This window comes from Neopsephotus bourkii, unplaced genomic scaffold (genome assembly GCF_033783945.1).
Source record: "Neopsephotus bourkii isolate Nb327-2 ecotype Australia unplaced genomic scaffold, CSIRO-AGI_Nbou_v1 NB_1572, whole genome shotgun sequence".
NCBI lineage: Eukaryota > Metazoa > Chordata > Aves > Psittaciformes > Psittacidae > Neopsephotus > Neopsephotus bourkii.
The window spans coordinates 1,697,097-1,953,495 of NW_026902048.1; the positions used below are offsets into that span (position 1 = coordinate 1,697,097).

At 49.7% G+C, this 256,399-nt stretch overlaps 4 protein-coding genes and 1 long non-coding RNA gene across 7 annotated transcripts; 4 read left to right on the plus strand and 1 right to left on the minus strand.

The window, feature by feature from the left end:
• Window positions 1–12,157: 12,157 nt before the first annotated feature.
• On the plus strand, window positions 12,158–96,481 carry IGDCC4 (immunoglobulin superfamily DCC subclass member 4). 2 transcript variants are annotated; one of them, XM_061371178.1, is made up of 20 exons: window positions 12,158–12,424; window positions 41,140–41,469; window positions 48,670–48,811; window positions 54,384–54,517; window positions 69,152–69,286; window positions 71,722–71,877; window positions 72,392–72,802; window positions 73,503–73,667; window positions 74,740–74,877; window positions 76,302–76,475; window positions 77,060–77,293; window positions 81,373–81,480; window positions 81,812–81,995; window positions 82,662–82,789; window positions 83,636–83,806; window positions 84,211–84,348; window positions 84,819–84,924; window positions 85,450–85,684; window positions 92,957–93,121; window positions 94,705–96,481. In XM_061371178.1, the coding sequence occupies exons 1-20, from the start codon at window positions 12,319–12,321 to the stop codon at window positions 95,230–95,232; spliced, it is 3,888 nt and encodes a 1,295-aa protein (XP_061227162.1). In that variant the 5' UTR covers window positions 12,158–12,318; the 3' UTR covers window positions 95,233–96,481. The 2 variants fall into 2 exon arrangements, with proteins under 2 accessions (XP_061227162.1, XP_061227164.1); XM_061371180.1 differs by having other exon boundaries at window positions 12,160–12,424; window positions 76,305–76,475.
• On the plus strand, window positions 13,125–14,041 carry LOC133221881 (uncharacterized). Its single transcript, XR_009728084.1, has 3 exons — window positions 13,125–13,292; window positions 13,422–13,498; window positions 13,609–14,041. It is a non-coding gene; the product is annotated as an uncharacterized LOC133221881 (long non-coding RNA).
• A 7,506-nt stretch (window positions 96,482–103,987) lies between the features above and the next one.
• On the plus strand, window positions 103,988–201,067 carry IGDCC3 (immunoglobulin superfamily DCC subclass member 3). Its single transcript, XM_061371181.1, has 14 exons — window positions 103,988–104,202; window positions 114,594–114,899; window positions 161,322–161,466; window positions 163,946–164,076; window positions 169,405–169,542; window positions 175,708–175,866; window positions 182,717–182,882; window positions 192,318–192,565; window positions 192,914–193,078; window positions 197,861–198,049; window positions 198,625–198,729; window positions 199,697–199,835; window positions 200,262–200,469; window positions 200,576–201,067. The coding sequence occupies exons 1-14, from the start codon at window positions 104,136–104,138 to the stop codon at window positions 200,714–200,716; spliced, it is 2,307 nt and encodes a 768-aa protein (XP_061227165.1). The 5' UTR covers window positions 103,988–104,135; the 3' UTR covers window positions 200,717–201,067.
• Window positions 201,068–232,733: 31,666 nt separating this feature from the next.
• PARP16 (poly(ADP-ribose) polymerase family member 16) lies at window positions 232,734–238,235 on the plus strand. The gene is made up of 6 exons (XM_061371182.1): window positions 232,734–232,965; window positions 233,559–233,696; window positions 234,409–234,615; window positions 235,650–235,821; window positions 236,652–236,793; window positions 237,539–238,235. Exons 1-6 carry the CDS (start codon window positions 232,768–232,770, stop codon window positions 237,681–237,683), a joined length of 1,002 nt encoding a protein of 333 aa, XP_061227166.1. The 5' UTR covers window positions 232,734–232,767; the 3' UTR covers window positions 237,684–238,235.
• Window positions 238,236–243,633: 5,398 nt separating this feature from the next.
• LOC133221929 (gonadotropin-releasing hormone II receptor-like) lies at window positions 243,634–248,288 on the minus strand. 2 transcript variants are annotated; one of them, XM_061371184.1, is made up of 4 exons: window positions 246,915–248,288; window positions 245,206–245,715; window positions 244,577–244,757; window positions 243,634–244,299 (listed from the first exon to the last, which is right to left on the minus strand). In XM_061371184.1, exons 2-4 carry the CDS (start codon window positions 245,710–245,712, stop codon window positions 243,890–243,892), a joined length of 1,098 nt encoding a protein of 365 aa, XP_061227168.1. In that variant the 5' UTR covers window positions 245,713–245,715; window positions 246,915–248,288; the 3' UTR covers window positions 243,634–243,889. The 2 variants fall into 2 exon arrangements, with proteins under 2 accessions (XP_061227168.1, XP_061227167.1); XM_061371183.1 differs by having other exon boundaries at window positions 244,577–244,778.
• Between the last annotated feature and the right edge of the window lie 8,111 nt (window positions 248,289–256,399).

A 256,399-nucleotide genomic window follows, 5' to 3' on the forward strand; every position in this document is an offset into this window, starting at 1 on the left:
TCTTTTTTCCCTTCTTAATGCCCATCTTGAGGACAGACACACGTGCAAAAGCAAGAGGATGTGGAGTATTTCTTCTGAAAATGATACTGCCTGAAAGCTTCCAGAGAGATCAGCTAAACTTGTCTTCCTTATGGACAGCATCATAAGCAAGCAAAATGAAAGATTTTCAGAGGGAAAAGCAGACAGAGGAATCATAGAATCATAGAGGAAGGTTGCCCTGGGTTTACTGGGGCTTTGCTAAGAAGAGGTTGAGCAGGAGTGGCTTCACCCATCACCCAGCAGTTTCTCCCTCTCTTCTTGCCTTCTCTTATAGATCCACTATGTTTCCACAGCCAAATCTGCTTCTCCTACTGCATTTCTTCTGCAGCTGCTTTGGTGTCTCCAGCCTGCAGGAGCCAGCATTGCCTCCATGCCTGTCCCAGCTCAGTTCTATCCTCCCTGCATGGGGGAGCAGGATGGGAACACGTTCCTGGAGGGATGCGAGCTGCTGCCCAGAGAGCCTCATGTCCTGCTCCCTGGCTCTCAAACACTGCTTCATTTTCCTGTGCCCTTCTGCAACCATAAAATGTAGACATTTAATGATTTCTCAGAACTATCAGGAGCTTTGCAGCCTTTCAGCCAGACTGAGAGCCCCAGTGCTGCTTGCATTTACTCTCTGGTGTGAATTAGTATCTGGGGGTAGGAGGCAGCAGAGAAAAAAGCTTTGATTTGGATTTGAGTTTTAGCTGGTGATTACAATTCTTTATATGCTCTAAACAAGTTTATCTCTCCCTAGGTGGATGTGTGCTGCCAGCAGTGCTATAATATCCACTGAGGGCTGCCCAGAGGTACAGGAATAAACTCATACATTATTAGCTAATACAGGGAAGTGATTCGATATGGGTCTCAGAAGCTGGAGTAGATAAATAGGATGATAAATGTTGGCATTAGCAGACGTGACTGACTCCTCTGTCTCTGTGATTTGGTAGTGCCCAGTAATTAAATAGTTGGAGCCTAATGTATTTTAAACTAGAGCTGCAGCCTGTAAATCACGGAGATTATGCTCTCCCCCGCTGTGCGCACTCGGGGTCGGGAGGAATTTCCACTCCTGCGCCGCAGCTGTCCGCGGGATCCGGATGGGGATTGCATCAGTCAGGACTGGGAAAGACAGCCCCGGCCCTGCTGCTGGGCCTGGGATACAAGCCCATTCCCAGAGCCTTTCTGTCCCAGCAGGGCATTGTCTCCAGCCCCGTGTCCTTTCCATCGTGGGTTGTCTCATCTGTTCCGGCTGGAGCAGCTTCATGCTCACACGCAGTGCAAGCACACCTGAGATCACTGCAGACCCTAAAAACCAGGATGCAAAACATCTGGGGGGGGGGATTTGCTTCTGAACCCTGTGCTGTGTCACTGTGTGAGCATCAGCCCCTTGGGCTGGTTTTGCTTTCAGACATGATTTTCATGATGAGTCTTTTCAATGATCCCAATTCCATCATTTGATTTCCACTGAGGTTTGGTTTTCTTTGCAGCCAGGTTATGGCCTGGCACTGAATTAAAATGTTTTGTCTTTTGTGTTATATAGGTTGTCCAAGAAGGAACCCCAGCTCTCAGCTTGAGGCTGCTCTCAAGTACGAGTTCCTTTTTATCTTTATAAAAGCCTTGTCTTCATTTCTCATCCTGTCAGTGGCCAGACCCGATTCTCCTGCAGGAGCTTGGTCCCATTACACAGCATTTCTCCATTAACATTTAGCAAAGGACACGTTGAAACATTTCCGTGCTGTTCACCCATTTTACACCTTTTAATACAATTCCTGCATTAGCTCAGGCTTTCATTGGAAAATTTCTCTGGCCACACGTTCAGCAGACACCATTTTCCAGGAGCCCTGCTCTAATGACCCTGCCCACGTGCAGAACCGCTGCCTGGACCCACAGCTGGGGTAAAACCATCCCCGCTCTTCCTGGATATAATTATTTTTAATACAGTCTATTTTGTGCCTCAAATTCTCTCCCAGCTGAAGCATTTTAAATAAAACAAGTAATTCTGGGGTATTACCGCACATTACGGTCCCTGAGGGCTGCTGCTGCTCTGCCTTCATCAGCCATGAGAAACTTTCCTCCAGCAGGAAGGGTACAGATGAGTTCTGCTGTTTTACCTACAAGAAATGTCTCTCCTCCTCTTTCTGTTAGTAGAAGCTGGTGCTCTTCAACCCACGCCCGACGCAACAGCTAATGCTGCTTGCAGCAAGGTTAGCAGCAGGTTAATGACTGGGGAGCAGGAATTACTGGAGAGGAGTTTGTGTTTAGGTGTAATCCTCCCCACCAGGCTTCGCAGGGAGTTTGCTCCTCTGGAAATCATCCCGTGGCTTGGTTTTTCCATACACTGTTGCTGTTTTGCCTTCCAGCTTATTTTTAGCCTGCCTGTTCCAGGTACTGCTGTGATACATGACCCACACCAAACAGAGGGGCTGCACCCTGTGAATTGGCTGCCCTTGTCTAGCGGGAAGTTGAAGGACACGGGGACCTTCAGACTCATCCAGCTCCATAGAGTTAAGATCAACCCTCTTTTCAGAGTCCCATGGGAAGTCCCTCCTTTCCATGCTGTCACATCTCTCTGTGCCCCATCCTTCAAACAGAGGCTCCTCTTTATGCTTCACTTGTGAGTGGGATGCTCTGCAGGTTGCCCACGGACCAAAGGGATAAAGTTTTACGAGCTGTTGGTGATGGTTTGGATGAAGGAAGATGTGAGTTCTTCCTCTGGAGAGACACTGTTGGACCAGAGAGGCTGTTCTGGTATGAACAGGGAGCCCCTAAACAAAGATGTTGGTAAGTGCTGGTAGGGAGCTGGCAGAGCTGTTGAGCTGTAGTTGCACAGAGAAAACTGCGGGGAAGTTTTCCTGTGATGGGAAGAACCTTTGGAATGATCCAGCTAACACTGGGTGGAATGGAATAAAGTACCCTCAGACCCTGATGTGCATCAGCAAAAGTGGTGGTGGGGTTTGCAGAGCCTTTCTGTGTAGGCAGAGATAGCAAATGTGGCCGTGTCTGCTAAGCTCCTTTGTTCTGGCACCTCTTAAAGTAGCAAAGATGGGTCATTTCTCCAAGCATGTTACAAATGTTGAGTTAATTCATTGGCTTGTGTGTGTGGAGTGGCAGACAGGAAAGCAAAGGGGTTCAGGTTTGCCTCCAGCCATCTTTTATGGTCCAATCAGCCAATTTTCTGTGTAACTATAATAAATCACGGCGACGGACACACAGGATGGCATTGTTTTTATGTAATTATACCATAAATGGCCCCATTTTCTCTCCCAGAAAAGCCTTCCCAGTTCCTTCCCTTTGCTGGAGAAGGCTGTTATCCTGAACACAATGAGACAAATGCATTTGAAGAACATATTTTGTAAGCACAAGCTGAAGAGATGGAGCCTGCTCCTTTTTCCATCGCGCGTCTCTCACGTGGCTCTTTGCTCCAAGGGGGGATTTGCAAAGCGAAGGGAAACAATCTTAGAGCTCAGGAAATCGAGCGTGAACTCCGGCACTGAAGCAGAAGCCTCTCGTTTTCCCTTCCCATCCCGTGGCTCACCACTGTTGCAGCCTGCTTAACAGTGAGCACACAGACCAGGGCAGGTTCTGCCTGCGAGAAGCCAGATAAACTATTCTCCTGTGGGCACCTGCAGTTATAAAACCCACACAATTTGTGTACAGCAAGGCTTTGGGGGCCTCTTGCCTTGGCTACTGTTTTGATAACTGAGCTTGTGTTGTTTCTCCCTCCCTCTGCCCTGTAGATGATATGTTTCCTTCCCACTGGTGTTACAAAAGTAAAAGACCCTTTCCCAACAAGGATGTAAAACTCCCCATCAAATTCCCCATGTCACTGGAGACCTCAAGCTAATAAGTCGATCTTATGTCTGTATAATAAACTAATTTATTAGGTTTTTATTTTAAGAGTTGGTGGTATTAATTAGGTTGATACGGCCCATAAATCACTTGATTTGGCTGAGCCCTCAGATACTTGTAATTTAAATTAATAGAAGTGCAGCTTAATTAATCTGATTAAATCCTGGGATAAGCAATGTGCTGTTTGCAGCATCCAGGAGCACGCCGGATGGAAAAGGAGTGTTTTAAGGTAACGCAGCTCCTCCACTGGAGGGTCAGACTGGCTCAGCTGGTGAACCGAGGTACAGAAGTGGAGCTGCAGAAGATGCAGCCCAGAATCCGGAGCAAGGTGAGAAGCTAGACCTGTGAAGTCAGGCATCTCCTGAGACCTTGGCAAAGCTCATCACAGCTTCAGGGCCAGGCAAGGAACTGAACTTCCCAGACTCACAGCAACCGCTCTGCTTTTGGGGCATCCTGACCTTCTTTCATCCTTTGGCACCAATAAATGGATTCCAGAAGGTGAGTTTAAGCCATTCATGAGCACAAGCTACAGCTTGATCTCCTTTGTGGCCACTCTCTTGGTTCTTCTCTCCCTTCAGTGCTGTTGAGAGCAGATATCATTTCTTTCCAGGTGTGAATAATCAGTTAATCAGTTCTTCTTTGCCCAGGGTCCCTGTCAGACAACCACGAGCAGATCAGGGTAAGTGAACAGAGTGGGCTGATGTGGAGGTAAGTTGATGTGCCTCATCCAAGATATACCTGCTCTACAATTCCCATCAAGAGTATGTCTTCTCTGGTGTAGTTTCTGGGTGGTGGTAGTGGGGACATTATTGTGGCTTGCCTGTACGTAGGACTGACTACACCCTCCCGTGGGATACACACTGCAGTATGTTCTCACAGGGATGTATCCATGTGCTTCCCAGCATTGGGGGTTACTAAACCTTTGCTGTACAGCCAACACTAGATACTCAACTGGTGTTTCCATTTAGCTTTTCCAGAATGCCGTGGGATGACGGCTCTCAAGATTAATGTTCCCTGTCTGTACAGCCCAGGCAGCTGCCCTGCAGCCTTCGCCCTGCTCTCCTGCTAATTTGCCTTAATCCCGAGTTTAAGTGAGCTTCCCTATGGATAAGAGTGGAATTCAGACCCTGTGGTCCTCCCTAGCCTTGGTTTCTCTGTTGCCCACAAGCGGTCCGTGTGGGATGGTGGCACAAGTCAGGTATTTACACCAGTTCCTCAGCAGCTGGATGAAAACCCCTTCCGAGGAGATCAGAACAGGTTTAGCAGCAAAGCACCAGCCCAGGGCTTGTGCAGCCACAGGTTGTTTCCGTGAGAGTACAGATGCCATAAAATATGTTTTCTTTAAAAGCAGGAGCTAATGCGATCATAGCAGTTGGATTAATCTAATATTCTCCTTCATCTTCAAAAGAGAATTGCTTAAATAGCCAGAGACACATTTTATGAGTCCTTCTCAAGGGCTATCAATCAAACTTCCCAAGAAAGGCACTGATGCCCCTTTTTGCTCACAAGAGGGAAATCAGATTCCCCAGGGCTTCGCTCTCAGCCTGCTGCAGCCTTGCAGTGTAATAGCTGCATTGTGAACGGTCTGGACATCGTTTTCTTCCACTGGTCCAGAGAAAAAACACACATGGAGGCAACCTGTAAGAAGAAAGGGCAAGCAGCCCAATTAGAGGCAGTGATCGCTCTGCTCTCTGCCCCCTCTCCCCCTGGATGAAGCAGATGTAAAACAATAGCTTTATTGGTGAAAACTTTAATTGAGGAGTTCAAAGGAAGCGGCCGAGGCTCTTTTGATCCCTTGCTGTGTTTGAATGCCCCGGTGCAGCGGTGCCTGCTGACCTCCAGTGTTAATCAGTGCTTATCTGAAATGGAATTAGCTCACGACTGGCAGAAAGCAGAGTGAAAATCAGCTGTAATCGTAGATCTGGGTGATTCTCAGTGAGAGGTAAAAGCAGGGCTTTGCCTGCTGGAGCTGACATGAAACTCACTCTGAGAACTTCACAGTTTTTGCTTTGTTTTCCTAATACTCTTCAGTCAGATGGTGCTATTTCTCTTACTAATACCCCGTGCTGCCTTCATCTTTGCTGAGTCTGCTGGTCCATGTTGCTCACTGGAACTTAAACCATAAACCAACACTGAACAATGATGCATTATTTATAGCAGACCGAATGCTGGGAGGTTGACAATAGTGCAAAGCTGCTCTTTCTTGTGCTCTGTAATCCATAAATAAATACATCATCTAGTTCAGTTTGCAGAACTGGCTGATGGATGGGAATAGCCTGTGTTATCCGAAGGCGCCGAGGTTGCTGTGAAAGCCAGCACCTGCTTTTGGGGTGAGCTGGCCATTTCTGAGAATTAGAACTCTTTATGTAGATGGTACTGAGAGAGAGTTGCCAAACCACCTTGTGGTGCTCATCTTTGGGGCTCTCTGGAAGGTGATGGGGTTCTCAGTGCTTGAATAGAAACGTGTAAAAGTGTGAGGTTCTCTTTATGAAAGGACAGAATAGCTAAAACTGTCTCAAGGAGCAGGTATGTGGTCATAGTTTCTGAGCAGAGAATAGCCAGAGATGTGGAAGTCAAACATCTGTCTGCCATGAACATCTGCAGGCCTTCACGTTGCACTGGAATGAAATCCCATCCTCAGATCAGATCCAGGTCCCAAAGTTTCCAAAGTGCAGGGATGATTTTATTCCAACCTTGCTTTTGGCTCCTAAGCCAGCTGAAAGGTGGCCCCTGCTGCTTGCCCACGCAGGGTGCTCATTGGCGTGGAGCAAGGCACTCTGAAAATACCCCAGTGGCGTTTACACAGTGTGCTTGGGCATCCCCTCCTCTATTTCCTGGGCTTAGCCACAAGAGGGTGGCATGATGATGTGCACCAGCAGCCTCCCGCTTCGGCTGCTTCCCGTCTCGCATGGCATTTTATAACCAGCTCTGTGGATCTAATAAAACTTGGGAACAGATCCTCATTTTTGGCACATGAACACATTTCCCACTACAAAGGAGCCTGACGGGTGTTTCTGAAGGCAGCCCCGACTGTGCAGGATTCCTTGATGTTACATGTGTTCTTTATGCCCAAAAGCAGCCTTAGTTAGTAGGCACCATAGCAGAGTATAAAATTTAGACTAAGCTTTTACTTGGTAACTGCTGTAGGGAGAAGTCCACAGATGTTGTTTATGAGCAAATATTATTTTTGATAGCCATGCCTGTTTACAAGACAGTGATGTTCTATGTGACTCCTCTATAACACATCGGGATGTTTCTCGTAGGTCTTGATTTCATTACAGCTGGTGCTGAACAAGCTGGTTAACAAATACACGCAGGCAAGACTCACATGGCGGTGAGGGAGGCTAACTGAAACGAAACAGATCCATATCACCTAAAATCTACCCAGCATGTAAGTCAGGCCATCACTAACCCAATGCGAGTGACTCGTCTTGAATAATGAATCAGTTGATGTGACTCTGCATAAAGCAGATTAGCATTTGATTTTGTAAAGCTTCACTTGGATGGCAAATCCCAGTAAGAGCAAGGAACAGGGCACAGGGGATATCCAGGTAGCAATAGAAATCAAAGAGAAAAAAACCCCACTCCAAGTTTTATGTACAAAGCTTTATAAATGGTGGGATTATTTTACCCTACATTAACATGGTATTTTTCCCTGTGCAGGCAGATGATGCTGATACTCAGAACACACCTGAGCCTCGCTGCTGTTTCCCAGCCTGGCACTCATCTTAATCAAAACTCCCATCCTGAATCCATGCAGGGTGCAATCTCAGGGTGAGTCTCTGCTCACTGGTGGCTGTAGGGCCCTTCTATGCAGAAATCCCTTTCGCTATGAACACATTTCAAACACAAGCTTCTGAATCTCATTACTTGCTGTCTTTTCCATTTGTTTTTCTTCTAACAACATACCTGCCAATATCTGCCCCTGAGCTCCGTTTTAAGTAGCGTTTTCCATAGTTAATGTCCCACTCTTGCTCCCTATCTATCTTTGGCAACTGCCGACTGCCTGCAGCAGGACCAGAGGAAGAGGGAAAGCCCTCCCTGGGTATAACAATAACACAACACCCATTCCTGGAAGAATGATGAGATGGGCCGTGTCATAAATATTTATAAGAGCAAGTGTAATGAAATGAATGGGTAGTATACTGAGGCTCCCTTAGGCTTTGGTCATCACATGTTTTTTAGCTCTTTTCTTTCTTCTCTGTGATACAGAATTGTCCTGGTGTCCCTGGGTTGTCGAGCAAATTGCTTATTGTGTTGCTCACTTACACAATGCATGTTATTATGTGCAACCAGCTGCTCCTGTTTGGCATTGCTCGCACATACAGAACAGGAGGCCACAGGCACTCTTCTCGCCTGGAAGTCAACGTTCCCTCTAGTGCTGAAGTTGCTGCCAGACCCGAAGAAGCCTGGCAGCAAAGCGAGTCCTGGTGGAAAAGGTCCCTCAGAGACTTCTTTCCTGGGAAGACCAAGGCTGCAGTTTTGCAAGGTTTGAGCCCATGCAGCTTTGTGCTGCCGTTGAAAGCTTCCTCGTGCCCCTGTCTGCATATTCCCACTGCTCTCCTTGTGCTGGCACTAACTCTAGGGTGATTGCACGGAGCGCTGGAGCTGATCTTCTTATTGTTGTTGCCAATTAAGTTTTCAGCACCATCCTTCCCTCTGTCCAGCTCCAGGCTCATTCAAGCACTAAGGCCAACACAAAGGAAAGAGCAGCCAACTCTTCTGGTTATTAGAGCAGCTTAAATGCATCCTAAAATGTCAAACTCGGTGAAGCAGACCTGTCTGGAGTCAGAGATGCTCAGAAACCGGAGCAAGGCTGTATTTGAGACTGGGAAGTTTAATCCTGCTTGGGAGAGAAAGAACCAAAGTGTGGTCCCAAGCATGTTTCAGGCACTGACCCCCTGCAAGATGGGGGCTGAGTAGCTGCAGGCAGCACTTCATACCTGCTGAACTGGAGGGCATTAACAAGTGCACCCACGAAAGCTTCCAGTGCTGTAACTTCAGAGCTGTAGGGTTTGGCAGTGTGGGGATTTGTGTCTGAGCTGTTCCTGATCAGTGATCTGGGGGGGGGGCACACTCAGTCTGCAGAGAAAGTGCCTATTCCAAATCAAATCTGTTCTCTTCAGCATGGAGTGGATTAAGCTAAGAGAGCATAAAGCAACCCTCACCTGGAATAAGAACAGCCTCATGGTTTTTAAAATAGCTATTCTGCTTTAAATTGCTGTGTCCCGTAACTTTGAATTCACTTCCATTTCTCTCATTTGCTTTAACTGCTCTGACCCTGGACCACAGCTTCTCGATGCTCTGAACCCCAGTCCACAGGAGGCAGCCAGACACCATTGTCAGTGATAGGATTCAGCCTGGAACTGGGACAATACTGCACTGCCTGTTTAATAAAAACACACAATGGGTTGTGAATCTTCTTGTTCCTCACTGCTTTCTCTCTGAAATGGCTTTTCCCTGTTCTTTGGCTTTCTTTTATTTCAGGGGGTCTTTTTCGGGAGCAAGCATTGTTCTTCACCTGCACTTGTTTAGTGCTTTGCACAACTGGATCCTGGTAGTTGGAATCCTACAGGTGGATGTGGACATAGGCTGCTCAGCATGGGTTTGGGTTCAGAGCACCGACAAATTCTGCTTCAGATAGCTCTGTAACACCTGCTGCTGTGCTTCAAGGCCTCTTGCATCTGCACCAACCTTTCAAAAGCATGGATCTCCCCTCGGCTGCATGGGAAAAGCTCCTGCTGAACTAGAAAAATCTATAGCTTTGCTGGATTTCCCTAATGAGCTCTTCATTGCTGGGTCTTACACAAACCCATGACGTGTACCATGTACTGTCCATATCCTGACTCACCACACCTTCTTTTTTGGAGCACAGAAGTGATGTCTCCCAAAGGGGGAACAAAGGCTCAACCACAACCACCTGCCACTTGCTGCTGCTGCTCTGTGCCATTCACACTTCCTCAGCTGAAAGTTATCAGAGATTTGCAGCTATTAAAAGGTAGAAAGAAACTCCTCACCGACAGGGATGGGAACATTGGAGAGGCTGCAGCGCATAAATGGGGCCTTTTGCTTGCTCTAAGTACTGGGGCAGAAATGCCATTATGTGGGGAAGGAATGTCCCTTCTGCTGGCATGTCTGCTGTCACTTTGTTCTTTACGGACTCACAGCCAGGGGGTTACCTGATCCTGCCCAGATCTAAGGGGCTCTTTCTCCAGGCCCTGTGTCCTCTGTAAGCACCACAAGAAGTCATTTCGCTGAAGCAGTGACACCAGGGTTGTCTCCCTGCAGCCACAGGCGGGCTCCTGGGGAGGCACACGTCAGCCAGCGTTGGATTAAGCTGTAAAGGAGCCTCCCTCTGGAAAAACTGGTTGTAAAGGCTCAGTTTGTCTGTGGGGATGAGGGTAAGAGGGGTGGATGGTGAGGACTTGGTGTTACTCTCGCGGAGCACATGTGTTGTTGGTGTGAAAGGAGCCGGTGCTCTGGGTCAAGTGCCTGGTGCTTTCACACATCAGGGGCTGTTTGCTAGGTTGTTCTTTTTCCTCTTTTGCCCAGGGATAGATGCTCAAGGAATGTATCTGCTGCAGGGCTGGTGTTGTCTAAATGCTGTTTTAATTCCTGTTTCTGCTGACATGCAGGAAATAGAGAGGTGCCACAGAGAAATCAAGTAACACTGTCATACCAGGCAAAGACAAGAACTGGATCTGCGTGTTTGGAAGCTGGTGCCTGCTTCTAATCCTGACCTGGTTAGGTATAACCCTGGCAGGGAGATGGGTTAGTGCCTTCACACAGACAGGTGTGTTGTATATTGCAGACCATTAGCAGTTTTCATTATTTATTATGCCAGACTTGCCTGACTTTTAGGTAAAGGTTTCCTTATTTAAAGGGAGGGAGAAAGGTCTGAGATTTGAGGAAACAAGGGCAGGGGGGTGTCTGAAACCAGCAGACCAGCACAATGAGGAGACGCTCCCCTACAGCACAGTTAAAGCAATTTGACAGCACTTTCAAAACCACCTCACACAGAAGGGAGCAGGTGGGGAAGGCCCAGAGACGAGAGGAGGCTTTGCAGAGGTTGTTAATCTTTAGCTCCACGCTGGAGCAGCGTAGAAGGGAGCATGGCTATTACTATCCCCTTTTCTTCCCCGCACATGTGCCCAGAGCAGGGGGCTGCTGGCTCCCAGGTCTGTAGTGATGGTGCCAAGTACTCAATCCCAGTGGCGTAGCTCAGACACATGGCAAACCTGCTTCCCACCACGCAGCCTTTCTGGTTTCATTTAAGTTTTTATAGCTCATTATACAAGCTAATAAATAGAGTTTGGATGAAAAAAGTTTCATTTTATTCATGTTCTGCATAGCTGGAGCCCTCTCTGCATTCCACACCGCTGGATAAAACATCCCCGTGTGCCCGGCAGCTTCTTCCCCACTCAGGGACCAAAGCAGACCCCCCCCTACCCGCTCCGGATACATCTGCCCTTCTGCTTGGTGCCAGCCACCACTGCCTAAAGGTCTTGGTGTCATTTGCCTTCAGGACTAACCCTACACCCGCAGCTTCACCGTGCCTGGGACCCAGCCAAGCTGCGAGGCAGCGGCCTCGGTCTCCATCTTTCAGCACCCCTCAGCTCCCTGCCTCATTCCCACTGCTTGGCTCGGAGGGCGGGCGGCTCCTGCTGCTCTCTGCACCGGTGCCATGCACGTCTGTATTTTATTGGCTTTAAGGACGGCTGAGAAGCACAGGCTGGACTTCACCACCTGGAAAGCCCCGTGAAGGATACACACCTGCAGGAGCTGTCGAAATGAGCCCCCCCGGGCCTGCACACTGACGGAGGTACGGTCGCTATGTGTGTCTGCCCCACAGACATGGGCCTGCCCCGGCTGACAGGGCCCCTGCGGGACGGCGGCCACCAGCCCTTGATGGCTGTGCCCATGCAAGCAGGACACCTCATGCCTTCGTGCCTGTCAGTGTCGGGCGGCTGAGGTCCCGCAGCGCTGACAGGACGGAGGTGTCCGCAGGGAGCACCGTGAGGGGGAAGCCCACGGCTGGTTTGTGGTAGCGCCGTGTCCTCTGCGCTCACCTGTGGCAAAAAAGAAAGAAACGCCACGAATCTAATGAGGAGGGGGAAAGGAATGAGTAAAAAGGCACATAAAATGTTTATAGCCCCCGTGCGCCGGCCTGCGGAGCCCCGCACCTGCCGCTGCAGCCCGTTCCCGCTTCTCCCCCCTCAGGAACCGCGGCCGCTCCCCCCAGCAGCAACCTGTTGGTGCGGGCGCTGTGGAGGAGGGCGGGAGCAGCCCCCTCTGCTCGGCGGCGAACCCGCTGACAAAGGCGGAGCAGCGGCAGGACAGGGCCGCCCCCCGCCCCCCGGCAGCGGGGCCCGGCGGCGCCGGCGGGCAGCGGGGCTGGGGCGCTCGCACAAGATGGCGGTGGGGCGGCGGGAGAGCGCGCTCCCCTCTTAGATGCGGCCGCGGCGGCCCCTGCTCCCGGCGCCCGGCGGGGCTTACATGGCGCTGGAGGACCTGCTTTGTCTCTGCTTCTCCGCCCTCGCTGTCCTGGCCGTGCAAGGTGGGTGACAAGGGGGTGTGTGTGTGTCTGTGCGTGCGTGCGGGTCGGTGCCCCCCAGCCCACGGGCGGCCGCGCCACCTGCCTTGGCGCTGCAGCCTCTCGGTCACGGGCAGCTCCCCGCGGGGATGCGCTCCCCAGCCGGGACGCTCTCCCCCCGCTGTTTCTCTACCCCTCAGTGGCCATTTCGCCCTCAGTTGCCGTTTTTCCCCCCTCTCACTGCGTCGTGGCCCCCATTCCGTGGCCATTTTTCATCACAGCCCCCACCCCAATCCCCTTCTGTCCCCCGGCTGCTTTTCATCTCCCTGAGCCGGGCAGCAGCCACGCTCATGGATTCAACCCATGCCTGGACGGTGCCTCCTTTTGGGGTCACCCTTCTGGGGTGACACAGGGCGTCCCCGCGCGGGGAGCCCCCCTCAGAGGGCCAGGCTGGGGAGGGGATGGGGATGGCCCCAGCAGCAGCGACCCCCGGGCTTCTCCCTCACCAGTGACAAGTTCCCTCTGCAGGGACTTGTCCGGCGCGGGGCTGGCCCGCAGCAGGCCCAGTGTCTGTGAGGGCCATGGTGGGTACCTTTGGCCTCCCCTCGGCCCGGACGTGCGGCGGGGCAGATGTCCCGCTGGTCAAGGAGGTGACCCAGGAGTAGCCACGCTCCTCGGGCCGGTGTTTTGCAATGGTTTCGCAAACGGCTCCGTGCATGGGTACACGTACACCGGTCACGCTCGCCGACTTTCTGCGCTTTGCCATCGAAGTTTGCATCAAGGGTCACCGGAGCTGCGAGCTTGGGGTGCGCTGGTTCATCCCCTCAGCGTGTGCAGACCCGCAGAGTCCCTGAGATGGGGTTGGGAAGGTGTAGGCTGGTGGAGCTGCAGTGTAAAATGGGAGCCCTGTGTGTGCCCTGGGGTTGCTCTCATTTAAAAGAGCCTCCTGAACAGGGGATTGCGGTGTTGAAGCCATCCTTGTGTCATTGTATGTTTTTACTCCTTTTTACAATGCATTCAGGTCCGGCACAACGTAATAACTGCACGTGGATGGCTGCAGGGGTGTTTTCTTTCTTGCTGGGTGAGCTCCTGTAAGGGGTAGGTTATCATTTGATAAAGGTGCAGGGTTAGGGTGGCTGTGTGTAGTAGAAGTGAATAACGGTCCATGTGAATGGCCCATTGTCATCCCCGCGTGTGGGTTTCTCTAGATGGATGTCAGTCCATGACCCCACCAGCAGACGAGCGGGTGAGCTGAGGCGGGAGGGAGCTGCGTTGTCTCTGCGTGTTTGAGCAACGAGCTAAGTGGATCTCGAGGCTTGTAATGGAGAACAATGATTTGAAAAGGAAAAGGGGGCTGGTGCAATGGATGTTGTTTTTCAAACCCGCTTCAACCAGAAAACTTCAAATGCTCTGTAGGAATCTGCAGTTGTGGTTTCTCTGCTTTGTTGGTTGTTTTTCTTTTTACAAGCCATTAGGCAACTAATAAAAATCTTCTGTTTGTTTTCTAACAATGGGCCACGTATTGTGTTGAGGGGTAGCGAGCGCAGCCGCCCAGCCTGTGGACGTGCCGCTTGGTACATGCGGATGTGCTTTCCAACAGGTGGGTTTGATTCCGAACAGAAAAACGTGGACTGGTTTCAGTCTGAGATTCATTTGGCAGAGGGCTGAAGTGGTTTGGGGAAAGTCTGCATTTGATCCCGAAGCCCGTGTGTTTTGATCCAAAGTTCAAGCCTCGCTGGGTATGAAATGCCTCGGAGAGAAGTAGACTGGAAAACCTTCCCCCCCCATGGACTTGATGGAAGCTGTGCCAGTTTACACTAACAGGGGATGCAGTCGGTGTTTTGAAAGCCTCCTGCCTCTCCTGCTTTGAGACTCTTTTCCCTGCAGTAGCAGGAAAGGGTTTAAGAAAAGAAAACAAAACACAAACCAACCCCTCGTCAGTTCATTGTGGGAAGGGGGCTGTGCCGGTTGCTTTCCTTGGGGCTCTCTACAGGGGATGTGCTGGTGGGAAGTGGGCTGTGCTTTTCCACCCGAGGATCAGCTGAAATCCATCTGTGTTTCTGTCATGTGGATTTGTGGCTGAGTCCTCTTGCTATAGATTTCCTTTTTCGACATCACCTAACTTTAGTTCTGATTCATTTTATCCTTCCTATCCCACTCGTTCTGGCAGCCTGCTGCGTGCTGTCATTGCCATTGTTCGGGGATCGCGCATCTCTGCTGCTGTGGCTGCAGGACGTCACCTCCATGCAGACCCACTTGCCCTGTTGGCTGTGGTGCTGCAGTGTCCCCCACCCGTGGGCTTGGTTGCAGGGAGGCAGGATGAGCAGTGCAGGGAAGGGCGTTCCTTGCAGTCCCCAGGAAATGGGGGGCACTGACAGTGCCAAGCGCTTGTGCGCGCCCCGTTAGTGAGGGTTTGCCTGTATCGCGTTTCCCGGGGCAGGTTTCTGCCGTGGGAACTTGCTGCTGCGGTGCTGTGGCTGTTGTGATAGCCACTCTCCAAGCCTTGACGGCAGAGGCTGCTCCAAAGTGGGGAATGTTTCTGCTGTGTTCCATGTTTCCCTTCTGGTGTGTGAGACTGAATGAGAAACCACTTGGGCTTGGTTCTGTTTGTGTTTTCCCTGGCTTTTTCCATCTCCTGTTTCCATTTTTTTTTGGTGCCCTCTCCTTTCACCACCTTGAAGTCCAAAGTGAAGCAGAACCTGCTGATTTTGTGCCGTCTCCCCCCTCTTCTTGCAGCGGGCTTTCTCCTGGCAGCTGTAGAAGTCTGCTGTGCTGCAGGGGCCCCACGTGGGGTGGGTGTATTGCTGATGGTACGCGAACCACTTCACAGCGGCACAAGTAATAATTTAGGAAGGAAATGTTTGGCAATCTGCCTTTCCCTGGGGGAGAAGGGAGACAACTCTCCCTGCGTGCATGCTTGCAGCCTGATCTGGAGCTGCAGGCAGCTTCTGCGGCACAGCATCGGGGGCACCAGAGCCACCACACCAGGCTGGGTGTTGCTGTGGCACAGGGGACATCTTGCTTGAGTGGCTGCCTTGATCCTGGGCCAGTTGTTTTATCTGCTCTGGTATCTTCATCTTTAGACAAAAGCAGAGATGCTACATGCTTGTCTCTGTTGAAGGTGTTGAGAGGACAAAATCCATCAGTAAGTATCCAGCACATGTATGATCTTCATCACTATAGTGTATCACTCTGTGAAGGCAGGTGCTGCATTGTTCTGTGCTGATTCCTGAATACCGTATTGCCAGGTAATTTGAACTCTGCCTTCCCCAGAGCTGCCTTCTCAAAAGCTAGCTGTTCTCCCAAGGGAGAATCCAGGTGCTCGTGAGCCAGGTTTGGGCATTTGCAACGTTAGAGATGCTGCTTCTCCAATTAACACGCTCCTTTCCTGTTTAAATGGCTGCCTGGCCATTAAGCCTAGTCATGGTTATATAATTAAGATGGGAATTAATATTTAATCTGATTGTAATTTGCTGCTGGAATCCATCCCAAACCATATCTCTGCGTGAGGTGAGTGGGTACCTGAGGGAAAACTGAGGCCAGTGTTACATGCAGGAGATTTTCTGCCTTGGGTGATGGCAGAAACCCTAACCTTTATAAACTTAGAGTGATCATAGTCATTTTGTTATCTGTAGGAAGCAAATGTTTGCTTTATAGTCAGCTGTAATACTAGAGAGGATATGGTAAATCCTTGTTATCAGTATTTGCCAAGTGCATGCTAGGCCAAAATCAACTCTGCTGCAATTTTGTTGCTTTCTGGAGAACTGAACCTGCTTGTCTATGGTAGTTTTAGCCTGGTTTTCTAAGGAAGAGACTTGCATAGTCATGCTGTCTGGTTGTCTGGCCATCTCCCTTTGCTTTCCCAACTAATTCTTGGTCCTGCTGGTCAGTCAGAGCTCGTGTGGACATGGAGAATCCAGAGGTTTTGAAAGTGAAGAATCAGGTTGAGGAGAGAGATCTCCGTCTGTGCCTCAGTTTCCCCATTTGTTCCAGCTGGGCAGAAGATGCTGTTTCATGCTGTTAACATAATGAAGGACGCTGTCACTCTTAAGTACCCTTTTGTATTTGTTGAAATCCCATGGGTAAGTGCTCTCCAAGTGACACTTATGCTTTTCTGACTTAACAGCCTTTTGGTGAAAACTGAATCTGTTGTCTTCACAAGCAGAACTGAGCTGTGTTTTCACGAGCCCTTCTAGAGATGCTAAACCGCAGATATGGGGGGGAATGACCAAAATGCTCCTTTTAGTTTGTGCGATTTTCATTGGTATGCTGAAACCATCCTTGAAACACCGTTGAATTTCCTAACCCTGAAGAGTAGCAGAGCCTTTTTAGGAGGGGAAGAGCTGCTCAGTGTCTGCTTCCAGGAAGGTAGATACCTGCTGGAGTTGTAGCTGCTGAGAAGAGAAATTCCCTGGGAGAACCCAAAGACTTGTCTTTACCCTTGTTTGAGTACATCTAATACTACTGTGTCTGCACGTGTCAAGACACTTTGCTCCTGAGCGTGTAGCTTGTGGTGCTTCTCCCTTGGATGTGTTTTTGTTCATGTCACTGATGCCCTTTGGTGTCCCTGAGTTGGATCCTCTCCTGCTCTTAATCCATGGGATCCTGCTGTTGTGATATGGGCCTGCTTTATCTGAGAAGCCCAGCAGATGCTGTGTGTTATCTCTGTGGGTAATAAACATACTTGTGGTTATGATAAGGAGTTCCTGTATTCCAGTGAAACTTTCACATCAGATGTTCTGAAATTACTTAAAAATCTGTATCTGCATTTGAAATGCAATTGCCTGTTACTGCCACATTAAATTCAGCTGAGCTATTGAATAACCTGCTTTATTCTGTGCTTTCATGGGGTTTAGCATTTTGATTTTTTTTTTTCAAGATCTCTTATATGGATTTCTTGAGGACAGGTCATGAATATTACAGCTGTGTCAATGAAATGTGGGCATCCCCAGAGGCTGCTGTCAGCCAGATCGGTGGGAGGATTAAAATCTGGTGTGTGAAGCTATTGCATTTGTGCTCCTTCCCTATTCTGACTGACTTCTCTCATTTCCTGCTTGAGTCTTTGAATCACATCCCCTTTGAAGCTGGGATGGCTCAGCACCTTGTTAAATGTAAGAGTTTGGTGCATTAAACAGTTAAAGTGGAGCTCTTGGGAAAGGTGCTGGGATGACAGAACTTGGAGCAGAGGGGGAGCAAACCTGGGATGCAGAAGCAATGCCAGGCTGGCAGTGGGTTGGGAGGATGTGCTAAGGAGCTGCTTTATGTTTCCCTGCCTGTGCTGGGAAATGTGCATCCTGGATAGTTTCTAAATTGACTGTCGATAGATGATCAAGTTAATTGGTGTGACCAAAAAGGTCATTACTTAATGGGATGGATTTCTTGTGCTGCGGTGTGTGAATCCACTGAGGGTTTTGGCAAAGCCTGGCTGCCCGTGCCCTCAGGGCTTTGTTAAATCTTCTTTTTTAAAAGCATCAGCAGTGCATACAGGTTCTCAAATGACCCGAAGTTTTGCATTTAATGCAAGGCTGTCCTCTCTGAGTCTCTTGGCTGGCTGGCTGGGTACGATTTGCAGAATGGGTGCATGTATTTTCCAGACAAAAGTGGAATTGTGGCTGATATTAAAAGAAAACTAGGCAAGTGTTCACTATTTTTTTTCCTGTTTTTTGTTGTTGTTATTGAAACTAAAGCTTTCATGTGCTTTTGGAAATCTTTGTGCCTTTTTTGTCTCTTATGTTTTGGAGATGGTCTAGTGAAAAACTCCAATGTGTTCTTTGTAGTACTGATGTGATGTAATGTTCTCTTACTTTGCTGCTTTAAAAGGGTAATACATATAGTCCTCTTAATCCTGTTGACCCTGAGGGACTGGCCCATTTCTGTGCCTTACCATTCCCACTTGCCTGTGTGACTCCTGGCAAAGCCTTGAGAGAGTTCATAAGGAGGAGACATAGAGCGTTTCATGACCAAAAGAAAGACAAGGCTTGGGGAGGGCAGAGAATTAGCAGATGTTCAGGCTGATGTTCCAGGGGGTTTTGCCTGTGGTGTTGTGATGGGACCTCTCACTGTGGAAGATAAGGCTTATGTCTGAGACACTGGGGCTAGTTTGAGGTTATCTTCAGCAGAGGGGTGAGAAGTGTGGCATGGGGTTGAGGGGCTTGACTCCATTATCTTCTGCGTGACAGGTATTTTCCCCCAGCCCAGAGGTTCAGGCAGCCCTGCTGTGAGAGACTTCAGGTTGTCACAGGCAGGCAATCATATGCTCTCCAGGTCTGTGTGTGCTTGCAGAGGTACTCTCTGTTGTGCATAGCAAGGCATCTTGGCAAGACACACATAGAGAAGGGGGAAAAGAAACCAGCATCTGATGCAGTACCAGCTCCTTTGCTGGGCTGGCAAAAAGTGTTTAGATCCTCCTTCCCAAGAATGATTCTGTAAACATAATACTGCCTATTAGCCATGTAAATTACTGTCATTGGTGGCAATTGTTGTAATGGAAAGATAAGTGTCTTGAAGCTCTGGTTTGATTTACCCCTCCTGCCCCCCCCCCCCCCCCCAGCTTGCTAACCAGCTGTTTATGTGAGTGCTGATTGCGGCTTTTGTCAGAGAAATGAAAATATTGATCAAAATTATTTAGCTCTGGTTTTCCTGGGTCACAGCAAAAGCAACTTTTCTTTCTTTCCCTTTGTACTCTTTGTACTGGAAACAAAGGGAACCTTTCCTCGAGGAGATGCGCCATCCATTTGTGAAGTCAAATGCCATCCGCTTGAAGAGGGTCCTTATGTGCAGACTTCGTATCTGGAGGCTTTCCTCAAGAGTCTGTCAGTTGAAAATCTGGCTAGCAGTGTTACCACAAGTGCTATTGTGGGGTTTTCTTTACGTGCAAAGTGAGGCGAAAAGGAAGTTTCTCCCAGCTGCTGGCAGAGAAAAGCTTCCCATTTACTTAACGTTTGTGGCTGCTGCCAGGATTTTCTGTTTAGAGGCAGAGGGAGTTAAGTGTGGGGTGAAAGGCTTCAGCAGCTCTTCAGCATCCGGGCACGAGGCTGAGCTGTCAAATGATTCTTGTCACTCTTTGTTTTTTATACCAGTCAAGGCACTTGGATAGTTCTGTAGGTTTAAGGGTAGCGGGGCTGCGCTGGAAGCTGAGGACATTCCTTGTTTCAGGTTTAACCTCGGGCTTCAACAACAAAAGCATCTAGAAGGGGGGAGACCAGGATGTGATGTTCCACAACACTTTCTGGAAGGGTGAAGACCATGGTGTGGATGTGGGGTTTTTTATGTAGATTTCATTAAAAATGTGACTTGGATTATCCTGCTGGCTATCCGAGAGATGTGGAGGGCTCTGCTGGAAAACGCAAGTGATTGTAGGCAGGTGACTAACAAATAATCCTTGGCTAATACGGGGTGGGCTCAATTAATGTTAATCCCTGCTCAGCAGTAGTGAAAGTTGGATAAAGAAGATTTTGCAGGGCTGGTACTGACCTGAACATCAGAATGATCACACACAGTTCTCTAAAATGAGGCTGGCTCTTTGGAAGAGGCATCATTCTCGTAATTTCCCTCTTATATTGGAGAAGAAGCTATTCAAAATGGCCCAAAATTGCCTGATTATGAAGATGAGGGTTTCTCTTCTGCTGATGTTATGTACTGAGGCACACAGGACCTCATTAAAAGAGGAGCAGCAGTAATTACTCTAGATTAATGGAAATAAATCTGGCTTCAGTAATAAATGAGGTTGTGTTCCTTGCTCCAGAGCAGCAACCAGCTCTAGTGCTCATCCAGCAGCATGATGCAGAGGCAAAACCTCTTCTCACCATGGAGAAAAATGGGTGATTTGGATGTTTTTGCTGAAATCTCAGTATAAGTCCAGGATGTTGTTTTTAAATGAGTTTGGTGAAATAAGCAGAAGCCCAGAGACAGCAGAGAGAAGCATCACATACAAGCCTGGACCCTGTTGATGCAGGAGGGCCCCAGAGTGGTGTCATGGTCCCCACAGGCATTCTGCTGCTCGGATACTGTAGCATTGGAAGTGTGTCCTTCACCATTTGGAAGCAGACCCAATCCTTTTACTGCTTTGTCCTCAAACTGTCAGGTTTCAGCTGGCTGCAGCTTTGGAAAAAGGAAGGATTTATGTGTTCTGAAGAGAAACTTGCACTGACAGTGGGTGAATGCACTGGAGATGTTGGAAAGTTAAGCAGCCAAGTAGGTGTGAGGGATTTTGGAACATCAGCTGTGAAATACATTTTCTTCCTGTTGTTGTGATACAAGTAAGATTAAATTTGGAAACGGAAGGGCAAATTCCCACCCATTCTGACCTTTAGTCATCTTCAGAAGGTGGTACTGCGCCTTGTTTTTCTCCACTTCCAAGTACCTCCCAGTAGCCATGGATATGGGTGTTATCTTGCTATTTTTCATAAGGTCCTGTAAGAGCCCACTTTGCACTTTCAATGACAGCTGAGTTTCCAGATCACAATCAGATACTGTCTTTTAAAACAGGAATAGGTGAGAAGTTATGCTGGGAATATGCAAAGTGAGATGGTCGGGTCCTTGGTCAGATCATTGCATTGTCTAGTTGTGGCGGTGCTTTGACATAGCAGTTCAGCATCTCCTGTTTTATTATGTTTGGAGCCTCCTGTCAGCAGTGAGCTATTAAAACATACTTTCCCATTAGTTCTCTTTGTTGCTGTTCTAAATTGTCCTCTCTTCCCCTGTGTGCTGGCTCATTATTTCTCATTAATTCATGGTTTGTGCAATTACCTGGGCAAGGCAGGATTGTTGGCAGGAGTTCGATGAGCCTGGCTTCTCTTCTCGCAGGTAGGTGGCTTTGTAACCATACAGCATGGCCGAGTTGGTTCTTGTCTTCTTGGAGTGGCACTTTACACCATGTCGTGAAGAGACACTCCAGACTCGCACCCCAGCCTATCAAGGAGGTGTGAGCAAACAAGGAAGGCTCTTTGCTTAACTTTAAAAGCCAGAAATGTGCAATAAATACCTCTAAATACATGTGAGGGGATTTTGTTTGTTGTGAAGGCCTTCGGCTCAGCCTGAAGAGTGAATCTGTCTTCGGATGTGTGTCAGAGCAGTGCCAGCCCTGCAAAAGGGTTCTTCGCCCTTTTTCTTTGAAGACAGCATTTCAGGTAAGAACTGAGATGGGATCTGCTCCTTTTTTACAAGGAGAAAGCCAGCACACAGCAAGATAAAAGGGCTGTCAATGATTAAAACATCACCGTTTTTCTGCCTGCAGCTTGTGTTTCACTGGCAAATATGTTGTGCCACTGGTTTCCCTGTATGAATGTGCCTCTTTTCTAAGGGTTGTATTTATACAGGGACTTCCCAGCTGCTAGGAGGGACTTCTTGGTGAAAACTGGACTAAGGCTGTTGGTGGAGAAGGGGCTTTACCTGCTCTTCCATGTTTATTTCCAGGTGAGGTGCAGAATCCCATTGCCAACAGCAGTGGCAGGGCTTTGAAGATTTCTGGCTTAATTATCCCATTTGTGCTGCGAGTAGCACTGAAATCTATGTGCTGTCAGGGAGACTCAGCTATTGTGAGGCTGTACAGGGCTGGAAGAGAAAGACCTCATGAAGGGGCTTGTGCAGAGGGTTTCCTCATCATTTCCAGGAGTCTGATAGAGACATATTTCTGTCTTTCTGCTGGATACAAGGAATGTTCTGCTTTGTGAGTGAAGCACGTCAATATATTAACTCTTACTATTCCCATCCTGAAGCTTTATGAAAGTGTTGTCACATCTCTTGTGTAGGCAGGGAACTTCTGAGGCAGATAAAATCCAAGTAACACTAAACTGCATGTAGCAAGAAGGCAAGGAAAACCACAGGAACATCTGATACCTTGATCATCAGTTGAAGGCAGAGGGATAAGAAAGATCTTTGATGATTAAGATCTTTGATCTTTAAGATGTTGACAACTTCAGAAGTGTTATAATGTACTCCTTTGTGGCATGGTTTCTTGGGTCTTTTTTGGGTCAGTATCTCCACGCTGCCCTTTCTTATGGGAACAGACAGGACCGTAGCCAAAAAGAGTTGAGGGTGGTACACTACAGGTCACTGAGGAGCCTGTAAGAGCTGTTTTCTCTGCCTGCCTATCTTAGCTGTTACAGTACGGGTTCAGAGTCATCTTCTAAGTTGATGCACTGGGTGGAAGGCAGTGGATAGGGTCCTGTGGCAAGGTGACCTGTCACTAAAGCTTAGCAAAATGCTGGTTCCCCTTTGCATGGCTTAAGGTATCTCCCAGTACTGCTTTGTAGGTGAAGCCAACTCCTTATAGTTGAAGCTTACTCCTAATAGCACTCCCTGTGGCTTGCATATCAGGAGCACTGACTTCTGAGTAAAATGAGTGCAAAGTCAAGTAGTCATTGCACATCTTGAGCAGTGCTTTCCCTCTCGGTGGTTCCAGATAGCAGCTGGGAGAAAGTTGGTTTGGAAAACAAAGCTGTTAGGAACCGTTTGTTTAGACACAGGCAGAATGAAAGCGGAAAACATAATCTGTCTGTTCCCCTCAGCCTCCCACCTTCTCTTTGTTTAAAATGTCCACATGCCATTGACTTTCAATAAACAAAAGATGTTTCTTATATGCTGGTGTTTACTAGTGGGGGAATGTGATTTATTAGAGAACAGAAATCCCTGCTCATGCCTATGTTTTCAAACTGGAGCAAGAGTTTATAATTTTATAGACCTTTTAAGAACAGATTTCCTAAAGCAAACAGTGAGGAGCTGTTAAATTATAGCCATGTAAAACAACAGTGTAACAGTGTGATTGCTTAGTACCATTGGCTTTATTATCCTGTAACAAATAGGAGTGCTTTGGGCTGGTGAGAGATAACATGCTTTTCCTGAGATAGCTCTGAGCTGTTTCAGAGAAGCCAATTTCAGTCTTCTTTTCCTTGTAATGAAGGAGATGAGGACTGTATGGGTGTTCTCCTACTCCAGTTTTCTTCCAGGATCATGCAGGGAGGAGAAGGTTCTGGAAGAGCAATGTAGAGTTTCTCTCTACAGTCTTGAGAGCCACAGAAGTCTGAGTTAGGCAGGGTCTGTGGTTCCCTGTTTGCTTGGGACCTGTCTGCCCTTTGGAGGGAATAGGAGGGTGCTGCGGTTCCCTCCAGAGCCATGAGTGGTGGGGGCTCTGTTGGTGCCTCTCATGAGCCCTGCAGGGCTCCCAGGCAAGCAGAGTGCAGCCCAGGGGCTTTGGAGCTGAGCTGCTGTGGGAATTCCTTAAATCCCTAGGCATGAGCAGAAGTGACTTTGGAGTGCCTGGCTCTGACATCTCTGGATCCCGTTGAGACCCACGTTGGTACCCCTCTGCCCTTTTCTTTCCACAGCTGTTCACATGGAGCTTAAGGAAGTTGAGGTGCCAGATGCCTGATCTTACCTCTATCTTCCATGTGTCTCTCAGCTCCAGGCCTTGGTGGCTCAGGGTTGTGCTGACCTGGCTGTGAAGGAAGCTCTGGACATAGTGACCATTTGAGGATCATCTGTGTTCCCTTGTGCAGCTCTGCCAGCCGCTACGTCCTCTCCTCGTCTGTGCCAGGCAGTTTGTCACTGCAGGGAGTGAGAGTCACAAGAGTATGGGTGGCCTCCGCTTCAGCTCCTGCTTCCTCTGCTCTTGCAGTTAGCATGTGTCTGAGGCTGCCTGCCTGGAGCCTGGGTGGGATCTCCAACAGATGCATTCATGGTCCTCTGGCCTTCCTCCAGCTCAAAGTCATTGTGGTGACCTCTCCTGAGACTGGTATTGAAAGGGACCCATCTCCTGTGTTTGTTGCTCCTGGTTCTCTACTTCATGGCTCATTTCTTCATGATATATCAGGCCCTACATGTGTGCACACTGGAAAACCTTGTACCAGCTTAGTTGGGCTCTTGAAAGAAAGCTGTGGCTTGTAATGAAACAGCTTTCCAGTGACATAGTTTCAGTGCCGCAGTATGTCTGTGCTGGCTTTCAGGTTGTTCCTGGGCTAAAAATATGGCCCATTAAGACTTCTAGAACAGGACGTAACCATATTTTAAAGATACTTTATTCCTTATGTGTTATTGTGAAGTGATTTCACTGGCACTGCATTGGGAGACCTACGTCGTAAGATCACTTCGTCTGAAGTGGAAGTTGAGGAAAGAATCAAGTGTGCATGTTGGTGATGGTGAGCATGTGGAGCTGCCTTGGAGGTGTCTGGTACTAACTGATGGAGGCTGCTGGACCAGCTATTTCTATTGCTGATCTTCCCTGCCCCCAGATGACAAGAGATTCTGAATTGCATGGAGAAGATTAGCATTAGGAGTTTTACCACCTACTTCATTTGAAACTGGATGCGCTCGAGATGTGTTGAACAAATGGACAGTAGCCTTTCTTCTCCCGGGGGACAGCTTTTACATGGATGGGAAGCTACAGATGGGGCCCAAGGCAGAAATGCAAATAGGCAGGGCTGTGATACGAAGCATTTGGCAGCATCGCAGGCTTAAAAGCTCCCTCCCCATGGCTGCTTGATCCTGCTTTCTCGGTTGTGCTGACACAGCTGGTTGTGGGCTGTACTGTGAACTGGGCGAGTGGAGCTTTGGCCTCCGAATGGTGGGATTAGGGCCCATGCTGCTGGCACTGTGAAGCTGGCCAAGCCCAGGCCATTCCCGTGCTGCTGGTAAGGAGCCCTCAGAGGTGTACTGCTGCACAATGACTGCTGTGATTACAGCTTTGCAGAAGAGCAGCAGTGAGCACAAGCAGCTAATGAGTTTTTATAACCCTCTTTTGTTTGCTTTTGAAGACAGGAGTCCTTCGCTGCCTGCCTGGCTCCCGTTCCCTGTTGTGACAGTTTCAGCACCAGTGTGTGAAGCTCATGTTACGTGGGGAGAGTTCAGACAGGTTTGGTTTCAGCACAGGTCTTGTCCCTGAGCTGTTCCAGCACTTTCCTAACATGAGGCAATTGGTGTCAGAACAGGTTTAAGCCCTGAGACTGAACAAAACAATTCTGAAGGGCAGATCTCCCTCAGTAATGAGTTCAGTGGTGGGTTGACTGTTTTTTATAGATGAAAAGGTCAGATCTCTTGCCTGGGTTATGTAGGAAGGTTTTGTTCTGGAGCAGCCTGCTCCTGATGAGCTCCCGTGTCTGCTGAGCTGCCAGGCAGTGGTCTAACCACTGTTTTTCCAACGTTTTCCATAGTTGAGTGTTGGAAAGCTCACTTTTTCCTACATTTTCCTCCTCAGTGAGTGCTGGAGAGTTTACTTTTTAGGTGAGTTCATTTAAAGCCTGGAAGTTTTGAGTTCAGCAACTTGGACTGGTAGAAACCACTTCTGGTTTTGAGCTGCCCAGAGTTCGGTTTTAATCACAAGTTTTAACAAATGAACCCTATTGAAAACATTCTCAGTGAAATACCCTCTTCTTGTTTTCCCTTCAGAAGCCATTTGCTGTCTTCAAGAAGCAATATTTTAATTGAAGGCATGATAAAAGCAGAGTGGCAGTGGTCGTGTAAAGCTTAATTTATTAAACAGCTTTGTTTGTAATGCAAAAAAAAATCTGTAAAGGGAAGGAAAAAAGAAGCTCTGTGCTTTAAAACTGTCAAAATAAAATCTACAACTTTGAAGTCTTAAAATACTTTGGGAAACGCTGAATGTTTTTGACTGGTTATAGGGAACAGCTGAACTGACTTAACTGGAACAAAATTAGAGAACAAAGAGGTTTTGTTTCCAGTGTGTATTCTTTGCCCTTTGACAGCGCTGTCTGGCTTGTACTCTTGAGATAGATACATGGAGCACGTCACTGTCAGGTTCCCCCCTTTGCTTGGACTTTCCACATAACCAGCTCACTGGAACAACAGTAATATGCTTATAAAAGAGTAGAAATCACAGGGAAATTCAGGGCAAGAGCAGAACTTGAACCTCCTGTAACTGTTGTGTTAGTTTTGAAGGCGTCTCAGTCTCATATTGATGGTTCCTTGTCCCCTGTGCCACATGTTCATGCTGGATTTGGGGATATCACAGGCTAGCAGGGTTTTTCCTGGCTGATTGTTGCATCCTACCCTCTTGGACCTTCTCAACATGGTCTCAAGATAAGAGACTTGCCTTCCACGGAAGAGGGTCTGAAAGTCTCCCAGTGAACACTTGCCATGTACACAGCAGCTTTCATAAGCAAAATGGTGAGGTGGTTTCTATGCACATGGGAATACCCTCGGTATGGTAGCTGGCACACCAGCTCTGGGAGGTGCTCATGTGCTCTGTTTTTCTGTAGCCATCAGTCAAGGCTATTTGCATGAAAACAGGCTCTCTGTAAAGTCTGTCTTCTGTTGGGGAAGGATAGACAGCAGGAGGAGGTGAGCAGCTGAAAAACCCAGCTCTTGTTTCCATGCAAATATCCCCGAAAGAACAAAAGAGGGTGAGAGGCATGCTCAGAGATGGGGTGTGCAAGGAGAAAGGCTCCGGAGTTGTTTTCCATGCAGCAGCATCAGGTCCATGTGAATGTGATTTTTACAGTGTTGTGAGCTGTGGGTCTCACGGGTGAGGCACAGATGCTGCTTTTGTTTTGAGCTTCTCTAGGGCTAAATCCTCTGCTCACTCTGTGGGAATTTTGCTGCTGACCTCACTACATTAGAATCAGGGCTTTTAGGGTCTGCTGCTGAAATGATGTGAGTTACCTCTTCTTCCCAAACCTCAGCTTGTATAGATTTATAGAATCCTAGAATGGTTTGGGTTGGAAGGGACCTTAAAGCTCATCCAGTTCCAACCCCTGCCACTAGAGCAGCTTGCTCCAAGCCCCATCCAGCACTGCCTGGGATGGGGCAGCCACAGCTTCTCTGGGCACCCTGTGCCAGCGCCTCAGCGTCCTCACAGGGAAGAGCTTCTTCCTAAGAGCTCATCTCATTCTCCAGTACTGCAAGATAACAGAAACTTTGCCTTCTCTGCCCCTGGCCCAGCTATACTCACTGTGAGTGGCTCTGAGGAGCCTGGGGCATATTGCACTGTCTTTAGTTCTGCCCTGTGATTTCTTTCCCAATGCATTGGAGAGTGCTTTTTTCTCTTTCCTTGGGACTTGAGGGGTAGTGGGAAGGTGGCAGAGCATGGGAAACCCTGTATTCTAGCTGTAAACAGTGGTGTGAACAGCAGCCCCGCTGGAATTGCCTTCTTGCTAAGCTTGAAGGTCTTTGAGAGGAGTTGGGACTGGAAATAGGGACAGCCCTGTGATGTACCTGAATTGATGTGTCAATAGCAGAGAGCTTTGGGGGACTGATGAGCATTTACTGCAGCAGACAGCTGGGGTGGTTTGAGGCTTGTCTCCTCAGAGCTGCCTGCCTCTGTTAGTAGAGGGTACCAGCTTGATAATACAGCTAGCAGGATCAGATGCATGTCTCCCTCTTCTATCACTGACCCGAGCAAGGCACAAACCTCTGGCCATCAGCATTCGTGTCCTTTTGACCTACAGGTATTGAGTTAGTTGCAAGCCAGTGTGCTGCCTGAGCAAATGCACACTGAATTTGGTAGCTTGCTTAGAAATAAGTATCAGCAAGATGTCAGAGAGGTGAGGTTCATTACTAGAGCTCATTAATTCTGTGGAATACCCTGTAGAGAATATGTTAATGTTCTTACTCTGTTGACATATATTAACATATATAATAGTTGTATAATTGTTACTAATAATTATGATAATAATAGGCTGCTCCTTATAGAGAGTAGTCAAAATGGATATTCAGAGGTCCCTGTAGGAACTTTCAATTCACAGTTGATGGACAGGAAGGTGCTGGTGCATGTACAATGTGATGAGAGGTGCCAGCTCTCTGCCTGCTTCTGCCTGGGTGTAGTGTGAGCCCGAAGGCCAGGTTTCACAGGAACAGTTGAATGTGTTTATCTGTGCTGGTTGGTTGGGTCAGGCAGTTTGGGTCAGCAAGTTCCTATGCTTTTAGCTGGAAATTACTGTGCTTTACCCTGGCATGTGCTGCCATTCAGCAGAGGCACTGTAATTCAATGTGTGCAGGTTGTAGTGAGGCAGAAGTAAAAGGAGATTGCTTAAGTTGCCTTCAGCCTAAAGCATCCGTTTAGCCCATTAACCAGTTAAGTCCATTTTACATTGCCTTGCAGAATGATCACTGTCAGTGACAGTCTCATCTAGGGGTGTCCTTTCTCGAAGCACTCAAATTCCAGGCTTTTCAGATCACTACCCTAGATGGGATAAAGCTCTTGGTATGCCTGTGTAGTTGCTACCCTACAAGGCCAAATCTTGCCATTCATATTAACAAAAAACCAGAGGGTGCCCTGATTTTTAGATCATTAAAAGAACTCTAAGACATGTGGAGCTTGAAAGGTTCTGGATTACAACGTGTTCTCCTGTTTTCTTGAATATAAAACCTGCTAACAAGCACATGGAGAGCCACTGTGATTACAAGACAAGGCTTGGCTCAGAGTACAGCTCTTCGTTTATTGGAGAATATAACCCTGTGGCATATCTGAAAGCCGGATACAGGGTGACAAACCAGCATGACTATTACAAAGCAGCAATAATCAGGATTGTCCAAAGATTAACTTTTCAAGCCAGCTTTTACCAACGCAAATTGTCAACCACTGCGTTGTGATAAAGGGTAGAAATAACTAAATATGACACGCTGACTCCTAAAGGGGAGTCATCTGAAGTGCTTTGTGTTGCAAGGTTTCATGAGAAGGGTTTTGAAATGCTTTCCTGCCTTACCTGAGGGAGAGGCCAGTTCTGCCAGCTGGCAGGGGCTCTAGGCAGAGCATCAGATGGAGATGTCTGGGGTGGAGTGTGTGTACTGGAACATCGCATCCGTCTCACAGCGGTCAAAGCAGGATTGTGCCCCAGTGCCTTTGTTAAATAAAAGGGCTTTGGGCAGTGCAGGTATAAAAGTCTCCAGCTTGGTTTTCAGTCTCTTTTTTTTCTGAGCAGCAGTTGCAAATCGCTACCTTCCCTAGCAGGGGATGGCTCTCTAAAGTGTATCTTGGGGTTGCTGATCTGTAGGATCAACGTAGATTGCATTCAGTGACCACCTCTTTCATTATGTTTATATTACACAATATAAAGGACATTTTTCTTCCCCCCCCTAGTGCAACCCCATTGCTCTGTTAGCTTGCATCTGGTGCCCAGGGTTACAGCTCCTGTTTTCTTACGAACTGCTCCTTCCACTGCTATCCTTACCTGTTTTCTTTGTGGTGTGTTGTGGGGTTGGTGTTTTTTAGTAGCCTGCATTCAAGTTGCCCACTCTTCACAGCGAACATCTTGGACTTGATTTCTCTTTTGTGTTTGTGAAGCACCCAGCACAGTTTTGCCTTGATCTTCCAGCAAGACCACCCCAAGCAAGATAATGCAACCTGCTAAAGCTTAGAGGTTCTGATTTCCCTGTTTTTGCCAAGACCCTGCTGGGCCAGGTCCAAAAGGTGAACTCAAACACCACCCAGCTTCTCTAGAATCCTGTTGCCAGCTTCCATCCTTGCATCCTCTCCCTTTAGTCTAATTAAAACCCGCTGTAACGAATGCTGTGAAGCCAGCTGCCATGCTTTGGCAGGTAGCAAAGGCAGGGCAGTGAAACCTCCAGCTAATCCATCCATGCTATGAAGTCATAAGAATCTTGTTAATTTTTAAAAAGCCCTTGATGCCCACTAATCCAAATCAATTTTCATTTCTTTCATAAAGTCGTGCTTCCATTTAGGCTTCAGCTAAGAATTACAGCTAATTTGTTCGATTTTATAACAGTATAATTGAAAAAGTGATTTTAATGTCCTGGCAACCATATTCCCTTTCTTTGGTTGTTAATGAAAGAATCCATTAAAGTTAAATGATTTGGGCACAGATTCAAGTTGAATCGCCTGAATATTCTAGGGGAGTGTTTCTGACCATCTGCTGCTCTGTCATTGGCGTTTGTGTTGTAAATGGGACCGAGAGAGGGACTTCACAGGTCTTGTTCGAGCCATTAAGCGTAAAATATCATTTTAATTTTCTGATCTGAGTGTAAATAGTGGAAATACTCAGGAGAGTTGGGACTGTTCTGCTCCGTCATATCCTGCGCTCGTAAATCTCACCGCTGAGCCGTTCTTCCGCATCCTTTCCGGGGGCTCTCATGGCTGTTTGTATTGATTACAGTACAGCAGTCAGCGCCGCGTTCTAAGTTCCTTTTCATGACAGGCAAGACAACTGGAAGCGGAGCCTGTGAAGGGGAAAGGACACGTGGTGGAGAAGTGTTTTTCCCGCTGCCTCGAGTCACACTCGTCGTTTCCGTCTGGTTGCAAATGGAGCAGTGCAGGGCTGGTGAGCGTGAGCAGAGACAACTAATAAATTAGAGCAGCTGTTGTCATCGCCTTCCTTCTTTGCATATCGCTGTGGTGGGTGATTTAGGGCTGTTGGGCCAAGCTGGCACTCGGAAGCACAGGCTTTGTAAACCCAAACAAGGGTAGAGTCAAAGAGCTCACATCCTCCTTTCGCTGTACCAGACTCTTCCTCTTTGCTGCCAAGCTTTCTTGCAGCTCTTGGTGATGCACAGCATGGCAGACCTGCTGGAAGTGAAATGGACAATGAAGCAGGCCATGAAATCCACTGGCTCTCATTGGGTTTGAGCCTTTGCTTGGAGGTGGATGAGGTGTGTTGGGTCCTACATCACAGCTGGAAACATGTCTGTTGTGTTAGGATGCTCAAGCTGCAATCCCCATGTTTTGACCTTATCACAGGGTTAATATTTACCCCTTTGGCCAGTGTGTGGCTGTCTTTGAGAATTAGAAAGTGTGGCCCAAGTTCCTCTTGGCTTTTTAAGGTGAGGTAAAGGTGGGATGTTCTCTGTGACTTTCCTCCAGAGCTTTACAGGGCATTTTGTGTATAAACGTTTGAGTTGCGAAGGCTAAAGAATTGTTTGGTAGAGAGGATGGGGTTTATTTGCTGGGAAGTTTGGGTGCTAGTTTCAGACTAGCAGTGGGACACTGGCTCATTCCTCCATGTATTGACTTTTCCCAAGGTTTGAAATTGGATGTGATGCTTATTTTTCTTTCCTCTGTAGGGTGGTGAGAGTGACATGAAATAAGTCCCTGTTGGAACTGAACACCTTTCAGTTTAATGTGTTTGTATCTTTGAACTATACAAAGCCACTAACCCAGGGGAAAAGAGCTACAAACCATGCTTAAGAGTTTCAACTGTAGCCCACAGGTGAAGGATCTTAATATATTTTATTTGGTAATATTAGTTTCTGGTTAAGTGACTGTTCTCAAGAGGCATGATACTGAAGCTTTCTCAGGCATGGAGAGATGAAAGTATATCCTAAAAATACACTAAACTTAAATAGTTCAAGTGCAAAAATAGGTGGTGTTGTAACAGGAGGTCTTGTTTCAAACTCCTCTGTGTTGTTTGCAGCTCGTGTTTATGTGATGCACGAACTAAAATCAAGAGCTTCTGCATCGAACAAAAGCAGAATGGCTGGGTTTCCTTTCCAACAGCAGTGAAAACTGCAGGAAATAGTTATGTGTTTAAATGTTGCCCATGAAATCATGCAAATCTAAGCAAGGCATTTTCGTGTGATGTGGTCCTTGAAAATGGCAACTATCAGGCTTATTCAGCCCAGACTGCTGCTCAGCAGCAAAATTACAGTCACCACAGCAAATGGGCCTTCTAGTGTTAACACCAGCAGATAACAAAAATAGCATTTAATAACTTTCATTAGAGTTAGTGTTTCTAGGGCTTTGGGGCTTTGCTCTTTCAAATAATTTACATGATTTGCAGGTACAAGCTGCTGTGCCAGACTGTCCATCTGATTCTCTCTCTGATCAGAGCATATTAATGCACTTGTTTGATGGTCTGTTACCAATAATTACCTTGGATTGCATTAGGAGCTTTTCCAACATTGCAGCTGGTCTGTATTTTTCACTAAGTGTATTTCAGGGCCCAATTACAGGACTCTGATGTGTTATTGTTCCAGTGTGCTTGTTCAAGCTTGTAATTTTAATATGCCTCTCCACTGTAGATTTATGAATGCGAACCTAAGGCTCTGACCTGAGCTCCCCGTGCATCCCACGCTGGCAGCAGCTTCTGCAGAGGTCGTTTCAAGCTGTTCCTTCTGGGCTGTTTGGGAAGGGAAAGATGACAGCTGGGAGATGGAGCCTTCCTCAGACATGTTCCTAGAGCAAAGCTTGAAGTTCAGTGTGCTTGGTGTGGAGCAGGGGGAGAGGGACAGAGGGAGGTCAGTCCTCCCTGGGATTGCATGTCAGAGATTGTGAAGAGGTTTTCAGTGATCTTAGTGCTTAAGTCACTTTGGCAGTTTAAATTGGCATCCTTAAATTCAAGAGGGGCTGATGCTGATCTTGCTGTACACAGGGATAGCTCTCAGTAGTGCAGGACTCCCTGGGGACAGGACCTGAAAAAGGCAGAGCTTAGAGCAAGCCCAAACCTAGACATGTTAAACTTCAGCTGCTGTTTCAGAAGCATTTCTGGGAGCAGAGAGGAGAAAATACAAAGGTTGAACCTTCGTGAAGAAGTCAAGCACTTTACCATTATGATTGCCATCGGCAATTCAACATGATGAATAAATTATTACTGCTATTGATTTTTTCATCTTTGTGGACCATTTGTTTGCAGGGAGATACATCAGAATAACACATGTCAATGAAACTGAGTTCAATTGTGAGAGCTGGTTTTGTGTTTATCTGCCAGGCATTATCTATAGATACAAATAAGGTATTTGGGCAAACCTGATGCTTCTACAGAAGCATTGGAGTATTTAGTCCTCTCTAGAAATTAGTTGATACTTTACTGAGCTGTTGAGACTGGCCTAGGCTATGGGATGGCCAAGCCTGTGCTCAGCAGCCAGCTCCAGGGCATTTCCACTGGACTGTGTGTGGATGGAGCTGAGCTTGCCCGGTCAGTGCTCATAGAATCCAGAATGGTTTGGGTTGGAAGGGGCCTTAAAGCTCATCCTGTTCCAACCCCCTGCCTCAGGCAGGGACACCTCCCACTAGACCAGGTTGCTCCAAGCTCTGTCCAGCCTGGTTGTACCCTACCCCTTGATGCAAGGACGCTGTGATGGTCTCTGAGTGCCATCTCTTGCTGCACAGTGCTGGTCTGGCACCCAGCTGCTCATGAAAGGCTGGGATCTGCTTAGTGACAGGGGATGATCTGAGAGTCCCTTGCTGCCAGCTGGGTAGATATTCCTGCAGCAGTGGGAGATGTTGCATTATTAAATAAGCCATCTAGCTTGCTTCTGTGCAGGATGAGAAGGCAGCATGCTTCCCACTGGTGGGTGCTGCTCCGTACTGGAACCACTGTGCTGTACATGGCTGTCAAAGTGCTAATAAAATGGTCTTTCCACCAGCCCTGGAGATAGTTTTAGGAGGCTTTTGTTCCAGAGAGGCTAAACAGAGGCTGAAGGTGTAACTTTCTTATTCTTAAGCTTGTTTGTGTTGCCAATACAAGGTGGAAAGTTCCAGTAACATCTGGTAACTGGGAGGGGAATATAGAGCTCTTGACCTCTCTGTCTCACAGGCCTTGTTAACAACTGAGTGGAAAAATGTTTTGTTTTACTTTGCCATGAGGAGGCTGAAGACCTGATGCACAAAGGGATTTAGGTGCCCAGCTCCTCTTTCAGCCTCCTGCTCTACAGAGATCATGGCAGTTGGGTGCTCCAGCCCCAGAGCTCCTCCAGTTCTGCTTTCAGTGCTGATGTTTCTGAGCACCCAGAGTGCAGGCTTCATCAGAGACCTGCATCCAGATTTCTTTCTGGGTCACCACTTGCCAAGTGCAGTCGCCCTAAAAACAGGCTGAGACCAAGCTATTGACTTTTAATTGTCAGTGCGTAAGGTTTCCAAGAAGAAAGAGGGCTTTGTGTTGCTTTAATGGGGACACACTGAAGTATAGTCACCCTTTGAATTAGACAATGAGAACATAAAGATTTTCTACAGCTCGAATAGCCTCTGAAGAGCATCAGCAGAAGGTTACATTGAGCAGAACAATGGCACAGGAGTTGGCTCGCTGAGAGGTAGGAAAACCCTTGGGAAGTAGTAAGTCCACTTTTCTTCTGTGCTGTTCCCTCCTGATTAAATGAGATTAATTGTGCCTGTTGAGCTCCACGAGTTCAGCATCCAAAATAAATACATAAATTCAGACAGGCGACAGGGCAGAGGCTCAACTGCCCTTTGAATTGCTGCCATCTCCTGTGGGATGTGGAGGGGAGAGAGGAGCCCTTTCCTCCTACTGCCTGATATCCCACAGAACACACACAGCGACCCGCTGCTCCGCTGAGCCGCTTTCCTTGCTCCTGGGAAGGTTTCCTTTGGCTGGAGCTCTGCAAGGTGCACAAGGCAGTTCCAGAGGGCCAGATGTGTGCGGAATAGGAAATGCACTGGCCAGGCTCCAGGCTGTGGGACCTGCAGCACAACAGCAGCTCCCCAGGAAAACCTCTGGCTGCCAAGAACTAGAAGTGATGTCAGCTCTGGAAGTGTGTCAGATTAGAAACCCTTGTACTTTGTTCTCTGTGAAGTATTAATCTCCCAAGGCCTGTGCTGTAATGGGTCCTGTCTGGCTCGGTGAAGCGTTATTTGGTTTGGACTGGAAGTGTTTGAGGGTTTTCATGTGAAGGCACTGGGAGCTGTCAGTGGTTTAGCTGCTTTGGGTTGGGTCCTGTCCTTGAGTTGATTGTGGGAACTCTCAGCTGTTCTAAAGATTGGCCACCCCTGCCTTGCAGTAAAGGTCTATACCTTGTAATTGCTGGGCTGGGTGTTTGTGGGAATGGGCTGGGGTTTGTAGGAATGTTTGTGCCTTGGGATATTGTATGTGCCTAAATCTCCTTGACTTCCCATAGCTGAATCAGTTTGTTGAAGAGAAGACGGAGCTTCTCCCCCAGATAACATTTCTGGCTGCCTTTGGGACAGCCTCTTTGGGTGGTAGCCTGCTTGGTGACAAGGTTGTGGCCATGGAGCTGCTGGGGTTCTTCTCACACCAGTGGAGAAGAGCCTGAGCTGTGCTGCGAGACTGGGATGGGTTAATCTGCTGAGTTTATAGCAGTGCTGGATTTGGAGCTGGGGCACACGCTGCCTGTCTGAACCAGCTGTATGTCCTCTTGTATGTCCTCATGGTGATGTGCTGTATGGGAGCTGGCAGTAAGTTTATTCACAACCTTACTTGGGGCTTATGCAGCTACGTGCTGTACAAAGCCAGAAGCACAGAAATGCATCCCTTTTGGCTTATGCCTGAGTGTTTTGATTTTGAAGTAATTACTAAAACACACCTCATCCTCCTCCAAACAAAGCCATTTGTCTCCTGTTGAACAGTAACATGTTATTTGCTCGTGCTGTGTAACAGAGCTCAAGGGCGTGTTTACTGCTGATAGCCAAAATGTCACCAGGACAAGCATCTCCCTTGTCTAGGTCTTCCCTCCTTGATTTAAGTGGTTAAATCCCACGGAAGGGCAATAACCCTATATACAAGGACACAAGTGAGGTTGTGTGCTATTCTCAGCCATGGTGTGCAAGCTCCCAACAGATCTATGGGCTTAAAGTATTGTGTATCTTGGATGTGAAAACACTGCTCTGAGGGTCTTGCCTCTGACCAAGTGATTGTGTTGTCAGCAATCAGTCAGATCTGTGTTGCATTGGTTATTTATAGTTTTGAAATGATAAACCCAACAGAGATGGTTCTTTTCCCCCTTTCCCACTTTTACTCAGTGGTAAGTTGGGCTTTTCCTGCCTCCGTTTGGTGTCAAGGGGAGGAGATGATCGAAGGTATTTTTGGCTGTGCATTGAGACGGGTGATTTGGGAAGGGAGATGTTGACTGGTTTAATGTGGATTCTCAGACGCCTGCTTGGATGTGGAATGAAGCCCGCTGCTGACAGGGGCTGTGCTCCCATGAGGGCACAAGACAGCTTGGTGCCTTGAGGATTTTACAGCTTTTGTTCATCTGAATCGCCCTGGGTTTTTATGCCACTCAACAAGAGACTGTTTACTTCACTGGGCCTGGCCACTGGAGGTGGATGGCTGGCTGATGGAAGTGAGGAAATAGATGGGAGGAGGAGAACATTTTTCTCCTGAGCTGTTTTTGTGTGTAATGTAGCCTAGGGATTAACAGCACAGGAGAGAGTAAAGAAACCCTGCAGAGCCTGGGTCAGGAAATACAATGTTCATGGAAACAAAATGCTTTTAACTTGCTGCATCAAAGACCCACCATTTCGGGGCATGATGTACATTGGAATACATCTGCATTCCCCTAGAACTCTGTGTGTGTGACTGCATGTGTGTGTGGTATAGAACTACATGTAAGTGTGTATTTGAACATTTCCATCTCAAAGCCAGTGATGTCCACCCTGGAATAGCTCAGTTACCCAGGACTGGATGGACATGGGCTGTGCAGTTCCTCTCTTCTCACAACTCGCCACTCTGCTTTTGTCCCCTTTTCACCCAGAGAAGTACCTTGAGATGTCCTCAGTTGTGTTGGGTTGTCTCTGGATGGGTGGTAGGCAGGCAGTGTGTGCTGTCATGTAAAAACCTCCTTTGAATGTGATGTTGCTCTCTGTAGGGCACCACTGTACAGTGTTCCTTGGCCTCAATTTAGCTACTCATGAGCTGAAAACTTATGGTTCTGCTGAGCTTTCATGACTGAAACTACATCTAGGAGGAGGCAAAGGCAAAAAGCCCTCTGGCTCCAAAGTACAGGTCTGGAGCTGAAACCTGCCTTGAACTGATACACGAAAAGGCAGTCTGGCTTCTGACTTGAAGCCTATCTTCGTGTTGTCATTGATGTCCATTGGAGTCCTGTATTTGCTGTCTGAGGCAGTGGCTGTCCTGGGTAGTCTTCACTGCATTCATCACAGCGTTACCTCCGGCAGGTAAGAGGGTGAAGGTGAGGAGGAGGCTGCCGAGTGTGTGCTGTGTGTTTAAACAGGGTTGTATCCGTTCCTGTCACTACGGTGAAGGATGGAGGTTGGAAGTAGTCAGCAGCTTCTGTAAGCATTTAACATTCCTGATTTCCTTTGTCTTTGATCTCACTTGGACTAATTTTACTCTCTTCTGATCCTTTCCCTTGAAGGGGCTTTTATCTCATTGTCAGGCTTGCTAATTTAGTGCAGTGTTTTGAACCAGACCTCCTCCTACGTTTCGAGAGCCTAGAAGGTATTTTTTCCTTAATCAGGAAGTGTTTCTACAGTTCTTTGAGCATCTTAGGACAGGAATTGTAGTGGGGCTCTTGGCAATGCCAAGTTCAGGTCCTCGGCCCTGCTGCTCCAACCTCTGTTTGTGCAAATGGCCCATCCACGAGAGCCTGCAGTATTCTGCGGCCGAAAGGGCAGGAAGGAGCTAGATGATTTGGGGCAGGTCAGGCAGCCTGATGTTGCTTGGGGGCTTCATCTGTCCAGCTGGAAGCCTTCCCAAGCTGTACTGAGTGATGGGTTGTCGCATACTTTTGACCTTGTCATGGGCTTCTGGCAGGTGCTCGGTTTGAGCCCTGAGGGTTGTGAATACATCTGGGTTTTATGTAGCTTCTTGGTCTAGAAACATTTCTGGTGTTCCTAGAATAAAGAGCAGTGGTTTGAGTATGGTCACGAGCTCTCACCACTGTGTGGAGCCTTCATTGCTTGGTGATGCAGTCGACTCTTTAAAGTGGAAACATACTGATACCCTGGAGGCTGGCTGCTTGTAAGTGGTTTCTGCCATGACTGGGTGGATTGTGTGGTTGGAACAGGTTCCCAGGACAGAGGAATTTGCTCTTTATAGTTGTTGTGCAATTGTGTTTATTGGTGTGAAAACATGAAAGAAGGCAATCTCCTCCTGTCAATAGCCAGGGAGATGGTATTGGCACGACTAGCTCAGCAAGTGCACCAAGTATTGATGATAGAAATGGACCATGCTGGTTGCTGGGGGATCCTTTGCTTCTGGTGTTAGTATGTTCCTTGCTGAGGGTGCTCTTTGGCCTGTGAGGTCCAAGCTTCAAATGCATTTCCCTCCAACAGTCATTTCTCCTCTCTTAGTATAGCAGAGACAGACCTGAACCAGGCTGGTTGGTTTGGTGTGGGTGAGTTCTGCAGTCCAGCACTGTGTTGTATAACCAACCCTTTTTCCTCTCACGTACCAACCAGAAGCTTGGATCCAGGTAGGTTTTGACTTTAGAGTGATATTTAGGGATACAGAAACATCATCACGTGTTTTAAAAACCCAAATACTTCTGCTGTGATGAGAAGTCTGGAGCTGCCTGTTCTTACCCTGCTGGAATTGGCTGAGTTGATTTTTAAGGGATTGAAGTTTGGGAGGCTGATAATTGCTTCTCAGCAACCTGTGCTGGCGTGGGAAGCTGCACTGCAGATCCCTGCTCTATTCCTGGCTGCCTGAGCCAGCCAGCTGGCCCCTCACGCTTCACCTTTTCAAGAGGAGGAGGAGTATTTTGAGCAAAATGGCATTTTAATTGCTGTCTGAAGAACATAGAAAATAGGACAGTTATATGGGCTGATTCCCCAAGCGAGGAACGGGAGTGGCTGCTGCAGAACAGGAGCATATGGAGAAGATGAAGCCATGGTGTGGTGGCAGAGGGCAACGTGGGATGCTCAGCGTGCAGAGCCAACAGATTCTACATAGCCGTGCCCGCCCAGGCTGCTGCCTTGTGGGAGGGTCAGCACTGAAACAGGGTAAGTGTAGGTGCAGGCAGATTGGTGCCCATAATGCTGGTGCTGCACAAGGACTGTCTGAGTTGTGTCACTGCTGAGAGGGATGTGTAAAGGAGTTTAGGTGAAAGATGCAAAGAGAAAGCTGGAGCCATTGGCTGTGGGGAGTGACCTGTGACCTGTGTGAATTCCTTGTCTCTTCAGTCTCTGCTTATGCTTCTAAAGACAACAGATTTAAGGAAAAGCAAAGGATTAAGACTTTAGCAGACAGAGTTTCAGCATCTGTTGAAGTAAGTTCTGCATCACGTGCCTTTGCCTCCACAGCCCTACCCTCTGGAGGTGGTGTTCACACACAGGCTGACTAAGCCCTGTGTGACGTGCTGCTGCCAGGAGCAGCTGCTATGGCTAGGTCCCTTCAGAGAAGTGTCTGGGTTGCTGCTCCTCTGTGGATGAGAGTTCTCACAACAGGCCTGTGGCTCCAGCCCTGAGTGAGCCTCCTGTCCTTACCCCAGGCTCAGTCTTTGAACCCTCTCCTGTGTTTGGCCATGTCACCTGCCACACATGCATTTGGTGCTGTTGCATTAGCATAGTGTGAAATGCAACTCTGCATCCTGCCAGGGGTTGGCTTTGGGGACTGGGATATCGTCCTCTGGATGACCTAGTGGAGATGACTTGGGCCAGGGTCTGTTCTGTCCCATAACACTGGCAATCAACAAGCAGCAGATGAGTAGGATTCTTGTATAGCCTCCTCATCACTGAAGGACATAGCTGGCCAACATTAAGTTCTAGGTGGTCATTCTGCAAGCCAGCAATGCCAGCAAACCTCGCAGGTTTCCATCCTTGGAATGAGCACAGAACCAGCCCACATGTGGACAGGGTTCAGTCCTTCAGGTTCGTCTTTCAGGGGCACCTGCAGTTTCCAGCACACGCCTTGGAAAGATTCCATCTCCCCGCATGTGTAATTTTGCGTGTCATTGCCCCTAATTGCATGCTTAACACACGCTCCTTCCCATGCAGCCCTTTTATCAGCAGTAGGTAGGAGCAGGTTTAATAGGGTGTTTGAATTCCTATAAAATTAATCTGTAGCTTTCTGCGATAGGAGACGGGCAGGGAGCCATGTGGTTCATATCCAGTGTTGATAAACTTGTTATAGAGGCAGGCAACATTTCTGATTGGAGCAATGACAAAATAATTTGGAGCAGAGCCATAAAAAGAGTGGATGGTGATGGTTTGAGCACAGCAGAGATTGAAATTGCTGGTGTGTGGAAGCAGCGCTGCCAGCTAACATTGACTTAGTGTCTCTGGAGAACTCTAACGGCAAATGCATTTTATTAATGGCAATATTCTGTTAGGAAACGCTGAGCATTGTTTCAGAGGTGGAGCTCCCCTCGAGTACGTGGCTTTGGAGATCAGCCAGACCAAGACCTGCTCAGCTCAGCTTGCTGCTGGCCACTGCTCTGGCCTCCCGCTGCAGCAGGCGGGTTGCTTAGGGGCATGTCTGCTTGCAGCTGGAATAGCCTTTTCTAGTGGGGAAATGCATCGTCCGTTCTCAGTCTGGATTCACTTATTTGGGATAAAACACTCAGAGACAGCAGGTCGTGGTTTTAGCCATTCTTTTGTTTTTCCTTTGAAATCAGTTTCCCAGTTCCTGAACGTTGGGAGATGCTGTCTTTCTGGATTCCCAGCTGGGATTGAGCTCTTGCTTCCCCTCAGGAGGAATTGTGATCATTGGTATTGGGGTAACAAGTGAGTTGCCTTGTGAGTGTTGATTGGCCTTGGAGGAGGTTCTGGTATGCAGACAGCTGAGCGGGAGCCCTCACTTGTCATAAGCAGCTGTGGCACATCGGGGCCTTTACTGCGTCTTCTGTGCTTGCTCGTGTGGTTGCCATCATTTCACCTTTTTCTAGTTGTTCTTCTCTGCTTCAGTCCAGCCTGGAAGAAGGAAGTGTGGACAGAAAGGGCAGCTGCTGGGCCCAGTGCGAGGTGGCAGAAATGGTGTGGTTTGTGCACACCTAGGGATGTATGATGGAGAATGAAATCCGCAAGTCACGGGAGGTGCTGGTCACCTAGCAGGGCTGAATTTCACCTGTTATCTCCATCCATACCCCTGGAGAACCATGCTTCCCTCACTGTAAAACTGTAAACTGGGATGTGATTAATCAAGGAAAGCAACCTGTACTGCAACACTGTCTTGTCTTTGCAGGGAGGCTGTTGGAAGGGGATTCTTTGGAGCTGAGCTGTAGTGCTGGTCCTGCAAAGGTGATACTGGAGCCGAACCAAGTCGTGGTTTTGGACTGTAACCTGGCCCCTGCAGAGCAGGTGATCAATATCACATGGAAGAAGAATGGGTTTCCATTAGTGGAGCAGGATCATCTGCACGTGCTTCCGAATGGATCACTCTTCATTTCATCCCAGGGTGCGGTGAAGGACAGTAAATACCCCGAGAAGACTGGTGTTGAGGGTAATTACTCCTGTGTGTCTCACAGCTCCCTCGGGGCTGTCACCAGTCAAACGGCTGCAGTCAGATTTTCAAGTAAGTGCTGGGGTTTTTTATTGGTTTTCTTTTTACCCCTCCTGGTATCTGTATAGACCATCTGCCTCCCACAGAGTCTGAGATAAAGTGAGCACCATCTGATGCTAAGGGGCTTGGTGATGGGGAGGTGTTTGGGAGAAAGCACCCGTTGCCTTTTCTCTTCATTCAGGTACCTCTGGATGGTGTGTGCAGGAATGCACCCACATTACTTGTGTGGGGACAGCTGGAAGGACTGGCTTTAGCCATGCACATCAGCTTAGCTGCCTGCAGGTCACCCTTGGTCTCTTCTGGGTTCCCTGGTGAGCAGTCAGCACAGCTTGGGGAGGAGTGTGGAGGGGTTTTGGGGAGTTTGATGCTGATCAAGGAGGCCTGAGACCAGGGCAGAGCCAAGCAGCCGTAGCTCCCCCTGTGGCAGGTGAATGCAGTAGGTGCTACTGGGTTTCCCAACAGGCAGAATGTACCCTGTATCAGCATGGTGCCAACCTCTGAACTCCCAAGGAAACTCCAGATGGTGAAGAGCAGGGTGGAGACTGGAGCAGTTGAGACTAGGAGAGACAGACAGCTGTCTACATGACAAAGAGTCTGTCAGGACTGTCTTGTGAGGTTAGTATCTCTTTATAATGGAAGAGATGAAAGAAAGGGCTATTCAGGCTCTTCTCATTTTGGTCTCTGAGAACAATATTTCAAGATCTGAACTGCGCAGCCTTCAAGGATAAAACTCCTTTGTACCCAGGAATGGCTCCTGGAGCTATTTTAAGTGTGAGAGTGCCAATACATGATTCTTTCACCTACCAAACAGGTGAGGCTAGTAAATCATGCAAATACAGTAACACTTCTATCTAGTAGAGTGACTTATGGAAATGTTGATGAGGTGCTTTTGTAGTTGCTCAGAGCTGTGGCAGGTGAAGATGCAGAGTGGATGCCCTAACACGCACTTTACACTGTGATGTGTTTAGCCTCTGGTACCCCAGGCAGGTCCATGTTTGGCTAAGTGTGTGTTTCAGTCTGTGAGCACTGTGCTGTGGAAACCAGCACTCCTGATGACAGATGAAGCTTTTGCCAGATTATGTTCAACATGCAGCACCCACAGAGTGCTGGTCACCCATCCCTCCTGTTCACTCCTTGCAGTGGTTTGTAGTGCCAGATAAATAGCTGGTTCCAGGGTTTCATTACTTGAAGGGACCCCTGAGGGCGGTGAAGATGGAGTCGGGGATCCTGAACACAGATATGTTTGGGGAGATGGGAGACCTGGAGTGGAAAAGATGTATGAACAAGAGGATTTATTTGGCTGCTCTGTCCACAGTCCCAGGCACCCTGAATTAGGATGTATTCCCTTTTAGGGGTGACTTGTGTTAGAGTTTGCACTGTATTCACCATTTCAGGTGAACTCTCTCCTCGTGCTTCTCATATGTCTCCTTTTATTACCATCAGCGCAGTTAAAGTGCTGCTTCTGTGGCACATGCATGCACCTCACACAACACACTCATTTCTGAATGGAGAGCAGCGAGGGAATTGATTAATGAAATGCATCTCACTTGGATTTGTTCTGTGGGCTGGGCTGGAGCCCTCGCTGCATTAGCATTCAGCTGCTGCAAATGAGGATTGGAAAGGCCTGGGTTTTTTTTTCCTCCTGCTGCTGAATACAGCATCCAAAGCTGTTTACTGGAGTCACTCTTTGTGCTGATTGCCCAGGGCGTTGCTGAACTGGGGGCAATGGAAGAAAACCTGTTCAGCAGGTGGGATATGTTATCCTTGTCATCAGCTCCTGCTTCTGACCTGCAGTGTTTCCTTCTCTGGGCTGGGGATCCCCTTTAGGGATGTGGGACATTCTGTGCAATGAGAAGTAGGAATGCTGGGTATTTGGACTGCCAAGTCACCTCCTGTGGCTTTTTGTACCTTCATTAATTCATGACTAACTTGCCCCATATAAGCGCAGTACTTGGTGTCACCAGGATGCTGTGGCAGGGCAGCTGAGGGCCCAGCCCACTCCCTTTGCAGTTGGTGCTAAAGCTGCTGCTGGATGATGTGGATGAGTCTGGCACTGCCTTTCTTAAGGAAAGGTGGTGGTGGGCATAAATTCCTCTCCTAATGCCATGCTGAGTCCCTGTCTTGTTTGCTGGTGCATGGGTGTGTGTGTGTCACATATTTCCTGCCTTTCTCAGCGCTGCTTCTGTGCTGTTAGTGTCACCTGCTGTGTTTCAGGTTTGTGGGGGTCTGCTTCTCCTCCCTGACAGCCCTGAGAGCAGCTCTAGCACCTCTTTATATGGGCTGCTGGCTCCCCAGTGGGGAGAGGGGATGCACCAGGCAGCAGTGAGCCCTGATGCTGGGAAAAGCTGTTTGGAGCAGGCAGGCTGGAGTGATGGGGGCTGCATGATGTGTGTGGGCTGTGGCATTGATGACTTCCATCCTTCCAGCGTGACCCAGGTCTTCAACTTTATGTTTTGTGGCTCTCATCCAGCATTCCCCAGCAACAGACGAAGATCCCTAGGTGAGGGGAGAAGCAGGTGCTGTGGTCCACCATCCATAGCTCATGCCAGTGGTGGCTGTGGCGAGCAAGGAGCAACCCTGTGCTGGTTCTTGGTGTGAGCTGTTAAGCGAGTGACTGCTGAGGCTGCTGCATGAGGTTTGGGGGTTTCTCCGAGCCCTGCATGCTCGTACGTGGAAATAGCAGGGGCGTTGTTTGCGTTGTGGAAGGTGTAGCTTTCTACCTGTTAATAACTACATTTGTGAGGGTTTGGTAAAGCTCTTAATTTAGCTTAAACATTTTGTGCGAGGGAGGTTCTAGAAAATTACAGTAATTGTGGCTGTCAGATGAAGACGTTTGCTGTGCCTGGAGGGAACGGGGCTGCCTTGCGTGGCTGCTGGCAACGAGAACAGGAGAGCCTTGGTGTGTTCTGCTCCTGCAGGGACGGGCCACAGCAGGAGTCAGTGCACTGGGCCCTCGTGAGCCACTCTCCACAAGGAGAGCATCTCTTCTCCAATGACCAGCAGTGTGTCTGGGGTCTGAGGACAGGCAGACTGGGTTTGTTTTATGGATTTCATGCTGTTTTGTGGATTAGGTGCATAGGTGAGTGAGGGCCAGTGATTGTAGGCAGAACCAGGCTGGGCAGGAGAACCTCTGGCAGATGAAGGATCTGGACCATCCACAGATGGGATGTTCAGATGCTGTTTTGAGGAGGTGGGGAGCTGGTATCTCTGAGGAGGCACGAGCAAGTGCTGTATGGATTAGCTGGGCAGCACGGTCCTGTGCTGCTGTACGGCCCCGCAGGCCCAGCACTGCTCTGGCTCTGCCTCCACTGCACTGTGTGGCTGTGGCAAATCGCTCCCATGACTTTCTGTGTGTGTTTCCCTTCAGCCCCATGACCTGTTCAGAGGTGAGATGTTTGGATGTGGATGGTTCCAGCAGTGTATGTCATCCCAGTGGGGGCTGGTGTTGCCCTCATCTCAGAAATAACCTACTAGTAATTACAAGAGGTACGAAGAGGATGAGCACGCAGAGTCTGGAGCAAAGCGCTGTGGGAGAGAGCAGCAAGCCCGTTTCAGAAGGCTGAATTCCTTGCATAGACTGCATTTTCTGCCTGGGGTGTAGTGTTGCTGCCTGGCAGCCTTTCCAAGCTCACGGCCTCCTGTACGGATCAGTGTGCTGGGAGAGGGGGAGGGTGATGTGTTCCACCACGCTGCAGCCACCCCTGGGCTCCCAACTAAAACCCTTGGCACACACGGCTAGGGTCCAGCTGGGTTTAACGTGTCAGTGGGCTGGGAGCTGCATGCTCCATTCCTGAAGGCACAGAGCCTGGAGCTTTGGCATGTTGCTGGAGGCAATTTGCTGTAATGCTCTTCACCTTCTCACCTGCAGTGAGTAATTTTTACTGAGTGGCCTATTAAGGTGTTCAGGATAATGAGTGCAACAGGGCTGGGAGGTGTTCTGTGACTTGGGATTGGCTTTGCAAGCTAAACCCTAGCTGAGAAGTTGAAAATCATGTTGAGTATGTATCTGTCTTCTTTGCTTCCCTTTTGCCTTCAAGCATCTTTTTCCCCTGCTTCCTTACATGAAAACCTCTTGCTTTGCAGCACTTCTGCACTCTTCCCCTCCATCAGAACACGTGTCTGGAGGGAGAACAGCCCCTCCTAAGGATCCCTGTGGCCCTGGGGTGAGCAGAGCGTTGGACCCTGGCTTATGCTCACTGTGACACACATGCATGTCTGTGTGGTGGATCAGAGTAGCAGGACCTGCTTTCCCATCCTCTCCTTCCACAACAGGCTTGCCTTGCTCTGGCTGATTCTCTTCCTTCCTCTGCTGTTTGCAGCTCAGCTCTGAGCCTAGGTTGGGTCACGCTGTAGGTGCTGAGAGAGGAGGAACACAGGGGATCACAGCATGCTGTGATCTCAGCCCCAGCCTGATGCAGAGGGTGCTTTTGGAGCACTGATGAGCCTGGCCAGCAAGTCTGTCTCTGGCTGACCTTGCCAATGCTGAAATCCAGGGTTCTTGTTCAGTTCTGCATCAAAGAAACCTTTACACCAGTCTTGCCACGTTCTGATGTTTCTTTCTGAGAACAAAATCTGGTGGCCTATGACAGGATTACAGCGTTGCTGGGTAAAGGAAGAGCAGCTGACATCATCTGCCTGGACTTGAGCAGGCTCCGAATCCCACCCCAGGTGTTATCACAAGGAGGCACTAACAGACAAACCACAGTTTGCTCTGCATTGCCAGGGTCGAGTCTTCAGCCCCCATTGAGCTCTCAGCCTTTGCTGGCTCTGCTGGGGGAGCCTGGCTATTCCTGACTGCTTCTGTTTGGAGTGACAGGGATGCTGAGCTCCCTCATCAGGGTCGCTGGTCATTCACGCTGCTTCACATCCTAATGACAGGTTTGTCATGGGGGCATTTCTTGGCTCTTTGCTTTTGAAGAGCCATTCCGGAGCCCAGCCAGCAGGCAGATGGGGCTGGATGGAGGTAAAGCCAGTGAGGCACTGTTCCCTTTTGTATGCCTTTGCACTTCATGCCCAAAGGTGCCCTCGGTCTCTCAGCATCCTGCACCTCCTACCAAACTGTATAGAATGGAGCATGGAGCTCTGAAGGAGAGAAAAGAGAGTTGGGAACTGCCCATTGGGATTTATGGAGCCCCTTTGCTGCTGTTGCTGATGGTGGGGTTGCTGCTTGTGCCCACCACGTGCGACTTTGGTTCTCAGCTCTCTGGAGACTGCTCTAAAGGTGCTGTAAACTTTGGGACTTTGTTGTATCAGCTTAGGTGATGCCGTTTAATAATGAACAGAAGAGAGACAAGTAACCTGACATGAAGCAGAGGAAACACATGATACAGATGGTGTCTTTTTAGATGGATTCTGCCTCCTGTCGTGACCTTTCTGGGTATGTGACCCTTCAGAGCCTGCCAGAGTATTCTCATTTACACTTGTAGGATGAAAAGAGAATAACAGGAAAGAGCATTAAGGATTTCTGCTGCCAGGGAAAGGTTGTTTTGATGGTGCTGTCCTGGACGTGTGCTGGCACTTGATGGATTCTCTTCTAAGCACTTGGATTCAGCAAGTTTTATTAACATGAGCTTGAAAGATCTTGTAATCTGTGGAAATGAGTCTGTGTTAGAGTGGTCTGCGACGTGTATTTGAAGGTACTGAAGCCGTTGCCTGAACTGGGGCCCTTCCATATTAATGTCTTTTCTGAATTCTTCCAGGAAAACATTTTTCATTGCCATTTGGATTGAATTGAATTGAAAAATGAGCCTTGATGGACAGCTGGTGGGAGAACTCGATCTGTGGCTGCTGCGGAGAGCAATGAGTTGTTTTAAACATGTGATAACCATTTGAATTAAAGAAAACCACTAATGCCAGGCGAGGTTACAATGGGTCATGAAAAAGCATTTAATTTTCAGAGCCGTGCATACTTGCTCAAGCTGACACTTCAATACAGTGTGTGTGTGTGCAGTGCAAAGAAAGCTTCACTTTCGGAGTCCTATAAAATCCAAAGCAGTGATGGATGTGCTTGGGAAGCAGTGGTGGGAGGACCAGAAGGTCACTCGGGGTCCTTATAAGCACAGTGCTGGGCTTGGCCCTGCAGTCAAGCCTGTTTGCTGGCTGGGATTGATGTTTATTGTGCCACGATCAGGATTTCTGGCTCTTGTCTCATGGCGTTGCTGGCTGAATTTGTGTGTCAGAGCACGTTTAACAGCAAAGGCTGTGTAACAGAGACTGTGGGAAGCAGAAGCCAGTTCTGGTGGAGAAGAATACAAGCCTTCTGCCCCCATCCAGGAGCCTGCATGCATATTCAAAGCTCCACTGTGACTGAGATGCCTTCAGGTTATGCTGTGATAGGACAGATGCTGCAGCCCCAGGAGGAGGACTCGGGCTCTGCTGGGGTTTGCGGTGTGCATGGAAGGGAGGAAGATGAGATGCTGTGTATGAAGGATGGGAAGAGTGTGGTCCAAGAGCAATCACAAACCTTAGTGCTTTGTCTCCAAAGCAAATTCAGCCTCTCTAGCATAGAAAGTGGCATTTAAGTGGGGGGAGCCTTGGCGAGGTGTGCCCAGCATGTATGAAATCCATCCTCCTCTTAGCAAGGTGTCTGTGCCTGCGTCCCCTTGGCTACATCTCATCTGCTTGAGCAGGATGAAGTTGGTTTTTGCAGGCAAAGCTGTTCACTGTGGAGAAGGAGGATCATAGCCTTTAATGCTCTCTTCCCCTAGTCCCCAGCACTGCCAGCCTGTGTGGAGTTGTTACTTATACAGAACAACTGCCCCCAGTATAAGTAACTTGACATCTGGCTTTGTTCTTCCTTTTGCCTTGTTTCAATTTCCTGTGGCTGCAGGAATGCTACAAGGCAAAAGGAAACTGATCTCTCAGGGTTGTGGCATTTCCCTTCTTCTTTTTCTCATTCTACATGTCCTTCCCTGATGGAGCAAGTGAACAGAAGAGGAAGCAATTTGGGAAGATAGCTGCTGAAACTGCCTTTTGTCTCACAGTTGCTCTAAAGGAGAAAATGAGGCAAGAAGCAAATTTGCACGTTGATACCTTTCAGTTACTGTTGTTAGGACTGCTGAGGGTCCGTAGGGCACAGGAAGGTGAGGAGTTCCATTTCAGGCTGTCTTCAGGAGAGGGAAGCCTTTCTCTTAACTCAGACTCCATCACAGGCTTACATTCCTCAGCAGAAACACCGAGTTATTAACTTCCTTTTCCTTCTTCTTTCCCCAGCATTATCACGCTTTTTCCAACAGCCGGAGTCACAGACAGTGGAAGAAAATGGCATGGCCCGGTTTGAGTGTCGCATCGAAGGACTGCCCCCCCCAGTCATCACCTGGGAGAAGGACCATGAAGCTGTTCCAGCAGAACCCAGGTGATTCCCTCAGTGCTTTCCTGGGTCAGCTTGAAAAAGGGCAAACCAAAACCTGACCAAGGTAGAACGGAGAGATGGTAGAATAGGTTTTGGCTTGATGATTCAGTGAGGAAAGAGGAGGTGTTCATGCACACAGATCCATAAAACACCTTGATAAAATTAACTGAACATCTAAGTCACCCCCAAAAGATATAAAGAAAAAGAAAGGAGGAAAAAAAGAGATAACCAAGCCCTTTTTTATTACTGATCTCTTGTGCTGGAGCCTTTGGCATGATGGAACAAATGCTGGAACTAGATGATCTCAAGGTCCTTTCCAACCCTAACTATTCTATGATTCTATGAAAAGATAGTTTCAAGGAAATGAAATTGGCTGATAAATGAAGTAATAGAGACTGGAGCCTCAGTTCTGCAGTGGCCTGGAAGGTCTGTATGCAAAGATGCATAGTTTCATCTCAGTTTGCATTTACTCCCCATGCAGAGTGTTGGAGGGAAACCAAGAGGCGTCTGCAGAAGGGCAGACAGCAGCATAAAAGTGAATAGAGAAGCTTGAAATGGTGCCAGTTCTTACAGCACAGAACCTGCACCCTGCAAAGGCCTGTGTGTGCGTGGAACAGGGCACAGCAGACCATGGCATGGGGTGCCTTTGGCTCGTCCCTTTGTGTGAAGTGAGGTAGAAGTCTTTGGGGGATTGGGGCCTGGTTTGAGGAATACTTCCCCAGCTGAATTGGGGGGAAACAGCACTGGGGCTACTGGGCACATCCAGCAGGGCTCCATGATGGGGTTTTTGATTCATTTTGGCTGTGGTAATAGAGACAGTGGTTTTCTTCACTCTTTTCCTGCACAGGTTTTTCTCAGGGCTAATGATTCTTTCAGAGCACTGTGTGTGCTCAGGAACCTGGGAAGTCTTTCCATTTGTTTTATTCCCATGTTTACAGATCATCTGGTGAAAGACCCTGAATTTTCTTCTTTGGGGAGAAAAGAGACCTGCAGCATGATACCTTTTCCTTAATCAAAGTCAGTTACAGGCATGAGATGATAAACCATTAGTGAGCTGTTAGCTGCTTTGTAGAAATCACTCCTGCAGGGGATCAGTGACTGCATTGTCCTTTAGTTCTTAAAAAACTCATTTTCTCATCTGCAGAAGGAGCTGATTCCCTCCCAGGGACATAAAGCCAAGAGGAAGGAAAGAGGAGTGAGGTCAAGTTTAGGAATAATTCTGCAGCCCTGCCTGTTTCTATAAGGTTATATCCTGGATCTGAAGTGGAGCATCTAAAGGTTTATAGGAGGCTGTTGCTTTGTAATGAGAAGGAAATTAATTAATAAAAAAAGGAGAGGAAAAACAGAAAGGAGGGGATTGCAGAGGGAAGTGTGCCATAAATAGGGCAATGGCTTTTTAATGAGACAGCTCGATGGATGTTGTGAAATTACTTGCTTGGAGATTGCCTTCAACACGGGCAGCTTGAAAATTGTTTTCCTTGTAAAAGCCAGAGCATAATCTCTGGCTGCAGATCTTGCTTTTTAAATCATATTTTAGCTAATATGCTTTTTTCAGAAGGATTTGCTTTTTTTGTTGTTGTTGTCTAGTTGTTGTTGTTGGATTTAATATAACCAGCTTTCGAAGGAATTAAGTGAATTCCAGGAAATGTTGGCTGCCAACCAGAGCTCTGTGTTATCCTTACTGCATCACGCCTGAGGACCAGATCTTGGGCCAGCCTGATTACTGTGGACTCCCTCCTGTGCACACTTCTGATGAGCCTGTGAAAATGCAATCATTTGGCTAGGTAGGCATCAGGATGATGATTTCGTATTCCACAATAGCATGGTTAGGTGTATGTACAAAATCAGGCTCTGGGGCTGTAGATAAAACCCTTGAGATAATGCTGCTACATCAATGTTTATGATTTCTTTTAAGAGGGATAGAATAATCATGGCAGAATTACATTGCTTTTCCTTCTTTCTTCCTCTTTTTCCTTTTTATGTTGAACTTACCTTTGGGCACTGTCTTCAGCCTTTGCCTTTGGATGCAGGTTCTAGCATGGTGCCACCTCAAAGGTGCTGAAGGCTAAGCTTAAAAACTAGACAACCCAAAGGGTAGGGGAGTGCTTACTGGTGTTTTCAGAACACCTTTCCTGCCCTGCTGGAGTTCTGACTTCCACATGGGAGTAAGGCACAGGAGTATTTTGCGATTCTGGCTCTGAAATCCTTCTAAAGCCATGGTTTTAGGTCTGCAGCAGCTGCTGAGAGGTGGCTTGCAGGATTTATCTAGATTGCAGTTGCGTTGGGGTGTGTGCTGCATCTCTTGGCTTAATCTCTTCTCTGTTGTAGGTGCTGGCTGGGTTTCACACCAGGCTCCAAATTGCTGTTTTGTTTCCTCTAGAGCCAAGTACTTGCTAGGAACTGGAGGTCTTTGGAGGTCTGCACATCAGCACATACCCTGCAGATCACATGGCCTGCAATCACAGCATCTTGTCCACATTTTGGCTGAGGGAGTGGTTTATCAGTGTGGAGGCTTTGCTTCTGTCATGTCAGGAGTGCCTGAACGTGGCTCACGTTCACACCCAGGCTCTAGAGTTGTGAGCAAAAGGCCTTGCAAACGTTGAGTCTGCAACAGAGCTGCTGGTTCTTCATGTGTCCTGAGGACTGGCACTTTGATTTATTCTGTGTGCCTTGACAAGGCCGTGAGCCAGCAGTTCACTGGGGAGAAAGGAAGAGAGGGAATCAAACTGTTAATGCTGGAATATTCTCTGCTATACACCCAGCCTAGCACACTGAGCTGTAGGGTTGCAGGGTCTGGGTACAAAGCAGCAGTGCTTGGTTGCAGTTCTTGAGCACTGCGCTGATAGTCATAGAATCCTAGAGTCACAGGATGGTTTGGGTTGTAAGGGACCTTAAAGCTCATTTATTTCCAACCTGCTGCCTCTCAGTCATCAGGCAAACTTAGCTTCCCTGCAGAGAGCCTGGGGATGGAGCAAAATGCCCTTGCAGGCTGCCTGGAGGCTTCTAGTTCAGGGCATCTCAGAACCTGAAGAGCTGGAGGCTTTGTGAGCACCATGGAGAGATTGTGGATAGAGAAATCCTGCCTTTCATCCCTCCTTACTTCCCTGGGAGAGCAATTCTCACCTCTCTCATGCTTTCCCAACAGGACATTGCATTAAGTGCATCTCTCTACTGGCGGCCTTGCCAAAGGGTCCATCTTGAGCTTAGGTGTTGATCCAGTCTCCCCACTCACTCCCCTTTGCTCCAGCTCTTGCTCTCTTTACGAACACAGTGGCTTGGTTGCTGCCCTGGAGACAATCAGGGTGCATTGGCTGAGCCTCTCCATGGACGTGGTCCTGGGTAACCTGGTCTGACCACCCCTGCTCAGAGAGGGGGAAGACCACAGCCGTTTCTCAGGGGTCCTTCCCAGCCTCAGTGAGTCTGTGCTCCGTAATTGGAGTGTCTTTTTGTGGCTGGGAGAAGCCTTGCCTAGTGTTTGAAATGTGTTGCTATTAATTACAGCCTCAAATAGCAGATGCACGACAAAAATAAATATTATCGCAGTGGGAGGCTTTGCCTCCGCGGAGCTGAGAGGATGCAAATATTTGTTGTCTTTCTCCGGAGTCCTGATGAGGCATCCTGATGAGGGCTTTCTGTGTGCCACCTCCTCGGAGGCCTCTGAAGCTTGAGGCTGGAGAAAGCCTGTGGCAGTAGCAGCAGCAGGGCTTTGGGGATGTGGGGCAGTTGCCCTTGGGTACGTGGGAAGCTTCAGCAAGTGTGTGTGCATGAATGGGATTGACTGTGCCGGTGTGGTGACTGGAGGAGCTCTGTCAGCTCTTCTGTTTCTTCAGCAAGAAGGGATGAGATCAGACTGCAGCAACTGAGGCCCAGGATAGAAACATAGAATCACAGAACAGTTAAGGTTGGAAAGGACCTTAAGATCATCCAGTTCCAACCCCCTGCCATGGGCAGGGACACCTCACACTAAACCATCTCACCCAAGGCTTCGTCCAACCTGGCCTTGAACACTGCCAGGGATGGAGCATTCACAACCTCCCAGGGCAACCCATTCCAGTGCCTCACCACCCTAACAGGAAAGAATTTCCTCCTTATATCCAATCTAAACTTCCCCTGTTTAAGTTTTAACCCATTACCCCTTGTCCTGTCACTGCAGTCCCTAATGAAGAGTCCCTCCCCAGCATCCCTATAGGCCCCCTTCAGATACTGGAAGGCTGCTCTGAGGTCTCCACGCAGCTTCTCTTCTCCAGGCTGAACATGGCACAGCCCCAACTTTCTCAGCCTAAGACTTTTGCAGCAGGGATGTTTGGAACAGCTTAGGGCAGGGGAGGGTTTTCCACTATTGGAGATTGTGGCTAAGTGTTTGCAGGAGCAGGAGTGCTGTTGGTGACCATGGCTTGAATACAGGGTGAGTGATATCTTAAGGTCCTCCTGGCTTCTTGACCCTTGCTCGTGGCACTCCAGCTGCAAAGAACCATGGTTTTACTTACCAGGTTCGCTTCCTGACATCTCTATGGATGGAAGGACTTGTGTTGGTGGTTATAGCTTGTCTTTGTGCTGTTTCCATGGAATAGCTGCTATCCCTCCCCTTAACAATTGCCTTTGAATATGTCCTCTTCATAATGAAGACTGATAACCCAGAGCTGCCTGTCAAAGCTCGGCAGCTCTGTTTATAAAGGCATGCAATTAAAAATGGATCTCATATATAATTAAATAGGATCACGTAGGCTTTGCGCCTTGCATTCAAGAATAAAGAGGCTGCCATCTAGGAATCCAGGCAGAAAATGGAGATGCTGACAGCCAGCTCCTACTTTTATGCTAATTGCTAATCATCTGCTTTGTTCAGTATAATGCAGCAAGGAATTGTGTTCACGTTGAGAGCCATGTAGCCATTTCGCTCCATGGAAGTGTTGCCCAGTATCACCCCATGGGCAAGCGAGGGGGATGCTGAATGCCCAGCTCTAAGGTTGTCAGCTTGTGAAAGCCGGAAACTCATGGAAGAGCAGGAGGAATCACACAACCCAGGAATGATGCAGCTTCAGGTGGCTGTGTCCTGGCTGCTTTGGGCTATGGAGATGCAGCTGTGTATCAGTTGATCCCTTCATGTACTTGAGGTGCAGCAGGAAAATGATGATGTTCAGACTTGTTTGCAATGGGTTTTTTCTCTGGCTGTCAAACCTTTGTGAAAAGCAAGTGGTGAAACTGGCTGTAGTGTGTGCAGAGACACTTGTACACTTGGTGTCATCTACAGATCTGTATGTAGAAATAATGTGCATGTGTGTATGTAGTCATTTTGTACTGTACAGTTTGTATCAGCCAAGCTGAGTTAGTCTGGTCTCCCAAAAGCAGATCCAGTGTTATGAAGACTCCGTGGTGACAGATAGGTCTGTACCTGCTGTTGCTTTTTAAGGACCACCAGTTGGGTTGCTCAGAGGTGCCTTGGTCCCATTCTCTGTGGGTACCAGGACCTGCACGTGGTACATTTGCCAGGTAAAAGGAAGGGATAAGGGGGCTTTGAGTTCATGAGTAGCTCAGGTAAGGCATAGCCTCTCTCACACTCTTCCTTTTGGTCACTCAGGTTTATAACTCTTCCAAATGGCGTCCTCCAAATAGTGGATGTGCAGGAGAGTGATGCTGGGACTTACCACTGCGTGGCAACCAATGCTGCCCGAAAACGCTACAGCAACGCTGCAGTCCTCAGTGTTCTCAAAGGTAAGTGCAGCAGGAGCATATTGGGCTAGGCACGTCTGCCAGCTAACCGCTGTGTGCGATGGCAAGCTGAGCTGAAGCACCAGTGGCAGTGCCTCCTGCTGGTGTGGCTCTGCACATTTGGTTAAAACTTGCAGAGAAGGCATTTTATGGAAGATTTCTCTTTACTCTGATGGGATGAGCAGGCTGGGGTGGGAGGTGTTGCCACTGGGACTCACAGCTGGCTGCTCTGCCAAGCCACAGCAGCCAACAACAGGCATGGGGCTGTTTCTCTCTGTGCCCAAGAATGAATTCTCTTTTGCAGGTGGATTCCAACAGCCATTTCATTTTAACAGCCTTGAACTCCTTTATGCTTGGGGACTCTTAGAAGGGGTCAGGCACCCTGTTTGCATCTTGAAGTGCAGTGGTGGTTTGATCTTATCTCCAGTGGCCTCGGATGGCAGGACAAGTGAAGGCTGGCAGGGAAATAGGAAGGTGCTTGCCCAAGCTAGCAAGAGACATAGTTGGAGGCTGGAGCAGTTGGCAGGGCTTTGTCTACCCTGGGTTGCCTAGCAGGCTCCAGAGGAGGTGAAGCACAGTGACATCCAGCTTGTATTCTGTGTCCATATTGCTGGCACTTTGCTGAGATGTTGGGTAGGCTCCAGGGAACTTGTTGTGGTATTTGAGAGCAGCCTCAGCTGGGGTTTCTTCTGCTGACACAGACCATTGGAGCAAGGCTTTGGATGGGAGCTGCCTTTTGCCTCCCCATCTGGGCCTCAGTCTCTGAGTGCATTTTTCTTTGTAGACCAAGAGTGCAGTGGGCAAGTCTGGACATGAGAACATAGCTGAGAGCCTAAGTGCAGTGGGGACTCCAGGCTCCAGCATCCTTCCCAGCACGCCTGGCTGCCTCCCAGGGTTGTATAATCCCAGTCCTGCAAGTGGGCAAACTCACCAGGGCTGAGAGCCTGGCTGAGCTGGCTCTTCACTCAGGCCACGTCTGTCTCCTGTGCTGATCCCAGTGTATTCTGTAGGCAGCTTTAACCTTGAAAGCTCTGAAATCCTTCCCAGTCCCTTTTGTCTTTGTTTAGGGTTGTGTTGCTTGGCATTCTGCTACCAGTGTATTTTCACAGAGATGGCTTTGCTGTTCATCCATCAGCAGGGAGTGTAATTAAGTGTGGAGCCTGAGAACACACCTCTGATCAATGGATTGTGTCACGGAGGTAATCTGTGTGGAATCTGCAGAGAATCTGTGAGCAGTTGAACACCCTGTATCTAATTGCCAGCCCCTGCCAGATCCTCTGTGTGCTTAATGAGGCACAAGGCGAGGGGAGCACTGCTATGGGCAGTTCCACAGTGCAGAGGCAGCTCCCTGGCTGGGTCTGCTTTGCTATCGATGAGCGATATTGATCAAGCTACAAAGGTGAATATGCTGTCCTTGGCATCATAACTCGTTCTGCATAATTGTATCTTGTAACTCTGCAATGTTTAATCTGCTTTGCAAATGGAGGCAATGGAAGAGGTTAAATGGGAAGCGTTCCTTCTGGAGCACCAGCCGGCCTGAGCAGATTTCTGCCTGGAGTTCTCACTCAAATCTCGCTTCTGCAGCACCACACCACCCGCTGGCTGCAAAAACAAATATGTGAGGTTGAGTTTTTCACCAGATTGAGCAGATAGTGATGAAAAACATGCCTGTTAAATCTCCGGGGCTTTTTATAATTGGGGAAAAGTATCTCTGAGACAGATGGGAAACTGCAGTGACCTGTGCAGGCTGCAAACTCCTCCAAGAGTGACTGGCATGGTATTGATCCTGTTTTGTTCCAGCACTTCACCATTGGAGGCATGGTTTTGGATGCCAGCTGATAGCAGTGGACTGGAGTGAACTGGTCAGGCAGAACTCCTTTGCCAGTTGTAAAATATAAAACCAAACTAAACCAAACCAATTCCAGGGGGGAAAAAATACCCAAAACAATAACCTGAAATACAGCTATTTAGTGTTGCTAACTTGAGAATATCAGGGACCAAAATCCCATGTGCCTGCAGACAGGAGCATGCAAACTACATTTCCCCCCCTGTTAATGGCTAGTGAGTGCTTTGTACTGAGGTAAGATGGGAGTCCCAGTCTTTCAGTCCCACTGCAGTGCCAAGGCCCCTGGAAAAGGTTTGTTCTGGGAATTGTTCCACCTCCCCTATTAAAGGCTTTTTCTCAGTAGAGGCAGCAATTAGCACGACCCCTTCTGGCATGTTTTCATGGTCTAAAACCCCCAAAGTGTTTCCCTTGTTGGTGTGACTTCCCCATTACATGGGGGCTCCGTGTTGCGTGCCAGAGGCTGGACCCACGTTGGCCTTACTCAGAGCAGAGCACAGCAGTGCCTGATCGGGCTGTAAGTGCTGCAGATGTTTCAGCCGTGCAGACTTCATGGTGCAAATTTCCAGACCTTCCCTTGGGAAGTGGTATTTTGAGCTGGAAGGAAAGAGAGCAGACAGGACAGCGGGATGCAGGCCTGCAGCCCTGGAACAGAGCCTGCTGTGAAAGAGGGGTAACTTGGGATATTCCCTTTGGATCTCCACTGCTTCCCGGTGGATGGAGCGCCAAACACATGTGGCAGCTCCGTCCCTTTGCCCCTCACCTGGACACCTGATGAATGAACAGTGCAACCCTGCAGTGCTCTCTGCCAGAAAGGGCATTAGGAGCTGGCTGCAGGATGCTTTTCCCAGGCGCTCTGTGTGCGTGTGCTCTGTGTGCCTTGGGGTCAGCTGTCAGCGGGGCTGTGTCCTGTCTCTTGCAGTTCCTTTCTCTGGAAGCATCCCTGGAGTCACACTCTGAATTCATTTATAAAGAGTTAATTCCCTGCGTGTCCTGCTCGTGATCCCAGGTCCTTGACATGCCCAAGGAAGTGTCACTGTGCTTCATAAAGCAGCTCTCAAAGAAGAGTAGCAGAAAAGCTAGTGGAACATGACATTGTGTAGTCTCAGCAGGTCACTTTGCTTATCACTTCGCTTCTCCCCCCCATGTCATGCACACGCTTGCTCTTTGTGTGTTTTCTTGGGGATAATGACTACCTCTTGCTGTGGGTTTGCTCTGCAATTGGTACAAATGTGACTTGCATCCCCAGTACAGCACAAATAACTCTCAGAGCCGGTGCTGTTGCTAGCACAGTGCTTTATTTCAAGGACTTCATCCGTTCTGTTTTTAAATGACACAAGGAGTGTTGCTCTCTGTAACTCCCACAGCATCTTCCACACTGAATGGATATTGGGATCTCTCTTCTCCATAGCTAAGTTCATTTTCCTGCAGCTCATCTATTAGTCTTAGTTGCATGTTCCACATGCTGCAATAAGTGCAAGAATGGGGACAGCAGATGAGGGTGATGGGTGGAGACAGAGCAGGGCCGAGGCCTGGGCTGGGCATGCTGCTGAAGAGCCTTGCAGCAGATGAGCATGTCCCCAGTGAGTTGGGTTTTAGTAGTGTGTTATTAGAGATGACACTGCGAGATTGCCGTTGGCAGAACATCATTTACGGTGACAGTTGTAGCAGCTCGCTGCAGCAGTGTCCCAGGAAATGTATTTTTCAGCCAAATATTTGTATGAAATATGATAACAGGGACAGAGCTTGCAGGCAGCTGAAACACCTTCACGTTTTTTGTTCTTTTGGTGTTTGTGTTGCAGTGCTTGCAGGTACCAAGGGAGAGCCTGGCTCTGGGTGCTGGTACCTGGGTGAGTCCTGCTCTGAAGGGCTCTAGGACAATACAGCTATTAAACGGGATGAGCTTTGGGGATGGAGGAGAAGGTGGTGATGAAGTGAGCAGCACTCGCAGTTGGCCACCACCTCATAGAAACAGACGTGCTGTTACCACAAGTGGATTTTCAGTCGCTGCATGTGTGAATGACGTGCTGGATGCTGGGCTGGCACTCAGCCTGAGCCCTGATGACATGTGCTCTGCTCCCCTTGCAGCTCTGAACACAGCACCATGGCCCTTCTAGGGACAGAGGAGTTCAGATTCGGGTCAGTGCTGCTGGGTGTTGATCCCATTGTGTGTGCTGCCGCTGATGGAGAAGGGCAGTGTTATCCAGAGCGAGGTGGTGGTCCCCATGGTCAAGGGTGGTCTTCCTCCAGCAAGAACCCATGGGGAAGAGCTATCCACAGCTGTGTTTGTGGGCACAGAATACAGCTTAAGGCTGTGCTGCTGAGAGGCAAAAGGGTCATGGAGATGCATAGGGAGAGAAGACATGGGGTGGGATGAAGCAGCTGTATTTTTGCTGTGAGTTGTTGTGTGATGCTTCATCTCTGGAGAAGAACGTTCCAGCCTGCAATTCCTATGTCCCTGTTCCTTGTGCCTCTTCTGCTGGGCACAGACTTCTATCACTTTTCCCTCTCTTAGCATCTGTTTTTCTTTGCCCTCTGGTCTCTTGCTTTACTAGCTTAACTAGTTAAACAGGGAACTGACATCCCGAAAGCTCAGCCATGAGGACTCTGTTGATGTGTGTTTCTGAAGCTTGTTGTCTCGAGTCCCTGGTATGTGAAGCTGTTTTCATACTGCGTCTGCTGGATTGTGTGAAGTGCTCCTGATCCCCCTCTGTGGCAGAGGGTGCAAAGCAGACCACTGAGTGTGACTTCAGAGGATGGCAAGATCAAGGAGGAGATACACAGCTTTTTTGACTTAGTAAATAGATATTTAAGCTACAAGTGTCCTTCTGCCTACCACAAGCTGTAAGATACCCTTTATGGAGTCAAAACACCGCTGGAGATTTCAAGCATGCATGGAACAAGATTGAGACCACAGAGTTTGGGTGAAAGCTGTGAAGGACGGGTGCAGACACGCGTGAGGCACTCACCCAAACCCACAGCTCTGTGCTGGGCTGGAGTTCGTGCGGGGCCAGCATCACAGCACTCCCATCCCCAGGGAAAGCTGCTCGTAGCTCAAGTGTCACAGCCTGTTCCCGGAGCCGGAGGGGGAGGTTGAGCTCAGCTGCCTTTGCAGTTCAGTGGGGCTATGATCTGCCACGCTCCTGACAGCTCAGCAGCCTGCGGTGACAGAGGGTTTGATACAGAATTCAGAGCCCTCACCTCCCATTAAGCAGAACAGCCAAGCCCGGCGCTGGCACTGAAGTGAGTGGCAACAGAGGTGTCAAGGATAATAGAGCAGAACAAGGGCTGGGAATAGGTGAGCTGTTTTCCAGGTCCTGAGGGGAAACCGGTCTCTCCCATGGCTGTGCTTGATGTTTGGAGCTGTCAGATATGGCCAGGCTCATGTGTTACAGGCAGCTCTTCCTCCGACTCCTGAAAGCTGGGGCTGGTTTGCAGTCCTCCAGTGTTCTCCGCATGCATGTCTTAGTAATCCAAGTCTGCTGCACTTGTGAGGCTTCCTCAAGTAAGAGCTGGCACTTGATAAGCTCGGGCTGAGGCAGGTGTAAGCAATAGGCTCCATTCAGCTCTCCTCTGAGAGTCTTTTGGTGGTGGTGTAATGCAGTGGTGCCGCAACACATCTGCACTACAGAGATCACACCTGGCCTTCCTGGAGGGTATTGAACAGGCTGTGCCTGCGTGGTGAGGCTGAAGGGAACTAAGAGGAGAGGTCAGAATCAGGTCAGCAGCTTGCAGTGGGCTGTGGGACACAAGGTTGATGTGGTTGGGGTCCTCATGGCACTTGTTAGTTATTAATCCCCTGTGTTACAGCAGCCCCCTGAGGTCGAGGGGGAGCGGTGCCCTGCAGCACTTCCAGCATCCTAACAGCTGGAGTGAAGATGCTGCAAGTGTCCAGAGGCACGGCAAACACGGTCCTGTTGCTTCAGACATGGGGCACACATGGAGGAGCCTCGTCCTTGGGTCACAGACCCACCAGATCTATAGGTGGTGCTAAAAGAGAATCTTAGGTGGTGCTGAGGAGCAAAAATGGGGTGAGTTGGCCCAGGGGGAGGCTGAATCAGGAGCTGAACTGTGCTATTCTGAGCCCTTGCTTGGATATCCCGGGTGCCAGGCATTGCTCAGGACACAGCTGGGAGTTTGCCTGAAGTAACTGGGATATGCTCTTGCCCAGCTCTGCTTCCAGTGCAGCCTAAGGGCAATGCCACATGGATTATGAGAAGCAGGAAAAGAGAAGAAGGACGGGATAAGGAGAGGCAGGTGGTGTTGCCAAACACTGTGTCTTCAGGCACTGCCTTAGGCTGGGGCTCTCTATGGCACTCAGCAAGAGTCCAGCCAAAGGGCTTTGACAGAATCCATGGCTATCACTAATGATCTTTCCCCATGGAAAACCAGCTTTCCTTCCAGACTTTTCCTAGAAAAACAGATTTGCATTGTCCTGAGTTAATGCAGATGCATCCATCTGCTTTTAGTTCTTCCTTCCAAGTTGGCAGTCTTTGTTTGCTGCCAGACTGTGTTACTGTAGGCTCCCAGCATGTTGTGTATTTGAAGTGTAGCTTTCAGGAAGCATTCTGCATACCTGGCATCAGGGAGAGCACACCAAGAGGTGGCTTCCCAGAATGTTTGCCTTGTCAAAGCTGTTCATGACAGTAATGTGAATGGCCACCTCTGGCAGATGGCATGGGGCAGAGCACGAGCCCTGGGTGCAAAGAGGGCAGGTTGTGTCCTTCTGCACAGCCCAGGGCCTGCAGCCCGTTCCCTCTGTGCTGTCACTGCTGTACGTGAATTGCAGATAGATCTCATGTGGCAAATAAATCTGAATTGCAAATAGAGCTGATGGAATAGGTGTCAGCCCCTGGGAAGCATCAGCCTCTCAGCACAAGGAGGAAGTTACTGGAGCGAAATGGCTCCAGTCACAGCCACAAGGTGAGGTGACAGTGAGGAGGAGTTTCAGGACTTGTGACCTGCGAGGCAGAAGGGTCTGCTGCTGCCCATGTCTCTGTGTCATTTCTGTGCCAGAGGTGACAGCCTTTTTCTCTCCTCCATCGTCCTACAGGGTGATGTGCTGGCCTAGCAAAGTGAAGAGAGAGCTGCTGCAATGATGGTTACACAAGTTTGGGAACGTTCCCACTGAATCCCAGGGGCTGGCAAGCTTAGGTCCCCAGGGTCATTTGGTGTTTGCTGATTTGGGCAGGGGGGTGTCTGTATTTAAATCTCTGATACTGTGGTTTTTGTTAAGGGTCTTGTGATGCTTTCTGGCTGTTACTTTACAATAGCATCAGTCTTGTCAGCCGTGGAACATGCCTGGGGTAGTGTGGTGGTTCCTGTTGCAGTGATTATTGGAAAACATCATCCCCTTGCAGCCTTTGTCTTTCTTGTCCTTGTTTCTGGCAGCTGCTGGGGAATGGCTGGGCTTGCAGTGCTTTAAGGGCTCAGTTTGGGTAATACAGGCTGTCCAGGTCTCAAGAGTTAGGGCAGGGAGACTGCTCTGTCATTGCCCAAGCTTCAGAGACACTGAGGTACCTCTGCTCCTTTCTTCACTTCTCTTTGTTGGCTTCTCACCTCATCTAGAGGCTTGGCTCCCACTGTGCACTGAGCAGCTTTCTTTTAAGGAGTTTAAGATCATTGGATATGTGCTAGGAGCGGTTAAAGGCTTATTAATTGATAGTTATTATCTAAAATACTGGCATTATTAATGCTGCTCCAACATGGTCCTCAATATCCACTGTGCCCCAGGCCTGTTTCCTATTCCCTCTGCCACATTCCAACATGTGCTCTGCTTCTTCTGCCCCCCAGAAACCCCCTGCCACCTATCTTCAGGCTTTTGAGGGTCCAGATCCATGGGCTGAGGTCTCCAACCCTTTGCCAAGGGGGCCTGTGGTGGAAAACCAGGAGAGCCCCAGTCCCCTTCAGCAGCAGCATCAGCTCTTCGTGCAGGGGGGCTGCGGGGCGGTGCGGCTCCTCCTGTTCATGTTGCCTGGCTCCCTCTCGGAGCGGCACAAACAGGAATCCCTGGTGCAGTCTGGCTGGCTCCCGGCCCTCTTGGCGTGAGGAGGAGCAGTTGCAAACGCATGTCCGCAAACAGAGAGCCGATGTTGACAGCTCTGCAGGAGGTGCAGTGCTGGGCAAACACGCTCCGACTGCTCTGCAGCAGAGCTCGGCGTACCCTGGACATGTACAAGTCTGTGTCCTGGAGGATCTATGGTTTAGGGGTGGGAGAAGAGCCCCCACCCAAAATCCAAGGTGATTCCAGGAAACCTGCCACTGCTCTGCCTCTTTCAGGGCTTCTGGTTACAGATAGCTCAGGGTGTCCACTTGTGGCTGAGCGAGTACATTAAAGGATTTAATTTCTGGGCTCAAATCTGTCAGCTGGATAACGAAGGCAAGGGGAATGAAAGAGGAGTTCCTGATGGCCCCTCTGCCTGTCTGGACTGGGATCCGTGTGCTCCCCAGGCTTCCAGACACAGGACACGGAGCTGGGGCAATACTTCAACAGGCTGTTTCTCAAGCCAAGTGAAAAGCAGTTCTTAAGAGCAGCCCCTCCTGCCACACTCAGTGTGTAAGTGACCCCAGAAGCTGTGGTGGTGCTAGTGTGAGGAGTTTGCCCAGGTAGAAATGAGCACTCTTCTTCCAAACTCATTAATCCTTCTCTTTCCCCCCCTCTTTCTTTGTTTTCATCTATTCTTCATTTAGTATGTACCTCTATGCAGACATTAAAGGAGCAGGTTTTGTGCCTGCTATTAGAAGTACAGGTTGCATCATGTATTTGGGGATGTTTGCTGACTTCTTTATTAGGAATCCTGTGATAGTAATTTGAGTTACAAGTGGTATATGTGGCCTTTTAATGGTGCTAAGGAAGTGATGGAGCTTCAGTGTTTTAATCATTTATGCATGTTGTTTTGTATGCTGCTTTAAAGATGACAAATGACGTGTAGCTGTTCTGCTGCAGCACTAACTTAGTAAGTAGGAAGAGAAGCTCTGTTCCCATTCCAAAACATGGAGATAAATCTTCCCCTGTTCAGCTTTTCAGTGAAATGTTTGCATTGGCAAATGTGTAACTGCTTACAGAATGTTTTGACATATGAGGAAAAAAGACAATCTAAAACAGAGACAATATAAAACTGATTTACTGAGCTCGTGTATGCTATTGGGGAGAAAAAAACCAACCCTGTTACCCCCATACAGCGTCACTTGTGCAGTAAAAGCCAGGTTCCTTTTCAGCCTCCCTTCCAAGCTGAGTCCAGTGTTGACCCAGGCACACTGTAGCTGCCTGAAAAGTGAAAGAAAAGAGCATTTCTGCTGACAGAGGCTGTGAAACAAAGGCTCGTCCTCTGCAGAGGAGTTTACAAAGCTGAGAACCATCAGAGCAGCACCAAATGTTTAGTGAATTGAGTCCAAAATCTCATAACTAGAAGTCATCCCTCCACAGCTTCAGTGGTGGATGAAAACAGAACTTGGATCCGAACTGCTGCAGGGACCAGTATAGCAAAGGTGGAAGAAAAACCCAGAAAAGCAAATGGTAAAAGGCTGTGTGGTTGCCAGAGCTGTGTTTGGGAAGAAGAGGAGGCAGTGTTTAACTTGTGGTGCTTTGGGGATGCCTGAGTTGTTGGCTGTCAGAAGGGCAGCACTCAGCATCTCTTACCACTTGTGAAAATCACTGGTGCTGGTCCTCTCTTGGCTGCTTTGCTTTCCTGTTTGCGTTGCTGTGGTCAGATGAGAACAGTTATCACAGAAGAAATGCTTGTTGCTAGGTTTGAGATCTGACATAGTTTATATTGCCCCCAAAGCAGGTATTGCCACAGTGTTAGGATACAGCCAGGCAAGTGTCCTGCCTAGAGACTTAAATGCTGGTTATCTCCTGTCCTGCCTGTAGCCCAGAAGGAGGAATGCACTGCAGAGGAATTGCCAGTAAAGTGTAGAGGAAGGAGGAAGGCAGGTGTGGAGGATGCCTTATTTCCTCTGTGGCTGCTGTCAGTTTTCTCCCTCAGCGGTCCAGGGGGTCTGCAGTTTGTCAGAGACAAGGGAGAGAGCTCGGGAGCAGGAGTGGGAGCAGGACATGCTCTGCAAACACAGCGCCTGCACTTTTGAAGGTGTGTGCTCTGCAATGGGTAATTTGCTCCTTTATTGTCTGCAGAATAACAGCAGTGACAGCATTGACTTTCTCTAATGAACAGCTGCTCAGTGCTAGCATCTATTCCCGGAGGAGGCTCGCAGGGATGAATAAGGTTTCATGCTCCTCCTCCAGAGAGGGTGAGAAAGTTCACAGAACACAAGATTGTGGCTTGATTGTTGGGTATCTCCGGCTCCTGAACTGCTGACAGCTGAGAGTTGAATGTGTCACCATGCAAGTCATGTTTCACCTTCCAGCACTTTCGCTGAGGCAGGGTGTTTATGGAGTCGGGAGAGAGGTGTTAGTTCCCGTCCAAGAAGTCACCCTCTTGTCACTGCAAGCGACCATCACAAATTGGCCGAACAGACCCCACTTTCCTCCTGTTGCTCTGCCTCAATCCTTTGCTGATGCTCTGCACTAACAAGAGCAGGGAGGCAGGAGGGGATGGCTGATGAATTATGGATGCTGTAGAGGCAGAGCCACATTGTAAACTCTTAGAGTTTGAAATCACTCGTGTATCTTATAGCTGAGGCTATCACATCAAATAAACATTTTGAGCTTTGTCCCAAGCCTCCTTCCAGATCCTTGCTTAAAGCTCCCCTGTCATCCCAGAGCTGTGTTTAGCACCCTACAGCTGGCTTTCTTTCAGTAAAAGAGGGTAAGGGCAAGGAGTCCACAAAGGTGACAGCAAGTTTTGATATGAATCCATGGGTTGTTCCTTGGGCTGTGCAAAGGTTTTGCCTAGAGCAGCTTTGCCACTTGGAGAGACAAAACAAAGCTGAGGAGGAAGAGATCTCAAAGCCCAAGTTTTAAATAGCAGCACTGTGACAGCTTCTAGTGCTGCAGAACAGGCAGCATGGCGCAGGTGCATTCAGTGACCTGTTTTGTTCAGGCACTCAAAGATGTTTTGGAAGCTGCAGCTCTTTTTTCCTTTGTGTTCTAACAATATTCCCTCTTGACCCGAACTTCTTGTAATGGCAGTGGAGGCAAAAAAAGAGAAGATGATGGTTTTTACTCTTTGATGTTGGTTGGAATCCCTGTGTGGAGGTTTCCCTGCTTAGCTTAGTTCTTGGGAACTCTTCAAACCCAGTTCATAGCAGTTAACCTGTGAGCCATCCTGTCCAGCCAGCCTATTGAGATAGCAAGTGGGAAATGTACTCTAAAGAGGGCTCAGTTTAAAGAGGAGCTTGACTTGTAGACTTGCTTTGACAGACCCACAGTGAAATACAAAGCTGGAGAGAAATGAGTTTGTGTGTGCAAGCGGTGTAAGGGGCATTCATCCATGCACACACGCAGGAATGCACTGGGAAAGCAAGCAGAGCTGTTTGGTTTTGTAATACAGTTTCAATAAGAATCAGCAACAAACAGACATGGGGGCTGGGATAATGTGTTTCCCAATAGTTTTTCAAGGCTGAAGCCAGAGTTTTGTCTACGGGAGAAGGAAGCAGAAATGGATGTTTGAGCTACAGATGCCTGTGGCTGTTACCGCTCTTGGTTGTCAGGGGAGCACTGAGTTTGACTGTCAGGAAGCCCTCATACTAACTCTCTTTCTACCTTCTACAAGGTAAGCATGGAGCTGTTAAGTAGCTGGTTGGTGCAGAGCACTTTGTGTCCTGGGACCCTTTGGGTCTCCAGGTCTGGTTTCTCCTGGCTGGTTACGTGGCCATCAGTGAGCTCCTGTTCTTTCCCTTCCAGAGCACCCACATTGCAGGATGGGCAGCACCAGAGGGAAGGGTGGCACATGATGCTGCACATGAAGCGTTTCCTTGGTCCTTCCCCAGTCAGGAGAAGTCTGAGGCCCCAAGGAGAGGTGAAGCTATGGGCTGTGCCTTTAGAGCAGCACTTCATGGTGGCTGTGCTATACCAGGAGGTTGCAGAGTTGGGCTGATGGCTCCTGGGGCCATTTCAGAGTGAGGGTTTGTGCAGCTCATAAAACCCCTCTCCTAGTGACTGACAGCACTACAAGGCAGCTGTCCAGGGACCGAGTGATGTGGAACAAGAGCTTCACATGGAGTTTCTATAACCTGTAAAGTGCTTTTGCAAGCCGGCACCTAGGGCCATGCACCTGAATGCAACAGACAAGCATTTAAGTCAGGTTTGAGGAGCTTTCTCTCTTCCTCTGCCCTAAGCGTGGTAGAGAAAGCTGCTTGGAAATCTGGCAGGGGATATATTGCCATCTGGTTGGTGTTATTTTTTACTCTACATTTCCTTTTTCCCCCAGCACTGCAGAAAAGAACAGCTTCTTTTCTCCAGAGTCTACCCAGCACTGTGGCCTTCCTGGAATGGCTGCTATAAAAGCCTTTTCCTTCTGGTGCTTTATCAAGTGTTCCCTTCCAAATCCTGGCTGGAAAGCTCCTCCTTGGTCTTTCTCTGATGTTGCCTCATCCCTCTCTGCTGTATAGGTAAAGGGTAGAGGTCTCATGTGCTGGGCAGCCTCACTCACCCAGTCCATTCCTGCTGGAGTCCCTGCACTCAGTTGTTTTGCAGGAATAATGATTCCTCGTGGATTGCAGTGCTTTGTTGAGCTGGAGCTGGAGTTAAAGGAAAGCTGTTGGTCCAGAGAGCCTTGCGTTTCTCGGTGCTCCAGCTTACGTGCCTGTTGTGGAAGTTCTCGTGCCTGTTTTTGCATTAAGCCCATTTTCTGTCTCAAAATGGTAGTTCTCAAGCACAGCCTTGGTGCCGCAGTTAAGAGTGACCAGGACTTTGATCTGTTTGTCAATGAAGCCTCTGAATCCATAGTCTGATGTGGTTTCTTCTTGTTCCTCTTCTGTGCCCAAGTTGCCCTGCTGCGCCTGGACATGGTGGTGGTGAGGCTGATGGTGTTTGTAGGTGTGAATGCTGTGAACAGCTCATGTATGAGCGTAACAAGGCCCTGGCCGTGCTGGACACACAACAGGACGTTGTACATGCCTGTACACTCCAGGCCCTCTGTGTAGCACGCTTGTTCCACTGCAAGGATAGCTGGGTTGGCTTCTCCTTCGTGCCCCATGGCAGCTCCCATTGGTGGTGTTGCCCACAGCTGGGATTGCAGTTTAGTGTGGTCCAGCCGTTGCCCCAGTGGGGACCACCGGCGCTCCTCGGTCTCTGCTTCCATCTGCTGGACAAGCTCTGGCTCCTGCTCTCTCCTCTTTTCCCTTGGTGCCTCAGGGGTTTTGCTAGCTCCTTTTGAACTGTGCTCACATAATACTACAGATGGAAATCCCTTCCACACATGTATGGGCTGCAGGAATATTTCAGTGTTGGACCAACTCTGTTTGGCAAGACTACTGTGCTAGAGTAAACGGCAACAAGTCTGGAGGTGGGCTGAGCACAGGAGTGCAGCAGTGTGTAACCTCCTGCCATGCAGCAGGTCCGTGTGCTGAGGCCAGAGCTTCTCTGGTTTATATCACAAAGTCAGGTATGGGTGAATGTTGCTTGGATGCCACATGGATGGTCAACGTGGGCCAGGCCAGAGGTGCAGCATTGCAGCATCTCCAGAAGTGACCACAGCAGATGGTAGAGGAAAGCATGTGAAACAACTTGGGCAGGGAGGATAATGTGCTTTGCTTGGACATCTCCCTCAGCATCTGACCTCAGCCAGGGGTGTGGAAACATCATGGGCTGGGGACTGCATTGAAACCTTTGTATTTAACAGTCCTGGTAAATGGGTACTTCATGAGCTTGCCTGAACCCGGGTTTTGAACTCTGTTGTATCTTAGGACACTGAGGTTGTGCTGTGCAGAAAGATTCTGCTATTATTTGTTTGAGACCTACTGCTAACAACTTTCCTGCTAGTAGATCATGGCAGCACCCAGAGCAGCTCTAAGAATTGCTTGTGACTCATCTGCAGTTACTTCTCCTTTCACGAGGACAACAAAAGGGTCCCTCAGAGTTAGATGTACTTGAGAGAGCTGGAAGAATGGGGTTGCTGGGTTGTTGAGGGTTAGGAACAGTCTCGTCTGCTCAAGAGGGCTCCAGTTTTCATCTGACAACAGGAATTTGGTTACTGCAAAGGCATTTCCTTCACCTTCCCTTAACCCCTGCTCAGCAGTGGGCAGACACAGGCAAGAAGCTTCATTTCAAGCAAAAACCATCTCCATCTTATACTGAAGAAATTGTGCTATGCAGCCTATAAATCTTCCTGTAAGCGCTGCTCCATTTACTGTTGGCTTGGTCTGTGCACTTTCTCCTCCAGATGTGCAACGACTGATTCAGTTTTTGTGCCATCAGGTGAAGGCCTGGGCACAGGCTTGGCTTCTCTTTGCTGCCATTTACAGTACAGCAGCTGGATGTTGGAATTTGTTTGCCCAAGTTACTAGATTGTGTCGGAGCTCTTACAGTGCCTTGCCAAAGGGTGTGTTTGTTGCTCTGTTTGAGGATAGCGGTGTCTTGTCTCATCTAATGAACAAAACATCCACTTAGCAACAGTTGGTGAAGGTGCTGGGTTGAAACTTTGTAATTTTCCATGTGAAAATCCTGATGCTGATTTTAACTAGGGCGAGCATGGTGAGAATAAATCTTCAGGACACCTCTTGTCCATTTCTGTAGCAAAAATACTGCAGTCATGTCAAAGCAAGACCTGCTTTCCTCCTCCACCCCATTACCACACAGGAAACAACCCATGGGGTGCCTGGGCTCCACATTCTCTGTTTTCCCAGGGACTTTGCAATTTGGAAGGACAGACTTTCCTTTTCCTTTTTGACTCCAGGCTCCCAGCCAGCAGGAGGAGATGTCACCATCATTGCTGCTCCTGAGAACACCACGGTGGTGGCCGGGGAGAGCGTGGTGATGGAGTGCATGGCGGCTGCTGATCCCACCCCCTTCGTCTCCTGGATACGACAGGGTGAGCATGAAGGACAGGGTCAAGTTTCTGTTGTCCAGAGGAACCTGTGGATACTTCATGTTTAAAAACATCTGTTAAGAAGCTGGAGAATCTGTGGGACTGGAAGAGCGCTCGTTACAGCGGTACCTAATGACACGGGTGGTGTTGCAGTGTAGGGTGTCCTTACTAAACTGGAATTCCTAATTAAATCTAGAAGGTTACAAAGCATGCAGTTCACTTTAGAGTTGGTTGACCTGTGAAATATATGCAGCTCTAATGCCTGGATGCCTTTTGATCTAAATTAGTCATCCTTATTGTATGAGCTTGAGCAGTGAAGGTCATGAGATGGGGTCAGGTCTGTGCCACTCCTACAGGGACTTAGAGGTTAGTGGGGATTCTGTGGATCCATCTTTGCATCAGAGAAATAACTTGTATGATCTTGCAGGATTATAAAACATGGTAAGATTTTAATCCTTGCAGTGGCTGGGCATACTGGAGGGGTTTTGTTCACAGCCTTACTGTGGTCACATTGGTAATGGAAGGATTGAGCAGAAGCTCAGGTCTCATCAGAGCTGTACAGGTGAGCCACTGGCACACATTACCCAGGGCTGATAGCCTAAGTGATGAGTAGGGTGCTAGTGTCACTTCAAGTGTCACATCCATCAGATGTGTTTCAGGGGCTCTGTCTGAAGATGTTCTCAGCTTAGGAGTTGATTCGTCCCCATAAAAGGCTCTCAGTCATTTCCATAAATCTGGGTCGCTATTTAAGACTCCTCTCCCCTGTAACCGTTTATTGTGGTTGGTCTTCAGCCCAGACTTGTCCACAGGCAAGGATTTTAGTGTATATAAATACTTCCTCTTCCCCATAAAAAATAGGACCAAAAATACCTCAGAGGATACAGCTTTGGATTAAATGTTCTGGCAGAAATGTTTCTGGTTTATCCTGTGCACTACACTATTCCAGATACATGCTAGATCGCTTAATCATTGCTTTGCTGGGAGCTGCTGATGCCTGTAGTAGATATTGTTAATTATCACTATGAAAGCTTTTGAATGGGGAGGAAAAGGAGGAGGAAAGGTTGATGAAAGAGTTCCTTGGATGCTTTGTTTTAAAGTGGTTGCTTGGTCCCCCTTGTGCTTCCCAGTGTGGACTCTTCAATTAGAAAAGATGGATTAACAGTGTTAGCAGTTCTGTGTTATACAAGCATGTTTCTTTCCAAGGCTTCATTAAGGAGCAGGCTGGGTTACTGGGTGATCAGTCATGTAGGTAACACTGAGGACCGTACTGCCAGGTGCCCAGTTTGGCTCTTGCCAGCCGTGGTGGTGTCAGCTAATTGCTACCATCTGGAGTCAGGCTTTCAAACTGCTCCAGTGCAAAAGGGGTGCACAGATTTCCCCCTCCTCTAAGCAGGCAGCCACTGAATGGTGAAGCCATCTAAATACCCCCAAACTGTGGATGGAGGGGGCAGAGGATCTGATCTCAGCTGCATTCCCCACTGATGGTGCTAAGTAGGTGCAGCTGCTCACAGAGAAGGTGGAGAGCTTGCTTCTGTCTGGGTACAGGCTCAGCTGGATCTCTGAGAGGTAAAGGCAAGCCAGTCTGAGGTTTTGGTGTCTGAAAGACATCCCTGCTGTTGCAGGTGGAGAGGGACAAGGTCTGGTGTTGCACAGCTCTGCACAGACTGGCTGGATGTGCTAGAGCTGGCCATGGGTACCTGACCTCCCATCCAGTGCTGAGAATAAGCAGTGCCCAGCACCAGCGTTTGACATGCTGAGGAGCCCAGGGCTATTTGAAGTTATAGAAGGATGGCTCATCTTCTGGCCAGGGAGCCAGAGCCAGCCTTTCCTCAGTCCCTACTCCGCAGTGCTGAGCATCTGGCCAGGAGAATGGGAAGACAGCAGCTCATGGCCCAAGGACCAGAGCCCCAGGGAGAACCAGTTTTCCTGATACCCTGCAGATTGGGACCCAAGATGGGGCAAAGAATGAATTGGGAAGCTCAGTAAGTTTGGGATCATGTCTGGGACCCAGAGGAGGGAAGAACCCCTGAGCTGTTAGTGATTCAGTGCTCTTGCTGACATCTGCATTAACGTGCACAGGGGTCATCAGGCAGATCCAGGAGCTTTTCCAAGATGTGTGTTAGCACAGCTTTTCCTTGAATGTGCTATTCCTAGGGGTTCTCGTTGCAGGCACACCCTATGTATCAGAGACTGTTTTGATCCAAAACAGAACAACCGGTTGTTACAGGCTAAACTGAACCTTGGGCCAGTGTTGGCTTGGGATGGCTGATGCTTGATCAAACACTGAGGAGTATCCCAGCAGGAAGCCTCCTCTGGGCTGGGGTTTGGGATCTGGGGGTCTCTCCATTCCCCAGCTGTGATCCTGGCTCCTCACAAGCCCTCATAAAGGGGGGCTCACTGGGGCTGCCTCCCACATTTGTGCACGTTTCTTCCTGCAGATGGCAAGCCTGTTTCCACGGATGTGATTGTGCTGGGCCGGACAAACCTCCTCATCCCTTCCAGCCAGCCCCATCACTCCGGGGTGTACGTGTGCCGCGCTAACAAACCCCAGACCAGGCAGTTCGTCACAGCCGCAGCTGAGCTCCGGGTCCTTGGTGAGTAGAGAGCAGGGTAAATGCTCCAGGTAGAAACCCACAGCAGGTAGGTGTGGATTACATGGACCAACATCCAGGAGATCCCCAAGAAGTTGCTGGATAAGATGGGAGGCACGTTAGAGCCAGGAGGCCCTGGGCTGGGATAGCTCTCAGTGGGAGTGTCTCCTCTTTAATTTGGGGTTTAGTTCCTTGTATTTACTGAGCCGTTTTATGCCTTATTCTTGTTCTCCAGGGTTTCCTCATGGAAATCTGTATCAGCAATTAACTTTCAGTATCGTGGAAGCCAGAAGGGAGAGCAGCCTAGGATCAGGGGACGCAGCACATGATTGATAGAGAATTTATTTTTCCTTTTGGACAGAGTCTAAATTAAGCCTCTAGAGTCTGCCTGGCAAATCCTATCTTGTAAGCAAAGCTGCTACTGAATAAAACATAGCAGCGGGCGGGGAGGAGAAGGGATTTGCTTTGCTATCTTTTCCTCCTCCTTCCTGCGTTAATTTGTCCTCTCTCCTCCCAGCTACACCCAGCATCTCCCAGGCTCCTGAAACCATCTCACGCACCCGCGCCAGCACAGCCCGGTTTGTGTGCAAGGCAGAAGGGAAGCCAGCCCCAACCATCCAGTGGCTGAAGAACGGGGAGAGCATCCTGTCCAACGGGCGGGTGAAGGTGCAGAGCAGTGGGAGCCTCGTCATCAACCAGATCGGCCTGGAGGATGCCGGCTACTACCAGTGCGTGGCTGAGAACAGCCTGGGCATGGCTTGTGCCACTGCCAAGCTCTCGGTGATCGTGCGGGAGGGTTTGCCCAGCGCTCCCAAGAAGGTGTCAGCCGTGTCCCTCTCCAGCACCACGGTCCTTGTGTCCTGGGAGCGGCCAGAGCACAACAGCGAGCAGATCATCGGCTTCTCTTTGCATTACCAGCGAGCTGTGGGTAGGTGTCATCTGCCTCTGCAACACTGGTACAAGGCATAAGGCACAGGTTGACTTTCTTTCCCAGCTAGTGACAAGTGTGAGGCAATTCCAGTTAGTTTAGCCCTTTTCATTGCAGGTAAAGGCATTGTCTCTTGGAGTTAGTGTCCATCTGTGACAGTGCCTGTGGATTAGCCACCATAGCCAACCTGTTGACCAGCAGCAGCATGTCCATGTGGCTGAGTTGTCTGGATTCTGGAAGCTTCTATTGTTTACTTTCTCCTCCAACACCTTGATTTTACATGCAAAAGGTGTGATTGTTAATGGAGGTACTAAATAGCTACGTTGTGCATAATCACTGAATTATTCACACCCAGAATCTGAAGGGAGGTCTCTTGGGGTCTGTCTTCCCAAGCAGCCAGCAAGCCAATACTGTTGGTGAACTGTTGCCAGAGCTCCTCTGAAAATTAAGCTGGTAACACCGGTTGCCTTAGCATGAATTAAAGAACTTGAGTCAAAAAGGAGATGCAAACATTGAAGCACTGAATGTTTCTGCCTGAAGAATTCACATCAGAAATGGGGTTTGTGCAGTTACTGGGGGAACAGGAGAAGACAATGATTTTTAAGGTGGATTTTCACTATGGACCTCATTAGTTAAATGCTGTTTCAAGGAGTGTCTTGGCAGCTCGCTGACCTGCTGATCAGTGTTTCCTTTGCTCTAGGAACAGATAACGTGGAATACCAGTTTGCTGTCAACAATGATACCACTGAGCTGCAAGTCAAGGACCTAGAACCCAATACCAACTATGTCTTCTACGTGGTTGCATATTCTCAGCTCGGAGCCAGCCGGACATCCTCTTCCATCATTGTTCAGACCCTGGAGGATGGTGCGTACTGGTGCCTAGAAAATGGTCTTGGCCTGTTTCATGGTGAGCATTGGATATGCTATGGAGAATAGTATCAGCTCCTAGAAACCTAAACTTGCTTGCTGCTTCTTCTTGTCAGAAGCCCTTTAAAACCAACCCCAAACAACAAACCAAACCACAGAAAAGCAAAGCACTCTGGTCTGATCATCAGCTTGGGTGATGAAGAGCATGAAAATGACCTAGCTGACAGTATGGCCCATGAGAATCCTTCAGGAACTACAGTCAGCTCCTCTGGGCTTTCATCTAGCTAATGCAGTATTGCTCCAAACTTGACTCTGGGCCAGACTTGATTTCAACTCAGGAGAAAGACATCTACTGCAATTTGTAGGGGTGGGAGCAGTGTGGAGGTTGGATCCCTTAAGAGCCAGTAGTTTGTGTTGATTTTACCACTTATCATGTAGCATTTTGCAAGCAGTAAGGGCAGAGTGCCAGAAGGACAGCAGCCCAGCAGGGGAGGACATGTACAGCTTTCAACAGACTGCAGGACAGAGGCAAGGAGTGATGATTTTGGCAGACCTCATGCAAGCCCCTGCTATGCTGCAGGGTCCATTATGTGGTTTTAATACTCCTGACACAGTGAACTGCGTGGTCCCACATGTATGTGTCTGAAGCTTGAAAAGCTGAGTTGAAAGCGTGAAAGCTGCTTGCAGCTTGCAGAGCTGTGATTCTTGAGGGAATGGGGATTCCCAGGCTGAAGTCTGGATCTCTGAGCCATTTCCTTTAGAGTCTCCTTCATGTTCCATAGGCTCATTAGCTGGTCTGTGCTAGCCTGCCCTGTTTGCAGTGCACATGGGGTCCGTAGGGAGCAGTGATCAGCCTGTTGGAGCTGAGCAGCCCACCATCTCCCCTCCCCAAGCACCACACTGATGCTCTGAGCTGTTGAAGAGCTGTGGAGTAGTGGTTCCCCTTGGGCCAGAGAGCATGTCACCAGTGGCTGTGGCAGGGCCAGGACGAGGCAGTGGCCTCCAGCCAACTCCAAGAGGTGGCAGAGATGTGTTGTCCCAGTCTTTCCTAACTTCTCCTTTCTACCCAGTTCCTAGCGCTGCCCCTCAGCTGTCCCTGTCGAGCATGACTCCTGCTGACATCCGTGTGACTTGGCTGCCTCCTCCTCCAGAGCTGAGTAATGGCAAGATAACAAAGTACAAGATCGACTACTGCACCCTCAAGGAAGGTGAGGAAAACACTATTTAGGGGGCTGTGTATTCTGCAGCAGCAGTGTTAACATTTGAGGGGAGGACGGACAGAGGGACCCCTTCTTACCCAAGGGAGGAGAACAGCCCTCTCTTAGCCTTGCTCTGCTGGTGGTGGTCACAGCAGTGCTGGTGCTGTGCTACTTCACCCTACTTTGAGGTGTCTTCTGTGACCGTGGAGAAGCCTGTGTCCCCAGGGGAGTGGTCTGGTGCTTGAATGTTTGTGCTGCCCCAGGAATGTCTAACCCTTTGGTGCCATCTGCACTGTGTGTTCTGGGAGAAGAGCTTTGTGCTGGTCGGGGCAGAAGGGTAAATGCATTTTATTCCTTCAAAATGGAGTCTAATCAAAGTGATCCTTGTAGGAAAAAAAAGCAAGTATCCTGGCCAGGCTGTGTTGTTCTGTTGTTGAGTTTTATTTAGGTTTATTTATGTTGTCAGGCACTCTAAGAAGCCCTCAGCAGGGATGTAACATTTACCTGTGCTGGATGTGGCTGTTCCGGTTCCATGAGGGCTGGCTTTGCAAATCCTTCTGGGTATTTGCTCTTAAACGCGTCAAAGCTCTGCAGCTTCTCACTTTCCAGGGTCATGATTCTTACCAGGAGCAGGGTGGGGAGTGTGATGAAGTGCTGGACATGCTCCCACGGGTTTGATCAGGATTAGTAGTCTGTGCTGTGACTCCTGGCTCTTTGATTTTCACTCTGAGCCTGCATGTGGCTCTGTGGCATCGTAAAACCTTGGAAACGTTTGCAGTGCAGGGCTCACACTCAGCAATATACTGTTGTGTAGCAGGGACAGTGCTCCCAGCTGACTTTACAACAGGTGAAGCTGCAAAGCAAGACCTTTGCGTTCAGCAAACAGGCAGTGTGAATCTTCAGCGAGACCCATGAGTTGTTACAGTGAAAATCCCAAGCCATTCTCAGTTTAAATTTCCTGTTATCTCCCTTATGAACTTGGGTGGGCTGAGGAGGGAGATACAAAACCTCAGCCTGGCCTGAGTGGAGGTGTGAATTCTGCACAGAGCAAGATTGCTGGACAGTTCTGGTTCAAGTTAAGGTGAGGATTTTAACACAGCAGTGAGAAGCACTGGAGTCAGCTACCATTGGCAAGCACGTGTTCTGCCATCACATCACCAGCAGCAAGGTTTCTGACAGCTCCCCTCCAGGCAGGCGCAGTGGTGCTGAAGGCAATGGGTAGATTTGAGTGTGATGAAGGGAATTGTCAGTCAGGATATCAGCTCTGCCCAGTCTTCAGCTCTAGTTTTTCCTGGTGGCATGAGGTTGCACAGGGCAAACCCAGCCCAAGGCACACGGGCCTTGGGGGGGAGCTGGGCTTTGTGGCTTCTTCTAAGGTGAATTTCACTTTGAGTGGGAAAACTGTGTTTTCAGTGGTGTCCCCTTGGTTCCAGCAGATCAGGTAACCTCCATTGAAGTGGGTGGGAATGAGACACAAATCACCCTCTACTCGCTCCATCCCAACAAAGTGTACAAAGTGCGCATCGCGGCCAGCACCAGTGTGGGCTACGGGGCCCCTTCTGAGTGGACCCAGCACCGGACTCCTGACAGAGACAACCAGACACACGGTAGGAGGCTGGGTAATGCTTGGGATTTGGGGCAGGGTGTGCAGGACACTGGGGAACTTGAGGCATAATCAGAGATAGTTGCTTTCATTAGGAGTTACAGCTGCTGGGTTTGGTTAAAACAATCACTGCCCTTCATCGTTCTGTTCAGCAACCTCTGTATGTCTTGCTGCTTGCCTGGGTAGAGGGTCTTTCCTGCCTTCATGTGCAGCTGTGAAAATTCTTAAGGAAGAAAGAAATACAACTCCTAGAGCCCCATGTTATAACATTTGGGAGTGGATGGACAATTCTGCCAAGCAGAGCTGAGCCCAAGGCACGCTCCAGCAGTGTTAAAGACGGTGGCATCTCAGACTACATTAGAAACTCCCATAGTGGCTTTGTGACATTGTTCTTTCCTGCTTCACCCAGCTGGTAAAGTCAACGGTAGAGCATAACTTTACCACTCTCCAGGCAGTGGAAGCATTCCAGTTCACAGTCAGCCCTTCCTCACACCTCTCCCTTACCACCAAGGCCAGGAAGGATTCAGTAGAGCAGGGAAATGGAGACAATTGGCTGAACGTTTTTCTCTTGTCTTGTTCTCCTTCTAGTTCCATTTGCCCCGACAGAATTGAAAGTCCGAGCGAAGATGGAGTCTCTGCTGATAACCTGGCAGCCCCCAGCCAACCATGCCCAGATATCTGGCTACAAGCTCTACTACCGAGAAGTGGGCCCAGAGGAGACCAGCGATGAAAACCCTCTGGATGGTGCCGAGGATGAGAGCTGGGATGTAGGACCCATAAAGCTAAAGAAGAAAGTGAAGCAGTATGAGCTGACTCGCCTAGGTTAGCTGCTTCCATCTCTTAGTAGTTGGTGTGGAAACCCAGGGTCTGTGTCTTGCACTTCATAGCAGTGCTTTGGGATGGTTCCAAGAGCTGTCTGCTTGGCTGCTAATACATAGGACCAGGACCATGAGAGCTGTTTTAAGAGCCCCCAGAATCATTTCTGGCGTGGGGTGTTTGGGGCTTGCTCTGAGCAGAGGTTAAAACAGACATTTCTGATGCCAGTGTAGCAGGGGTTGTATTTTTAACCAAGGGCTGCTAATACACTTAGTATACACTAATAAATGGCTCTGAATCAATTAGTGTTCTTATTGTGTAACCATAAAGAGTGCCTAGATTAAAATCACCAGTCAGGACAATGATCGCTCCTTCTCTCTGTATTCTGAAGGAGCTCCATAATTGCACGCTGTTTGAAACCTCTCTGTATTAAACTGCAGAGATGGGTTAATTCACAGCATACTAATTTGGGATCAGTGCTCTCCTCCACCTCCCCCTAAAGGAAAAGAGACACAGAATAGTGAGTGTTCATGGCTGGAGAACAAGTCTGTGCCACAGTCAGATCTGCCTGGCTGGCTAACTGTGCTTGGCACTTCCCATAAGGAGTTAATGTTTCTAATGTCTGATCATACTAATTAGTTGATTTGCTCATGGAAACAGAATGGAAAGTGAGGAGAGGCATGGCAGATCCTTGAAACAGGATTGTACTTCTTAGAGTTCTTCCATCCCTCACTTCATGCTTCATCCCTGTTAGTGCCCAGTGAGCTGAGACTGCAGGGCTGGTGTTTCTCGTGCTGGTTCATCTTGTTCATCCAGCATGTATATCATACATGGTGTAAAGGTCAGGCTGCAGCACCTGGAAAGATAGTTTGTGTCATCGCTAAGTAGGTTTCCAGCTATGCTGCAGCCATCCTGCCAGTGAGAGTGTTAACAGTTATGAGTTTCTCTGAAGAATTTAGGTCTGTAATTATTGCACTGAGGAAACCACATGTGAACATCATCACGCTGCTCTAACCACTGGCAAGTCACTTAGCAGAGGGGCTCAGGAATGGGCTGAATTGATTCCAAATGCTCTGGCACGATGATGCTGAGAAGGCTGCTTGTTCTTCTGTAATTACTTCCTTAAATTTGGGCATCCGTCAAGCCCTAATGGCTTCCTTATGATTGTGGTGGTTGCGGATCAGCTATCATTGTGTCAGGAAAAGAGTCTCGGGTTTCTTTGAGCCGTGGATGTTCTCTTTTCTCCCCCTTGCTCTGTTGAATGATGTGCTCTTGCATGTGTACAGTAAAGGAAGGGGTCAGGCATCTGGCTGTGCTGAGAAAGGCAGGGGTCTGGATATGGGACGAGGAGGAGGAATGGTTGGGATTTAGATGGGTTTAGCCTTATGGTGGGCAGCTACCCTGTACAGGCACTTACATCTGCATGAGGGATCTTGTAGGCAGACTGGGTAGCAGGCTCAGGAGAGGTTGGCAGCCATGGTGTGATCTGTGCTGCTGCACACTGCCTGATGGGGAATCAGCCTGGGGATTTCCCAGCTCAGGGATGATGAGGAGGAGTCCAACTCCCTCATCACTGCAGGGCTGACCAGAAGTTAAAGCATATTCTTAAGGGCATATTCTTTATTCACAGTGACAGCATAGCTGTTACACCAGCAAAGAGCCATGCCCGTGTTTCCCTCCCCAGGTTTCTTGTGCCATTAGACTGTGTTTTAAGTTCCTTGTGCTGGTCTTGTGCAAGATTCTTGTCTTCTTGCACTGGCTGGTCCTGCTACTGAAACTGCCAGCTTTGTCCATCACCTCTCCTCTATCCCACAGACATCCTCATCTTTTGCCTTGATCTTAACATCTGGCTTCTTGGTTTTGTCTTTGGCAATGACTCTGCTCCTCCATTTAAGCTGAAAGAAGAGATTTTTCTTCATGCTCATGCAAACCTCTGGAGCAAACCGTGTCTCCTTAGCATGATATCACTAATGACAAGCCTTGTATCTTGTCTGAGAGGCAGGAGCTGAAATCCTGTGAGAGAGGAGGGCAGCTCTTCAGAGGCACATAGAAATACCACAATGTCATGAGCCCACAAAACCAAAAGGAGCTGTCCTGAATCACCAGGAGGGCTTTTCCCTGAGAAACTCCCATTGATTTCCATGTTCTAGCAGTTCCTCTCCATAAGGGTGTGCAGCTACCAGGCCCATGATTTACATGCAAAATAAACAGTAAGGATCTGATCCTCTCCTCCACATTCCCATGAAGGAAGATTGCATTCCTCTAGGAATGACTCCCTGGAGATCAGGGTATTTTCCCACTTAGAGGGAAGTATGGCATATGGCATCTGGCCAATATGAACACCTTGAAAAACTGAATGAAGCAACATATTTAGCATATTGGATATATTATGCAGTCATCCAGATTAGTGATTTGAAATGATCTGGACTAGATTATTCTGCTTATATTTAATGTATGATGGAATGCATTGAAATACATCTGTTTTCATGCTGCCTAGTAGCTTCTTGACAGCTTGATAGAGCTTTATGTCTGCATGTTCTAAGAGCTTGAACATCTGGGGCTGTGTATAAAACTTGAAGCCAAGGCTCTGACTGAGAAATCCAAAATACCCCTATTTTCAGAAAGTGAATTGCTTGATGTTGTAGTAGAGCTCCCCTGGCTTCACATGTAAGTGGCTGCTGTATCGATCCTACCTGGGGATGGAGATGGAGAGCATGTCCTTCCCTTCACTTCTCCAATAGGAGCTGCCCACAGCTGCATCACATCTGTGAGCTCTTCCTCATCGTTTTGGAGCACATCATCCACAATCAGCTTGAGTCCCAGCCAAACCCTCAGACAGGAGGCAGAGTGCATGTGCTGCAAGGGACAGGCTGTGGGGTCCTTTATTCCACCAAGCCCATGGTCCCAGCCATTTGGACATAGAATGCCCTTTGGTATCATCTCACTTGTGTGGGTTTGAAACGTTTTCCTGTGGCTGGAGAGTGTGAAAATGCAGAGCAGGCGCCTTGGGGCAGACAAAGCTCTGTTTGCTTTTGGGATTGTGGCTGAACTGTTTTTGTATTCTGAGCGTGACCGTGTGTTGTGGAGCCTTTGGTAATTGGTACCATTAGCCTCTGGGAGCGTAATCAGCACAGTCATAATAAAATTGGCATCAATAAGGAAGGTTTTATTCTGCTTATGCTGTCTGGCAAAGAAAGCAGTGATCTATCGGGGCAGGGAGTGCACAGGCACATCCCAAATGAACCAACTTCATCAATGCACTGCAGTCAGAGACAGCCTGGACTGATCTCATTGAGCTGCTGAATGGGCTGGCTGCTGAAGGGAGAAGTTGGCAAGTGTCTTATTTGAGAACTTTGTGTATCCCAAGTTGTTTCCTCAAGTAATCGTCTCCCTTAAAACTCCCTCGGATGTTACTTAACAAAGCAGAGGAGTGTTTCAGCTGATGAAAGGCCAGAGGAAAGAGATAAATGTGTGGGTTTTCTGTGTACTGTGGCTTTTCTCAATCAAGAAACTGCTGTGGAGGCCAAACAGTCATCAACAAAAGCTGTCAGTGACTTAACAGGGCACATGGGGACTCGCTGGCAGGAAGATCCTTACAGCAGTGAATACATCAGAAAAGGCTTTAGAAATGGGAGGTGCGTTTTGGAGAGGGGAGGATGTCCTGACTCCTCACGAATAAACAGTGCAGTGCATCCACCTCTCTGGGGGAGAGAGGAGTCACCGTGCATAGGTTTCATTAGCAGCTGCAAGGGAGAAAGCTCAGGAGATGCAGAGATGATGTGCTGCAGGCCAGCACACTGGTTAACCCTCGGTGGCTGGGGCAAGGCTGCTTGTTGCTGATAGCTTCTGTAAAAGGTGAGAACTAGAGAGTGGCTGTGATGATTCCCACACCAGTTGTGAGATGGCATTTGAATGTGAAAGCCTGTAAACAGAAGGGGGACTCCTGCTGTATTTTGCCAAATACAGCTCTGTTCAAGCTACTGTTGTGGATGGTGAGAAAAGCCAGTCAGGTCAAAGCAAACTTGTCTAACTGGGAGGGTTGCTAACCAAAATAACCCCAGACAAACCGTGATTGATTTTTCCAGCTCCTGGGAGACTCTATGAGGTGAAGCTGGTGGCATTCAATAAGCATGAAGATGGTTACGCAGCGGTTTGGAAGGGCAAAACAGAAAAGGCACCTGCAGCAGCAGTAGGTGAGGAGCATCCTTCATTTGTTGTCTGTCTCCCCTGCTTGGCATGTGGCTTCAAAGGAAGGGTAGAGGTATTAATTACAAGAAGATGAACTTCAAGAAGGACAATACCAAAATGGGGAAGGTCCCAATATAAGGGAACTTTCTTTGACAATCATTGCAGATTGCTTTGGAGAAGTTGTCTTGGGAAGGAGAGAAAGGAACGTAATACCTCCCTTCTCATTCGGGTTGTTCTTGTACTGGGTGTGTATGGCCTGTATCTATGATGGTTGTCCCTTGTCTTACTATCATGTATGTCACCATATATCTTTTCTCTTTTTGTCTTGCATCACAGATCCTCCTGTGCAGAAGGGTCCTCCACTGCCTCCAGTCCAGGTCTATGCAGAGTCCAACAGCTCAACCTCCATATGGCTCAGGTGGAAGAAACCTGACTTCACAACAGTCAAAATTGTCAACTACACCGTGCGCTTCAGCCCCTGGGGCCTGAAAAATGCCTCTCTTGTTACCTACTACACAAGGTAAAGAGGGATGTGAAGGGTTCATCTGCCATGTGTTTGCTCGTGTCAGGAATAAACATAGGGCAGGAGGAATCTGCATGGAAGTTCAAGTACTGAGCAAAACGCTGGGTGTTTCACCTGCTGGAAACATCTGTCTTAGTCACAGATACATTCAGAAGTGCTGTAATGTGGCACTGGGTCTTTTCTGTGACTTGAGCACCAAGGGATCATTCAGTGGCTTGTCTCTGCATCTTTTGTGCTCTTGTTTGACCTTACGTGCTTGTTCCCTGTTAATAACATGGCCAAGTGCAGTCGTGGGCAGTCTCAAGCATTCATGTGAGATGGTCCTCACAAGTTTGGTTTAACATTTGCTAGAGTTTAAGCAGTTTGGGGATGTATTTTAAGTCTGGATTCCTGTGCAAGTGTTTAGCCTATAACCAGGCCATGATTTCAAGCTTTTCTTTGCAAGTACATCAGAAGTGATCCTGGAGGCTGGGAACCAACTTTGCTGTGTAGGTAGGAGCTGAGTGCTCTTGTATACACATGACTGCAGGAGATGGAGCTTTAGGTGAAAAATCAATATTGTAGGAGTTAGGGTAATCTCGTGTTCCTGGTAAGGTATCAAGGTGACAGTAGGTGGGAGAACCATCTAGTGTTCATGGCCTTGTGAATGTGTCCTCTTGGCAGCTCGGATGAAGACATTCTCATCAGTGGGTTGAAGCCCTACACCAGGTATGAGTTTGCTGTGCAGTCCAATGGTGTTGGCATCGATGGGCCCTTCGGCAGCGTGGTGGAGCGGTTCACCCTGCCTGACCGTGAGTGTTCATGGGAACTGAATCCTGATTTCTCCTGGGTTTCCCTGAATCTCTGTCAAATCCCTCCTAATGTGATGCTGAGAACATCTAAGCATTTCCCAAGCCCATTAAAGGAGTGCTGCTTTGTAAACAGAGGAGCATGTAAAGGGAACTGGGACAACAATTGCTGTTACTGTGGATTTGCCTCTGTGTTCAGAGGGCTGATAGTGAGTTGCTTAAGAGCTAGGTCCTCCCCAGTGCTGAATGTCACGGGCAGAATAAGGGTCCCTTGACCAGCTTTGTGTTCCGATAGGACCTTCACCTCTTAACTTCAGGCTTGGTGAAGGCTGGGGGGCAGAGATGATCCCTCAATCTGCAGTGGGTTAGCTCCTTGCTCAATAATAGCTTCCTTTCTGGTATTCAGCTTCACAGAGCAGCAGCAATGGACTTTGGAGGTTGTGTGAGTCCTGCCTCTAGCTGGGACCAGGTGCAGTGCAAGCAGGGCTTTGGGGAAGATGGAGAAGGAAGCAAAAAGGAGCAAGGACGTGCTGGGAATATTCTCTCAAAGACAAGCAATGTTGCAGAGCCGCAAACTGAGCTGTGTGGCTTCATCAGCACTGTCATGTTTTCCTTGGCTGCTTGGCCATGATGCCGAAGTCCTGCCCTGTCCTGGGCTCAAGCAGCCTCCTCTCTGTGCTCTCCATAGCTTGTCTGGGTGAGGTGTCCAGTCACCCAGGTTGCCCATCATTCCCTGCTTGCAAACATGGCCGTGGAACCACTGAGAGAAGACACAGAGCAGTTGCCATGCCCTGCCAGTTGAAGGCTCGCCTGTTTTCTGCTGTTCACACTGGATCTTGTCTCTGCCAGGTCCCTCGACTCCTCCATCTGACCTGCGGCTGCACCCGCTCAACCCCTACGCTGTGCAGGTGCACTGGTGCCCCCCTGCTGAGCCCAACGGCATCATTGTGGAGTACCTCATCCTCTATAACGCCAACAACACGCAGCCAGACGACATGTGGACCTTGCTGACGCGTGAAGGTGAGCCTCCTTGAGGTACCCTACCACCCCACCAGGTCTTGGAGTATGTGGTGGGCCTTGCTCCTGGTCATATGGGAGAATCCAGGGTCACAACTACTGAGAGACATGAAATCATACGTGTCTAGAGCTGGAATAGCCATTATTACCCAGCAAAGGTCCTGTAGGTACAGGCAGTAATTCCTAGGAGAATGTATGCCAGCAGCACCACGTGCAATCTGTATTGTCAGCTCCTAAGCAGCAACTGAAGCATTAAACTGAAGAGCTGTATGAATATCCCTTAGAGCTCATGATACACAATCCCTCACTTCTGAGAGCCCAGCAAAGTTCCACTGCTGCTTTGCTGCAGCCTCTGAATACTCTTGAAACTGCACATTTTAAACCTTGTTTGCCTTGCTTCTGATCAGGAAATATCTTCAGCACTGAAGTGCACGGCCTGGAAAGTGATACCAGATACTTCTTCAAGATGGGAGCAAAGACAGTCGTGGGATCTGGTCCCTATTCAAATGTTAAGGATGTGCACACCCTCCGGGAGAAGCTGTCTGGTACGAGTTTCCCCTTTGTCCTGTGTAAGTTGTGTTGCTGAAGACCACAGTTTGTCAGCAGTGGCATTTCTGTTTGCCAAGCTGATGTCACTGCACAGGATGCAAGATACAACCGTGTGTAAGGCCAGTGCAGAGGATCACGGCAGGGTCCTCAGATGTGCAGCTCCAGAGCCCATCCCACAGCCAAACTCCCTCACTCTTCCCCATGCCAGCTCCTATGGAAGGGCACATGGAACCTGCATCTCCCTGCCTTTCTGTTGGGCTGTATAGCATGAAGCTAATGAATGTGCAGAGATACCAGTTTGCTTTGAGATGCTCTAAATTGTCACTGCCAGGTAATATTCTTCCTTTGTGTATATAGAGGCATCACGTATTGGTTTTAGTGAAGCTGGTGCTTCTGTGAACATAAACCACTTTGTACCTTCTTCCTGCTAGCAGCTGAAATTATGTTTCTATCCTTCCTCTGCTAGATATTCTGGATATCCACTCTGTCACAGGAATCATTGTGGGAGTCTGCCTGGGGCTGCTCTGCATCCTCTTCTGCATGTGTGCCAGCTTCCGCAACAGCAAGCAGAGGTAGGTGCCAGCTCACCTTCGCAGGAGGTGAAGGAGGCTGATGTGGAAGAACACAAAACACAGCGTGAGCTCCTTCCCTGTGCTTAGCTGGGCTGTTTGGAATGCGGTGTCTGACATCAGTTAATACAGAGATTGAGTGCTGGGAGTGCAGCTGGCTCAGGAACATGTTCAGTACAGTGTTTTCTCTGATTTGACTGATTGCTTTTCTCAGTAGTTTCTCTTCAGTTTGCATTGTTACACTCGTAGGTTTGGGGTTTCTTTGGGCTTTTTTTTCTTCCAGAGAATGGAAAAAAAAGAAAAAATACTATTTGCTGGATTATTACCTGTGTCTTACTGTGGGCAGTATTTTGCTTCTGAGGTTGGACAACTCTAAGGATGTTTGGAAAGGGTTTATTAACTTCCAGTTGGGAAAATGATGAAAGACTTCCCAGTGACTGACAGGCTGGTTTGAGGAGGCTTGGGCTGTTTGGGACAGAGGAAAGTGAGGCTCATGTGAGATGTCAGCTCTTGTTTGTTTTCCCTCAGGGAAGCCCTTCCAGGCCTGGATTCCCAAGCAGCTGGCAACCACACTTACTACCACCGGAGCAGGCAAGGGGTGGCAGCGCCCAGTGCCACCTTGGACTCACATGAGCTGGAGTCCCTCATGTCCCCACTCCCAGAGGATGCACCCGTGGCCCTGGGGGACATCACAGAACTGACAGAAGTGCACAGCCTCATCCACACGAGCCTCCCTGAGGACATCATCCATGGGAAGAGGAAGGTAAGGACCCACATGTGTGGTGACTGGGCTCCCACCGTAGGCAAGAGCCTTTGTTTGGTGTGTCACTGCTGGGAAGCCGGGTCTGATCCTGCCCTGGCTCTGCAGAGTCTTGGCTGCAGGCTGGTGCTGGGTATTTCCCTCTCTGTCATACTGGCTCAGCCTTGGCTGTCAGATCTAAGTTGGGGATCCCAGTGCCATATCCCACCCCTTGTCATCTCCTGGGACAGCGACCCCTCATTCCCAGAGAAGCAGCTATCGAGCTTACTGCTGCAGAAAGCTGCACTGTTCCTGTGTGATGTCTGCAGGAGATGCTCTGCCTTCCAGGTTGCTCTTTAAATTAGAGTGAAAGGAGCTTTGTCCATAAATACCATATTTACTGGAATACCCTTGAAGATGTGCAGGAGATGAAATTGGGTTTTATTTGTGAACCTGATTTTTTGAAGCAGTCTTTACCTGCCCTGCGTGGTTTGCCTGACATTGCATTGTCTTTCATTCCTCCCTGCCCATTTCCTCTCTCCAGCTTGCCTGAAACATTTCATTCCATTAGGGAACCTTTAATTGGCCTAATTTAGTTAATCTGTTTATGTCTCTCTTTGTAGCCCAGGGAGAGCATGTAAAGTAATTAGGAGGTTCAGTAAAACAACTGCATTGTGAGCACATGGGATTTCATGGTTGCTTCCACGATGCGCTTGTGTGTCACTGGGGGGAAGGTGAGTTCAGGATACCTGGCTAAGCCCGGCTGCTGGTGCTGGTGCAGGGATGGTCTTTTGGAAACACAGCATCAGCTGCTGGCTTTAGGAGTCCTGTCAGCTGAAGCCACGCTCTTGGCCACCCCGAAGTGCTGCAGCACATCAGTGCTGAGCTGAAGGAGAGGCACTCTGCAGCCAAACCGCATCCATGGATTTCACTGCAGTGAAGCTGCCTGGCTGGACCCAAGCCCAAGAGTGTGTGGAATTTCCTACAGCTCTTGCTGTTAAATACAGACCAAATGATTTCAGGGATGTGACTTACCCTGAGAACAGGTCAGGATGGGGGAAGTTCCCTCCCTTGGGAGGCCTTTCTGCAGGCAGCACATCCAGATCTGTCTTCTGAAGCAGCAATCCTGTCTGCAAAGGTTTACACCAAGATTTTCATGTGTGCAAAGCAGGGGCTGAAGAGGGCAGTGCCAGCGTCAGGCTGCTTATCCTGAGAGCTTGAGTGTCCCAGTGCCACAGAGACAACCATGTCCAGCAGGGTCCAGTTCAGAGATCAGAGCTTCAGGAGTGAAATGATTCTGGCTGTGGAGTCTCTTCCCCCAAAATTGGATGGGGAAAGGCCACTGAGAGTTAAATTCTCTGAGGGCTTTTGCCGGCAGAATAAAGAGTTTGGTTTTCTGATGGATGTGGCTGGGGAAGCAGGGATCACTGAGGAGCAGCCACCCGGAGAGCAGTGCTGTCACCCGTGCTCACCGGTGAGGATGACCTCGCAGGTGAAGAGCTCGAGTGGCCGGGAGCAACAGGCTGTTGTTCTGGGAGCGGGCACTGGAGGGAGATGTGCTCCCATGCAGGCGGCCCTGCTCCCGCCGCTGCCCAGTCCTGCTGGAGGTGCCGCCTGAGCCAGCTCTGAGCATCGCTGCAGGTCTCAGACCAGTGCTCACAGACCCGGCCCTCACAACGGATATAAATCAGTCAGGAGCAGTTGTGAGTGAGAAATGTCTCAAAGGCCCCTTTCATTAACACTGCATCATGTCACCACAGAGCTCAGGCTGTTGGCTGGGACAGACTCCTGGTTGGATGCTGCTGCCGCACAGGTTTGCATAGCTGTGATGCCAAGGGGCTGGCAGCTCCAGGCCTGAGTGACCTCCAGTTGCCTGCTTGACTCTTCATCCTCAAGTTACATTCCTGAAGCTTGGCTTGTGTTGGTTGGGTGGCACTTGCCATTAGCAGTGGCACTGACAGCTGCTCCTGCACTTGCAGGCTTTTCACATGCTGGCTCATTACTTAGCATTTCATGAATTATTCTTCGTGGTTTTATTCTTGTGGCAGCCCCAGGTTCCAGTGGAGATTGGAGGCTCTGTGTTGTTAGGAGATGTACAGACCCAAAGAAGGGGCTGTCCCTGTGCCATGAGCAGTCAGAAGCGAGTGAATGTCACTTTGCAGGTGTGGGGATTGAAGAACAGTGAGACCAAGGGCAGAAAGGCTTTAACAGCACTGAGACTTGAACTGACTCCTGCAGAGAATTGCAGGCAAGGATTTTGAGAAGTCCCCTTGGTTGTTTTCAAGTCAAGATCCCAGTGCCTTCAAACACAGGGCAGTGATTCCTCTTGAGCCGTTACAGGTAATGCTGGGGGTGCAGGACAGTAGAAGGGGAAGGTGGGACAGTCTTCATGCTGCTGGACAGCCCACCTGCTTGCAGGACAGCAAGGTGCTACTGCAGGCAAGCTGTGGGCACAGGATGGCTGAGCAAGAGCGTGCTCTGCCATTTAGTGGTCCCTTTGCCTTCCTTTCCATGTGCTTCCCAATGGTCACATACAAGGATTTGTAAATACACTGACAAGTGATTGCCCTCTCTTTGCCTTTCAAGTGACCCCCAGACCGATGGCCCCGGTACTCGTGTTATAAATGACACTGTAATGCACAGGCTGTGGGGCTGCAGCTCTGTTCCCCCTGACAGATGGGCTGAGGATGATAGAATGGCTGTGCTCCAGACAGCCCTGTCACTGCTGCTTTTGGGCCAAGCAATTTAGGGGGTGGGGGAGAATGTTAAAAAGCATCTGCTTTCCATGGAAGATTTCAGCTTTTCATTGAACGAAGCCAAACCCAAGTGTTTTGGCTTGGAAATGTTTGCTGTTGTGCTCCTTGCAAGCTGGAGCCATCCTTGCTTGCTGCCCCACTCCTTCCCTGTGGGACTCCCCCATGAAGCATCCCCGTGACTCGGAGAGCAAAAGCTGTCACACATCAGGGACTTGGATCTACCCGGGTTGTTTGTCATGTTCGTGTTGAAGTTTGTCTGCATGGAAAACAAACACCGATGCTTTCTGCCATGCAACACAAAATCCTTTCTCTGTGCTATGACAGTAAAAGCTGGGCACATCTGCAGTGTCCCCAGCCTTGTTTTGCACAGGGTTTCAAGCTAGTTTAAAGAATCCTCATGAACCAGGGAAGGTTTCAAGATCAGCATTTCCCACATGTTCATTCTCAGCTCCTATATTTGCATGAGATCATTACTTGTCACTGGAAAGGTAACGTTACTGAGTCACAGTTTTACCAGTCGGAGTTACTATAAAAAGGCTAAAATGAAAAGGCTTGTTTGCTTTGATAAGGATTCAGCTGTAATGGAAACACCTTCTATGGGAAGATGGTTTTATTAGTTTTAATTCTTGCATTTGCAATGAACTGACAAAGGGATTTTTCCATCTTTAAATTGGAATTGGACTGACAGTCGTTGCTTTTGTTACACTATTGTAAAATCCAAGAGGACTTTTCCTTCCTTCAGCCATTCACTAGCCCCTCTTGAGCAGGAATAAACTGTATCACTTATTGCACCAAAAGATACTGCTTTAAAGAGCAGAGAGTATCACTTATTGCACCAAAAGATACCGCTTTAAAGAGCAGAGAGTATCACTTATTGCACCAAAAGATACCGCTTTAAAGAGCAGAGAGTATCACTTATTGCACCAAAAGATACTGCTTTAAAGAGCAGAGAGTATCACTTATTGCACCAAAAGATACTGCTTTAAAGAGCAGAGAGTATCACTTATTGCACCAAAAGATACTGCTTTAAAGAGCAGAGAGTATCACTTATTGCACCAAAAGGTTGTTTGGTTTTTGTTTGGTTTTTTGTGTTTGGGGTTTTTGGTTGTTGGGTTGTTGTTGGGTTTTTTGGTTGTTTGGGGTTTTTTGGTTGTTTGGGGGTTTTTTGGTTGTTTGGGGTATCACTTATTGCACCAGTACTGCTTAAAGAGCAGAGAGTATCACTTATTGCACAAAGATACTGCTTTAAAGAGCAGAAGTATCACTTATTGCACCAAAAGTACTGCTTTAAGAGCAAAGTTCCTTCACCAAAAGATACTGCTTTAAAGAGCAGAGAGTATCACTTATTGCACCAAAAGTACTGCTTTAAAGAGCAGAGAGTATCACTTATTGCACCAAAAGATACTGCTTTAAAGAGCAGAGAGTATCACTTATTGCACCAAAAGGTACTGCTTTAAAGAGCAGAGAGTATCACTTATTGCACCAAAAGGTACTGCTTTAAAGATCAGAGAATATCACTGATTGCACCAAAAGATACTGCTTTAAAGAGCAGAGAAGTTTTTGGGCTCACAGGACCTTCTGCAGGTCTGGGCTGAAAACAGACCTAGAGTTAGTTGCTGCTCAACCTTAGAGGCTGAGCCCCAAGAGGGTTTTCCCCCCCACACACACACCACGTGCTCGAACAACATGTGGGATCCAGGCCATGTTGTGTGGCTGATGGTTTTGTTCTGTTTGTTGAAAGTTGCAAACTGGTACAAAACAAGTTTGTTCTTCGTTGCAGCCAATTTCAGCCGGAGCTGAACAGGCTGTTCCCAGAGTCATCAAAACCTATGTAAACATGGCAGATTGACATTTCCGCTAACAGATGGTCCATGGGGGATTGCAGCAGAGCTGCCTGTTTCTTTCCACGTTTTTTGGTATTCACAAGATGCCTGCAAGAAGGTTTTCAAGTTTGCTCTGTGTGTGTGTGCATATGATGCTCAGCTCTTTCTGATGGCAAATACGCATGTAAGCATCTATAATAGGACACACATTTGTGTGCATATTTGTGTAGGTTCAACGCTTAAACTTCCAAGCAGTATTTGCTCAGTAACGTATGTTCCTTGGAAGAGGCACAGAAGCCATCAGTCGGCGATGGAGCTGCAGAAAGCCTCTCAGATGGCAGCAGAGGCAAATTGAACACGTTCCTGGAGCACTCGCATGTAGCAATATTCCTTGTTGTCTGTGAGCTGTGTGTGATCGCTTGGTTGATTTCTTGCTATTAAAGTGTAGTTTAATGATTGTCCACTTAGAAAAGCAGCTATTAGGGAATGCTCTTGGCTCAGAATATATTGTTGAGGATTGCAGGGAGAGGAATGGCAAAGATACTGCCTCCAGCATCCACTTTATATTAGCTAATGTGTGACATCCACAGTGCTTTGGATGTCACTGTTCTGCAGGGTGCTGTCATATAAATGAGGCCCTTTGCTACTCGTTTTCTTAAGGTTTGATCCTGAAGCAGCAGCAAAGCTCCTACGACTTGGGGTTGGTGCTGGGATGTGATGCTGCTTTGCCTCCCACAAGGTGTCGAGCCGTTTTGGTGCTTGAGTCGGGGTGGACGGGGTGCTCGGGCAGTCCTTCAGCACATACATGAGCCCTTTAATGCGCCTTCTGCCAGCACCAACAGCATGAGGTAGCATTTGCTTCTTGCTAAATAGCTGACTTAGGAATGCCTGGCTCGCACACAACATCTGCTCATGTATTTCTACCTAATTTCCAGCCAGATGGACCGAGGCACAAGGAGGTCAAATGACTCACCCAAGGTCAGGCTGATGTCAGAAATCTCCTTGCCATCTCAGCTGGACCTGTGCTACATTGGCTGCTGTTGGAATGGATCTGGCCCTAGCAGCAGCCACATATGCAGAGCAGAAACCTGAGTTTGTCCTGCCTGTTAGTGAGCAGTAGATGCTCAGTGGGTTTCAATAGATGTGCCCTGTATCTTCACCCTACACAGGCGTCGTGTTCACACCAGCTGTATTCTGTATGCGGATGCACACTCACGATTGTGTCAGGTCAGGATTTTCTCTTCGCTTTAGCCTTGCATCAGCCTCTTGCTTCTCTCCAGGCAACATGAAACATCTGTGCAATGAGCCTGGAGATAACTGGTGCTTAAATCTGAGCGTGTGTGTGTGTGTGTGTGAATGTGAGTCAGTAGCAAGGCTGAGCTCAGGTATCTGCAGGACAACCCAATAAAATCAAAACCGGGAAAGAAAATGCTTTTCTGCCTGTGAACTAATAGTCTGAGCTGTTAAATAACTTCAGCTCTTAAAGGGCCACATTTCCCATACACAGAGGTGTGCATTCACCAGTTTATTGCAAGGGGAAGCTGAGAGAACCCAGAACAAATTGCGTTCAGCCCATATAATTTAATTAGATCTACAAACAAGGTAACACTGGTTGCCCAGGGGATTTAAAGCTGAGCTAAGAATTGCTTGGTGGTCTGCTGCAAAAAAAAAAGAGACTAATTAAATAATTAAATAAAATAAGGCCCCAGTGTTGTGCCTCGGTGGTGGTGGGGAATGGCAGTGTTTACCCAAGCCTGGGCTTAGAGCAGGAAATCTGTCTGCTCTGCGGTGAGCAGTTCAGCATTGTCTTCAGCTCTGACCAGAGCGCACATGCCAGTGCACACAGGTGAGGGTCCCTCTCCATGCTCCAGAGCATCGCTGGTGCTCAAGCAAGCACTGGAATGGGTCAGCTCCAGATTTCCGCTGCCCCTGTTCCTCCCCAGCTTCGTGGTGTTTTTCAGTAGGTTCATGCTGCTTTGGGTTGCTCACAGCTTTGCAGGAAGTTGATTCCAGAGGGGAACAGAAGGCTCCAGGGAGACTTCAAAACAGTCTTACAACACCTAAAAGGGGCAACAAGAAATCTGGAGAGGGGCTTTGGACAAGGGCCTGCAGGGACAGGCCAAGGGGAATGGCTTGAACCTGCCCGAGGGGAGACTGAGCTGAGCTCTTAGGCAGAAGCTCTTCCCTGTGAGGGTGCTGAGGCGCTGGCACAGGGTGCCCAGAGAAGCTGTGGCTGCCCCATCCCTGGCAGTGCTCAAGGCCAGGTTGGACACAGGGGCTTGGAGCAAGCTGCTCCAGTGGAAGGGGTCCCTGCCCATGGCAGGGGTTGGAACTGGATGAGCTTTAAGGTCCCTTCCAACCCAAACCAGTCTGGGGTTCAATGATGTAACTATTGGCTTCAAAATCCTAGAATCGGGAAAACCTGCATGTGACCAGTTGTGAACCATCTGGCAACTTCTACCCACTTGCTCTGTATCAGACTATGGGAGAGAGCAGCGAAGTCTGTTCTAATGGAGCAACCCTGTGAGTCTACTGCAGTGAGCATTTTGATGCCATCAGAAGTGTTCTCAACATTTAACTCGTGTCTTTGACCATTGTGGTATTTCCCCAGCTTGCACTTCCCTCTTTCAAGCCTCTCCTCTCATTTCAGGTTGCTGAGGATCAGAATCTGTATCAGGGATAATTGGATCTTTTCTCCTCCCACTTTTCTTCCGCAGACTTCATGGAATAAATCAGGCAACCAGCCCTGGACCAACAGCATTGCCAGGTACGGAGACACGATCACCAAAGAGCCGCTCTCTGCTGTGAATGGGTCACTGAAGCTCCCCTCCAGCGCTGGACAGAAGCTTCTGTTACAAGCTCTGGTTTATGATGCCGTGATGGTGGGTGTCTTACTGACTTGTGTATTCTGATGTGGTTTCTCCATCTGTGTTCCAAATCTCCTTTTCTCAGCACAGGAGAAAATGTTTTCTTCTCTAAGCCAGCTTTAGTTGGCTGATCACGGGCTTCGTTTCTTTCTTCCTGGCTATAGGAGTGTATGCCACTGCGACTGATGGAATCTGAGTAAAAGCCATTTGTTTTTTCCAAGCATCACTCAAAGCCTCATCTCCCCCCTGATCTCCCTGTCTTGACTCCAGCCAGCCCCTGAGGGCCTGTGCTGTGGGCTTGTTCTTTTGGTGGTGGTCAAGAGGGGTCAGACAGCTCGGGTGCCAGCAGGGCTGTGGCAGTCTCAGCTCCTGAGGACTCAAAGCTCCAGCTTTGAGGCTTTGTTGTGGCCGTGCATCAGGCAGCCTGTGGAGTGAGTGAGGAGCTGCAGGGCACAGCAGTCATTAAGATCTACAGGGTGCTCACCTGAAGGAGGGATTGCAGAGTGTAAGAGGAGTCAAAGATCAGGGGTTGATTTAAACTCCTTTTCCAGATAGGGTAGAGCAATTTCCACTGCACTCGTATTCTTTAGGTGGGTGCATAGATTGGGAGGAAATCCTCTTTCTGATATTGCTTCACTGGAATACATACACACTCCTGTGTTGGGGAGAGTTTGTACAAGGATCATGACCCGGAGCTGACACTGCTCAGATTGACTCTGGACCAGAAGATTTCTTTGGTTATTGGTTCAAAACCCTCCACCCCCAGCAAATACTTCTAAGTAACCTACCTGTGTTTCCTTCCTAGATACCAGTGTGAAAATCAATTATACACAGGATGTAATTAACATTGTGGATAGAGTCAAGTCAGTGTTTTACAACCCAATTACAGGGCACCGTTTACAGCACCGCTTACCCATCAGGGTTTGTCAACAAAAGGAGGAAGGTGTTAACATATGTAAATGATGCACAAAGTTGGCTTCAACAGAAAGCGCAAATCACACGTGGGGTATCACTTCCCTTCTTTCAGTTGTCTCCTTGCCACTTGAATCCCACTGAGCCCACAGTCTGAGCTCTTTGTGAGCTTCTGGAATAATGTGTCTCTTAAACAGGGGTTTTGTGTTATGTAGCTAAAATTAAACCATGGAAGTGAAGGGAGCCCAGGTATCTTGTTATGGGTCTGTATCGTGAGCTGTCTCAGAAGCCGGTTTCTTAGTGTGCTGCCCATTCACCCTCTAGAAATCTGGCCCTTAATATGGAAACAGACTGGAGAGTTTTGAGAGCTGTGGTCTTTGACAGAGGCTTGGAATGGCTGCTCCATCCTGCCAGGAAACGTGGACAAATCACTTCCCTCGTGTGGGACTTGCCTTTGCAAACATAAAATAGGAATAATGGTCCTGAGGTGATTTGAGATGCTTCTTAAGACTTCAGCTCTGAGAAACATATCAAGATAATGCTTACAGAGGCGTGTGTACATCCCATTGCACTCTATGGGATTAAAAGGCAATGCGTTTCAGTGCTTGCTTGGGTCACAGCCTTGATTACCTGAATTTCATTTACTTTACCTTCCTTGTATTTATTTCCCCCCTCTTTGATAACAGAATGAAGCCAGGAAGAGCCACCCTCCAGCCAGCCTCCACCAAGTGGAAGCAGAGGTCATTGTCCATTCTGATTTTTCCGCCTCTGACAGAGACTACGACTCCCAGCTGCACACCCTGGAGAGGGAGGAGACAGAAACTGAGGAGCAGGAGCCTGAAGAGCTCCCCTCTGGAGAAGGGACTCTTCCCAGTGATCCCGGTACCCAGCAGGACACCAGCCAAGTGGTGGTGGACTGCACGGGCAGTTCGGAGGTCCAGGCCCAGGATGAGCTGTTAGGTACCGACAGAAAGACTGACAAAACAGAGGCTGTTTGCACTGGGCTCACCAATGGCTTCCACAGGCATGGAGAAAGTCTGGATTCAGTGGAGAGTGGAGATTCAGACTCCATCCAGGAAGGTGAGGGGGACGTGCAGCCAGTCAAGTGCCAGTCCATCTCCACAGCCCCAGAGGAGGCCCCTCTCTGTAGTAACTCTGGTTTAACCTCTTCATCCTCAGCATCTGAGAACACGGCATGTGTCCACAACTGTTAGAGTGAACTAATCTGATTTTGATCATGGGAGAGCTGGAAGCACTAGGAGGGGCCTGTCCCTGTGAGGTGCTGCATGCCCTCGACTCACTGAGCCTAGCAGGAGCTAAGAAGGCACAGCATCCCACCAGAACAGGATTCGAACCTGTCAGCTGTACGTATTGCCTTCAAGAAATCAGTCGGTAGGCTGGTAAGGGCCCATCTTCCTGCTGTAGCTGATGAGTAACTTGGTGTTGGTGGGAGCAGGATTGAGCCATCTGCCAAAGTCTGACGTGAAACCAGGACTAGAACAGAGCCTTCAGTGTGAGACTGGGGCTGTCACTTCGCTGTAGTCCTCGAGGCGGCTGGCACGACGTCTTTTCCTGCTGGGAAGAGGCAGGGTACACCAAGTGATTCCTCTCAACTGTCTCTCCACCAGGCCTTGGCACTACCTACTGCCTCGCAGCTTTGGGATGGATCTTGTCACAGGAGTCCCACGAGGGGGTGGAAGCCAATGGAAACCAACTCAGCGAGCTGTAACCACCAGCCTGTTCTGCCCTCCCGTGGTTAAAAGGATTATAAGGCTCTCTTTGTGCGCTACCGCAGGACCTCTTTCTTGCAGGCTGATGTAGTGGCCTTTTATTACACACTCTACGAGTGCCTCTAACAACTTGTACTATATAGAACCTTCTTCAGTGTCTGGGTCGTTTCACCAACCTGGACTTTGGTTTATGTAGGTTCTTGTACCTAATATTTTAGGTACACGTCTGTCCTTTTAATGTACAACATGTATTTTTATTTCCTTGGAACATCTTTATATTATTTAATTTTATAAAATGGACTAGTGTGTGGTATAGAGTAGCATTTTTACTACTTCTCTCTTTCTTTATTTTTTCCTCCCTAACAACACAACTACCTCATGTCTGTTGGAGAAAAAGCAGTAGATCTACTCTTTTGTTAATGGTCCATTATGGGTTTTAACTTATTCTTGTGCTGCCTTTTTTCTGAAGAACATGTTTGCACTGGTTGTTGACTCCTTTTTGATGCCCAGAGCTGCAGATCTGGTGTCTCTCTTGCTTTGTTTCTAAGTAGTGCTGTAGGACACCTTCCCTACAGCTGGGAAGTTGGATTGTGTTTCTCCATGGGGCTGTGTTTTGCAGGAGCTGGCCGAAGGACACTGCTTCAGCTGGCAGGATGTTGATCCATCTTTCCTTAACAAGCTTTTACTAGTGAAGAGAAAACCAAGAACCAACAATTGCAAAAACACCTTGTGACCAGATGGAAAAAAGATCCAGCAATTGGGAAAGTCACCTGTGACTTGGGGACATCTCTTTCTTGGGGGGGTTTGTGCCCAAGTGGGGACACCTCAGATGATTTTGACTTCCAGAGAGCAGCTCTCAGCCTTCTGTAAGCAGTGATGTGCTGAAGGCTATGGATGAACAAGTGAAACTTCCCAGTCACTTCTGAGAGTCCAAAGTAGCCAGAGTGGGTTTGGTTTTGAGGCTTTGGGTTTTTAAGAGCTGAGCTCCACCAGAGCTTAACAATGAAAATCAGACCTTTGGTCTCGTATCAGTCTGATGTGAAACTCATCTGGTGACTCTTTGCTTACTCCTGACTCGTCTCTCAGCCTGGCTCTCCAGTGTGGGGTGAACGTTCCTCTGCCTTTACTTTAGCCTGTGTCTGCCTCGCTCCAGGCTTGCAGAGTTTGACTGTGAACACTACAGATCAGAGCAGCTCCTTGGGGTTATGGCCCCAGTTAACCAGAGTTACTGGTTGGTAATTCAGTGCGTTGGGTGCTTGGTAAATGTTGTGCCCTCCTGGAGCATTCAGAGATCTGGCCATTTGTTTGTTGAAAAAATGAAGGAAAAGATGCCCACCTTCCTCTTTTCTTACTGAAATTCTTATGGGGGAGCTGTGAGCTGATTGGAGATCCTGTAAAAGACTCTAGGCTTTGGGTTTTGTGGGGAAATCTGGACTGAGACTGAGATACCACTGCTTGCAGCAAGGAGAACCTTGCTGCACCGGCACCCTATCCTGCTGCTGTTGTGAAGAGCTGTTGTGCCCTGTGTTTGGAGCTGGGCTGGACCAGCCCATGTCCTTGCACTCCTCCATCAAACCCTGTTAGCTCCAGCTTATCAGCAGAGGAGGATATTGGAGCTTCCATCTCTCCCTATCCTGCAATGTCTCTGCCTGCCATGACACACTGCTCTGTTAAATGGCTGTACTTCCAGTCACTGCACTTGCTCTGTTACTTCAGCTGCTGTTTGGTACCCTGAGGAATCTCAGAAGTGCCATTCCATGCTCTGAAGTGCCATGGCTCCTAAAAGCTGTGGCACAGAGACTGGGAATTGGTGCCAGTGAGCAGGCAAGCCAGGAGTTAGTGTGAGTGCACTATCAGAGCAAGAGGCTAGAAAGGCAAGGAATCATCACTGGGCAGAGGAGTTGCGTAAATAAGCTCCAGAGCTCACTGCCACAAGCCTTTGAAACTAAGGACTTAGCAGGGTGACAGATAAGGCAGGGAAGTGTTATTGCAGGCAATGAGGGTAATTCACAGTTACATGGGAGCGGATGCAATTGCAGAGGTATAAACGCTTCAGCAGGGAGTACTGAGCACTCGCTGCAAAGGGTGGGGAGAATTGTGCAGCTGGACCTCAGCTCGCAGCTGGTTTCATGGAAGAGTCCTTGTCCTTCCCCAGTGACAGAACAGACCCTGTACAAGCCACAGGACCCTTTTCCTTGAAGCTCGCTCCAGAGGAACCCCTGGTGGCTTCCTTTCACCTCCCAGACCAAGTCATCTACGAGCATGCCCAGGGACCACTTCTGCTGAGCATCAGGCTGCTGGGGAGAGGAATAGGGTATGACCAGGGCACCAACGGAGAAGTTCTGGTTCTCTTCACTATACCTGTTGTTCATGTACCAGCCCTGAGCTTTCCGTCTGTGGGGATGGAGGCTTAGCCCTGTCTCAGGAGTGCCGCTGTTTCTGGGGTGCTCCTTTGTACACGTACCCTCTGCTTTGTCTGTACTGACTTCTGTAATCACGTAGCCGTAGGGTGAGCATTCCTGATCCGCCTAAAAGCTCTCCCTGCCTGTCACTGAACCCAACAAGCAGGCACAGCGCGGTACCATTCTCCTGGATCACTGTGAGTCGATCACAAAAACACCAGGTTAGTTACATGCTCTGAGAGCTTTGGGGGAGATGCAGCAGAGTGCAAACACTTCTGCTTATGAATCACAACAATACTTTGTCTCCTCGTGCTGATGCCTACACTGATCTTACTGCACGCCACTGAATTGTACCAGTGTGATACTGGCAGCGTTTGGATGCCTGAGGATTGTGGTGGCCGGGGAGTGCTGTGCCAGACCTCGGTACAGGAATCAAAGCAGTTCCTTCAGAGCCAAGAGATCACCACCACCAGGCAGCAGTGAAGCTGCTCTCTGGATGAGCACGTGTCCATGCAGAATACTGGGTGTCCTCGTCTGCACCCCAGGTCCCTCCTGTCCTGAACATCCAAGGACCTTTCTAGTCTCAGCTGGAAATGAATGGAAGATGGATAATACACACTGCATGTGTGGGGCTGAAAACAACCAGTGCATCTATTTTTTTATCATGAAATAAGATTTCTCGCAGACACACAAACTGTCAATACCTTTAATTACCCATCGTGCTTAATATGTGTTCCTACCCATCAGACTCCTTTCTCCCATCCTCTCAGTAACACTAAGGGTTATTGCTATTCAACTTTCTGCTGGTGTATATTGTTTGACATAGTTGAAATGTCAGGTTTGTCTCACTGGCATAAGTTTGTGGTAGTAATGTTCCTGTTTGGCTACACAACTGTATATTCCCCGTGCTGCTGCGAGAGTCACAATCTCATCCTTCTGTTTCTTTTAATCAATTTTATTACATGAAGCACTTGGATAAAGTCTCAACTTTGGGTTGATTTGGTTTCTTACTTAAGAGACGGCAAAGTTCTGCTTTAAATAGTTCAAATGAGAGAACTTCTAATCTAGGATTTGAGGGGGTTTTACGTTACTGGCTAACAGCCCATGAACTCTGCTGTGCGAGAAAACCACCACTTTAATAGAGCACTATATATGGTTTTGATCTCCTTAGAAATAGGTGTTTTGAAGGGATCATTGTGTCTTTTCTAATCCACGCTTTTGTTGGAAAAGAGGTGTTTAGTCCAGCAGAAATCTGCCATCTAGTTCTGTTACTGTGTTCTCTTGCTTGTATTTTACAATCAAATTTCATTTTGTTTTCTACCCAGTGCATAAGGATGTGTAACCAGAACTTGATCTCGTTTGAAGATTGTGTCTGTGGTTGCTTCCATGCTGTACTTACTTATATCTTTCTTTCTTCAGAGACTGTTCTTACTCCACAAATACTCTTTAGTGTTAAAGTGTAAGAAGACATTGTCCTTATATTCCTTAACTAATGGGTTATTAATAAAATGCTTTAAGAAAAGAGTGGGATTTGTTTCACAGTTCAGTCTGTTACAGCCCACTCTGAAAGCTCTGGAAGGCTGGTCCTGCAGTGTGTGTTTGGAGGGGCTGGAGCCTAGGAAATGTGCTGTTAGGTGCTGGATTTCAAGGTGGGCACCATTTGGGTTCATGAGGCGTTTCCTGATGCTTGCTCATGTCTCAGTTTTGAACTGATTCCTGTAAGGAAATGAGAAACTACTTGTCCAGGTTCCTGCTGCATCCTGCTGGGGAATTTTGTCACCTGGAAAACCAGCAAAAGCATCCAGCAGATGAACAGTGCCACTTCTCTTGGGTGGCGTGCTGGGTTGAGCACAGTTAAGCTGTGCCCAGTGAGGTTGGCAAGAGGATATCCAGCACTAGTAACCTCCCATGCATCTCCATTTCTTTCTAGGATGCATTCCCTACTTCCGGAGATAGTTCCCATTATTATTTTATGCTGCCAGGACTAGAGAGCCATAAAATCTCATTTTATCTGCATTACAGAGGTAATAAATCTGTACCAGACATAGTGTGCTCTGGTAGTGGTTAAAGGGAGATCCGTCAGGCTGCCTAACTGTGATGAATCTTTCTCCTAATGACAGGTAACCCCACAAAGGAGCAAGGAAGGACCTTTGGGCGGTGATGGGTGGCTCCAAACCTTCCAGCTCTGTGGTGTGAGATGCTGGTGGGAGGCTGATAAAGGGGGACAAGGTGGGATGGCATAGGTGAACAGAGGGATGGAGGGATGGATGGACGGACACAGCAGTTACAGGAGAGCTGGGACCATGGAGAAACGAAGGTAACAGCAAGGTGTTTGTGTTTCTCTCTTCCCAGCCTTTATCACCCTGGTACTCTATGAGATGGCGCAGCTGGGCAGTATTACTAGAGTGGCCTCAGGTAACTCCGTAGGTCACAAGAGCCCAGTGTGGTCTGTCAACCAGCTGAGCCCTTTGGGAAATGACAAGGCTTGAAGTGATGTGCTGTGTGATGCAGCCAGGGATGCTCTGCGGATGCTCAGCAGACACCAGTGGTGGAAACTGCATCTTGAGAGGACTGCTCCAGCCTCCGCTCCTCCAGCAAAGCACTGGAGCAGCAGGAACATCAGCACAAACCTCTGTGGCTTGTGTGGCAGGTACAGTTGTGTGGGTCTCATTGCTGGTGCTGGCTCTCCACACTCATTTCCACCACTGGATCAGTGGCACAACTGCTTCCAGTCAACAGAGAGCACTCAGCTCCTCAGCCAGGCAGCCAAGTGCCAGGAGCCATCCTGTCACTGTGGTGACAAGCATTGGCTCCTGTCACTGTGCCTCCTTGTGTCCTTACACAGCAAAAAGTGGATGGAAAAGGGTTTCTGTCAGTGAAAGCAGCTTCCAGGAGCATGGCCCAGGGCTGTCCCACCACTGCTGGGCTGGCTGTCGGCTCAGTGGGTGCCATGGTTTTGGTTCCCTCTCCTTGTTGCTCGTTGACCACAAACAGATGCTGCAACCCTGCGTGTATACATAAGTGAAAAGCTCCCAGGCTGTTAGCAGACAGGGAAACCACAATTGCACATTGAATAATAAATGGAGTGAATTCAGACAAGTTAATCTCCCACTTCATCCGCTGAAACTACTAATGGTGTCTTGGGGACCTCAGTTTGCCGTTAATTGGTGTGAATCAGGAGCAGTGCTGGAAGCTGATGGAAATCTGCTGTGAAGGAGTGAGGGCTGACAAACACCATCAGGGCAGCTGCCGTGGGGGGGTAACCTTTTTGGGAGGGAGGCCGGATGGATGGACAGACCCTGTGCCCCTCTGCGGGAGGGAGGAGGGAGCGATGGACCCCACACTGCAATGAAGAGGTTTGGAGCCTCGGCTTGGGCTGGGCAGTCACTCCTGTAACCCCGCTGCTTTTCAAACGGCTCCTGTTTCTGCTTGCAGTGTGATGAGCAAATCCCTGCCTCCAGTGCAAAGCACCCTTGTTTAGCCCTCATGGGTGCAGAGGAGAAGACATGAGTGCTCTGGATTGGGATGCTCTGAGAGCCCCAAACCTGCCTTTGTCTTTGAAAACCTCTGGCTTTTCCAGAGTCCATAGTCTGGCAGGCCTGCCTGCACTTGTATGTGTGAGTGCAACACCAGCAATGTCACCAGTGCCATCTGCAAGACATGGGGATGAACTCGGTGATGCCCTAAACACGCAGCTACCTCTGCCAGGCCCTGGGTCCTGCTGCTGTGCATGGGAGCAGAAGCACCCCAAACCCGCGGCTCCCGGTGGAAGCCAGCCCTGTGAAACACAGGGTGCTGCATTTCCCTTGGAATTCCCGATTCCCACAAGCCATCCCCAGTGCAATCCCGCCATGGCTGTGAGCATTCCAGAAAGGCTGGTGGGGCCCTGTGGTGGGAGCCAAGGAGCCAGCTGGGGAACAGGAGCAGGGCTGGTGCTGAAAGGTCAGGGACAGCGCATGAATTCAGATGGTACCAAGAGGCTGATGGAGGCAGAGCAAATCCTTCCCCAGCTGAAAGCAACCTCATTCGGCTCAGCCCTGCTCTAAATAAGGGAGCTTTAATGTGGAGCAGATGTAGTGATGCCTTCTTCCCTCGTTAGCCGACCCCAGCCTGCTCAGGGAGCACCATCATCCAAGGAGCAATGCGCTGCTTGTCTTCACAGAGGGTTTTGCACCAGGTTTTTGGGCAGGGCACCAGGGTTTAGCAGCCTGGTCCACTGAATCTTACCCTGAGAAAAGAAATGAGTCAGGATCCGCTTTTGTTCCTTTGTAGTTGGTTTTGTGTGGCCAAGCAAACAGCCCAAGAGCTGCCCTTCCAGCGATGGCTTCTGCTGCTGGTGTAATGACAGGGGTTGTGCTGTGGGGAGCATGAGCTGAGGGATGGGGCAGGATCAGCTGGAGGGCAGCAAAATGTTGTGTGGGTGCTGGGGCTGAGCACCACATTGGGGTGCGTTATCACCAGGAAGGTGGACAAATTACCCTGAGGGCTGTGGAGGGAGTCAGGAGCAGCCTCCTCCTCTACTGGGGTTTGGTCACGGGTGAGCTCGTTGGTCCCACATCGGTGTGACTGACCCGGGTAAGTCACCTTATGGCAGTGTTTCCAATGGGGAGCACTGAGGTGGGACACGGCAAGCGCCTGGATCCCCTCATGAGCGCTGCAATTCCACCACCCGCTTCCCGGTCACCTCCTGGCACTGCCAACCGCTGCAGCGATGGGTTTGTTCTTCAAAGCAAAGCCCCAGAGTGGAAGCGTTTGGAGGAGCCAGATGGATGTTGTGCTGCCCCATCAGTGCTGTCCCTTGTTTAATGCCAGCCTTTGGGGTCCCATCGCTAAGGGCAGGTAAAAGGCAGCTCCCCGAGCCCGCTGCAGCAGGCCTGGACACCACTGCCAAGACCAGATCGCTTTCAGCAGTGACGGGCAGGAGAGAGGCCCTCAGGAGGAGAGCAAGGAGACTTCTACCACAGGTGAGGGAGGAAGCCCTGGCGCTGGCTGCCATCCCCTGGGCATGGCGGGGCCAGCCAGGACGGCATTGCAGGCACCAGTGAGGGGAGACCTGTAATGGGAGCCTGCCGCTGTGGAACTGGAGAGCGGAGACCCCTGAGGGGCCTCTGGTGAGGTGGCTCCAGTGAGAGGAGCCCTGTGAGGTGGAACTGGTGATGGAAGACCCGTGAGGGGAGCCCCACGAAGAGGAGCCAGCGAGTGGGCTCTGGTGATGGGACTCGTGCAGTAAGACCCATGAGGGGGCTCTGGTGACAGGGCTCAGTGAGGGGAGCCCTGTGAAGTGGAACCAGTGAGGGGAGATCAGTGGCTCCAGTGAGAGGAGCCCTGTGAGGTGGAACTGGTGATGGAAGACCTGTGAGGGGAGCCCCACGAAGAGGAGCCAGCGAGTGGGCTCTGGTGATGGGACTCGGTGCAGTAAGACCCATGAGGGGGCTCTGGTGACAGGGCTCAGTGAGGGGAGCCCCGTGAAGTGGAACCAGTGAGGGGAGACATGTAAGGGGCTCTGCTGAGGGCACGGGTCAGAGGAGTCCTGTGCAGGGAGCCCCGGGAAGCGGATCGGGTGAGCGGGCTCTGGTGCCAGGCCCCGCTGAGGTGAGACCCCCGGCGGGCGCTGCGTGGCCGCTCACAGGGGCCGCTGCCTCCCCTCAGCGCGCCCGGACCGGTCGCGGCGCTGCCGGCGCCCTGGCGGATGCGCAAGATGGCGCAAGGCGCTGCCCGCCCGCCCCCGCCCGCCGGCGGCGGCCCCGCTCCCTCAGCACCGCCCCCCCCCTCCCGCCCGCCCGGCGCGGCGGCGTGCTCGCGCGGAGGGGAGCAGCGCTGAAATCCGCTTTTTGCCCGTTTTTCGCCCCTTTTCCCCTGTTTTTCTGTCCCCCCGCCCCTCAGCCGGGGGTGGTTCTCGCCTCGCCGCCCTCCTGCCCTCCCTCCTGCGCGGGCTGCTCCCTCCCCGTGGGGCGCAGGGAGGCAAGCCCTCCCGCCCGGGATGCCATGGCTCCGCCGGGCTCCGCGCTGCCCGCCTGCCTGCTGGGGCTGCTGCTGCTCGGCTGCTGCGGAGGTAAGAGCCGCGATGGGCTCGGGGAGCGGCCGGGGGCACGGACCCGCCGCCGCCGCCCTCGCCTCTCGGTCGGTCGGTCCCGTCCGCGGTGCCTCCCGCACTTCGCGTCCCTTCATCACCCCTGTGGTGGCCGGGGCCACCGGTCCCTCGCGTCCCTCCCAGCCCGCTCCCCGCTGCTCGTCCGCAGCCGGTCCCAACCCTGTTTATCCTCCCGGTCGCTGCCCGTCCCCGTGGTATCGAGGAGCTGAACAGCTCCGGGGATGGTGTCCGTGTCGCCCGCTGTGTGAGCGAGCATTCCAGTGCTGGGGGCTCGTCCCCCCGGGAAGGCGCTCCGGGTTCACGGCGTTGGGCTGCGGGCTCCTCCATCAGCGCCTTTAACACCTTCAGAGAGCCCGAAGCGTTCCCCCAAAGCTGTTTTCATTTGGAAACCCCACGTGTGTGTGTGTGTGTGTGTGCCTTTATGGAAGGGACCGAGGTGCTCGTGGGGCCCTGGCTCCCACATTGGCACTGGGGAGGGCTGGGGTGGCTGCTGTGTTGGGTACCCGTGCCTGGAGAGCAGAGCCGAAGTCATCATCGGGGATGTGAGCGGGAGACAGCGCCCGATCGGACGCGTTGTGTTCGCTGGTGAAGGCGGTAGCTTGAGGAGAAGAGATGTTGGGCTGCAAGTTGCAGGGATGATGGAGAGCTACTTTAACCCTACACGCATTGTGCTGTCCTGTAATGCCTGGCTCGGTTCACACCGCGGGAACGGGTAACACCACCCACCGGACCGGGGCCGAACTACAAAAACATCAAAGGGGTTTTTCGCTGGACTTATTCTACACATGCCCTGCTGCTGAATTGCAGCGTTTTCCTTCTACTGGCGATGCTGCTTTAAGCATGAGTCGAATCTAAGATGCTATTCTACAGCGTAACAGCCGTGTGCATCCTGCCCTCGCCTCACTTAGCAGCCGGAAAGATAAGGAAAAGGGGGAACTGTTTAAAAACCATGCAAGCAGCTCAGCATGGGCAGAGCGAGAAGAGCGTGTGTTTGATTAACCAGAGATTAGCTGCCGTGGTGTTTAGGAAACCAGGCTGTGGGCTAGCCCCATCATAAATCTCGCCACGTGGTTCGTAACAGCCACGGCGAGGAGAAGGCGGTGTAACACAGGGAAAAAGAAGTTATCTGTGAAGTGGATGGAATGAAACAGGTCTCACTGCTCTGTTGGATTCCTGGTTACTCTGTCGGGGTTCCTGGGTACGCAGCAGCGCAATGAGGATGGTTGGAAAAGTGCTTAATTGGGGGGGGGGGGGAGACAAAAGTGCATTTTTGAAAGCAAAGGTTCAGTACGTTGAGTTTGTGTGCAGCCGATCGCTTGCTGCTGTCCAAAGTGCCCTGTGTGCTTGTGTATGCCGCGACTTAGGAGCTCAGCGGCTCTGACTTTGGGGGTGTTTTGCTGGCTCCGCTAAAGAGTTCTTGGCTGCACTTTGGAACTTTCTCTGTTCCAAGTGTCCGTGTCCCCCCGCCGTCGGTGGGTTTATGTGCTCTGGATGCGCTTAACAGCGAGGCAACGTCTCCCTGCGCTCCGCTGCCCTTAATAAACCCTCCCGCGTCGGTGTCAATCAGCGCGGGGCAGAAAGCCGCGCCGCGGGGACGGATGCTGTGTCGCGACAGGATGGTCCGCTCCCCCCCACCCTGCGCTTTCCAAAGTCCCCAAAACGCTGGCCGGGCGGCAGTGCTGCGGGTGCTGGGAGCTGCGGGGCAGTGCGCTCAGCAGCGAGACGGGGGTTTCTTTCCTTTTTTGCCTTTTAATTTCCTGGAGCTCTTTGTTCTGGGTGGTGGACAGCTTTTGTCTGTTATTGCTGAGCCCGGCATTCAAAGGCAGGCATAGGATACCAGAGGCTCCGCGGCTCTGCTCAGTAACAGCCTTGGAATTAAACATCGTCATTTATATTTAAGTAGGCTTAACTTGTAAATTATTGAAGCTATAAGCTTTCACTAATTCCTACTCTGTGTGGCTTTGTTGTTTTTTTAGGAGCAAAAAAAAACCAAAACCCGAAAGGATTGCTCTCTCCTAAATTGGTGTAATTCCCTGTCTTTTTTCTTCATATCCATAGAGAGGATCAGGTATCATTTCCCCAGCAACTCTCAGAGACGCTATATGAAATTCAAGCCCACGTTTGGGCTTCGTTTGTCTCCGGGGGGTTCAGCAGGGGAATCTCAGGACGTGGTTTTCCCATGTGGTGGATGCAGCAGACGGCCTGTGGAACGGGGGGGTGTAATTTCACAACCATAACACGTGTGCGCTCTGTTTGGGACCTGGGCTGGGGGCGAAGCTCACGCAGGGGTGTGAGTGTGCAGCCACCCACACCAGTGACCTCTTCCTATTACGGCTCACTTAGGAGCTAGCAGAGGATCTCAGGTCCGAGATTGCGGCCTGGTTTCCTCTACTCTGCTTCCTGCGCAGTCCCAGTTTTGTCTTGTGTACCCTGATGCTATCAGGCTGGCATAGGGCAGTGTGGAGTATTCAGGAGCGGTGCTGCCCTGTGGAGAGCTGCAAAACTGCTCTCATTTTACATGTGCAGGTGGGAAAGCCTCGCTCTCTCTTTTCTGTCTGCCTGAGCTTTTCTCTCTCTGACTTCCTTGCTTCTGGAGAGTTCCATGTCGTAGCACGTGAAGTGCCAAGCAAGTGACCCTGTGCAATGCCAACCCTTTGCTTTACAAACCCTTTGGACGCTGCTCCCTCCTCACCTCCCAATCCCACAGCCTTAAAACATCCTCTGCCACACTGGGGTGGTCAGACCTGCCTTTGCTCACCTTGCCCTGCAGCAGTAGGATCCAGTGCCGGCTCTGTCTGGAGCAGGATGGGGTCCTGCTGTGGGGCTGCAGCGCGCAGTGGAGCTGGTGCAAAGGCACTGAGTTCAAGCAGGCCGTTTGCTTCATTTTGCAGCCTGTGACAGATCTGTGAATGAAGAAGCTTTTTTCCACATCCCCTCTCTCCCCTATATTTCATACTTTGCACTCCTGTACCTCCAACCCTGGATATCGTCCTTTTATTAGATCTAACAAAACAATCTGCTTCTCTATAGAGTACAAAACCCCATTTAAATCAATGAACATTGGGCAGGACCAGCAATAGCCTGTTCAAAATTACTTTGAAATCACAAACTTATTTGAACTTTACTGGAGCTTTTTAGTTTTACAGAGTTTAGAAACTAATAAATTATGTAGCAGGGCTCATGAAAAACCTCGCCGGGTCCCTGCATCCCAACGAATAGGCAACATTTGGGGTTTGCAAGAGAGTAAAAATAATTGTTTACACATGTCCAGGAGCCATTGCGAGCGTATAAAAGCGATGGTTAAGGAGGCGAACATGTCAATAACTGCACTTTAAGAGAAGAGAAAGGCAAATAGGTGAGCGCACTGGGAAAAGCACACAGCACACAGATCTGGCCTTGCTGTTATATCGGATGTCAGTGTTGTAGCGCACCCTCCACTCGAGAGGAGCCCAGTCCCTTAACAACCCAGACCTGCTCCCGTGCTGGTAACTTAAAACCCGAGTTTCAGAGCAGAGTCAAGGATTTGCTGCCTGGCTTTTTGTTCTTGTGCGTGCCATTGTGTTGATGATGCTAACGGGGAGTGAGGAGGATGCGGGTTGTGAAGGGTGGTTCTGCTGAGTTGTGAAGATGCTGTTGCAAAAGGAGCTTTGCTGTTGAAACCTGAGAGTGCGGGAAAAGGGAGAGAAGAGCTTGTGTTTCCTTAGGACAGCTCTGGATCTGGAATGAGCAGGGGTCAGTGTGGTGCTCAGCTCCTTGAGAGGAGCGAGGTGGTGCTTGCCTCCTGCCTGAACTTCAGGGTGGGAGGTGATAAGGCAGAGGGGATGGCAGGGAGGAGAGAGCGCTGTGTTTCTTTTGGACTCCCTGGATAAAGAGTTTCAGAGGTTTTAACATATGCAGAAACTTCCATCTTCCAGGACTGTCCAGGGAGGTTGTGAATGCTCCATCCCTGGCAGTGTTCAAGGCCAGGTTGGACGAGGCCTTGGGTAATATGGTTTAGAGCGAGGTGTCCCTGCCCATGGCAGGGGGGTTGGAACTTGATGATCTTAAGGTCCTTTCCAACCCAAACTATTCTATGATTCTATGACTGTGCCTTTCCTTCCCTTGCACACCACCCAGTCCTGCCTGCCAGTACTCAAGCTGAATGCATGGGATGGGTGATGGCTTTGCTGGCTGGTGGCTTCTGGCACCGTGATGCTCGGGTGCTGCAGCTCCCTCTCAGCACCTCTTCTGCCAGCCCTTGTGTCTCTGACCCGCAGGCACTGTCACCCACCCCGTGGCCGGTCTGTCCCATGCTGAGTCTGTGCAAGTGACCAGCCATGGGGACAGCCACCTCCTTGATGCTTCCTTGCTGAACCGGGCTATTCCCTGTGCTGCATTAGAGCAGCCCTGGGGGATGAAGCCTGGAGGGACCGTGGCTCTGAGCACAGCATTTCTTATCTTGGCCACTGCCTTTGCTGTCCTCTCATGTGCGGTTGGTTCCTGCTCGGTGTTGTATCGCTGATGCCCTCTGTGGTGAGCCTGTGATCTGGTCAGAGCTGCGAAACACGTGGGGAATGCAAATAACAGCGCATCCTGCGCTCAGCTGGCTGCCCTGCTCTCTGCATGCCTCGTGTGGATGGAGCTGCTCTGGGCACTTACCTCGGGAAAGGTCTTTGCCCTGTCCAGCTATACCAACAGGTTTTACCCTGCCTTCTCTAGAGATGGGGGAGCACAGGAGGGCTCAGAGCTTGTTCTGGAAAGGGTCTTTTGTGCTGTGAACGCTTCCAGCTTCCATGCGGTGTTCAGCAGGCGACCTCCTGGGATTTGCCCAGTCTGGTCTCCAACATCTGAGAATTATCTGGGGCAACTTCTCTGGCTCTTTGGGCTGTGTTTGCCTTCCCCTGCCAAAATCTGCACCCCCACCGAGGGCAGCGAGGCTGGGTGTGACTGAGCTCTGCTTCAGGTGCCTGAGAGGTCACGTTATCCTCGAGAGAGACCTCCTGGAATCGCTTAACGAGTGGATGTGGTTTATGTGCCCTGATGGAAAAATCACTTTATATAACCTCCCGTGCAAAAGGGAAGGGAATAAAACATTCTGAGCCAGTAAACTTTACTGCCAGCAGGATGTGGGGCCTGTTACAGTCTATTCTCTTTACATGTAAATTTTTCTGGACGCCCTAAACAGCCAGTTTGGACTTTACTGCAGTGCAGTGCTTTTCTCCTTAGGCTCTGGGTCAGCCTCAAGGAGCTTTAAGGGGGCATCAGCTGGATTTTTAGGCTGCCAGTTTCATCAGTGTGAACCTTGTTATAATCTGCTGGTGAACATCTTTTGGGCCCAGATACCTCTTCCTTCTGTATCCTTCCATTTGCAGAACAATTGAAGCCATGTTTTGTAGGGCTGTCCCAAACTCACCCAGCTGTTTGGTCCCAATATTCACCTGCACCCTGCTATAAAAGCTTCTGGTCCTGGCTCATGGGACTCCAGGGGCATCTTCTTTTGCCTTTCTTGAAGCAGGCTGTGCTCGGTGATGGATCAGTGCTGATTTATGCTCTGTTGCACTGGGAAGAAACACAGTAGATCAGGAGAGGGTGGATTTGGGCTCACAGGAGGCAGTTTGCAGGTGGATGTTGTGCTGTTGGTCAGATGAGAGAAGAGCTGGGGATGCCTCGGTCTCTCTGCCAGTGCTCCCAGTGATGGGGCACCAGGAAGAGCAGGGTGGATCTGACTGTTCAATAGCTTGCCTTGCCATGAGCTGAGACCAGGGCCTTGGCAGGTCATTTCATGGCTCTGTGATTGATGTTCCCTGTCTACAACAGGAACAATAACATGGGTTTCATCTGTCGGGACTGTGTGCTCCGGGGGCAGGGATGGCCCTGCTGGCTGTGGGTCTGGACAGGGTCCAGGAGGATGAGCCATGGTGTGACTGAGGTCCTTTGCAATGGATGTCACCGCTAATTAGAGCGGGGAGATTAGCTGCTGTCTTATTGAGAAGCACAGGAGGGAAAGCCAAAATCGCGTTTCCCAAATGGAGAAAGGACAATGCCAGGGTATGAGCAAGTCCTTTTGAAGCTTTGAACATGAATCACAGTGTCAAGTAAAAAATAATTAAACTTATTTTCCTTTAAATGTACTTCAAAGTGTCTTTTAAGCTTCCCATTAATTCGAAGTTCTTTCTCTCAGCACTAAATAAATCTCCTGGTTCAAAAGCACAAGTGCTAATTGGTTTCTGTGAGTATGGCTGGCTGCTTGATCAATAGGGGAAGTAGTTTTTGTTAAATATTTGCACATACCATCACATATTGTATTGCTCAGGGACATGGTAAATGTTTCGCGAAAGGAGACTTGTAGAATGAGGGTTCCAATAATTTTCCTCATGGCCTTTATGTCAGAGCTAATAACGCTTCCTGCCTCCATGCTTCTGCAGACAGCAAAGCAATTTACCCCTCACATGTTCCCAGCGCAGCCTGAGCCAAGCAACCGGATGAGCTGCCTCATAGGATCATAGAATGGTTAGGGTTGGAAAGGACCTTAAGATCATCCAGTTCCAACCCCCTGCCATGGGCAGGGACACCTCACACTAAACCATCTCACCCAAGGCCTCGTCCAATCTGGCCTTGAACACTGCCAGGGATGGAGCATTCACAACCTCCCTGGGCAACCCATTCCAGTGCCTCAGCACCCTAACAGGAAAGAATTTCCTCCTTATATCCAGTCTAAACTCCCCCTGTTTAAGTTTTAACCCATTACCCCTTGTCCTGTCACTGCAGTCCCTAATGAAGAGTCCATCCCCAGCATCCCTATAGGCCCCCTTCAGACACTGGAAGCTGCTCTGAGGTCTCCACGCAGCCTTCTCTTCTCCAAGCTGAACAGCCCCAACTTTCTCAGCCTATCTTCATACAGGAGGTGCTCCAGTCCCCTGATCATCCTCGTGGCCTCCTCTGGACTTGTTCCAACAGATCCATGCCCTTTGTATGTTGAGGACACCAGAACTGCACACAATACTCCAAATGAGGTCTCCCAAGAGCAGAGCAGAGGGGCAGGATCACCTCCTTCGCCCTGCTGGTCACACTCCTTTTGATGCCGCCCAGGATACGGTTGCTTTCTGGGCTGCAAGCGCACACTGCAGCCAGCTCATGTTCATTTTCTCATCGACCAGCACCCCCAAGTCCTTCTCCTTGGGCTGCTCTGAATCTCTTCTCTGCCCCTTCATCTAACTGCAAACTCAGGCTGCTCTGAGCAGAGTTTTACAGTTCCTGCCTTGAGCAGAGAGTGGCAGGGAATGGCCTCCACGTCAGGAGGTACGGGGGATGTGGTGTGGGATGGGCTGGGTTTGGATATGCAGCCAGCAGTTGGAGAGGGATGGGGCTTGCAGTCAATGTGCAGTTTCCTCTCTCTCTGTCTCAATGAATTGCCCTTTTACTGTTTCCATGTGCCTTCAGTGTTGTTTACTTCCAACTTTGCAGCATCTTTTCTGTGCCTTGTTGGTAACCACCATCGGTTACTGATGCTAATGGAGTGGGGTCCTGCTCTTCTGCTCTGTGTGTTCTCCCTCTGGCCCATCTGAGCTGACCTCTGCAGCAAACACCAGCTTCTTGTCCCACCATGGAGGTTTCTCAGGGAGTGTCCCTTTGTGTCTCATCCTGGGGAGACAGAGCTCTGCCAGTCTTGGAAAGCCAAATCCCAGCATCCCTGAGTTTGCATGGAAAAACCCGTGTCTGGGTGAACGATAGAGCTTGGCTTCTCCCAGATCCCCAGATGGGGTGGGCTTGCTTCTCCCTATGCATCCAGTTAGTGGGTCACCTGGCCCTGACGCCCTAAAGGCGATGGGGTGTCTTCAAGGTCAGAAGATGAGAAAAGCATCCATTGAGGAGGAATTTGGGTGCTCCTGTACACTGCAAGGTGTCTGCAGGTTACAAACCTGCACAGTGTCCATTGCATAGTGTCACACCTGGAGGAGACCCCAGGACCAGCCAGTGTCCATCCTCACCCTGGTGTGTGTCTGAGGGCACCATCCCTCATGATGAGAGTCTTCCCTTGTGCTGCTCGAGCAGCCTGGAGTGAGGATGCAGACTGAATGTTTATGGAGGTAAACATGATTATCTCCAATCACAGGCCTTAATGATGGTTATTATAATGACAGCTATTGTGGGAAGGGCGTGTAATTATGTTGATTCTTCCTTTTATTATACATATAATAATAAGCTGTTTTATCTAAGAGGACAGGGGAGCTGTGGGATGATGGGGCATTTATTTCATTAGGGATTTTTTCTGATTGCCTGTTAGGCTAAATCCTAAAACCCTATTCAGTCTTTCTGGAGTCAGAAGTCCCCCTTTGGTTCAGTGTCAGGACAGGAGTGTCCTGATCCTACCTAACTCCCCGGAGTGCCCATGCAGGGCCCCAGTGTGGTAGATGCTGTTGAGACTCTGGCCACTTTGCAGAAGAATGCAGAGCATTCATCTAATTCCTTAATTTTCACCCGAAGAAGGTAATTGATGGGTTGGTGCTGGCTGCAGCCTGACTTGCTGAGAGGACCCCAGGGCTATCTCATAAAAAAGAAGTCACAGTGAGCGATAGATCACGGAGATGGCTGGAGCTAGCCTGACATTTTAAGACGTAATGGGTTAATAAAGTGTGTGGTTTAGGTGTCTGTCACGAAGTAGAGTTTGTCATTCCCTGCACACACTCATACCTTGACGCAGTACCTTTGACCTGCCATGCACTACCACTGCCTCCTTTGTCTGCTCCGTCCATCTGCCTCGGCTCAGGTTGCACTCAATGTTTATCCCCCGTAATCCAATTTAAGTTGCCCTAGAAAGCAATGGGGATTTACAGGAAGAAAGAAAATCTCCCTGGGTTTGCAGAGCAGAAAAGACAGACTTTTCTTTCTCTGCTTTTTCTTTAGGGTATCTGCCTCTCCTCATCCCTTTCATTTTTACCATGCATTGCTGATCTGCCCTCCATGCTGGAGGTGCGATCCCGTCCCTGGTGGGGTCTGTGTTTGGGACAGGCATGACAAAGGCTGTGCTGTGGCTGGTGTTGGCCAAGGGAAGTTGCCCATGTGCATCCCAGCCCTGGGAGCAGCTGTGGAGTCGGTCCCCCTGAGCCCATGACCGAGGGGAGAAGCTGTATCACAAGTTCGAGCAGCTGCAAACCTCCACCCATTGAGGGGCTGTTGCACGAGAGAACTGTTAGAAAGGTTCTCCATGTATTTGGATGACATTGTGGTTTTCTATCTCTGCTGGAATTCTGTCTCCAGTGCTGCTCTTACAAAAAATAGATATACTCTTCCATCCGTGCATTTCCACCCTTCAGCTGTTTGTATGACTCCTGTTTCCTGGTACCTCTTTGTCTTTCATGTCAATGTGTATTTTGGGCTAATCTTTACACAATAGCTCTATTTCTGTCATCATCTGTAGCATCCAGTCATGAGTGCATGGCAAATTATACCCTAAAAAGGTATGCTGGACCAAGTGAGGCATAACCTGCCGAAGACACAGTGCTTAAACATTCTGTTGGCAAAAGAAGTAAATTAGGATGTATCTGTATAATGGGAAGAAACTGTTTGCCTATTGTTGGTTCAAATTCTGCAATAACTTCTCTCTCATGGACATGCTTTAGCGTAATTGCTTTGCAAGAAACCTTTTGTGTTGCTGAGGCAGAACATTGTGCATTTGTATTTCGGTGCTTAACTTGCTCTTCATTAAGGCCTGAATAGCACCATCCTTTGCCTGTTACAGCCTGAGAGAGACCAAAGTGACAGAAGGACACATTGTTATGTGAGAGAGGCAACAGCCTCCTGCTCTGCCAAGTGGGAGAAGCCTCGCAGAGATGCCGGTGGCAATATGGTCTGAATCAGGAGCTGCTGATGCTCCTCTTCCCCTCACCGGCTGTGCTGTGAACAGGTCTGGGGCATGGCACGGCCCCTTCTCTGCCTGGTTACGTGGGCAGAGGGGTGGGTTTCTTGAGCTGGTGTCATCTTCTGCTCCTGGGGTGGCAATGGCTGATGCCCCGTGCTTGTGCAGGTTTGGATTGCCTGTTGCTGCACCGCTGCAAAGGGAGGTGAAGAGGCGATGTGCAGGGGGCTATGCTGGGGAAGTGGATCTGGGGTTTGACAAGCTACCAGAGGGGTGTGCATGCCCATCCCCTTCCTCAAAGGCAGTCTGTGCCTATGGTTGTGCCTTTGGAAATTGCACCCTGAGATTTTGAGAGCAGAGCCTTGGGAGGCAAAGCATGCTCCAGGGGGTTGTGTTCCTCTGAAGCACTTGCCCTTATGATGATGTTTTCATCATCTCCCATTTGCTGCGGTAGCACTTGGCTCTTTCTGCTCCTTGTGGACACGCTGCTGACTCTGTCCTTCTCTTTTCGTTTTAGATCTTGGCCATTCCTCCGAGCTGGCGTTCGTTGTGGAGCCAAGCGATGACATAGCTGTGCAGGAGCAGCCCTTGATCCTCTACTGCCAGGTGGAGGGTATCCAGCCCATCACCATCACGTGGCGGAAGAACGGCGTGCTGATGGTGGACAGTGAGAATGCCTTCATGCTGTCCAACGGGTCGCTCTACCTGTCCCGCTTCCAGAGGCTCCGGGGAGATGGCTCCTCGGATGAAGGCGAGTACGACTGCATGGCCCAAAACCACTATGGGCTGCTGGTGAGCAGGAAAGCCAAGATTCAGGCAGCGAGTAAGTACGGGCATCGTCCCACCCACGCCTCATGGGACAATGCTCCAAGGCGTTTGGGAAGCAGGAGGGCAGTGTGGTGGAGGCTGGGTGTTTGAGGGGCAGGATTAAAGAGAGAGAAGAGGGCAGTAAGAACCTAGAGCTGGTGTGGGGCTCTGGCTGGCATCTCCTGTGTGTAGCTGTTCAGGTGTGAAAGCAGAGCTAATCAGCCCTCTTAGGGAGAAACTAAAATCCACCTTTTAGCAGTAAATTCCCTGTCTTGGAGGGTGGTGTGTGACGTTAGAGTGATGTGGTGATCTGTGGTTTGTGGCTCTCCTGCAGTGGATTTGGAAGCCCCTTTGCTGTGCAGCGTGGCTGGGCTCTGTGTGGCAGGCAGTGCTTTCCAAACCATAGGCAAAGACCTTCTGAAGGTCATGGTTTCTTTCACTTTGTTATTTAAGGCAGGCGGTGTAGAGGCAGCAAGGTCTTATTTACTACCCGGTGTGGCAGTGCCTTTGGGGGCAAGGCTAACAACACAGACAGATTGTCTGGTGGGGAAGCCTGGAGGAGGACAGAGATGAAAATGTCAGCAAGGGAATGAAATTTAAAGGTGGGGGAGGAAGAATTACAGGGCAGGCTGTGGCTCCAGCCCTGTGCGGTACCCAGCCTACCCCTTTGCATTGCTGTGGTCAGTGTTGGTCCTGTCGGGTCTCCTGTAGGATTCCTCTGTCCAGCTCTGGTTGCTGGTTTGTGTTTGTCCCAGGACTGATGGCAGAGCTGCGATCTGTTGGTGGTTTCTATCCCTGTTGTGTTGGTGGCCAGCTTTGCCCACAGGCTCTCTGTGGGCTCTGGGGATGCAGCCACTAATCCCTTTTGCATTCAGTCAAGTCTCTGCTGGGTGTAATTCATATCAGGGTGTGAGGACAGGTGTCTGGTGCAGCCCCAGGCCCTGCCTGAATGCTGGTTTGTTGAATGAGCTCTACTGAAGGGTTCTCCATCCTGTCTGCGAGGTGGGTACCATTCTTCTTTCTGTGCAAGCCACTTACTGCAGCTTCTGTTGCATTTGCGAATCACACTGTGACAAAGTCTGGGGTTGAGGTCCCCTGGCTGCTGCACTTCCCAAACTGGGGGGGCCTTTGGGAACGCTGCTGCCCACTCCCCGCGGTGCCGGGGCTGGCTGGCAGCACACCAAGGGAACACTCCAGCCCTTGTGTATAACAATCCCCGAGTGCATGAAGTGGCCATCTGCAAACGTAGCTTTTCAGCACTGTAAGAAGTGACATTGTCCAGGAGCCAAGGGCTTTGGGTCCACGCCAGATTAGCAGCTGGATCTCAAACTTGTCAGCCTTGTGGTGCTGAACCTTGGAGCACTTGCGGTGAACGCCTCTGGCATTTATGAGCTGGGAGCTGGCTGGTGCACGAGCACAGTGGCAAGCTTCTCAGACCTGTAAACAGGAGACCTGAGAGCTGGAGGAATTACCTTTGGGATAGTGGATTGTCAATACACACTGTTATCTCGCTCCTGCATCAATATGTATGTGATGTGCTGTGTGTCCCTGAATAGCATTTCCTTTTGTAGCCATCGGTTTGCATGAATCAAAATGAAAAAGGTTGTGTTGAAAATGCTCTGGACTCTGTTCTGGCTGCAGGCTTGGTTACTTGCCAGCCCTGAGAAGAGGTCTGGGTGACGCCAGCACAAAACAGCAGGCACCTGGCCCTGATGCCACAGGTGCCTGTGGATAACGGGACTGAAATGGGATGTTTTGTTGGCTTTAAGCTAACAGAGGGGAGATTTAGATTAGATCACTATGAGGGGGGCTGCCTCATCCCTGGCAGTGCTCAAGGCCAGGTTGGACGGGGCTTGGAGTGGGGCTTGCTCTAGTGGAAGGTTTTGGAACTGGGTGAGCTTTAAGGTCCCTTTCAATCCAAACCATTCTGTGATGCTTTTATTCTCTGTTGTGAGCAAATGTAATAGTGATTTCCCTCGTCCTGAGTCCCGGTAAGCAAGACAAAGAAGGGTAATTATCCCCATTTTAGAGATGCTGGGACCATTGCATGGAAGAAGTGGGTGCTGACTGCCTGGAAGGAGAACTAAAACAAGCGCCAAGCAGACCTTTGCGGAGCAGAGTAAATAGTGCCAGTGGGTAAAACCTCATCCCTGTGCTGATCTTCCCTCTGAGCCTGACATCTGAACACAAAAGCAGAGGAGGAATGAAACCCTTTCACAAACAAAAATCTTGAAAGTTGATCAAGGCCGTGCTACTGAGGAATAAAAGAGATCTGACAGAGCGGAGCCCCTCGAGAGCTCTGCTGCACTTTTCGCTGTCTTCAAAGGCAGGCTGTTAGTCTCGTATCACCGTTACAGACCCCGGCTTTGTGTTATTGCTTGGAATATAATCTTGGCTCGGAGGAATGTACATATTTGCATTCAGGAAATGTGGGCTGGATAGCGTGTTTTTATGCTTCAGATTTACTTCGACGCCTGGCATTGAGGAAAATTGAAGTGGAAGAATACGCTGCTCTGAGCCAGTGCTGTGCGTGCGGCCCCCGTGGGCTCGAGGTGCAGGGAGTTTCCCCATGGAGCAGGCACTGCTTAAAACCTGCCTCCTAAGAGTTGACTCATTCAATGGATTTAACTAAAATTCAGGGGGATTTCTGTATGGCATTATCTTTAACCAAAGATGCTCAGTGGAGGGAAGCGGAGCCGAGTTTTTGGCTGAGTTGGCAGCTCAGATGCTGAAGATATTGACAATGCTTTTGTCGCGTTACCTTCTTTTGCTCAAGTACGAGTGTGCAAGAAGCCTACACATGACTGGGTTGAGGAGAGGCATTTCCCCCCCTCTGCCTGGCGCTGGTTCCGTTGCTGTTCCTGTGTCCGGTCAACCCCTGGTGTGTTAGTTTAAAAGGTTGTGGAATGCAGCATGTTGTTATAATCTGATCAGGTTATTGAATACAGATCTCTTCCTCCTCCTAATGACAGTTCATAATTTCTCGTGACTCCAAGCTGTCTTAATTAAAATCAGTTTATAGCAGAGTGTTCTCTGGAGGCAGTGCTTGGCCGTGTCCTCACGGCTCTCTTTGAGGAGCTGTATTTCCCTTTGCGTGACAGAAGCTGATGGATCAAGATACTCTCTGAGCAATAGTAGCAGCTAGAGTCTACTCCTTTGGAAGCTGAGCTCCGCAAAACACAGCCACCTTTCTTCCCATCACCACCCTTTGCTAAACTTGCTCTTCCTTGACTCTGACGGTGTTGCCTCATGGCATTTTCAGCCCTTTTTTGCCAATGCTGTGATTTGATGGAGCTGGCTCCACATCATCATAAATCACAGCCCAGGCAGTGGAGTAAGACCCATTGATTATATCACTCAATAACAAGCAGTTACCACTAATTGGAAATCACCATCAAACTGCGTATTGGATCAGGCTCCGCACGCATCCAGCCTGAGAGTAGCAATTTTCCCTGTTTGAGCTGGTGCTGTGAGGGGGGGGGAAATAAGTCAATTGTGCAATTTAGAGCCAAAGAGGTTTCTTGAAGTCGGGTGAGATGGACCTGCCCAATATTTGAAGTACTGTGGGACTTGAGAATAGCTCTGGAGAGATCTTGAGGCGCTTTCCTCATTGTATCTTGCTGTGGAAGAGCAGTTTTGTGGTCAAGCATAGCAGCACACATCCCTGTGCCCTTCTCTGCTCCCTTACCCCTTCCCTTCTGCATCCTGCCCCAAATCCTGCTCCTCCATCCCACTGTGCCTGGCTGTCCATGACACTTACCCTGCCAGCAGGAAGGCAGGATTGATAACCTGAGCAAGGCAGATGTTCTGACTCTTCCCTGCATTGATCCCTGCAGACAGCAGCCCAGCTCCTCTCACCCAGCCTGGGACCAGGCATGACCAAACACGCTGACCACTGTGACCTCCAGGCCAAGGGCCTTAAAGCCATCTGCAGAACATAAAAAGGGGGAAGTCTGGTGCATCTGCATGCTTCCAGGTTGGTTTTCCTGCCAAGCTGTGTTGTAGGGGAGGAGGTTGGGAATTGCGGGGCTTTTAAAGCAGCAAAGATCTTCCCATCGTTTCAGCTCCTCTGCACAGAATATATTCAGGGTTTAACCTGCAGCCCCCTTTCCAGGCGCTGGGGTGGTGGGAAGAGCTGCTGAGCCCAAATAATGGCAGCATTTATAAGAGTGTAGAGACAAGAAGGAAGTCTAAAAGGATTAGGGAGAGACAAAGGGGGCTGATTATTTTATGGGTCACAATACAAGGCATTTGAGTGAGATCACAAAGGGATGTAATTACAAAAGAAGGCCATACTGGGGGGATCAAACCAGGATTAGAGTGGGAAATGTTTTTACACAGTTTTGTTCCACTCATTATGAAGTTAGCATTTTAAATTAAGGTTTAAATAAGGTGGCACCAAAGTTGTCACCAAGGTATTTCCTGGGCAGTGCCACTGTTTGGATGCAGATTGCGAGTCTCGGCTCAAAACATCAAGGCAGACCTTAAACACGTGGCTTTTGCTGATGGGTTTTCGTGTGCATGTGCAGTATCTGCTGATGGAAGGGGGCTCTTTCTGTGATGTTTTAGCTGTGTGAAACACATGGTGAGGTAAAGGTATGCTTTTAAAGCACGTGCACTGGTGTTGGTTTGCAGCTCGGGAGACCTGGTCCTGTTACTCCCAGCAACTTTTGGCTGTCGCTTGCATTTTAATGCAGTTTAACCCCTGGTGTTGCATGTCAGCTTTCATCCATCCACAAATGAGTGTTCTTTTTTTCCCCTTGTGGCTCTGCTTGCATTTAATGCCCTTTCTTCTCAAATGCTGAGTAGAAGGGCTCAGCCCTGATGCCAGTGATGGTTACTCTATGTGCTTTGGATGCTTATGGTTCTCGGTGAGCCCAGAGCAGCAGGCTTCAGAGGGGAAAAACAACTGAGAAGGAAAGAAAAAGGAACGAAGCCAAGCAAAAAGACTGTCAGAGGTTCCCAGGGGATGGATAAGGTGGGTGAGTGGGTTATTTCCCTCCGTCAGCTCTTTTGGCACCTCTAGGACATGCTGGCTCATGTGGTGCTGCCTCTCACATCTGTCCTGTTACAGTGCTTGGCTCTGTGTGTGCTGCAAAACAAATGTACAAATACAGGAGTCACTGAAGGAGATGGGAGAGATCTGACTGGGAATTTCAGTAGATCTGCAGGATTAAGGGAGTTTGTCACTTACCGCCCACTGCATTCAGTGTCTGTGTGTAACAGCCAGGATTCATCCTGAGACTTGAGCACGTTTCAAGACCATATTTCTTTTGGCTGCTCATTTCATAGCAGTGTAATAGTTATTTAAATATCATCTTGCAGTTCTTAGCGAGGCTCCTAACGTGGCTGCGCCAACCTGAGCGCTGGCAGTGTTCTCTCTCATAGAGGGGGTTTGCACTCCAGGCAGTAATGTCACTTAGTCATTTATAGAAAAGCTCAGGGGAAATATATCAGAAGAATTTCATTAATGGGAGCACTGTTGAGTTATTTGTCTCAATTAACTCTTGGAGCACAGCTGAGGAAGTTCTGACATCTCTGCAGCCCACACCTGCGGCATGAGGCTGCTCCCAGGTTCGCTGCTTGCTCCTGTAACACAGGGTGATGCTCTGCTGGTACCCACACCAGCAGCTCTAGGGACACAACACGGTGCCCAGCATCGCAGTCCTTTATGGTGCTGCCCCTCTGCCTGCTGCTTTGCTCTACCCTCTTGAAGCATGGGACAACCCTCCTCTGTTATTTTATTCAGGAGGACAGGTCTCTGCTACCTAAATCTTCTGCTTGCAGTCTTTACCCATGGACCTCTTTGGTGCTGTCACCTAGAGCAGCTCTTTATCTACTTAGGCTTGTCTCAGCTTAAGGATTTGTAATTATGCAGTTGTTTTTCCAGCTGGCTGATGATGGTGGCATGGTTATATATGACTTTCACTCTCATTCTGCCCTACAAAGGTCCCACATGGTATGGCCGGTAACATCCATGCACCACTTGTGCCTCAGTTTCCCCCCTGTGAACCTGGGGTGGGTTCACTGTCAGTGCTGTCGTTTGTGCACCCCTCTGAGCACCCTGAGGGGGGACAAGTTGCTATTTCATGTTTATTGGGGACCCACATTAGCTCTGTGTGGTGTTTCATCTGCACCATTGCTTCCCTGCGAGCCTGCCAAGGGGTGAAGGTGTGTAGTGCTGGGAAAGGCTGGTGCCCAGGTGAGAGAGGGGCTGTTTTCTGCTGCCATTCATTGGCAAGGCTGTGAGTAGGAATTGGTTTTCTAGGGCATTTGACCAGAGCAATCAATGCTTTTGATGTGGTGAGTAACCAGCGAGTTAACGGAAAGCATTGCTGCGTTTTCCTTGAAGCTGGTCATAGCTGTATCCCACAGTTACTGAACACAGCAAAACATGTAAATACATGAAAGGGTACAGAAGCTGTAGAGAAAGACACCTGATTCCATCAGGGCTGTGTCTTGTGCTGATCCCTGCCCACTGTGAGACTGGGATTTGGGGACCCTTTGGGTGCAGTATGAGCAAGGGCAGACCTCACAAATCCCCTCTCTCGGGTCAGTCCCCCAAAGCTGCTTTCCCGGTGCTGGCAGGAGGAGACCTGGGAAAGCCATTGGCTGCAGCTCCATGACACTGAGGGATGCTGGGTCCCAGCATCATGGACCACGTCTTCCGCTCCGGTTTCGGCTCTGTCCACCACCACAGCCCTGTTGCTGGGAAGGGAGTCTGCTCCCACTTCTTCTCGGCACAGCATATGGTTTTCAGCGAGGTTCTTGCTTTAAACCCAATTTTACAGTTGGGTTGACTGAGGCAAAAGGAGGTCAAACGATTCGCCTGAGGTCACTCAATAAGTGGCTCAGATTAAATCTCAACCCAGGCCGCTGCCCGTTCCCAGCACTGGCGGTGCTGACTGGGCCAGATGGCCTCTGAATGCCACGTCAAGATCCTCGCCTTTTTCTCTACCTCATTGTTCTCCATTGTGGGCTCCTGAATGCAGGACCTTGAAAGTGAGAGTCATTTGGATTCACCGAGTCCGAGTTCTTCTGTTTAAGGACAAGGATTTGCAGGAGAGGGTTTGAACGCACTGCTTCGCTATGGGAGTGTGAATTTTGCAGAGGTTTACCTCTTTGCTTTGGTTTTCTGATGTTAAAACTCTCTCTGCTCTGACCAGCCCTGACCTCTCTCGTTCTTGACCACCTAAAATTGGTCCCTTACCCTTCCAGCTGCCCTGCTGCTGTCTGGCGGGCTGCAGGGCTGCTCTGGCTTTGTACCTGTGCACGTTTGTCCATCTCAGGCCTTGATCCCTGGGGTATTCCCCAGGTGATTTTGCTGCAGCTCCTGCACCACTCTGGTCTGTCTGTGCAGTCTGTGTGTTTCCCCTTAGCTTCATCCTGGGATTGCACAAGGGGGTCAGTGCAGGGTGCTGCTGGGTGGACAGTATTGTGTGTATGGCTCCGAGAAGCCACAGGCTCTGGAGATGCAGAAGGAGATGCTGCTGCTCTGGTGTGGTGTCCCATATGTCACTCCTGACACTAGTAGGCTCCAGCTAAAGCAATACATTGGGTTTCACAAGACGAGCTCTGTCCCCACTCTCTAAACTAAGGAGCTGCCTGGAAAAGCACAGCTCCATAAGCTGGAAAAGCAGGTGGGCAAATCCTTGGGTCTCACAGAGCAGAGACCATCTGCCCAGGGCACAGCAGTGCCTGCGTGGCTGATCCCCCCCATGTACCCCTGCTTGTTTGGGGCAGGCTGCAGTCCTGGCGGTGGTGGGGGGTTCTCCTGTTCCCCCACATCCCTCTGCATCCCTCCCACAGCAGGGCCCGCTCCCTGGCCACTCACATGCCTCAGTAAGTTGGCACCTCTTGAGCATGCCTTGATTAATAGTGGGGTTTTGTCAGCCCTAAGAGGCCCCCATTATGTCCTTTTGATGCTGCGTTTTGCACTTACCACTGTCACTGAGCTCAATGACTGATTTTCACAGGTCATGGGAGAGGGACAATGGATCAGGCCACATTTAGAAGAAACAAATGAAATTTTGCTGCAACTGAGAGCACTAATTAAGAGCGGGGATCAATTTGGGCGTACAAAAGAGATAGTTTTAGGCTGCTGGTGTGTAAATGAGCGGCAGTGTTGCAGTAGCAGTAGCAGAAAAGGCTGTGTATGCTGTGTGCGTACTTCAGCTGCAGCATTGTACTCCACTGCATTTGATCGATCCCTCTGTGTGCTTATTCATCGAGGGAAGACCAAGTGTTTTCCTGCCTGCTGTGCCTGGGAAGGGCAGGACAGCAAACCTGCCCCATCAAGTCATGTTTGAGCCCTGGGAAGATGTTTCTGGCCAGGAGCAGGAGCTTGTGTCTTTGGTCATGTTGCTCATCTCGGAGCATGGCACTGCAAACTGGCTGGTGGCTTCTGAGCGCAGTGCATTGAGTTCCCTGCCCATCCCTGTGGGCAGGGTGGTGCCCATCCTCACTGTGGGCCAGAGCTCACCCCTCCAGGGGTTACACTGCATTGCTGAGGCTGCAGAGGAAGGTGGTGTCAAAAAGGAAGGGCCATATTGAACTTTCATCAGAGGGTGTCATGGATGTGGTAGGAAGGACAAGAAAAGCAAGGGTGTGCAAGCTGGGTTCATGGCTTCAATGAGCACTGAAGAAGCGTGATTCAGATTTGCCCAAGCCATCCCATACAACAAAGAGTCAGAGCTGATGTGTATTTGGGATGAGCTGGTTGCAAATGTCCAGGCTGTGCCAGTTAAAATCAGCTTGCAGATCACTTTGGTAAAATCATGTCTGGTTTTGGTTGGATTTGCCTTGGGTAGAAGTGTAGGAGCATCAGTTGGAGCATCCTCTTATCAATAAGGTTCTCGGGGGCCTTTTGGCTTTCCATAAAGCAAAGACTAAATGAATTTGAATCCAAACATGTTTATGGTACTGAGAAAACCTCCAAAACAAAGACATTCAGCCTTGGTCTGGGTGTTTGCTCTCATGCTGAGCTGTCTGTGGTGACATTGCCCTGAATGGCCAAGCAATGCGGCCACATCGCCTTGGTCCCCAGCCTGGCGGCTCCATCCGAGGCGAAGGTGCTTGCTGAGGCACTTTGTTTGCTGGGAGCAGCATCCGTGTCCAGCTCACCACGGTTTCCCACGGCTCTGTGTAAAGGGTGGGAGGGAAAGCCCCGACTGGGGCTTTCATTATGATCCTAATGCTTGGGAGGAGAGGAGAGGCAGGGCCCCAAGGGGGTCAGCTTGAGCTCTCTCTCAAAAAGAAGGGAGGGGAGAGAGAAGGAAAGTCTCTGCATGCTGGACTGGCCCTTTGAAAAATGGCAATGTAAATGTATCCATTTATTTGATGGTGGCCAAAGAGAAAACAGCTTCCTTGTCCCTTGGGGCACCCATGGGTGCTCTAGACCTTCGTGAGGGCTCAGGCTCTGCAGGCACTTGGCACCTCTAAATGACAGGGACTGGTCAACATCCTAAGTAAGAGCCTGGGCTCTACTATAAGGATCCAAACTTGACTGTTTTGCCTGAAGCAGCGTGGTGGTTGATGCCTTAGGAAGGCTGGCTTGGTCACTGCTGTTCCCTGTGGCATGGGTAACTCTCCTGATGCCCTTGTACCTCCAGGAGTTGGGGACAGAGGCATTGGTGCTGCCCAGCCCCTTGGGTTTGGGGGTCCTGTCACCCACAGACTGTGTGCACTGAGGTGGTGCAGGGGGCCCTGACCCTGCTTGAAGCTGTCAGAGCTGTTACCAACACCAACAGCAGCTCCTTCCCGTCTCAGTGGGTCTGGGATGGGAGGGCCCATTCCCTCCAGGCACACTGCTCAGCACTCACTGCTCTGTGGCTGACCAGGGTTGAGGGCCTGGGGAGCTGCATGGACCTTGCATTGCTGTGGGCCATTGATTTTCATCAGCCTTGTGGGTCTGGCTTTTCTGAGACCTTTGAGCTTGTACCCAACCATCTGGGAACCAGCCGGAGGGTTCAGAAGTTCTTTTAGGGGAAGGCAGAGCTTCCTGCATCATATATTCAGATGCAAAAGCCTCCTGGACAATGAATTTAAAGGCCAGTGTGGGTCTATGTGCACAGGAGGTGTTTGTGGTTCTGGGCTGGGGAACACGGAGAAGCCTTCCTGCTTTAAAGCGTAGTTTGCGTACGTTTGAAGCACCTCTGTGATTCACATTGCTGTATCCCATGGGGGAAACGGGATTTGTTCTTGTAGAGCTCTGTGCCCAAGGGGAGCCTGCTTAATTTGCCTTCTGCTAACTAGGTTCCTGCAAGAAGGAGAGATTACCTGCTCTTCCAAAAGCATTTCCAATGTGCAGAGAAGCCTGGATGACTCACAACTTTTAATTAGCTCTCCTGACCGAGGCAAGGATCCCTCCTCCATTCCTCCCTCCCTCCCTCCCTTCCAGAGAGGTGGTGATTAGAATTACAATGAAGATAATCCAAACTGTATGTGTAGGGGGTTCTGTAAGCGGAGAACAAAGCAGGACATCCATCTGGTGAGTGTGAGCCCATAATACCTTTCTGCTCATTTCTCCAGTGCAACGGGAGCTGCTTGGGACGGAAGCAGGCTCATTATTTTGGACAGGCTTGCTGACACGCAGAGCAGGGCTGGTTTGTAATCTCCGAGGCACTGAAACCACTGCTCAGGAAGGAGCAGTGCTTTTAGTTTTAAGTCTGCCTTTATATTTCTCCTAGTTAAAATGTGCAGCGATGAGGGATAGACCAACCTCCTCTGAACCTGCCATTAATTAGTGGATGAATGGGAGATGCCCTTAGTTTTAGCAAGGGGAATCAAAGCTGGAAGGGAGTTTAAAAAGGCACTACCCAGCAGGCAAGCGAAGCCTGTCCTGTGATAAACATCCCATCAGCAGTGGGGAAATGCATTAACTGGAGACAGCCTCCTTTCCGAGTGATGCCATGTCCCCTCCCTTAAAATCCCCTCTCTATTTGACAGAGCTTCTGCCTCCAGCCTTTGCCCTCCCCTATGTCCTGTCTTTGCAGCAGGAGGCTTTCCTTGTGCCATGGGATCTGCTATCCCGTGCAGTGCCCTGCAGCAGGCAGGGAAGAGGCAGAGTCTGCAGCAGAGAAATGCGATGCTGGGCCCTCAGCCACGGTGCTGCTGTGCTTTATGGTCAGCTGGGTTTTGCCAGGCTGCTCCAGCATGGCCAGAGGATGGGCACATCGTGAGAAGGGAACAACAAGAAGCCGTTGTGGAGGAGCAGCCGGCATGCCGGTGGTGCGATGCATGCCTTGACTCCTGCCATGGCAACAAGTTCATCCTCAGGCCAGTACAAGGGTTGGCTGTAACGTGGCTGGGTGGCCAGGAGCTGGTCCAGCCTGCGGCATTCCCAGAAGGACCCGGGGAGGAAGGAGAGATGCGGTTTTGTGCCTGCATGATGCTGTGCCAGTGGGAAAATTCAGGCTGTTGGATTCCTATCCCAAAAGGACAGTGGCTAATGGCAATAAAATGGGATGTTTTATTGGCTTCAAGCTGACAGAGGGAGGCTGAGCTGAGCTCTTAGGCAGAAGCTCTTCCCTGTGAGGGTGCTGAGGCGCTGGCACAGGGTGCCCAGGGAAGCTGTGGCTGCCCCATCCCTGGCAGTGCTCAAGGCCAGGTTGGACACAGGGGCTTGGAGCAAGCTGCTCCAGTGGAAGGGGTCCCTGCCCGTGGCAGGGGTTGGAGCTGAATGAGCTTTAAGGTCCCTTCCAACACAAACCAGTCTGGGATGAGAGGAGCTGCTGGTGATCCTTCTGCAGTCATGAGCACTGGTGTGCAGAGTTGTGATAACTCTTGGGAAGGATGATAGAGCCCAGATCCAAGGAAATGTTGGTCAAACACAAGGAACGCGTGCTTCAAGCACTAAAAACACATCCCCCTTGTGTATCAGGGCAAACTGCAGCCTCTGCTGGGTAGGAAGTGTCTCTTCAAGCCGGGATCCCAGGTGCTGAACTTGCTGCTGCACCACAGGAGCCCAGTGTGCCAGTGGAGGGCATCTGGTGCAGCTCAAAGGGGAAACGCCATGAGCTGTTGAATGGCAGAGATTTGAGGCATCACTCCAAGGCTTCACGTTTGGATTTTGTGATGCATGCTGTGAAATTCATAGGTAGAGTATTTCTAGGGAGCTGCTTTGCTTCCTATAGGAAAAGACGGGGGGAAGTGGAAAATAGATGATGCGCTGTTTTGACAGCTTCCAGCATTAAAAACGTGGTTTCAGCTGCCTTTCCCCTCCCCAAAATCACTTGTTCTGAATTCTTGGTATTAAAAGATAACAAATTATTAGTTCCATTAGGTCATTTATTGACTTTTAGCTGTTATGTTACCCTTAAGTCTTGTTTCTAGCATTTGTGATTCGTGGAGTTAAAAGAAGCAGCTCGGAAACACCCTGCCTTTAACATAATGAGAGCTAAGGTTGACAGAACTGTGGCATACTGGAAGTTGGGGCTTTTTGGCATTGCCAGACATCACAAAGTCCTTGATGCCATGATGAGAGCTTGGGAAGCTGAATAAACTCATGAACTTCTTCCATTCTGGCCCCTTGTCATGTAAATAGGCTCCAATCTGCATGTGGGATCCCTTGGGTAAGGCAGTGTAATGACGTCCAAAACAAGGCAGCAGAAACCCCAAGGTGTGTGTATGTGTGTGTGTGTGTGTTTGCAGTCTTTAAACAGGCAGGAAATGTGCTCGGAGGACTTTGAGTGAGAAGGCTCCTTGTTACTGCTCTGCTTCTAATGCAAGAAGGTAACTGCCGTGGCTTTAGAGAAAGTACTTTAATGCTACATAAATATAATTGCTTCGATGAAATGCCTTCAGCCTCCTGAGGGAAGTTGTAGTCTGCTAAGCCTTTAGATATGAATGGACGACTCTGTAATTGCTATTGTTTCGGAGACACATTAGGAAGGCCTAATGCTGATCACTTCTGGCATGTTATGGAAGCAGAGGCATGGCAGTCCCACGCAGCGTGCAGGGGAGAGGGTATTAGTATGCATTTTGCAGGGTGGAAAACTGACAAATGCTTCAGGACTGCAAGGTTTTTCCCTAATTAGATGGTGGGCTTGTGAGTTTTATTGGGTTTTAGTTCTTTTTTCCCCTTTTCCTCCTGGTATTCCGAGTGAAGGGATCTAATTCTTTGCAATTTCGGCTTTGGATAATGAGTTTGAAGGCAGCATCTCAGAGGAATGCGGAATTGATGGGTTAGTACATCAGCTCTGGTTAATGCAGTCTCCTGACTGTGACAGGGACCAAACCAGCTGGTTCAGAGAAAAGGGTATTGAGAATAAGTATTTTCTTATTAATACTGTTTGGTAAAACATGGGATATTCTGGTACGTGGGATGTGCTTCCATCTCTGAACTGGGAGCAGCTATGCTTAAAAATTAGAATCTGGGCTTAGAGATCATTCCTGGGGGAGATCTTGGCTTGTCTCCTGGTTTTGGTGGCTGTAATCATCCCATCTTCCAGCTTTTCTTCAAGGCATACTGCCCAGGAAGGCCAGCAGACTGCTAGAGCCATGCTGGGGACAGAAGAGATGGAATTCAGTCCTTTATCACTGCCCTGTCCTTGCACAGGGACTGATGCAAACGTAGTCCTCATCTCTGCTACGTCCTATTACAATATGAAAAGTAATAACTCACTGATGCTTTCCCTTGAATGTTTAGCCTCAAGTGGTAAATCTTGGTTTTACTTGGAATTTATTTTCATCCTGGAGATTTTTACTGCCTTCACAAACTTCACTTAGAGGAACAGGATTTTATGGCTCTATAAACTGTTTGGTTTTAAAGACTGGGTTGTTTGGGGTTTTTTTATCCCGCGGGCTCTTTTGAAGGAAGATGAGAGGCGTCGTGTCATCCTTGACATACAATAGCTTGTCCCAGCTTAATAACACACTATTTTTCACATTGAACCCAATCCTGGCCCGCTGTAATTTCCTTTCCATCCTGGCACGCTGCTAATGAGGATGAACGCTTACGTGACAACGCCACATATGGCCAGTGCCAGCGTTCATAGTAAATTGCCCCAAAAGCCGAGAGGAATGAGGGGTAGGGAGTCAATGAGAATCCTGACATAAATCGACTTTTTGTGTCCTGGCAGTGCTTGGCTGAAAGCCAATGACAATAAGGCCCCAGTGTGCCAGAACTCACAGGCAACTAACGCTTTTCCAGCGCAGCATCCTTCCAAGACACCCTCCCGCAGCCGTCCTTCCTTCCTGCCACTCATTCCCCTGTGTCCAAGGATGCTGTTGAGGCGGCGGAGGAAACATCTCAGTGTTGTGACGGGGTGCGATGAAAACATGAGTGACAGAGTGACGTTTTGACAGCTTGACTTCAGGTTCCTCCTGCAAATGTAAATACGTTCATTTGAATCCAATTTACACAGCCAGGGGCTTTTAATGGGAAATGGAGGCTTGCTTCAAGGTGACTTTTGGGAATTGTGTTTTTTAATCTGGGATATTTGTGGATTTTTCCAGGGGTTCAGCTGTGGATTTCCATGGTATGGGGGAGGTCAAAGTGCTCTCTGTCCCACTTAGCTCCAGTCAGGTGTTTTTCCATCAAATTGCTTTGTTTTCTCCCAGTTTAATGCTAATCCCTATCTGAGTTGAGAGACCGCCAGCAATGTAGTTCATTAAATGTACCTATTGAGCAGCTGATAAAATTGAGCCGTAGTCCCCTCCTCCTCAAATCAAGGACTCTTAAACAGCCAATAGTCCATTTTATCTTTTTTTTCCTAAGGGGTCTAATCTGTTGCTCTTTCTCACTTGGAAACCCGCTGTATTTTCACTACAGAAACATTGACGAGTGTCTTGTCAGGTGGGAACAGGAAGGGCTGAACCCTGCTTTGAAGCGTGGTTTATGTAGGTGATCTCAGCACCTTGGGGAGTTCTTACTCCTCCTTAGTGCTCCCTGTAGTAATTTCTCCCCGAGCTGTGGGTCAGTAGGGCTGGAAGATGCGAGCTCTGGCTCGTGTTCCCTTCATAGGAGCAATACAGCTGTGCCTCAGTAGAGGGTTCCCTGCACGATGCCATGGGGATTCGCCTTGGATGTGGAGAAGGAGCTCATGGCTGTGTTAAATCCAACTTGTGGGGTGGAAAAGAGACTGGAGCTTTCCACTGCTTTACACATCATTTATTGTTTGGGTCCTATAGGTTGTGTCGAAGTCACTTTGAAGCTGCTGGTCCTCAACTGAGGGTATTTACAACACTTTGAACACAGATGTGCTGTTTTGTTCTGCTGTTTGTTTTCTTCTCCTTTTTTCCTTCTGAAACCTTTCAGTGCTCCTCAGTTCAGAAGTTTTACAGCCCATGGCAGGAAAGTCTCAAGCAATACAAAGGAAGTGCTTTGTAATGCAGCCAGTTTAGCTCATTCACCACCCTGCCTCTCCCCAGCTAATGGGAATGTATGCATGTCTGGTAGTGTATGGGGTTGCTGACTGTACAGTACTCCAGTCCTTGGTGTAAAAGTGGATGAGTTGTCTTGGCTAAGAGCTAGAAAATCATTGAGTTTAACCACAGAGATCACACAGACCTTGTAGGTGTTTTGACTTGGGCATCTGTCTGCCTTGAAATGCAGATGTGGGAGATGGGCTCCATGCAAAGCCCTGGTTTCACACCTGGAGTTTTGTCCCTCCATCCCTTCAGGGCCTTCAGCAGCGTGCATCACTGCAGGAGCATGGAAGGTGTCACCCAGGATTTCTAAGAACATATAGCAGATTGCTTACTCCTTACACTGAGACCTGTGAACACCCTTGATGGATGCTAATTAAGCATCTGCTTCCTTCTCAGCTTTAAGTGAAAGGGTGGCAAGGTAAAGTGACAGTCAGACCTCATTTATCTTAATGAGGAGGGTCAGGAGTTTAATGGAGTGTTGTGTAGTGAGGGTGTTGCACCATACCTTGTGTTCGTCTGGGAGACATCTCTATATTTTAGGTCCACAGGGCTTTTTAGCTTATGTGGGGTGGGATTTAATGCTGATTCCTCTGAACTCTTTTCTAGGGAGGGAGGTTTTGGAAGAAACCAGGTTTTCTGGTATGTTGCTGTGAGTTGGTGAATGATTTGTGAATGACCTAGTGGATTTTGCAGCCAACTTTCCCCTGGCTGGTGTGCTGAAAGGGGCTGTGCTGCGCACATACATCTCTGAGATGGGTGCTGTGCTAAGGGACGGTCACTTTGAAGCTCTTTCCTGGAACAGTTTAGACATTTCGCCAAGAGACTTGGCAGATACCAGCAAAAAAAGGGGGCTGTTTTTACATTCCAGACTCTCACCTTGTACTTACCACTTCTGAGGTTTGTTTGACGTGATGCTGACATATTTACAGTGTAGCCTTACTGTGTATAGATGGAGTAATCAGGCAGTCACTCAGGGCTGCATCAACTAGGCAGAAGTAAAGCTCTTTTTGCTAGTTCATGTGCAGCACCGTGCTGTGTGCATAACCTCATCTCTCAAGCCTGTTTCCTAGGTATTGAGCATAGACCCAAGCAACACCTACTCCTTAATGGGACAGACCTCCAGCTGGCCTGCATCAGCACAGCCCCAGTGGAGAACAGCTCTCTGTGGACAAAGGATGATGCCAAGATTAGCAAAGGAATTTTTGCAGGGCCAGTGAAGCAGGTGAACACTGTCAATGTCATTGTTCATAGGGGACATGAAGGAACTGGAGGGGTAGGATGATGCTGAGACAGTCCAGAGCTCTGCTGCAGAGCTCAAGTGGAGCAGGAAAGCTTCAGTCTCCGCCTTGTCCAGCGAAGAATTCAGACCTGCTCTGCTGCAGTTATTTGTGCTCGTTCAAAGCCAGCATCAAAAGATCCCATTCTAATTTGATGCTTTTTAACATAGGAATGACAGTGTGATCGTTAGTTATTGCACTTAAATAACTTCTGCAGTTAAACCCTTTGTGAGTGTCAAGAGCTGGTGAAATCTTCTTGGTGCTGTAAGTGAAGAGCAGGGATTTTGCCTGCTATTGAGGTTGGATGGTGCTGCAAGCAGGCAAGAGCTACCTGCTCTGCAGAGAGGCACATCTCCACTGCGGTCTAAACTCCATTTGGCCCAGGATAATTTCATGTCATGCTTGATGGCTTGGGAGCGCTCTCTGCTTCTGCCTTGCTCCAGGTAGGCAGGATCATGCCTTTGGAAGAGGGAAGTAGCGGTGTGGTTATTTTGTGCTGTGGGAGTGTGGAGCGCCTTGTCTCATTGAGACAGATATCTCTATCTGGGGTCCCCTGCAGATAAACCTCTGTTGGCTTCTTGATCTCTGAGGTGTTCAGCAGCTCTAATGGTGATAGGTTTTCTCCACCAAGCTCAATGCAGTAGAGCTGGAGTAAGGACCATTCCCTGGGGAGGTGCCTCTCCAGCTTGGGAGATGCTGGCTTGAGGCAGAGATGCCTTGGCCTGAGCTCTTCCCAGGCTGAGGAGTTTTGCAGGCAGCTTGTATCTGGTTTTGCAGAACACGGCCTGTGGGCAGCTCGAAAGCCAGGCACTTACTTTCTGTCCAGCCAGGTTTTGTCACCTAACACTACCCTTGGGAAGAGAATTGTTCCCTGTCTTCCAGAGTGTGAGACCCCATTGTTCCCAGCACCTGAGGCATGCAGAATCCCCCTTTCCATCCTGGTCCAGGGGTAACCATGGCTAATTAGTGATGCTGAGCAAGATACAGGCCAGAGAGCTCATGCATGTTACTGTGCAGGGAGAGGAAGTGGACCCTCCAAAGAAGCTGCGGCTCTCACCCTGGACCTCAGCACTGCAGCAACCTCTATTCCATGGAGCTGTGGTGTTTGTCCCCCTGTTCAGCAGGGCCCTGCAAGAGGTGGTGTTGGAGGCTTGAATCAGACCTGGGACAATCGGGCTCTGCAGCTTGGTTTGTATGCGGCGCGGGGGCCACATCCCTGCTGGACTAAGGCTGGGCACATGGGATGGTTTATGACTCCTTCCCAAGCTGTTTCCTCCAAGTTTTTAGTGTTAAATTGGATTCCTTCCCCAGCCCCCTGGTGCTGTTGGGAAAGCCATCTGCAGACAGAGGAGTGATGCAGAGATAATGCTCCCGAGGGTGGGTCTGTCTTGACTTTATGGCTTTACATCTTCCCTTTAGGGTTTCTCTGCCTTTTTGCCAGACACAGATGTATCTCTGCTCATTTCCCATGGCCTTGCACTCAGATCTGCCCAGCCTGGCGTGTTGCGGACCCTGCTCATCCCACAGCCTTCCCAAGGCTTTGTTGCAAGAGGTGTTTTGGAGCAGATGTCCCAGATGAGCAATTCCCACTGGAGGGATTCTCAAGAGAAACGTGCTTCAGTTTTATAATGTAGATGAGCTTCTCTTTTCCCCAGCTTTTTCTGCCTTCCTTTCCCCAAAGTAGGTGCTGAATTCTAAGGCTTGAGGGAACCAACTGCACAAAAGCCTTTTGCAACCCAGCCGCATTGTGCAAGGTGAGGATTTGCAATCTTAAGCGGAGGGAGAGTGGAATCGTCCTGATAATTCCATATAATACCAAAAGCACCCATAAACACAGATGTATATTTATATAAAGCCTCTCCCAGCCCACGAGCCCCCTGGCTGGCTGGGGTTGCCAGACCACCCTGTCCTGCACAAACAAATGAGTTAGAAAGTCCGAAATTCCATCCCTGCCTTTCGGGGCTTGTCTGGGGAATTCCTGAGTAATGGAGGTTGAATTGGGTCACAAGGGCAGCGGGGAATAAATCTTCAAAGGTTAGCTCTGGCATGAAGTCTCCTTTTTTAGGCATGTCAGGGATTCTTTTGTTTGGCTTTGTTTTCCAAAGCCCCCCCCCCATCCAGGGAACAAAACCTCGCTGGGGCCAGGCCTGGCCAGGCACAGCCCCACAGCATTGGCCAGGGGGCCACGGAGGGGGCCAAGGGGAGAAATGACATCTTAAAGAATGGTGCTGCTTCTTCTGGACACTCAGTGGATCAGTGTGCATTCAATTAACCCCATCAACCCTGCGAGGTCCAGGGAAAGAGGCTTTCAGGCATTATGGATTGAAAGTATTAAGGGGAGGTAGGGGGAGAGCTCTTGGTGAGTCCTGGTGGAATAAAGCCCCTTAGTGGGGGGGTAGGTGGGAAAAGGGGATGGGTTTTTCCTGGAAATCAAACTCCAGTGTTGATAGGACACAGGAATGGCTTGAACCTGCCAGAGGGGAGGCTGAGCTGAGCTCTTAGGCAGAAGCTCTTCCCTGTGAGGGTGCTGAGGCGCTGGCACAGGGTGCCCAGAGAAGCTGTGGCTGCCCCATCCCTGGCAGTGCTCAAGGCCAGGTTGGACACAGGGGCTTGGAGCAAGCTGCTCCAGTAGAAGGTGTCCCTGTCCATGGCAAGCCTTGGAACTGGATGAGCCTTAAGGTCCCTTCCAACACAAACCAGGCTGGGATTCTGTGATTTAAGGAAAGTTAGGAAATCATTGCACAGCTCAGGCTGGGTGTCTTGGTGAGGTGTTTGATCCAAGTGTCTGGGTCTGCTGGCTCAGGAGCAGAGGGGTCCTATGCGTCTTGGGTGGAAAAACCATTTTACATGAGTATTTCCTTCCCTCTCAAATTTCCGCTCAACCCTGAATTGTGTCCTAAGGCCTGTAATAGCCTGTGGGACATCCCTGACCTTCCTGAGTGCCTGTCTGATGGTATTAAGACATTTAAGTGCTTCTGTGGAGGACCAGAACGCCTCGATCTTTCCAGTTGGGTATGTGACATCTTGCAGGGACACTACAAGACACTGCCATGTTTTGAAGATACAAGACTTTTTCCTATTAATATCTGAAGGACACTCATATTTGAAACCCCTCTGTGCTGGCAGCTCCCCCCACTCCATCACCCCCACAGTGTGAGTCAGGCCTAAGTAGCCCCTGCAGGATGGGAGCAATATCATGAGCAAAAGAGATGGAAACAGCCAAATTTATTTCCCTGCATATGGCTAATATTCACCTGGAGAAATCCAGCCCATTTGTAGATATTAAACTAGACACAGTAATAAGTTCGGTCTGTATTTCAATTTACTTTGCTGCAAATAGATTTAATTTACCAACTGCAGAGTTTTAGATGGAACTGCCTGTATTGCTGCCATTTTATGCTATGTTCTGAATATATTATATGTAAAGTTGTGAATTAATAGGCCTGTTTCTGATTTGTCGCACATATGACATGGACGTGCAGCTAAATTAACAGTGAAGTCTTAGTGTTGCAGAGTTTAATTATATTTGCAGATGAATTAGCATCTGATTCCTCTATCCCTTCTTTACTGTGAAGTACACTGGAAATGTTTCTTCCCCTAAAGACACTGGTATTTTGTATTGTTTTGAGAGATGATGTGAGAGATCTGCTGCGTTTCCAGCTTATCTTGGAGCTGCTGTTTGAATTCACAGTGCAACCTCTCTACCTACAGCCAGGTCAATCAGTTCTTGAGATGCAAGTGGCATTTCTGGGGATGCTGTTGCTTTCTGGACATGGTGTTGCTGAGAGTCCCATAGTGCTACCTGTGTCCCTGGGACCTTGCAGCTGGGGTCGGTCCCTGGCAGGCTGCTGTGGTCATGGAGAGCTGATGGACTTCACATGGGCTGCAAGTGCAGGCTCACAGCAATGTGTTGGAGGTGGCTGAAGCACAGGAGTGGCCTCAGCCTTAGGGGAGAAGGAAAAGAAGTAGCTGGGAGTTGAGTGGTTTGAGCTGTCAGTCCTTCAGGTGGGAGAGACCCATAGGTGACAGTACAGTGATGGTGCAAGGTGACATTCTTCCTGTGAGGGTTGTTCTTGGGAAGCATCTCTAATCAGGACAGCACATAGCTAAAGACCCTTTAGAACCAGGCTGAGCCTGATACTTGGCTGTTCTTAGGTGGGATGTTTCCTGAATTGGGCCAGGATCAGGCAGTGCCAGCTATGTTAATTCACCCTTGGGAGCTAACTGGAGGCACTGTCATATTAGTGAATCAGGTACATGGACCTCTGGAGCTGCTCCCCTTATAGCTGGTAAAGTAAAATGCAGTCTGATCCATAGCATCAAGACTTTGTTAACATGGTCTGTTACTGGCAGAATTAAACCAGCAGCTCTTTTCTGTGCTGTCCTTTATGGGCCTCCTTGGAGGACCATGCACAGCTTGGCTTTCCAGAGGGCTGGAGTAGGGTCTCCAGAAGCATTAGGTTTTCAAGGATCCAGGCCACAGAGGCAACACTTGGTGGCATCACTCTTGGCTCTGAATTGTGGTGATGCTTTGCTAGACTGGGGACTCTGAACACCACCTTTGGAAGCTGCCTCCATCCTTGACACGTTGGCATCTATTGACTATTTTCTGAGCAGCAGGGATGTTGTCTTTATTAGCTCTTTTAAGGATTATTATGACAAACCAATGCTTGCTTTCTCCCTGTGTTGTTCTCAATAGCCTTTTACACAGCACTGAGCCATTCCCTTAATTCAGAAGTAGCTTCGTGGTCCATTGCAGCGCAGATCACATCCTAGGAATAAATACTTCCTCTTTCCCAAGCGGCTACAGGAAGAGTCAGGAAATACGAAGCATCTCTTTCCTATCGTCACAAAACTGTGGCATTCCCGGGATTGATTCACGCTTGCTCGAGGCTGTGCTTTAACAGGAGCACATTTGGGATATAAAGTGGGAAAGGTTCTCAACAGCTTTTAATTGGGGTTGGTGCTTTTGATGGGCCTGCAGTCATTTCCAGTGGCTTCCAAGCTGGTGGGAGGCAAGGAAGGATGCTGAAATCCCAGCTCCTTCCACTGGCAGCTTTGCTGTTGGCTCAAAGGGGCTTTGAGAAGGAGAATGAAGCAGAGCACCGGGGCTGTGTGTATGAACTGGAGTTTAAATCTGTGTCTGTCACTGCCTAAAACCAGAGATCAGGGCCATGAGGAGAGTTTGTAAGGGGAAACGGAGCTTTATCCCCCCAGAGCTGCTTTCCTCAGCCATGCCTGGTTGCCAGTAGCTTCCTGTCTGTTGTTAGTTTTTCTTTTCAAATACAATTTAGTTTCTGCAGGCCAGTGGCTTTTAATGATTTCCTTTGAGTCCATGCATCCTCTGGAGCAGCCCTCTTCTCCCTTGACATTTGATGTGGGAATGTGTACATCAGTATTGTTACTTAAACAATACCCTTCAGGCACCGATGCTGGGCCCTCAGATAAATCACAGATTAAAATGAAGCAGAATTGCTAGATAAAAAGTGAGCAGTGTTCTGGCATGCGGGGAACAAACTGCACCGAGCCCAGGTAATGGGAAATGGTGTGTGTTATCTGAAGACCCATGTAATTAATGAACAAGAAACCTGTTTACTCTGAAAATAAATGGCAGAGCTGCTCTAATGCCTTTCTGCTTTGAATGCTGAATGGGTATCTCCGGAGGAATAAAAGCCCCAGCAGCTCAAAGTCACATCTCAAGCAGAAAGGCGGGCTGGAGACGGCGCTGAGAATCAGAGCTGGTTTGCTTTTATGAAGAATATGAAACCAGCCTTCCTCCTAATAAACACCTCATTTATTTTCTCCTGGCTCCTAAGCCATCTAGTTTGCAAATGGTGGTGCGGATGGAACAATTAGTGGATTCGATTCAGTGCACATGCCATTGCCAAGCAGGAAACAAGCACGTCGGGCATGAATAGCATCAATCTGATTTTCAGGCATGTGCGAGTCTCTGGCACTTCAGAGAGCTTTGCAAACAGGCTGTGCTTGTGTTTTCCCCCCTTGCTTTCCAGCCTGCTCATGCTGCTGGTTTCCCTGTTCCAGTTGCTGGAGTGTGCCGATGGTTTGGTACAGTCTCCCCTGCTCTGTATTTCATCCCAGTTATTTTCCACGTGTGGGAAAAGCAGGAGCGCCCTGGGAAGGGGGGAGCTGTCCCTTTAACGGTGCAGAGCATGGGGCTGGTTTTAGTTAGAGCTCTTATAGCAAGTTGTCTCAGCACATCAGGGCCCCACTTTCATCATGCCTGGCTTTTTTTTCTTTCCCCCTCTTTGAGTCCTAGAAGTCAGAGGCCACAGAGGGGGTGACAGAAAGCAGTGACCTCTGCATAAGTGGGGGGGACCAGATGGCCACTCCTCTTCCTCTGAGCCTTTCTCCCCTGGCCCCAGGGCACAGATCTGTGACCTTTGCTTTAACTGGATGCCCAGACTGTGTGACTGGGGCTTTGACATGCTCTTTAATAGGCATACATTATCCCTCCATTGCTAAAAGCCCAGAAAACTGGGCTCATTTAGATGGAATTTAAGTAAAACTGTTTGGATTGGTCTTGCTATCCCCTCGCTGCCTCCTGCTAAATTGTTGATCTTAGTGCTAATGAAGGGAAATGCACTCATGGGCAGGCTGGGAAGCATTTTCTTTTCAAAGCTTTGCAAAAGCCAGTGTTTTTGGAGGGATGAGGTGTGCCTGGATGCTGTGAGCCCTCTTAGGTGCCCACCCGCAGCACAAGCGATGCTCTGGCACACAGAGCGCATCGAGCCCTTGCCCTCTGCTGCTGGACTGGGCTCACTTTTGCTCTGTCTCTCCCAGTTAAAGAAACTGGTGGTGTTAAACAGTGGCAGGACTCGTAGCCTCTCACTGCGTTTGCAGGCACAAGGGGGAGATGTAATCACTAATACTTCAGTAATTCTCAGCTCCAACCATAGGTGTTGGTCTGATATCCAAGCGTGAGCCAAGCAAGAGCACTGCAGTGTGGTAGCACCTCATGGTACCGAGCACAGCATCAGTGAGAATGGCAGAAATCCCTCTGAGGAGGAGGGTTAGCACTTAGATCAGCTGGAAATGGATAAAAGCTGAGGAAATACTTTATGAATTAGAAGTCACTGTGTTTCTCCCCAGTACCCCAGTAACTGAGAAGTTCATCTGATATTCCTCCCTGGTCCTGTAGCTGTTATTAGAGGAGGCCAGGCTCTCATTGAAGCAGTTTGTGTACTGGTAGCCGTGCTCTTCAGGAATTTCCTTGGGAGAGACTGGAAATGCACCCTTTTCCAGCAGAATGGAAATGTGGGGTGAGTCTTTCTGCTAATGACCAGCAAACATCTCTGCTGATCAGACACGGATGGCCTCCAACCTCTGCCAGGCAAGCGGATGCTGAGGAGGGCCTTTATTAATGCCTACCGTTTCCGAAGAGTTAAGCACATGAAAGTTATTCCAGGAATTTCCTTTCCAGGGCAGACCTAGGGAGGTAGGTATAAGCAAAGGCCAATTCAGCCCTGCTGAAAGTGATGGATGCAATCCTCTTTGAAGTTCCTGGGAGCTGCACTTCCTTGCTGCATGGCTGAATTGAATCCAGAGATCTTCAGCTGCGAATCCATAGCCACAAAACACAGTTTTGTGCTGTGATTCCCCAGCTACCGAGGTTGGGAAGAGGAGAGCAAACTAACTGCTGGGAATGCTGGTGCTGATGATACCAGTTTTGCCTTCTTGTAGCTCGTGTTCCTGTTTTCAATTAAATTAGACAGTATTTGTGGATGAAGTGACCCATTAGTTGGGTAATAACACTACCTTATCACGCCTGCTTATCAGTATTAGTTATGCGCTATAAAACCCGTGCCAAAGCCCTTGGGGGAATCAATTAAATTGAAGTGGGCAGCTTTGGGGATGGAGCTGTCGGGAGATGCGTGGCACGTTCGTGCACCAAACTGTTGCAGGGTTGGGGCAGGCAGTAAGCTGTTGGCCCTGCCTGTAAGCTGTCAGCATCACACATCTTTGTAGCCTCTACAGATTCCTCCCTGAACAGAAGAAACAGGCCATAAATTTGCTGATTATGTGCATTTAGGCAGACAAGCTCCCTTAATGGCCTTTACGACGGTTGCAGCCGCCAGTGATGGAGTTTTTGCATCCCCAGCTTCTAATGGTAGATGGTTGCTTGTTCATGCTGTACGTCCCACTAAATAAATCTGAGCTTGTGGTGACTGATTGCTGATGGTAAACTGCAGAGGGAGAGGTTAAAAACAATTTCCCTGTCTGCTTGGGAAGCTTGGGAGGGCTTTGTTTAAGTTTTGTGGAGGGTTTTTCAAGAGGAGGTAGGAAGTAGTCTTGGGTGTCTTTGCCAGTGTTTGAGCTGAGAAGCAGGTAAAGGGAACCCGATTTAATGACAGGAAATAGCTTTCATCTGATCCCTCTTTGAAACACTGCTGAGGAGTGATCACTGCCCCATCTACATCAATAATTAGACCTTATAAAGTATTTAGACTCCGGTGGCACAGGGAGCTCTGATCTCCTGGAAGGGGCTGGATTAACTCCCAGTGCAGTGGGAATGGAATGAGTTGAATGTGTGAACATTGCAGCAGCCAGAGGGAAGCATCCTTCTCCTGAGGCTCTCGGGCCTGCAGTGCAAGGGAAAACGTGGTCCATTAGAGCTCCTGCCCCTGGGGCTGGAAATGTGGAGAGCTGAACCCCTCCACTGAATGCAGCACTGCCACAGCCAGCTGGGGCTCAGCTCCAAGCATCCTCTCTCTGCTTTGAACCTGAGGAGCCATCACACCTTAAGGTCAGGCGAGGGGCCCCGTTAGCAGGCAGGGGGAGGCGGAGGGAGCAGGATGTCATTTTGTCATTAGCCAGGCTTCAAAGGCAGGCAGGCACCGGGGAGGAGGGAGAGGAGCCAGGGGTCACGGGGGGCCTGCGAGCCCCTTGCCCAGCCTCCCTGCGGGATGGCTCACCTGGTGCACAGCTGCTGCGGGAGGAAGGAGCGCAGGGAGAGCGTTGGGATGGAGCAGGCAGAGCTGGGAAAGCCACATTGCCAATGCCTTTCACCCTGTAGCCTTCCCAGTGTGGCTGTGGAACGGGGCTGTGACCTTTAGGAATGATGGTGTGAAGCACTTAGAGAGGCTTTTAAGTGTAGCCCCCTTGGAGCAGTGCTGCCTAAAATGATTTAATGGGGTCCTGCATGTCTCTTGGAGACTCTAGAGCATGATTTTGGCTTGCTAGGAGTGCTGATATTGGAGACTCCGCTCTTGTGTTTATGCACCCTGCTTTGGATAGCCTTAAAGCTTTCCTGAACCAGATCCAACCCCTAAAAACCAGAAGCATTTCCAGTTAAAAACAAGATTGTCAAAGGAGAAGAAAATTTCCCTCATTTTGGAATTTGCACACTGATCCTTGAGGATACCTTGGGTTCCCTGTCAGGGCTTTTCTCTGCAGCCACCGGGGACGGGTTTGTGTATTCCAGACCAAGCTGAGATCCTCTTGCAGATGCCCGCAAGTGGGGCTGGGACTGGAGATCAAAGCACATGTGTTGGTAATACTGGGAGGCTTCTGGGATCAGATGCTCTTTGACCTGCCCCTAGGAAAGCTGAGGGCCCTGATGCAAGGTGATGGAGAAGCTTGGTGCTGAGATGAGGGGGAGCAGCCAGGCAGTGCATGGAGCAGTGTTTGGTGTAACTCAGAGACAGGGCACAGTGCTGCTTCACAAGCTCCTTCCATCCTACAGCCCCGTCAGGCTTGTGTGCTGGTAATTAGGATGTTTGCTGTCACTTCTATGGGCATGACAATGCATATTCATCAAATATGTAAATTAACACATTAAGCTATTTGCATAAATCTTCTGGATTCAAGAGGATGATGGAGATGAATTGCTGCGAGAGCAGCTCTGTAAACAGCTCCTTCATCCACACTTTGCACTGGGATCCTGCACGCTCTCCATTGGTGATGGAGAGCAGGAGCTTGAGTTTGCATTCAGCTTTCAGGTGGCTTTTCCTCCTGGGGAAGGATGGCTTGGAGGGAAAAAGCAAAGCTGCCCACGTGCTAAACGTGCTGGAGGCCTCGGGTGAACAGAAGCTTGCTTGGGCTTGCTGCGAGTAGTGAGCTTCCCAACAAGCACAGCCACCGCTTCCAACACATCTGGTACCACCAAAAGGAAAATACATAAGACCTGTAACCCTTGCCTGCAGTAGCTTAACAATACCTCAGAGTATTGCTTCAAATATATATAATAAGTCTGAACTCATAAAGTAACGAGTTTATGAGCTTTTAAAAGATTTTACTAGATAAATGAAGGGCCTAATAACATGATTTGATTTCTCAATATAAACAGCGTATTTGCTGGGGTCTCTTAAAATATCCCCAACTTTAACTGCAGAGAATCCAGTGTATGATTTATATTTCTGGCTGCTGGGAGCCCTGCCTTTCATTATCTGTATATGCTGCAAATCCAATTATGTAATATCATTGAGATAAGGCATGTAATGTTTCACAGCTAATTGTTCTACCATGCAAATTTCCTCCAAAGCCGGCATAAGCTGGGATAAAGGGAAGGCAGGGGCTGTGCTTCATGGGTGTAGGTGATGCGAATGGAATCAGGCACACTGCAGTGTGTTGATGTGTTTCTGGACGGGTGTGTTGTGCTACAAGCTCTCCAGGAGTCACAAGGTGATGCTAAGCAGGAGGTTGTGTTTGGGGTGAATCAAATGGTTAAATGCAACCAAACAGCAGCCCTTGTTTGGATGGGGAGACCTGGGTAAGGCTGCAGAATATCATAGAATCGCAGAATGGTTCGGGTTGGATCTTAATGTTCATCCAGTTCTAACCCCACTGCAATGGGCAGGGACATCTTCCACTGGAGCAGCTTGCTCCAAGCCCCTGTGTCCAACCTGGCCTTGAGCACTGCCAGGGATGGGGCAGCCCCAGCTTCTCTGGGCATGTATTTCACTGATCCAACATTGTGCTGGATGGCAAGTACAGGCAAAGCTTGCTTCCTCCCTACCAGCTTCTCAGCCTCTGTTCTTCCCTCTGGCCGTGCACACTATTCCCTGCAGGTTTCAGTGCTGCTGTGGTGTCGGTGACACCATCCATCCAGTGGTGCTGGTCCTGGTATTTGGCTCTTTTGAGGAAGTTTCCCACTAGCTATCTTACAGCTACTGGGCATTGTGCTCTGGACGTGAATAGGTCCCATTCAACCTTGTTTTATTCATCATCAGCAAAGCATGAAATTACAGTGGAAATGCTAATAGATTTCCTAACAGCTTACTATCTACTTGGGTGAAACAGTTATTTGTTGACTAATTAGTAAGTTAATTGTTTTATACTTTATTGAGGTCAGGTTGCTATTCTAATATAGAGGGAGGTGGTGTGTGCTGTTCTAAACCAGACTCTGCTTTATTGAGCCAGTGGCTTGGGCTAAAGAAGTAGAGGGAAAGGGTGATGGTATCTCCAAAAGGAGCTTTTCCCCAGCTGTTTGCTGTGTGTCAAGCCAGGATCTGAGCAAAGCTGTGATCCAGGCCCAATGCAGAATGCACGTGTGTCACATGCGTGCCCTGCACATGGTGGTCTCGGTTGGATCTGTAATCAGGGTTTGCTTTTGGAGCTCTCAGCAGTGTTCAGGCACTTGTGGAAAGCTCCAGCTTGATGCAGCTCTTGGAGAAATGCCTGCTGGGGGCTTGGTGCTGAGCCCTGCAAGGCTTTCAGAAGCAGGAGGAAAGGCTGGAAGGGCTCTGATGCGGAGCCAGAGGGATGAGCTGTCCCCAGGAGCCAGGATGAATCCCGCTGGGATGCTCAGCTTTCTCTGAGACCATTAACCCAACAGGGTTCTCAGCTCCCAGAGCTGCTCACAAGCTTTGGGCACGCTAATTAAAACCATTCCTGACATAAAAACCCCATTTTGCAGGAAGAAAGGAAGGACTTCTCCTTCCTGGAGTTTATGATTGCGCGTATGAGTAACCTGGCCTTGGGTTTCTGGGGCATGAGGTCTTTTCCATGGCTTGATTTATGTGATTTAAAGAAAATAGGTTTCCTGCTCTCCTTCTCAGTAGCTTTCTTCCCCTTTTCTTTCCCCTCCTGACCCTGTGCTTGTGGCCATGAGAAGTTTCCTGGGTTTAGAAACAGCCTTAAAAGATACCCATGTGTGGATGGAGGTAGCAGCAGACCATCAGGGAAGGCTGCTTTGGGGTGGTTCAGCCATTTTGCTTTGGATATCTTTTTCCTCTTCTGTGTTCTTCCTCTCCATCCTCCTCATTAGGATGCTGTGGGGATTACCTGCCTTGGCCAACCTTGTCCTTTCTCACTTAGCCCAGCCCCAGAGCTGTGGTGTGGGATTGTCCCCACATGGGGAGGGATTGTTTAGAAGGTATTACTGCTCGGTGTTGGGTAGCAAGAAAGATTATTTCTTGCAGAGAGCCTGTTTTGTGCTTATTCCTCCTTCTTCCAACTGGAAATAAGAGTGTAGAAATACTGATACCTATTGGGTTCATTTGTTGTGCTGAAGACTCTGCTCTTCAGAAAGATTGCTGTTATCTTCTACCTCGAGGTATCTTTAGCCTGCTCTGTAGCCTCAACGGTTTTGCCCATGCACCTATACCAGTTTGGCAACCCTGGGAATGCAGAGATACGGATGAAAAGAGCTCTGTTCCTGCTGGCTGGCTGGTACCAGAGCAGTTTGGCCATCATGGCAGTGCAGCTGCAGGCTGCACTCAGACCTGTGGTGGTACTCAGGGATGTGTGGGTAGCCCTGTCCATGCCATGGCCAAATTTACCTGGGTTTTGTCTCTTCCCCTAATGTATAATCAAACTGGAAATGGCAGGATGGCTGCCAGGAGGTAAAAGTGGTACCAGACCACTGCAAAAAAACCCTCTAAAATCAAACAATTGTTCAAGTATCAGATAAAGGCAACAAACCCCATCTTAGCTGCCTTTGTTTTTTACTTGCCCTTATTTTTTTTCCCCTGGAACAGCCACGTAGCTTTTAAATGTTGGCACTGTGACTTTTGCTGTGCTGCGGTCAAAAAGCCTCCTGCATGTGTTGGCTGGCAAAGGGGAGTAGTTTTGCAGCCTGCATCCAAGCGTGGCTCTGTTTGACGCTGCCACCTGAGCTGGGACAGGCTGTGAATGCAGACTGCACTGCTCCTTCCCCTGCTTATCCCAGGCTTCTTATGGGGAAAAGGGCCCTTGCTCAGGGACTGTCAGGGAAGTGAGTTATAAAAGTTTTATTAGTGAAGCAGAAAGCTGTTTCCAGCCTTATTGTTCCTTGGGAAATAAAGAGAGGAAAAGACAGATTATGTTTTGTCTCTTTATTAGATTGGGAAATCACCTATAAAGCAGAAATATATTTGAACCTGAGCCCCTTTGTCTGTCATTAATGCCAAGTCAGCAGCATCCAGCCAGCTGGATGGAGAGTTTGCACGATGGGGGGCTTTGAAGGAGTCCTGTTGTAGTGAGCTGGGTGCTGGAGAGCCCAGAGGAGCCGGATGTGAGGGGAGAAGACGAGAGCCACAAGCCTGGGGTCCTGCACTCAGCCCCTTGCATTTCCATGCAGCAGTGCAGCCAAGTGCAAACATTCAACTGTGACAAGCTGCAGGGTGGAATAACTCAGCCTTGGGGAGAGCTACCTGCCTGGTGGGTAGGGGAGAGCTTCTGTATGCTCAGGGGCTGTGGGCAGGACACTGAGTGATAGCACTGAACCCAAAAGTGGCAAGTGCAAGTCAAGCTATGAGGCTTAAACTGTTTTATCATGTTGTACACCAGGGCTGTTAGCCCCTTCTGTGCTTCCATCGGGCAGCGTGGCAACCAGCAGTGAAGCTGTATCAGATATTAAACCCTGCTTTTGAGATTCCTCCTAAAGCAGAATGCTAAATCAACCTCTACATGGCGTGTTACTGTTTCTTCTCCTTGTGCTGTCTCCTGCCTGGCAGCTTTACCTTTACTTCCATTTCCCTCTCTCGTTTTCCATCAGCTCTATCTGTAACCATTTTGTGGTTTATTGAGCATGAATGAATGGTGATGCCTTTTAGATGAGTGATATTTTCATCTGAAGATGCTTGTTTAATAGAAGCCTCTGCTCAGCTGTTATCCCAATGGTGCTTTGTGTTTACCAACAGATTATTTCAGCCGGCTGAATTTGGAGGTAAATGAATTGCATGGAGAGGTTTTCTGCTGTTCAACCCCAGCAAAAATTCCCCTTCTCTTCTGATGGGATTCTACGAGCCTGAAACGCGATTTGGGGGCGGTGTGAGCTGTGTAAGAGCTACAGCACTGCCCTTGGGGCCAAGTTTAACCTACGCTTACCATATGCTACCACCCTCCTCTTTGGGTAAAATGGGGTGTTTCTGCCTCCCTGCAAATGATAGCAGCTCCACAGCACAGAGACTGTAATCACTCGAGCTGCTGCTCTGTGGGGCTTTGGGCATTTGGGAATAAAGTTTTCCACCTGTGGAAATAGGTTATGAATCCAAAGTCAGTAGAAAGGGTCTGGGTTTACCCTTGGTGCTGGAAGCTGTTAGCAACAGTGAGGGATCCCCAGATACCTGCTTGTTGCAGGGTACCTCCATCACCCGGAGAGGTGCCCTGGGCTGTGCAACAGCAGCATCCGAGGGATGCTGAAGTGTGCCTCAGTTGTGAAAGATTTGGGTGTTCTTTGGCCTGAGGTGTGTTGCAGTGATCCCCTGTAGGTCTCAGCGTTCACTCTGGGGAGGTATATGGCTGGTTTTTGGGCACTGGTGATAATCAGGCTTACAGGCACAGCAAAGGCATGCAGAAAGCCAGCAAGGACATCATTTGTCTCTGCCATGCTGGGGTGCGAGGCAGTGGGGAAACCACAGCAGCGCAAGCTGTCTGGTGTGCTGCGCTGTGTGATGCTCCTGTGATCCTCCCAGGCTCTTCTTTGCCTGTGTCTGAGTTAACCCCCCTGCCTCTGATCCCTGGCTCGTGCCACTGAGGAGCTGGGTTCCCATCAGTTCTCTGAAGCTGGTGATGGAGGGGAGAGGCCACATCTCTTCCTGAAGGGTGACTTCTCTGTTTGTGCCCAGCTGGAGGGGGCAGACCTTTTTGCCAGGTGCATGCAGAAAGCCCAGTCCTGCAACTCTAAGCCCCAGAAACAGCATTAGATACTGATCAGTGCACCCAGCCACCCCCAAGGGAGCACCCCAGGAGCTTTTGGAGGCACATGTCTCTGCACTGGCCGCAGAGCCCACTGCCCTGTTAGGAGCAAGGGAGGAGGTGGGATTGTGTGTCTCATGGGCCCTCCAGTATGCATTCCCATGCCTTGGGAGGGTTGTGCATCCTCCGTTGTCTGTGGCTTGTTCTCTTCTTGCTCCTCGTGCAACAGCTGGCAAGGGAAAGGGTTGGAGCTGGACCTTGTGTCCTTAAAGGTGCTCAGCCAACCCTTTGCAACGCCAGGACAGCACTGGATTTTCCCTTGTGATTCAGTGCCAGGCTCTGGCACCCTTATTCAGTATCAGAGTGCTTAGGGAAATCAGATACTCACGGCAGTAAATGTTCCTTTGGGGCAGGGAGTCCCCTGGGCTCCAACCTGCTGAAGCAGCGGGGTTGCTCCTGGTGAGAAGTGCAGAGGTGTTGCTGTTGAACCTGGCTGCGAGCGCTCATATCACCATCTCCATCCCCTTGCACAGTAATTTCCTGACTGATGTGCTCCATTAGGGCATTACAGGAGCATTAGTTAATGAGGCTGTGTTTGTGAGGGGTGTTAATCTGGGCTGTCCCTGCTGCTGCAGCATCTGCATCTGGCCAGTGGCTTTGTGCATGCCACAGTGGAGCCAGGCTGGGTGAAAAGAGCTGCATTTCCAGAGCCCATCACCAGTAATTTATCTTCCAGACGAGCAGGGCTGGCTCACACTCACCCTGGTCCCACTTAATACAATGGCTGGGCTGGAGCTCCAGGGTTCGTGGCACACTCTCTGCTGCTGTTCTCCAGCCACATTTCTCACGTGTGGACCACGCATCTGCGTTCATGTCGATGGTTTAATGTGGGGAGCTCATCAGCCTGATTTCCCCCGTGGCTCTGGGAGTCAGCTGGGGCACCAGGGCCTCCCATTAGTGGTCCAGCCCAGTGCCAGATGGCGGGTGATGGCTTGCGGAGGCTCCAGAGCTGACGTGCCCCATTGTGCGAGAGCACAAAAGCGAGCTGGGCTGGATGGTTTGTTCTTGCCCCCCTCCCCTTCTGCTTTTATTTTCCTTCACTGCTGTCACCCTCACAGCTAATTCCTGCAGCTCTGTTTATTTATTTACTTCATTGCACAGTGTGAAACTGCTGGTGATGTTTTCCACGAGGATGCTCCTGCCCTGTCCCACGTGGGTATCTTACGGGCTTTGCTATTCCCCACCTGAATGTGCACATGGGGAGTGCAGTCCCATGTGCATCACCCCCACCTGAAATCTCTCCTTGGATGATTTGGTGGTATAAACAAGTTATTAGGGTATCAGAGTGGGTCTCCTGGGGGTCCATTATGTGCCACAAGGTTTTGTTAGAATCGGTTTAATGGCCATCTTAGATATTTTGGGTGTCCCAGCAGTTTTTCCGGTCTTTAACAGTCTGTGCTACATTTACCCATTTGTCACTGAGCTTTCATCTCTTTTGTTAATACAGAGAGGTGCCTATTTTGGCTTGCAGGCGTTTCTTCTGATGAAGATGCGCACTTCAGGAGAGAGAGCGCTCACTCCCCAAGCTTGGTACAGGCTGAACATCCCTATGGAGGCCCCCAGAAAGTCAGGCTTATGGGGCTTCAGCTCTGATTTCCCCAGTGGGCTGCAAACACTGGGGCAAAGCTCAAGTTCAGAGCTCAATGTCAGTTAAAATGTCCCCCTGCAATCCCACTGCTCAGGCACAACGTTTGACCTCTGCCTGCTCCCTAAAACCCACATCCCTTCTGCAGTGCTGCCATTCCTTGACATTTAGCATCACTCCAGCTCAGGGAGGTTTCCACGCTCCTTTGTGCTTCCCAAACCTTTAACAATCTTCAGTTGAAATGAAATTTCATGATGCTGGGGAGCTTAGGTGGGTAAATGTTAATCCTAGCATCTGGATGGGGAATGCTTCTGGGAAGTGAATGGGGACAGCAATGCATGAGCAGGGATGGGGATAGCATCGCTCTGTCCCACGGGTGCACCCGTGCAGCAAAGCTGAGGAGCCCTTGCAGAGGGGATGTGGCTGTATCCCTCCTCTGCATCATAGCTGGGCAGTTGCAGGTTTGTTTGGTTCTCCCTTCACTGAGAGCTTTTGAAGGCAAATATAAATGTGGACTGAGTGGCTGCTTCAACATCCACCCTTTCTTCTTGCTCTTGTTCCTTCCGCAGGAGCCGTGGTGCTGAGCCCTCCTCCCGGCTGGCCATTGGGTGCTGGGTTTCTTTTCAGGTTCTCCCCTTGTCTTTTGTCCGTGACACTGATTTTTTGCTCCCAGGGGGTGTTTGGAAGCCTGTGTGGGGAGCGCAGGGAAATGGCCTGCCCCAACCCACCCAAATGACTTCCAGGATGCACAAACACATAAAGAAGCACAAACACTGGGTAAAGTGTTTGCAAATTCCACAGCAGGAAATAACACAGGTTCTTCCCATCTCTTCTCCTGCCAGCAAATCAATAGAGCTCCTCCTTGTAGCCCTCTGAGCTAATAGTTATCCCGTCTGTGAGCATCCCTTGGGAATTACTCTCTTTAAAGGCTTCCTGCACCTCACTCACTGCTCTCACCTCATGTTACCCAGGGCTCCTCTGCATATCCTGTTGCCTTCAACTGCAGCAGAGGTGTTTGAGAAGAGAGGAGACAATACCTGAGGTGCTGGGTGTTTGATCTGTGATAAAAAGGCAAAAAGAGGTAAATATCTGAATTATGTATCTGAATGCCTTAGCAAAATGTTCACAGCTGAAATCTGGCTTTGCTTGGCTGCTTATGTTAAAATTCCCCATAGAAAGGACGTGGTTATTTCTCTTTGCCAGCAATAGATGCTTATGGAAGATCTTATATTGGAGATTGGATGATGGTAGATCGCCAGTACATCACTCTCCCATAGGTGTGGTGAGGTTATTTTTCTACCATATAGAAACCCGCTGTTGTACAGCATCTCCCTTGCAGAAAACACACCCAGTGAGTGCAGACCTCCATGGTGTGACTGTAGGTGCAATAAACAGCATCTCCTTCTGTTGCTTTCCTTCCTTGATGTGATACCCTGGGGTGTTGTGGTGCTGGTGCTGGTTTCATGGGCAGTGTTGTCCCACCAGCATGTGTCAGTAAGGAAGCCCTGAGCTTGGAGCAGCACAGCAGGGCAATGGGCCAGTTGCCTCCTTGCCCCACTGCTCTTCTCCTGCCTCCTCCTTTCAGAGAGTCCTCAAAGGTAATGAGTTCAGTTTGATAGAGTGGGCCCGGGGTGAGGTGTTGCTGGGAGTTTGGCAGATAAGCCTCCTGCTTCTTATCAACAAGAAGCCAGTCCTCCCTGGAGAGCTGTTTTCTCTGGAAAGCATCCATGCTCCTTGGGTTCAGTGATGGGCTGGTGATAGCAAGGAAGATAAAGATGGTGAGATTTGTAACTCTGCCATCACTTCCTTCCTCTGTGACCATCCGTGTTCCTGTGTCCTCACTTGTACTTGTCTGTCCACGTGATTCAGGATGGTGCTGTATCTCCCAGTCATATGTAGGGCACTGTGGGATATGTGGGGAGGAGAGAGGACTTGTGATGGGTGCAGACGTGCTTCCAGATGGAGTGGCTGCTTTGCTTGGACCCTAACAGCAATGTAAGCTCTCACCTTGTTGTGGGAATGGGTGTTTGGAGGGACTGTGGCTCAGGAAGTCCAGCCCACGTTACCACTCGTGCTGTGTCATACATGTACATAGAATCACAGAACAGTTCGGGTTCAAAGGGGCTTTCAAAGGTTATTTAGTCCAACCCTGCTGCAGAGAGCAGAGACACCTTCAGCTCAGGTTGCCCAGAACCACATCCAGCCTGGCCCTGAATGTCTGTAGGGGTGATGCATCCAGCACCTCTCTGGGCAACCTGTGCCAGTGTTTTACCACCCTCATCGTAAAGAATTTCTTCCTCATATCCAGCCTGAGTATGTTTTAGTTTCGGTTTAAAACCATTTTAGTTTAAAACCATCATCCCTCCTCCTGTTGCAACAGGCCCTGCTGAAAAGTCTCTCCCCCCATCTTTCCTGTTCTTGCACATGTACACACGCTCCTGTGTACACACCGACAGGCAATGCTGGGGTACAGCCCCAAGTGCATCCATCCCAGCGGAGGCGCAGGAAAGGAGTTTGTGGCTCTCACACAGAAACACAATCCCCATCTCCACCGAGCCCCCGGAGAGAGATCAGTGCACACATCAAACCCCGTGCCCTGTACAGTGGGGCTGAGACGCCGGAGCTCCGAACTTGCCCTTTGAGGTGGGAATAGTTTGGCCCGCAGCCGGGAAGGGGAAGGGGGACTTCCAGAGATAAGCTATTTTCAGCCATGGGGGCTCCTGGCTGCAGCATAAATAGCAGCGAGGAGAGCGCTGCGTCTGCGGTCATGTGTCCTGCTGCCGTGGATTTGGCCTATTTTCTGAAGAATGGCTGTAATTCAGCTTGAGCTTCCCCTGGATTGCTGCCAGCAAAATAGGAAGCTGTTGCTATTGCCAAGGAGCAAACAGGAATGTCTATGTGTAAGGCAGCCACAGGGATGAGATGACAGCTAATGGCTTAGCCGCTGCCAGGAGGGAAAGCAGACCTTGAGGGAGCTGGATTTTCTCACTGTCACAGCGGTTCAGGCCTTTCTGCATCTTTGATATTATCACCTCTAGTCTGGATCAGGCAATGTCTGTGTTCACCATCAAGGGATGGGAGCAGAGGAGCACTCGGGATTTTGGAAAATCACCTGCATTTAAGTGAAATTCAGAGTTAAAATGAACAGAAAGGAGCTTTCTATAGTTGATTCCATGATCTAGAGCAGTCCTTTGTAATGGTAATTTTGTGCCTGACTTGCTCTTCATCTGTGCTCAGGTCCTTTGGCATCTCCTCTCACCTCCCCGTGTGCACAGGGTATGCTGAGTATTGTCCTTGTAATGGTGTGGGGCAGCTCCTCTGCATCAGGGGATGGAAATGAGCCTTTTGGGGGTTGTTTTTCTATTTGAATACCATCCTCAGACACCGTGTGCCCTGGTTCCACCTCCGTTTCATTGTGTGGTAAGGAAGGGGGCAGTTTATGATGCTCGGTGCAGAGCATGGACGTGGTGAAAGACACACTGTTCTGAAGGATTCGAGTTAATTTCTGTTGGACAGAGAGCGCGTTGTTCACCTCGCTCCCTCTCCACGGCAGGGCAGCCTCTTTCCTCCTGTGCTCTGCCTGCCTTGGGTCTAGCGGGAGCCTTTCCCTTGTGTCTTTGCACAGCCCTTCCCTCCCTGTGCTGCTGGGAGGTTTGCAAGTCATGGTTTAGAATCTGAGGGCCAGGCTGAGAGAGCTGGGCTGGGTCAGCCTGGAGAAGAGAAGGCTCCTGAAGGGGAGACCTTAGAGCAGCTCCAGTGCCTAAAGGGGCTGCAGGAAACCTGGAGAGGGGCTTGGGACAAGGGCCTGTAGGGACAGGCCAAGGGGAATGGCTTGAACCTGCCCGAGGGGAGACTGAGCTGAGCTCTTAGGCAGAAGCTCTTCCCTGTGAGGGTGCTGAGGCGCTGGCACAGGGTGCCCAGAGAAGCTGTGGCTGCCCCATCCCTGGCAGTGCTCAAGGCCAGGTTGGACACAGGGGCTTGGAGCAAGCTGCTCTATGGAAGGTGTCCCTGCCTGTGGCAGGGGTTGGGACTGGATGAGCTTTAAGGTCCCTTCCAGCCAAAACCAGTCTGGGATTCTGTGATACTACTGAGACTCAAACCTGCTGGACTGTGGCATGGGACACCGCAGAGAGGCACATGTGGGTGTCACAGAGTCCATCATGTGTGACTGCCCACCGCTTTTAACCAGAGTCTGTCTCTCTCTGTTGTGTGCTTGGGTTTTTGCCAGTTCATTGTATGCGTTGCAGCACCTTGGACCACCAGATTTGATAAAGAGATGCAGGGCATCATCTCAGACGCAGTCCCACCTCCTCCAGGCACTCATCCAGCCTCTGCCCAAGGGGATACCTCAGTGCACACAGCAGGCACTGTGTCATACAGGCAGAATGGGCTGTGGGTCTGTTTCCTATGGACTCGATCATCCCAGCTGTGCAGGAGCAGCACCAAGCACTTGCACAGGCAAAACTGAACCCCAGCGGGGTTTACCCTGCAGCAGCAGGAAGGAGAATGAAGAGGGAATCACTGGCACTGTGCTGTTTGCTGCCATCCCGATAGAAATGGCACCTCGCCCAAGTCTTCCCTAAATCACAGCTTCCATTCGGAAAGGAGTTTTCTGTGGTAATTAATGAGCCAGTATAAAGACATTAAATGGAGAATGTGTAGTGATGGAAAGGCTTATCATTCACTGAGCCATCTTCCCCCATGTGAATAACCACGAGGGAACAAAGGCCAAACTCCTTATAGACTGAAGTGCGCTATCTCTGATAGCTGGGAATGAAGTAGTTCTTTGCGCGTAACAAAGGCGCAGTGAAATACATTAGTAAACTAATTACAGGAGAGCTGGTAAAAACAGATGCTGAGGGTTTGGAGCTATTATTGGTGTGATTGCGAGCAGAAAAATGGGAGCTGACAACAAAAAATTAAAACCTGCATCTCATTTAACATTCATTAGCCTGTAAATCAGGACAGCTCCTGTCTGAGCGCGGCGCTGACGGCGTGTCGTGGGCAGCCGTGATGAGAAGCTGCCTTTCCAGTCACCTTTTGGGATGCCTCCGGAGGTGCTGAAGTGAAGGGAGCACAAAGACCTATGGGTGGTTGAGCTCTGGGAAGGGATGTTTCTCCCTAGAGGTCCTGCAGGGCTGTGGAGGGGCAGGATAACGCCTCCTGCTCCGGTGTCTCAGTGCCTCTCCGAGCTGATGGAAAGCAGGATTGCTCGTCCATGCTTGCTATCGGGAGGAGTTGGCTGCGAACAAAGTGGTCCAGGGCCAAAGCCAGCTGTATGGGAGCTTCCATCTCCATCAATATTTGGGATAGGGATGGAAAACATTGTTATTGTGCAACAAATCAAAACGGGAACTATGTAATTTGTCTTAATTGTGTGTGTCGGAGTAGGAAAAACATGAGGAGCTCTGGATGGGAATCTGGCAGGAGAACCCAGCCTGCTGGCAGCATGCTGCATGCTTTGCTTTGCCCTCACTGAGCCAACCTCTCCCCGAGGCTTGTGGGGCAGCTTGTCCTTCATCCTCTCGTTATTTCAGGGGTCTGCAGGGGCACTTGAGCAGGATACATCACTGGTCTTTTGCAAAGAGCAAACGTGTGCTTTGGAGGAAAGGCTGGGATGCAGTGAGGTCCTGAAGAAGCCATTGCTGAAGCAGGGTGAGCTGTGGATGGAACAGGAGGGAGCAGCTTGTGATGCTGGAGGGGAGCCCTGTTTAGGGGCGGGGGAGTCTCACAGGATGCTGGGGTTTCTTAAGAAGACACCCCACAGAAATATAGGGGCCCTTCGTGGTGACTTGTACTGCTGGGTAGTGTAATGGTGATGGATAGGCTCCTCCTGCACTGCAGAATCACTAGCCCCATATGCAGTCCACCCAAGCAAATTAAGAGTTGTTTATGACATTCAGTGCTCCCCCTCCCTCCAGCAGCAGGGTGGCAGGACCACAGGTTTGGCTTCACAAATGGTCGCCTCAGGATACACTAAATGCTGTCATGAGCCAGAGAGCAATTTTGTCTTGAAAAATTACTGCAATAGCACTCCCTGATAAAGGGCTCTCCTTCTTCACCAGAAACTTCTCACCCTGAAACCAATTTGAGGGTGCTAACGGGGCTGTTTATTAGGCGATTCCCCTGCAAAACAAGAGGGTGCTGGAAGATGGATAACCACCTTGGGCTGTCTGCTGTGTGGAGCAGGTGACATGATGGGCTGCTGCCCCGTGCTCTGAACATGGAGGGAAGTGAGAAATTTGGTCCGTGGGATTGCCCAGGTGCATCTTTCAAAGTGATTTATAAGGAGCAGCATTGCCTTGTAGGCAGAGCGTGCCATTGGTACTCGAGGGATGATGCTGGATTTGGGTTGTGATGATGGGCGTCACTTTGTGTCCCCTCTGCCTGTCTCTGTAAAATGACTGATATGTTCATGGGAAGGGTTTGAGGATGCTTGGAGGCCTGGTTGCTCACTGGGCTTCAGAGGGGGTGTTTGTGCTGGTGTACTGGGACTCGCTGCTCCTTGTTTCCAGGCTGGGATGATTTCTGGCTGCAGCCACGTTGCAGGAGGTCCTGGCTCTGAGCAGGAAGCCTTTGGGCAATGCAGCTGTACCAGGGAGAGCATGGCAAAGGCTAGCTGATTTTAGGGGTATCCTCTGGCATAGGCAGCTCCTCTGGCATTCTCCACCCTCCCAGATCAAGGTAGCGAGGGTGGTGGTGTGTCAGACATTGGGGGTGCTCCCGTAGCATTCTGTACTGGGACAGTGTGGGCACAGTCTCTCTCCAGAGGGACAGCACTTTGTGAGCTTTATAGAAATTGTGAGATACTTCAGTATGCAACAGCCCTTAGGGTGTATGGTCCCTCTTTATTTCTGTGCATGGTGCAGAGGCTGCATTTACCCAGGCAAAAGTCTTTCTCACTCATGGGAGAGGACCCCTTCATCAACAGCTGATGGCAGTGTAGTTACTTTTCCAATAAGTGAGCTATAATCAATACCATAAATAAACTCAATGTTCCTTAGGACTTAGGGAGATGGGCTTGGAGGTGCCTGTGATTGAGCAGGAGAGTCTGGGAGTGCTGGAGATGGGGTGCACCTTCAAGGGAGCCTCGGGAAGAGGAGTGGAGCTGCAGCGCAGGCAGGTGAAGGTTTTCCTGGTACCACGATGAAGTTCCTGCAGGTACAACCCATCCTCCTCCTCCCAGCCCTGGTCTTTCACTTGTGCAGGGTGGGCAGAGCAACCAGGGACCCCTGAGCATGTTCCCTCCAGCTTCTGGTCTGCAATGGAGATGACTTCATTGCTTTCATGGTGTATGAAGAAGAAGCAGCCCCTGTAGGGTTCTGTGCTTTTGTCCACTTGCTTCTCAAGGCCCCAAAGCAAAAGGTAAATCATGGATCAGTAGAGGCCATGGGTGCTACTCGTTGCCATGTGGCAGGGAGATGACCTGAGCTGGATTTGGCTTGCAGTCATTTCACTGTTATGCAGGAAATTGGGAAGCCATAGTCCCAGAGCAGGCAGTGATTTGGCTGCTGGTGAACTCGGAGTTAGGAGGTAGTAGCTTACTTCCCCCCCCCTTGTATCTGTTGCATGTTCCCTCCCATGGGCAGCTGCTGTGCCTCATTGCAAGGCATTAGCTCAGTTGTCTCCCTTTTATCCTTGCCCCAGGGGCTTAGGGCAGGGGGAAGAAAAGCCAGACCAGGTGGAGACGTTGTTCCTCAACCAGCAAGTCCATGTGATGGGGCATCTTCTCAGCCTTGTCCAAATTGTTCCACTCAGCTCCGACTGAGTGTGACAACAAAACGGGTACAGAAGGATGCAAAACACAGAGGGTGGAGAGCCTGAACCATTCTGCTCTGAGCAGTCATACCTGCTCCAGGGGGAGAAACCCACAGCCAAAGCGAGGGAGGAGTAAGCATTGGTTTGCAGACATTGCAGGTAAGCGTGCAGGACTGAGCCTCTTTCCCTCTCCATCAGCATCAGCACAGAGGAGATGGGGTTTCCTCCCTCTCTCATCCCAAATGAGCTCCATTCCTCCAAAACGCCTTCCTTGCTTCAAACTCTCCTGACTCTTGCAGCCCATTTGCTTTTGAGATCTGAAGGCCAGCACGGACCATAGAGATTTGGGATTTTCACCCCTATGGTTAGCGGGCTGGATTTTCCTGTGCGCTGGGAGAGGCACAGCTGCTCTTTAATATTTCCCTCCCTTTCCAAAGCGGAGAGAAAGGCGATTTTTCTTCCCTTTAGATGTGAGCGCAGGCCCCAGCTCCTGCTACTCCTGGAGAATTAAATAGATAAATGGGCGGCGCTGTTGTTCACGCTTCACTATGCACAAAGCAACTTGCATTCAAAATTGGGCTCATGGCAGCGCGGCGACGGCCTCGCACAATAGCGGCATTAGACACGCAGGGCCGGCTCGCGGGCGGGCAGGCTGCTCTGCAGCTGGAGCAGCCACCGGGCTCTTGGGACGGGGCTTCTTTATCTGCCTGAAAATGCAGCTTTAAAAGGAGAGAAATGTATGGGAAGGAGATGCAGTGTCCTCAAAGACTTGGGAAAACGTCGCTGCTTGGAAGCAGGGGGAAGAGAGGAGAGGATGGGATTTGTGGTGTCCATACGCCCCCCATCTTTTATGCCTGCTCTTTCGAGCAGGCAGCTCTTCCATTTGCAGAGTGTGGAAGGGACCTGTGTCTGCAAAGCCTTCACCTCCTGAAAATATTCGCCTTTCACTATCTGAAGGGGCTTATAGGGATGCTGGGGATGGACTCTTCATTAGGGACTGTAGTGATAGGACAAGGGGTAACGGGTTAAAACTTAAACAGGGGAAGTTTAGATTGGATATAAGGAGGAAATTCTTTCCTGTTAGGGTGGTGAGGCACTGGAATGGGTTGTCCAGGGAGGTTGTGAATGCTCCATCCCTGGCAGTGTTCAAGGCCAGGATGGACAAGGCCTTGGGTGAGATGGCTTAGTGCGAGGTGTCCCTGCCCATGGCAGGGGGTTGGAACTGGATGATCCTAAGGTCCTTTCCAACCCGAACTATTCTGTGATTCTATGATTCTTTGGCAATATTCCCCATCAGGTTGCTAACTTAATGGTGAAGGACTCTGAAGCCAGGAGGGAATGGAAGATTTAATCCCTCTGCGTGCTTTGGGGCTGGTGGCTTGCAGGGAAAGCGTTTGGGAAGGAGTTGTGGTGCCAAGGATTGGGGGTGCTTAGTAAATCTCATAGATACCACAGGTTGGTTCTGCTGGAGCTGTCAGCCTGATTTTAGAGTGGTTTAGGTCTGGGTTTAATTGGCATGGTGGTCATTCTGATTTAAAATGACCCTGGCTTCTGCTAAACCAATGGGAAGTTCGGTTTTATTAGGAAGTAGGGAAATTCATTATGAAAATCAGCAGCTGTCACCATCATCAGGATGGAGCCAGTCTTGGAGGGGTTGGCTCTGCCCATGGCTTGTTCTCTGGCACTGGGCAGACCATTTTCCTCCCCAGCTTCACCACGATCAGTTGTAATGGAGCTAACAAAGCCTGCCCTCCTTGGTAGGGGCATCGAGGATCCCAGGTACTGAAGCATGTCCCCATTAAACTCTTGTTCCTTGTGTTAACTTTGAGACATTTTAACTTTGTGCCTTCATTGGAACAGGTCTGAATTTCACAGGTTAATGGCAGAAATGTGGAGAAGGGGGCTCACCTCTGGGCTGCCTGGTGTCAGTGGTGGTGAGGATGCTCAGCTTCTCCCCAGCATCCTCTTGTGTCAGAGCCAACCTGGGTATCTGTTACCCCATAAGTAATGTAAAAGCGAAAAGCAGAACTAGCTGAGCTCCCTAAATGCTCTCCTAACACCATGCTTGGCACTGAACCCTTCAAGACTTCTCCTTGTACCTGCAGTTGATAATAATGTTTGTGTTTTAATGATTCTAACAGGCCTGGGATTTGCTCTGACATACCAAGTTAATGTTTTCTTTTTCTATATCAAATCTAGGTCAATCTCCAGCTTAGCACTAATGCTGTACTGAGCAGAAAAGGATTGGCCACTAATGGTTTCAATTTAGTTTTTCACAGAGTAGAGAAAATTTCATTCAATACCTATTTTCATTTTCATTCCTTTGGCCTTTCACAGGGCCCATTAGGATGGAGGCAGTGTTTGTGCTTTGATTAGGGGAGACCCAGCAAAGTCTTTTGCCAGAACGAATCCTCTGTGAATATGGATGAGGATGAATTGCTGCTCACCTGGGCTGTGTCTGTAGGACGTGCCTTTGGAGACTGCATCCTGGTGAGGGTTAGGTGATGGGAGCTCCCAAGCATGGGGCTCTCTTTAGGGAAGAGCCTCACCTGTGATCCACCTTCATCCTGGTTGAGGTCCTCTGTGATACAGTGTGGGGAAAGGAGAGATGAAGAGTAACTCCTCTACCTCATGTGTCAGTGTGGTTGTAGACAGCTCAGTCTGAATCTAGCCTTGGCCAGCATCTTTAAGATAAGGCTCACCCATGGCTGCAGTGTGTGAGGGCTGCTAGGACCATTCCCCATCTCCTGTGGGACCATTCCCCATCCATTCCTGTAGCCCATTTTGGTTTGTCTTGCCCTGCCTGGAACAAGGACTCTGCTGTAGGAGATTTAGCCAGGCGATGCTCTGTAAAGCACTTGTGCTCCTCTCCCTTTCCTCTCCTTACACCCAGGGGTTTATTTGCAGGCTGAAAACAGCACTGCAGGTAAGCACACGTGTTTGAGTTTTGTTGCTGTTGTACAGGAGGTGCTGCAAAAGCTTTTGTCTCTGCAACTGTAAATAAACTCAGAAACCTGTTTTAAAAATAGCATTTTGTAGCTCAGTGCATGAATTTTTAATGCATCTTCTGCAAACCAGCTGGTCTTGGCAAGGGTCACAGTGTTTCCTAGGCATTTAACATGAAACTGTGCTTCAAAGCCACATTATAGGGTCGTTGAAGAGTAATATTTTACTTAACATCCTCATAACTGAATTATTTATAACTTGCCATGTTTTATTCATGATAAATATTAATACTAGTGTCTTTAAGAGTAGAGGTTATTGCTGCAGTTTTACCTGTAAGAGGTGATATTATTGAAATAAAGGGCTGGCAATGAATTCTGTAGCCAGCAGAGCAAAGTCTGTGCCGGGGCTGCTCTCATTCACACCTCCTTCCTCTTATCAACCCTGTCAGCCACCGAAAAACCTCAGCGCTGAGCATCTGTACATTTGAAAGGAGTTTTCCTGCAGGCGTCTGAATCTCTGCTGCTTTTTCCTCCCCCCTTTCTTTCTTTGTTAGAGGTTTGTGTCCTTATTCATTTGGGGATTTGTTTCTTGGTGTGGGTCCATACGCTTTGGTCGTAAGATGCTCACCCTGGCCTGGGTCTCTGAATGGCAGCCTTGAAATGTTCCGCAGGGTCCCTTGAGCCCTCCTGCCACAGGCACCCTTGGATCCCTCATTTTCTGGAGCATCCCTTGTCAGCTTGGAAAGGGAAGCACCTGGGGTGGGAGAACCTCCAGCAGCCTTTGGGCTCCTTCCCACGTGGCTGATTCCTCTGGGCCACAGTCTCATTTCAAGGCTAAATCTGTGTGAATTGGATAAATTGCCATTCCACCACCGGGCTCCATCCCTTACCAGGATATTTGCATTAGCTTTCATCTTGGGAAAGGTATCATTTTGCATGATTTTTTTGCCTTGTGCTGCTGTGTTCCCATCTCGCTGGAGCATCGCACAGCCACCTCCTGGTCCTGCTCCAATCAGTGCATCCCAGTGTGTGTCTTGCTCCTTATCCCACCCTTAGAGATACAAAAACCTCCCCATCCCTATGGCCACACAGGGCCAGGGCTTTGGTCCATGTTGCTCCATCAGCTTAACAAACCTGCAGTGAGCGGGTTGAGAGCAGTGGCTGTGGGAGCAGCGTGGGTTAATGCAACACATATTTAATGTATGATTGCTAATGGCCATCTCCCATCTGCCTGAGCCCAACTGGAGTTTGCAGATGAATGATTAAGCTGCCCTGACACATATGCAGCTTGTTCCTTAGCAGAAGTACATTCATTATACTTGATGCATGTAAAAGGGGATGAGGCTTTCTTGCTGGGGAGAGGGGTATTATCGAGCTGGGGTGGCAGAGCAGGGGGTTCAATTGGAGTTTGTTTTGTATGATAATGTGAGATCTTCCCATGGATGCAGCACTATAAATGAATCATGAGCTGAATAACCACGGGGATGTTTATTAGCTTCAAATATGTTTATTGCAGAGTCAACAGGCAGCACCTTCCAATTAATTAATAGTAATAATTACTGTATTATTTATGTAGCTCTAACAGCATGCCGGAGTCCTTGTGCACAATGGTTACAGCTGTGGCTATGCTGGAACAGGCTGGGCTGCATTCACCCTGCACGGGCACGCTGAGGTTTGTCATTAGCTGTCGGGTGGTCCCAACCCCAAAAGCTTTGGTTTGCTGCACTGCTGAGCTCTTGGCAGCTGCTCTTTCTGTGGGCTGAAGCCTGTTGCTCCGCAGCATGGAGATGTGACCATTCCTTCTGCAGTGCTGGGAGGCCAAGCCTGCAGTGAGCTGGAGCATCCACCAAACCGAGCGGAAATCAAGGGCTGTGAGTTTTAGTGAAGTATCTGGGACCACTTTTGGTCAAGGCATTTAAACAAAGTGAGTTTAGGAGTCAGGCGGTGCACATCAGAGCATTTACAGCAGGTAAGACACTGGCAGCAGCAGAAAGCATAAACATCTCTTTTCTTGGATCCAGAGCCCACTCAGGCTGTGGAGCATGGCCAGTAAATGCCAGTGCAGTTCCTTGTGTGTCTTGCTGCCCCTGTAGACCTCACTGTGGAGCATGTGTGTCGTGCAGCACTGTCTTCTGCCCTGATTGAGTCAATCAGTTTAATGTGCAAGGGCAGACACGTAGCAAGAACTTGACACTGGTCTTGTTTCTCCATGCAGGAAGGGAGGCTGCAAACCAGTCTTCTGTTCTTGCATCGCCATCCCGTTTGCCAGCTCTGGGATATCCGGATGTTTCTAGGTCACGTGAAGCTCTTGGCAATGGATCTCTCTTCACATGTGGATATTTTTGTCTCTTATTGTCTTCCAGCGATGTCCGACTTCCACATCCACCCTCAGAACGCAGTGGTGGAGGAAGGTGGTGTAGCAAGATTCCAGTGCCAGATCCATGGCTTGCCAGAGCCGGTCATCCTCTGGCAAAAGAACCGCATGCCAGTCAACACAGACAACGAAAGGTAGGACATGTACTGCTGCTCTTGGAAAAAAGGTGGCCAGGCTTGCTATTGCTGTCACAGTTGCGTTAGGACACAGTTAACCTGGGCTAAGGGTCTTGGTCGGTGTTCCTGCCATGGAAGACTCTTTTAGTTAGTGTTGTGAGGTTCCTGGGCTCCTGCTGGCAAACACCGTGTTGAAATAATGCATGTCTCAGGAGAGGTAGGTAAAGCCTTTTTGGAGAGGGCAAGGGCTCTGCATTGACCTTCCCTGATCAGCCCTATTCCAGGTTTACTTTCCAGCATGAAGCCCACCCGGTAGTCCTAGCAGGGCTGGGTAGCTTTGGCATCCACCATCCCTCTGTGGCTCCATTTTGTGCAACCCTTCCCAAGCCAGATCCATGACTTAGGGTCTTTTATGTGGATCCTGAACTCTTGCAAGTGCTGAATTACGCCATGGCCGCTTGGCTTCCCTTCCCAGGTGGACTCCCCTGTGTATGATGGCAGGGGAGCTCTGCAGAGAGCATCTCACAGGGCATTGGGCTGCCGTTTCCCAATGTAATCCTCGTATGGAAAACCCCACTGCCCTCCCTTCCCCAGGCTAGACCGGGGCGGCACGTCCTCGCTTCCTGTGTTTGACAGGCTGCTCCCTGCCTGTCGGAAGCATCCCTCATCAGAGGGATTGATCATCAGGGGTTTGATCCTCCGAGCAGCAGTGGGAGCCGGCAGCGGGCAGCTGGCAGGAAACGTGTGCTCCGTGCCGGCGGTCCCAGCTGTGGGTCGGGAGCTGCGCAGCCGATGGTAGGAGACAGTCGGTCGCAGCACACCTCCATCACGGGTTGATGTGTGTGCATTGGGAGTAGGTGAAACCAGGAAGCTGTAAATATCTCCCTGAAAGCCTCTATTCTTAAAACTGTCAGTTCTGCAGCAGAACGGGGTTGGGTTCTTTGGAGGCAGGAGAAAACATGAGGGCTGGAACAATGCCTGACCTTTTCGGTGTTGTGGTGAACTTACAGTAGAAGGACCCAAGAGGCCCGATGCTGCCATGGCAAACTGCAACTGTCAGGTTTTGTTTTTCCTCGTGTTTTCCATAGCCCAGCACAGGGTTGATTTGTCAAACTTGATCTCCTCTGAAGGCTTCTTACTCATACAGGTTCTAATCTGGGGATGTGGTTGAGCAGGGCAACTGCTCCGTGGTGGTGTCAGCGGATGTAAGAGCTGCAGAACTGGGCCTGACACCTTATGTGCATCCCAGGGAGATGGTGCAGGACAGGTGAAGGTCCCTGGAAGCCCTTCATGCATTATTGCTCCTTTCCACTTGAGCCCGTGGTCGCAGGTGTGGATATAGTCAGAGGTGTGAATGTGACCAGGGCTTCCTTCTCCAAGGCTGAGGAGCCCCAGGACTGAGGAGCCAAGGCTTTCCTCCAACCTGGAGAGCCCCAGGTTGTGCTCATCCCCCTTGCTTCTCCTCCAGGGCAGGGAGCTTGCCCAAGCTAGAGGACATGGACTGGGAGCAGTTTCCCTACATTCAGTGTCCTGATTTTGAGCAGATTTAGCTTCTTGTAGGAGTAAAGTTACTGGGGAAGGTTTTTATTGTCAGCTCAGTAGATTAATCTGTGACGCCAGTGGGCCTGGATGATGAGGGTTGCTTCTCTAACTGAATTGGATTTCTGCATTAATCACGCTTGGTGCATTTCTGTGTATAAAGTGTATATAAATTTGTATGCCGAGTCTTGCACTTGAAGGCTTTGAAGGCAGAATAATAGCTTTGGAATTGAATCTTCTAATGCTGTGGGCAGATTGTTAACAAAAATGAAGGCTTCTTGTGGTATAATTCATCCAAAACAATGGGCATTTTAAAGTCCCAGAGAGATTGCAATCAACTTGGGGATGTTTCAAACTGATTGCTGTCACGCTGCCTCCGACACCGAGCCGCGCGCTCGGAGCCCAGCGCAGGGTTATAGGCACTTAACCATATGCTGATAGGGAGAAAGATGTTCTTCATCTTCCAGACGGAAATGGATTATTAACTCATCACACTGTATTGACTTACCACCAGCCAACTTAAACACACGGTTGCCAAGCAACCTGTAATGTATGGATACATATGTGTGTGTATGCATGCATGACTTAAATATACCTATGGTTTAGACATAGGAAATATTTACTGATATTTGTGTGTGCCCACTCAATAACTTTTAAACTCACCTTTCCATGCATTTGAGGTTCTAAGGTTATAGGGATTTGACTCCCAGGCCAGCTTGGACAGGGCTTGGAGCAACCTTGTCTAGTGGAAGGTGTCCCTGCCCATGGCAGGGGTTGGAGCTGAATGAGCTTTAAGGTCACTTCCAACCCAATCCAGTCTGGGGTTCTGTGATTCTCTCATAAGCACGGGCTGCCAGGATGCAGGGAGCCAGCCCGCCTCACCTGCCTGGCTATGCAGCCTGCTGCCACATCACGTCCTGCTTTGTGAGTTTTTGGTTCTGTGTTTCTCTTCCCACAGGTACACTCTGCTTCCCAAGGGAGTCCTCCAGATTACAGGACTGAGGGCAGAAGACAGTGGGATTTTTCACTGTGTTGCTACCAATATTGCTAATGTGAAGTTCAGCCGGGAGGCCAGGCTCACCGTGTCAGGTGAGTGCCAGTAAATGCTGCACTGACTTCTGCTCTTCTGGACCAGGACAGTTTAAGAGAGTTTCAGACTAACAGCACTGAGAAGTGTTCCTCTGTCCAGCCATGACACCTTCCTTCTTCTGGATTGTTGTTAGTTCCTGCCAGATCAGCCCATTTGATAGCAGATAAATGTGTCTCTTCGCCTGTAAATCACTGCCAGTTTCTGGGTAGCAGGAGGAGGGTGAGAAAATGAGCTACAGCAGCTTTACATTAAATAAATTCTTTTGGAAACGTGGAATATTCATCATTTCCCTATGAGACCTGCCCACTCTGGAAGTAATTGCAGCACTCAGGGTGATCAATTATTTATCTAATGGGGGAATTATGTTGTGTAGGCTCTTAGCATTGTATTGTGACCAAAGCGGGCTAACCTTTCTTTGGAAGATGAGAAGGAGAAGACCTGAGCAACCTAGGCTGAGTTTTGACTTGCTTCTCCATCCACATCTGAAGTTAGTGGCTGAAGCAGGTTTTCACTTCTGAAAGCTTGAGCTGAGGAAGTCACAGTGCCTTATGGTCTCCTCTCCAAAGTAATGGCCAAAGCCACACACTTGCTGTTTGGTTTCAGTCTGCCAGAGGTAGGATGTGATGAAGCTGTAAGGGCAAACCAAAGCAACCCATAGCCACGCTTTGCATGTGCTCAGGTCTGGCCTGCTGGGGAATGCACACAAAATGTCATGTGGAAGGGGTGACCTTGGGCACAGAGAAGCAAGGATTAAGGTGCAAACACTGCCATATTTCCATACCCGCTGACCTGCCCATTGACTGTCCACTGTGTGGGACCCAAGCTGATCTCTTGGAGCCCCTTCAAGCAGTGACTCCTCAGCCAGTTTCTAAAGCTGGTGTTAGATTGTCACCTTGTAGTTACACATTCTTCCTTTGTCAGTGGTTTTTAGTTAAAACACTATTAGCTTCACAAGTCTCTCTTGATGTTTCAGTAGCTGCTCCTAGCATGAAGGAAGTGGGAAGTTTTAAGTCAAATCATACAACCCAAGCAGCTGGGAGTGAATGACACCTTTGTGCTCTCTCAGAGAAATACCCTTGATACGTTCAACCTCCTTGTATGAAAACAGGATAGCTTGCTTGTCCTGGACTTCAGACATCTGTGGGTTACCTTCAGAGATGAGTGCCAAAGAGGTAGACTCCAAAGGGTCTTTCTCCCTGGGCTGTGACTCTCCTGTCCATCAGAGACACAGAATTGCTGGTACCCAGTGGCTGGAGGCTTCCCAGCATACACTCATATCTCACAGCCTGCCTTCACCCTCCAGAATGACTGCCTGGCCAGTGGTTTGGAGTAAGAGACTGAACACTTGTGCCAAGTGTCAGATTAGCCTCTGCCAGCTGTAAAAAGGCAGCATGTGTGAAATAGGGTGAAGCTGAGGAAAGAGTGATGCTGTGTATGTCAACTCTGATGGGGAAAGAAAGCAGGTTAACTGGTTCTGAAAGACCTGGGAGGTTTTTGGTGCTTGTTGCTAATCTGTTTTCTTGATCTATGTGAGCAGTAGCTCATGTAGAGAGAAGAAAGAACAGTAAATTATCAACGTGGTGAAGTTCTTTGTGTCAGTTTATTGGTCTGAGTTATTATTCCTCACAGGGCAGAAAGTGCTCGTTGTTCTCCTCTGACCATCCCTCATTTCACATGGATATTTTCCAGGTTTCCTGTCTGTGAAACATTTGTGGTTTTCCTCTTTCCTTAAAGCAGTCGAATGATGAATATGGGCGCCGTGTGTAAGTGTCTGTTGAAGGGCTTGGACCGTGCTTCAGTGCCTGCACGTCAGCAGGGCTGCCGTGATGGGATGTTTGCATGCTCTCAGCCCATGGAAAACCCATTGCACTGGGTTAAGCCTCAGTGAAGGTTTATGCTCTGTGGTGTTTGCTAAGAGCACACAAATATCCGTTAGAGCAGGACAGCAGGTATGTGCTAGCATATTAAGCCTAGACTTTGGCACACCAGCAGAGGCTACGGTGTGCTGCAGGCATTGCTTCAGTGGTGTGGGTGTTGTGTCAGTAAATACTGAACTAATGTGAGTGCTGTTGTGCACATGTCATTAGGTATGATGGGTTAAGTGGTAATCTTGCAGATCTTTCCATCACCTCCCTCTCATGCAGAGGAGTAAAGGGAATGGTGCTTTCTGCTCTTCATCGGGGCAGGAGGGCTCCCTCGCTTCTTAACAGCAATTTCAGCCATTGCTTCACCTACAGAGAAGCACCAAATCTGCCTCGTGAGGGCTTCTGAGCCTTGGCTGGGGAAGGAGGAGGGAGAGGATGGAGGTGGGCTCTGGGAGCCTGTGTCCTGCAGGGACTAGAGAGGAAGAGGAGGGTGTCTGCCCATGGGGGATGAAGGCGCCTGCTTGCAGCACTGTCCTTCCTCTCCCGGCAGCAGTGGAGGGGCTGCCAGCAGCCAGCAGCACGGATGTGGCTTCCAGTCCTCCTGATGGATTATTTTCAAGTGCCTGCTTAGCGGAGCTGCTCCCCAGGGGCCGCTGCCTCTCTGCACTGACACCTTCCCAGCACGAGCTGCGCCTCTCTCTGCTGCTGTCCTTTTGATCAAGATCTAAGAGCCTGTGCCTGCAACGCTCCCATCCCTGCTAGAGTGCCTGTCACTGCTGATGGTGCCGGGGACCTCCCCATCCTCACTGCAACTGCTGCTAGCAGAGCCCCTGGGGACCACAGGCATCATTAGAGCCTTTTTCCCTTCCAAACTAAATCCTCCCCGCATTGCCCCGAGCCCTGCTGTGCCCCAGCAGCACTCGCCTGCCACGAGTCCTTCGTCCTCTCACTCCTTCCTTCCTGACCCTGCACCAAAGAGCTTCTCTGCTTGGAGAGAAAAACCTCCTCCTCCCAATGGTTGGGCATGGTCAGCCCCTTTGCGTGGTGCTGTGTCCGGTGGCCACATCGCTGCTGGGTCACCATCCCTTCTGGCCCTGGAGCTGGCACTGCCATGGCCATTGGGATTGGCAGTGTTGGAAATGCAGCTTCCAGAGCTGGACAGGGTTTAGCCAAACACCCAAAAACCTGCATGCCTCTTTCAGAATATAAATCAGAGTGTGCTTTTTAATATATTTGATGGTGAAAATCGTGTTTTCTAAATTCTGCTTTGGTCTCAGCTCCCATTTACTGACATTCTCAGGTGACCTTGGACAATTCATTTCATTTCTGTGTGTTTTGAAATATTGAAATCACTCTGTAATACGATGATAATATCGTCTTATTCTAAGCGTGAACATTTACTATTGTGATTTAGAACAATAAATCTCCATGGGGTTTAAAGGCACTCCGAGGTACTGAGGGGGAAGGTATTGTTTTTCAGCTCTCTTGGGGTTAACCAGCCGGTCATATGAATTTATTGTGCATTCTGGTCCTCATAAAAAAATCTGCATTTTATGGCTTGCAGTGAAATGCATTCAGGGAGAGCCTCAGCTCCTAAGTCACACTGACACGGTGATTTTTCTTGGATTTTGCCCATTTAGCCACAACCTCACAGTCATTTTATTGCTCCCATTTAGCCCCTGTAAGGAACAGTTAACAAGCGAGCCCCTCTGATCTGTGCTAGCCCTTGGACCACTGTGAAATCCCCTCACTAACACGCCAGCTTCAGCCCCTGAGCTGCTGTGAAAGGGTAATGCTAAGAAGGGCAGGAGGAAAGGACATTTCATCTTGGAGAGAAGCCTTTGCACATAGTTTTTGGTGGGTCACTTCTCTTTAACAAGGGGTTTAGACATTGGAAAGTCCATGTTCAGAGTCAGCGTGGGATGGCCCCAACACAAAGCCCAACTCATGGCGTTGATGAGCTCCCCAGCCCTCCCTGTGCCTCTCTCCTGCTTGGGGGCAGATGCCCAGCCCAAGTGTTTCTCTCTGCAGGTGCACAGAGCATTTTTGCCAGCAGCAGCTGTCAGATTGTTGGAATTCCTTGAACACTGCTTGACCTTGGCATTTCTGGAGTGTAACCCAGATCTCGTTGGAAACAGGGAGAAACCAATGCAGAGATGGTCGGTGTTTGTGTTTGCTGATGGGGAGCTGAGAGCATCTCCTTTTTTCCCTCCTCCCAGCAAATGGGAGTGAAGGCTGAAGGGATCTTTGGCTTAGGGACAGTCAGGATGGATGTGAGGAAGGAATCCTTTACAATGAGGGTGGTAAAATACCAGAGCAGGTTTCTCAGAGAGGTGCTGGATGCACCGTTCCTAGAGACGTTCAGGGCCAGGCTGGATGTGGTTATGGGCAGCCTGGTCTAGGCTTTCATCTTCGAAGATGTCCCTCCTTATTGCAGGGGGGGTGGACTAAATGAGCTTTGAAGGTTCATTCAAACCCAAAACTCTTCTATGAGCACTTTTTAGGGTCTCGGGAGATGCAGTTTCAGCTGTGGTATACCTGACACAGGAGGATGGTTTTGTCTTGTGGTCCCTTTCTGTCTGGTGAAATGTGGTTTCTTTTGCTTGTCCTGTGCCTGCCTCATCTCCAGAGTTCTTGTGGTAGGGCTTTATTGTATTATGGGTCTGTGCATCATCTTGTACAGTGGGTTCCATTCTTGGTTGCTGCCACTTGGTGCTACTGTAGCACAAATAAAGGATTAGTGATTGCATCCTGAGCAATGATTGTATCACGATTACAGCAGAACAAGGGGATGCATCCTCTCCCTGTACCCAGTTACACCAGAGTGGACCAGGACAGGACTGCTGTAAAGGCAGGGCAATGACCACTCTGAGCTGCAGTTATGAGAGGAGTTTCCTTGAGTTTCCTCTCAAAAAGATCCTCACTGGGAGTCAGGGACTGGCACCTCCATCACTCTGTGTCCCAGGAAAGGGGGTTTGGAGCAAACAATACCAGCAGCAAGAGAGGATATGAACAGAGAGGCAGATTTAGGCATTATGGACTGCATGGATTATTTTATGGCTTGAGATGCTGAAAGGTAAAGCAACTCCTTCCTTTATTTGCATTCCTGCAAATGTCCTGCAGCTTGTGTCCTCCCTGTATGCCATGTTTTTCCTGCTCATCTGCTCTCTGTAGTTCACAGCATGGTTCCTTCTTTATGCCGCCTACGTATGTGTGTTAACAGGGCTGCTTGTGGCTGGGTCTGTTGGCTGGGGGTTTTCCCCAGGAATATCAGCACACTTGGAACACGTTCATTGTCACTGTCATGCAGACGCTGTGCTCCTTTTGTTTCTTGTACCCCTCAGGTTTAGTGAGGATTACACCAGCCGCATCACTGGTACTTAGAGGATGCACAAAGCCTTCAGGGTTTCCATTAAACAGGAGAGAATCAGGTGCCTTTTAACAATGATGCTGTCCTTGCAGGCTCCCACTCCACCGTCTACAAGGACCCCATGATACTGGTTGGCCCGGAGAACCTCACGCTGACGGTGCACCAGACCGCGGTGCTGGAGTGCATCGCAACCGGCAACCCCCGGCCCATTGTCTCCTGGAGCCGCCTAGGTAAGCCCAAGGAGACTGGGATTGCCTCCTCCTCTTCCTCTTCCCTGTTATCCTATGGGAAATAGATAGGTGTCACTGACTATTTTATGCAACAGGTGATTCACCCTTTCCCTTCCTATGGAAGTTAATTGTAGGCTTGAAGTGCTTTCTATCCTCATGTCTACACTTTGTTTTTCCTCTCTGCCAAGATCCTGTTTTCTCCTGTTAGCAGAGTGGGTTGGTTAAACCTGTTGATGTTGCATGAAAGGTGATAATTTTATCTCTTCTCGACTGACAGCATCTTCTTCAGCTGCATCAGAAACATCACCACTGTTGGCCTAGAGAAGCAAAGCACACACAGACATACCCTTCATGTAAAACAGACTTGAAAGAAACTTGCTGCCTCATCAGGGAGTTTGAAAAATGAGGGGACAAGGTGTTTAAAGTAGCATGTCTGAAGCTCTAGAAAACCCCAATGCTTGCTGCTGGGTTCCATGATGTTATTTTAGTCAGCATGGAAACCAGAGGCAGTGTCTGATGGCATCACACAAGCAAGGAAGAGCAAAGTGCTGTGTTTCAGTCCAAAAGCAAGTGGTTCTTGTAGTTTCTAACTTTGTGATAGTACCTTGGAAACTATTTTGCTCAGAGTGACATTTCCATTGCCCTACAGAAATCTGAGCAAAGAGCTGATGGCTTTTCGTTTATCTTCTGGAGCTTATAACTGCCTGTGCACACTTTGGGATTGGTTCAGTTAGGATTTCCCAAGCCCTTGTGGTCCATGAGGTCATGTCATTTTTGGGATGCTAATGTCCCCGAGTCCTCCAGTGTGGTTGTGAAGCACAAACAGGGGTAATCCTGTCTCCTGCTGCTGTGCTGTGGCTCTCCCAGACTCCAGGTCCAGCTCATGGGAAGAGCGCCTTCCCACTCCAGAGCTGTCCATCAGGGGATAAAGACACGTAGCGAGCATCCATTGCACTGTTCTTCTGTGCTTGCCCTCCTGCTTGCTCCTCTGGTGGCTTGTAAAACCAGCTTGTGTCTGCCACTAACTGGTTATTTTTCCTCCAGAGCCATAACAGTCAGATTGATGCTGGGTTTAAACGTTCCCTGGGTCTGCTGTATCACTGGTTTGGATCTCTTGGACACAAGGCAGCTCTATGTTAGTGCTCAACTATAATAAACTATAGTTGCCTTTAATTATAAGTGTTTATTACCTTCTTCAAAACACTTGTCTCTATAGAGCAGTGCAATAACGAAGATGCAGAGCTTCGTGTGATATTTGGATGGTCTGAGCTCAGCATTGCCTTCCACCAAAAATAAACACCCTCTCCATGCTGCTTTGTAGCACAGCAGCAGAATTAGAGCTACTGAGTGAGAAAGAGATCCCGTTATTTCCCCTCCCCTTCAGCAGGAATGTTTCCTGTCCAAAGCATCACAAGATCTTGTTTATTGTGGCACCGATCCTGACAGCAGTGTGGCTCTCTGATGAGTTGCTGGGTTTGTTATCTCTTTGTAGCCATTTCAGAAGCTCTTTCATGTCTCTGGGCCTGTGTGATCAGGAGGAGGGAGAGGGGTTTACACTGGACATGGACATCATCCCCTGAGTATCTGTCATCTGTACATGTGGCTTCCTCCCGTGTGAAGGTCTTCTTCCTGCGGTTCTTCCTACAGAACTGGTTTAGCCTAAATAACCACGGAATTTATTCAACTTAGGAACCAAAACACTTTGAATCCACTCCCAGAAATAAAAAACCCATGGGCACGAAGTCTTAGCCATGATTTAGCAATGGCCTGACTTGATCTACACAAAACCTAAAGTCAGTTATATGTGAACATCTTTCTTGCCTGGTCAAAATAAAGAAGAGATATGTCATGGCCGTTGTGGCACGTCCTTGCCCAGGGCATGCTGCTGGTTCAGAGTGCCTCTCTGAACCCCCTTGCTCACAGTTTTGACCTTGTGGCATTTCTTCTATCAGAAAGGAGTAAAAGAACACTTCTGCTTTCACAGCTTTCTGGTGCAGGGCAAAGCAAGCCATAAACAACATTTGCACTTTCTGCTTTGGCTTTGCTGAAGCCTGGCTGGTTTTCAGTGGGAAGGGCACCTATATTTTGCTTGAAGGAAACCATTCAAATTCTAGGCCAGTTTTTGAGTGTCACCCAATCAATTTTGAATTCAATTTCCTTGGGAATATGTTGTAGCCCCGACCACAAACAGAATCCCTGTGTCTCGCCGTGCATGAAATGTCAACATTCATTAGAGAGCAGGCTCTGAGAGAAATGTAAAATCATTAAGGGTTTGTTCAGGAAAGATAGGGCTTTTCCTTTCAGAGCTACACACTTCAGGCTTGGACCTGTATGTGTGCACAAATGAATATCCTGGGCACTTACTGCAAAGCCTTTTGAATGAATGACGATTTTAATGTATCCTTACCCTTTAACTGACAGGCCACTGAGCTGGCCTCCATAAAAGGTACCAAGGCAGAATAATAAACTATTTAGAGAGATAGAGAAAAGTGAGGCGAGAAAGAAAAGACAGTGATTATCTGATAGCGTTATACAGAAGTTGTCAGAAAGGGTCGCACAATGGGAAGGAAATTACTAAAGAGGGAGCCATTCAAGAAGTAAACTATACAACAATTGTAGGAGCCAATTAATTGGTAACTTATTGGACACAGAAGCTTGTAATAGATGGCTGACTGGTTGACAGGAGCACCGTTGCTGTAAGTGTTTAGAAATAATAGAGTAAATTTCACCACTTCACACACTGAATAGTCAACTGTTGCAATGTACTCTAAATATGCTAATCCACAGTGCCCAGTGTCCGCTGGAGCAGGAGACCCATGTGTCTCAAAAGTGGAAGGCTACTATGGCACAATACAAAGAATTCACAAAAGACCTAAATGATCAACATTAGAAAGTTGTTACTTTCTTTCTACTTGCTGCTTACAAAAGAAAGGCGTTGGTGTTGTTGCATATTCATATCGCCTGGCACGTTTTAACGGGTCTCTGTAATTGGTGCTGCTGTGCCAATCACTCCCTTAGCGGGAGAATGGACTCCAAAAAGCATCCCATACACCTTGGAAAAATAAATAATGCAGCTCCCAAACCACAGACGCCTTTCATCCAGACTTCCCCCCAGTGGGGAGCCTGAAAGCCTCTTTTGTCCACAGGCAGAGCATCTTTAGGGAGCATCTCCCACTCAGAGAATGGTCTCCTTTATTAATCAGTTGTCTTCTGCTCTTTGCAACCAGTTGAACCTCTCTCTTCTGCCCTCATCAACTGAGGATCGGCAGAGTGAATCTGTCGAACACTTGCACCCACACTGGCTTGTTTTCAGCCCTCAAATGTTCTGCTTTTGACTTCATAAAATGAAGTAGAAGGTCATGTTAAATGAGCAGCAGTTTCCAGCCTGCGTGGGTCCTGAGAGCTTCAGGAACTGAGCAACAGTGCTTTTGCAGTCTCTCAGATCTCCGTAGAGAGATGACTTGATGATGGCAAGTGGTGCCAGGAAGGTAGGGTTTCAGGGTTCGGATCACTTGACCAAGCCACTCCTCAGGCTTCTGTGTGAGGGAAACAGGGTTAAAGTAAATAGAATCGTAGAATCATAGAACAGTTTGGGTTGGAAAGGACCTTAAGATCATCAAGTTCCAACTCCCTGTCATGGGCAGGGACACCTCGCTCTAAACCATCTCACCCAAGGCTTCATCCAACCTGGCCTTGGACACTGCCAGGGATGAGGCATTCACAACCTCCCTGGGCAACCCATTCCAGTGCCTCACCACCCTAACAGGAAAGAATTTCCTCCTTATATCCAATCTAAACTTCCCCTGTTTAAGTTTTAACCTATTACCCCTTGTCCTGTCACTACAGTCCTTAATGAAGAGTCCATCCCCAGCATCCCTAAAGGCCCCCTTCAGATACTGGAAGCTGCTATGAGGTCTCCATGCAGCTTCTCTTCTCCAGGCTGAACAGCCCCAACTTTCTCAGCCTGTCTTCATACAGGAGGTGCTCCAGTCTCCTGATCATCCTCGTGGCCTCCTCTGGACTTGTTCCAACAGTTCCATGTCCTTTGCAAAGCAGGTGTGAGACATCAGCCCCTCTGCACAGCACTCCTGCAAAGTGCTGAGCTTTCAGGATGCAAGGAATTTCTTGTGTAAATACTCTGTGTTATTTATGTGCCTTGCTAGCGTTACACAGTTGGACTTGCTGTTAGCTGAAGACCTTCTAACTGATCACAGGGTGGTTTGGGTTGAGTGAGGTACAGCAGACTAAGAAGAATGGTGCAGGCTGGGAAAGGAGAGATACTTCTCTAGAAGCCCTTCCAGCACCCTTTGGAAGGAGAAGTTGATCAAAAGGCCTATGGGGTGATCTGGCAGTGATCTTTGCTGTTAGAGGTGACCACACTCTGGATCAGTGACAGATCCCTCGATGTTTCTGAGCTTGGAGAACTTTGCTCTTCAGGGAAGTGAAAGATGTTTGGCTGGCAGGAGATGTGTCTTCAGAGCACCACAGCTCTAATTGGTAGCTGGAGCTAGAGAGGTAACTAAGGACATATCAGTGCTGGTATTTGGACTCTGTGGAGTGCCTGCTGCAGGCTGGGTCTTTGCATGCTTAAATTATGTAGCACGTTATAAATAATACACTAAAACTACTGACATTCAAGTCACATTTCTGTGGTATTTCTTAAGGCAAGGATGTGATGGAGCATCCAGGTATGGCCACTTTGCATCTGTCGCTGATCCCACCCATCTCAAGAGAGAGAGAGACTTGATTTTTACACGTAAATACGGACTTCCAAAAGGTCTAATTTAAAAGATGAAATCAACTTCAATTTGAATTTAATTCAGACCTCTTTACACTTCAGTTCAGATGATGTTTGAAGGGAATGGTTCCTTGTTATTGCTCATTAAATGTGGGACAGGTCATGTTTTACTGTCCTTTTTATGACTGAGCCATTTACTGCTGCAGTGCCTTGGCCAGTTATGTGATCATTTAATCATTTAATGACATTGTTTTTCTCTCTCTAAAAGACCTGAGCATTTCTCTTTGCAACGCAAATAATGAAGTGGTCTGGCATTCCCTGCCTAATGAAGCAAGGAAACCTTGAAGTTTAAAAATTTCTTGGAAAACAGTGTGTAAGGAGCATGGCAGGAGATGTGTTTGTGGCTTTCAGTGCATGTTTTACTGGTGTTTGCTAGCAGGATGCTGCTGTTAATCTGAAATGGGATCCCTCACTTCTATGGGTTTGCAAGGCAGGGGTCTCTCTACAGGGGTGGCTTCTGTGAGAAGTCCCATCCCTGGCAGTGTTCAAAGCCAGGTTGGAGACAGGGGCTTGGAGCAAGCTGCTCTAGTGGAAGGTGTTGGAACTGGATGAGCTTTAAGCTCCCTTCCAACCCAGACTTGCTTCTCCCATTCTGTAGGTTCTTCAAACTCCTTGATCAAAGGGAAGAGAAGAACTGAATTCCCGTTTTCCAACTGATGAAAGTGGGCTCCCCTTTACTGCTCCTCAGTAAAAGTACCCCCCTGCCCTGCCGCTCTGCTCAGACACCCTGACACACGCTAGCGCTGATTTAGAGCTGCCTTTGTCAGGAGTGTCTTAAAACACAAATCAATGAAGCAATAAAAAGCAATAGCCTGATACTAATGAAACACATTGTAATTAGAGTTGGCTGGGAATTTTCCAGTAAAAAATAGGCTTTGTTGGGAAAAGGTGAATTCCCTGATACTGAACTATTTCACATTAAACACTTCTGTTTTGAAGACCTTGTGCTGGAGCCCAGGCATGGTTATTTGGAAACACTGATCCTCTCCTTCAGAGCATCTCTGCTGGAAACAGGCTGTTGAACTGGTTGCATCCCTGGGCAATCTAATATAAGAACCCAGGCAGTAGCTTAGGGAGGCTGGTATGATTTCACTTGGTTTAACCGCTCTAGTGAACAGTGTTCTTTGCCTTAATCTGAGCACCTGGCTGAAAGCCTTCACATTTCCTATGCTGGTACCTTGGGTTTGGGCAAACATGTAAGTGAGGATCCTGGTTTTCTCCTGAAGACAGTTCTGCCAAGTGTCAGCTACAACCCATTGACCTCACTTGGCAAACCCCAGTAACGGAGCATGGTACCGTTCCATTTGCGTGGAAAACCTCACACAAAGGTCCAGCGTGTGACTGTTATCCTTTTCCTCTTCTTTCAGACGGCCGCCCCATTGGCGTGGAGGGGATCCAGGTGCTGGGCACAGGAAATCTGATGATCTCAGACCTCACCGTGCAGCATTCCGGCATCTACGTGTGCGCTGCGAACAAACCCGGTACGCGGGTGCGAAGGACTGCGCAGGGCAGCCTCGTTGTGCAAGGTGAGCAAACCTGGGGCTTGCAGAGTAGGGATGCTCACACTGGTGGGTAGCAACCAGGTGTCATTCAGCTGAGGCCTCAGCTGCATGGGTGCAATGGCTTTCCATCCCATCACAGGCATTTGTTCAGCATAGCACACCCATCGTTACTTGTTGTCGTGCTTGTACATCTCAGCAGAAAGCTCAGACTGACTTAATCAGCCAAAGTCATCACTCACCCCTGCATGGTCCTTAATAATACGGGGACACGGGCACTGGTCTCATATTGGACATCTCAGAGTGCTAGGTATCACTCATGCAGTGAGTACATACCACTCATAAAGTGTTGCTGTCCAACGGAAATAGCACCAATAAGTCTAAAACTATTTGCAAGAAGTCAGTGAGACTGTTCCCTTTAGCAGTTGACACTGTTTGAGCCCCTTGCCATGACACGAGTAAAGCATCCTTTGGGCGCCATCCCCAGGAGATGCAGGTTGCTCCCCTTCCTCACAGCAACTGTCCTGAGATACCACTTGTATAGGGTGGGTCAGCCCAGAGTAGAGATTAGCACTCAAGAAACCAAACAAATCCACTCCACATGCTCTGTGGACCAGTCTCCATGGTGAGGGGAGCCAGGCAAGTATTTCAGAAGGCAAACCCAGCTGGCAGCATGCTCTGAATGGCAGTAATCCACCCTGATTACAGGCACTCACCTCCTCTTCATGCTAGTCCACTTAAAGCATCTCATGCTCTCATCACTTCACTCATTAACTATTGACTGATGATATCCTGAATCTAAAATTACACACCTCCTGCCGGAGTGAACTAATTGAACCTTTCATGCTGGTGATGGGGAAAGTGCCCTGCTCCAGCCCTGATGCTCACCTGACAGGTCCCGGGAGTCACTGGCGTTGCAGTGCTCATGCAGCAGCCTTGGGTCCTGGGTGCTGGCTTCCTTCTTCCCCTTTGCTGTGGGAGCAGCAAGGAACAGTGTAGAGAGTAGGGCTGCTCATGCCTCTGGAGTCCCAGGTGCTGATCAGACATGAGGGGAGGTGAAAGCTCCCTGTTTCTTTTGCTGTTGGATTTCTGGGTGAGCAATGCAACGAGGGGGACTCAGCTGGCTGGGGGTGGGCAGACCTGAGGGTGTTATTAAGCAACACCAGCCCATGCATTAAGAACAACCTCGCTGTACTGATACAAACCCCTTAGAGCTGCTGCAGGAGAGCTCTGCATGTGGCAGAGAGCCACTAAACCCAAATGCTGAGCTGATGTCCAGGAGGCAGGCAGGCAGAACCAAAAGAAATTACTTGGAAAATGTATGAAGTCATAAAAATACAATTATTGAATACTGTTGACTGCTTCTGTTAGCAATTGGATGAGAGGGGAAAAGGCAGCACGGCTTCTCATTGCTGCAGATGGGCGGCTTTTAGTCTCGTTGGTGATTTAAACAGCAGCTCCTGAGCAGCTGGTCTAGTGCTGGAGTTCGTTGGGGGTGGAATTACTGTGGATTTTCACTGGGGAATCAAGGTGAGAGTTTGTCCCTGAAATGGTCCTCACGGGGCCATTGGAGCCCAGCTGTGCTGGGGAAGGGGGATGCTCCTTGGTGTAGCCCTTAGACATGAGCTGCAGCATCCAGGACCCCAACCTGTGTTGCCCATCTGTAAAATGCTCTGTTCTTGAGGGGGTTGTTGTGCCCCACGGAAGCTGGCCAGACCCTGGCCAGGCAGCTGAGCTCATCCCACAGTTGCTCACCCTCCCTTTGGAAGCAGTTTTTCCTTCCTCTGAATCTCATTCTGGCTGAATTTTCCAGCTGAGAGGTACAAATGATTGCTGTTAGGTTTGTCTGGGAAGAAAACAGCAATAATGACTGACATGGGAGACTGTGGGTTTTATCTTTGTCAAGATGTCAGCGATGCAAATTACATCCGTAAGGAGAATAAAAGCAAAGAGCGGGCTATCAAAAGCCTGGTTGGAGAGGAAGTTAGCACAGGGCTAGGACAATACAGCGTCCTCAAAGCACGCCAGGCCAGGTACTTGCTGCCTTTATGCAGAGGCCCTTGAAGTGCCTGAAGGCACAAATTAACTTACCCCCTCATCTTTTGAAGGAGGCACGGTTTATAGGTGGGAAACAGGGGGAGAAAGGGCCATGTTTCCTGTTGTAAGGCAAGGAGTTAGCGGGAGGCTGGGACCAGAGACCACATCCTCCCTCCTGCTGCCAGCGGTGGTCTTGTCCCCGTCAGAGCAGCCGCCTGGGCAGTGGTGCCCTGGCACAGGGCTCTGCTCTTGCTCTGGCATTAACGTCCTTTCCCATTGCAAGCTCTCCTTCAGATCATCTAACACCATCTTATTATCTTCCTGGGAATTCCTCCTCCCTTCAGAGGAGAAGGCGTCAATCCCCCGCTCCCTCCCTCCCTCCCTGCCCTCCCCTGGCCATTTAGGCTCCTTTGATCTCTTTTGTAAGGTTCTCACACAAGAAAGTTTCCATTTTCTCTTCAGATCCCGGCGCAGGCATTTGAATATTGCTTTGTGCCGGGCTGCGAATCAAAGTCCCACGGGGGGAGTTGTTGAAGGGCCGAATATAGGGCCGGCTGGAGCGGAGGCTGTGCGTGCGTGTGGTGCCGGGGAAGAGCAGGCTTCGGTGGCAAGGCAAGAAAAATATATCAAAGCGCTTTCCCTCTACCTCCTGTGCAAGCTTTTGTGCTTTATTATGTGTTTGGTGTCATAACAAACTGATGGGCTGTGAATGGCCAGATGGTCACCAGTGTTCTCCACTCCACGCTTCATTTCCTCCTGAAAGCTATGCAGAAAAATGAGATCCCATCTCATAAATGAGTGCCCATCTTAAGGCCGTGGTTTTGAAGGCTCTGCTGACAATGAGTGCCTTGTTCATCCTGCTTTCTGCTGGCAGAACCGGGCAGCGCTCCTTGGTCCAACAGACCCGGCCACCGCTGTGTTTCCTGATGTTTCTGCCGTCGTTCCTCTTCGCTGGCATCGCAAGCCTTGGCTGCGGGGTTGAATTCAGCCGTGGATGTAGTGCAGTTGCAGTGGTTTAGGCTTGGTTCTGTGGTACTTGGTTTGTGCTTGAGTTTAGCCCTAAACTCATGCTGCAAAACTGGCTTCAGTATGTGCTGCGTGGGTCAGTGTGTGCTTGCTGGGTTGAGAAGCTCGTGATACACACTGAAGGCTGATGGACAGCCTCTGCAACAGCTTCCTTGACTAGTTTCTGCCTGTTTCCCAGGGGACACAGATTCCATCTTTGGCCCTAGCAATCCCACCGGCCAGACAGCTTAGCTATTTAACTTACTCAAGCATCTGGGCATTCTTTATAGTCAACAGAAAGAACCCAAGCAGGCAGCAGTTCTTTGTCTTAAATCTCCTGTCACCTGATGCTGTGCTTGACTGACTTCTCCATTGACCTGTCTTCTCCTTTATAACCTTATTGTTGGTTTCAGTAGCCTAATTTATGGAGTTTTGTTGTTTCCATGTTATTTTTCCTCCTCCTCAGCCCAGCCTCCCTCCCTTACCCTGTCACTCTGGCTACTGGAGAATTAATAATACTGAGATGCAAGGGGCAAGGATTCCTCTGGCACCAGTGCATCATCTGTCAGTGCTCCTGGGTCCTTAGGACAGCCTTTCCCAGTGAGTGCCAGGCAAAACCTCACAGCAAGGGCAGCGAAGCTCCCTGTTATCCTGAGGGACACACTAGTGGCTGGTCACTGGTGAGATGCAATGTTTCTAAAGAGATGGAGCCCATCTGGGTCTCCCGCTACCACCCGCTGTTACAGCACATCTTCATGCTATCACAGTTTGCTGAGCACAGTAGAAGCTATCGAAGCACTTGGTTGATGATTCTGGGGATGGTATTAAGGGTTATTGCTTTTTGATACCAATGTCACGCCTTTAAATATTCATTAAAACTGCATGATTCTATCCCTCCCATTAAATCCTGAATAATCAGCTCTGGTTTCTTCATACTTCACAAGCCAGGGCTAGATCCTGCCCACTCCTCCTTGCCAGGTTTGAATTCTCTGCTCTTAACAGTGATCTTCATTAATGTCTTCATTAAGATCTTCATGCAGGGCTGAGATATGCTTCCCCTTGGTGCCTGTGATGGCCTTTTGGCAGCAGTATGGAAGGGGAGAGGCCTTCAGGCTGCTGTGCCTCTGTGCAGGGTGAGATGAGCGCTGACAGGATGCTCTGTTAATTATGGATGAAGAGGAATGGAGGCTTGGCTGAAGGCAGGGCTTTGCCTCTGCTCCTTCCCTGCTAACCCAGGGCCAGAGGTGGCAAACTCTCGGTTCCTGTTGGAATCATTTGAAAAGGGCAGAGAGAAGAGCTGGGAGGAAGAGAGCAGATGTTCTGCTGTCCTGGAAAGGAGCCATTCATCCCAGACCATGCACCAGCAGCCACTACAAAGGACCCTGTCTGGGGATGCTGGTATGAGCACTGTAGCCCAGGGGTCCAGTGTAGCACAGGGGCATCTCCTTGCAGCAGTGTCTGTCCCCATGTTAAGACTCCAGTGGCATCCAGACCATGTACTCTCTCTGATGCTTTCTGAAGCTGGTGATGAGAACGAGGAGCCTTTCCATGGGTTTCTGCTGCAGCCTGGGCTCTTTTGCACTGCAGCTCCTCCTGCACCAAAAGGAGTAAGGTGAGACCTGAACAGGATCGAGCAACACCTGGAGAAAGCCAGGAGGAGCAGGAACAGCAAAAGGGCATCCCCTGTGTTGCAGCGAGGGATGCCACCGAGCAGGGCCAGCTCTGCACAGCAGAGCTGGGACCCATTTGATGGAGTGGCTGCCTGCTCCCTGGAGAGTTCAAGCAAGTTAAACAGGAGCTGGGGTTTGATCTGGTTGTGTTTAGTGAGACAGCAAAGGGGAGGGATGGTGGCAGGGAGCAGGGACCGGGGGGACCCAAGGGGCCGTGGTCCTGAATAGCATCACTGGCGCCAGGCCAGCGGCCGCAGCTGCCCCTCCATCACCCCAAGTCACACACAACACCGCTCCCATTGCTCCCTCTTGACACAGGCTAATAAGGGAGGATAAGGAGAGAGGGCGATTCCAGAAGGGTTACACTGGATGCTTCTTTCCCTGTTTAAACTTTGCTTCTGCTGGAGCAAATGATTTGAGGTTTGGGGAGGCAAAGAGCCAAGCAGCAGGATCTCCAATGGAGCTGCAGGAGGAGCTGGAAGGTGGCTGTGCCCTTCCTTGGCATCATGGCTTTGCACCTGCGAGTAGTGCGGGTGCAACTCGTGAGCCCAGATGAAAGCAGGGAGGTGCACAGCCACTTGCAAAGTAATTGGTGCTGCAAACCTGCGCCAGCACAAAGCGGGGGGGCAGGAGGTTAAGGAAGACTTGAAAATCAAGTCTCTGCTGCTCTCACTGTGTGCCACAAAGGGACTGTTCACTGCAGGGAAGAGGGGCTTTTCCCCCTGTTTATCTACACTTGCAACTCCAATTGAACCTATCCTGAATTTTATTTCAGTTTATAAGTCTAGAGTGGGAAAAAAAGCAGGAGGGAAATAAAAGGACAAGGGATCGATTGGCATGTGGGGGAGTTTAGCAGGAGGTTCTGGAAATACGTGTCCATTAGGTTGCTGAGGTCAGGTTCATCAGTAGACCTGAGCGCTGACAGAAGTGGCCTGACAATAAACTCTGCTGGCAGACACCCCCACCACTCATGTAAGTCAGAGCTGCCACGCTCTGCTTCCCTTTGAGTATTAAAAAGGGAAGAGGGGCTCCTTTGAGGTAGATGAGCTCTTCAGTGAATTTCTGTCTTTCTGCTTGCAGGACTTAAACATGCATTACTTTGCTCTTAACACCTTTCGCTGTGGTTTGACCTTGTTGCAGCAATAGTGATGCTCTTCCCTTGCATGCACACAGCTGGGAAGAGCTTTATCGCCCTATACTGCTGCAGCAAACCCTGAGGGGATCTTTGGTCACAAACCATAAGGCTCAGCTCTCGGGTAGCTGCTCCTGCCTGCAGCCTGGCTGCTCCTCAACACATTTTACTAGACCAGTTTGCTCCCTTCTCCCATCCCTGGTGGCCAACCCCATGCTTGGGAAATGCCAGAGAGTGGCACAGAGCGTGTCTCCCTGGATAATCTTGCTTGTGTCGGGAAAGTTTAACACCAGCCATCCATTGTGTGACTCCAGTCAGTGAATTCATTATGGGCCTGTGCCTTTATCTGTTTGTCTTCATTGTGGCTGCTGCCAGTTCCACCTGATTTTAGGTTTCAGCAGCAACGTGGAGTGTATTTATCACTTTGCCCTTTGAAGCGTAACTGCTTGAATAAACTCACCTATTTGGCAGTGTCTTTCAGGCCCTGATACGCTGGTTTATTCTGATAAATGATTTTAAATCTTACTTTGAGCTGCTGGAAGAGGGGAATCACTTGCTGTTTCAAAATGTTATTGTTAAAGGTGACGATACTTGCTTATGAGGTGAGCGGCAGTTACAGGCATGGTGGAGGCTTCTGCCAGGCTTGGCAGGACCTTTAGGGTTCCAGGCTGCAGATCTGGGGCTAAAAGTTCTCCTTAGTCTATTGCTACCAGAGTAGTGTGCAGCAAATCTGTTTACCAGGGTAAGAACAAGCTGCCAGACTGCTCCATGCACATCCATATGTTTCTCTCCATTTGCAAGCAGTTTGCTAATGCTGTACGGGTCCTTGGCTCTCCATACAGTACTGAGCTGACCCTCAGATGCCTTCTGGTGGGCAACCAAAATGCAGTGTTATCTGCTGCCTATGCTGTGGGTTGCCTGAGCATCCCATGTTCTCAAGCAGACAAGTCTTATTGATGGGGTTGCTCTTTGTACCAGGATAAAGTGGGATCATCATGACTCTTCTCACCGTCCTTCTCCTTCCTCTTTCCAGCCCCTGCAGAGTTTGTGCAGCATCCCCAGTCCATTTCCAGGCCTGTGGGGACTACTGCCATCTTCACGTGTGTGGCCCAAGGGGAACCCCCACCCCAGATCACTTGGCTGAGGAACGGGCAGATCCTGGAGACCAGTGACCACATTAAGCTGAAGAATAACAACAGGTAAGTCCTCGTGCACTGTCTGCTGTGTGGGGTGCAGGGCAGTGTGAGATGCACAGCTGGGTTGTGCCATTCCCTAGCATCAAACTGGAGTTACCGTGCATGGAGGACTGACATCACCTACCTGATGGTCCAGAAGTAGCTGTTGCTGCAGGTCTAATTGTTGAGTAAAGAGCCAGTTAGCTCACACAGCCTTCAGCTCTTGTGCAGGCAGCAGATTCGAGGCAGATGTGTGCAGTAGTTCATTTTGAAGTGGTCAGTGAAGGCTGGCAGAGAGCAGTGGGGTGTGCAGCACGTCCTGGGGAGGTGTGCAAGCCCTGCTTTCAATGTGGACTTATTGTGCTTGAGGCTGAGATGGGCATTAATGATTCGGAGAGACTGCACCCTTGCTGCCTGAGTGCCTGGAAAGGGAGGGCTTTAGAGCCAGCTAGTCTTCAGCAGGTGAGGTGGGTTGCTGTTACCCATCCCTCAGACTGATGCAATGCTCCCTCACCCTGCTTTTGAGGGAGGCTACGTTAGAAGATGTTATTTTAAACTATCAGGACTCCAGGGAAAAGGGGAGTGGGAGAGTTGTTGCTTTCTTTCTGTGTTAGCAAAGAGCTAATGTGAAGGTGGTAGTGCTCAGAATCAGGTATGTGGATTCAACTTGGGCTTTGATGCACTAAAACAGTGCTTCAGTCCTACTGGCTGCACTTTGTAGGCTTATATTTCAGTGCTTTGTGCTTTACTGTGCCAGGAAATCAGCACTAGACTTTGACTGATGGCGCAGGAACTCAGTAGAAGTGTCCTGGTCATTTTCTGGGTATTCCTGGAAGGACCAATTGTTGTCCCTGGGCTTGGCAGGGATCACACTTACTCCACAGGGGAGGATCCATGCTTTAACCCCTGGGCATTGACCTGCCTGGGTGTGCAAATGTAAATCCATTTGAAATAATACTTGCATGGAAGCTGACTTTCACTGAACTTCAGCCTTTTATCTCACCGGGGGAGAGTGTTTTCTCTGAGTGCTAAATAACTGCGTTTTCATGTGACGGGAGGGGGATGTTTGCACTGAGGAATTGATGCAGTGGGATGCACTTAGTGTGAAAATTACAACTTGATGACATAGTTTCTATGGAAATAGCGTGGAACAATATCCTGAAAAATAATAGCACCTGTGTTGTAAAGCTAAGTTATTGGTAGAGATTTGTACTCTGTAGCATCATTTATAGATAGCTGCTATGTGTATTAACAGATGTGTCTCATGAATGCAACTACCCAACCTTGCCGGAGGGTCTAGACCTTGGGGAATGCTCCACAGGCACCATGGCTTGTTCCTCAAGGAACAAGAGTTTATTGTTCCAAGTTCCTATGTATTATGGCTTTTTGTTTTGAGGTTTAAGGCTTTTTAAAGCTTTGCTGTATGAGGGATGGGAGGTCGTGTGTTGTAAGAAGAATAAGGTGTGAGTTGTAATAAAATCTTCTTGATCAATGTAGCTTTTCTCCAAGCTGGAAGTTTTTAGAGCTTCAGGAAGCTTAGTGTGTGCGCATACAGATGCCATACAATCCAGGCTAGTTCCTTGCATGGGTTTCCAATATGAACAGAGCAGAAACGGAAGAAGGGATATTAATGCATCCCCTTTTATTGACTGGAAAAGAGAGTCAGAAGTGTCCAAAGACTTTACAAGGAGTCATTAAATCCATGAATTCACACTGGATTCAGCTTTAGCTCACCCTGATGTCTTGCCTGTGAAACCATTCCTCCTTGCTGTTTGAGTAAGGCAGAGGTTGGGTCTTTAGTCACGGTCATGTCCTCTGGCCAGGTCCCTGTGCCTGGAGCTACACATGCGTATGAACTGCGGCTTGGTGAACATCACCATAATCATTTTCTGATGGGACTCATTTCACACAATCCCATGTCAGCCTTTTCCACTGCGAGCTCAATGATCACATTCCACTGCATCTGGCAGAGGCTGAGGGAGCTCAACCAGTCGCTGGTGCTCAGCTGACACATGGCATCTTCTCAAACGATAGTAACCCAATTGTAAAGCTGAGCCCTAAGGCCATCGTACTTGTCAGGGTTGAACTTTTGGCTTCTTTTGCACTAGTCTTGGTCTACTCTGACCCCCAGCTTCAGGCAAGTAGCCATGCCTGGTAGTTTCCAATGCTGTCAGTCTGGAAAATGCCCTCACTGGTACAGCAGGGCTTGGTACTCCATGAATTGGAGGCAACAGATTGGATACTGGGGTTTTTTCAGAGCTTCTTCAAGTTGTCCTTTGTGTTCTTCTCATGGGCATGACCAAGTGCTCTTAACCCCCTTAGTTCCAGGCAGAATCAGTCTGTGATTATGCCTTGGATTTATCACTCTATTGCACTTGGAAAATATTTGTCTGTGTAAAGATGGATCTCGAGTCTGCTGGTAATGGAGCTACTAAACTGCACTGTGAGCTTTTAAATTAGATTACATGGTTTCCTACAAAATCCATTTGGATTAAAACTCTGCTTAATATGGCAATAAAGGTCTGAATGCCCCCATTGGGATTTTTAGGGAAAAAAAAGTGTAAATCATCCCAAATCATAGCATGTGCTAAATGACTGCAAAACGTATCCTTATGAGCAACTTTGTTCTTGTAAACGAACACAGCTAGAATTGAGGTCCAGACCTGCAGAACATGCTGCATTCAAGATGCTGCTCTGCTCCTGCATGCTTGAGGCATTGCTCCTGTGGGCGGTAGTGGGTCTGCACAGACACACAGCCGATGGGATGATCTGTCCATTCAGAATGTTGCTTCACAAAGTGGTGAAGGGCCCTGTGGCATCTGCATCACCCCACTCCATCTCTTGTATGCAAACCCAAGGAGAGCAAACCGTCAAGGTCAGAAGCTCATGATCAGTGAGCTGGGACAGCAGCTTCAGGACTGGATTCACTGCAGACTGGATGTGGCTGCTGGTACAACATCCGACAGTCACTCTCTAAGCAGCTTCCAGCCTTTCATCACAGAGAAATCAGCCTCGCAGGCTGTGTCTGATAAACACCTCTTCCCTCGCCGTCCCTCAGGTATGAATTCTCATCACCTGACGTGTTGATGTGTTTCTGGGCACATTAGCATGAAAGATCAGCCTTCTGCTAGGCCCTCTCCGGAGGTGGTTGTTATGTTTGGAAAATGCCAGCTGTGTGGGAACAAAATATCCAATCGATGATTAGCAAAAATCAAAAGCAGTTCTGGGATAGCGGATAATTGTTAATGAAAAATGCATGAAGGCTCCAGCGTGGGGAATTGTGGGCTTTTCCATTAAAAGCTGTGAATAAAAATCACTGACGGAGCTGACGCTGGGGCTGCCTTGTTGTGCAGTCCCTGGGTTGGGGATGGAGCTGATTGCTGTCAGGGTGATGCTGCACTGAGCCATGCTCTCGGATGGAGAAGCCGATGGAGCCTTTTTGACTCTAGTGGAACCATCCCCATGTCCAGCAGCCGTAGGGTTTGTCCCTCCCTGTTGGTCAGATATCGTTTTGCTTGTACTCCTGGGGTGATTTGTGCCAATCATGATCCAAATGCCCAAGAGGTGTAATGGGCATTTCCAGCAAAATTCCCACCCGGCATCACCAGCCCATCCCAAAAGCAGGGGTGTATCACTACAGGAGGAAGGGGAAGGGGATTTTTTTGTGTAAAATCATGCTTTCTGGGTTACTGCTCCAAAATTTACAAGGAAACGTGAAATATTACCTGCATTACTGCTCTGAAAGGTTTATTGCTTTTCTTCCTTTGACCCAACCGGGTTCAGGGGGTAATTTTCAGCCTAGAAGTATATCACGCTATGGGGTTGATATTGCCGTGATAGCAAGGAACAAAGGCCAACATCTTCAGAGAAGGCAGGCTCTAAATATTGATTTTCCAAGGAGATTTTATTTACAAAATGGTAATTAAGGGACTTCATTTATTCCAGTGGAAAAAGGCTTCGTTAGGACCTGGGCTCAGGTGGCATTTGCTCTTCTCTGTGACCTTCCCTTATGAACTGTCTCCTTTTTAAGTTCTTCCTCACTGGTTTGTGCTTGTTTTAGTGCTGTGGGAAAGGGCCACACAGCCCTTTTGGTACCAAACCCAGGGAAACCAGAGCCTGTCATTCACAAGGTGGCTTTTTGCTATAAACCCCATGTTTTAGGTGAGTACGGAGAGATGCAGATGGGTTTGGACATCCCTTCATGGTGCACACCCCCACACACGCTCTTGAGTTTGCAGGGATTTGGACACCTTAAGGCAGGACAGGCAAGCCTGCAGGTTATTCATGCAGTGAGTTTGAAGACCATTGGTGATTATGGGAAGGGTACTGGGTAGCAAATCACATTTCAGTTCCCAGAAGCATGACAAATAAGTGTGTGGAAGACTGGGATGTGAAGCAGCTGCTCCTGATTTAAGGGTAATTTATGGGTTTCACTTTGTTTGGAAGACACATGGAAATGGCCTTGCAAGGAAGGTCTCTGCTGAGCACCCAAGCCCCGCCAAACAGCAGGGCATCAGTATGATCCCAGCTTCCTGGCACTGAGCAGGGATCCTGCGCTGGGATCATGCAGCCGTATCCCACGCAAGGGATCTGCAGCAGCCCTGGAGCAGCCGATGCTAACAGGCATCAGTCTCTCCTCATGTGGCTGTGGTTATTTTGCTGCCAAGGTGCCTGTGTGATTTTCCCCTGTGTGCTGCTCCACTGAGCTGCTCTTGTAGTGTGCCACCAGTACTTGGTGTGCCGCTGGATTGTGGAGCTGAGGCAGCTCCTGCTTGTCCTCCCCACAGTGCCTGAGCAGTGGTGAGTTCCCGTGGGGAGCACAGCACACGTGTCATGTCAAGACAGTGCAAACCCAGGTGTCATGAAGCCAGCAAAGAAGGGTCAGTGTTTCAGGATGAGATGGTGCCACTGCTGTGCCTTCTGTAGCAAAAGCGATGCCGTTTACAACATCCCATTTATAGAGGACACGCTGTACAGCCAAATCCCCATCCTGCCAGACTGTCCCCTCCCAGGGATGTGGGGAATAGCAGCATCTCTAACCAGCTTTGCAGGCGGAGAGTCTGCTCGCACTTGCATCCCTATGGCCCCATTGGGACCAGTAGCATCCCCTCAGAAACTGTGCTTTGGTGAGTCTGTAACTGCAGAATCAGGCTGGGTCCAGATATAACCCTTAACAAATGGAGGCAGAGCAGGGCATGGGGACGGGGCACCTGAGTGTGGTGCTGGTGGTTTTCTGTAGCTGCTGGCACTTCGGATGCTCTCCCTGCTAGCCACAGCCTGCTCTCTGCATTCATTTCATCACACTCCCCTTTTGTGCGCCCGTGCACACGCATGCCGATATCCTTCCAGATGGGCCCCTCTTCTTTGTGCTGCTGAATCGATGAAGAGGCTTCCTTCAGTTCTCAGACTTTTTCAGAGGAGCCTTTGGAAAGCCGATCTCCGGTCACCGGCCTGGACCCCTGACCCGAGCCAGATCAGTCATCCTGCTTGCCTGTGTACTGGGAAGACAGCTTGGGAATGCCGCGGCTTTCGAGCAGCGGAGGCCTCTCATCTGAGCTCAGCCGGGTGTGAATCTGCAGCGGCTCCTCTCCCCACTTCCATCAATGCCTGTCAGGGCATTGTGCGGAGATGTGATGGAGCCCTCGGCTCACGGAGCGGCTTTGGTGACCAGCAGAAACCCTTCTGGCATCTCGCCTCGCCTGACGTGCTCATGGCGCTGCCAGTCTGGCACTCGGGGAAAGTTTTCCTGCAGCAGATGTCCCAAAGTGACAGATTTTCTTCCCCTGTTGATGGGAAGAAAGGAAAGGACACTGCATATTTCAGATGGTTGATGCGCAGAGACGCCCCGCGCCTCCTCGCACAGCAACTGCGTGTTTTCCTTTTGTTTGAGCTTCCTTACAAAAAGGAAGACAAAAAGAGGCAAAACCTGGGAAAGCTGCTGGGCCAAACACTGACCTTGCTGTGCTGCACCACGGGAGTGATGCAGTGGGTGAAGGCAGGAAGGATTTGTCAGTGGTTAAGATGGAAATGGATGCATAGCAAAGGTATCAGCTGGGATGATGCTGGGGTTCCTGTAACTCACTGCCAGCTCCTGCCCTCCTCACAGCCACCAGCGTGCTTCAGAGCTCATATGGGGCTTGCGGGGAGCTCAGCAGCCTCCTTTAGAGGTCTGCCCATGGGTGTTAGAGGCACTGACAGAGACAGAGAGAGAAAACCCTTACTCTCATTCCGCTGGGGTTTAGATGCTGGGCATTCTGCTCACCAACTTCTCCAGTTGTTTTATTGCCCCCATTGCCTGCGCATCAATCCAGGTAACACAGGCCCCAGGTAGTGGATGGCTGAGGCTCTTCTTGCACAGTACAGCCAAACACAGCCGTGTAAATCCCCATGAAAATTAACTTCTCAAAGCCCGAGGCAAGTTCCCAGCTTCCTGCCATGGCCTCTTTGTGGGGATGGATTTTATTTATTACTGTCTCCTGACTCACTGTCCATGACAGTGTTACCGGTCACCCTGGGACCTCTGCAGAGGGGCAGTTGAGATGGCCGAGGTTCTGCCCAGCTCTAGCTCCCAGTGGCCGAGTGCTGTCCTGCTCCAGGACTGCTGGCATCCAGCACATCATCTGTGTTGCATGAGGAGCTTTGCTCACCCCACAGTCCTGCCAGGACTCTCCTTTGACCCCAGCATCATGCTGTTGCCATCAGGCTCCTTGCACTGCTTTCCAGCCAGGCTTCCTCTCTCTTTGTAAAGCATATAAATATGCTTGGAAGCAATGGAGCCTCAATACTCCTTGTTGTTCCTGAGCTGCTTTATGCTGGGAAAGCTGCTCTTGACTTGTGTGCCAGCCCGGCCTGGCTGCTCAGGGTGCCCAGATGCACAGCGGCCACGTGGAAATAATCCCTGCATTGACGGGGCAGAAGGAAGCACTGCTGCTCCTTCCACACATCTGCTTTGTGCAGAGCTGCAAGTGCAGCGTTGGGATGGCGTAATCCTGCCTCCTGCCATCTGTCCTCGCAGGAATGAGCCCTTGTTGACACAGCTGAGCCACACATCGGGGCCTTCCTCCCTGCGCCCCCTCCCACCTCTACCTTTCTCCTTCCATTTAATCAGATACATTGAGCCCGTGGCTATGAGAGGAGCTTAGGGCTGGTTCTCTGAAATCTCCATATCAGCTGAAACCATCACATTTGATATTCCATTTACAATGTTTCCAAGGAAACAAAGGCACAGGACATAAATAGATGACTGTTAAACATTTGCTCACACACCATGGCCCCGATAATTTGCAAGACAGGAATATGAATGTTAAATCAACAGCAATAATAAATTTTAATACAGGAAGACCAATATTTTGCTGCCATTAGAAGCAGCATTCGTTCTGACACACAGGCAGGCAGTGGCAGGTTATTTATCGTTTCCTTTTAACATGTACAAGTTTTCATTTACATAAAAGGCAGCTTTGATTATGACTCCTAAAAAGGCGTGAAGTGCCCCTCGCATCAGCAGGGGAGCTTGGGATTTACCCATGTGCAGTCAAGTCCCAAATCCTCTTGGAATTCACTGCAGGAGAAGAAAAGAGTTTCGATCTCCCTATAAGCAAGCAGTGGATGTGGATTAGGTTAGGTTCAGGTCATTTCTTACAGCCAAAATAGCAACCACAAAGCTCGTGCGAGCATTGGCATTGTAAGCCAACAGGATGATGCTGAAGCTTGAAGGTGTCGTGGTTTGCCAAACATTCCTGCCAAGCCAGAAGCAAGCCACAGTTCAAATGAACTGGACAGGACTGGAAGTAGAAATAGGGATCAATCCAGAGTGGTGCACAAACAGGTGATGCTCTAAAGTGGACACAGAGGCAGTGGCAAGCAGTGTTTTATGTAGTGCTGTTGGGGTATAGCCTATGGGCTATCTCTAGGACTAGTTAATCCCCACCATTTGCAATGATGAATATAATTACGCTGCTATTTATAGCGGTGTCAAAGCTGTCACTGGGTTGAGGTGGTCCCTACTGGACCTTTACTTCAGAAATTCTCCCCAGGGTGCCCTGTTTGTGGAACATCCTACCAGGACTAAGGGCATCATAAGCATATTTTATCATAACCTGAGCTGCTGCCTCGGGGTTGGTAGAAACATCTCCAGCATCAAAGGCTGCCTTTCCATACCCAGCTCAGAGCTGGCTGCAGCGTGGTGAGGCTCCCCACCCCATGTCCTGGACGGGAGGCACGCTGGGTGTTTATTCATGGGTGCTTGTGTCTGCTGGATAGTCCCAGACTGAATCACGTTGTTCCTGGCTTGGGTCCTGAGGAAGGGCACAAACCCTGGATAGAGCAGGGCTTGTACTGATGGGTCCCTGATTGTGAACAAACGTTGTTCATAAAAGCTGGGTTGCGTGCTGCATGCCAAGATAGAGCTGATGGGTTGCTTGCACAGTTATTGCTGAGTCAATGTTTGCTGGTGTTGTTTGAAAGGTATGGGGAAGCACAACACTTGATATGGCCCTGAACTTGCTCCGCTTGTACACAACCATTGCTGGAGGGTCCTGCACTGCAGAAAGGGCCTGCGGTTCGTGGGGCCACATGTACAAGAACTCTGGTTGTCCCTGGGCCCATCAAGCCACTAAACCCCCCCTTCTGGAGGTGGTGGAGAGATGGGCACTGGGCTCAGGAATGCACTCGTTTGGGAAGCTGGTACGTGCATGGGTTTCCCCCCTCCTTTAGGGATGTTTTCCACCAGGGTAGCCAGTGCCTGTCTTTATCTTGGAGGCTGAAACCAGCATCTAAGCCTGATGTGGAGGCTCCAAGAGCAGGCTGGAAGAGCCACCCTGTTTGCTGCCCTGAGGTTTTGCAGACTGAACCTGTGACTTGCTTGTAAGCTTTGGCTCTTGGCTTGTGGTGATGGTGTTGCTGGAAATGCAGGAGCAGGAGTTGAGCCTGTAACCCTGCTGGATAAATCAGCTAATCCCACTGTTACCCTAAGACTGCTCTAATGTGCTATAATGCAATTAGAGCATCACCAGAGGGCTTTTTGGCTGCGTTTGATTGGACTTGGCTTAGCAACCGCGTGTGGTGCCTGGATGGGCATCACTGGTGTGTACTGGAACCAAGCCATTTAAAGCTGGTTTGGGTATATGGATGCAGTTGCCACAGATTTATCTCTGCAGTGTGGCTGGGATCTTCCTGAATTTGGATCCTGCCATTCCCCATCCCACCCTGTGTCCTTTTCTGGCTGCACGTTAACCACAGCCTCTGGAAGTTGAGAGAGTCTTTCCAATCATGGATCTAGGGAATGATGCATCCACTTCCTGTGCTTTTCATTCCCCAAAATGTGCACAGCTTCCTGAAAGCCTTCTGTGGAAACAGAGGCATGTGGGGTGCCCAGCGTGGGTGGCCATGGCATGGCTGAAGGGAGGGATGCCCACTGCAGTGCACCCACTGAGATGCTTTCCCTCTCGTGTCCCCACGCAGCACTCTCTCCATCTATGGGATCAACCAGGCGGATGAAGCCATCTACCAGTGCATCGCCGAGAACAGCGCCGGCTCCACGCAAGCCAGCGCTCGCCTCACGGTGCTGTGGGCGGATGGGCTGCCCGGTCCTCCGCAGAGCGTGAAGGCTGAGACCGTCTCTGCCACCACCATCCAGGTGTCCTGGACAGAGCCTCTGCAGAACACCAAGGAGATCATCGGCTACGTGCTGCACATTCGGAAAGCTGCAGGTACCGTGCTCTACCCACTGCCCAGAGCATCCTCTAGGTAAAGCAGGTCTGCACTGCTGGAGACAGTGCTGCCACCATGGTCTCCATCACCTGCCTGTTTCCATAAGACATTGACAAGGCAGGAATGCTGCTGTACATACCAAAAGGCTGGGAAGGATGAGGCCACACAGTCAAATCTTGCTGCCCACTTAGGTCTCTGGCGAAGTGCATTGAAGTGTAAGCATAAAATTTCATGGGCAGATACATAACCATCTTAGGGACCAAAACTACTGCTTCCAACATCTGTTTAGCCTCTTTACCCCTTGCAAAGCCTAATGCTGCTCTGTTCTCTGTTTCTTTGCACTTCAGATCCTGTAGAGATGGAGTATCAAGAGGCTGTTAGCAAGAGCACCTTCCAGCAGCTAGTGACTGATTTAGAGCCCTCGACCAGCTATAGCTTCTATATAAAGGCTTACACGTCCCGGGGTGCCAGCAAAGCCTCAGAAGTCACAGTGGTGAGCACGCTGGGAGAAGGTAAGGAACGCTTTGCGCTTGGACCATCAGATGCTGAAAGTTGCTGTGCATAGCAGCAGCACCAGTCACCCCAGAGAGCTTTGGCACATAGCCTGTGGTGTTGCTGCTCCTTGTTCCTGCTCCTCCTCATACTCCGGGGTGTTGTGGAAAGCTCACTTGCATCGTTACACTGGGGTCGACTGTGTTGCCTCTCACTGCTGATGTTGTAGCAGGGGGTGAGTGCAAGCCTGGCTGGTCTTGTGCATTGCAGTTGCTCTGGGCTTCTCTAAACTGCTTGCTAAATGCATATTTCCTGCTCAAGCAGCATCTCAGCATCCTCCAGCAGCTCCGGTACTCACAGCTCTTACTTGAAAAGTGCCACAGTTCTTTAAATTTGAGAGGTTTTTCTGCTCTACCTTGGAGAAATCCCACCAGAGGGGAGCTCTCCTGACCTACAAATCCTTGTCTTGGAGCTGCCTTCCGTTGCAGTGGGAAGTTAGGGTGATCTCCAAGGCTTTTTCCCTGACTTGGCCTCCCAGACATGGCTTCCAGTTAGCTTCCCCTGCAAGAAAGCGGGTGCTCTGGTGCAGGAGTCTCCCACACGGACACCAGACAGAAACCACAGTCCCAGTGTGATCTGTTAGCTGGCATTTTAGGACCATTTTCCTACAAACTCACATACCTCTCCAGCACCTCTGGATCCTGGTTTGTCTCACACATGGAAACTGATTTCTTAGGAGCATCGCATCATTCTCACAAACAGTAGTTAGGAATTTGCAGCAGAGAGGGCCTTGGGTGTGAGGATGTTACTTTGGATCACATGAGTGTGTTAACATCTATGTGGAAGATGCAGTTCTCATTCCGTTTTCAGCCCTTGCAGATGTTTACTACATTTACAACTAGCATGTAAGGTACACCACCAATAAATCCTCGCCCTACTGGGTTGTTCCCTGTCAGTTTGTTTTCCTTGGTTCTCCACAGGGAATCAGTCACCGTTGAAGTTTGTTTTTCCTCCCAGTTTAGAGGCAGAAGGATGGACCAAGGCAAAACTTGAAACTCCTTGACCCGATGCTCTGAGTTCAGCTACTGGAGCTACAAGGCAGCCATGCTTCATAGAGCTTGGTGGTTCTGCAGAAGCCTGGGTCAAGTGAGAGAGGACTTTTTGTCATTACTACCTTCAATCCCGACAGGGATAGTTAGGTATCTGATAATGGGATCATAAATTTCCTGGCTTTCTGAAGTTTCAAGGCAGCACTGTCCTGCTCTGCTATCCTTGTCCTGTGTAACAAGGCTTCAGCAATACGTTCAGAATGTACAAGCTGGCTTGGTTAAGATCATTCAACACCAGCTTGCATTTCCCTTGTAGGAAGATAAAAAGGGATTCAAAAGCCCAGTTCGGGCTTGATTTGTTTGCTTTGCTTCATTGGGTACCTGTTGCCTTCTGCTCAGAGAGGAGGGAGCAGGTCAGAGAGCCAGGATCCAGTGGCTTTTGTCACAAATTAAGGTTTCTGCAGATTTGCTTCTTCTTCACCCTGCACCTTCCTGAGGTGCACTGGAGAGCTGTGATTCCCTGGGGCTTGGGGAGCCCCTGGACCTGTCTAACAGCCTTGGAAAGGGATGGGATCTCCCTGACACGCCATGTCTCAGTGTTGTCATCCCATCTCTGAGATGTCCACAGAGATGTGCGTAAAGCCCTGAGCTGGCAGGATCCCCTGTGTCACCACACTGCTGTGTCCTGCCTTGTGTGGAAAGTGCTTGTCAGAGTGGGCAGCAGAGACGCTGCCAGCTGGAGATGCCCTGTTACACTGGTGTTGTCTGGAGTAGGAATATGGTGAAGGCACTGAGGAGCAGGGCTGCTTTTGACTCAGGGAGGTCAGCTTTTCATGGCTAGGACTATGCTGAGAGTGCGCTTGGCTGAAGCCGCCAATGCTTTCTAGAAACACCATGCTGCTTCCTTTGTGCCAGTGATGGAAAGGAGAAGGGAAGACGCTGTAGAGAAACTAGCCAGCTGAACCTTGTCCTCCATAAACCTCTCCCACTAGGAAGGTCCTTCCAGCTCCTCCCTGTCGTTCTCCTTTACGCCGTTTCACCAATGCTGTGGTATTTTGAATCTCAAACCCTCTCCGCTTCATTAAGCAGCACACACTCCTTGCTCTTGTCTTTTAATGCTTTTTAGGGTTTTCTCCAGGACTTTTTGACATTTCTCTAGGGTGAAGACTGTTCCTTTAGTCATCTTCGGCTAAAGACGCCTTCAAGAAGAAAGTTGAAATGACCTGGGGAAAATTCCAAACAGCACGGAAGAGGAAAACGAGTATCCCAGCCCTTAGCATGAGGGAGATGCCTCTCTTATAGTAGATCCATATTATGTCTTATATATACTTCTGTGAAGCACCTCTACACTGCTGTGTGTATGTATATTTATACACACGCAGATATACTCCATCTGTATACACTTATTTGTGTAATCACTTCATAAAGAGCACATGCATTCTGCGAGTGCATACATATAGTCAATATTATACATATATATATAATCACAGTTTGAATAAATACTATATATTCCATACTTTGAAGGAGAGAGATTCTTGTGGTTTTTATTAAATGTAAGGCTCTGCAACCATAAAATAAAGCCAACTCTTCACAAATCGGGATGGCCCACATCAGTGTTTCTTTGTCCATGGGATAATGTGATTTCCCTTTCTGTGGCATTTTCACCTGTGGTTTGGAAAAGGATGAATTAAGCAAGGGTCCAGCTTCTCAGAGGGGGGATCCAGACAATTCCTGATTCTGCCCTAGAAGGAACTGGGAGAACTAGAAGAGTATTTAATTGCATTGCAAAACTATGAGCATTGGGAATTATAGCACATTCTGGTATAAATAGAATTTACTGGTTTGCACCCAGGAATTTCAAAGTACAGCCTCCCGTCAATGAAACGCACATCAGAATGAATCCTAACAAGAAATAAGTACTTTTTTTCCCCCCATTTTTTCCCCATTGGCAGCACTCAGTCAATGGGATCTCATTAACCTGATCCAGGACACCCGCTCTTGAGTCTTTCCTCCTGAAACCATATGAAGATGCTCACCAGTCAGCAGGGGCTTGGTCCTCTCCCCATGCTTGTTTGGAGGACATCAGGCAATGCCCCTGCCACCTGAAGGAGAGCATCACTTTGGGAAGAGACAGAGCTGCCCACATCCTCCTGCTCACCAGGAGTGATGTCTTTCCATCCCCTAACTCTCCTTGTGGGAAAGCTTGAGCTCTCAGTGCCTGGGAAAAGCCAAACCCTTGTGCTGTGTGGTTTTACTTTACTGTTAAATTGAGGAAATGCCCTTTTTAGCTCTCATCAGTCTTAGACTGACACGGTCACATTTCATCTGCTTTGCACCACAGCTCACAAAGTGGCTGTGCTGAACCCTCTGCCAAAGGCCGGGTTTGCACTATTCCTCCTTTGGGGAAAAACAAGCCAAAACCCAGCATCAATCTGACACAAGCACAGCAGTCCTTACATTTGGAAACTTATGAGCTTGTAATCAGGTGGGATTGGAAAACCAGCTCTACCCCAAAGCCTGGAGGCTGCTGGAGGAGCAGGGCTCTTGTGCTGGGTGATTTTGGTGCAGGGTGTAGCTGAGCTCGCTGTCTGGTACATCAGTGCCCAAAATCCCTTCTCCTTCCTGGTGCCAGAGCCCTGGGCAGGGCAGAGCCTGCAGTGCCCGGTGCTTTGCACCTTCTGGATGGTGCCAGAGGCTGGTGGGAGCATTTGGTGTGGGTGTTTTGTAGCCATGTCCTGCTGAGACACATCTCTGCCGTGGTGTGATCTGTGTGTGAGACAGGGAGGGAGAGGGGAAGGGAGAGGTTTGAGGGAAGCGTGGTCCTGTGTGTCCCTGTGCCGCACAGGGCTCCAGGGCAGGGTTTGGTGCAGAACCAGCTTTGGGAAACTCAGATATCTGCATCACATGAAAATTGGCTTTGGTTTGCCAATCCTGGGCTCTCAGCCCAGCCTGATGGGGCAGGGTAGGGGCCTGGGCAGAGAATGGCCCTGACCCCCTGTTGCAACACCCCCCTTAGAACAAGGGCAGGGTTTTGGGGCACTGACTGGAGCAAAAGGCATCCTGGTGGACTCAGGCCTCAGTGACACCGGGCAGCAGCAGGGACATCTTCCCAGCTAAACCCCCGTGCGCCCCTAAGGCCAGGTAAGTGCCTGCCTTCCAAAAGGACCCAGCCACAGCCGTGCAGGGATCTCAGGCTGCAGAGCAATTTAGGGCAGTTCCTGACCATCCCCTGGCTCTCTCCTGAGTCCCCAGCACAGAATCACAAACCTTCCTAAAGCTGACAGGAGAGCAAGCTCCCGTGCACCATGCAAGCCAGTGCAGGTACCTAGCATGCTCGTAAGACTGATGTCTCCAGCTCCATCCCCTCTGGTTCCTTCCTGCCTGGGGGATTAATCACTCTGAAAGGTCCTCACTACCCTGAGGGCCAGGGCAGAAAAGTGGAATTTGGGAATGCATTGCCAAAGTCCCTGCATTCCTGCCCTGACCCGACAGGGCTGAGCATCAGATTGCAACCAGAGTGTAAAAGTAGCCTCTCTGCTTGCTGAACCGAGCAGAGGAAACCCTTGGCAACTCATACAGCTCCCTGAAGAGACTCAAAGCTGTTAAACCAGGATCTGCTCTGATCTGATGTTTCTCAGTCTCACCTAGCACATTCCTTGGTGCACTGGCCTCGGGGAAAGGCTGCTGGGGGCTTTCTCACCATGCAGACGATGAAAGCACATGCAATCCACTGTCTTTCTCTGTCTCTTTCAGTCCCAGCCATGCCATCCCTCTTTATTAAAGTCATTAACAGCACGGCCGTCCAGGCGACGTGGGAGCCCTCCATCAAACTGGGCCAGCATGAAGGCTTCAAGCTGTATTACCGCAAGGTCCACCTCTCCCAGTACACAGGTCCAGTGCTACTGCCCAGCAACGTAACAGCATACAACATTACCCACCTGGGTGAGTACGGTGACAGCTTGGTCCATGTCCCCTCCTGACCCCAGGATTAGCAGCAGAGAGCTCAGATGTGTTGTGCTGCCACAAATGAGAGATGCTGCAGCTCTCCCCCAGAGTTCTGGGGTGCTTTCCCAGTAACAGGGGTGTTTGCAGCACCTTAGAATCTGAGACTGGTTTGGGTTGGAAGGGACCTTAAAACTCATCCAGCTCCAACCCCTGCCATGGGCAGGGACAACTTCCACTGGAGCAGCTTGCTCCAAGCCCCTGTGTCCAACCTGGCCTTGAGCACTGCCAGGGATGGGGCAGCCACAGCTTCTCTGGGCACCCTGTGCCAGCGCCTCAGCACCCTCATAATAAAGACTCTCAATCTCCCCTCTGTCAGTTTAAAGCCGTTTCCTCTTGTCATGTCACTACATGCCCTTGTAAAAAGTCCCTCTCCAGACTTTCTGCAGGCCCTTGTAGGTATTTGATGGGATTCCTAGAGAAGCGTCCTAGAGATTTTCCTGTAGAAGCATCACATGGGGAGATATCACTAATGATTGTGCCTGAAAGGCTCTTCTTGTGTCTCCGTCGAACAGATGCCTCGGTGGTGTATGAAGTCAAGCTCCTTGCCTATAACCAGCACGGAGATGGAAATTCAACTGTCCGCTTCGTGTCCTTGAGGGAAACTGTGGAGAGGACAGGTGAGATGGCACATCTTGGCCACTCCTTTATTTTCAACAGCACAAATAAGCAGAACGCTGCTGGGCTGGGACTGCCTGGTGCTGATTGATGTGGCTTTTGTGCCCCATGGGTTGCACCATCCCCGCTGGTCCAGACTGATGATGTTTTTGCTAAGGGGTTGAAGACCAAATGAACCTGTAACTGTCAGTTTTGTCCCCTAAGCTCAAGCTAAAGGTGAGGCCATGAACATGAGCACACCTCCATGCATAAGCTCCAAGCTGCCACCATTGGGTGGCACCTCTGGTGCGCAGAGCATCTCTTGGAGCTGTCCTGGACATTTTGACCTTCACTGGCACCAGGAAAGGAGAGCACACGGCTTTGGAAAGGAGAAGGGCTGTAGAGCATGAGCACTGCATTATGTGGCAGAAAAGGGGAAATCTCCAGAGGGAGCCTCTAACTGATCACACCTTTCATATTCATCTATGTGTAAAAAACATCCTGCTGCACTTGGAAGCCTTTTAAGCCTTCCAGTGGGAATATCTTCAAGAGACAGTTATTACTCCTCTGTCTGTGCTGGAGCAAATACTAATCTTGTTGGGATCTGCCTACCCAGTGCTTTCCATCGGCTATCAGCCTGCTCTGGCGTGGTGGCAGCCTCTCACCTCCCACCCTGGACACAGGGTTTGCAGGAGTTAACATCAGAGTCTTTTTTGTTCATTAGTTGTATCTAGTAACAGCAGCCCGGGTAATGGGCTGGCTGTCTGTGGACCTTCCAGTCCTATGCTTGCTGTGACTGCCTTCCTGGGGTGCCAGGAGCAAGAGAGCTGCTTTGTGAGGCAGTGCCCTGCATGGGATACCCACCCTGCTCTCCTCTTCCCCATACACTGCTCTCAGCACTGCCCAGGCTTTATGTGGGCTCCCCAAAATCTGGAGGAGCAATAGGAAAATAGCAGCACTGATCCCCTTTCTCCCCCTTTCTTTTGGCAGTGCTGAATCCCCCGTGCGACTGCATGAAGGATGAGCAGAACAATAAAACCTCCACAACAGGCATCATCATTGGGATCCACATCGGTGTCACATGCATCATATTCTGCATCCTCTTCCTCATGTTTGGGTACAGAGGAAGGTAGGGGCTGCTCGTGTCACTGCTCACGAGGGGTGGTGGGTTCCTTAATGCCATGTGGGTATCCCCATGGGGGTCTCACACCCCTGGTGTGATGATGGGCTGTTTCCCGTGCTCAGTTTTGGATGCACTTCCCTTCTCCTGCCTTCCTCCCAGGCACACAGATCCAGTGGGCTTTTCTGAACATACCAAATGAGCACAGAACCCAATTGAAGGATCTGGTGCTTCCCAGGAGTGTCACTATTTCTGCTCTGGCAGGCCTTGTAAAGCAGAAGCACTTTAATGGCGAAGGGAATGTGACTTTATAGGAGGGATTTCAGGAGTGAAGGAGCATAGCACATGGATAAAACAGATTTGGGCTTGAGGAAAGAAAGATAGGGAGGGGTGGCACCACTCTGCTCCCCCTCAGGCTCCATCTCTACTTTTTAGGCTGCTGATGTGCAAAAACGTGCAGGAGCAGCTCTCGACACCGCAGATCCCGAGGAGCCAGCGGAGCACCTCAGGCCTCGTCCTGAATGGGGCTGCTCGCAGGGACAGGGACGACCGGGACTTGAATGGGAAGCAGTTGGATATGAACGAGCTGGAGAGGTTATTCCCAGCATCCCCATCCCAGGAGCAGCAGGATAAGGGAATAACGGTAAGTCCAGCGGGATCGGAGCATGCCTGGGAGCAGACACGGCTGCTTGTCTAAGTGCATTGGTGAACTGTCACCCATCACTGCATTGTCCCTTCTCTCTCTCCAGTCAGCTCCTCCAGCCCCCCATGATGAAACCCAGATAACCACGCTCCCTCTGGATGAGTTCAGCATCATCGAGGAGCAGGCAGACCCCCTGGGCCATCCCGCTGCTCCAGCTCCTGACCATCGCCCTGCCAATGAAGGATAAAACTGCCAAGGCTCCAACCCTCTCGTAGGAGTTACCAGAAACCAATGTGATGTCTTTACAACGAGTTGTCAATCTCAGGTCAATTGAAGATTTCTACGGTCTGATTGTTATTTTTTTGTTTTGCTTTATTTTTATATATATATATAAATATATATATATGTATCCAGCCTTTTGGAAACTCTGTGACGTTGATCTTTCTGACCTCCCTCGGGCCTCTCGGTGCGGTCCCTCCGATGGTGGCTTTACCGAGCATGGTCACGGTGGGTTTTCCCTGCAGCTGCTAAGTAAAAGACTCCGTGGCAGAGTTTGGCAAAGTCTCCCATCTCTGACAGCCTGGGGATACAACGGAGCCTCCTCTTGGCATCCCCGATCAGCAGCTTTAGGATTGCTTTTTGGATCTATTTTTTCATTTCCAGAAGACTGGATTCGGAGAAATCCATCTGACTTGACTCCAGAACCCGAGGCCCGGGGAGGGGGTCTCTCCGTGGAGTCCATGGGTTTGTACACTTTCTCTATTTCTCAGGATACTTTTTTTGCTGATGGACTCTAAATAATATGGAAAAAAAAAGGAAAAAAGAAAAAAAAAAAGAAGAAGAAGAGTGTGTGTGTGTGTCAAAGGATGCCTGCCGGAGGGCTACTGAAAGACGTGGATCAGAACCTACCTCAACCGGAATGAATGTCTTCTGGGAAGCAGAGATACCTGCGTCTTCCTTCGTGTTCAGAAAACAAGTAGTGTAGCACTTGGTCAGTACAAGCTTGGTCCTACCTCAGCAGTCACGCTCTGTACCTGCCGCCTCGGTGCTGTTCTTGTCGTTGTTCCCATGTAAAGCACTTCCAAACCTTTGAAAGCAATGTTCTACCTCAAGCATGATAGAAACTCGTGTGTGTGTGTGTGTGTGTGTGTGTGTGTGTGTGTGCATCCTCTCCTCTCCCCCCGTTCCTGCCTCTCCCACCCAGCCCCACACGAAGCAGGATGCTTCTCTAGTGTTATGAGCTTTACTTTTAGGGCGTGTAGCGGGGCTCTGGTGTGATGTTGTGTGGTGGAGATTTGTACCATGGTTTTGTTACTTTAAAGATTGTTGGGGCCATCGCAGACACGTGGCTCGATGCCCCCTGGTTCACCAGCACCATTGCTTTGCAGGGCTCATTTGGGTGCTGGTGGTGGCTGCCTTGATCCATCCTGGGTGTGTTTGGGATGGAGTGGGGCGTGCAGGGTGCTCAGATACCAGTGCTGGGGCCAGGGCACCCTCTTGGCTCATGAGCATGCTGCTCTCCATGGCTGATTCCCAGCAGGATGATTTATGGCATGTGCCAGCAGCATAAGACACCCTTGGGAGGTGTGAACCTGGACGTCACTGTTTTGTCCCTTCAAGAGCATCTATGGGGAAACTGATACAGCACTTCCAAAACCCCTTGAGATGCTACTGAGCTGCTCCCAGCTCCTTCCAGCTAGCAGGAGATCATCCTGAGGATGAACAGAGCTGAAAATGGATCATTTCCTTGGGAGGGATGTGGCCAGGAGGGATTCTGGATGCTTGGAGCTGCCAACAGCCACCCCTTCCCCATGCCCAGGGTGGGCAGAGGAGCTCCCAACACCAAAGAGAGGGTTTGTGTGTGACCCCCACCACCTCCAGGGACCAACCACAACCCTGCCATGGTGGGGTTTGGGTTGTCCTGGCATGGTGCAGCCTTGTGAGTCTGGTGTCATCCATGGGGTGTGATGGGGGCACACACAGGGGACAGGGACCTAGGGCAGCTCTTTCCCCACCGCGTGGGTTGGTTAAAACCGGGCAAATGTGAAGGTTTGAGCTCTTTGTGGAGGTGGTGGCAAATCAAATGTCACCCTGTTTGCAAGGGCAAGTGAAAGGAACCAGGAAAGAAAATGAGTTTAAGTTTAGAAGAAAAGTAATAATTGTATTTTTTTAAATGGTACCCATGGGAGAGTCCCTTGTGTCGGAAACATCCCTCATCTCCTTCCCATTTGGCAGTGGGATGCTACTGATAACTGTGTAAATAATACAATATACAGGACCATAAGGCAAACATCTCTTCCCCTGTGCTGTGTCCTGGTGTTGGGCTGGGTTATCTGTGAGCAGGACTTTGTCCTTCCAGATCAAATCACCCAGCTTGGCCCAAGCAGATGTTAATGGCATTGACCTCAACAGCAAGAAACTCTTGAGGCTTGGTGTTCGTAGCCCTCTGCCATCAAAATTCCTTCTCCTGTAGACATCATGCAGGTCAGAATAAATGTAAAGGGTTAAATTTACCCATTAAACCTCCAAATAGCCTCTCCCTACCCCACCAAAGAGGTGAAATGGACATTAGACCGATTCCTGCTCACCCCTACTGTGGGGAGATGCTTTCTGCATGATGCTGGACCTGGAGATGTGGTGGGAAGAGACCACAGAGGGACAGCACTGGTGGCACCATGCGAGACCAATAGCACAGCCCATCCCATGGTGGGAACTGGAGGATGACGGGACTTGTAAAGGGCAGAAGGGAGGAGGAGATGCCAAACAGCTCGAGTTATAACCTCATATCAAAGAAAACCCAATCTCCTCCTGCCGTCCCGCTCCAGCCCAGCTTTTCTTTATGTTGTTTTATTTGGTGTGTGTATCGCCGACGTTCACGTTGAATAAGTCCTGTTGCCAAAGTGAACACAGAATTTAGACTAGCTTTCAGCTCAGACTCCCTGGAGCTGTGAACATGCTATTAATTTAATATCATATTATTGTGATATTGTAATAGTAACAAGTATTTGTCACTACTTCCTTTTATTAAAGGGAAATGCTGTGCCATTTGACTAGTTGAAAGACAATAGTATGTCAAGAATAGAGCTTTTTCCTTTCGGTTTAATTATGCAGAAATGTGATGGCTTAAACCAGTGCAGTTTATGTGTTGGTTTGAGATGGTGGAAGATGGATGTAAATCTTTAAAGACTATTTTTTAGATGTTTAGCTTTTCCTCTTTTTTGGGGTTTCTTTTCCGCTCTTGTCAATCCATACCATTGGGACCTAATGCTGACGGCTGTGGCAGGTCAGCCCCTGAAGGGATGAGGCTTGAAGTCTGGAGATCCAGCAGGAGGATGTGCTCTTCCATGGGTTTTTCAAGCCTCTCAAGTCCACAAAATTGGGCAAAATCCCCTCAAAAAAGGTGCGTTCTGTCTTTATGCTGTGATTACCTCTAGCTGCCACTTAGCTGGAGAAGCAACACGTAACAGCACCTCTTGCCACTCATCAATGCCTGAGCCAGGCCGGAGGCAAAGCTGTGCCAACCAAAACCTTGGGAAAACACCACCTGGAATACATCTGGCCTTTACCCTGGAAAACAAGAAGGGAAAGAGAACAAAGATAGCTTCTGTTTGGTTTCAGCTTCAAGCCTGTCCTTGGTTCAGCCAAACTGCTGCCCTGTGTTTGAGGGAAACCACAGGATTGTTACTCTGTGCTTAAGACACAGTTGTACATGGGTGGATATGTTGTACTTGGGTGGGTATGTTGCCCTTGGGTACACATGTACTTGAGTGGACATGTTGTACTTGGGTAGACACGTTGTTCTTGGGTAGATGTAGGGCTGCAGGTCCCCATGTGCTGCCGGTGGTTTGGTTGTTATTTCATAGGTGTTGAAAACACCCTTCCCAGGTCTTCCATGAGCACGTACCCGTTTTCATGGAATCAGAGGCTTCTTCAAAGGGGTCACCTTTGGGATTTGGCCAGGCTGTTGGTTGAACAGGAGCATTGCTGCTGTCCTGTCCCACTGGCCTCCTGAGCCTTGAGGCAAAGCTCTGCTGCATCCATGGAGCAAAGGGCTTTGGGCATCATTTTATGTACCAGGACAGAGGGCTGAAGCAGCCAAGCTGTCACCTCAAACATTCAAGCAACAACTTGCCAGATTCCTTATTTCTTTTTCCTTTATATTTTCCCTTTTTCTTAATGGGAGGAATTGAGTTTTATCTGGAGATAAAACCACTGGGTAACAGGCAGATGTTGGATCAGTGCGAGCCACTGGCAACTGCCTGTGTTTGGGGTAGGAATCTCATCCTCTACTATTTTTCCAAGCAGATAATTCCACTAAATCAACTTGCTGCCTTTTCTGGGCAGATCCAAACAAACCCTCTCATTTTCCTGGCTCATAGCAGAAAATTCCAGCTGAAATTACACCAAGGAACAAAGCATCCAAAAAGCTGATCTCTTTATTATTTTATTTTCTTTTTGGTAACCCATAATGGGCACATCCTATTCTTGGAGCTCTCAAGTTTACCAGAGATGGCTGCTACCTCAGGGATAGTATCCACGTTACCATTAGTTGACCAGGGAATAGTTTGATGCTGTGACAGGGTATTTCCATGCCGTTGGATTCAGGTATTTATTTGTCTGCCGTTATCGCTCATCTTCCTTGTTTTGTAAAGATGCTGATGTGTTGAAGTGCTGGACCAGTTTGGGAATCTGTACAGCTTCCACCCCGAATTATACCAAGGGACTGTACGTTTTGAGTTGGCAATAGGAGCGTTGCTGCTTCTGGAGGGTGAAGGGAGGGTTTTTGCTGCCCATGGGGCTGTACCTCCAGGATTACCATCCCACAGCATCTAAGGGGGGATCAGTGCAGTGCCTGAGCCCTTTCTGAGCTGACTGACAGCACTGAAGTCTGGGAGGGTCGCTTGAAACAAAGGAAATTAAAAGCTTATGAAAACAAATGGCAGTGACATGGAGGGAAATACTGCATCTGTGCAAACAGTGTTTGGAAACCTATCCCTCCCCATGCTGCGCCAGTGGAGGCGGATTAAAGATCCCGTCTAGCAACGTGATGCCTGCTCATTTACTTCCCTTGCCCGCCAAATTAAAAGGGAAAGGAAAGGGAAGGTGTTAGTTTAAACCTATAATTTAAGCCTTCAGGGCTGGGGCATTGGGCAGGGAAGTGGTTCCATGTGAGCACCAGCTCCTGGTGCAGGGCCACTGCTCCAGAACCCTCCCTAATGCTGGAAATCAGTGAAACGGCTCCAAGTTGCCTTCAGGAGCAGAGCCTGAGCCTCAGCATCGTGTAACAAGAAGGGATGGGGCCGGTGCAAAGCCCAACAAGTCAGGGAAAAGCCTGATTTCACGGGGCTTTGGATCAGGGTCTTACTTACAAAGCAAAGAGGGATTTTTACCTTGATCGTGTTTCCATCGTTTAAACTTGCAATATCTTTACATCTGTAATAAAGTCGTAATAAAGATGGTGCTAAACCTTTGTCCCAGCCCTCTTTGGGAATCAGCAGTTAAGAGTACTATTAAAAACCCAAATTGCAAAGCACTTTTCTACTGTTTATTTTCTACCTTCCTTCCTTTGAACTGTCTCGATGTTGAAATCCCACTGATCCCATGATTGTTAGCTCTGTATAAAAGAAAAATAATAAAACAAAACCCTTTCTTTTTCTTGTTTTTCTTTTCGTAGTTTGCTCTGTTTAGGTTTTAGCCTGTGGCTACTTGTACAAGAGAAATAAAGCTAGAATAAAGGAGCTCGAGTGGGTCGGCCTGAGTGGTGCTTTCTTCATACCGTGCCTGTCATGCAGAGGGTTGGGAATCTGGTTCCTCTTACAGAGCAGCTTCTAAATGCGGTTGTCAAGGGCTAAAGTGGGTTTATTTTGCTGCTTTGCTCATAAACCTCAGGCCAAGCCATCAGCAGAGGCAGGATGGAGCCCTCCAAGGTCTCGGTATGATGCCTCGTGCTTGGAGGTGCAATCAGTTTCCAGTTAATCCTGGCTCTCACTCAGCTATTGCTGCTGTCAGCTCTTCCCACTGCTGCCAATGGAGCATCACTTGACCTGCTGGCTCTTTGCACAAGCCCCAGTTTAAAGCCATGCTCGGGCCCTTTCCAGCCCAGCTGCAACCTGGTCTGCGATGGCTGAGGTGGGATGGGCATTCCCACCTTGAAGCTCACCTAACACGCAACGGGGTTTGATGCCAGGTGGGATGCAGCGGCAATGAGCTGCTGGCAAAGTAATCAAGTGGTAACTGGAGACCGGTGTGCAGGGACCCCTTGGGAAGGAGCTGGCATCTCCCTGGTGTCCGTGGCAAAGCAGAGCCCAGCCCCAACAGCCCCAGGACAGGGAAAACACCATTTATTGATGAGCTGTCCTGAGGAACAGCCCCATCCTCTCCTCTGCTGCTGCTCTCAATGCCAAAGAACAGCCACAGCGAAGGGCTGCGGGGGATAAATGAGTGAGCCCGAGCCCAGCAGCACTCTCTAAAGAGGGTTTCAATAAGTAGGTGAGGGAAGAGTCGCTTCAAACAACACCCCAAAGCTCTAGAAACTGCTAAACTGCAGCACAGATTGTCTAAATATATCCTTCCTAATAAATACAAGCATAAAAACTGGTTTTATTTCCCGGTGGCAACACAAGAGGTGAAGAAACAGATCAGAGCTGCTCACTCGGGGGATTTTCGTGTAAGTTCGGTGGAATATGGTGCTTCAAATAGCAGCTGCGGAGTTGAGGTATTGTATAAAGCTTGTGGCTTTCATTAAAAAGGACTTTCCCTGCCTTCATGGCAATAAAAACAAAAGGCTTGACAATATTAATCTGAAGTCTTAGAAACTAAGGAAACAAACCCCCCCAAGTAATACGTTTGAATCGCTTTGATTTTGGCTGCTGGAAATACAAGTGGGCTCAAACCTCCCTTACCTGAGTGTTCAAACCCGTCTTTAAGACCCCATCCTTTTGACTGCACATTCCCGTTGCTGCTGGAAGCAGCTCAGATCCTCAGCTCATCATCAGCATCTTCAGCTCCAGAAATAACTAAGACAAAATTGAGGTGGGCATTTTGAGCTCCAAACGCTGGGTTCGTGCCTTGGAGATGATGTTTCTGCTAATGTCCTGGTTATAACCCTGCCAACACAGGGAGGATTTATAATATCCCATAAAGCCCTAACTATCTGAAAGGTCATTTAGCACTAACGCCACCCGGGCATCCCCGTTTCGTGTGCTGACACATTTACGAAGCCAGGTTTAATCCCGGTGCCGCTGCTCTTAAACCTTTATAGGGACCATTTGTGCCTTGAAAAATGATCCTTAAAAATCAAGAGCTGGAACATCTTCATCAGCGCAGGCAGTATCCCAAAGCCTGGGTCCTGGCACCCCGACCCACTGCAGGCCTGGACCAGGGGTGTTTAATCCTTAAATCTGGGTCTCTAGCCTGTTACAGCACCATCAGAGCCGCTGCTCTGGCTAAACAAGAAGCCTCCTGATTTCATACAGAGCCATCAAACCCTCATCTTGCCCAGGAAAGCCATTTCCTTAGTGCTAAAATAGCTAAATTAGTCTTGCTCAGCGTCGTAAAGGAGCTTGTCTTGTTTATTGAGCGATAAATATAAAGGTACAGTAACTAAATTCATCAGTCCCTAAACACAGCCGCTGGGAACGGCCGTTTCCACCATCCAATCTATGGTTGCATGAATATTTCAGAGTCCTCTTTCCCTTGGGTCCTCGCCTTATCTCTGGAGCCTGGATATTATTTTCTGCTTTTCAGCTTTTTGGATGTATTGGAGGAAATGTCATTATTTGGACCTGGGTGGATTACAGTTGACTTTCCTAAGCCAATTTATATTGGCAAGCTGCTGTTTTTAAGGACCCCTATAAATCACTCCTATGAATTTTAATAATCTAATGTGGTTTCAAACATGCTCCTTTAATACGTGACACACTATTACAGCCGGCAATAGCTCCTTGGGTCACGAACCCCCTTTTACCATCACCTCCAGCAAGCGCTGCAGGGAGATGAGCGATGCCCCGGCACCAAGCGTGGCAATACCCCCTCCTGCCCCAGGATGCTCAATGCAGGGATTGGGATTTAACAGCATGCCAAAAGCACACCCCAGCTCACAGCACCCTGCTGTGCTTGGTGGTACCAAACCCCAGATGCTCCTGGAGACAGCCCTTGAGACAACCCTCATCCCATTGCGGGGTGTCGGGTACCGGTCACAACACGGTCACCACCAGCAATTTAAGGCCTTTGTTTAATTCGTTTCTTTATCTGAAACTTTGTTTGGAAGATCAGGAATTTCCTCCCTTCCCTGCCAGGGCCCCGTTCCCAAGGCAGAGTCGGGATCCAGCGCTTGGGTGAAACCTGGAGAGGTTCTGGTGCAGAAATCACAGGACCAGGTTGGATGGGGCTTGGAGCAAGCTGCTCTAGTGGAAGGTGCCCCTGCCCGTGGCAGGGGTTGGAGCTGGATGATGTTAAAGTCCTTTCCTACCCAAACCAGTCTGGGATTTTCTGATATTTCCCTTAATAAAGACATAAGACACATGTCCAGAGCACGACCACAGGCCAGGATGCACAGCTCTAAGAGGTTCACAAACTGCCCCATGCCAGAACATAAGGCCAGGCCTCCTAATCTCCCATTGACTTCAGTGCGCTGTGTCCCCATCTTGTGCACGCTATATTCACTTTCTTCCCATCCCCATTGCAATGACTCCACACCCACTGCTGGCTACCAAGGGATGCCCTTGTTGGAGTCACCTCCTGGCCAGAAGAAAAAGAGCTAAGATGGATAGGGAGTAAAATCCAAGACAAATGGAAGCTTTCAAGGAATCAGGTCATGGAGCATCTCCTGCAGTTCCTGTGGAACAGCTGATGGTGGGGTTTGGTGCAGGGGTGGTTTTCCCACTGGAGGGGTGACTTTGCTCGTCCATGTTTCCTGGTTTTAGTTTCACAGGACCAAACCAGAAGAATACACACATCTGCAAGAAAGAGGATCGCTAAGGAAGGGCCTAATAGCAAGCAGGGGAAAGTAATGAGCCAGACTTTGTTATCTGGCTTCTGAAGGGCTCCCCAGCAGGAGATGCAGCAGGATGGAGGTGATGGAGTGCAGGGACCTCCCTGAACCTTACTGCTGCCTGTTTGGCTGCAGCCAGCCCCTGAGGTTTAGTGTCCTAAGGAGAACACAACATAGACCCTGTCTGTGCAAGGAGCTCAGGAGCTTCCCAAGGCTGCCGCTGTGATGCTTTACCCTGGGATGCTGTCACCTTCATCACTCATCTATTTCCTCCCGTTCCTGTAACTTCACCTGCAACAAGACAACGCTGAAAGTGCCTGATTCCCAGAGAATAAATTACACTTTCATAAATGGTTTTTTGCTTCCCTGCTCAATTTGCAAGGGAAATGATGCCAATTGCTTTGTTCACAGGATTTCACCCAGCACGAACAATATCATCCTCCACATTATTGTATTCCTCTTAACCCTCACGTTATTTTTGTGTCCTGTATCACAGGGATACATGGAAAAGAACACAACAGCCCAGATGGTTTTGCATTACCAACTAACCACAAGCAGATACAAGGGCACATGTGCCTATAAACCCCCACGTACATCCATCTAGAGAGGAATAAGTCACAGAGAGAGCAATGCACTTCCCAAAGAGAACTGAATCCTTTAGATGATTAGAAGTATTTACAGTTGCCACACGCTGGTTTAGAGTGCTCTGAGTGATAAATACATGGGTGATTTAAGATTTGGGGTTGGGAAAGTAGCCCGGCTTCTCCCATGGACACCCCATGGACCAGCACAGCCCCACAGGATCATTCAGCCCCATTGAAAACACTGTGGTTTTCACAGCAGCTTCATCTTTTTTCCCCTTCTATGATTATAAAAGGATGAGAAAAAGGACAAAAGCATCTTCCCAGCTATTCACATATAATGAAGAGGGGACACAGGGCTCTGCCCAGGGACAGCCAGGCCACTGTGGGCACCCTGGATGTGGGGCCACACAGGTCAGGATGTGCCACCATTAAAGCTCCTAAATCCTTTCATCAAAGGAAGGAAAAGAGCCCAGAAGTCCCTACGTGTGAGATGTTGAGTATTACAACACTTGGTGAACAGCCTCTAGTTTCTCCCAGGACTTTTTTAACCTGCACTTTTTGGGGAGACCTTGAAAGAAATGACCTTTTTGGGAGTATTTTGGATGTTATTTGCTGTCCTCTTACGGTATGTGAAAAAAAAACCTGAATGGAAATGCTTCCATTTGGAGTGGAAACCTCATATTTGAGGTGTTTGTGCTCACCACTACACCAGGATCACCTTATGGAGCTTCATCTCCATGCTTTAACCTGAGCCACCAAGCTGGGGGTGGATGGCTCCTGGTTGTCCAGCCATTGATAAACCCTTTAACCTAAACCACTGAGCTCTGGATCTGCATGACACATGGAGGCAATAACTGCAATTCCAAGAAGAATATATGTAAAGCATTTGTTTTCCTTTTCAGATATGAAAATGTGTTGAGATGGTTCCTGTCATACATTGATGTGCGACACGCGTCCATGTATCTCCTCCGCTCCTCATCCTGTCCCCTTGTCCTCCTGGATGAGACCCCAGGCAAGGTTTTCTCTTTTCCCTCTGAAAATGGATGTTTCAAGACAGCCCCAGACCCTTATGGGCTTTAGATTTCTTCCAGCACTGAACAAGGATGAATTCCTGACCACAACCCCCATCACAAAACAGAGCCAACCCCAAGAGGCAACATCAAAATCCCAGAGAAATGAAATATTTGCAGCCAGATAAAGCACAAATCAAAAGAAAGGGAAAGCAGCTTTGTGCAATCCCAGCACAAATCCATCCTGTCCATCTTCCCGCATCTTAGTGGGCAGACACTGATTGTATCAATCAGGCATCAGGGAATCCACACTGAAGCCTCTGGGCCCAGCTCCTGGGGATGCTCAGCATCCCTGCTAAGGACATCACTCGAGTTTTACTGATGTTTAATGAGGAAAACGAGATGTAAAACTAAACTGAGGATGAGGTGAGGGTGCTGCCCACTGCGGGTACCAGGAGGACGGTACCTGGCGCTTTCACCCCGCACAGGGCTGCGGGCCATGGCCATGAGCTACAGGCTACACGGGGCGGGGCTGCTAATGGCTTTAAGCAGCTGCTAATTGCTCCGTGCTCTCACTGTAATTACGGAGCTGGATAGGGTGGTAAAACACCGGCAGAGCATTAACTGCTGCAGGAGGAGAAATCCCCATCACGGGTTAATCGACCTGAAAGCCCCGTCTGCCGTTGCTGAGGATTTTCCATCGCACCAGGAAAAGATCCAAGGTTTTCTATGGAAATGTGCTGATTTCGGGAACATTTGATGGGAGAGAGGGGCTGCTCTGCTCTGTCCATCTATTTCTTTGCATGTTGCCTTCAAACCCAGGCTGAGCCATGGCTTCAAACCCTGGCTTTGCCCACAGCAGCAGCCCCTATTAAAAAGGTGCCCAACGGAAAGCGCAGGGCATCTTTGTAATTAATTAGAGTTAATGAGAGCCTCCAGCAGCATCAGCGCCTGCAGCCAGGGGTTGCGGGGTGTAGCACCAAGGGCTGCATTGTGCGTGCAAGAGGGACCTGCTCCAGTCCTTCCTCCTAGCGCAACTCATTTAATTACTCCAATTAAACACGTGCTGGTAGGTACTTATGGGGAGGGATGAGGGGGAGCCCCCCGCTCCTGCCCATGGCCACAGGCTCCCCGCAGGAGCCTGAGGATGCAGAGGGACTTTGGGGCAGGGACAGCGCTGGAAGTGACAAGGTGCGGGAAGAGATTACAGGGTTTGTTATTACATAGGTAGCAATATAATTACAAGGTAGGGAGAGATTACAAGGTTTGTAATAACCTCCCGCCCTTCGTTAATGCCGCTGTCACAGCGCGGATGTGCTCCGTTCATTGCAGCGAATGGTGCACGGCAGACAGGGGAGGAGAGGGGCAGTAATTCCATTCTCCATGCTTGCACATCCTCAAGGAATGGGGCAGGGGGTGCAGGGGATCCATCCTGCTGGGACCAGGGGTCTCGGAGCAGCTGAAGGTCCCCGACCTGTCAGGGATCTGGAGCCAAAGGCAAGAAGGATGCTGGGGGCTCCGCGGCTGCTGACCCCTTCTGGAACCTGTGCTGATGCTGCAGCAAATCCCTGCCTCCAGAGGATCCGTGTGCCACGTCCAGGCTGGGATGCACTTGGGGCAAGGAAAAGCATCCAGTAAAGAGATGAACCCTTCTCTCCACAATTAGCAGCCACAAGCAGCAGACAGATATCAAGTGATGGTGAATCGAGGACTTTGCTGAAGTGCCTCATCTGCAGAGGCTTTTCCTCCCCCCTCCCACACCTCTCCCTGCATCCCTCCATCCAACAGCATTCCCAAAAGACTAAACACCTTTGGTTTCCATGGCAGCCTGATTTTCAATGAGCATCCTTCAAGTCCTAACCAGAAAGTGTTTCATAAATGCACACAGGACACAGGCATCCCCCCGGGGTGAGAGTATCCTTCCCCCCAGAACTAGCACCTTCTGCCCATGCTGGTTTCATTTGGGTGCATTGATGGGAGCCAGCAGCCTTTGCTCCCACTGGACCTGCGGGAAGGGGCTGGCTGGGAGCTGCTGCTTGCTCTCGGGAATGGGGTTTGCTTGTGGCCAGGAGAGGGAATTGGGCTTTTTCCTGGGGGAGGTTAAATACCTAAAGCACTGTTGAGCATCAGGAGGAGGCACAGGGAGGCTTCCCTCTGGAAGAGCTGCCTCTGCTCCAGCCCATTGGGCAAGGACAGTGACACATCCCCAGCTGTCCCCTCCTGAGCTGCCCTGGGTCCAAATCACCTCGTTCTGTTTTGCCTGATACCACCCAGTACCTCCCATCTCCCATTTAACACAAGCCCAGCAGTTTGCACACTTGTGGTTCGCTCTTTCTTTGGGGTTTAACCCCATTTAGCACCTGCTGGGCAGAGGGTGCCCAGAGCTGCCCCATCCCTGGCAGTGCTCAAGGCCAGGTTGGACACAGGGGCTTGGAGCAAGCTGCTCCAGTGGAAGGGGTCCCGTTGGAGCTGGATGAGCGTTAAGGTCCCTTCCAACCCTAACCACTCTGTGATTCCAAGCCATGCTGAAGCAGAGCAAACAGCGCTTCACTGCCCTGAGACCCTTCAAGATCCCCTGAAAGGCTCCAGGTCACAGAGCAGCCTCGGCGCTGGCTTTTCCCAGCCGGAGGGGTAATTGCCATCCAGCCGTGACATTCCCTTTCACTGACCCCTTTGAGGTCCCAGCCACCCTGCAGGCTCTGGCAAGGGCAGATATATGGCTGGAGCTCAGGGGGCTCCTGAGCGCAGGTCACACCGGAACAATAGAGCTTTGTTGGAGGCAAAGAGGGAATGAAGCCGCGGTCAGCGCCGGATGCTGCCGCGGGATTTACTGCCCGCAGATGGGCTGATGGCTGTGCTGAGGCACCCAGCACGGCCCCGGGGCCGCAGGCAAGGGGGAGCCACGGCAGTCTCCCCGCAGCCGGGACACTTGGTTTGGGTTTGAGCATGAAGCAGCATCTTCAGCTGCAGCAGAGGCTCTGCTATGGGGGCCTCAGGTGGGGAAGGAACGGGTCCAGTGCTTGGCTGAGGCTCCCTGCACAGACTTCTGCTTCCCACCGGGATGCCTAAATACAGAGAGTTAGATGAGATGAGCCTCAGGGCAGGGTTTGTCCCCAGAGGGGATTGCTCTTCCTCACCATGCCCATGGGGTGAGCCTGGCTGTGTGGATCCCAGTGTTTCAAAGGGACCTGGACCTCAATTCTCCATCACTGAAAGGAAAGAGGGATGCTGATATGCCAGGAACTCGTATTTATCAGATCTGTTTATCCCAGAAGTTAGGACGCAGCCACAGGGACATAGCAAAGTGCCTGTTCATGCACCAAGGGGAAGGGTGAAAGAGCGTCAAAGGTAAATGCAGATAAAAGATGCTGCATAGGATACAGCCGAGATGAAAGGTATTATTTCTTAGATCACCTAACACAAGTTAATTTATCTGCTTCACTTCCCTGCTTTCAAGCAGACAGACAATTCTTCATTAAGACTCAGAAGCTTCAAGCACCAAAACCCCCTCAACTCATTTCCACTTGCCTATTGCCAGCAATGCCATCTGCGTGTGGCTTCTTAACGGAGTAAAGCTTCTTTCCCCATTACCTCTGCAAAGCCAGTGCAGTTTACACAGCTGCATTTCAGACCAGCCTTGCTCCACCAGGGTAGCCCACGAGTGCTTGCAGCAAAGCCTCCAGCCCCTCTGTGCCAGGATAGAAGCCAGAAGAGCTGCCAGGAGCAGGAACACTGTGGAAGGTGGTAACATCATTAAAGGAATATCCATAAATCACTTTGCTATAGAAACAATATGACCATCACACCTTCCACCTTCAAAAGCCCATCGTGGGCATGGATTCATTACGAGCCCAGACTTCCAGAGGAGACGGCTCAATGACTTTGGGTTATGTTTAAACTCAGTGACTTTATTAAACACCAGCAATATATTTATTTTAATAGAGTACAAAGCCTGGATTTGGCCACCCTAAAACACCACTCGGAGCGCCGCGTCTCCGGATAACCCGATCAAACACAGCTAATGTGTGCAATATATCTTGGGTGAATAATATACAGCCACATTTCCTGCTCCATTTACCCAGTTTTAACTACACCTGACCCACTCTTATCCTAATAGAAAACGGCTGCTCTTCTCATTGCCCCATCCTCCACACATGTTGTTCTGATAATGACCAAGCCTAAATCACTTCCCTTTCTCCTGAGTGCTGGGTACCAGCTGTCTGGTGACATTTAACTACAACCACTCCTTTTGCAGGACCTCTAGGTTAGTTCCTGGGGCTCTGGACCTCCGTCCCTGTGTCCCGTCTCCATCCTGCATCCAGGCATTAGGCTCAGTACTGGGTCTTGCACTTGGGCCACAACAAACCCCTGCAATACTCCAGGCTTTGGAAACTGCTCATGGAAAAGGAGCTGGGAGTGCTGATTGATGGAGCTGAGCATGAGCAGCCTGGAAGCCACCAGCATCCTGGCCTGGATCAGCACCAGTGCGGCAACAGGACCAGGGCAGGGATTGTCCCCCTGCACTGGGCACTGGGGAGGCTGCATCTTGAATCCTGTGTTCTGCTCTGGGCCCCTCACTGCAAGAGAGACATTGAGGGGCTGGAGCGGGGCCAGAGAAGGGCCTGGAGCCCAAGTGTGATGGGAAGGGCTGAGGGACCTGGGGGGTTCAGATGGAGAAGAGAAGGCTCAGGGGGGACCTGACAGGAGGATGGAGCCAAGAGGGGCTGGGCTCTGCTCCCAAGGAACAAGGGATGGGACAAGAGGAACCGGCCTCAAGCTGTGCCAGGGGAGGTTTAGATGGATATGAGGAAAAATGTCTCCAGTGAAAGGGCTGTCAAGCATTGGCACAGGCTGCCCAGGGCAGTGCTGGAGTCACCATCACTGCAGGGATTGAACAGACATGTAGATGCGGCACTGAGGGTTAGTGGCGGACTCAGCAGTACCACGTTAACAGCTGGACTTGACCTTAAAAGCCTTTTCCAACCTAAATGATTCTATGACTCCATAATCGAGTGCTGTGGGATTGCCCTGCTCGGCCTCACCTAGGAGCTACATGGAGGAAAACTTGGGAAATGCCCCAGTTCTTGCTGCCACTGGCTTTCAAGCCAATGTCCCACGGCATCGCACAACGCATCGGTCCATGCCGGGGTGAGACATCCCCCAAACCTGTGAGCATCCCCTCACAGAGCAGCTTCAGCTTTGGCAGGGAAGAAATCTGCTTCCAGCAGTGGTTTCCCCCCCTACGGAGCTTAGCTCGTAGCGATCCATCGAGGTGGATTTAAAGCTTCCTGAGCAGCATGCTTAAACGGCCAATTTGACCAGAAAATGTGCTTGTTTCACAAGCCCCGGCTGCTGGGAAATCACAGCTATATTTCATTATTGTTACTAATTGCTATAAAGGATTATGGGGAGGCGATGGCACAAGCAGAAAAGAAATAGATACCATTTGCAGTATATTGACCCTGGAGAAAATTTCCTGAGCTTGCTTAAGGGGGCAGAAACCGGTGCTTGGTGCAAATAAATGAGCAAAAGCATTTTCTGGAGGAATTAGCACATGGCACGAGCAAATTGCAGCAATTGTCTCTCTCCTTTCTAAGTGCTGAATTGCCTCTATAATTCCCCATCATTTAGCTGCATAAATCTCGCACAAATAAACCAGCAATTTGCATATGCACAGAAAAGAAATTATAGAAACACGAGGAAAGAAGTTGTATTTTTCCTCCTCAAACTGGAAATAAATATGCATCGCTTGCTGCTGAGGCTGTGTTTGGCCCGGCTTGGAAATAAGAATGTAGGAAACCCGTTAATTTTTCAATAATAAATACATATCAGAGGATGAAAAAAATGATTTGTGGCATATGGAAGCCCATCGTTTCTGGGTTGTTGCATTATGAAGCGTGATGGCTGCGGTGCGCATGCAATAGATGCAGTGTTATGGGTGATGCTGATGCTCTTCACGACTGCGGGTGAGGGATGGGGTGGACGCCTCCAATGTGGTTTGGTCCAGCCCTTACTGAACTAAATGGAGAGGCTTTTGGGAAGCAAAAGTCTCTTGAAGGAATCAAGACTCTCGCTTTTCAGTCCATGAAATGCTTGCTCATTGCAGCTTCTATGGAGGACTCAAGATCACTACTAGAGGAAGCCTAAATTCAAGGCCAGAAGTAATTAAATCATCTCCCTAAATTACTGAGCCATAATGCCTCAGCTGGCCTTAGACCCCAAGGTGGAAGAAGGCACCAGTGAGCAGCAGGCAATAGGCTCACTGTTTATGATGGTGGTGGGGGCTTCCCAGAGGAGTCAAATAGCTGTTTCCGATTAACTCCCTGTGTGACTGATCTCATTCTGGAATAAGAGGGTGTTATTCCAAAACACCGTAATCCTCTTCCAAATGACTTAATCGCCTTCTCAATAATGTGCTTTTCTTCCAGAACATTCATATAGGGGAAAATCAGGGGTGAAAATACCCAATCAGGAACAGCCCTTTGGAATAACACCTCATGCAAAGCGCTCTCAGTGGGACGTGTGATGCTGCACTGGTTTACAAAGATTAATACATCAGCATTTGCAGTAATTCCTGCAGGCTGGAAGAGTGGCACATCCGACAGGCACGTGGCATCTCCTCCTTCCTCACGTTGCCTCCAAAGCTCCAAAGAGATATGGGTATATTTCAGCACTGGTGCCTCAAACACCTACCCGTGTCCCTCATGGTCCCTATGGACCATACAATGTGGTACCTATCCGTGCTATGTGACTGGAGCATTGCAAGCACACTGCTCAGGGATGTGTCAGTCAGACCAAGTTGGAAAGCTAAAAGAAAATGACATTTTAGCCTTGGAGGTGAAATGAATTATGCTTCTTTAAAGTAAAAGATCTTTGGAGAGTGGGAGAGAGGAGGAAAATTCAATTTAAACAGGTAGGTCTTTGCCAAAGCTGTTTGCTAGCAGTTTTCATTGGTATAACAGCACTAATGCTGCTTGCAGAGTAAATGCCCCTGGTTTGGAAATCTGTCTGGTTCGGAAGGGCACATTCATTGCCCTGCTCAGTCTATGGTGGTTATAGGTTCAGCCAGAGCAGCAGGAGCTGCACTGCAGACAAAAGGGCTGCCTAAGCTCCATGTCACTGGTGTGAAAATCAGACGAAGGGCTTTATTTCACCAAGGGCTCCTCCTGTGTCCTCCTCTGCTGCACCACATCCTCTTGGTTTCACCACCACAGACCAAAGCAGCGTTTCATTCACCCATCCCTCTCCCCCAAATCCAATTGCCAACCATGGCATTGCCACCGGGGAAGAGCCAGGCTGTGTCCCCAGGACAAGGTGCCACCAGCACCCATCAGCCCATCCCTCACTGTCCTTTACATCTCCCACAGTGCCGGGGCAGGAAGAGCCTTGCATCAGGGAGGAGGAACAAACAGCGACCTGGGATGAAAGCGCGAGCCCTCACATCTTTCATCCATTAACTCATCATCCCTCCTGCACGACACATGCGCTGATTCATCATACATGATCAATACCTTCCTTGAGGCCCCAGGATGATGAACGTCTCTGCTATATTCAAATGACCTTCAGAGAACAGGGGCAGCTCCCCCAGGCACAGGTCAAAGAGCCAAGACTGAAGCGCTGTGTAAGATGATACATGGTCCCAAGACCTCTCCATAAGGCACAGAGGGATATTTTCAGCTAGGAAGCTTCTTGAGCAACACAAGGGGAGATTTTAGATCATGCAGAGGCTGGAAGATGATGCTGGAGCAAAAGGACCTGGATTTTGTGTGCCAGGTTGTGGCAAAGGCTGTGACACCCACCTGCAAAAGGGCATTGTGGTTTCCTATGCTATGCTCTTTCTTTGGGCTTAGGCTCATCTCACAGCATCATTTTGGGTGCAGTTAGAGATGGGGATAACTGAAGCAGCATCCCCACCTTCCCATTCCAGAGGAAGTGAAAACCAGCACTTTAAGAGAGCTGTTTGTTATGCGAAGCTCCACATTTTGCCCCAAAAATGATAGTTAAAAGAAATGTTGAGACCCAGGAAAGCTCCTGCAGTAGCTGTTTCCTTGATTTAGGTTAAAAATAATTGCTGTCCAGATTTATCTGCCTGACATAAGTAATTAGATAACAGAGCACTTATAAGCTGTCATTTCCTATGAGCATATTTTAGCATGGCCTTTATAATTTGACCTTTATCTCTGCAGCGGCTTCATCCGCTCCCTGCTCCTGTGATGGATTTATTGCTGAGGATTGGACTCATGCTTGCCGGTCCTCGGGCGAGGATGCTGCACAGGAGATGTGTTACAGACCCAGTGGTTTCTGCAGTGAGGAGGGATCCTCCTCCAGCTGCTCATGGCTCTGATGCTGGTGGCAAACACACCAGATCCAGACCCTGCTGCACCAGGATGAATCTACAGGGCTGCAGTTAATGTCTGCACCAAGAGCAACTACTGACTAGAAAAGGTTGGGCTGTGCAGAACTGGTGGGACGTGGCGACACACCACTGCAAGGGCAGGAGACGCTCATATACCTCATCCATTCACACAACGCCTGGAGCAGCCCAAAAGCAAGATGTCGAGAAGGAAAAGAACCCAAGAGGTTTAGCTCACCGTCACTATATCCAGACATGAAGACTCTATTCAAACAGGGAGACACTGATGCCCATCCACAACAAACCCTACAGATGCACAGCAGGGACTGGAGCCTTTCACAGCTGAACAGCTCTGGGTAAATGAAACAAAAATCTAAGACAACACAGACTACTTTCTGTCCTTTCCTATGAATCCCAGACTTGGGCAGGCTCCCTCTTCCCGTCAACATCCCTTGGGAAACAATTTGACTGTGCTGGAGCTGTCAGATTTCTAACACAAGAGATCTGATTTTTATACTTCACCGACTATTTCCTATCAAATCTTCCTCCCTTTTGAAAACCATTTCCAAGCTCCCCCCTGACTGATGGATTTGTTTTCCTTTTAGTGTCATAACTTCCCTAACGGCACAAGATGGGAAGGGTAAGCAGGGATTGCTAAAGAGACAGAGTCTGTATTTATTGCAGTGGTGTCTGGGAGCTGCTGCTGAGACTGTATTCCTTTGCATCTTAAATGTCTGTATGTCAACCAAGAGGCATGAACGTGCTATGGGAAACCAGCCAGTGCCACTTTCAGGTTGGGTACTCAAAAGTAAACTCTCCCTTTATTTGTTGTGCTGCTAAGAAAAGGCACAGAAAAAGGTTAAATTGAGCCCTCCATGATTAAAGAGGAAACAGGAGGAGGAACCTGGGCTAAACCCCACACCACCACCACCATGCATGCAGGATTTCATGTCTGAGGAGGTGCAGTGATGCAAAGTATTGTCATTAATAATAAACTCCTGACTTAAGCAGGTACAAAACTGAGCATCAAGGAGATGTGGATCCCAAAACCCTTCTCTGGTCCCCTGGAGCCTGACCTCCACTGTGTTTTATCAAGCTTCCTCTCTGTGAGGCTCCTCTTTAATCCCAGGCACAGGAAGGCCTGGGTATCTTTAAAGGCAGTGGTGGTTTTTATCTGAGTTAGGGATGTTTGTTATTGGCTCTATTCATTCATGGGAAATCAGCTGCACAATGGTACCATGTATTTCTACGAGAAAATAAAAGGCAATGTGTTACCAGCTCAAGAGCAAGGCAGCCACCAAGCACCCATCAGCTCAATGATCCTTTTTGCTCACAGACCAAGAAGCCAAGCAAAGACAACATTTGCTGTGCAATTTCTGATGGCAGATGATGCTGCACACAGGTATGTGACAGGCACCAGGCAGCCTTGTCCTGGCTGTGCTCAGCATCCCCCCATGGTCTCTGTTGAATGTGCTTTGCATCAGGCTCCTCTGATAGGATTCAGAGCACCAGCTTGTCCCCCAGTTCACCTCCCAGCCTGGCCACTGATGGCCAAAATAGCTCAGGCACTGGGGTCAGAGTTACTCTGGGAGGAGGATGCACAGACCAAGAGGTTGTCTTTAAGGAACCAGGCTGAAAATGCTGGGAGCTGCCAGCCAGGTACCCTTCCTGATGAAGTCCCCACATTATGAAGCAGAACGATAAAGCTGACCCTCTGGTAGGAGCTCTCCTGCCCAGCTCCTCTGGCACTGCACACCTCTGGGATACATGGAAAACCCAACAGGGCAATTAAATTCATCCCTCGACACAGATAGGACCTGCCTTTGATCGAGAGGATGCTATATCCCCCACTCAACCAGCCTTTCCAACAAGTGCTGCCTTCCCACCACACCTCGAGCAAGCCCCATGTGTATTTGCCATGGTTGCCTGCTGGTAGCTGGAGCTGGATTTGATGAGCTGAGAAGGACCATCAGTCCCATATAAAAGCCTGGGTTGTGTTAGATCTTGAATTGCTTTCAGAAGCAGTGCAGATGGAAACAGCTGCTGTGAAACAGAGCTGCTTCCCATCAGGTAGGCAAAGCTAAGGGTCTCTTCCAAGTTTGCCAGGAGTTTGTTTCATCTGCGAGTTCATCTCTTTGCAGGGCAGGCAGAATAGCTCTTAATAGGATTTCAAGACCGGTTTATCTCTCAAAGACAAAATCCCACAATGAGACAATATCATGGAGAGATTATCCCATGTTCCCTGAAGGAAAGATCACAAGATTATCCGGAAACAAGGCTTGTTTATGTTGAGGTAATGACAGATAATTGGTAACTCCCTTTGCATAGCTGGGTGACCCAGCTCGGAAAGTAGAAAAGAGCAGCATTTCCAAAGGGAAGGAATCCAAGGTATGACATGGACTCCATGTGAAAGGAAAACTTCTGGAAAGGATCAGGGCAAAGCCATGAATTTATGAAGTAGTTGTTCAGCTGACTCTAATTTTTAAAGCATTATTATCCTTTTAGCAGGGCTGTCAGGTAGATGGAAGCCAGAGCTGGCGTGATGGAGAGCAGCTGAAGAGCGATTTGCTGCCATTCCTGCCTTCCACACTGTTTGCTGCAGAGCAGGGAGCCAAATTGCTTGTAAACAGCTTACTGCAGGCCAAAGAGCTGCAAGAAGCGACATTCTGAGGCTTGTGGTGTGAGGAATGAAGAGGGAGAATGAAAAAGGAAGAGAAACACCAATGGCAAGTCCCGAGATCCACTGACGTTTGAAAGCCCAAAGCCAGGCAGAAGGTGATGGGAACATTTGCTTTAATCCCTTGGGGATTCCTTCTAGACTGACCCAAACAGGACAAACCAAAGAGCCTTTTCTGCAGGTTTAAATGCACTCCCTGTGCCCTTACAGCCTCGCTCACAACTGTCTCATCTGCATTTCCCCTGCGCTGTGTACGTGCAAAAGCACCTCAGTTGGATGCTGCATCTCCAAGCTTCCAGGCGCTCCCATGCCACCTTCCAAGTAATGCAATCAAAACAATCCAGCTAAAAGCATTTCATCTGGCCTAGACTGACATGGATTGTTTGTAATAAAACTAAAGCTCTGTGGGACAACTAATGGGTGCTTATTAGTACAGGCAATGGACTATTCAATCAACCATATAGGGAAACTAATGGGGATTGATGGCCAAAATACAAGATGAGGACCTACCTCTTTAAATAAATAGCTGATGGGCTGGTGATCGGATTAATCTTGGGTTTCTATGGGAAAGTTTATACCTAGCTAATAAAGAGAAAAACAAAACATGTGGAAAGCAGCATCACTGGGTCCCTGGAGGTTATAATGCTGTTGCCTCTGCAGCCGTGGCAGCAGCATTTCCAGAGATGCTCATCTTTCCAAAGAGCACTTGTTTGGGAGAGGGTTTGCAGGTGGTGCAACCAGACAATGCAAGAAAGCAACTGGAAAACCTCTCCTTGCTATCCCAGGTCTCTGACTGTTCTTTCCATCTTCATTGCAATGGTCCTGGGAGTCATTACTGCAACCTTTGTGCAGGAATGAGGAGCAGGAGGCTCTGGAGATGCGCTGGCACACTGCGTGCTGGGGAAGGCAAGCTTTAACCTTGCTTCATTTCAGAAGTGTGCAGCCTCGGAGGGACAGTACCCCCTGCCCAGGCAGTGCTTTTAATTTGCTCTCTGTGCTGAGGCAGTTTGCAGCAGACCTTAGCTCTTGGTCGGTTCCCTTCAACGCAGACATCCCACATCTAACCTGGGAAGTCCCTGAGCACAAGGGAGGCTGCAGAGCACACTAGGAGCACCGCACAAGCCCCTCTACTGCTTCATCCTCCTCAGAGCATCATCGGCCTCTGGGGAGAGGGTTCAGGTTTGGATGAACTCATCACGGCCCTTTATTTTTTAACCACCTTCCAGACAATCCCACCTTTCCTTCCCTGCTTCATCTCCTCCCTTCATCAAAAGCTTCTCAAGATTTTCCCAAACCCCAAGATTTTTCTACCTTTGTCCTCAGTCTGATGGAGGAATGGAGTGATTTGCAGAGCTGAAGGAAGGGCATGTGCACCTCCAGGGCTTCCAAGCCACTCTTTTCCTGCAGCAAACCATTCCTTGATCTCCACCCTCCCATTTCCTCCCCTTTGAAAGGCCTCCGACTGGATCACAGATGGCAATTCCGATGTGACAGATCCTAATGTCACTGATGACAGACCAGATGTCCAGGGATGCATATTGCTCCTTTTAATCCAAAATCCATCCAGAGTGCAGTTTGGGGTGAGTGTAAAGGCACCTTCATGGGAAGAGGTGGGGGAGCACACTTCTCTTCCCCTCTTGCCTCATTTTTCCATCTTTGAGGAGAGGAGAGCTTTGCACAGCGTGGCTGGGAGAAACTAAACCCAACACCAAAGGGGGCCTGTTCTCAGTAGCAGCATCATTAAAATGCTACAAAAGTCTCTTTTGAACTTTACAAGGACCTGGGTAGGGACATGTTCTACGTGACAGGGTGTGTATGAGCCTCGTGCCCTTACAGCATGCTGCCCCTACCCATTGCTGCATCTTAGGTACCTAATTCCTAGTCAAGAGAAAGAAATAATTCCTATTTTGGGTTACAGAACAATCCTGATTCCTATTGTACCAGTTTCTCTCCCAGCACTCCACAATACCTGACTGCTCTCAGCTGGATATAAATCAGATCTAAAAGTCACTTGCAGACACTGATTATGCCAGTGCAAAACTGCTCAGAGAGACTCAACCTACACAGTCACCCAGCATGGCTTTTTCTTCTCTAAATCACACAAATGGAGCTGTTATTGTGAAGGTGCAGGTACTGACCTGCCTCATTTGGTCCCATCAGCTAAATACAGCATATTCTTCCTATAGATTAAGTGCAGTATAGCTCTCCTGCAGCTATAGGGATGGCAGCTGGATAAAAAGGAACCTACGTGGGATCAGCACAAGTAGGAGGTGCGCTGTGGACCGCAGCTAGTTAGCACCAGGTAAAAACCCACAGGTGACTTGTTCCCATCAATATTTTAAAGTGAGAACTCTCATGCTCATTATCTCTCTCGGATACAGGGAAAAGAATCCCAACACCCTCTGTGGCAGTGAAGACAAAGCTTTGCTGGGTGGGAGATGTCCTGTGCAGTGTAATGTATGCCAGGAGCAATCCTCTTGGTTTATGGGCCTGGTTAGTGTGAAGTGCAAAACAGGCTGAGGGCTGAAGCTGCATTATTCATGGAGGAGCTTAAATATTTCAGTGTAAAGCTGGTAGGGAACAACATAACAATTGCACATAGTCCTCTTTCTTCCCCTAAAATCACTGTGTTGAAGGCAGCAAGCAGGACACATCCTTTTCCTTTCAGTGTAATGCCATGCACATCCCAGGGAAAAGCAGGATAACAGCGGGGCAAAGCCCACAGCCCCTCTGAGGGCAAGGGAGTCATCCCATTGCCTCCTGGCTCGCAAGGAAATATCAGTCCTGATTTAGGAAGAGGAACTGTATCGGTGCCTGGCGTCTCCTGTGCTGCTGTGCTTGAAGGGGTAAATCAGCAGGTGGGTGTGCAGACACGGCGAGTTGGTGGCAGTTCGTCCCCTCTGAAGCTGCGGACTTAACTCCATGGTGCTCTCAAACAACTCTCCTATTTACGACTGAGTTGATCAGAAGCAAAGCCCGATTCGCTGTTACGACCCTAAGTTGCCCTATTTGGGGTAGTGTGGTCAGAGCAGCCAAGGAAAGAGCTGCTCTCGCTGCCCCAGCGCTGCCCCGCTCCCGCAGCCGCCTGCTCCATCCCTCTGTGCAGATGCTCTGCTGCCATCAGCCGGCAAAGGGAAACCAGCGCAGGGCTCCCTCCCTTCCCTGCTATGAGGACATCTAAACAGGCACAACACAGCCAAACCCTCCCTTCGCTGTTTTGACGCATCCTTTGGCGCAAAGAAACGAGCAACGCAGCAGATGGGATGCTCAGGCTGGACCTGTCCAAGCAAAACCTGCCTCTAAGCGACCCGTTACCCTCTCCAATGCCACAAAGCCGGGAACTGCAGAAGCTTAAGGGTGTGGAAGAGCCTCTCTGTATTTTGGAGCTCAGCAGAAGTGGGATTGCTCGCACAGCTCCCTGCATACCGTTCACACAGCCCATGCAGCGGTTCCTGACCTCCTGCTGGGCACATCTCACAGCCCATTGCCTGCCCTCACCTCTAAAGCAAAAGGCTTTGTAGCCTTCCCGCGATACACATTCCTGCCCCATCCCTGGCAGGGTACAAGGATGGGGCTTGGAGCAGCCTGGACAAGTGGAAGGTGTCCTTGCCTATGGCATGGGTTTGGAACTGGATGCACTTTAAGGTGCCTTTAACCCAAACCAGTCTGGGATTCTGTGATGATTCTACAAAGTCACTGTCATGTCCCCTCGGAGCAGAAGGAGCAGCAAAGGAGCAGCATTTATGGTTACCCCGGTGCTGGCCAGAGTAGGCTGGAGGGGAAGTGAGGCAAGCTTCAAAGCACCTCTGTATACCACAAGCCATTTTATCAGACCACAGAATCTGGCCCATAGCAAACACTGTCACCTCATGCCATCCCACGGCATTAGGCTGAAGAGGGATTTATGGAGCTGCCTTTTGCCACCAAAGCAATCAGAACAGCAATTTGCCAGGAGAGGCTCCTGCCTCCAGGCCAACTGTGGCACATCCCCAGGTCTCCTCCTACAGCACCAACAGGACTCCCTTGAAGGCTTCCCTTTTGTTTAATTACCTGGTTAGTAACAGGCCCAGCTCATGTGGCATATGTGAGAAGATGGAGGGGAAGAGAGGTTGCAGTGTAGGGCTGGGGATGACCCGCACACATCCCATGCCAGGGGGTGCAGCCTCCTCCAGCAAGAGCTGCATTCTGATGCAACCCCTGCACTGCCCTGCAGTACAGGAGCAAGCCATTTATCCCCTTGGAAAAGCTGCAAAGCTGTCATCTGGGAACAGGGACGAAACAACAGGTCCCTACTTTGATGCAAGGGCTTGGGGGTGGCTGACAGCAGCCAGGCAGCCCTGCGGACCCCACTCTCCCTGTGCTCACCATGCAGATGCAGCGCAGACATCAGGGGTGCTGCGGTCCCCCCAGCTCCCACCAAAGCTGACCCGGAGGCTTGATCCTGACCTGGCCTGGATTGGAGCCCGTGACCTGGAGGTGAACTGCTCTATATCCCATACCCAGTCTCCCACTGAGTTTATTTAGAGTGTGGCAGATCAAAGACTGCTGTCAGGAGTGAATCTATCAAAGGCTCGGCACCCTAAGATGGATCCAGTTCGCTTTTATGTTTACTTTTAACAATCATTCTCCTTCCTATTGTTCAGCAATTGCTTTAAAATGGATAATTATCAGATTTCCCTATTAATAGGAAAAAATCAGCAGTATATCTTCATCTGTGCTACTGCCTGCACGCTGCATGTATCACATTAGGGAAAACCCAAGCTGTGGAGCAAAGCTGTTCCCAAGTGACCATGTCTCTGCTGGTTTTCATTCCAGCAGAAGGTCCTCCCTGCTTCCCAGCAATGCCACCAGCCCTGCTCGTCCCACCACTTCTCCATAAAACTCCAGTGTCAGCCTCGCACATCACACGATGCAGCAATTCACACAGGGAGAACCTGTGCATCCGAGACAACAGATTCCAGCTCATTGCTGTCTGTGCTTTGCCTTTCCATACGCTGAAAGCCCAGCTCTCTTCACACACTGGTTTCCAGTCAAAAATACAAGTGTTTGAGTGGAGTTGATCCTGAATCTCACCCAAGTGACTGAAAGGGCCTCTCTGGCTGCATGATCTTAGCCACAAGGCACCAGAAACCCCTGCAAAATTGCCATCCAGTAGGAATGAACTGACAGCACTTTGTAACCTCTGGCGTGTTTGGAAGAAGTGAACCCTTCCTTTATTTCCCCTATACAGTGACCCACTCCAAGCTGAACTCAAGCAACCGGTGGACATGCCACCTTCTGAGTCCTGCTATGTTCCTCATTGCACAAACAGCTAAAAAGTAAGGGAACATGGACCAAAAGGTAAAGGTTGGTCCTGTGCCTGAAGCGGCAAACTGGCATTCAGGGAATTCTGCCCCTCTCCGCCAAAAAGGGCTGGAATCATCCATAGCCCTGAGGACTGACCCGAGTTTTGCTACAGAGAATGAGTGGCTTTGGGTAAACTGCTTAACCAACCTCATTCCCCACGCCCCATGTGAGCTGGGATACTTGTGCCCCTTTTGCTGGGATGGCACAGGAATTATCTGGTATTTGGGAAGCTCTTAAATCCACGGAACTCACAGGTAACAATTCAATGTGGTCCTGCTTTTAGATGAGAACTGTGATCATCCAGACCCAAGCACATTCCGTTTTGACTTTACGACTGTATGAATTCACTGAAACAAGTGACAGAGCAATGTGATTCACCGTATTCATATGACCATTTCCAAACCAGTTTGCTCTTTATCGGAGCAATTGGAAAGGACCCAACCGACTTAAGAAGATTGCTTTATTCCATGTTTCTGTTTGCAATAAATACCTCAGGACAAAAACATCCCCCGCAGCACAGAGAGGCAAAGGACAAAAAGGTGTTAAATCCTAAAGGGGGGATGGAAGGGGAAGAGATAAAGAGTTTACTTCTATTATCTTTACCATATGTTCTAGTCCAACTGGATACACATAAACAGCATGTAATCTTCAGGCGCAGCTTTAGACCCTTTGAAGTGACCTGACCATGCTACTGATTTATTTCAAGCTAACCTTTCTCTTTGAACCCTAGGTCAAGGTTAATTCTATAATAAAACAGACCTTACACAGCTGGCTTTTCCAGTGGTGCTAGCAAGCAACGAACCCTCAGCCCTAAGCATTCGTTTCACTGAGTGTAGTATTGTGTTTCTATTTTCCCTTCCCTGTATTAATTTCCTTCACAGAGCCTAGTTAAGGGGGGGGAAATCCGTTTTCCGGTCTATGAGATCAATTTTAAACACACTGGAATTAAATGAAGACTTTTAAGCCCCATTTCTTTGCTCAAATGCATCCACCAACACCAGGAACTAGTTTTATTACAGTCTATGTTAAACAATCAGATGTTCAAGCTATACAGCTCCAAACTGCTCCACTGGCAGGGACCCTTTCAGAACCTTGCACAAAACCATCTCCGCACTGAATTGCAGCAAACCACCAAGAACAGCTTTTCTATCTAGGAACATAAAATTGGGAAAGGGAAATACATTTGAAGGGCACTTCTCAAGGAAAAGAAGCCCATAAAAGAGAGCTCCTTGCAAGTGCCCGCAGCCAGCCTTGCCTGCCTGTGGGTATCAAAGGGTAGAAGCACCCCAAGCAGGGCTGCAGCAGTGCGCGATGAGCTTGGTGTGGGATGCTGTTACTAGGCGATGCTGAAGTGCACACCACATTGTTCAAAGGCTGCTCATCCGGATGTTTTTGAGAGGACTGGGAAGATGCTTTGGAATCTCAGCCTCCAGCCCACGGCACATATTCACAGAGCTTAATTAAAAAGCAGCAACACACAGGCTAAGCCAGCAGCTTAAAACTGACTCCAAAGCCTTGCCAACAAAGAGCCTGATAGGGCTGTAGGGAGAGGAATGAGATGACATCTGGGTTTGAGGCTTCCATGGGGCTCAGCCTAGAAGACAAACACTGGGGGGAATTGTGCTTCCCATCCAAATGAACAGTGACTTTATCCCGGCTGATCCTCACACATTTTGCAGGCCTGAGGCTACACTGGATTGATGTTCAGCATCATCAGCACACAGCTGCACCGCCCCTAAAACCAGCACCAAAAGCTTTCAGTGCTTCATCTCTAACTGAGGAGCCACTTTGTAAAACTGGGTTTTAGTCCAGGGTTGGATGATTTTGACCAGACAGCACTCTCGGTCAGCATCAATACAGCAAACTTGTTATCTCATCAATCTCTGTCATTGCCTAACACAGCTGAGCCTGCCATAATGGGAGCACCATCCATCTGAAATCCCAAAGGTAGGCATCCATTTGGGAACAATGCTCTCAGAATCTCCATTAACCATTGCAATGCTGGTCATGGTTTAGATCTACTTTGGGTTAATTCCTCCATGCCAGGATGAATCGACAAAAGGTCTTCGCTTCACTTTGAGAGACTCGTTTAGAGATATACAAAGTGGCTGCACAGTGAGCCCAGTGTCTCCAGAACTAACATGGTTCCAAGCAAACCCTTTTCCCTTTGGATCTTCCATCCCTTTTCACCACAGTCTTTCTCTTCTAGCTTCTCCTCAGGAAGCACCACACATTTTGCTATGTGAAGTGTCTTTGCCCATCCCAGGAGCGGTATTCCTCCCCTCTTCTCTACCACAATCAGTGCTGTTTTAAATGAGAGCACTGGAGAAGAGAAGGCTGCCTGGAGACATAGCAGCCTTCCAGTATCTGAAGGGGGCATATAGGGATGCTGGGGATGGACTCTTCATTAGGGACTGTAGTGATAGGACAAGGGGAAATGGGTTAAAACTTAAACAGGGGAAGTTTAGATTGGATATAAGGAGGAAATTCTTTACTGTCGTGGTGGTGAGGCACTGGAATGGGTTGCCCAGGGAGGTTGTGAATGCTCCATCCCTGGCAGTGTTCAAGGCCAGGTTGGATGAGGCCTTGGGTAATACGGTTTAGAGCGAGGTGTCCCTGCCCATGGCAGGGGGTTGGAACTTGATGGTCTTAAGGTCCTTTCCAACCCTAACCATTCTATGATTCTATGAATTACACCAGTTCAAGAGCTCAATGTAAAATTCCACCCAAATGCGTTGAAAGAGACATCTCTACCACGTCCTAATACTGTTCATTAACAGGTGCTGAAAATTATTACATCTAATGATTTATTAGTGACCGAAACCAGCCAATTAGACAGACAGGGACTGCTTTTTAAAGGGATTGCAGAGACCAATTTAATGTAATGCGGGATAATAAACACATCCCAAGCTGAATCACTGACTGATGTCACTAACGGCCTGTCAGAGATACCGGATATTTACAGCAGAACAAGGCACCACATCAGATAAAGTAAAACCCATCCTCTCAAGGCTATAGAGACATGGAAAGGAATCTCTCCAGCTCCATTTCAGGTCTGTATGATTTCCATAACGCCTGAGAACACTCTGTGTGGTGTTACACCTCTGCTCAGAAGTCACCCATCCATGCTGCTGGCATGCAGGAGACCCTCAAACCAAGTGTAAGAAAGCCACCAGCACAAAACACAGTGGGAATTGGAACTGTGCTGCGTGTGACACGGAGACAAACCTCTATCAGTGTGAGAAGTTCCACAAAGAGCAGGCAAAATCTGGATTTCAAGGTTTCACCCAAAACCCACACAACAATAGTCCATTACTGATATGTCAAGAAGGACAAAAATAGCATGGACCTCACAGGCTGGATCATGTCTTAGAGATAAAAACATGTAGAGATATGTAGTAAATTGAGTAACCTGAACCAAAAGTATCTTTAAAATCAGTTTGTCTACATATTGCCATTAAATACAGCATTTGTGCTGCCCTAGAACTGATGGCTTCATATTGCAGGCTTGTTCAAGCAGCTTATAGAAAGACACAGTTTTGATAAGATGCTGAAAAGCAGGAAAACAACCCTACAACTCAACTCATGCCCATCACTGTGAAATCACGTTCAATTCATGTAACTGTGCACAGCCCATGATCTATCTGGTTTAATCCAGAATTACAACCTGCTTATACTCCCAAACCGTTCAAGTGGGTCAGTATGAATATGAACTCTGCCCTTGGGCATGTTTGCTTTGACACCAGTTTGCCCATAGTGTTTAACACAGCTGATGATCCTGTTCACTGTGAGCAAGGCTGCAACCTGCACCTCCAGCAGATCCAGTTGTAAGACAAGAGCCCAGCAGCAGGTATCCACAAGTAACCTTAATGTTTTTCCAAGCATCTACAACAGTCTGCATGTGCAGTGCCTGTATCACTCCATTGGTATGTGCAATATTGCTCATGAATGAAGAAACCAAGAAAGGTGTCAGAAGATACCTATTATCCCTTTACCTTTACAAAATAGGTCAGTTTAAGTAAGCGGTGCTTATGAGACCAACAGTGTTTCGGATGAGGAGACCCTGCTGATGGTGACTTCTGGTACATTTTGGAACTGGAATGATGCTTCAGAGCACTAACACTGTGCCAGGATTTCAGAGAGGAACTGACTCCAAGTCTTGGGCAACACAGTGAATCCGCCCTGGTGATAACACTGGTAAGAGGCTCAGTTCTGCAGTGCCAGCCTGTGGGAGAAGACTCAGACAAGCCTGGGTTCAGTCTTTGAGGCTACAAGGTTGGATAATAAAGGGAACTGCTAAGGAGTAATGGCATCCACATGCTTTTGGTTTACTATCATGTAAATCTGTTAATGTTAGAGCTACATAAACCCAAGTTTTACACAAAAAGCTGCCTCCCTGGCTGACTGTCCTGGCTGATCAGCATTCCTGTTTCTCATGGATGCAGTGCCCAAGCTGGCGGTTTGCATCTACCACATCCCAGTAGATGGGGGACAAGGAGCTGATGCTATGCAGAGAGCAGAGCTGGGCTCCCCCTCCATGTCCTCCGTGCCCCATATGCCATGGACGTGCACAGGTCTCCTTACAAAGGGATGGCACCATTCCCCCCCCCCCCCCCACCTGCCTGTATCCCCATCCCTGTCTGTAACTGAAAGTGCCGTTCCCCTCGCACCACACTTCCCGGAGGTAAGGGTGCCGTTCCCCCACTCCATACCCCTCTCCCCGCCTCCACCTGGGGCCAGGCACCATTCCTCCCCCCAAGCTTTACATGCACGGGGAAGGCTCCATCCCCTCCATCCCCTCCATCCCCTCCATCCGCTCCATCCGCTCCATCCCGCTCCATCCACTCCGTCCCCTCCGTCCCCTCCATCCGCTCCATCCCCTCCATCTCCATCCCCTCCATCCCCTCCATCCGCTCCATCCCCTCCATCCCCTCCATCCGCTCCATCCCCTCCATCCCCTCCATCCCCTCCATCCCCTCCATCCCCTCCATCCCCTCCATCCGCTCCATCCGCTCCATCCCCTCCATCCCCTCCATCCCCTCCATCCCCTCCATCCCCTCCATCCCCTCCATCCCCTCCATCCCCTCCATCCGCTCCATCCCCTCCATCCCCTCCATCCGCTCCATCCCCTCCATCCCCTCCATCCCGCTCCATCCCCTCCATCCCCTCCATCCCGCAGGCACCGCCGCGGCCCCCGCAGCCTGAACGCGGCGCAGAGCGCGCCGGGGCGGAGCGGAGCGGGGAGGAGCGGGGCGGAGCGGGGCCCGCGGCGATGCGGAAGGGGCGACACCGCCGGGCGGGACCGGAGCGGCCGCGGCTCGGGAGCCCCGCCGGGCATGGCAGCGGCTGGCCCCGGCCCCGGCCCCGCAGAGGCGGCCTCCCGCGTTAGGGAAGCGGCGGGCCGGGACCCGCTGTCCGCAGACCTGCGCTGCAGCCTCTTCACCGCCGCGCTGCAGAGCTACAAGCGGGACTCGGCGCTCAGGCCCTTCCCGGGCCGCTACGCGCATGGGGAGAACAAGGACTTCGAGGGGCTGGTGAGCCGGGAGCGCGGTGGTGCGCAGCGCTGGGGCGAGCAGCGTTGGGAAGGGGCTGCCTGGAGCGGGGCGGGTGTGGGAAGCAGGCGAGGCTGCCCGCAGGGGAGCATCAGGCGTACACAGAAGGCAGGATGGGTTGGGTGTTCATCCGGGCAAGGAGCACAGGGCTTAAAGTGTACTTGGGGTTCTGGGCAATAAACCCAACGCTTGGGAAGTTCCAGCCCTTGCTGGGGGGTATGAAGCGTTAGAAGAGCTTCCCTATGTGAAGTCAACGCTGATTTTGCAAGGGTTTGTATTTTACACGGCCTGAGCACTCCCTCCATCTATCCTGCTGCAGGTACTGCACCGTGACAACTTGTTTCCTTCAGTTTGATTATTCTTGGATGCACCTTACATACAGTGTTTGTAAATACAGATATTTAATGATGTTTATAATGACCAACTTTCCCACAAGCAGGATACAAACGTTTGTATCTAAGAACAGACTGGGGTTCAGTTTCCAGCCTATTAGGGTGAAATATTGTTTTGTTTTCACTAGAGGTCTCTGTTTAATCATAATGGAAAGGAGCCTGTTCTAATGCCTGTCTTCTTAGCTTGCAGATACCAAGGCTCTTCCAAGCCTGAAAGAGCTTCTGGAGTCTGTGCCAAACACAGAGAAAAGGACCTGGGATTTGTTCAGTTGGATTTTATCATCTAAGGTGTTCATGGTACAAAGTACTAGGAAACAGGAGGTAAGTTCTGCACTCTGAGAGTCTTGGTGAGAGTTTGTCTTTTAAGGCAAGCTCACACATCAGAGAGTGAGTGGTTGGTTCCTGCGAGAGCTTCAACATGAGTGCAGCTTTGTTCTGTGTATAGAGGGCTCTTTGGTTTGGGGTTTAAATGAAGTTTTCAGGAGCACTGGCTGGAAGAAGCAGTTATCACTGTCAGTAGTTGATGGCCAGCGACTGTAGTCAGTTACTCCCATTAACATAGCATGTACATGCATGTTCTAGACCAAGGTACTTCAACTCAGGTGTCACAGAGCTAGGTCCTGCCTCTCAGTAACAAAGACAACTCTGTACTCCTTCCTGCCCCAGCAATGAGAGCCACTGAGGTACTTCTGTAACAGGGATCAACGTAGTTGTAGAGATTAGTAGCAAGATGAAGACAACTTCTGTTTTCACTTCTTTCCCCTCTTCCGAGATCAGCTGATGAATAGATCATCTTAGTAGCCAAAGTAGAATCGTGATACTGTATGGAAAGAATTAGGGTTTAGCTTTGATAGCAAGAAACTGTCAGAATTTTTACTGTCTGCTTACTCAGTTGTGGCAGTGTTGAATTCTAACACAGAAAGTGTAATCAAAATACATAGAGCCATAGGAAAGAGTAAGGGACAGTACACAGAATGCCCGGTGAGTAATCTAACCCCACAAACCAACACTTGTATTCCTTCCTCTTTTTAAGTATGAGAAGATCCAAGAACTCACAGGGATGTCTGGGGCTGCGGTTCCTGCTCCCGACTACCTCTTTGAGATCGTGTATTGTGATCAAACCAATACCAAGTTTACTGAGACCAAGGGAGAGCGGGACCTCATCTACGCCTTCCACGGGAGCCGCCTAGAGAACTTCCATTCCATCCTGCACAACGGCCTGCACTGCCACTTGAACAGGGTGAGGCTCCTCGTGCTGGCACCGTCTGCTCTTGGTCACTTGCTGCTATTGACACTTCTTAAAAATAGGCCTAAATTCATTTTGGGGTGTGAAATGTGCTGATGAAAGACTGGAAGTGGCACAAAACCATTTTCTCCAGCGTAACGAATCACGCTGTCCTTTGCTTCTATGGAAAGAGCTGTAATGGCAATGAGATACTGGCCTATGTGACTGCCTGCAGCTGGAAGATGCCTGTGCACAGGGAAGGAGGGTGGTGGCCCAGGCAACATAAAGATTCTCTCTTTCTGCCTGGCTTCAAGTTTAAATCAACCGAGTTTTAGGTGCTGCTTGCGAGTGGAGCCTTCTTTCAATGGTTAAGGGAGACATCCCATAGGATTTGCACTTGGAAAGGTGGTTGGGACTCCTGGCTTTGTGTGTCATCTGTAAAGCAGCTTTGACACAGCAGCTGCTTAACCTCCCAGTCAACCTGGACTATGCTTTTCTCCCATGTTCTTTATGAGTAATGGTTTATCAGGTACAGTGGACTTACTGGATTAATATTTTTAGCTAGTGTGGCAAATCCTCTGATTCACAGTTATTAAAACAGTTCTATTTGAAAGGAATTCACAGCTGAAAAGTACTTCCCTCTTTCCTAGTAACGCATGGATTTATATGCAAGTAAAGCCTTGCCTTGTTTGTGGGGCTGCATTATTTGAGTGGTGGCAGTCTCAATAAATCAATGCAATGCCTCTAACGGCGGTGCAGTCATGTTGATATAAAACACTTAGCTTGGCAAACTAAATCCGAATCCGGGAAAGCATGAATCCGTCCACACCAAGGGCTGTGCCAAGCAGCTAGGTTGAGGGATGGGAGAGGGCAGCTGCCCCACCCCAAGGAAACTGTGCCAGGACAACAGCAGTGCATGGACCAGGCCCAGCACAGGGCAGGAAAGCCTTTCTCAAATACCTTCAGAAACAGAACTGCCAGGCTGAAAGTCAAGAACGCTCCTGTGTTGCTCTGCAGGACTTTATGATGCTATTTCTGCTCCGTTTCAGACATCCCTGTTTGGTGAAGGCACGTATCTCACCAGTGACCTGAGCCTGGCTCTGCTTTATAGCCCTCATGGCCTTGGTTGGCAGCGAAGTGCACTGGGCTCTGTCCTTAGCTGTGTGGCTGTTTGCGAGATCATTGACCACCCAGATGTAAAGTGTCAGGTGAAAAAGAAAGGTGAGTCTATTGCAGAAACAACCACGTGTAGTTCATCTCATACTGGGCCCATCCATTTCAGCTTTGCCCATACAGGCTGCTGTATAAACTGTGCAGGATACGGAGCATGGGCACCCTTCAGCAGCATCCCAGAATGATTTGGGTTGGAAGGGACTTTAAAGATCATTTGGATCCAACCTTGCTGCCACAGGCAGGGACATCTTTCACTAGACCAGATTGCTCAAAGCCTCATCCAGCCTGGCCTGTCCAGTCTTCCAATGGACCCCTCAACAAATGTGCAACAGCCTCTCTATCTGTGGAGCTTCTCTTAAAACAGTGTATTTAAAGGGTAGGAAGTATTTTGGTGGCATCGTTTGTTTTTCCTAGTTTTAGTAGAATGGTGCCATAATGGTCCATAATGCCTAATTGCTGGTGGAACAGAAGCATCACCAGTGTATCAGTAACAAGCTTTATTTGATACCTAGGAAGCCTCTGCTCACATTGTCCTTCTTTGACCATTTTCTGCTTGCAGGGCTCAATCATTCCTTCCATGTTGTTTTTCTTTCCCTGTTAATATTAGCAGCTCCTCAAGCATCCTGTGGGTGGGAGACCTGCCCCCTCAGCACCCGGGTCTGCCCATAATGCCATCCATACCCAGGATGACTAGGAGTGGTATAGCCTCAAACAAACTTCTCGGTCTATTCTGGGATGCTGAGGGATTCAGGGGAATTCCAAGGGTGGGTCTTTGGTTATCTCATTCCCGTTCCTGTGGGGGTGAGTGAGGGGGAGTTGGTTGTGTATCTGGTTTTGCTCTTCTGTTTCCCCCAAAGACCTCTTCTTTTCCCATTCAGATTCAGAAGAAATAGACAGGAAAAGAGCAAGAGTGAGAAACAGCGAAGGGGGTGATGTACCACAGAAGTACTTCGTTGTCACAAACAATGAGCTTTTACGAGTTAAATACTTGCTGGTATATTCACAGAAGCAGCACAGGAGGTAAGTGTTCAGCTATCTGGAGCGATGAGCATGGTGTAACAGCCAGATAAACACATCTCAGTTTTGAAACACAACAGGAAACAAGCGAGGAAGATGCACTGCACTGTGCCAGGATTTGTCTGTAGCCTGTTCCCTGTGGAAATAAGGCTTACACCATCACATTGCCTCTGTCCCACTCTTTGATGCTCTTAGGCTCAGCTAAATGTGCTTTTTCACCAGTGCTGTAAGCACTTGGTGTTTGTGAGAGCTCTGATACTGTCTGTGGCAGGATACCAAGAGTGAAACTCCGACGAGCGCAGCTCAGACGAGGGCAGATTTAACTCTGCCCTTATCTATGCTCAGTGGCAGCATTCACCCAGCTAATCAACACGTGTGTACAGGCCAGGCAGTGACAGCTCCAAACCACAGAGAGGGGTGTCAACATGGGGAGAAAGACCAGGATTGTGCATGGAGACGTGGGGAAAAGGGATGAGCAATCAGGCCTTGTGAGTTCCAGGGGCTGTGGAGCAGCTTTCTGGTTTTATTGCACTAGCATCACCGTTTAAAATAGCAAAAGCTATTTTAAAATAATTTTGCTTTAAATAATAATTTTGCTTTAAATAATTTTTAAATAATTTTCTGCTTTAAATAGTAATTTTGCTTTAAATAATAATTTTAAAATAATTTGGCTTTAAAAAGCAAAAGACCCTCTTTGCCAGGGTATTGGTGCATCTCGGACAGGATTCATACCCTTTTCCCTTTCCAGGCCTTCTAGTCAATCTTCCTGGTTTCACACCCACCGTTTTGCCGTAATGATGATGCTGTACCTGCTGCTGCTCGTAGTGATAGGGGCCAGCAACTCGCCGACCTTCGTCTACTACTGGCACAGAATGTTTCACTCGGAGAGATGAATCGCCCGAGGTGATGAACTGTTCTTTTCCCCACGTGCCTTAATAATAGCCAGTCTGCAATGCACTGCCTCTGTTCCAGAGCTCTGGAAATACAGGTGCCTGGAGCTTCCCAGTTCTGCAACCAGTATATTCTCCTCATGGCACCTATCCACTTATTACTGTGTTCCTGTGATTCATGAGGATGCCCAGTCCAGCTGAAAAGGATCACAGTGGTGCAGCTTAGCATGAACCAGTTATGAAGGGTCCATGGAAAGAAAGTGATTTAAAACTAATGAAAACCAAGCATGGAAACCCTCAGGTGGAACTGGTTTCTGTCAAACTGAGGGGTGTTTGCACACGTATGGAAGGAGGATTTTCCTGTATGTCAGGCAAAGCAACCTGTAGGGTCTGACCAGTTTGTTTTCAGAAGCTGAATGTAGTGATGTTTAGCGTGTATCAGTGCAGATGGGATCACCGTTAACTAAACTTTGCCTTTGGCCAGGATTTTTTATATCAGAGCAAAAATGATTGTAACAAAGCAGAAGAAATAAAACCACCACCAAAGTGGAAGAAGTGGAGTGGTTTCTAGTGTGGTTTTTCCCTCCTCCCCATAAAACATTGTTGTGGTTTAACACCAGCCAGCAGCTAAGCACAATCCAAAACTTAGCCCCATACAAGCTACTGTGAAGAAAATAAACTCTATCCCAGCCAAAACCAGCACAAATCTTTGTGCTCTCTGCCATAATACATTGTGCTTGGTTACTGTGCAGATATGACAAACTCAGGCTCTGCTGCATCAGTACTGAATGAGGATTACGCCTATCAAACTGCCTTCCACTTGTGTTTTCTGTACCGAGAAGAAGGAGGGTGAAGGGTTCCACTTATGATGCCACCTGAGAGGTTTCTTCGGCTTGGGGCTGCCTGGGTTTTGGGATCTGGTTCAACATTTTTGCCTGTATTGAATCATTTTCAGTCTCCCTATATGAACAAAAGGACCAGTAACGTGCCAGCTACTTCCCAAAACACTTATCAGAAACAGGATATAACGGCATCAGAACCGGTAGGATTGTATTTATGCCTGTGAACATTTGTAGCACACTTAGCTTCATGCAGAAAAGCAGCTTACAACTACCTGAAACTGAAAAAGGAGCAAGGGAGTGTGCTCCATTAGGGACTGGGCATGGGATAAACCTGATGGAGAAACTAAAGATTCCAGGTAAAGCAAAACTAGATGCGTGCCACAGTCCAAGCTAATGGTCCGGCTTTTAGTAGCGGACTCGGTATCACAGGATTTCATTGCCCAGTTAATCTCATCACATATTTCCAGCACATGAGTCCATGATTACCATCTCACCCATTAAATATTGCAAAGAAAATCTTTCTCTGATCTTCTGGTACCCAATTGCCAGAAATAATGACCTGGAAATCAGGTTTTCTAACTCGTGTTCATCTACAGCAACCCCTCTTCTAGGGGTGGATGTAGCCCAGTTCATTTTGCTGCCAGAACACGTGTATTTAGTCACCATACAACTTGCAAAACAACATTGTAATCCCATTGCCTTTTAGAGTCCGTTAGTATCGCTCACTCTTAAAGCACATCCCACTGCCACAGCTCAAGAAATGTACATGCTAATTATAGTGCTGATTTGCAATTAAAATCATATACAGAAACTATTGCACAACAGATTCAACTGCTTTATGGTAGTTTGCCCCTTGATATTTGAATGCAGGAGCTTGGGATTTGAGACATGCATGGGGTTATTGGGAATATTTGCCCATTTTTGGTCCACCTCAGCATGTAATATATAATTTATGCTATATATGTCTCAGTTTAGGGTATGTAATGTGCTAGCTAAAAAACCTGGATGCTATCTAAAGGGTATTGTGTTGTTAAAAGCTTCGTATGTCTGCAAAGGAACATCTTTTGGAACAGATGGGCTACTGGGGGCTGTTTGGAAAGGGAGGAGGTGATGCAGCAGTTGTGGGACGGCTCTTTGCACTGCAGGGAAAGGCACAGACCTGGGAATCTGTGAGTCAAGCAAAAGGAACAGATGGGGAGGAAGGCAGCCGGGTTTTGAGGCTCTTTTCCTTGTGTTTCTTTGCATAGGAAAGATTCTCAAGAGTAAGCAAGAGGAATGAATGCATGGCAGCCCTTCAACACTATCTCCTAATGTCTGCCTGGCTTTAAGCCATTCCACTGAGCCCTCTTCCCAAGTGGAGGCAGCTAATTCCCAAGCTGATCTGCACCCAGTGCTCCAGGCTATATCCCCAAGAGAGAAAGGTATTGCAGGGACTCCCCTGGAAGACACACGCAGTGAAGCACTGCAGTTAGATCAGCAGGTATCAAAGGGAAAAAGCAGCTTTTTCCTGCTTGGAGCAGCTTGAATAGACCCAGCAGAAAGAGGTGGCTGCAGGCAGGGGCTCAGTCCTGATGGACATGTCTCGAGTGCCTCTCAGAGGGCTCAGAGCCCCATCCCTTACACTCCCAGGCCTGGAGGGATGCTGGGCACAGCCTCCCCTATCCTTCACCTCCGCAACTGCAGAGCTGGGTAGCGCTGTCCTCAAAAGGCAATGGGAAAATGAATCCGTTTGAGGTGCTCAGATTCTACCTTAGCAGGCCAGCAAAAGACCTAATACCCTGCTCCCAGGCTTGTTTTCAGTGCTCCCTGCTGGTTCCAGCATGTGCTTCCCAACGTGGCGAGACGCAGTCAGCCGAATTAATGCGAGTATTGTGCTGAGTAACCAACAGTATTATGAATTAACCCAAGGTTCCCGTTAACCTTTTAAGCCACTTGTGTGGCTCTTTGAGCACGCACAGCGCTATCAAGATGCTAATGGGGAATTAATCAGATCTTCCTCCCAAACAAAGGACCGCTGTGGCTGAAGTGGGCAGCCCAGGGTGAGGTCGAGAAGTCGTAAACTATAGAGCTACCTGTGCTTATTAATATGTTCATGACGTTACTGAGGTGAGTGTTAAGGAACTATTACCAAGTCAGACAAATGTGGTCCTGCTGGAACTGCAGGAAGTGTGATGAGTGGTGTTTCCTGGGGAGGAATGGGCAGAATTGGGGCAAGTAAAAGAATTTTCCTCCCATAAGGGGAAATAGATAATATATATAAAAATATGAGTAATTTTGTGTCTGTATCTCTATATATGCATGTGTGTATATATATATGGAGAGATCATAGAATGGTTTAGGATGGAAAGGACCTTAAAGCTCATCCAGCTCCAACCCCTGCCACGGGCAGGGACCCCTTCCACTGGAGCAGCTTGCTCCAAGCCCCTGTGTCCAACCTGGCCTTGAGCACTGCCAGGGATGGGGCAGCCACAGCTTCTCTGGGCACCCTGTGCCAGCGCCTCAGCACCCTCACAGGGAAGAGCTTCTGCCTAAGAGCTCAGCTCAGTCTCCCCTCCCAGGAGGCAGCTGAGGAGGGGAGGTGCTGTTGGAGACCAAGGGCTTGAGGCAGAGATGGATCCACTGCAGGATCAGGACCAGCCCCGGGGCAGGGGGGAGCGAGGATCCAGGTTTCACGCTCCTCAAGTGATGCAAAACCCTTTTCCTCTCCTCAGTACGAACAGATTCAAGAGATGCACAATCAGAAACACTGGGACATTCAAGCCAGGCCTGGGCTTTGAACCAACTCTGGCAGGAGCAAGACCCAGGTCAGACCCCAGTGACCCAGGAAATATCAGCCCAGGCTTCCCTGGGGAGATGCTGCTCCCCCTTCATTGCAGACATCGGGCTCCCAGCAGCATTTGCCTTCTCACCTGAAAGCTGTCACTGTGGGCACCCTGCCCACCCCCTGGGCTTCCCAGAGTGTCAGCCTTGGGCACCAGCATCGGGAGGGAAGGTATCGAGAGGTGGGCAGAAGGAGCGGTGCTGCAGTGCCTGCAAGCATCCCGAGGGATGCACTGTGCTTCCCCAAGGACCGAGGTGTGTATCCTTGCCAGCACCCTGCTTTTCCTGCTCTTCAACCTAAAGCCAAACCTGCTTCTGCCCTCTCACTGTACCCATGGGGTGTAAAGCTTTCCCACAAGGATAAAGAACGCTTCTTGCTCCTCAGAGAAGGTCTCTGAGCAACCCTGTGTCTGGGCAAGAGGAGACAAGCGGCCTCAAGTGTGTGAGCAATGCTGGACCTGCTCCCTCCCACTCAACAGAAAGCAGATGAAGAATGTTTTCAGGAGATTAAAGACTCTTTCCTGCTTATTTGAGGCTTGCCAGAAAACAAACACACCTTAGGCCTGCCTCCCATTAGCAACCACTAACACAAACAGAGAGACCAAGTGAGTGTCTGATGGATGAATTAGCTTCCCCTACCACAGGCCATTCCCATCACCTTACAGGAAACTCCTTCTTGCACCAGTCAAGCCAAGCTGGCATCAAGAGTCCTGTTGGTGTTGAGTAATTAACCTTGAGTGGAACGAGCCCAGGAAAGCCAAACGGTGATTACACATCTCATTGGAGCTTGGATGCTTCCTAAAGGGCTCACACTGATCCCCACCAGCCAGCCCTGGCTCCTGCAGCCCTCACTGCTTTTTGCTCTCCGTTTGGGCAGCATGCTTAGCATAAATCATGGTTTGCATGGGGAAAGCCAAGTGCTCGACACCAGGGTGCAGCTCAGCATCGCCCTGAGCACTGTGGCTTTCCATATCCTCCTTGCCGCAGCCAACCTGCAAGGGCTGCTTGCCACCCCTCCCATTGTAATCAGCTGGGGCACTGGGAGAGCAGTGCACACCCTTTCTGACCGATGGGGATCCGTCCCCTCTGGGAGACAGGGTTGAGAAAGCCCCCCTGGGTGTCCAAAGGGGATTTGCTTCCTTGGGGAGACATCTCCCAGCCTCCCCACGTGTGCAACCACGGAGAGTCAAGGCTTGTTATTCTAAACCAAAGCTCTTTCATCCTGATAAAGTCCAGATGCTCGTCATAGCTGCATTAGTCACAAAACCACCCAGGAATCCATCTCCTATAAGTGCAGGGCTCCTGAGCTGCCCAAAGCTTTCCCAAACCCAAAGAAAATCAGCAATCCCACGTGTCTCAAAAGTAAATTACCCTTCAAAACCAAAAAAAACCCCACATTTAATAACAACCAGCAGAGAATGAACAAAGAAATAATCCATTATCCCTAGTTGTATGGAAAGCAGCAACACAGCTGAATAAACCCATCTCTTCAACCCACACCCAGAGAAGAGGCCCCAACCTTCACAAGCAACTTCTGGCACAGGAATGAGGAACTAAAAGTCCATTTACTCACCACAGCCCCGCCGATCCCTGCAGCAGCTTCCCTTGACCTCGTGGTGCAGGCAAAGACCATCAGCACCCACCATGGGTAGGGTGGTCCTTCCACCCCATCACCTGCCTCGTTCACGCATCCCAGGCATCACCTGCAGGGGCTGGAGCTGGGACAAGCTCTTAGGGCAAAGCAAGAATGGGGACAGCACACACATGGTCTATGAGCTGCCAGCTCGTGCCCCGGGCAGTGTTGAGTCTGGCTCTTGCTCTCTGGTTACCCCATATAATGTGTTCAACGCTGTGTCCCAGACAGCTGCAGTGTAAGGATGTGTTTGCACATTGCTCTGCATGCCAGAGCAAGGCAGTAGGGGCTGTTTTCCCCTCTGGGTGTCTCCAAAAGGGAGAAGAAACTCCATCCCATCCCATCTGATCCCACCGTGGTTCTTCATACCCCTCTCACTTGTGTCCCTCCATCCCCACAGCACCTCCTCCCTTCCCACCGTGTCCAGGGGGGCTTCCCAAAGACCTAGATCCTTCCCAGGGCTTGGCACACAGTCATGGGAGAGCCAGGCAGGCTCTGAGCCAGGAGATCCGAGCTTTCCAGAGAGCTTCTCCTATGGGTGGAGAAAATGGGAGTAAAAGCCTGAGATTGCACCTCTGCAGCCCCACAGGGTGACCCCTCTTAGTGCTGTGCTCCTCCCGGGGGGGGATGCTTGAAGTGCAGCAGATGCTTGAGGGCCAGAGCATGCATACATAGGGTGCAAAAAAAGGTGGTTTCCTGGTTGTCACAGGGCTGCCAGAATATGGAAGAACGTCCATAAATCCCCCCAAATGTTTGTCACCCTGAGTACAGGCAGGAGACACATTCCCAGCTTCTGGCCACCGGCCCTCAAACACCAAACCTGGGGGGCAAATTGCCATAGGAGTCTCCAGAATGATCCTATGGGACAAAGGAGCCCCCAGAGCTGTGCATCCCATCTCCTTGTGGGTATCTCTTCAGCAGGCCGTGTTGACAGTTGTCCCGTTGGAGCATCCTGACGCCACCCCACCATTTACTGCACCATCCTTGGTGTTCTTCTCTGAGCCTGAGGCAGGTTTGTGTCTCTCTTGCCTGGTAATGGCTGTTTCAATGCCCCTGAGACACAGGTGCACATCCTCCCGAAAGGATGGGGTGTACAGCCCGTAGATGACAGGGTCGGTGCAGGTGTGCAGCAAGCCAAAGAGGAAGAAGCTGTGGTTGACATACTCCGGCATCTTCTGGATCATGGCTGGCTGGAACCAGTACCACAAGCCCAGGAGGTAATACGGGGTCCAGCAGATGATGAAGGTGGCAACAATCACTATGGTCATCTTGAGAGTCTTCATGCGTGCCTTGGAGATGTGGTCACTTTGATGTCTTACCAAACCTGCCAGGGAGAGCCAAAAGGGTAGCGGGAGATGGGGGAAAACCAGGAGAACACAACCATCCATGGCTGTGCTTCTGCCAGAGAGGGGACCCCAGCTCTTGCTCTGGTCTGTGGCTCACAGGAGGCAGAAGACAGCAAGGAGAGGGGGTCAAGAAGTTCATGTAAAACCCTTTAGTTGGGGTTCAAAGGGTGGTGGGACAGAGCCAACAACGCTCCAGGCTGGAGCAGGTTCAGTCATGGGGTCATGGTGGACACCGAGGAGCTGGGACCTGCTTACCTTTATTGATCTTTAGCTGCTTGCTGACCTCCCAGATGATCCGGGTGTAGCAAACGATCATGACGCTCAGGGGGGTGATGTAGAGGGTGGTGAAGGTGAACATGTTGTACACGGTCTCCTCCCAGTGTGTCCGGAAGCTCCCGTGGGTGACACACTGGGTGAAGTTCCCTCCTGGGGCCGTCTGCAGGTGGAAGAGGAAGAGCTGAAATGGAGAAACAAATATTAACTCAGAGAGCCTCCGGAGCAGGGCACCACATCCTGCAGGATGTGCATGGACAGCACCGCCCTGCTGCTGTTGGGATGGGAGGGGTGCTCTGGGCACCTAACTCATGGCTATGGCCAGGATGGGTGGGATCTGGTGGCTCTGAAACCCCATTTCTTGGCTGTACCAAACGTTATTTTGGTGAGGATCTGCTCAGGTTTGTCTTGGTTTGCCCCGACATGTAATATCCTGATTTGCAATGGGTGCTATAAGGAACCCAACGCAGTAAACTCACTCCAGAAAGCCAATGTGGTGGTGGTGGAACCAATGGATTGGAACAGACTCGCTGGGACGGTCAGGATGGGGAAGCCCTGCTCCAAACCCACCCAGCTTGGGCAAACGACATGGGGAGAGGGCCGAGCCCTACCTGGGGTGAAGCCAGGAGCACGCTGCCAGCCCAGGCAGCGCGGAGCAGCAGCCCATTGCGGCGGCGAGCGCGGGAGAAGGGATGGAGGACGGCGGCGTGCCGGTCCAGGCTGATGACCACCAGCACCAGCGCGGCCGCGTACATGGCAAAGAGCTTGAGGAAGTTGAGGAGCTTGCAGGAGAGGTCCCCTCCGTACCACTGCACCGTCACGTTCCACACCGCGTCCAGGGGCATCACCGCCACCGTCACCAGCAGGTCGGCCAGTGCCAGGCTGAGGAGCAGCGGCCGCACGTGGGATTTCCTCCTCTTCCTCAGCAGGCTGCCCAGCACCGCCGCGTTGCTGCCCGCCGCCAGCAGGAAGAAGATGACCGTGATGATCACCCGCACCCTCGCCGCTTGCGTGAACCGGGGCTCGACCCAGCGCTCGGGGCAGGTGGAGGATGAGGCGTTGGCATCCTCCGCTATGACAGGGAGATGGGGAGATGGGGGAAGCCGCTCGTCACCCATCCCCTGCTGAAACACAAGCAGCAACATGAACCCCTGTTAGGGGCTGTGTGTTGTGCTGCGGCTCCAATATAAGGGTGGGATCGGCACTGGAGACACCAGCAACGGTGCCCCCATCCCGGTCCGTTCCCTCTGTGTTGCCTGTTTCGCCAAGCCACCGCATCTCCCAGTCGTGGTGACACTGCCTGGCTGCCCTCCTTGGCGAACCCCTGCCGTAGCTATAGAGATTGCTCACACAGAAGTGTATTTTTAGCTCTTTGCGAGGTGGGTGAGCAGCTGGGAAGCAGGACCGGTGGCCAGAGCTAAGGGATGAGCTGCTGCCCACCAGCACCCGGCCAGGAATGGGTCACACTGGAGCTGGCTGAGCCTGCGCTGGAGCAGCTGGTTCAAGGACTTGCTCTTCCAAAGGGGCTTTGCAAACAGGGATCAGCTTTTTAGGGGCACCACGACACGTTCCGTTAGTGTGTTAAACCTTAATGGTCCACCTCTATCTCCAGCATCACATCTGGGACCATGGGTGGGAGCAACTGGGGGTGGTCAGGAGGTGGGGAGGGGGACCCAACACTGAGGACTGACTGCCTCTCAGGAGAGGATCATGGTGGCATTTAAAAGCCTGGACCTTACCACAACCTGAGCATCACCAGCTCAACCCCTCTTGAGGTCCCTTTGCCTTTGGGAGGTGAAGCAGGGAGAGGAGGTGAAGGTACAAAAGCACCCACATGGGGGGTGTCTGGGGGTGATGAGCAGTGTGGTGGTCCCCCATGGCTTGATTTTGGTGCCCTTTTTGCCCAAGCACAACAGCATGGAGACAACTTATGTTTCAAGGGCAAATACTTCCAGCTGTCAGGGACACGAGCTGTTAACAGTCCCAGCTGCAGGCAGGGTAGGGCTCTCACTGTTTTAAGCACTTTCTGCATTCCCTACCTTTGAGCAAATAACAGGAGCAGCAGAGATCAAATCTGTCTCCCCACCTCTGCAGGATGGAGATGCCAATACTGTGCAGCAAGCTGCCCTCCTCCAGCCCCACAACCAGCACCCCAAGCCCCTTTGCTGCCCTCACCCCCCTCCCTCCCCACACACCGACCCAACAAGCAAGCAGCAAAAAGGAGCAGTTTAAAAGTGCCAAGCTGCTTGCAGGCTCTGTGGAAGGAACAAGGGGAAACCTGTGTCCAGGTCTGCATTAGTCCCAGCTGATGGGAACATACCTGGCATACACATGCCCTGACGCTGAGAGAGGATGCTCCTTGTCCTTCCCCACGGGTCTCCCTCCGCTGCGGTGCCGAGTCAGGATGCTCCAGCGCGTCTTTGCATCACAGCCCTGCAACAAACCCCTTAAAGCAGCAAAATCTCCCTTTGCGAGCCAGGAGCGACGCTGATTTTAGCACAGGCGAACGCAGGCATCTGGAGATGGCAACGCCGATGCAAACATCCCCTGGGCTGGCAAACCAGGAGGTGGGCACCCGTGGGCAGGCAGATGGTGATGCTTCACCCCTGCCCTTGCAGGCTTAAGGAGCTGCTTGGTTTCAGGCTTAATGAGCAGGCAGCAGCGTGATGACAAAGCTGCTGTATCGCAAGGAATGGCCAGAACTCAAGGTGCATTGGCCAAATGTGGCCCCATGAGGGATGAGTGCCAGCACTCCCTGCATCAGTTTTCTATAAATACAGGGAAATGAGTTAATTATCCCTGGAGTTAGTGATGAATATCCCGTTGCTCAGACAACCAGGAGACTCACAGCACACACAGGCACACACGTGCCACAGCGATGCTCCTGGACCACACAGGTCCATAGGAGCATCACAGATGAACACAGGAATGTGCTTGAACTGGAAATGCTGTAAGGAGGGAATTAACGAGAAGCAGCTTGGGTTATTTTTCCATTTTAATGAATATCCCTCTCTTTTCTGTGCTCTATCTGATCCCACCTTGTTCTTCCTTTATTTCTTTCAGCATAATGCAGTGAGAGCTCAAAGTGAAACCCCAGGAGGGACAAACAGCTCGCAGGAGCTTAATAAATATGATGTGCAATGCAAGGGCAGGGAGGGAAACTGAGGACATCCCGCTCCTCTGGCCAGCAAGAGTGAATGAGCTGTGGGGATGAGAGAGGACCAGCCCCAAGCCCTGCTGGGGCCAGCACCAGCGAACACTCCCCCATGAACACCACAGGGACTTTAATTACATGCAAATAGAGCTTCACAACTCCTGGTCTATTACATTAAGAAGTACAGGGTGTGCACGGGGACTGCAGGTCTCAGGATGGAGGTGGTGGGTCTATGCTGTTCACTGAAAAGAGGAGGTTCCCTTTCTGGGCTAGCAGGTTTTCCATTATTAAATCTATTCCCATTTATCCCTGGGAGGAGATGCCTGAGGTCTCACTGGGGTTGCACCATCTCTGCGGCTGCTCTGCTAGCAGGAGTGCTGCTGCACACAAGCAGAACAAGGGAACTTTCCCCCTTTGTGGGTTTAAGAGTCCAATTGTGTTGCAGAGACCAGCTCCTGAGACCCAGGAGGGGCACCACCATCCATCAGAGTCCCCTAACCCCCCATCACTTCTGCACTGAACCAAAAAGGATCAAGCTGGAAACTCAGAGGGTAATCCATGTATTCAAAGTGCAGGACCCAGTGCACCCAGTGAGCACCACCCTTTGCCATGTGCAAAGGGACTGTCCCCATCACCTCCTTACCTGGTAGGGGCATCATCCCCCAGCACTGCAGGAAAGCCGGGGGGGGGAGAAAAGGCACAAAACCCATAAAGAAGCTGCGTGGAAGCCTGTTTGTTCCAGCAGCCACCTCCTCCTGGCGTTAGGCCCCTGCTTAAAGCTGAGATTAAATCGGCCCCACATGCTCATCCCTATTTTCCCTTTCATTTAGCTCGTTGCACCTGCATGAAGGCAATTGAATAGTGAGTCAGGAATGTATTCCCTGTTTGTCCTCCTTCCTGGCTGGCTGCCTTTTTGTCTAGAAATGTCCTCTCCATCCCGACTGTATGATGTAAGAGAGGGACAGGATTTTTCTGGGGGCCTGTAAGCCTCGCTCATGCCACAACAAAGCCTTTGGTCCCTGTTCAGAGAGGATGTTTTTAACATGCCATCACGCAGAAATGTCCTGGGCATGCGTTAGCAATAAGTCTTACTGGAGGGTGGGGTTCCTCATGAAAATGACTCTTTTCCTCCGGTGTTTGCACAGTAACCCCCTTGTGTTTTCCCTTGTTTCTTTTTTCCCCTCCTCTCCTCAAAGGTCAGCTTGGATGCTGTCTGCTCAGCAGCCTTCAGCTGAAGCTCTGAACACTGGTTTAATAATCAGAGGGTTTTGGTCCCTGGGATTAGGAAACAGCGCTGGCAGACAGGGCTTGTTTCCATACACCCCAGCCTGGCTCTTCCCAAAATCCCCTCCTTTTGGGATGCTGCCCCAGTACATCCCTGGAGCTGCAGCCCAGCGCTGGGTCATGGGGCGCCAGAGCATCTCCTGGCATCCCCAACTAGGATTTTTCTCCCCAAATCCGCACAGATCATCCCGGGATGCTGAAGAAAACAGAAACTAGGAAGCCTCAACAGGTACTACAGCCCCAGCAGCAATTCTTGCATGAGCAGACCTTAAAGAGGAAGGCAAGTGCTGTGTTTTTCCATCGGATATCCTGTATAAACTGGGATCCCATGCAGGGAAAGTGGCACGGGATGTAATTTCCATTAGCCGAGTGCAAACACGTGGCAGGGAACCTGCTGCTGTTTGTGCTCCTAAATCACCACCAGGGTCTTGGCTTCACAAAAGAGAGAGCAATTTGTATTTCACTTCTGAGAGGAGCTCCTGCTGCTGAGTGTTCTGGGGGGGGAAATGACTGCTCTTGTTCCAGCAGAACCATCCTATAGCAGCGCCCATCACCTGCACCCTCACCCCCGGCACCCTCGGGTGTTTGTGCTGGGCCGGCTGCCCAACAGTTCCCCTTTGCTCAGAAAAACCTCATGATTTCAGGGCTTTTAATGCTGATTTTTATTCTCTTATTCCCCCTCCAATTCTTCTCCTCCTCCAAACCTTGAATTGTCCCAGGAGCAGCTCGTCCAAGGAAATTCTTGTCTCATACTGGACCCGAAACAGAAAGTCTAGTCAGGGACATCTGACATGCGATGTTTTTGTGAGTAAATACCAGCGTCCATGAAGTCATTTCCCGGGGTTAGAAATGAGCTCACCTCTGGAACAGCTTCTCTCCTTACCCAAAGTTCACAAGTCAAGCGGTTGGGAAGCTCCCAGTTTTCATCCTCCCCTTGAGAAAACAGCATCGGGGCTGCGTGCGGCGCGATGCTGCCTCCGGTTGCGCACTCCGGACAGGTCCCTGGTGCGACAACAGCCTCAATCCCCTGAAATCCTTCAGCAAAAGGCAGAGGAGCAAAGCTCAGCGGTCACTGGGGATAAACCAGTGGCTCATTCTGCCTGCTCACCCGGCCCTGGCCGCTCTGCCGAGCCTGCCAAGAGGGACAATAATTGCTGTGCCTCATGGGAATAATGTGGGTCATCCTGTCCCCCTCCTAAAAGCCCTTGTTTGAAGCAGAGGGAGGGATCTCTCCTGCCCACCGGGTTCTCTATCTTGGTAAACTGTGTCTGTGGAGCGTTTCTTGGTGCAGTAACACACTCTTTCTGCTTCAGCTTTGTATATGAAAGCCTTGCAGGAGACCTCGCTGGTAAGAGCCATTTCTCCAGGGGTACCATGCCATTGGATGGTGGTGCTGGGAAAAACATGCTCTCAATCCTCAAACCCACTGCAATTCCCATCTTTTTATACCCTGGCTGGTGCTCCTGGTTTTGCTGGACATCCAGGTCACACACCCAGCCAGGACGGTGCAAAGGACAAGGACCCCTCTGGCAGGGGAGCCCAGAGCATCATTCCCAGAGGTTCCCCAGATTTACCCCTTCCGATGCAGAGCCACAGCTCTCAGGGTCTTTCCTCCATCTCTCACCAAGACATCTCCACCAGAGCAAAACCCTCTTTCCCCATCTCTAAACTAGACAGGAGAGAAAAGTGAATCCATCACCCTAGACCAAACCCTAAGGTCAAGCTCCAGAAAACCTGGTGGCCTTTGGTGCTGAGCCCCATTCGATGACCACGAAGCGATAAACCCGGATGCAAGTGTGCATCACCATTCCACTCGTGTTCACCTTTCCCACAGCAGCTTTTCCTTGCCCAGGCTGGAAGCCTCAGCTGAGGGGAATCAATTTGGGAAATCTCATCCAGCACCTTGGTCCTGTGATGCTCCAGTCCCCAGTAAACCAGGAAAATCACCCATAGGGCTGATGGAGGGGCCATGGGTCCCCTTTGGCTCCAGCACACTGACCCAGCCAGGGCTCTCACTGCCCTAACTGGGTATTTATCTTGAGCTGGAAGAAGTTATGAAATCCCGATGTTTTCACTGTGACTAACCCACGGAAGTGAACAATTTTGTCCTTATTTTTGGATGAGTTTTAGTTGCTCCCCTTGTCTTTGCCTTTAGTGCCCTCTTTTATCCTTCACTTCTTTCTACTCCCTTTGGGACCATCGCGATTCTCCAAACATCAAACAGCCTCCTCTCCCCATGTTCCCAGATCGGATTGTGTGTCCCAAAGGCCATATTTCAGCGCTCCCTTTGGATGGCCCTTCCCAAACACAGGCCACATTCAAGGGCTGTTTTCCTCCATTTCACTGGGAGAGAGGTGAGATGTGAGGAAAGCTGAAAGCCCCGTGGGACCCTCTGAGAAGCAGGGAAAACCTCCCCAGCATCTCTTTCCCCTGTGTTTCATGTCTCTCAGCAGTTTTCAAGGCTTAAACCCACCCTTTATGCAGGGACATCACTGATTTCAGGAGGGATCAGTGGCTCAGTGGGGACAGAAGCCCTTAATGCTGAGTTAAGCAAGCCAGAGGAGCATTACTTCTGCTCCACCACCCTGTTCCTACGCTCCTGCAAGAAACCTGCTCAGAGCCAGGCTCTGGGACTGCCCGACCCCGGTGTTTCTTGGGATGAGCATCAGTGCTGACATCTCCCCGTGGCCTGGTTTTGGGAAGCAAAGCTCAAGCCAATGCCGGGAGCATTGCACTGAGTTTTTCTTGGGAAGACCTTATCTCCCGTGCTGCCTTTCCAGCCTGCTCCCGGCAGTTTCCATCTACCCCATTCCAAGGTGCTCACACTGGGATGCTGCCAGCCTTTCCCTTTGCAGTGCTTGCCCCTCACCACCACCCCTGCCTGCTGCTGGCAAACTCACATTTACCCTCTGGGAAAGCTGATACGGCCACAACCGCTCCAAGGGGAATCCCGGCAATGCTGGAATTAGCTCGGCACAGACCGGCTCTTCCGAGCATGCCCTCATGAGCTCATGAGGCAATTTACAGCTCCGGTCGCCCCCATGACCACAGGCGTTCCGGGAAGGGGAGGCGCTTCCATGCCCTCTTTTGCCAACGTGGATGCTGATGAACTCCTTAGGAGTCAAAACGTGGATGGGGATCAGCCCTGATGGCCTCAGTGCAGTAATTAACCTGAGATTAATTCATGCATGGTTCACATATGGCACCCACCACCCGCCTGGCTCCATCCCGGCTCTATCCCTGCTCCATCCCTCACATGCTTTCTGCCCATCCAAGTAAAGTTCCATCCTCACATTCAAAAGCACCTTTGAACTTGACGCTCCCTCTGCTTTCATTGCCATCACCATTGCCTCTGGTCCAGCTTACACAGCCTGCACCTCTCCATGTGCTGCAGTCCTTACAGAGTAGGACAGAGGCATATCATGGTGTGCTGGAAGATCCAAACGCTCCCCTGCACACCCATGGTTCAGGCAGGATTTTGCTGTTTGTTAGGGAAAACTGGCCGGTGCTTTGCTGGTGCAAATCTGCTTGCTTTGACCTGGTTTATAGTAAGAAAATTGAGGTGGAAAAGGCACAGATGAGCCCAAGGGCTGCCATCCCATGGGTGGGAGGCTGCTCTCTCTGCCAGGCATGGGTGCACAGCCTGGAGCACCTCCAAACCCAAAGCTAATTCCCGTAAATAAGAGTAATAAATTAAGGATTTCTTCAGGAGCAATTAATTGCCCAAAGCAACATGTGCTTTGACACAGGATGGTCTTTGTCCACCAAACCGTGTCCAGAGCTAAAGCAAACAGCCAGTGGGCTGTGGGCTGGAGCTCTGTTCCTGCTCTTCCTCCATGGTTTAAATGTCCCCATTGAGGCACAGCCCTGCCTCGGACATGGCCACATTCCGGTTGTGCCCATTCCCATCCTGCAAGTGCATTTCCATCCCTGATCCAAGGTTGTGCAATAACCCAGACCCTGCTGCTAGCCCACATCTGCCGGCAGGATGTACCCAGCCAATATTAGTGTTGTACCAGCACGAGGCACCATGATGCTGCCCTGTGACTATCCCTAAGGAGATAAGGCTCCAAGCACCATGCAGGGAGAGGCTGGGATGTGCATTAGTCATGGAGAGCTTGAAAACAGCAGCCTTTTCCCTCTCACAGAGTTTCTAAATGAGCCTGAATACTTATCTCAATGTCCTCAGCAATGTAATTTAAAAGGGATTTGCTGTTGAGACACTTGTGGTGCTCTCATAACATCTCCCATCTCTGCTCTTCCAAGCTGCAATGGAGAAGGAGACATGTCAGAAATGGAGACAGCATCCAGGAGGGCAACCGCAGCAGGACCCTTCAGTGGTCCAGGATATCCCAATGACCAGCAAACCCCTCTCCAGGCAACGTGAGTCTGGATATGGAGCTGTACACATGCAGCAGGGATACAGATAACAGTCCCAGTGCACTCAGATAACAGCCAGGCACTGCAAAAGCACTAGAAAAAGCCCTTTTTGCATTGATAGCTGGGGTCACAGAGCCCACGTTTACATGCTGGGGGTGTCAGTTATGTGATGGTGCCAGCAGACACTTGGGGGCTCACCCCATGACTGGGCGCTGCAGCCACTTGCTCTCCCCCAGCTCCCCGACCTCCACACCTAAAACAAGTCTTTCCCTGGCTCCTGCCTTCCACTGTGTCCCCCTCCGTGGTGCTTTCTGCATCTCTTTCATAGATGGTGTACGTGGAGCTGAGCCACGGTCAAGGCTTCAGCCTCGGAAAGCACATCCTTCCTGGGGGGAAAGGTCCGCTCGCTGCTTTCCTCCCAGCCACAGCCTGTAAATCCTCACCCACACAATAAACCCAAACTCCAGTAGTTCATTTCTCGGGCTCTTTTCCAAAGCTTTCAGGCAGTTGGAGTGTAATTTTGTGCTGATGAAGCAGTGGGAGAGGGCTGAAGTGGAACAATATTGTGGTGGAGCGAGGTTTGCCGGTGGTTCAGAGCTCGGAGGGAGCCCCAGGGACCCGCCATGTCTCCCAGCTCTCCTACAAACCATGGAAATCGCCAGTCCGGCTCCTGGGATAGCAAAACAGGGCTGAACAAACAACATCAGCCACCCCTGGAGCATGGCTGGAGCAGTGCTGGGAGCCAAGTGCTTCATGAAATCCCAGCTCCCAGCTCGCCCTCCGAAACGGCGCAAACTTCCCCAAAGTGTTTGGGATGGAACAAAGTCATCAATCACTTCTTTTAATTCCCATCTCCGTAAACAGAAGCGAGCCCAGAAACAGGCAGCAGGGGAAAATATCCGTCAGCTCCCTGCGGAGGAGCAGAGAGGGTGCAGGGAGGGAGGACGGAGCAGGCAGCGGGGAACTGAGCACGGCCTCAGCCCCAAAGGGCATCTCAAGGACCCCACAGGGCACTTCATAGTCCCAATAGACTGCAAACCCCATATGCAGCCCTGAGGGCAGCCGCACCACCCAGTCACCCTCCCTGCGTGGTGCTGTCGGGTTTTGGCAACAGTCACTCTGCCAATGCCTTATTGGAAAGGGTGGGAGGCACAAGTAGCCAGGGTGAGCATCACTAGCCAGTTTTCCTCTGGATTTATTGGAGCACCAACCACAAAGGAGCATGGAGAGGGAGATGCTCTTCCACTACATGCTGTCATAATCCTCTTACCCTGCCCCAGCCTCAGCACTGGTGGGGGGAAGCATTAAGCATGGCAACATTCACATAAATACATTAGGGGTTTGTAATCACACATCAGTGATGAAACCATGAAAAAATCCCATGAGAGCTGGGCAGGATCCCCAGGGTTAATCCAGGAGAGGAATAAACCCAAGGGGCACCAACGCTTTGGCTAGGAAACACCAGTCTCAGCTGAACCCTGATGCCATGACCAGAACGATACGAGCAGCTTGGCCTGGGATGCATCTTTCCCCGCTGGCCATGGGCACAGGGCAGCATCCTGCTGGTCCCCATCCCACAGGTCTGGGCGTTACCCACCTCGGGTGGCCGGGAAGCAGCCGCGGTGCAGCCGGTGGTGCTCAGCGCTGGGAACATCTGGGGCTCTGCTCGTGCTGCTCCATCCAGCGTCAGCCACGTGCCAGAGGCGCAGCGAGGGATGGCCAGGCCAAGGGATGTTGCGCAACCGGCCTCTTGTAGAGCCTTGGGTTTCGCATGAACTCACGTGTCCCAGACCTGCTCCTGAAGCCACACACGTGTCTCTGGAGCTCGTCTTGCAGGAGCCATGCTGGAGAGGAGACATCCGTGCTAAGGAGGAGGCACCTGTGCTAAGAAGGATGCAAAATCCCATGCAGAAACAGCCATGCTGTGCTGGAGCTATCACCTGGGTTCCATGACATACAGAACAGCACCTTTCCTTACCCCACACTGTGACCCATGGAAACTGATGCCAGCACCAGCAGGACCATAGCTGAGGCACTGGTGTTGTGCTAAGGATGGGCTGGCCATGGCAGGAGGTAGGTGCCATCAGGGATAGATGAATCCCTTACTCCCTGTCTCGGCACCTTTCCCACATCCCATCCTCATCGCAGGAGGGAAACGCAGTGAGCTCCATGTTGATCCCGCAGGTCCATGTTTATCCCACTGGATAAACAACCTGCCATCTCTTGGCACGTCCCCGCTGTGTTTTCCTTGTCCCTTGTAAACACCAACAGGAGCTGGTGCGGGCACCACCAATCATTCCTTACGTGACACCTCCATCTGTGTTCCTCTCGCACCGCTCCCTCTGGCAGCGGGGCCGGCAAGGATTACTAAGAGGCAGCCCAAGGCTCTGCTGGCACATCCCGTACACCACTGGCTGCCCCAAGTCCCATCCCCAGCCTTCAGGGACAGCTCCTAACATGTAAAGCACAGGCTGCCACACCAGGCTCCTGCACAAACAGACAGCACAGCCCCACGGTGCCCAGGGCTGTGTGCACGGGTGGCACACACTCACGCATGGCCATATGCTTTGTTCAGCACCCAGGAGCCCTGAGCAAGGACTATCTGCCATGGGCACATGGGAGAAATGTGGCTGCACAGGGAGAAAGGACCTGGGGGGGCTGAAGCCAGGCTGGGGCAGGTGGGGAGTTCTCATTAGGGTTTGTTGATACATCTCCTTACGGCTCAGGTGGGATGCCGTCATATTTATGTGCAAGGATGGACCTGCCTCTGCCTCTCTGTGATACCCCATGTGTCCAGACCAATCCATCTGGCTTTGTCCCATATCCTTGCATGCCCCAGCATCCTCATTTGACCCCTGCCAGAGCCAGCACAGGGGCAAAGGCCCGCAGGCAGCACAAGCAGCACAGGGAATTGTGTCCTGCTTAGCCCTGTAAAATGTGGGAACTCCATGGGGTGGGGGTTTTGGCCCAAACATTTGTCCCAGATC

Coding starts and splice junctions, on each gene's coding strand:
- IGDCC4 (XM_061371178.1), top strand. CDS start 12,319: ATGCGGCCGCGGCGGCCCCTGCTCCCGGCGCCCGGCGGGGCTTACATG. Junction 41,470..48,669: donor GGCTGCAGTCAGATTTTCAA/GTAAGTGCTGGG, acceptor TTCTTTCCCCAG/CATTATCACGCTTTTTCCAA. Junction 81,481..81,811: donor GGCACCTGCAGCAGCAGTAG/GTGAGGAGCATC, acceptor CTTGCATCACAG/ATCCTCCTGTGCAGAAGGGT.
- IGDCC3 (XM_061371181.1), top strand. CDS start 104,136: ATGGCTCCGCCGGGCTCCGCGCTGCCCGCCTGCCTGCTGGGGCTGCTG. Junction 104,203..114,593: donor GCTGCTCGGCTGCTGCGGAG/GTAAGAGCCGCG, acceptor TTTTCGTTTTAG/ATCTTGGCCATTCCTCCGAG. Junction 193,079..197,860: donor GGTGAGCACGCTGGGAGAAG/GTAAGGAACGCT, acceptor TGTCTCTTTCAG/TCCCAGCCATGCCATCCCTC.
- PARP16 (XM_061371182.1), top strand. CDS start 232,768: ATGGCAGCGGCTGGCCCCGGCCCCGGCCCCGCAGAGGCGGCCTCCCGC. Junction 233,697..234,408: donor AAAGTACTAGGAAACAGGAG/GTAAGTTCTGCA, acceptor CCTCTTTTTAAG/TATGAGAAGATCCAAGAACT. Junction 234,616..235,649: donor TGCACTGCCACTTGAACAGG/GTGAGGCTCCTC, acceptor GCTCCGTTTCAG/ACATCCCTGTTTGGTGAAGG.
- LOC133221929 (XM_061371183.1), bottom strand. CDS start 245,712: ATGGGTGACGAGCGGCTTCCCCCATCTCCCCATCTCCCTGTCATAGCG. Junction 244,779..245,205: donor TGCTCCTGGCTTCACCCCAG/GTAGGGCTCGGC, acceptor TCTCCATTTCAG/CTCTTCCTCTTCCACCTGCA. Junction 244,300..244,576: donor GCAGCTAAAGATCAATAAAG/GTAAGCAGGTCC, acceptor TCTCCCTGGCAG/GTTTGGTAAGACATCAAAGT.